This window comes from Anguilla rostrata, chromosome 9 (assembly GCF_018555375.3).
Source record: "Anguilla rostrata isolate EN2019 chromosome 9, ASM1855537v3, whole genome shotgun sequence".
In the NCBI taxonomy this organism is placed as follows: Eukaryota; Metazoa; Chordata; class Actinopteri; order Anguilliformes; family Anguillidae; genus Anguilla; species Anguilla rostrata.
Genome location: NC_057941.1, coordinates 30,250,365 through 30,537,007, shown reverse-complemented (window position 1 = coordinate 30,537,007; position 286,643 = coordinate 30,250,365). Strand labels below are relative to the sequence as shown.

General features: G+C 43.7%; 13 protein-coding genes, 2 long non-coding RNA genes and 1 other non-coding gene across 46 annotated transcripts; 6 read left to right on the top strand and 10 right to left on the bottom strand.

Moving 5' to 3' along the window:
- Positions 1-4,664: 4,664 nt before the first annotated feature.
- On the bottom strand, positions 4,665-9,066 carry LOC135263535 (somatostatin receptor type 1-like). The gene is made up of 3 exons (XM_064351678.1): positions 8,689-9,066; positions 7,941-8,009; positions 4,665-7,318 (listed from the first exon to the last, which is right to left on the bottom strand). The coding sequence occupies exon 3, from the start codon at positions 7,188-7,190 to the stop codon at positions 6,069-6,071; it is 1,122 nt and encodes a 373-aa protein (XP_064207748.1). The 5' UTR covers positions 7,191-7,318; positions 7,941-8,009; positions 8,689-9,066; the 3' UTR covers positions 4,665-6,068.
- A 14,224-nt stretch (positions 9,067-23,290) lies between these two features.
- LOC135263534 (galactose-3-O-sulfotransferase 3-like) lies at positions 23,291-50,431 on the bottom strand. Its single transcript, XM_064351677.1, has 3 exons — positions 50,181-50,431; positions 27,360-27,456; positions 23,291-26,474 (listed from the first exon to the last, which is right to left on the bottom strand). Exons 2-3 carry the CDS (start codon positions 27,440-27,442, stop codon positions 25,178-25,180), a joined length of 1,380 nt encoding a protein of 459 aa, XP_064207747.1. The 5' UTR covers positions 27,443-27,456; positions 50,181-50,431; the 3' UTR covers positions 23,291-25,177.
- Positions 26,984-27,055, top strand: trnac-gca (transfer RNA cysteine (anticodon GCA)). Its single transcript has one exon. It is a non-coding gene; the product is annotated as a tRNA-Cys (tRNA).
- A 9,803-nt stretch (positions 50,432-60,234) lies between the features above and the next one.
- Positions 60,235-68,402, top strand: LOC135262353 (RNA-binding protein 14-like). Of its 6 annotated transcripts, none has more exons than XM_064349385.1 (5): positions 60,235-60,389; positions 62,135-62,234; positions 62,539-62,908; positions 63,824-64,757; positions 65,221-68,402. In XM_064349385.1, the coding sequence occupies exons 3-5, from the start codon at positions 62,560-62,562 to the stop codon at positions 65,387-65,389; spliced, it is 1,452 nt and encodes a 483-aa protein (XP_064205455.1). In that variant the 5' UTR covers positions 60,235-60,389; positions 62,135-62,234; positions 62,539-62,559; the 3' UTR covers positions 65,390-68,402. The 6 variants fall into 6 exon arrangements, with proteins under 6 accessions (XP_064205455.1, XP_064205458.1, XP_064205457.1 ...); XM_064349387.1 differs by lacking the exon at positions 60,235-60,389 and adding an exon at positions 60,447-60,481; XM_064349389.1 differs by lacking the exons at positions 60,235-60,389; positions 65,221-68,402 and adding exons at positions 60,500-61,568; positions 63,364-63,429 and having other exon boundaries at positions 63,824-63,963.
- Positions 68,403-68,559: 157 nt separating this feature from the next.
- On the top strand, positions 68,560-94,087 carry LOC135262335 (alpha-actinin-3-like). Of its 4 annotated transcripts, none has more exons than XM_064349318.1 (22): positions 68,560-70,329; positions 80,045-80,116; positions 80,870-80,984; positions 81,764-81,883; positions 82,377-82,463; positions 82,714-82,801; positions 83,109-83,187; positions 84,826-84,907; positions 85,530-85,615; positions 85,868-85,960; positions 86,060-86,290; positions 87,008-87,155; positions 87,377-87,527; positions 87,789-87,897; positions 88,231-88,371; positions 89,073-89,255; positions 89,451-89,585; positions 90,099-90,278; positions 90,554-90,700; positions 90,995-91,060; positions 91,215-91,373; positions 91,829-94,087. In XM_064349318.1, the coding sequence occupies exons 1-22, from the start codon at positions 70,195-70,197 to the stop codon at positions 91,985-91,987; spliced, it is 2,766 nt and encodes a 921-aa protein (XP_064205388.1). In that variant the 5' UTR covers positions 68,560-70,194; the 3' UTR covers positions 91,988-94,087. The 4 variants fall into 4 exon arrangements, with proteins under 4 accessions (XP_064205388.1, XP_064205389.1, XP_064205391.1 ...); XM_064349319.1 differs by lacking the exon at positions 68,560-70,329 and adding an exon at positions 74,881-75,108; XM_064349321.1 differs by lacking the exons at positions 68,560-70,329; positions 80,045-80,116; positions 80,870-80,984; ... (1 more) ...; positions 82,377-82,463; positions 83,109-83,187.
- LOC135262378 (uncharacterized) lies at positions 87,384-90,559 on the bottom strand. Its single transcript, XR_010332195.1, has 3 exons — positions 90,313-90,559; positions 88,270-88,457; positions 87,384-87,522 (listed from the first exon to the last, which is right to left on the bottom strand). It is a non-coding gene; the product is annotated as an uncharacterized LOC135262378 (long non-coding RNA).
- Positions 93,477-142,531, bottom strand: LOC135262337 (phosphofurin acidic cluster sorting protein 1-like). 5 transcript variants are annotated; one of them, XR_010332182.1, is made up of 25 exons: positions 142,125-142,531; positions 123,249-123,336; positions 121,349-121,438; positions 121,033-121,158; positions 118,839-118,983; positions 114,490-114,584; positions 114,251-114,334; positions 110,051-110,110; positions 109,276-109,436; positions 106,523-106,598; positions 106,138-106,221; positions 105,759-105,865; positions 105,434-105,566; positions 103,279-103,383; positions 102,618-102,724; positions 102,360-102,514; positions 102,005-102,115; positions 101,676-101,778; positions 100,982-101,024; positions 100,694-100,736; positions 100,188-100,335; positions 99,542-99,780; positions 99,055-99,174; positions 96,512-98,552; positions 93,477-96,421 (listed from the first exon to the last, which is right to left on the bottom strand). XR_010332182.1 is itself a non-coding variant. In XM_064349328.1 (24 exons), the coding sequence occupies exons 1-24, from the start codon at positions 142,277-142,279 to the stop codon at positions 98,434-98,436; spliced, it is 2,697 nt and encodes an 898-aa protein (XP_064205398.1). In that variant the 5' UTR covers positions 142,280-142,531; the 3' UTR covers positions 93,477-98,433. The 5 variants fall into 5 exon arrangements, 4 of the variants coding, with proteins under 4 accessions (XP_064205398.1, XP_064205401.1, XP_064205399.1 ...); XM_064349328.1 differs by having other exon boundaries at positions 93,477-98,552; XM_064349331.1 differs by having other exon boundaries at positions 93,477-98,552; positions 106,138-106,218.
- On the top strand, positions 142,487-153,091 carry LOC135262377 (uncharacterized). 3 transcript variants are annotated; one of them, XR_010332193.1, is made up of 4 exons: positions 142,487-142,610; positions 144,013-144,155; positions 149,256-149,437; positions 152,995-153,091. It is a non-coding gene; the product is annotated as an uncharacterized LOC135262377 (long non-coding RNA). The 3 variants fall into 3 exon arrangements; XR_010332192.1 differs by lacking the exon at positions 152,995-153,091 and having other exon boundaries at positions 149,256-149,636; XR_010332194.1 differs by lacking the exon at positions 152,995-153,091 and having other exon boundaries at positions 142,548-142,702; positions 149,256-149,636.
- On the bottom strand, positions 148,108-163,906 carry sf3b2 (splicing factor 3b, subunit 2). Of its 2 annotated transcripts, XM_064349333.1 has the most exons (22): positions 163,695-163,906; positions 162,814-162,860; positions 162,240-162,308; positions 161,778-161,999; positions 161,430-161,492; positions 161,029-161,161; positions 160,286-160,386; positions 159,868-159,976; positions 159,521-159,615; positions 158,315-158,518; positions 157,639-157,761; positions 157,402-157,482; positions 156,762-156,989; positions 155,985-156,134; positions 155,335-155,424; positions 155,105-155,212; positions 154,491-154,598; positions 153,664-153,806; positions 153,434-153,535; positions 151,726-151,825; positions 150,016-150,207; positions 148,108-148,491 (listed from the first exon to the last, which is right to left on the bottom strand). In XM_064349333.1, the coding sequence occupies exons 1-22, from the start codon at positions 163,822-163,824 to the stop codon at positions 148,420-148,422; spliced, it is 2,670 nt and encodes an 889-aa protein (XP_064205403.1). In that variant the 5' UTR covers positions 163,825-163,906; the 3' UTR covers positions 148,108-148,419. The 2 variants fall into 2 exon arrangements, with proteins under 2 accessions (XP_064205403.1, XP_064205404.1); XM_064349334.1 differs by lacking the exon at positions 161,430-161,492.
- A 2,180-nt stretch (positions 163,907-166,086) lies between these two features.
- On the top strand, positions 166,087-183,388 carry LOC135262344 (calpain-1 catalytic subunit-like). Its single transcript, XM_064349354.1, has 22 exons — positions 166,087-166,268; positions 168,234-168,831; positions 170,209-170,278; positions 171,044-171,162; positions 172,673-172,806; positions 173,059-173,227; positions 173,316-173,399; positions 173,778-173,863; positions 174,979-175,053; positions 175,195-175,355; positions 175,698-175,858; positions 176,253-176,264; positions 178,487-178,698; positions 179,105-179,144; positions 179,310-179,375; positions 179,457-179,514; positions 179,615-179,679; positions 180,486-180,554; positions 180,841-180,919; positions 181,510-181,629; positions 181,962-182,020; positions 182,791-183,388. Exons 2-22 carry the CDS (start codon positions 168,580-168,582, stop codon positions 182,815-182,817), a joined length of 2,118 nt encoding a protein of 705 aa, XP_064205424.1. The 5' UTR covers positions 166,087-166,268; positions 168,234-168,579; the 3' UTR covers positions 182,818-183,388.
- Positions 183,363-196,682, bottom strand: bbs1 (Bardet-Biedl syndrome 1). The gene is made up of 17 exons (XM_064349364.1): positions 196,529-196,682; positions 195,786-195,862; positions 194,900-194,934; positions 194,210-194,482; positions 193,737-193,783; positions 193,277-193,315; positions 192,686-192,758; positions 191,635-191,766; positions 191,008-191,114; positions 190,645-190,765; positions 187,283-187,441; positions 186,979-187,048; positions 186,505-186,663; positions 186,131-186,264; positions 185,545-185,679; positions 184,333-184,419; positions 183,363-184,052 (listed from the first exon to the last, which is right to left on the bottom strand). The coding sequence occupies exons 1-17, from the start codon at positions 196,558-196,560 to the stop codon at positions 183,966-183,968; spliced, it is 1,767 nt and encodes a 588-aa protein (XP_064205434.1). The 5' UTR covers positions 196,561-196,682; the 3' UTR covers positions 183,363-183,965.
- A 3,898-nt stretch (positions 196,683-200,580) lies between these two features.
- LOC135262341 (complement factor B-like) lies at positions 200,581-213,908 on the bottom strand. Of its 3 annotated transcripts, none has more exons than XM_064349347.1 (19): positions 213,777-213,908; positions 213,158-213,287; positions 210,260-210,466; positions 209,115-209,300; positions 208,745-208,918; positions 208,357-208,437; positions 208,133-208,272; positions 207,122-207,257; positions 206,609-206,740; positions 206,123-206,212; positions 205,511-205,648; positions 205,134-205,240; positions 204,647-204,785; positions 204,286-204,424; positions 204,047-204,123; positions 203,617-203,711; positions 203,155-203,278; positions 202,351-202,400; positions 200,581-201,733 (listed from the first exon to the last, which is right to left on the bottom strand). In XM_064349347.1, exons 2-19 carry the CDS (start codon positions 213,219-213,221, stop codon positions 201,560-201,562), a joined length of 2,253 nt encoding a protein of 750 aa, XP_064205417.1. In that variant the 5' UTR covers positions 213,222-213,287; positions 213,777-213,908; the 3' UTR covers positions 200,581-201,559. The 3 variants fall into 3 exon arrangements, with proteins under 3 accessions (XP_064205417.1, XP_064205416.1, XP_064205418.1); XM_064349346.1 differs by having other exon boundaries at positions 213,725-213,882; XM_064349348.1 differs by lacking the exons at positions 213,158-213,287; positions 213,777-213,908 and having other exon boundaries at positions 210,159-210,277.
- A 4,398-nt stretch (positions 213,909-218,306) lies between these two features.
- Positions 218,307-227,969, bottom strand: LOC135262351 (myosin-10-like). Of its 6 annotated transcripts, XM_064349374.1 has the most exons (16): positions 227,831-227,969; positions 226,067-227,037; positions 225,560-225,610; positions 224,601-224,641; positions 222,965-223,050; positions 222,710-222,853; positions 222,261-222,282; positions 222,062-222,165; positions 221,171-221,652; positions 220,931-221,039; positions 220,804-220,841; positions 220,555-220,652; positions 220,219-220,253; positions 219,937-220,016; positions 219,465-219,603; positions 218,307-218,871 (listed from the first exon to the last, which is right to left on the bottom strand). In XM_064349374.1, the coding sequence occupies exons 5-16, from the start codon at positions 223,022-223,024 to the stop codon at positions 218,749-218,751; spliced, it is 1,434 nt and encodes a 477-aa protein (XP_064205444.1). In that variant the 5' UTR covers positions 223,025-223,050; positions 224,601-224,641; positions 225,560-225,610; positions 226,067-227,037; positions 227,831-227,969; the 3' UTR covers positions 218,307-218,748. The 6 variants fall into 6 exon arrangements, with proteins under 6 accessions (XP_064205444.1, XP_064205445.1, XP_064205442.1 ...); XM_064349375.1 differs by lacking the exon at positions 227,831-227,969 and having other exon boundaries at positions 226,067-227,337; XM_064349372.1 differs by lacking the exons at positions 224,601-224,641; positions 225,560-225,610; positions 226,067-227,037; positions 227,831-227,969 and adding an exon at positions 223,493-223,772.
- Positions 227,970-227,973: 4 nt separating this feature from the next.
- On the top strand, positions 227,974-244,195 carry LOC135262362 (tumor necrosis factor ligand superfamily member 10-like). The gene is made up of 5 exons (XM_064349404.1): positions 227,974-228,307; positions 233,733-233,882; positions 239,915-239,951; positions 240,324-240,419; positions 243,549-244,195. The coding sequence occupies exons 1-5, from the start codon at positions 228,113-228,115 to the stop codon at positions 243,992-243,994; spliced, it is 924 nt and encodes a 307-aa protein (XP_064205474.1). The 5' UTR covers positions 227,974-228,112; the 3' UTR covers positions 243,995-244,195.
- Positions 244,196-246,174: 1,979 nt separating this feature from the next.
- LOC135262340 (H(+)/Cl(-) exchange transporter 5-like) lies at positions 246,175-267,627 on the bottom strand. Of its 6 annotated transcripts, none has more exons than XM_064349341.1 (13): positions 267,410-267,627; positions 266,486-266,622; positions 260,234-260,391; positions 258,507-258,606; positions 257,041-257,228; positions 256,437-256,559; positions 255,611-255,817; positions 253,856-253,936; positions 251,925-252,467; positions 251,335-251,521; positions 250,647-251,045; positions 250,036-250,252; positions 246,175-249,764 (listed from the first exon to the last, which is right to left on the bottom strand). In XM_064349341.1, exons 2-13 carry the CDS (start codon positions 266,613-266,615, stop codon positions 249,674-249,676), a joined length of 2,424 nt encoding a protein of 807 aa, XP_064205411.1. In that variant the 5' UTR covers positions 266,616-266,622; positions 267,410-267,627; the 3' UTR covers positions 246,175-249,673. The 6 variants fall into 6 exon arrangements, with proteins under 6 accessions (XP_064205411.1, XP_064205415.1, XP_064205412.1 ...); XM_064349345.1 differs by lacking the exon at positions 267,410-267,627 and adding an exon at positions 267,277-267,327; XM_064349342.1 differs by lacking the exon at positions 267,410-267,627 and adding an exon at positions 267,147-267,270.
- Positions 267,628-268,076: 449 nt separating this feature from the next.
- Positions 268,077-286,288, bottom strand: LOC135262329 (protein Shroom2-like). Of its 4 annotated transcripts, XR_010332181.1 has the most exons (9): positions 279,890-280,253; positions 275,492-276,986; positions 274,423-274,484; positions 273,476-274,153; positions 272,286-272,999; positions 271,996-272,146; positions 270,636-270,905; positions 270,014-270,401; positions 268,077-269,867 (listed from the first exon to the last, which is right to left on the bottom strand). XR_010332181.1 is itself a non-coding variant. In XM_064349307.1 (8 exons), exons 2-8 carry the CDS (start codon positions 276,974-276,976, stop codon positions 270,108-270,110), a joined length of 3,654 nt encoding a protein of 1,217 aa, XP_064205377.1. In that variant the 5' UTR covers positions 276,977-276,986; positions 286,095-286,288; the 3' UTR covers positions 268,077-270,107. The 4 variants fall into 4 exon arrangements, 3 of the variants coding, with proteins under 3 accessions (XP_064205377.1, XP_064205376.1, XP_064205375.1); XM_064349307.1 differs by lacking the exon at positions 279,890-280,253 and adding an exon at positions 286,095-286,288 and having other exon boundaries at positions 268,077-270,401; XM_064349306.1 differs by having other exon boundaries at positions 268,077-270,401; positions 279,960-280,254.
- Between the last annotated feature and the right edge of the window lie 355 nt (positions 286,289-286,643).

Sequence of the window (286,643 nt, the reverse complement as noted above, 5' to 3'; positions counted from 1 at the left end):
GGAGTTTTATTTTTAAAAAAGTGTTTTGACCCGACCATTTTATTTTATTGTATTTGTGATTTGTGAGAGAATATCATTCACCAAGTCTCTCATAGACATGTGACTGATTTAATTATCAGAGGTTAACTGGGAGCCTCCACTCCTCCTGCAATAGGTGGTGAAAGCCTGGAGTACTTATTACCATTCTTTAGAACTGAGAGTGAGTGAAGACGATTACGTGCATTACAGGTAGACTGCTGTATAATTGGGGGAGTCTCGGTTGACACTGCACTACACTGATAGTACACTATTTGAGTGGAGTTTGCCAGTGTCCTGGTCAAACTCTCCTGCGATCTGGGATAACCTCCCCTAGTTTAAGCAACTTAATTATCCCTTACTCTCCACCTTAGCTGATTTGTGGTGAGTGCTTTGGTGCAAAATTTATGCTGTGCATTCCCAGGTGGGTGCTACATTAGCGGTGGATATGTTTCCACCATAAAAACGGGCTCTTAAATGAGTTTCCCTCGTCATTGTTTTCTCAGCAAGAAATAATTGTCTGGAACCTCTAAATGGCCCAGAGGGATGACGTCAAATATTTTACAGGGAAAAAGAACAAACTAATAAATCTATCCCAATTTTAGAAATAGTGAAAAAGCTTGAAAATCCCCAATATTACAATGCTAATGTTTATGATTTAGAATAAACCACAAGAAGTGATGAGAAATATTTTTATTTCACTGTCAAAAATTGGCCCATTCATATTGAGTCTCAATTGAGGGAATGTTGTGCTGGATACATCCACTAGAGGCACTAGAGAGCATAAATGAGTACACCTGAATGAATGAATGAATGAATGAGTGAATGAATGAATGAATCATTGCATTTATGTAGCACTTTCCCGAACGCCTAAAGTGCTTTACAGTGATGAGTGGGAACTCACCTCACCCACCACTAATGCACATAGCACATTGTTATGCATTTGACATGTGACCAGATGAATCCAACACACTTCCTCATCTGCATTCATTCCATTAGGGAATAATAGCAAGTCCTGGTATCTAGTTAACATAGTACATACTGTAGTACTATTGCAGCACACTCAACAGTGCACTGCCGAGTATATAACGGGCCAGGGGTTTTTCAAACTCGATCCTGAGGACCCACTCTAATTGCTGGTTTCCTTCCCTACCATAATTGCAAACTTTGAATAGTATTGAGCTATTAACTATACTTAATCAGACACTTAATGTCTGCTGAAGGGTTCACATTATGTCAGAAATAGCTTTGTGTGCCACGAAGAATAAATATTCCACATTCACATTCCCAGGACTAATAACAGTCATATCAAACACTGCTTTCATTTTCTGTAATGTGCTGTATGACAAATTATTTCTTTATAAAGAGGTTAAATCTCAGAATTGATTTCATTATGAGTGTAATCAATGGGGTCAATTGTTGAAAATGAGGTCATCTGGTGACTGAAACAGCTATTTTAGAAATATTTAAGTTCAGAACCAGAGAAAATGGCAATAGGACAAACCTGCATTATGTTGTAATACATGAACGTACAAAATTATGCTTGAATTTAAAACGTTTTTAACAAAATTAATTGATCAAGATATTGGCTGTGATAAAAACCAGTGTATAGAGTGGGTTTCCCCAGGGCCGAGTTTGAAAACTCACTGCCATAGATTGAACTTCCATAGAACACTTGCCAAAAGTACTTTAGAGTGTACAGCACATCCAAGGAACATTGAGCAGTAAGAAAAGATCAGTGTCCCCGTATGAGCAGAGTGAGTGAATGCAGAGGGAGTTGCCTACGATACGAGTTTTGTTGTTGCCACAACTGTCGTAATGCTCCCGTTTGACTGGAGTAAAAAAGCAGCCTACTTTAAGAAAAGGCAAATAAGTCATTGCAATGACATAACATATTTAATAGATAGGCCAGAGAACGTTAATTTATTTTACGTGTTTTGCAAAGCTCTGTCACAGAACTCCCCTGGCGCCTTCGTGGCATGTTTTTCTGTGCAAACAATTTGTAGCTGACGAGTTTGGAAGAACAGCTCCTGTCAAATCCAGGAGTCCACAGGGAGTTTTGGAAAGTCAATTGTGCAGAGTTGCTTGGGGTCACTAAGCTGAACTACAAGGAATGAAAGGATGAAAGAAACAAGGTTTCTTCTGGTGCGCACCCTGATTTTAATATATGGTCAGTTTCTCTGCAACTTCTCTTAATATTTTGACATCGGCTATTTACTGTTTTGGCTGCACTGTGCTTCTGCTGAGCTGATGTTTGGCACACATTTTAGTTCTTCAGTATTATTGTACGTTTCACGTGTTCTGATTTTTCTGCTCTCAAACCAGCGGATCATTTTAACAAGGCTTTTGTCATGCCCTGAGATAAGTGTGAGCTTTTCACTCAGCAATCCCTGAGCCATGCCAGCACAGCAGTATTCGGTGAGATGGCCCTCTCCAGGTCCAAAAATCCAGAATAGAAACTAAGGTGCAAAGAATGATACGACATGGCAGAATACCAACTGCCCTGTCTCATTATACGCGGCTCAGTTGGGAGTTTTATTAGTAGGCCTGAATCCGTCTCTGTTATTGTGTTCCCTAGAAGCAATGTGTAGCGCTACTTTGTCTACTTGGACAAGTCTGAAAAAACCCTTTAACACTTTATAGTTCTTTACTGAACATTCTAATGCTGATGTATGTAACAGCTGCTACTGGTAACTGAAAGCAGTGGAGGGCTAGAACACTGACACTGACAAAAAAATAAAAATCCAAAAAACCTACTCTTCAAATTAGTGTGGTAACTTCAGGACAGGCTCAGGTCAGCAAGAAGAGTAGACTTCCAACCTGCATTTATAACTTGTTTATAGTCAGCTAGTTTCTAAAGTAGAGGTTTTGATGATGAAACCAAGTCTCACTGCATTTGTACATTTGTAGCATCAACATGGAGGGAGTAAGCAAAAATAAATAAAATAAAATAAAATCTTCATGCATTATTTTGGTTTACTCATGCAATCCTCCCAGTCCTGAATCCTCAAAGGATGTAGGATAGACATCCATCCGTTCGGGTCAGATTTTCAGATGTACGCTCCCTGGTAGACATTCCTGTAAGCTAGTGAGCGTTGACGAAGGGCAAATCTGGTCAGACCAGACGTTTCCCTGCAAAATGCACGTCACAGTTTCGGTAAAATGTTGTGCATAAGGTGGATACAGATCCTTGTCTATTGCTTAAAGTTAAAGGTTACACGATAAACAACGTAGTTACAGTACCAGGGGAACATGTAAGGAGCATTGCAATTTTTTCTTCAATATTTTAATCAATTGCAACTTTAATCAATTGCAAACTTTACTTGCTGCTCTCACCTTACATCCACCTTTCTTTTTTTCTCTGTGCAGGGTTTCTGTGTACACAAGCAAGAAGGAAGGAAGTCCTGGGTTTTTTCTCACTCTGTCTATACGGGTTACCTCTGGCTACTCCAGTTTTGTCCCGCATGCAGGTAGAAAGTTAAGCTAGTTGGAGACTCTAAATTTCCTGTAGGTATGAGAGAGTGAATGGTATGTATGGACTGGCGACCTGTCCAGGGTGTATTCCTGTCTCTCGTCCAATGCATGCTGGGATCGACTCCAGCCCACCAGCGATCCTGACCAGGGATAAGCAGTTTAGATAATGGATGGATAGGCCACCCATAATTTAGTGGATGTCAGATGCTGCGATGGGAAAAATGAAAAGTCGTCCCTCATTTTCACAGAAAATATGAATATGTCCTACAGAGAATATGAATATGTCCAAGATTGTACAACTTGTAACCAATATGCCTAACAAAAGCTGTTGCATGTATTTTTGGCAATATAGCTCATGTAAATCATACGTATGCACTTACTGTACAGTCTCCTGCAATTTACATCACTCTAGGATAAGAACGACTGCTGAATGGATGTAATTTAATGTGATGTAATGAAATGTTGAGATGAAATGTAATGTTATGTTATGTTATGTTAAATCACTGTCAAATACAATCAGATAAATATGTTGTTCTTTTATAGCAACTTAAGAAATGACCAGCCCCCCCCCCCCAGGCTTCCTGTGAATAAAGAAAATAATGTCATGTATGCTTGTCCATGCTTACTGATGTGTTTTTGACATGATGATTGACAGGCCAGGAGTGGACACACCTGGGCCTGTAGAGAAGAAGAGGGGGTTCTGCACCATTGCATGGCTGAATGGCTGCAGAAGAAAAAGGTTTCAATGAACTTTTTAAAAATATATACATGAAAGCACATGCTGAAATAGCTTGCACAGGTCTGATTTCTTGTTTCTAAGTGCTGTCACCCCCATGATACTTTTTATCCCACAACAAAATAAACAACATTTACAACATTAACAACATCAATGAAAATTCAGTTAGTTGTAAAAGATGACTATACAGACATTTACTTAATTAAGGCATGGACCAGTCATTCGTTATTCTAAGCAGCAAAAATAATCACATCTGACTCTCTCACAAGACTGTAATATTGACTTTTCTGATAAGGTTCTCAATGCTCTGCCAACAAGATATTGTATCTGCTGCTTTATTGTTGCATTACTTTGATTAATGAAGGAAATTAATTACTGTATGTGTAACAACTTTATGACAAGGTAAAAAATATATTGAGAACGAGTTTCAGGAGATGGATAACTTCAAGTGCAATAATTTATTATGAAATCACACCAAGCCTCTCAGTCAACAGCATAACACCTTTAACTTACTTAATTTTGAAATGAACACGGTTTCACATCATAAATATGATTTCAGTTCCCTGAAAAAATGAAAAACATAGACTACAGCAACTTAAATTTTCACCTGCACTTGGTATATCTGTACACTGTAATCTGTACATTGTACTTTTTGTAATGACACTGGGGCCTGCCAAGAAAACAGGAACCGAGTTCTCATTTGATAAACGTGCTCTATTTGTGCTGCTGTAAACATTAATTTCCAGGTTTTGTTTTATGGGAGCTCAGGATAAACTGTGAATATATATTGACCATATCTTTCACATTTTGTTGGCTTCCTCCTGCAGAAGAAAGAAAAGTAGCAACATAAGGATGCACCGATGCCCAGGGTTCAATTAGTTAACACATTAACATTAGCGCTTTCATAAAAGGGACTGTTTGAATTAAAACTGAATCCTGAGGTGCTTAATGAAACAAGCTGTGAAAACCTGATTTAAAGCATATGTGGACATAATCGGGTCATTCTTGACAGGCAGAATTAACAGTGCCATTTTCATTAGGAGTTTGGATTAGGAAAATTTACATTACACCAGGCTGGCCAGCAGAGGATGGGCCTCCACCTCTGTAGCTGGGTTTCTCCCGAGATTTCTTTCCAATGGGGAGTTTTTCTGGGTACTGTCTGAGTGTGTTTCTTCAGACTGGGGAGTTATTTTTAACCTCAATTGCTCGCTTTTTGGGTGTAGAGGCTTGATTTTTTTGCCCAATTATTCTTTTCTGTTTCCACTGTAAAGCGTCTTTTTCACACAGTCACAATTGAACTGAATTGAATTGAAAATAACTTTTCCTACTTTAGATAAGTGTTCGCAATGTAGAGCCACGTTTGAGCACCAGCAGGAGCCAGGATCCTGATCCTGAAAAAAAACCTGCGCGGGTCACCCGTGTGACAAGCACTCAACTTTTCTTTTAAAGGCCTTTTATAACCCCAGGCTGAAAGGTTAGCTGTTATTACGACTCTCTCTGTCCAGCAGTTTTTGACAGAAGGTTCACATAAGTACTGGCAACTACTGGTGACTGAGCACTAAGACTCCTTTGTTTCCTGAAAGTCATTTACGCTTATGCACAGGGAACATTGTGCATTGTGATCCACAACTTCAGCCAGAAAGTATCCAGTACCTATTAATCAGGAGGGGGCGCTGATAAATTGCTGCCCCTAATGAGAAGTAGCATCCATGCATTGCACATAGATTTATTGTGTATGTTCCGTTTTATAAAATGTGTTAATACATTCTCTCTTTTCCCCCTTCCCCTTCCGTCCTTTCCTTTGTCTGCTGCCCTTTTCAGTATCGATTCCCATGCTTATTTCTCACAAAGCGGTGATTCGGGAAGTGTACGTTCCGTTGCGGTAGACCGTGTCGGAAGCCAGGCACTCCTTGAGGGGGAAGCGGCGGGCGTGGTCGTCGGCGAGGGGCGGGGCCCGGCGCTTCAGCGGCATGGCGCAGTAGTCCACCTGCTCGACGTCGACCCCGCTCTCCAGCCAGCGGAAGCAGACAATTCGCTGGAAGGAGCGGCGGAAGTTGTCAGAGACAAAGCCGTACAGGATGGGGTTGGCGCCGCTGTTGGCGTAGCTGAGGATGACGAAGAGCTGCGTCACCATGGGGTCGGGCGGCCGCCGGAACACGCTGACCAGCTGGACGATGTAGAAGGGCATCCAGCAGACCACGAAGACCGCCACCACCAGCAGCACCATGCGGGTGATCTTCTTCTCCGAGCGGCGGCGCTGGAGCCAGCCGGCCTTGAGCCCCACGGCCCGCAAGCGCACCACGATCAGGCAGTAGCACAGGCAGATGGCCACCACGGGCAGCAGGAAGCCCAGCAGGAAGGTGTACACCACGAAGGCCTCCGACCACGACGACTCCGGCCACAGGAAGTTGCAGTCCACGCCACCGTCCCGCGACGGCACGGTGTCGGCGAAGACGATGATGGGCAGGATGACCACCAGCGAGAGCCCCCACACGCAGGCGTTGATGATCTTGGCCACGGACGGCCGGCGGTAGCGGGCGGACTTTATGGGGTGCACCACGGCGACGTAGCGGTCGACACTGAGCACGGTCAGGCAGAAGATGCTGGTGAACATGTTGATGCCGTCCACGCTAAGCACCAGCCGGCACATGAGCGAGCCGAAGGGCCAGTGGCGAAGGGCCGCCGAGGTGGCCAGGAAGGGCACGCTCAGCATGAAGAGCTCGTCGGCGATGGCCAGGTTCAGGATGTAGATGTTGGTGGCCGTCTTCATCTTGGCGTACTTCAGGATGACGTAGATCACCATGGCGTTGCCCGTCAGCCCCACGCAGCACACCAGGGCGTAGATGGAGGGAATGAGGATGGTGCTGGGGCTCCGCTCTGCCTCAAAGTCCTCATAGTCCAGGGTGGAGTTCAGAGGCTCTCCTGTGGGGAACAGCGCCCCCTCTGTCCAGTTGGGCTCTGACATATCTGGCGCCTAAGCAAAAACGGGGCTGGTCTGATTCAGTGACTCGACTGCGTCTTCGCCACTGATCTTCTGTTCATGTGTGCCTTGAGCCCAGGAGGGTCTCCTTAAAGCACTCAGTTTGAAATAATCTGGAGAAAAATAAAAACTAAAGTTGTAAAATCAAAAGGTTTGAAGCAACACGTCATATTTCTCAGTGGATTGGAGGAACCAACTGGGGCACATGCTTAATTGAAGATTAATCCCATGTCTGTGTCTTTGATGAATTTAACAAAACAAGGCCTTAGTTGACACATCAGACAGCATTTTGGAGTTTCAGGTGCTACCTGAGAACTTCTCTTTGCTGTAATGGAAGACCTGTTTTTCTGAAATCTCCTGAATGATTCCATGCAACCACCTCTCCCACCAAATCGCTGTCTTCGGAATTAACTGCAACTGCAACTCTAAGTGTAGGGTTGTCTTAAAATGAAAGGGAAAACTTGGCACGCCTAAGTGTTGGTTTGTCTTAAAAGGAAAGTAAAAACTTGACATGCCTAAGTGTTGGTTTGTCTTAAAAGGAAAGTAAAAACTTGGCACGCCTAAGTGTTGGGTTGTATTGTAAGGAAAGTGACAACTTGGCATGCCTAAGTGTTGGGTCGTCTTGTAAGCAAAGTGACAACTTGGCATCCCTAAGTGTTGGGTCATCTTGTAAAGAAAGTGACAACTTGGCATGCCTAAGTGTTGGGTCGTCTTGTAAGAAAAGTGAAAACTCACCATGTGCTGGGGGGAAGTGAGGCCAGGCAGGGTGGGGCCAGGCAGAAAGGACAGCTCTGAGATGGGGCCCTGCAGCACAGTAAGCAAACAGAAACACAGCTCTAGCTAAGCACGCTTAAACACATTTATTTATTTGTTTTGCCTCGACCTTTTTTACTTAATGCAAGTGCTCTCGTAAATGAAATTGATGTGCGCAGTTCAGCTGTAATTACACACGCAAGGATTTCTATTTTCTCTAGAATGTTTTCCATGTCTTTTCTGTGGAGAACGCATAAATCTGCATAAATTAAAAAATAATAAATAAATCTTCCCTTTTCTGAGTGAAACCGTGCTTGCCCTGTATTATGTACGCATTTAGTGCCGGGCATGGGTGTCTTTGGAATATTATGCGGTATTGCACTTAATGAAAAATTGAGTCTAATGTTGTGAGACCAGTGTTTGATTGCTACGTTTATCTGATTAATTCACTGGACACGTGTATTAATAAAGGCGAAATACATCAAACTGCAGACTGCTTGCGATGCCCCACCTGAGGTGTGAACTGGGAACTCTCTGGGTGCAAATGTAGTTCATTAGTTACTACTTCACACCAGCACCCCAAAAATAGTGCCTGAGGGCAGGAGCTGAGTCAAACTCATGAATTCTAATGAAAACGCAGCGAAATAATGCATAAACTTTGAAAAATGAGCGCTGATATCAATTCATTGTTTGACCTTGACAGTAAGCCTGCTGTGGGAATTCATTTTACCTGAGACACACCGGGCTGTTCACTGGCTGGTTCGGAGGGCTAAACCGGACACCGGGGGCCTGTGGGACGTCCCATCCTCTGAACCTGTGACAAGTGGTTAAGACCAGCAAGGTGAAGGTGAAGGCTTTTTTTTAGATTTCTCACTTTACAACGGGTAGCTATCTCCTGCCCCTGGACCCTCTGTTCAAACAGTACTGACCTCTGGAAACGTTGTATTACACACACACACACACACACACACACATTTCTGTTGCCCATTACTCTTGTCAGTAAGTAACAGTAATCACAGTTATTATAGAATAATGTCAGGGGGGACTGTGAGACTTCTGGCTTTTTTACTGAGTTCTATTTAAATACAGTACTGCGAGAGTTATGGCTGCCATCCTTGATAGATTATATTGTATTGAAATCTCTTAGCAGACACTCTTATCCAGAGTGACATACTGAAGTGGAGAATGTGAATGTAACTCTCAGGGACACGGGCTGCTGGATGGCTCATTCGGTCCAAGCACCATGTTGTGGTGCATGGATGAGCCTCGTGGCCTTGGATTGAGTCCGAACTGTGCCAGTGTCGACTGGCTGATAGCTCCATAGGGCAACAAGCAATTGGTGATTACACAGCCTAGGGTACAGTATGGGAGGGTTCAGTCTTTTAGGGGTCCGTGTGTCATGGTTTAGCTTCTCATATGTAGCTTCTCATATGTAAAAAAAAAACCCTAATTAGCAAAGGGAACGGCAACTTTCCATCTTGGGACAGCACTCTGCTATGTAGGTGGTGTTCAAAAAAACAGAAGAGGACCACCTGATGAGCATGCTTTCAGTGGAGCCAAACAAACCACTCAAGCTGTAATTAGCCACGCATCATTTCTGCAACCCACGTCGGTATGAGATTCCCGGTTCCCATGGGGATGGCCGATGAAGGGGGGGGGGTAAAGGATGAAACAGGCGCTGCTGTCTCTTCTCCTGGGACAGAGCATGTGCACCAAATCAGTACTGCGGTCCGCGATGATCCCCGTGTGTGTGTCTGCGTACATCTGCGACCGATTACCCGACCGCACGATCTGTCAGCTTCTGGACCCTCACCGAGTCGCTGTGGGGCGGGGGTGGGGGGGGGAGTTTGGGAGGAGGGCGGGGAGGGGGGTGACATTGAAGGTGATGTACGCAGGCTTTTTTTTTCAGGTCTGAATTTTGGGCTGTGGATAAACCGGAGTTAAATTCTGCTCTCCCTGAAGGAGGCGCAGGATGGATAAAGGTGAACACAGCCCTGCAGGCGGGGCGAAACCCTGGAGCGCTGACGCAGACCTTGAGCTGCTCATGACAAATTGGAGAAAGCATCTGTGTCTCCTCCATATGTGCACTGACTTTAATGCAGTTTATGGGTCTCTGCTGTTTGTTCACGAGGGAAAGGTACCGGTGGCCAGAAAGGAAAGAAACAGCTGCTTGAAATTGAGCATTATTCTGAACGTTAATGTATGCACGTGCTAAAACAGACTCATACAGAGTCACATTAAGAAATACTGAGGTTGAAATCGAGAAGGGGAAACAGACAACGCGAGCAACCAGCAACACAGCAGAACCACGTTATTTGCATGTTAACTCCGACATCAGTGTGGGACGGACAGCTAGATTGGCTATACAGATTATGCCTTATGTTTTAGCTAATATGCAATCCCACAGTTTACAGTAGATAAGGACTTCATGACATCCAGAATACAAACACAATACAAATCAATCACAGTGATACAGTCCAGATGAACACTCTCCACACCCTTGCATCTGCATTCTGTTTTAAGTTTCACTTCTCTGCATAATCAAAATTGTTTCATAACATCACAATATTATTGTAATACCCAGAAAGTAACCTTGCAGACATGAAACTGACAATTGAAAATATTTTTCTAAAAAGTCATTTTGAAAATTTGTTTTTGTCCATCATAACTGAATGGCAAGTGAGAAAATCCTATTTATGTGACAGACAAGCTATGCTAGATAGATGAAAACCACATTTCTCAAAACACAAAAGTATGAATAAATGTGTGATTACTATTTACTTTATACAAACAAAATTGCAGCAATATCACATTACTCCTGGCTTTCACCAGAGTCTGACATGCAAGTATCCACAGAAACTGACACAGGTGATATTGAAAGAACGTCTACACCAACAACCTGTTGTTACAGGTTGGAGAGAAATGCATGAGTGATGGAGAAATCACCGAAAGTGGATGAAAGAGTGAGACAAGTATCTGTATGCAAAAAAAAGAAATATATCAAATAGGTTTCAGGACAATGGAACACAGACAGATAAAATGATTTGGGCAGGGGTTGCGGGGAGAAGGGGGGGTGGGGTGGGTGGGGGGGAGGGGAGAGCAGTGAACAGGAGCAGTTCGCAGGTGGATAGGTTTATCCCCCTGCAGGGAGCATAGTGACTATGGATCATACCTCCTGCAAAGTTCCCAAGAAACTAGCTGCCGGATCGCTCAAACACAGGCTGAGACCTCAGCGGAACATCCACCCTCACGCTTCCACGATCCCATCGCTGGTCACCTGTCACCTGGGATTCCTGTGACAGCGACACTCCCGCACCAAGCCCCGTCGGAAACGGAGAGAGAAAGAGAGAGAGAGAGCCCGGTCACCCCGAAGGAGAGGTTGTCAGAAGCTTCGGGACGGTGGATGGTGGACGGTGGAGACCTGCAAACCCAGTCGCGGAGCGGAGGAAAGCCTGCTCGCTGCCAGACGGGCATGGAGACTGGCAGAGTCAGAGAATCCAGAGAATCGCAGCTGCCGTGTGCGCTGCAGAGGATGAATCAGATGCACTGCCTTTGATCCATAGAGAGAGAGAGTGAGAGAGAGAGAGAGAGAGAGGGGGGGGGAACAAGGGGGGGCAGCGAGGCGGAGAGGGGGAAAAGGAGTGTGTATGTTAAGGGGGGGGTGGGTGTGAAAATGATGTGCAGTTGCCAAAGTGGAAATGGTCTGCTCTGAACTCACTCTGAATGCATGGCTGCTCCCTCAAATCTCAACGAGCTGTAACCTTGTCAACAGGTGCCTTTTGAGCCGTATTTCGATTCATGGCAATCCAGCCTTAGCACACGAAGCCTCTCCTGAACTCCTCTCCTGAAAAAGCCATTGAAATTCAAATACACACTCTTCAGCAGCCCCAGCATGTTTTTTCAGGAGTTAACTGGTCAACCAGAATAGTCATCCAGCAGCTAAGACCCTCCCTTTCATTAGCATGTCTCTATTCAGCAATCACAGCTTCAAGGCAATGATGCCTTGAGTTTGGAAGGTGTGCCAGAGGCCTGACAGTTTTTATAACCCCTTGAACTGCTTACAGCTCTCCTCTGCAAAGCTCCCAATAGTCAATTGTTGGATTGCCCTTGGAATAATGTTATTGTTTGAATTAATGGTAAAGTTGTGTAAACATGGCATATTCTTTAGTTAAAAAACAAATTGTCGAAGTTTTGTTTATTAGGTTAACATTTACACTTCCACTATTAATGGGGTTCCATTGCTTTTTGGTAATACCACATTTTTGTGTTCCTGTGAGATTTTATTATTTTAAAAAAATTATAATTTGGTGCCCAATGTGGGGCTAAGCATTTCAAATTCCAACCCAATTTTGGAATGGACAATCATCTGTAACCACAGATTGTTTATGCATGAACCCTACTGCCGATTCGGGTAAACATGCAAGAATCCCATTGTCGATTTGGGTAGATATTCATGAACTCCACTACCGATTTGTGTAGACATATCGAACCCCACTGCCTTCGAGAAGACATCCATGATTCTGCTCCAAAATGCGTGGTGTTGCCAGTTAATTCTTTTCATACTGTAGACTACAGCTAAGCTTGCAAGTAAAGCTGGTGTACTTATTTTCATATCGTAGACTACAGCTAAGCTTGCAGAAAGCAGAGAGGGAGGAAGAGCTTTCATATGCAGCTTTAGCATGTAGTCCATGGGCAGCTCATTGACCAGTGGAAGTTGCTAGATAATGATAAACCCTCCCATACCCTGGGCTATGTAATCTCTAATTGCCTGTTACCCTAAGGAGCAATCAGCCGATCGGCACTGGCACAGTCCAGGCTCAATCCAAGGCCATAAGGCTCATTCATGCACCGCAACGTGGTGCTTAGACTGAATGAGCCATTCAGCAGCTTGTGTTCCTGAGAGCTACACTGACATTCTCCACTTCAGTATGTTGCTCTGGATAAGAGTGTCTGCTAACTGACTGCAATGCAATTTAATCTATCAAGGATGGCAGCCTTAACTCTCACAGTACTGTGTTTAGATAGAACTCAGTAAAAAAAAATTGAAAATTCTATACTAATTGTGATTACTGCTCCTCACTGCCAGTAGTAATGAGCATGTGTGCATGTGTGCATGTGTCCACATGTGTTTATTTGCGTGTTTCAGTAAATTAATGTTTTAGCATTTAGCAGACACTCTTAGTGATTAAGACATAATTGCATGCATACAGCTTTAGGCAGTGCTAAAGTCAAGTATTTAGGAGTGTAACTGGTACAATATCTTAAACGTATGAAAGCATGTACAGTATGTGTGTGAATTAACAGACTAGAATTGGATCTCTGAGAGTCTGTGTGGACATCTTTATTTTAATCAATGTACGGTGCATCTGAGGTAAATGCATTTCCTCAACAACACTGACCAAATTACTGAAATAGTGCTTATTTCAGCCAATAGCCAATAATTTTGTCAATTTCTTTGTTAAGGGTGCCAGTCCTTGTAAAGGCCAAAATAAATCCATAAATGATTTTTCATGAAAATATATGAAATCCTTAAATTGTGTACATTCCTAGTAAAAATGGAGCATCGCGTAGTTCTGGCAGGTCACGAGAGTCAAGCGCTCCGGCCGAATCAGCTGATGGCTCAGCTGAGTGATGTTCGCCTATCACAGTACATTCACTAACAGGGCGGTCTACTTAAACAGCCTCACTCTACTCATTCGGCTGCTCCTCCTGCATGCAAGCGCTGCACGTTGCTTCGTAAATCCCCTCCACCACCCCAGCTCCATCCCCATGCGTCAGGAATTTGCATTCTCCATTCCTATGTGTTAAGATGTTGTATTGCTCCATCCTTATGTGTTAAGAAATTGCATTTGCTCCATTCATACGTGTTAAAACTGCTTTGCTGCTGGATCTGTTCTGTATGTACCCCTCTAGGGGGGGTTTGGCTGCTGGCCTTCCGGCCTTATCCACGCGGGCTGCGTGGTTGGCGGGAGAGCTCCAGAACAGAGCCATACCGCCAAACATAACTGTATTGCCTTTATTGTCAATAAAGTTCTACTTGATGACAGTGGTCCTGACAGAATTATGATTTGAGACATTCAGCCATAGCTTTGTGTCATTTCAAACTTTCAGTTTTTCCAGAGAGGAATTAAAATGTTTTTGGTAGATAATCAAGCTGACATGTCTAAAGGATTTTTGCAACTGTGGTGGTAATGGATCATTAATCATCCCTTCTGCTGTGACAGTAATTTTGGTAGAAGGTATCCACACAGCTACAATAACACTGGTATAAATAGGAGAATGACTGGCATTGCTGTGATGCATAATAATTTTATCAGATCTTTTTTTAGTGCTGTCAGGAAATACAGTTTTTCCCAACCTACTTTCTTTAGATTTCTACAGCTCTAAAAAAAAGTGCCATGTTGTATTGTTCAGAAAATAAAACAAAACATGTCAGTCAAAATGATCGGAAAAACGCATTCTACACAATTGAGTTAAAGTTGACAGTTGAGAGAGAGAGAGAGAGAGATACTACCATTGTGACCTGGATTGCCCGAGAACCTGTGTTTGTGTACCAACGCACGTTGTTTGAAGAACTGAATTGGACATGTGAACTTGGATTACCGACTTTGACAGCGAGAAAGGATTGTGGGCTTGGTTGTTGATCCCACGCTTCCCTGCTGTTTGTCATTCCCCCCAAATAAATCCCTTTTTCTTCCTGTTGGACTTTGTGTTCTTGTTTTGTGCACCGTATTTTGTAAACTTCAAACCAAACATCCTAGGTCTTTTCACAAGTGCTATACCTTCTTCTTTAGCCCTTACTCAATTAAACTATATTTTCATATATTAAAAATATATTGTTATACTTTGACAATGCATTTGTATATATAAATGCTTCAGGCATTTAAATTGCCAATATATGCCAACTTATTTTCATATTTTATTTAATAACAAATTATTTTGGTTATATTTTGATATATCCCACTGAGACTAAATCACAAATAACTGGTAACAAGATCTGTGTCACAAATAATGCAGACACTATAAAAATTCATTTTATACCATAACTATTGTACACAATGAAAGATCTCTGGAATTCCTTAAGTGATGGATTTAAAGAACATTTGATAATGGTATGTAAGGCTTTCTATCTTCAGTCAAAGTATAAAATGTTCACTTGCAGCTGAGCTCTGGAACGTTGGACACAGGTGGCACAACTCAATCACACTCCACATACATAACACACTCACTGTGGTGCAATTAAGCAGTGAGCACCATCGTGATTGCCAGTTAAAGTATATCTGGAGCAAAAGTTTGCTTAGAAAATGGGCTCTGAGTCACTGAATACAAGTGGCAGTGCTTACCTCATCAACTTGTAATTCAATTGCACAATTGACATCCAAGATTATTTCCCATTGGGGGGTACAATGCATTCAATTGGCAACTGTTGGCAATAAATTACAGTTGTATATTTCATGATGTAGATAAGCATTGGGCTACAAGGTGGTTAAATATCAATTTTTCTGTGCAGATTTCCCCCCTTGGTACAATAAAACGAAAGGTACTGTCAAAACGGCGCACATTAAGTAACTCAAAAGCATTAAGAGCTTTATGCGTACATTTACCAACGAGAATTATAGGGAACAGGGCAAATTGAAATCCCCATTCATGCTGTTAAGAGATGCTTTTAATTTAAATATCCAAAAAGCCTCCCCTTGAAAAGGTCTGAAATTACTATTGACACCTCTGTTGTGAGAGAGGACAATTTCAGGACCAATAAAGGTAGGAATCAGAGAGACCTTGATAAGCCGGATTGAAATGCTGTGATCCTCGTGATTTTTGGCACTTTGTGTTTGAATGAACTCCATATTCACAACACTTAAAAATTGTTTTCCTTGCATGCTGCAACATTCCAACTGGATGCGTATTCTGAAAAAATAAGTGCATTCCATTTCACAAATAAGTGTAGTAGAAAAGATATATAAGGCAACATTCTACGGCAGGAAATGAAAAAAATCTCCCTTTTAAATATTGTTCTGATTTGCAGGTATCACAAAAGCCTACTAAGCTGGCTTAATGTACAGGCAGCATCCGATGGATCCTTTTCCAGGTAGAATATTCCAATATTGCAACAACCTTTAAAAAGTTAAAATTTCTGTTAAAACATTGGTGGCTGGTATCATTCTCACTGATGATCCCTAGGAGATGGAAGGCCTGAAGGCAGTTATGGTGACAACAGAGCATGTACTGTATGCATGTACAGTAACACTGCGTATCTGAGCCCACCTTTGTGAACCACAGTGGTGTCCTCTATTGTCACCTACAAATGCTTCCCCCTCAACACTAGGAAAACCACTATCAGTTCCTGCTGGTTGATGTGGTAATGTCTGAAAATAGGTTTCTATGTTATGCATACCGACCATTCCAAACACCAAACCAGTTTTTGGAGAGGTCATCAGTCATTGTAACACTCCTATGCAACATACATGCTAAGAGCTGCTCATGGTAATAGATGGGCGGCGCTTAGCTAGTAGTTTAGACCGGCCAGGCAATTGTGGTTGACTGTTGGTAGTGCACGCCCTGGATTTGTTGTACGCCTGACACATTGACCCAGTTTTGCAAGGGACTCAGGCGGAGGAGGCCCAGGGGGCTACTGACACAGCTGCTGCCATGAGAGCCAAGGCCCTTTGTCACCGGTGAAGGGTCACACTTAGACTCTCACTTAGGTCACCCTCACTTAAAACACACATTTCTGAAGCAGACAAGCATGCTTATGGGAGTAATATATGCCATGTCCTGTGTTTTTAAAACTCTATGTTATTAGTGAAGATAAACAACAGAACACAGTATACAGTTTTACAAGTCACATAGACATAGAAAAGAGGGTTAATAGTAGGCTTCTGCACCGTGTCATAGATCATGCTTGTGCAAAGGCCGTGTTCCACCCTACAGCAAATTTGCTACAATTGTCTAGCTAATTCAGTCATGTGACATGCCTTATCCCAACCCGCTGGCAGTTGATTCTGAAATGAAAGGGAACCCTGGTTTTGTAATGGTCCAGTCGGCTACTGTGACCATGTCCTAAATATTTTAATAGGCTGATTGAATCGCAATGCATGGTACCTGATTTTCAATTGTTTGTTTTAGTATTATGTAGCATTTTCCTGCTCAACAAGAGAACTTCTAATTAAGCATAAAAAATAGGCTGATTAAATCGCAGTTTCTGATACCAGATTTTTGTTTGTTTGTCTGACTTCTAATTAAGCATAAAAATATGCAAGTACTGACATTGGCAACAAATTATTGTTTTTATTTTTTATTTATTTTTTAATAATTTAGAAAATACATAGTTTTTATAAACTGGCTCCTTCATTTTCAGAGATCAATAATCTAAAAAACAAAAGCAAATATATATACATAGCACGTGTGGCCTAGTCCATTGATGGCCCACATAACTCACTTTCACTCAATACCCACATATGGAAATGAATGACGATCCATGGGTGGCCCAGATCCGGTTGGCAGATCCTGACTATTTTTTTGGGCCGTGACTTTAAAAAAAATTGCCCCCAAAAAATGGTCTGGATCTGGCAACCGGATTTGGGCCACCCATGGACTGTCATTCATTTTGGACACGAGGACTTAGTGAAAGTGAGTTATGTGGGCCGTCACTGGACCAGGCCAAACTTGCTATGTGGGCTTTGCCTCAATGGAACTGAGAAGCAGCAGAATAGTGTTGGGTCATTTGTGCACAATCAGTTTTTTTGAACAAAACTTTAGTTGAATTAAACAAGAGCCATTTTCATTTTAGGCTTGTTTTTTTTTTTTTAACTAATCCCTAATCTATTAGTTTAATCAGTTTAATCTATAATATGCACTACTGGTCAAACGTTTTAGAACACCCCCATTTCTCCTGTTTTATTTAAATTTAAGCGGTTCAAGTCCAGTGAATGATCTGAAATTGTACTAAGGTAAGTGGTAAACTGCCAGAGGTTAAAAAAAATAGTTTTGGTTACCATAAACTGACAAATAATGTAAATTTCAGTGTTATAAAAAAGGCCTTTTTCAGGGAACAAGTAATCTGTTAACAACTTACAGCTTTTCTGAAGCAATGGAAGTAAATTAATTATTAAGCCTTGAAAGTTGATGCAAATAATTCCTACAGGTGTCCCAACTTTTGTTGATTACTAACAAACCCTCTCTCTGTATAAAATCAGTGTTGGAACAGACTGTATTGCTACACCCTCTGAAGCATTATTTGGATAATATTGCACTGCAAGAAGTAGTATACTGCTAACATAATGGCGAGAAAAAGGCAATTAACAAAAGAAGACAGACAGACCATTATAACCCTTAAAAGTGTAAAGAAATTGCAAAGAAAGCCAAGGTGTCAGTGAGTACAGTTTCCTACACCATCGAAAGGCACTTGGAAACTTGAGGAAACTTTGACAGGAAGCGGTCTGGCAAGCCCAAATCCACAACAGAATCAGAAGACATGTTTCTGAGAGTCAACAGCTTGTGTGATAGGCAGCTCAGAAGACAACAGCTTCAAGCACAGCTTAACAGTGGTTGAAGTAACCAAGCCTCAGTTTCAACAAGAAGAGAAGACTTCGAGCTGCAGGTTTGACAGGTCAAGTGGCAGTAGGAAAGTTGTTGCTAAAATGGCTAAATAAGAAAAATAGGCTTGCCTGGGCCATGAAGCACCAGCAGTGGACTACTGATGACTGTAAGAAGGTCTTATGGACCGATGAATCAAAATTTGAAATCTTCGGTTCATCACACAGGGGTTTTGTACGCCGTCAAGTAGGTGAAAGCATGGTTCCTCACTGTGTGATACCAACTGTCAAACGTGGATGGGGAAGCATGATGGTCTGGAGCTCTTTTGCTGGATCCAGAGTTGGCGACTTGCACAGAGTGACTGGCACCCTGAACCAAAAGGGCTACCACAGCATTTTGCAGCGCCATGCAATACCCTCTGGTCAACGTCTAGTTGGTCAGGGGTTCATCCTATAGCAAGATAATGACCCACAATATACCTCCAGGCTATGTCAGAACTATCTTAGAAGAAAAGAACAAGACGGTAGGCTTCAAATCATGGAGTGGCCAGCACAGTCTCCTGACTTATATCCCATCGAGCTGGCTTGGGTTGAACTGGACAGAAGGGTGAAAGCAAAGCAACCTACAAGTGCAACACATTTGTGGGAACTTCTGGGACAGTGTTGGGAAGATCTTTCTGAACAATATTTGATTTCCATTGCAGAACGAATGCCACGAGTGTGTTCAGCGGTTATATCTGCAAAAGGTGGCTACTTTGATGAGTCAAAAAATTAGAATAAATTGTGTTAAACAGAACGATTCCATGATTTCTTTTTTTTTTATCTCCAATTGTTTATTTGTTCTATGCTTTAATTTCAGAGTACATTGAGACTGCGTAAATTTCAATAAAAACTGGAAAAATGGAGGTGCTATGAAACGCTTGACCGGTAGTGTATATCTAGCATAATCTATATTTTACATTGTTTTATTTTGTAGCCTGTGTTTTGGTGACTCAAGTGCTTATATTTGTCATGCCACTACAGCACTTTGAAATTGAAATTGAATTGAAATGAACTGCATCACCCCCATGTAATGATTGGTATATTTGTTCTTATACTATATTCTTCAGCAGCAGCCAGCAGATGGTTTCTCTTGAATATCTTGAAGACTCAATGCAACAGGGAAAGAGTTTGTCGTGTTCATTAGAAATATTTTTGCAGAGGACTCTCTGAAGATATACACCTCAAAATGAATTACAGGCAGTGAATTAATATTTTACAAAACACATACATTTAGATACATGTTTCATTTTTGGAGATATGACTGAATATTGTGTTTTTGCAAAACACAGTTTTGAGAAAACTGGCTTTAAAAGTTTTTCGGAGGATTTTGCCCTTTATCATGATAAAATACACCCTCAAACCAGGAACTATTGTATGGAATTGTGATATATATGTACATCCTAATACAATGCTTGTTATGATTTTGAATAGATTTGATTATGATAGTGATTAAACCATTAATTCATAAAGATATGAAAAAGACGTATCTCAAGTTTTACCTCTGATTTAGCTTTAAAACCTTAAACTTTTTAATTATTCCTCTTCCCAATTTATTTTTGTATTTCTACCCCTTCATTATATAGCCTCAAAACATTGAACACTGATTAACTTCTCTCACTATTGAAATATAGCACTAATATTTCAAGGGGTGGCCCTAAATTTTGATAGCCCTCATCAACAGGTATTTATCTCTGGCCTGGTAGCTATCCCACAGTGCCTTCTATAAGATTGCTTGGAGGAAAATGGCTGCCTGCTGTCTCTTTTGTCTACCCACAAGCTAAATTGCATCTGGAACTTTGAGGACAAAGGGACTCACAGTAGCTCTTCAAGCTGCAGATAAAGCTTGTTTTTCTGTTCACGTTTTGTGGAGTGGGGAATAAGGCACAGATTTCAAAGGCTGGTGGAGTTGATTCAAGGTGTACATGCCCATGATGTAAAAGAGAATAATATGGATCATTATTTGAGATATAAAACAGAACGTAGTTCAGCCTATACGCATAGCTGCAGAAATTTTGAGACCCCGATGTTCACGTGTTTTTTTTTTTTGTATATATGGAAAATTTATGCACAATGTATAGTTGCCCTCCAAATAAATGTATACATATAGTTATAATTACATATTTGTATAGTTAAAACAATTTATTCATATTACCTAAACTTGCCTGCTACTGTCAAAAATGTAATGTTTTTTTATTTTTTATAAAAAATTTAAAATCCAGTGGACTGTAAAGTATCATTGGACATAATAAATAATAATGAAATAATATTCCATGCAATGTACATTTCAGGTAAAGTAGTCCGTTTGATTGCAAAATATAATATTAATAAGAAATTATCATTAGCTGAGGAGTTTGTAAAAAAATTAACTCAGTTTAATCACATTTTGCAAAGGGATTTAAGAATGTGTCTCAACTGCATGCTACTGAGATCAGGCGTGACCAGATGAAATAAACCCATGGCAAATATTATGTCTTTAAAAATATAAATGTGCTAAGACCGGTCACAGTTGGGTTAACGTGAGAAGTGGGGCTTCAAATTTGTTTTCACGCATCATTTAGCTTACTGCACATTCTTTACTGCCACACGGAATCGCTGAACGTTTTCGTACTGAACCAATGCAGGCTGCACGTGGGGCCTTTGAGTTGTTTCTGAATGAAAAACTAACCGGAAGTACAACTGAACAAAATTGCTGGCTAACCAATGTTTGAATATTTAAAGAGAATTGAATCAAAGGACTCAAAGGTCCCTGAAAGAAAATGAAAATGTCCACCACTACAATCCAAGCCTCAGAGCTCTGATGCTCTGCGCAGCCTGCTCCAGCACACACAGACTCAGACTAGCCAATGACAGCACTTTGTTTTGCACATGTGCAAACTCTATGGTTAGACAGAAATAGCCTGTAAGAGAAAAGGAACTGTGTGAAAATGCACATGTTGGTGTGTGAACCAACAGGAATTTTCATGATCAAATTAATAAGAATTCAAAATAATTTAAACTTCATGTATAAAGGATGTTAAACTAGGCCGCTGCTCTGAGAGACTGACCTACCCATTTAGGATGACCTACCCAGTGCTGTAATTCACAAGCCACCACATTATGTTACACTTTGTTGAAAAATGTGTCACTGTTTGATATCCATTTGTTGTTGTCCTTTTTCTGCAGTACCAAAAGGGCTCTTCCGTGTAACTAATGGAAAGATACTTAAGTTCTCTTTGCTTGCTAGCACCACAGATTTCCTGTTATATCATGGTAAGGTGGTACAGAATTATCAGTGGGAGGAGCCATAACTGACCACGTATGTGTAGTATGAGCAGGTAAGGTCATACCAAGAGTTTAAGGCAGTTTGTCACAACAGCGCAGCTGGTGGGCATGTATATTCTCCCTCTTTTTCCCCTCCTTCCTTCTTCTCTGTCTCAGGCTCTGCGTCCTCTCTCCATTTTCTCTCACTCCTTCCTGACCTCTCTCTGGTGTGTTGCTCAAAGTTAATTGACTGTGTCCGTTATGAAACATCAGCTGTGTTGGGGGGAGGGGGGTTGTTGAGGTACACAGCCACAGAGAGCTGAGGAGAGAACAACATTCATGAACAAAGCAGGCCACATGTGTTGAGATTCCATTTTATTTCTTATTTATGGTTTAACGCTGGCCAATTGCGTCAGCTTCTTCTCAAAAAATGCTGAGTGTGCCTCCCTCACAAAACAAATAGGCCTTTCGTGTAATTATTATGGATGAAAATGATATCCAAGTCTTCTGGATGGAGGTCGTTGGATAGAAAAATAGGTTAAAGCTGTGTCGGCTGTTTGGCAGCACACTAAAGAGCTTCCTGTAAGGGAATCTTTCAGACAGCTGTACTGACTGGGCTCACTTGCACAATGTATACAAAATATACTATGGACACCATTGCTTGTGATCATGTGTGCTTAATTATGCTGACAGGAATTCTTCTACCCTGTTTGGCTCAGTTGACATGTTGATTTTATCTATGTGGTGTGGGGATGGCTGGTTTAAGCAGCCACACCTGCCCTGGGTCAAGCTAATTAGACCTGGCCAATTGGATAATTGGTTAAGAATTAGATAATTGGCCAGGCTAATTGGACCCAGGAACAGGAGTGGCTGCACCTGTGCGTAGTGAGGTAATCACTGCGCACAGGTTAAATCTGCCATCCCCGCCCACACAGGGGAGCTTCGGTCATGACTGTGTTACACCTGCTCATTTTGGCTGTAAGATCTTGCCAAACCCTCGCAAATAAATCTGGACTGTTTTAACATCATCTCCCTGTGTCTCTGTGCTGGAGGGCCCCAAAGAAAGCCACTTCGGTGGCCTGTGGCAGGCGTGTTTGCCACAACTGTGTTCTTGTCATGAGTGTTGTCATCACATTGCATTATTGCCATTTAGCACTGATCCAGAGAAACCTGACATCTCAGCTGTCAGCGCATGTTTACTGACCCAACCTCTCAGGAGTAATATTCCACATTTTTTGACAGACGGTAAGCCTGTTTCTGATGTCAGCTGTGTATACATTACATTACAGTCATATCGTAGATGCTCCTATGCAGAGTGACTTATAGCTTGACACATGACATTTGTGTATGCAAAGCAAAGACATTTTGAAAACACCATAATAATAATAATAACTCTTCAGCATCAACAGTGACTTGTATATTTCAGCTTATGAAGAATATTTAAAGTGAGACATTAAAATTGTGCAAATAACTAGAAACCAACACAAGGTTTCAAAAGCACATTTTTATTTCTTCTTGGTAAAATTCTGTTACATTGGACAACTTAATGAAAAAAAAAATCTATGCTGTTCAAAAAAACCCCCCATTCTACCCAGATTAATAAAAATGGCCAAAGTGGCTCCCAAATTCACAGTTGAGCTGTACAGTACATGTCCCTCTTTATTATATAGCCTCTTATTACTTTCAAGGTATTTTCCTTTCTTTCATTTTACTCACGTTTTACAAGAGCAGTCTTTTTGTGGAACTCCTTGTTGATTCTGAAGTTGATTCAGCATGTGAATGTTCTTTACCAACACATGCAAATATAATGAAAAACAGGCTCCTTCCAGAGGTAGGTAAATGTGGCCTGTAATCATAACTGAGCCAACTTAGTCAATGTGAAAAGTAGCTGAACATACACCAACATACGTGTTTCAAGGGTCCTCTTGCTTTGATTGTCTACTGCAATGATGTTTCAAATCATAACGCACAGATCAGAATGTGTTCTTTTTAACTGGATGCTTGCGTCCAAATACAGCTTTTATATGGTGTATACAACGTATGAAAAGGTATTGTGGAATAAATAAATCCTGCTACAGTACCCAACACGTCACATGTGGCTTAAATGGTTAAAGCCTCTTGCCGCACCATTAGTGCATTGGAAGGTACCTTTTCACACACAAAGTTTTCCCAGTATCAGGACAGTGATGTTATTGCGGATTTCCTTCTTTTTTCGTAATAAAAACTAAAATAAATAACGCAGACAGTATTACCTTGATCATTTCAACCATGTGCGGTGGGTAAGTACAACGTACACTTCAGGGCACATCCTAAATACATCTCCTGAACATCAGACAACAGATGACAATAAATTCTTTCATGGCATTCTTTTTTTGTGACCCTCAGCATTTTTCAAGATTCAGAAAAATAAAGAAATGGAATGTGTTAAAAAGAATACAGTTAATTATCAGCTGCTTTTTTTGGTAGACAGCCATGTCTTACAATCGATTTTCATTTCTCATTGATTCTGCTCAGACAGCTGCTGGGTCATGGCAGCGCTGGACCATACACAGATTAGCAATTGGTGGCCTCATGAGAATATGTGGAGATCCTTCTTCAAATGTAAATCATACTCTTTAATTGATTATTTGTATATGTATTTTCACTCCAGCAATAAGGTCAGCTGTTTTATAGCGACGTGAGATGGGGGGGTGGTTGAGGCTTCCTGAATGCCAAAGACAACATGAGGCCACCAAGCTACAGAACCACAGAAATGAAAGGTCTCTAGTTCCCCACAGCAAAACACCATGATTGGTCGGAAACACTGATAACAGATGTTAGCTCCACCCATTCCGAAGATTCATCAAGCCTCTGTCTCCCGCCCCTAGATGAAGTGCAGTTACGGATTACTTTGGAACACGGGCCGCACAGCTAGCTCCACAGCTAGCCCCAGAGTTCCATTAGCTGCCACCTGCTGTCGATGACCTCTGCCTCATCACAGGAGTCCTGTAATGTTACCTTGGTAATGCAGTGGATCTAGTGAGGCTGCTTGTTGATACAGATGCAGTACTGTAGTACTACACACTACATTCTGCCTCTGAATTTGACAGTGGCTAAGACAAGTACATATTTCACTGGGTTAGTAGCTCCCTGAGTGGCCTTTGTCACATACACTAAGAGGGGAGAGCAGTACAGGGAATGCTGGGATATGTCACCGGTGGTGAGCAAAGCTTCGGTGCCCGCTGTGGCGTCAGAGAGCTGAGGCAGCAGCAATGTGCTGAGACAGTACCACAGCACTCTGCCACTAGAGTTTTTGGAGTGACCAGCCAACAAGAGAATGGGACACAGTGCCCCTGAATGGCCTGTCATAGTGTTCAGGGGCGACAAGCTTCCCACAAGGCTGAGCGGGGGGCGGAGCCAGGCCTAAGACGGGGGCTTGGGTGAAGGGCGGGGCTTGTTGCTGGTGGCTGGCTTCAGAGTGACGGCAGGAGCGGGAGCAGTGGGTGAGCGGGGGACGGTGGAGCTGTTTCGGGTGGGCGGTGGAGGTGAGGGGCGCCGCAGTTTGGTGGAGCGGACGGGCGGGGGAAAGCGCAGGGCGTAGTTCTTGCGGTAGCGCAGGGACTGGGATCGGAGCAGGAAACTGCTGTACTGCACCTCCGTCATGATGAGCTTCAGGCAGAGGTCCTGGGACGTCCCGCCGGCCCCCGGCGCGGGGCGCGAGGCGTTGGGCGGCAGGTCGTACCCCACGATGTCCACCTTGGAGCTGGGCTGCCAGGGCCGCAGCTCTTTGTTTTTGATCTGGGCGGCGGGGCGGCGCTGGGGGAACTGGCCCCCGAAACAGCCGCGCACCGCCCTGTCCCGCGCGGCCCGCAGCAGGCCCACCTCCCTGGCCACGCAGCCGGGCCCCAGCGCGTCCAGCCGCCGCCACAGCGAGGCGTTGAAGTGGTCGTAGAGCCGCGCGTCCAGCGCGTTCCAGCCGCGCACGCGCGCCGGCAGCCCCGCGCTCAGGTTCTGCTTGGAGCCCGACACGCGCATGTTGAGCTTCACGTACAGCACGTCCTCCAGGTCCCAGGACAGCAGGTGGCGCAGCAGCACCAGCGACTCGTCGAAGTACTCGGCGATCATCACCAGCGAGAACACGCGCTCCATCCCCGCGATGAAGCCGCTGGCGTAGTCCACGTCCGAGGCCGGCCGGTCCTTGTCCCCGCCCAGGTCGAAGGTCAGCGTGTTGTGGGCGTACATGGAGTCCTTCTCCTCCGGGCGGTAGTAGCGGCCAGGGTCGGCCAGGAAGGCCTCCAGGGAGCCGTTGGGGACGCGGCCGAAGCTCTGGCAGTGCTGGTTGTAGTAGCTGAAGAGGGACTCGAACATGGAGGCGGGCTCGCGCAGGATGGTGACGTAGACGGTGTCGTTGGGCATCAGGCGGCGGAGCTCGGAGACGTTGAGGCGCATGTGGCTGGTGATGATGCGGGGGGGCACGGTGTGCGGGTGCACGAAGCGGGCGCTGAAGGGGCGCGGGTAGCAGAACTGGTGCTCGCAGTTCTGGTAGGGCAGGGCCACGGTCAGGTTGTGGCGCTCGGCGAAGCGGAAGAGCAGGTTCTGCACGGTGCTGCTGGCCGTCTTGTGCGTCTTGAGGAAGGCGATGCTGGTGTGCTTGGGCTTCAGCGTGGGGGACGGGTGCGAGAGCAGCAAGGGGCAGTCCAGGCGGAAGCCCTTCATAGTCCTGCAGCAGAGACACCAGTTTTAAAAATATTTTAAGTTCTCCCCCTGAATTAGGCATCAACCAAGAGGACCTGCACTAAAAATTCTTCGTTGGGTAAACCTGAAAATTTACTTATATAAATACAGGTCTAACAAATTAAAGTAAAATATTTTAGGTTTGGGTTCAAGTTTAACAAATGAAACATTTTTTCAGTGTGCATGGCTAACTCTGCAGTCTGGAGTTTCACATCCAACAGTACAGTCAGTTATTTGCTTTGCAGATGCCCTTAACCAGACTTGACTTGCATAGCTAATATTCTTTGCATATCCTCCTATCCTCATTTGAGTCTCTGGTCCTAAAGAACCACATATGCTACTGTGCCAAAATGTACACTACATTTGATAAAAAATTAAAGAAATAATATTTTTGAAAATATTTTCAGTGCAACTGTGTTTTTGTCATCCAAGACACTTGTATTATGCCAAAAAATGCTTCAACGTCTGCTGGGATTCAGGAACAAAACAACAGGAGGGGGTATAGCTCAGTGGCAGAGCATTTGACTGCAGATCAAGAGGTCCCCGGTTCAAATCCGAGTGCCCCCTTGTAAAAACTTTAGGGGATGGCAGTGTAGTATAAGCTGGTCTTTTAACCTAAAGGTCACAGGTTCAATTCCCAGGAAGGACACTGTCGTTGTACCCTTGAGCAAGGTACTTAACCTGCATTGCTTCAGTATATATCCAGTTGTATAAATGGATGCAATGTAAATTCTATGTAGAAAGTTGTGCAAGTTGCTCTGGATAAGAGCGTCTGCTAAATGTAGTGATGTATATTGAGTATTTAGCTGGGCTCCTTGACTGCTACGGCACACTGCTCCCCGGTCCATGCTGTGGGATCATAGGTTCTCACCAGAAGAAGTGGCCTCCATGGTGCAGGAGGAGGCCCACACTGCTCACTGCCAGCAGAACCAGGAAGGCCTTCTTCTGAGACATCCTCCACAGCTCGCCTGGGACCGAGAGGAGAAGGGGGGGTGAGGGTCAGTGCATCCCGGAGAGATAAAAAAGTGAGGGGGGGAGGGACTGTTGAGAGGAAGGCACAATATTGTTTTGAATGACACATGCCTTCTTGGCCAGGTCAGTGTTGTAAATGAGAATTTGTTCTCAATCACTTTTACCTGGTTAAATAAAGGTTAAATAAATAAAAAATAAAAAACAATAGAAAGGAGACCTTGTATAATACTAAATAAGGCTTGAAAATTTAGTTTTGCAAAGATTTGTCCAAGAAAAACTTAATTTGTCTCTAAAAGACAGAAAATCAGGTTATATTTGTTGTTGCTGGATTAATTATGTTTTTCTTGTATTTACAGTTTGCCTGTTTGTTCGATGCTTTGTGCTAAACCAGTCTTTTTTCCGATTTGGCTTTTTAATGCAATTCCCATCATGCACTTCACCAAGACAGATAAAGACTTCAAAATGAGCCATGGGAGTCAAGGAAACTCAGAAACAGCTGCCGACATTGTCTTTTAAGACTTTTAAAAGAACCATGACGTTCACACACAAACTTTTGGCAAGGTTCGAACGTACCCCAGTGCACACACACACACACACACAATTCATTTTCATATCACAACAATAATGACACCCCGCATAAATGCCTGTGTACATACACTTCTCATAGTAGACAGGATTGTTCTTCCCAGCGTCGTCATCAGGAATAATCAGGAGTAATAGGAGTAATAATAATAAAGTAGAAAATTATAACACATCTTGTTGAGGGTATCCTTGTCTGCAGACTATAAAAGCATAGTTTTGACTGAATCTTTCCTTAAAACCTCAATGATCACTCACAGCTGGAGGAAGAACATGCTTATGTTGACACCAGGGTGAAACTCAGGCCTTTAGATTGATTTTGGGGGTTCTTCAGCAAAACAGAAGTTGGGAATGACATATTCTCACTCCCAATGGTGATTGAAGAACAAACATGTTTGCTAATAGGCTTGAAAAATGCCCTCATACATCTCCCAATATTTTCAAATCACCAATTGCCGAGCAAGTTGATCCCCACACCCACTCGTACCATGCAGTCTGTTAGGAATGGTAAATATAAAAGTCTGTTCCCAGAGATATAAACCAAACATTGAGCCCTATCGCATAGAGCCCTTCAGGAGATTAGAGAAAATTCTATCTGGAGACACTTCGTTCCTTAATTAAATGACTGATTGATCAAAATACAAGACAGCGACATGAGCTCATATTACATTATATTATATTATTGCTTTTTCGTCAATAAACCATCAGAAATATGATTATGTTCTTTTATATTATCGCTTTAGTGTCAATAAATCATTTCTTTCTCTAGCCATGACTACTAAACTCTTATCTAAATAGCCACTGATATTAAAGAGCTCGTATCTATCCAAACATGCCAGTGTTTTAAAGTTTTGCAGTTGACACAAAAGGTACCTAAAGGACTTAATAAAAGCATGAAATTTGGCACACATATCCCCTGGGTGACCCTAAGACATCCTAGATGGGGTGCCCAAAAACATTTAAACAGGAAGTGAGCTAGTGAAGAAATTCAAAATGGCCGCCTATACAGTTAGCAATTGACATAAGGCACAGAAAGGACCTCATAAAAGTATATAATTTGGTACGTACATTGAGTGATCCGAATATATCCTAGAAGGGGTGCCCCCAAAAACTCTTAAACAGGAAGTGAGCTATTGAAGAAATTCAAAATGGCCGCCTATACAGTTAGCAATTGACCTATGATGCACCCAAGTGGACTCATTTCAATCTCAAGGTTGCTAACATTTGTCATCAGGTAATAACAAATGAAAAAAGCTTCTAACATGCAGTATAAGATCTCACTTGAGGGACATAATCTAGTAGTGACTCACATGTGTGCCAATTCACATGTTCCAGCACACTGGCATAATGCTGTGCAAACCCAGCATCCCGGCATCGACACTCGAGAACTGAGGGGCTCAGTTTTGCAGCCACACTTTAGGAGTTCTCTACAAACTTTGGCAGCCTCTGGCAATAGTGTCCATAAAGGTACGTACCAAATTATATGCTTTTATGAGGTCCTATCTGTGCCTTATGTCAATTGCTAACTGTTTAGGTGGCCATTTTGAATTTCTTCAATAGCTCACTTTCTGTTTAAGAGTTTTGGGGGCACCCCTTCTAGGATATATTCGGATCACTCAATGTACGTACCAAATTATATGCTTTTATGAGGTCCTTTCTGTGCTTTATGTCAATTGCTAACTGTTTAGGGGTAATGGAGCCTTTATGGCTGAGTTACCATGACCGCAGTTTTGGCATTTTCTCCCCGTTTACTGTGTTCCCCATCAGACTTTCATACGGCATTGTCATGCTGGGTATTTTTGGAAAGCTCAGTTCAGGAGGAATCGTTTGGTGTCACTGATTATGTGGTATAGTGGGCATTTAATAAAGATTTCCGGATCCTGGTCAAAGCCCTGATTGGTGTGAGATGCACATCAATCTGTATTCGATTGGTATAGCCTACTGTTACGTCTGTTCAGATCTATTGTACTTGGTAGTTCAGATGTGATTTATTTTAATTTACCTCCTCTTTTCATCTGTGTCTGCATGTCTGCATTGCATAACTTTTACAATCTGAACTTCATACTCCTGATAATAAATTCTTCACTCTGAACTATGTGTTCCTCGTAAACTTGTTCAAGGTTAATTGTTCCCAGCATCCCATGCAGACTCTCTGAGTTTGCTATCCATAGTCCCTTTCTTGTGTCTCGGTGGATATACTTCCTTGTTACAGTGCTACTGTAATAAAGTACACTGTTAGATTCCTTCCAGTCATCTGGTATATATCATTTATTTATTTAGAAACCAACAGCAACAGCAAAGGTACAGTGCTTAAATTACACTGGAGGCCAACGCTTGGCATGTTAAATTCAGTTAAATTCTCTAATGTCTGTGGCCAGGTTTCTAAGTTTTATAATTGTAGTCAGATGTCATATAGGGTCATATTTATTATTATTATGCATGGGATGGTAATGTGAAGTCTTTGCCAATTTTTCCTTAATATACAGGTCACACATTTATAAATGTAACTTTTTACCCCTTGTGTTCTGTTTACCTATTACCACATTTGAAACTGCTAGCCTGTGTCAGGACGTCTGCCTGAGTTTCCGTTCTGTTTTCCTGTTTTTTATTTTTTATTTTTATTTTAGTTTTTTGTATGTATGCATGAGTGTGTGTGAGCGCATGGTGTTTGCCTTTGTTTCAGGTTCCTGGTTCCCACCCACGCTCCGCCCCCGGTCCTGCCTGTCTGCCTCAGCCGTATTATTCAATCGAGCCTCAACCGCATTATTCCATCAAGCCTCTGCCGCTGCCCCCACCTGCTACTCATCTTCTACTCAGTTTCTTTAGCTATATATTCTGTTAGCTCTATTAACCTGTGCCAGATCGTGCCTTTGTTAACTTTGTGCCGTTCAAGTCTTATGCTACTTCTAGTAACTGCTTCCCAGTTTTTTGACTTTTTGCCTGTATTCGCCGCGTGTGCATTTAGCCTGACCCCTCGGATTACTGTTGCTTCAGTTTTTGAATTCTTGCCTGTATTGCCGTTCTTGCCTCTGTTCCTGTAGTGTGTCTTTGCCTGCCTGGAATGTTTCTGACTGCCTTTGGAATTTGGACCTTGTCTGGAGTGTGGTGTACGAGACTGTCCGCTTATTCTGTTGCACCTTGGTTTGACAAACTACCAAGTTTTTCCCTGAATTTGCGAGTCTGCCTTTGAGTTCAACCCCGGAGCCTGACAGTACGATCTGGCCAACATGGACTCAGCGGACCTTGGTCAGCTGCAATCAGCCCTGGGACAGCAGAGAGCCCTGCTGGGTGAACATCAGCACCAGCTGGAGACGGTAAAGCAGGCGCTGGATTCCTTCGCCCATATTATGACGGAGGTCACCGCTCAACTACAGCGGCTCCAGTAGTCACCAGCCAGCGCCCCGTCACCACCACCGACCCTCCCCGATCTGGGTCCGCCTGCCCTCCCAGCCCGGGAACCTCGCCTGTCGCCCCTGGAGCGCTATGCTGGTGAACCAGGTACATGCTGGTCATTTCTGATTCAGTGCACCCTCATCTTTGATCAACAACCCTCCGTCTTTCCTACGGAACGCGCAAAGGTCGCGTACGTGATCACCCTGCTGTCGGGTCGGGCCAGGGAGTGGGGAACTGCGGTATGGGAGGCCAGTGCTAACTTCTGCAATAATTACAGTTCGTTTGCTGAGGAGATGCGCAAGGTGTTCGACCGCTCCGTGCATGGGAGAGAGGCTGGTCGCCAGATGCTCCAGATACGCCAGGGACACCGGTCTGTTTCTGATTACGCGGTTGACTTCCGCACTCTCGCCACCACTAGCGAATGGGGCGGGACTGCTCATTACGATGCCTTCCTTAATGGGCTAGCCGATTACATCAAGGACGAGATCGTTACCCGTGAGCTCCCCTCCGGCTTTGATGACCTGGTGGACTTGGCGATCCGTGTGGACAATCGGCTAACCCAACGTCGCCTGGAGAGAACCGTGAGGTTCCCCCCCCCCCTTGTGGTCGTCTTCAGAATTACGTTCACATGTCTCTTCGGTCTCTAGGTCCACTCCCCTGCGTGATTCGGAGCCCGTGCAGGTTGACCACACTCATCTGACCCCGGCAGAGAGGCAGAGGAGGATGAACGAGAGGCTTTGCTTTTACTGTGGCCGGACTGGACACTTCATCGCCACCTGCGCGTTAAAAGATTACGCTCGCCAGTAGAACGGGGATTACTGGTGAGCGTCACCTCTGTCCTGAACTCCCCAGCCCTACGGACCCTGTTACCTGCCACTCTCTCGTGGGGGGGGGCAGCAGAGCCCCCTCTCTGTTCTGATTGATTCTGGCGCGGACGAGAGCTTCATCGATGCTTCCCTGGCCGCCCAGTGGGCACTGCCTGTCGCCACCCTCCGTACTCCCTTGATGGCCAGTGCCCTGAACGGACAAAGGTTAGCCACCATTACCCACGTCACAGCCCCGGTGAGTCTTCTCCTTTCTGGCAACCATGGCGAAGAGATCGTTCTGCACCTGTTAGACTCACCCCAGGTTCCTGTGGTGTTGGGCCACCCCTGGTTGGTTAAACACAACCCGCACATTAACTGGACAGAATTCTGTTATGGGATGGAGTCCCATTTGTCACACCCACTGTCTCCGTTCTGCCCAGTGCTTCCTGCCCTCTCCCCCAGCGCCTCAGGAGGAGTACCCTGACCTGTTTTCGGTTCCTCCCGAATATCTGGATCTACGGACAGTTTTCAGTCCCGAGCCACCTCGCTGCCTCCACACCGCCCGTACGATTGCTCCATCGACCTGCTGCCTGGTACTTCTCCGCCCCGGGGCCGTCTCTACTCGCTGTCTCCCCCAGAGGTCGAGGCCATGAACAAGTACACCGGTGAGTCTCTGGCTGCTGGGATTATTCGCCCCTCCTCCTCCCCTGCTGGTGCGGGGTTTTTATTTGTGGGAAAGAAGGATGGCTCCCTCCGACCGTGCATTGATTACCGGGGTCTCAATGAGATTACCATAAAGAATCGTTACCCGTTACCCCCTCATGTCATCTGCCTTTGAGCTCCTGCAGGGGGCGACTGTTTTTACCAAGCTGGATCTCCGCAGCGCCTACCATCTGGTCCGTATTAGAGAGGGAGATGAGTGGAAGACCGCTTTTAACACTCCTACCGGACACTACGAGTACCTGGTCATGCCGTTTGGCCTTACCAACGCCCCTGCCGTGTTCCAAGCTCTGGTCAACGACATCCTACGAGATATGGTAAATCGCTTTGTTTTTGTGTGTATTGATGATATTCTGATTTTCTCCAAGTCCGTCCAGGAGCACGTGCAGCACATCCGGCGGGTGCTACAACGGCTGTTGGAGAACCAGCTGTTTGTAAGGGCTGAGAAGTGTGCCTTCCACCATGAGTCAGTCTCCTTCCTGGGGTTCATCGTCTCTGCCGGAGGCGTCCAGATGGACGGCGGTAAGGTCAAGGCGGTGTCGGAATGGCCCATCCCCAAGACTCGTAAGGACCTCCAGATGTTTCAGGGCTTTGCTAATTTTTACGGGAGATTCGTGCGTGATTACAGTAAGGTCGCTGCTCCCCTTAGTGCCCTCACTTCTACGGCTATGAAGTTCCACTGGACAGACATCGCCAATCAGGCCTTTAACGAGCTCAAGAGGCGCTTTACTATAGCACCTATTCTGACCCCCGCAGACCCCACCCATCAGTTCATTGTGGAGGTGGACGCCTCCGATGTGAGAGTGGGGGCGGTGTTGTCACAACGCTCAAGCCTTGATAACAAGCTTCACCCCTGTGCTTTCTTTTCTCACCGTCTCACTCCCTCTGAACAGAACTATAGCATTGGAGACCCTAGAGGAGTGGCGTCACTGGTTGGAGGGAACCGAGGTTCCATTTCTGGTCTGGACTGATCACAAGAACTTCGAGTACATAAGGAGAGCAAAACGCCTCAACTCGCGTCAGGCTCGCTGGGCCTTGTTTTTTGCCCGCTTTAATTTCACACTGTCTTACAGACCAGGCTCCAAGAACACCAAGCCCGATGCCCTCTCCCGCCAGTTCTGCACCCCTGAGGAGAGCCCCAAGCAGTAGACCATCTTACCAGCTAACTGTTTAGTGGCCGCAATGGGGTGGGACGTTGAGAGCGCGGTGCGCAATGCCCAGCAGAAGGAGCCCTCTCCTAATAACGTTCCGGCCAACTTGTTGTTTGTCCCCAGATCTGTACGTTCTCAGGTTCTCCAGTGGGGGCACTCTTCCCAGCTGACCTGCCACCCAGGTGCTAGAAGAACACTGGCCTTCATTCGACAGCAGTTCTGGTGGCCGGCTATGGTGGAGGAGATTAAGCACTTCGTAGCTGCCTGCCAGGTCTGTGCCCGTAATAAGTCCTCCAACCACCCCCCCGCTGGGCTGCTTCTACCCCTGCCGGTGCCTAGACGTCCATGGTCCCACCTAGCCCTGGACTTCGTGACTGGTCTTCCCCCCTCCAATGGTAACACCACCATCCTCACTGTGATCGTTTTTCTAAGTCTGTTCACTTCATTCCTCTGGTCAAACTCCCATCTGCTAAAGAGACAGCCGAACTTGTGGTCATTCACGTCTTCAGAATTCACGGCTTGCCTACAGACATTGTTTCTGACAGAGGTCCTCAGTTTATTTCTAACTTTTGGAAGGAGTTTTGCAGACTCATTGGAGCATCCGTCAGCCTATCCTCTGGTTATCACCCCCAAACCAATGGCCAGACGGAGCGGTCCAATCAAGACCTGGAGCGCATGCTGCGCTGCCTGGCCTCCCATAACCCATCCTCCTGGAGTCAGAATTTGGCCTGGGCAGAGTATGCTCACAACTCCCTTCCTGTGGCCTCCACTGGTCTGTCCCCGTTCCAATGTTGCCTTGGTTACCAACCCCCTCTGTTCCAGTGTCCCATCTGTCCAGGCGTTCGTCCAGCGGTGTCGGCGTACCTGGAGGCAAGCTCGGGCGGCCTTGCTCCAGTCCGGTGAACGGGTGAGGAGGGCAGCAGACCGGCATAGGACCACGGCTCCCCGTTACCGATGTGGGCAGAGGCTATGGTTGTCTACCAGGGACCTTCCGCTGAGGGAGGGCTCCCGTAAACTAGCACCCCGTTTTATCGGTCCTTACCTTATCTCCCGGGTCATCAACCTTTCTGTAGTCCGCCTCAAGCTGCCTAGTTCCCTTCGCCATGTTCACCCTTCCTTCCACGTCTCCCAGATTAAGCCCTTACGTCAAGATCCTCACGCGCCCCCTGCCCCAGTTCCACCCCCCCCACGGCTCATCGATGGCACGCCCGCCTATACTGTCAGGCGACTGTTGGATGTTCGCCGCCGGGGGCGTGGTTCCCAGTACCTTGTGGATTGGGAGGGTTAAGATCCGGAGGAGAGAAGCTGGGTTCCTACCCGTAACATCCTGGACCGTTCTCTTATCCGGGATTTCCACCACCAGCGTCCTCATGCGGAGACACCAGGAGGTGTCCATCGGGGGGGGGGGGGGGGGTACTGTCAGGAGGTCTGCCGTTCTGTTTTCCTGTTTTTTAATTAATTAATTAATTAATTAATTAATTTTATTTGTTTTTTGTATGTATGCATGAGTGTGTGTGAGCGCATGGTGTTTGCCTTTGTTTCAGGTTCCTGGTTCCCACCCACGCTCCGCCCCCAGTCCTGCCTGTCTGCCTCAGCTGTATTATTCAATCAAGCCTCAACCGCATTATTCCATCAAGCCTCTGCTGCCGCCCCCACCTGCTACTCATCTTCTACTCAGTTTCTTTAGCTATATATTCTGTTAGCTCTATTAACCTGTGCCAGATCGTGCCTTAGTTAACTTTGTGCCGTTCAAGCCTTATGCTACTTCTAGTAACTGCTTCCCGGTTTTTTGACTTTTTGCCTGTATTCGCCGCGTGTGCATTTAGCCTGACCCCTCGGATTACTGTTGCTTCAGTTTTTGAATTCTTGCCTGTATTGCCGTTCTTGCCTCTGTTCCTGTAGTGTGTCTTTGCCTGCCTGGAATGTTTCTGACTGCCTTTGGAATTTGGACCTTGCCTGGAGTGTGGTGTACGAGACTGTCCGCTTATTCTGTTGTACCTTGGTTTGACAAACTACCAAGTTTTTCCCTGAATTTGCGAGTCTGCCTTTGAGTTCAACCCCGGAGCCTGACAGCCTGGGTCAGAGATATACCCGGGAAGTTATTGGAATTTTAAAACAATACAGAAATAAGACTTAAAATAATCAATATATATAACATTTCGTATATTATCCATTTAATTTATTTATTAAGTGTTTTCAGGTCAAGTACCTTACTCAAGCATACAATCTGCTGCCCTGGGATTCAAACCACAAACCTTCTGGCTATACTGAAGCTCAGAACCACACTTAGGAACAAATTGTTCAGACATTTGTTTTTTGATGGATGCAACCAACATTTTCCGTTGACGTTGATTTGCAAATAAAATGATCTATGTTGGCGACGGAAAAAAAATGAACACTTGCATTTATTTGTGAGTCAACAGTAAGGGCAAATGGCAGTGCCCCAGTCTGCCTCACAGTACCCACACTGTTAGCATTTCATCTCCCAAATCTCACCAGGATTTTAGTGCGCGAGCTCTCCTGCCCAAGAGATCAGGTGTCGTGTTACGATGCTGGGGTAGTGTTTCAGCATGGGCGCAGATTTCAATCTACCTGTCAGCACCTGAAACAGGCTTTTGCCCACCCCCTTCACCCCATCACACTGGGCTGTGTCAGAGAAACGGGTCTTCTAATTTCAGTGAGTACGGAGAGGGATGAGAGAGAGAGAGTGTGTGTGTATGCGTGTGTGTGTGAGAGAGAGAGTGTGTGTGCAAGAGTGAGAGAGATACAGAGACAGAAAGAGAGATAGTGTGTGTGTGTGTGTGTGTGTGTGTGTGTGCAAGAGAGAGAGCATGGGGAGAGGGAACTTCAGTATAGACGGCACTGTTTTAATTAATAATGCCAGCATCATCAATGTGACTTAGAATGCTTTGCATCGGAAGAGCAATGAAACAGGGGAAACAACTGTAACCAGTAGTGAAAGAAAACCAGAATGGACTACAGGTAAGAAAGTAAGCACTACTTTACCTGTGATAAAGTGGCAGAACTACCTACCTTGCTTGCTAACAACAGATCATACTAATATCTCCAAGAACTCTGTTTCACCACCACTCCTCTCTTGGTGATACTACAGACTGTACATCGCCCTATGGGGCTCAGGATGTAATTCCACCCTGTGGGGCAGACCACTGCACTAAGGATGGGTTAAGGGATCCCCAGCCCCCCCAACAAATATTCTGTGACTTTTGTCACACAGCGATATCACCTCAGCTGGTTTTTTCAGGCAGTGGCATTAAGGTGAAAGACCCTGCGACTCACCAGGACGAGTGTTGGGGGAACACTAATTTAGCACCTCAGCTGGATGCCTGACCAAGGAGTCGCAGTTCCCTCTTTTAAAGATGCTCAGCCCCCCTTCAAGAATTATGCAGTGAAATAGATGTCATCTGTAGGACGTTACATGTAAGAACACACAATCAAATACTAGCTAATTTTGAAGACATTTCGTAGCGCCTAATTCACATTTGATTTCTGACTTCTTTGAACTGTGGCCAGTAGCCCCACTGGAAGACGCAAAATTGGCTCTCTCATTGCCCAGGGTGAGAGCGTTTCAGCCACCCAGCAAACAGCGACCCCCACTGGTTGATCAGGCACATGCGGCTCATCTGTAGAGCTGCACACAGAGCAGCGTTTCCCAACCATTTTCCTACCGCAGCATATTTTCTAAATGTACAGAATCTCATGGCACACCACTCTCAAAAGTGAACGGCATACTGGTGGTGATATGGCATGTCAACAGTAGGCGAAAATGTTCTTCAGGGGTTTTAGTCAAACACTGTTAATTTTAATGACATTTATTTTGACCTGTGAATGGGATTTTTTCATTTAAGTAATCATGATGTGAAAATAAGCGGCGGTGACATGGTGTGCTTCCGCCCTCCTGAAGTGACAACAGCGGCTGTAACAGGACCGTTATTGAGCATTCCAATTTGAGAGAAAAAGGTACCAAAAGGGAAGGTACCATTCAAATTACCCTGTGAAATAATTCATAATCCAGCACTTGTAAAACCTGACTCAAGATACCCAGTAGTAACTCATGTATAAACAAACAATGCCGTCTTCTTTGTGTGAAAAGAAAGACACTTGTTCCCAAAGATTTCTTAGTCAGTTGACATTAACTGATCTGAGGTCAGTATGGTGGCGTGCAGGGACAGGGGTGTGGATGGACAGACCTCCACATAAGAGGGCGATTGTGTGACCCAGGAACGGTTGATCAGAGCGGGGCCCTGGGAACGAGCCCAAGCCGCCATCACCGCGCTCCCCATCTGCATCACAATAACCGCCGCAGGGCTTTGATGGGATAAGCGAGCCCTCATGGGGCAGGCGGTCCACCCCGCACCGCGGGGTAAAGTTGCGGCCCGGTGTTTCTGGTTCATCCGACACCTCCGCCGTCGCCGGCGTTACCGGGAGATCAGTCCCAGTCGCTCGAGAGCGAGGGCTGGCGTCTCCAAGCGACCTCACACTCTGACTTCTTCCAGCCAGCTGAGGAGACTCTGTTCCCGCTGCGGAGGACCAGCCGAACACCGCTAGCAGGGGAGGACGAATGCAGGGGACGCGCGGGACACCGCAGCTCTGGCGGGAGTAAGGGGACCCCGGTGTCCTACTTACCCCCGTCCCCACAGGACAAGGAACAAGACGGATTTTCTTCGGCTCCCAAAGTGGTAGAATGAATTGTCATGGATCGGCTGGGAAGTGCAGGCGTGCAGGTGCGGGCAGAATAGACTCATTTAAATGGTAACATTGTTAGCATCTCAATGAAAATGCTGTTTGTTTTTCCTATCAAAGCTAATATTTCAACAACAAAAAAGTAGTATATATCAGATTATCAGCTCATATACTCAGATATCAGCTTTAGAAGAAGTGCTCGGTTTCTCACAGTAAAGTAAACCTTCAAACAAATAATGAAGTGTAACGACACCACTGAAAGAACAACCGTAAAAAAGACACCCAAGGAAGTAGCATAATAAGGAACTAGCTCAGAACTGCTGCAGAAGGCGACCAGCAGCTGAAGTCCTCAGGTTGGCCATATGGAAAGATGTGACTATGAAGCGTTACCAAAAATAATCAGACATAAAAATTGCTCCAAACGATTAGCAGCAGTGCATGAGTGCATGTCATATGCATCTGTGCCCCTTTTCCAAACAGAGGCAAATGTCTTATCTCCAAGCAACCAGGGGAGCAGAGCATGCTGGGAGGTCTTTCTGTGACCAGCCTTGCAAGTACATCATGCGCAGCCCACCCCCCAAGTGCATGTGCGAAGCTCCAGAAAGGCACATGTATGTACGCTGGACAGGGCAGCACAAACAGGCATATGTTAATCTTATTTCAGATTACACTGGTCTATAATACTGCTCTGTCTCAACAAATCTCTAGCTCATGATCGGATGCCTGGTCCAAACTCTATTTAAACTATTTAATTCTTATCTTACTCTGCTGATCGGTGTTTCCGGAATCAAGCGATAAGATGATTATATTCACCCGTAAAATCAATGAGTCAGAATTCCAGAACTGGATGGAAGGTAATTACAAAATGAATGAGGCAGTGTGGGTTTTGAATTAACCATCAAAAAAGTCTATACAAAGTTCATGGAAGCTGATTTAAAAATAGGCAGTAGACAAAAAAGCGTATAGCAAATAGCATCATACTATTATCCAGTTCATTGTCTTTTTGTAAAAACCTTTTACAAATTACACTTTATAACACTTCTGCTTCTCATGACTGATATTGTCCTTCTAATGAATGTCGCCCTTCATTTTTTGATTAGTTATTTCATTATAAATGTCTAACATTAGAAACAAAGACTTTTGCAAGTCCACATAGTAGTACGGTTTCCGGTTTTTTCTTCTTCTTCGATTTTGTTTCACGGCAAAATCGAGAAGAAGCAAAGCAAAACAACATTCCGTAACTTAGCGTTGAAATCGAGCAAACTAACGTCTGCTAGCTTTTGTATGATGTGATATCGGTGTAATAATGAGGTGCACTGAGGTCCCTTTAACTCAACCATTTCGGCACTGACTCGATTAGGCCTGTTTCGCATACGGTTGGAGTGCATTCAACTGATTTATGCTAAGTGATCCCAAGGACAAGCACTCCCGCATGCCAAATGTCACAGGTGAATTCATTTTCTTACCTGTTTTATGGCTGCTGCAAGGTCGACTTTGGGTTTTCAGAATTGAGTTAGCAACCAGAAGAGGACTTTACAGAACTACAAGCACAGCAGGAAACACTTGGCTTCAGCTGATCAGGTGGCAGCAGGTAATTGCCCTGAACAGCATTTCCATTCACATAATTTGCACTTGGGCCAGTACCACTCTGAATCCTCACCAGCATACACTTAACTGGCTCTATTCTTCTGAAAGTTATAGCACATAAACCTGCACAAACAGAACACGGGCAGACAGATTCAGATTTTAGGTAATGCCCTGACCAAAGAGAGACCAATGAAACACCTTACTGGAGGTCAAAGCTGGTCAAAACTCAATGACTAAATAAATAACTACATTTTAAAAATGATAAATCAAATACAATTAAATGCAGCACCAAACTATTTGACCTATAAATAATTATCGCTTATTGACTTGCTTCATGATTTAAAATAAAATGAATAATTAATTCAACCTTTCATCATGAAATGCATTATTCATCGACTCTTTAAATATGAAATAAATCATTTATTCTCGCCGGGCCATCAAATTCCCAGTTGGTGGTCTCAGCCACACTCTTTGTTCAACGAAATGTAACACTCCTTCAATTAAGCAAGGTGGCGAAATTCTGTTTCATATTAAAGCAGTCAGCGAAATTCTGATTTTAGTTGCACATGTAATTAAAACATGGCGAAAGTAATTACAGAGATGGTTTATGAAGGTGATGCTGAGTGGTCCTCCTCCAAAAGCAGTGGACTTCAGTTCACTGCAGTGACAGTTTCCTTGGGTTCGTATTAAATTCTGACTGTGCCAGTGATGACCGTGACAAGCATGGCAGCCCATGACTGGCACCCAGGAAAAGTAGATTTTAGCCAACAGGACTATCCCCTGAATGGCTTTTCTGGGTGATCAGACAGGCGCAGGTTTCTTGCATGACCTGTACCCCTCGAAGGCGAAGACCACACAGCTCAGCTGTGAAAGAGTGAAAAGAAGCAGCAGCTGACACAGACCCCCTCACAGGGCCGACCCGTCCACTCAAAATGCTGTATATATATATATATATATATTAAAAAAAATATATATCTCATCATTTTCATATGAAACATCCAGTCGGAGATTGCACTCTCACTCCCTCCAATGGATTGTTTTTTTTAATGTTTCAGAATTATTATGCTTTCAAATTCTTATACTTATTTGAAAAAAAAAAAGCTTTTGAGTGTCATTCAGCGTGGGCATATTACATCTACTTACATCATACCCTTGGACAAAAAGCACAAAAAAAGTAAAACTCAGGAATAGAAGGATCAAACAGCATCACCATTCACCTGCTGAAACCATAGCAGATGAAACCAGGGGAATCCCTGATCAGTACTTATCCTGGGCAAGCTTATCATCAGAAGTATACTGTAGGGAACAAAGTGGAATACACTTGTAAAAATTTAACATCACAACATCGGTTGTCATCAGTAATGACATCGGTCGTTGCCCAGTAGTTGGTGAGAAGGATGTGGTCCTACAGGTGACTGGGCATTAGCTCATGTATAAATGCCCAGGACACATGCTTTAATGTGTTTGGGAAATGCCCATCAGCCAGGAGAAGCTGCGCCACGCTGTTCCACTGACATCTTACGAGTTGTGACAATAAAGGTCACAAAAGAGAGTAATTTGTCAGTTTCTTATTCAACGAAATAAGAAGACACCACAAGGGGTTCACAGGATAATATCCCAAATGTAATACTGATGTTGTTATAATAATAATAATAATAATAATTTTACAAATCTCGTTCTTCTGAATCAGTGCTGTACCAACATGTCCCCAACTTGCTGCCTTTGATGGAGAAGAAGAGAAAGGTAAAGAGAAAGAAAGAAAGAGAAGGAGAGAGATGTTTAATCTGGAGTAATGGAGACCCTCAGCCACTGTGGAGCTGTGAGACTCTAATCAGATTTTTCCCAGCAGTTTGAGGTTTAAGTCGGTGAGATGAAGTGGCTCTCCCCCAGATATGTGCGGAGGCCGTGGGGATGAATAGCCCGTCAGAAACAACTGCAGTACCCTGATAGCTGGGTACTGCTTTAAAAGAGATTAATTAATTCACCAGCGCTCCAGGGAGCGACTCGTCTGGTCCGCGTCTGCAGTGAAAGTCAGCAGTTTGCCAGCACGGGACAGCCAGGCATATTCCAGAGAGACACAACACCCCACAAGTTTGGGAGTGAAGTTATCAAGTCTGAGGCAACCATTGCTAACAACCATCTGCCACAGAACAAGCATGAACTACTAAAAGAATATACATATGTCCACATAGCTACTTCACTGTATATTAATAAACGAGCTGAACACGTCGCCTCCCCGCAACTGTAAAGTTTACTCACATGAAATGGGTGGTTTCCCCTGCCACGTTGGCTATTCAGATATTTCAGAGGCCAAGTACCACATTTTATGTAATAGTTAAGCTTCTCAACACAGCTTCAGCAAATAAAGGTTGTGTCTCTACTGCAAAATTGGATGCAACATGCCATGTGCAAGATCCATAGCTAGTAACATTAAATTTGATGTCAACACTCATGAGCAATATCATCCCCTCAGATGGAAAAGTGTACAGCAGGCGGGCTGTTATGCAGACAGCCAATATGTCCAACATCAAAATGACATCTAGATTAGGGTGTCCATTGGATTTCAAAAAAAGAAGATGAGCTGGCATTATGAACATAACTAGGCTATCTGTTCATTCATATATGGTCTAGGAAATGGGCAAAACCTAACTGGAAGTTTTTAGGAATTTAGAAATCCCACCAGGACAGATATTATTGGTCCCGAAAAAAAGCAATGTGTTTGAAAAGGAGGATGGATGCCCAGTAAGCCTAGTCAAGATCAGCGCATGTCACTAAAAAGCTTCTGCCTACCATTCCCTGACTTGCATCGTTCCCTCAAAAAACCTATTTTTCTGCGCACATCTTAATGAAGCTTTGTCCATCATAATTCACCTGCTATCTATTGTGCAACATTTTATCATTTGTTTCACAGCTATAGACCTGGCACTGTGCAAGACATTGATTTAGCACATGCCATGGCTTCGGTGCGTTATCCGTTATCGCTTCAGTGCTATGTGCCAGTTACTCAATAACTCCTTCAGATTGTTTCTTGTCTGTATGACAAAGATGGCCATTACTTCACTTTACAGAATTATGTAAAACACATCTGAGACAGGGAGCATCATAAAACTTTTTTTAGGGAAACTGCTTTTTTTATTACATGTGAAATGCTAGCACCCGCAGGTGTACTACTGGGCTTAATCAGTTAGACTTTAGTCTATTAGCAGTTGAAGACAGCGGCCTCCATCTCCACACTCAATACCTCCATCATTATATTTACTGCCGTGTGCAATAAACAAAGCATGCATACTCTACCTGCTCTGCAGAATTCCAGATACTGGTGGGCTCTTATGCCACAGTGTATAAAAACCAAACTGGACACATGTTCACCCAGTACCCAATTAAGTACCTTTATGTTGGTGTTTAATTTTTGGGCACTATCTATACATACAGCAAAGGACAGTTAATTATCTTGTAGCTTGCTGCCTAGATAATATTGTAGATATGTCTTGGTTATTGGTTTTTACAAATTATTCAATGGCTATCTACAATAACTAAAGTTTCATGCCTAGTGTGGAAGCTGAAACCTTAATTCTGAAAATGTATTGTTTTAAATTTATTGAAAATGTATTGTATTAAAGGGTAAACTTGAACGAGTTAATGGAAAGGAGGAGAGAGGAGTAGGTTCCTTGCTGTGCTGTAGTTTGAGGAGGAAATTTTGGCAATGTCTACATTTACATGCGCACCAATTCCCAGATTATTGGGAATAATCAGCTTATGCCAGTGTTTAGATCATTGCTTACACATGGATATAAGTAATGCGATTACTAAAATAGCCGCGCTTGCATGATGCTTTCCATAATCGGCGTAAGCTCAAATGGTGTACCTGGCTACCATGCTTCCTTTCATCTGGGGTCTGTGACTTTTCACCTGACAAGAGCAGTCTCAAAAAGCTGAAAGAAATCAGAGTAAGAGTCCATGTATCAAAAGACAAAGATCCAGGTGTCTTAATCGGGTTTTGAATATGCCGATCGTGATCTTACGCTGATAAAGATGATCAGATAATGGCATTTGAGTGACCATTTCAATAATCAGAGTATTGCCATATTTGGGGTGTTATCAGAGCATTAGCTTGCATGTAAACTGGGACAGCAGGAACAGGAAAGTTAAGCTGGCTTCCGAACTGTGTATTATATGGCGGCACTATCAATCCATATAAGCAAACAGTGAAAAAAAGAGAAAAGAATGGCTAGGGCTTACTGCACTCAGTGTGTAAGAGTTTCACCGCTGATTGTACAGCATGAATATTAAAAATTCTGAATGCATATTTTTTCATCCACTAGCCTAGGCGCATCTGTAAATGCAACCCCCATGGGTCATCTCCCGATTAAGAGGGTCCACAGCTCCAGGGTCCGGTGGAGAAGTGAGCGCCCGACCCCCCCCCCCCCCCCCTCGCTGTGACCGCTGGGCTAGTAAATATTTAATCACAAGCCATTATCCAGTCTCAGGTTCTATCTCTGACTCACCCGTGTCACTGTAATTGTGATGTAATCAAGACTGAAACCAATTATCTAATTGACTTTCACTGGGGGAATTGAATACTTTCATTTTAGTTTTCTTGATTTCACAGCAACTCTCTGGAAAATGATGCAGTACATTTGAGCTTATTAGTGTTAGACACGTTGTTTTTCTACATAACATTTACACAAAAAATTGTGCAATGTGTCATCGAGAGTCGGTTCAGTGCAGAAAACTGCTGTTGCAGCACTCACTATGGGTTCAAATTTTCAACTAGATTACCTAAATCAATGATGTGAAAGCAGTTATTCTTCCATTGACAGCTGAGGCAAAATACCTGTGATGACATCACTGAATGGGTGTGGCCAGCTGTGTAAACAGACTGAAAATTTTAACCCATAGAGAGTGCTGCAACAGTGCTGCAACAGTTTTCTGACCTGTGTTGACTTACTCTTTAAAATAGTATCCAACTGACTGAAATGTGTTCAGAAAAGTTCAACATATTCCCAAGTTATTTCTTTCAAATGACTTATAGTTTTTTTTTTTTAATTACCAAAAACTTTCATTCCTGCTATCCATAGCAAAGCAAAGCCTGCATCATCATAAATAATTGACATTTCACAAAGTAACTTGTTAATTCTTGAATGGATGCGGGTCAGACTAATGAATGATTAACCTTTAAAAATAATATTACCAATTCATATCAGAGCACACCATTTATTCTCATACCTTCCATATTTGTTCCTACGCTATAACTGATTTCACATTGGCTAAAAGACCGCAATTTTTTAAATATTCCTTTTCAAAGAATACAACTGTCCATTTTGTTCAATCCAATCTGAGAAATACTGCAATTCCTAGACTTACTGTTATAGCTTAAGACCATATCTGGATCCCTCCAACCAATCAGACAAATAGAACCGTAGCCTAAATCCTCTGTAATTCTACATCACTCAATATACAGCGGATCTAGGTATTAGTGCCCTGTTCTATTTAAACAGTCCTTGACATATGGAGCACATTTTTTCTCACTCAAAATTCATCTCCTGTATTAACTTCTCCCAGAAAAATAACTCTTGTCCTATACATACTCATACAAAAATGATTACATCTGAGCACATTACAAATTCACAATTGGTATTAATTTAAAAATTACATTAAAAAAAAATATTCCACATTTATTTAAAATTATTTTAGAAATAAACATCCCCAACCACTCTCCAGAAAACTGCAGAACTGCAAAAAGCTGGAATTGCACCCAGATTCTAAACTTTTTACATTTTTTAACACCACACATGTAATAAATAAATAAATAAATAAATAAATAAATAAATAAATAAATAAATATAAAAATCTCTGAAATAGTTTCATTTTACAACACCCTTTTAAGCAAAAATCAATCTTGGTCTTTTAAATGAGTGTAGCAAATGTATCTGTAATTGTAAATAAATTCCTTCTCCAAACTAGTGAATTGAATCCATTGCTGACAAAGCATTTCGAAAAGAGGTGCAAAACCAGCCTTGGTTTCTAGCTTCTGAAGGCATCACATTTGCATGACAGGACAGCACTGTCTAGGCTGCCCATTTCTGAGAAGCAAAAACAGTGTTGTTCCTTTTAAATACAGACCTTTACTATATTATCACCAATGGCACGGCTGCAGTCCATGTCTACGCTCTAACAGGAATAAAAAATACATGTCAGCAAAGCACAGTACAAGACTAAACTCGGTCAACAGGACATAGATTCTGTCAGACCAACCTGGCTTCATTTAGGCCAAATACATTATTGTATTTGACCAGATTCCACATCATTTAAGCCTACTTAATTTCACTGAAACAATCCCAGTAGCAGTCACATCTAGACATTGGAAGACCAGTACACTAGGCAAACGTTTCCCTAACAATCTTAAGCTATCTTCGTTATGGAAAAAACTTTTTTTTATTTTATGGATCAAGCCTTCATATAACAAACATAGCACCTAAGTTAAAACTGAGCGTACAATCCCCACCTCCACACGATGCCCACTGACTCATGATCGCCAATTTTTTTCCTGAACAGCTGCAGACATCTGTCAGGATGCCATTAACCACAGGCATTAAAACTGGAACCACCATTCAAAAAATGAAGCTTCCTCACATGACTTCTTCTCTTTCTCTGTACAACCGCGATTGGGGGCACTACTCAGTTTAAGTAATATGTTGTATGGAATATACTACTTATAAGGCATAAAAATACAGTACTATAAGGTCCACATATATAACTCAAATTAAAAAGAAGGTCTTATATTAGTAATGTCACAACTGCATCAGTGATAGTAGCCTAAGAAGGGTGAGGAACTACTTTAAGGAATAAATAACTCACAAAACCAAATCAATTAAATGAAGTGCTCCAGTGAAAACGCATCATATTAATATATGTTTTTAGTCCACGACAAAGCAAATGACATGCACTTCTGTACGTCGCTTTGGATAAAAACGTCTGCTAAATAAATGTAATGTAATGTAACAAAAATGTCATAACCCCCCACACCAAATAAGAATGTCACCTGATTGTGACCCTTTCTCCTGTAGTAAAGAATGAATATAAACAATTTAGGGAAATATATAATTCAGAAACAGGATTCAAAACTTTCAGCGTTGTTCTAAAAGATTACCATTGCGACAAGAAATATAAAGAAAATGATAGATTGTTTTGTCCATTTGCAGCATTCTCCAATTCAAAACACATGTAGAAACAACATTAATAACCCAAAAATATATCATCTCAAAGATATCATTTTTGACACAAGAAATACAGAGGGTAAAAAAGAACATATAAAATCATAATTTCTGAGTTTTTAACAAACTCTCTACCATACTTTTTGGTCACAATAAAATCATAACACAGGACAATAAAACAAATCAACCTACGGTAAATCCCTGCCTTCTATGCAGTATGTCTTGGCACAGCATCAGTGGATTGTACAATGTTCTTGTCTTTTGGGCAGCTATGAAGCTGGGAAATCGTGCCGATCTTTGCATTATTCCTTACTCAGGTCAACACAGTCTCAGGTGTTTCAGGAGAAAGATTCTGGTTTTGTGACCAAAGCTACAAATGAGACAATTGGTTCTGCAAGGCTAAAGCCAGAGGGAAAATATTCTTTGTTTCTACAATGCTAATAAAACTGGACATGTCCCATCGTGCTCGTACTGCACTGCCCCACAGCGTAAAAGTCTCTTTCATTCGGGAGATATCTGTGGTCATTTACCATTTACCATTTCATCATGCTTGTAATGTGCTGCTTAACTGCTTGCCTATGGTGTACACACTCTATTCCAGCACCCAGCCTCAAAAAGAAAAAAAATGAATGTAATTTCTCCCAAGAGGGACTAAATGTCCTTTTGTTCATCCACTTCTGTTTCACAATTTATGAGTGTAAAATAAAATAGCTTGCCAATCCACACAGCTCAATTGCTTTGGATTTACGGAGGCAATCCAGGTTCTCTGGCACAAGTTCAGACATTTTGTGAAATAGAATATTGTATGCTATCCGGAAGGATGTAGCCCATAAGTGACCCACAGAGGATAAAATGAAGTATACAGAATACCTGAAATAAAAAAAAATTGAATTTGGGTTTAAACCACATCTCAAAACATTTACAACTAAATCAATACAACTTTTTTATTTTTAAACAAACCAGCTGTTCTACTACCAGTTTTAGGTTAAATATTATAAATATTACAATTTAAAAAGTGAATTAGTTCTACTGGAAAATAAATCGAGAATGAAACTAGTCACATTACAACAACGTTAATAAACCTCTTATCATGTCTCAGCACTGAGTAAAGTCACAAAGCAATCTATTTTAAGCTTTTACACCATGGAAAAACACCTTTCTGTGGTGCAAAGTACATTTTTATTGTTACATTTTATCAGAAAGGGCTTTGAAGGCCTGTACTAGTTTTGTATACAAAGAGCATATTATTACTATTATTATTATTGTTATTATTATTATTACTGTTCTTGTTGTTATTATTTCCTTGTGAATGACAAAACAAATCCAACCACATCCTGAAATTATTAATCAACTCATCATCTGAAAACAGATTAGTGCTAGAGTTTGGTGAGCTAAGATGGCAAACTGTCTATGTCCGTCAATATTTTCAATCAAGAAACACCCTAACCACAAATCAGTCATTCAAATCGCGCCACAGCCTTTAACCAAAACCTGTCTCTGAGAAACAGAAAACATGTCAACTACAAATAGCCTAAATCTTGCCCAAATTCCAAAAATCATCCAAAATCGTATTAGAAGAATAATGTCCACGTATCATTTTAAATGTACAAATGTACAAAGCAGTCCCTCATAATCAGCTCTCAGTGTGTCATTGTGAACTGTACAACAAAGACTGTGATTTATGGCCAATGTCTTGACCATGCACTGGAAATCTGAATCTTAAGTAAATGTAAAGAAGGGTTGCATTTTGGACAACGTCACCATCACCAGCCCCCAAAATGTCAGTTTGAATGCACTTAAGCTATATACTTAAATGTTGAAAGGAAGGTGAAACTTATAGTTTTTAGCCTATTATTTTATTTTATTATTTTTTAATTTATTATTTTTTATTCCAACTTCAGAAAAACCATTAGCATTTGAAAGAAATGTTACCCAATGTCGGATATAGAATCTGACCGCATTTTCAAATAATTTCAACTCACTATATGAACGTCCATCCATATCAATTCGTGCCCAAATTCTAGTAAGAACAGACGCAGAGAACATCCGCTAGATTTTTCCCATCAAAAGAGTAGCTCACAATAGCAGTGAGACTAGAATTGTTACAAATACACAATTTACAGAAATGCGTGATGATGAGCGAAGAAAATGTGGTGCGGATTTATCTTCACCCATTTCTGCGATAAGTAATTATTATCCAAATTGTTCAGTAATTCAGGAAAAACAGTTCCAATACGGCAGTAAAAACACATGATATTACACATGATATTATCCTCTCACGTTAGCCTAAAAAGCATCTCTGTCCATCCTGCAGGAATACTGACAGTACCACAGACAGCCCTTTCATACAAGACGGATTGAAATGGGATCTCACAACGTGAAAAAATCATAAATGGTCTAAATAACATCAAATAACAAGGGCAGGGGGAAATTTGTAGTACGTTTAAAATAAAAGTTATTTCAGTGATCAACGGAAACAACTCAATCATATAAAACGTCAATATGGCTGATAAAATATTTTTTTAAAACACACAAATGAAAGTGAGCGCTCAATAGCAAATGCTCTTACCTTTGTCACCGTTGCTACAGTTAGCTATAGCTCAATTTGAGGGTGGGTTAGCAGTTCCACGTCTATCAGACACTGTGTCCCTCTCACTGGCTTCAGTCGCTGTTTCGTGGTCAGTTAAAACCATTTATAAATAAAGCACCACAACCAAAAGGTATGCAACTGAGCGCAAGACAAGTGCACATCGCTGTATATAAATCTTGCCGCCGCTTTGTTCCAGAGATGTCGCAGTCGTGCTGTCATTGCTTAGACGCCCCTCGTGCGCTAGACCGGTAAGTGACTCCGGTCAGCCCTTTTCTACCCCCTCAATGAGCGCGCGAGCGCGCACGCGCATTTATATTTTTTAATACCGTTGTATCAACTTTTGCTCCTCAATAAGGTCCAGTTAACAGAGTACAGTTTCATCGATGTCATACAATGCAATGTAAATATTTGTGCAGTTTATATCTGGCTACTTTCGTTATATGACCTTAGATGTTCTTTAGATAGCCTACTGATATCTAAAGAACATCTAAGACAAGCTACAGTCAAGCCTAGCCTATAGCCTATATAACCTATAGGCTAGTAGCCCAGACATGCAACCACAGCAACAATTTCCCATGAGTAGCTAAAGTATTTCGGGAGAAGTCCTGCAAGTCCTGGTTTCTGAAAATTGGAATACTGGCATGAAAGTTAGTACACAGTACGTTTAGAAAACAATAGCAACCATCATGCTGGTGTCAGTTATATCTTACATAAAAGCTTTGCACATACAAACTAAAATTCCCGGACAAATTTTGTCATTTTTCATCATTGTAGTGTATATTTCATCATTGTAGTGGAAAAAATATAATCCAAATTGTTCAGGAAATAATCCACTCTGAGTTTAGAAGGGTCTCTGTGATAAGGCACTTTTGATTACATGCAGCATGGAAAGATTTCACAATACATTAGCACGATGCTTTCTCTGAAACAAAGCAGCTAGCTCTCTGAAATACATACTCCACGTTTTATGTCAAAACTATATATTTAGCATTCTAAATTGTTCCAACCATGTACATATTTAACTGTTAGATAAAACAAAATTATCTAACTGTTCAAGAACAAACAGACACAAACACAAAAATGTGATTACTTCAAAATTATCCACTCTTCCACATCAAGGCAAGGTATATTAAATACATGTGACTGAAAAAACAAGAACCGCTGTAAAATAGGCATAGACTAGCCAGTAACATTAATGAATATAAAGCTTAATAGATATAGTTTTTTTATTTTTAACTTTCAGTCATAATTGTTTTATGCACGAAGCCATAGGCGTAGATTCGGGGGGGGGGGGGGGGGGGGGGCAGGGGATACGTCCCCCTCAGTATTTAGAACACTTGCATTTGCCCCCCCCCCCCCCAATAAAAACATGAAAGAAGCATTTCCACCATAAATTGATGCAGAAAAGGCACAAATTGGTGCATAAAAATTCACCAGAATGCAGGAAATTAAGTGTTTGATGCTCAAAATTTCCTGGGGGAGGACCCTCAGATCCCCCACTTAACTTGCAAGATATGCAATGTTTATGTCTGACACCTTTCTCTGTATTTATACCATTGCACTCTGGGCAGTATTCATCTGATCCACCAAATCACTAACGATTTCAGAGAAAGCATTGATTTTTAGAGAGATTAGAACACAGGTGCCTAACTGGAATGCTATCACAGAAACAAAAAAAGGCTTTTTGTCGGTATTTTCTGTGAGAATATTGTTGCAGCTCCAGCACTTCCATTTTATGTATATTTTAGGGTAATATTGTGCTTTTATTATAACACATTGAAATTGTATATTTACACTTTTATACAGATGCATTCATGCTGACGAAAAAGTCCTGTTTTTCATTGTTTCCCACTGTGAATACCTATGCCCCTCCTCCCAAAAAAAAAGAAAATTATTTTGAAATTTAAAATGAATAAATTAAATAATTTGTATTTATATTGAACCACATGGTTAAATGAATTCCAGGTCATCAAAGAAGAACAGTAACAACACTCTGTAGCTTACCCCTGCAGAAATACTCGTTGTGGAAAACACACAGATAGCTGCTGGAGTTCTTAATTTCATGGAAATTTAAAATTTCATATCAGACTTTCAAATGTAACTAGGAACTTCAGAGTGGTCAGGAGCTTACAAAAGACACCTGAAGGGTGTCCACCCTTTCAAGCTGTCAAACCCAAGATCCTAAACTGCTGCTGTCCTTTGAGGTATTTTTTAATTAACAAATCTATGTCATCCTGGCTTTGTAAGCAAATGAAAATGTTCATTAAAATTCCAGTTGGTGAATGAAGAGTATAAGGGTGGAGTCTATCAAATCGGAATTCGGTTTGGTGGAGCATGTGCCCCCGACCAGTGTCCAACCTCACAAATGCTCTTCTTGCTGAATGGAAGCAAATCACTGCAGCAATGCTCCAATATCTAGCATAAAGCGTTCCCAGAGCAGTGGAGGTTGTTATAGCTGCAAAGGGTAGACCAACTCCATATTAATTGACATAATTTTGGATGACATGTTGGTTGTCAGGTGTCCACATACTTTTGGCCATGCAGTGTAGCCTGAAGTAATAGCCGTTCATCACTAATGAAGGAGCTGTGCTTAATGGTGATTGGATTATCTGCTATTCAAATAGAACCAAATAGAACCATATTCAATCATGTCTGAGTTTTGTGACACTTTGGATGCCAAAATAGTTTGTTTGGTGACAGTCCCTTGTATAGTTTTGTTTTCACCGGCCCCTTTGTAAGCGACATAGCTGGACAATGCCCCTCCATCACTGTCGGTGAGATTCAGCCATTGCATCCCACTGTAAAGTCAAAGGGGCGTAACTGAGCATCTAATCCATGTCACCTCGTATGGCCCCCCTTCCCTGACCCCTCAACACCCCCCACCGCCTCCCCGCCTCCCCCGGCCACATGGTCCCCCTTCCCTGACCCCCCCCAATACCCCGCCCCCTGCACCCCCAGCCCCTGTCAAATAGCTTCTATCGCCACACTTGGGTTTCATTCGTGGTCTCTTTTCTCAATCTTTTGGGGACTTTTGTGTGAGGTCTGAGCACGGCTGGATTGGATGTCCTCTTTTGTGCAGTTTAAACACAGATACCCCCCCCCCCCCCACATATTGGACGGGGGGGATCTGTGTCTGTGCCTTGGCAGTGTGCAGAATGAGTGCTCTATGGCCGAGGGGGAGGGGTGATGACGGGGCAGGTGGAGTGGACATTTACCTCAGCCACACTGATATGAATTCAATTGGCTGTCGTGGGCATACCTTTTTATAGACTTTTCTTTAGGGCACTAGTCCACAATAACATGATACTGATGATATGGTATCATTCTGGTATCATTCTCCTAATTCTCACTAATGTTAATAATTAATCCACTGTTAGATTAATGGTGAAATAGTATCATCCTAATCCTCACTAACATTAATGATTATAGGATTATGGCACCTTCATTACATTAATACATTTACGTTAATGATGATATTGCATGCTACGGTTTTCCATTGTAAACACATGAGCACTTAACCTATAAGGCTTCAGTTAATGTCCAGCTTTATGCCTATGCATAACACATAAAAAACAAGTCTTTCCTGAATAAGGTTATCTGTTTATTAGGGATGGTGCCAAATACAAATACGATATTCGGCAACACTCAGATCATGCGTTCTCCCTACATGTTTTCTCCTCCTTAATATGCCAAGTATTATTCGGATTCGGGTGTAATTTCCAATCTCTTCGCTGCGATTCGTTCAGAAGTCAGCACCAAGTTTCTCAATTAAGCAAACACACACCTGCAGAGAGACAGCGAGTTTCCCTTAACCCTAGATAGGCCAGAGCAACGCCATTGTGCTTTGGGTACTTTATAAGCAAAATTACTCCAGCGCCGCAAATGCGATATCCTCCTTCTTCCACGACTTTCCTAAATGTTTGGCCTTTTAAAAAAATTGACTCAGTCAAGAAATACAGGCAGTTCGAGCTATTTTCTTCACAACACAACCCCCCAACAATACACAACAAGTACTTTTACTCAGGTGCCAACTGCATGAATTGGGCAAGAGGCAGGAAGACACCCTGGACAGGCCGCCAATCTATTGCGAATCCATTCAATCACCATTTGCTCACACACTCATACCTGATTTATAAAAACTAATTTTGAAATTTGATTTGACTTTTTGTTTACCTAAGTGTCATAAAAGCCTGTTATGGCTATATAAGCAAATTTTAAAGCAAAGCAAATGTTAAACTGCATTATTATTGATGTCATTGTAAAATCATGACTTTAATGCTTCAATATCTCAACAATAACAGTGCCAGTGATTATAATGGTAAAGATCTGGAATATTTGGCATTTTATACAGCTTTGGGTTAACCCCCACACACTTCCGGTTTTAGATGAATACAAATACAAACATTTTTCTGGTTGAACAAATACAGATACAAATATAAATACTGGCATCTCCCTCCACCCCAACTGTTCAGCAAATAAATAATTAAATATGAGTAACATCTCACCCCCCGATGGCATCACGTGCAAAAGTGTGGACATGGAGTGCATGTGATAGGCAAGTGAGTTGTCACACAGTATTTTTGTGTTTGATTTTCCAGGCTCTGATGTTGGGTTTGTCACGGCAAAAAAAAAGAAAAAAAAAAGATGAGGGTGGGTGGGGGCCGGATACGTAGCAGGCTAACCAGCAGGTCAGCCTGAGCCTGGAGTATTAATTACAGTACTAAACACAAGAAAATATAAGAATTTAGCACCTATTAAGCAATTTTTTCTGAGCTGTATGAATGTTTATTAGGTTAAAACAAAAGGGCAATTGCACTTTGGATGGATATGCGCCCAGTACATGAGGAAAACGTTGCTTTTGTGTTGCGGAAGTATTTACCCCCACAGTACATGCATGGGGAAAAGCAGGATTTAATCCTATTGTTTTTGGGGGTGTAGATCTGGGCTGTCTCAAGACTGACAGTTATTGACGCATGATCTTAATTCAAGCAGATATTCCGCATATGAAATATACCCAGTCCCCAGGCTTTGACACCAGAACACAGTAGCGTGAGGATAGGACTGGATTTGACTGCCAATGATGGCTGTGATCAATGATTGGAAATTACTATTAACCATTAGTTGTCACTCCAGTGTGGGCTCACTACTTCCTTCTTTTGAGAGGTCTGTGTCCACTAGATCACATGATTGGTTGACCAATTGATTTGGCAAGGCAAAACAACTGTAGCATGCGTCCGTTTTCAAATTATAAAGGGTTACTTCAGCAATTTTCCATGCATACAGCACTAGCTATTATCTTTGCAATTGCATTACATTTTCATCTCACCTTGTATCCCTTGACTTCTCTTCCAGCTAAATAGCTACAGTACGTCCTTCCTGTGTCATACAATTCTAAAAGTGTTGGAACACAAGCACACAAAACTTCATTTTCACCATCACCAAAATCCAAAGCACTAATGCGCCCTAAGAAGACAGTTAACACTTAACAGCTATTTAAAATATTTTTGACATAATTTGGAAGGTTGTTTTTTTTCCTCCCCAAACCCCAGCAGCAAGTTACCTGACAGACGCAAGAGCATGCGATGGATTGCCATAGCTACCTGGGCACTGGTGAATCTGAGCTGAGGGAGAAGCCCAGTCCATGCTGCTCCTATAAACTTGTCCCAAAGAGAAGTGTAAAATCCAAGCATGAACAGACTTCCTGGTTTGGGAACCTCCTCATTTGGGTTCTGTCTTTCATCACTGGGTAGTTTACAGAGCGTCCCCAGGCCAGAGTCTAGATCAGACCCTCAGAGGGTCCCAAATCCAGACTTTTGGGGTTCATGGAATACACTTTGCCTGACCCATTCTGGAGGACATGGGGGCCGACCTCTTCGCCTGTAAACCAATCCTTGACCTGGGACTCAGTGGCTTGATCTGGGGCCCTCAGTGGTGTCTGCCTAGTTTGGGCTTCCTTCCCATCTTACCCAACAGCTTCTCACATTACGTTTAGCCACACGTATACATGGCTCTCATTGTTTTCATTCAAAAGGCACTCATTGAGTGACCCATGCACATGCTTAGTGTTATTTACAGCCTGAGCTCCCCAGATAAGATTTATCACAAGCATGCATGCAGAATGGCTTATTTTCACCCAAGCAAGCATAGCGCCACCTCGTGCTCTTGTGCTTTGCGCTGTGACCTGCACTAATCCAGATCCTGGCCTCATAAAAGGTTCTGTTATGCAAAAAAAAAAAAAAAAAACAGCAATTAATCACAACAATGACAAGCAGGGGTTTTATTGTTGTTCCAGTATACTGTATGTGTTAAGAAGGCATGATCTCACCGGCTGGTGCCCCATTCACCCGCAAAAAAGGAACTCAACACGGTTTGAAGGCTTCTGTGTAAATCCCACTCTCGCATTCACTGCCTGAAAGATCAGTGTGGTCACGTACGAAACTTGCGGTCACTGTAACAGGGGGAAAAGGCCTAAAAGCACATTGGCTTTCTTGTGTAGCTCCAGTGATATACAATCTGTGGCTGGGCTTGCCTGGATGTGGACTCCTAACCCCTGCAGTTCTGTTTGCAACCCACTGGGAGACCACATACCAGGACTCCACACACCGTGGACTGAGGTAACATAGCCTTCCCTGGGGGGGGGGGTGATACAGCTATCTGTAATTATGCCCCAGTGAGCTCTGTAATGATTATGCAGGACTTATTTTTTAAAAAGGGCCAAAGCAGAACACACTGTCGCATTGCGTGGGAATTTGTAGACAGCTGGAAATGCACAATCAGCACATGGAGGAACTTTCCTCTGGCTGCAGTCCAGTCCAGTTTTTTAAAGTCTTTTTACTTTTTTAAACACAAAAGCTCACAAACCTGTGAAAAGAAGCATCACTTGTTTATTCAAATCAGGGGTTACTGGATTCAAGGCAATCACAGACTTATCTTGAAGTAAGGTATTACATAATCTGTGGCCTAAGGCCTAGCAGTCCCGCAGCTGAGCAGTAACAAGAATAGGTAGCTTTTTGAGCTCGTGGCCCTGCAGGTCAAATGTTAGGTAGCACTGGGGCTATTGCAGCCCTAAAGGACGAGGATTTAGTACCAAGGCTGTACATCACTTCTTGGAAGGTCTCTCTTGTACAAGAGATTTTAATCTAAAGGGGACTAACCTGGTAAAATAATTACAGGTGTAAAATAATTCATTATTATATTATTCCCAAATGCAAAAAGATTTAACTTTTATGCCAACAAAAAAAGTAAACTTATACTTTTTTAACACATATATTACTGCAAGATATTTTGTGAAAAACATACAGTAGGTAAAACGGGAAACCCTGAACAAGTCGCGTCAGTATTAGGCTGGTGAGGCTGGTCTGGCTCGTCACTTAGAAGCTAAATTTAAACAGTATGCCAGCATGTACCGGAACTCAGAAACATGTAGATTGATAAGTGCTTTTTTTTGTTTTGTTTTTTTGTAAATAACCTCAGAGGGTTAAATAGAGTGTCACGCTTAGAACAACGCAAAGGAAAAACGAGTGCATTTTAAAAAATAAGATACATTTCAACTATAACTTAAAAATATATATCTTTCTTTTTTCAGACGTAAACGATACACAATGTTACTTGTCAACATTGATTAAACAATGTTTTTTTTCATGAATTAGGGCAACGTTAATGTCTATGTTTGGGTACTCAAGGGCCCCCTGTGGCTGCTCATATGGGTGTGCATATGGGTGAGCTGCATTCAACACCCCCACTAATTCAGCTTCTGTTTTTTCCTTATGATGACATAACTTATGGCTTAAGACTTGTGTGTTGTTGTTTTTGGAAATGAGGGGGCTGTTCTGGCCCTATGTGTGACATGAAATCCCAACTTTCATTTGGAATAGTATTATTTTTTCCTCATGTGGAGGGGTATTGGTAGTACCCTGGCTTCCACTATTTGGAAGGGTTTCTTTTCAGCCGCTTTTGATAGTGGTTCAGAAAAAAAAATTAGCTAAAGCTCTGTTATATTTCAGAAAGATCATCAGACCCCACACACCAACCAGAGCTGTCTTCCTCTCGCCCATCTCCCACTCTGTGCCTGCACTTCCCAGTCTCCTGCATGACTGCTCTCCGATTCAGGACAATATAGACAGTCATCAGTGCTGCTTCTTCTCACACTGCTGCTGACTACTTCTAAGCTTGAATGGCGTGGGTCAGAAGACCTTTCATATGCTGCTTTAAAATGCAGCCCATGGGCACAGGATTGACCAGCAGGGATCACTAGATAGCGCTAGACAGACCCCATAACCAACTGAATTCTCCCATTCCCAGGGTAAGGCAGTCTCCAATTGCACATTGCCCTATGGAGCTACCGGCCACAGTTGGCACTGTCACAGTCCGGATTTGATCCAAGAACATGGGGCTCATGCATGCATGCACCACAGCATGATATCTCATAACCGAATGAGACACCTAGCAGTCTCCTCTTTCGTATTCCTGAGTCTAACACTGACATTCTGCAATTTTGGACAAGAGCATCTGCTAACTTATTGATTGATTGATTAATTGACCTCCACCGGGGGTCTCTGCAGAACCTAGCTATGTGCTGGCAATACTATGCATGCAGTGGCTTTTACATTTTGACTTTTAACACTTCACCTTCCCCTAGCCCTCTCGGAAAGACTGAAAGCCTGTTAGCGTTAAACAAAAAGGACTACAGGATTCATGTTTAGTGTTTCAGCAGTTCACATGTCCAAATGTTCACACAACTTTATACTGCCTTTCGGCTCTGTGCTGTGCAATTTGTTGCTGGGGAAATCATAATGCTTTTTTGTCTCTACGGATTTTTTGTGGCCACAATAAATATAATACAAATTACATGATAATTGCAGAATTGTTAATGCAGCAGGATTCAAACAAGCTGATAATCATTCCTGGTTTTACCTTTGATTATATGTTAACTATGTTGTGATGTTGGATGATCTCCAGAAGGTGGCAGTCAGTGATAGCATTTTGTTTGTGGACTGCCATAAACCTAGTTTAAAGAGTAGGAGAATCACTTTGTGAGCAAGCTACTGTGAGAAACACAATGGTTTTAGAACATAGAGAACTTACAGTACATTGCTCTCCTTTTTATTAGCAATCTATACACAGCAATACACAAACTCTCACCCACACGCACACATGCGTGCATACACAAACATGCATGCACACACACACACACACCCTGCATCCTACCCTCCAAACAATTTGAGTTTTCTCTGATAGGGAGACGCAAAGCTGTAAGTCACTTCTACACATTTTCCACATTGGAGGAGGACCAGTCCTCATGCCCATGTGTTTGTTATTCTTATTTAACAGACTTGTCTTGTGTTTATGTGTTCTTCTGGCTCAATAAACTTTGGAATCAAAAGTAATTGTGGACCAAAACCATTTTTCCCAGTATTTTTGCACTGCAAACCTATAAATATGATTTTTAGGTCATTCCTACATATTCAATGGGTATTCCGGTCAATTAACCTGTAACCTCTTATTTACAGATTCAGTTGGTTAATCACTCTGCCACACTGCTCCCCCTCATGTAAAAATGTTGGCCACAACACATTTTCTGTGAAGGATACATTGATTGAATTCACTCTTGTTACATCCATGACCTTATAGCTGTCCTCACGGTTTAGTATCTCAAATAATTCATTCAATTTTTTCTAACTGGTACACGTAGGTCCATTCAAACCTACCTGAAGTTCAAAACTCCTTCATGACATCATTAGTTGGTTTATAATGGTTTCCTATTTTATTATCCTCTGTATAACTGTCATGGACTTACTGCTGAAGTTCAGGGTTTTAGCTAGAGATTCCAGGCCCTGTTGGCAATTTCCATTCACATACTGCACTGTAAAGGCTTTGTATGTGTTTAAACTTTGCCAATAAATTTCAGTCAAATGCGTTATTTAATAAAGTTCCGTATCTAACATTGGACCAACTAGGTCACTTTTCGTAAGCGAGAAGCAAAGCAAATAACTAGTTATATTCGGAGATTAACTAGTGCTTAATTTATTACTTATTCTTATTCGATAACCTACTTTGTACTTTGACGACGGGAAATTTCCGTTTTCTATGCTGTAGTCAACCAATGGTAGAATGAAAGAAAGCGGAAACTGGCAACCCTGACTAAGACAAGGGATGCGTGCGGCCATTTTGAAATACGGCACCGCTTAGGTAAGATGGTAGAGTTAGTGTTCTTGTTTGTTTGAATTTGTTTACTGTTTAATGATTTCATACGCTTTCATGGCCATCTGGATTATTTTTCGGTAACAGAATACAATTTTTTAAATTAAGCATGAATGCGGCATTCTTGCATTTTGCGGAAGCTAGCAGCTACTCCACATAGCCGACAATCTGAGGCCACCCGCTTCCCGGCCACGTTTTATTCATCGGGTTGTTTTGGGCAAGCTTATGAACGAGCGCGTCTCTGTGTCACGACATACAGCTCAATAGTTGTTTTGAGTGCACATTCGTTTGTGCATGCTGTGAAAGTGGTTATAAACCTAAATTTCCCGGTTGAACCATTGTCACCTCCGGAAGGAGATGGATCGGAAGCTTTGTAACTAGCACATCGGCTAACCACATAGCAAAAATGTCACCGTAGTTAGCTTGTAGTTTAGTTAGTGGTACCAGGTCCACTGACTGTGCTTATGAGGACTGCCCATATGTCTGTTAATTATACATCGTAATTATTGCTAAATTTAAATGTATTCAGTTTGAAGACTTTTAATTTCGTATTGCGATAATGCCGTAACTAGTTAGCTATGTTGCAAGCCACGACAGCTACCGAGCCATTGTTGGTTAGAGCAGTAGATCGTTAGCTAGCTAGTAACATTACCGAAAATGAGCAATTTCCATGAAATGATATACAAATATAAACATCTATAATCCAGTACATTGTGTCGTATATAATATCTCACTGTATAAAAAGATAGACCACTGAATGGTTAACTAGCTTGCATGAACGTCTAATATTGCTAGCCAGTCTAGCTTACAATGTTGCAGTGTAGTAGGCCGAAGTCGAAGATCTCGTCCGGCTAGCGCGCTAACCACCATTTCGCTTTCGCGACTTGTGTGTAGCCAAGTTCCCAAGTTCAACTAGAGTCAATTTTGTCTTCGTAATTGGTGAGATTTCGGTGTTGCTATTCAGACTGGCAATCTAGCTAGAAAACCTAGCGAAACACTGTTTGTATTTATGTTCAACAAAACAACATAAGCGCAAGTTCGTTGCTGTCTGCAGTGGTACGAGAGTGGACATCTGGTCTCGGTAATCGGGCCTTCTGCGCTATCCAGACCAAACGTCGAGACCCCAAGGCCAGGTTACCTCAGTTACACTGTCGCGATTAAAAACAAGTTAGTTTAAGACCACCTTCATACTAGTTCTTTTTTTGCTGTAGTATCGAGAGTAACGTTATTTTATCAGCAAGCGAATGCTGACTGCCTACATTGTCAACTATCTCAAAGCGAGTGAAGTTGTGTAGTGTGGTTTAATATGTAACATGCTAGAAACTTCACCCTTGGGTCTCCGTGTTATCAGCTGCTGTGCGCGTGTAGATGACTTGAATGAAGCTATACAGCGAGACGGCAAATAACTGTGCCAAAGTTATTGCAGTTACCTTTTTTCAGTGTACCTTTTTAAACTGTTTTAGACAACACTTTTTCAGGGAATTAATCTGACTTCTTTTAATTTACCGTTGATCTTAATTTGCATAATTGCTCAATCTAATTTAAGTGTAATTCTAACGGTCGTGCTGGGCGTCTCCTGTTGGAATGTGCAGTAATATGATATTAGCATATGAAGTAATATGCATTCTTGCATATTGTTGCACTTCCGCATTTGTTTAGATGCTAATACATTAGTATTAATAGATGATTGCATTTAAACTATAAAACCTATAAAATCTGTACCACCAACCCAGGGGCCAGTGCTGCTGTATATGACCTTCAAACGCATCCAGAAGAGGGTTGTGTTAACCTGCACAAAACTAAGAACCCAGATCTCTCCTATATAAGAAATAGGTACGTCTTGCATTACTTCAGAGAATGTCCTGTCTGAATTTGCGTTTGGAAACTGTTTTCAACTGTAATGCACATGGGTATTTAAAATACAAGGAGCACTTCAGTCCCAAGTAGGAGGACATTAACTGCTGTTAATATTCCAGTACAGAGCTACTAGCATGTAATTGATGTTTTAGATGAATATAGTAATGCGCTGGTTGAGTTGTAAAAAGTGTCTTCTGTTGTAGAGACATCTGATAGAAAAGCATATTGTAGTTGTGAGAGAGAGCGAGCGAGGTTGGAGCTGACGGCACTCTCCCTGCAGGTGTACCCGGACCCAGGCGCGATGGACAAGAGCAACACGGTGAAGCTCTTTGTAGGGAACCTGGCGCAGGACACGTCGCAGGAGGAGCTGTCGGCCATCTTCGAGCCGTACGGCGCGGTGGTGAGCTGCAGCGTGCTGCGGCAGTTCGCCTTCGTCCACCTGCAGGGCGAGGGGGCGGCGGCCCGCGCCATCAAGGAGCTCAACGGCCGCGAGTTCCGCGGCCGCAACCTGGTGGTGGAGGAGTCGCGCGGGCGGCCGCTCCACTCCACCAAGGTGTTTGTGGGAAACCTCAGCGCCATGTGCACCGCTGAGGACCTCCAGGAGCTCTTCCAGACTTTCGGCAAAGTGCTGGAGTGCGACAAGGTGAAAGGTGAGCGAAGAACAAGTCCCCACCCCCACCCACCATACACACACACTTTTCCGGCCTGTAGAAGTTATCATGTCCTTGCAGTAATGGGTTATTTTGGATAAAAATTTCATCTCTTGAAGACAACCAAAGATACTGTAAAGATGGCATGGGCTTGCAAATATCTGAGATACAGTAATTGGGAGAAAGAGGGGAAAACTAGAGACATAATGGTGTACTAAAAGCAGTTGTTTTGTGTGCCCAAACATATTGGTGGTGGTAGAGCTGTTGTTTATTCCCCTTGTGCTGAAAATCATAACATGAATCATAAAGCAGCTGTGTTGGTGCACTGTTAATATGTGTGGGCATATTTGTCCACATGGGCCGAGGAAATATTTTTAGTTGTGATGTAATTATGGAATTAATTTTTCCCCTTGTTTACTTGTGTCTCGTTGGGGGGTGGTGCTTATTGGTTGTAGGTTTTAATGAGCGTTAACATTTTATGAGGAAGAATGCTGAAGTGCAAAATGCTTGGAGGTGTAGAGGTATGGCTCATGCGCCTTCAAACACATTGCTTTGGGGGCGGCATACCTGCCGTGCCAATAAAAAAAAGTTCTAGTTCACTAAAAACTGTCCTGCCTACCTGATCCTGTAAATAGGCAGAGTTGAAGGGGAATATGGTTAAGGATAATAATAACTTGAGTTGTTTTCTTAGGATTTTCTTATAGTTCACATCTCCATGCTAGAGAAATATTGAGGAGACTTTATCACACTGTGGATTAGCATAGCCTGGTAGAGATAATGATGCTGATGATAAATATGTTGATGATGATGGTGATAAATATGATGATGGTGATGGTAATGATGTTGTTGATGATGATGATGGTGGTGATGATGATGATTTCTGGTTCTAACTGTTCTTCCTGTGCCCACTGACAGCCAGGCTCTCCTCCGCCGCGGGCTACGCTTTCGTGCACATGGAGAACAAGGAGGACGCGCTGCAGGCCATCGAGGCCCTCCACGGCACCTCCTTCAAGGGGCGCCCGCTCTCCGTGGAGCTGTCCAAGGTGCAGCCCAGCAAGCAGTCCTCCAGCAAGAGCTCGTGCGGCACCTGCGGGAAGCAGGGCCACCACTCGGGGGAGTGCCCGCGCAGCAAGCCCACGCTGGAGCAGTACCAGAGCCAGGCGGCCGTGCTGGCGGCAGCCGCCGCCGCCGCCGCGGGGCTCCCCCTGCAGGTGCAGCAGAGCGTGCACAACTCCGTCTACAACACCTCCACCTTCGACCCCACCTACGCCGCCCTGACGGGGCTCAGCGCCGCCAACGGGGGCGAGGGCACCCCCGTCAGCCCAGCCGTCTACGGGGCCCTCGCCAGCCAGGTGTACGGCACGGTGGCCAACCAGCTGTACGGCACGGTGGCCAACCAGGCGCTGACGTCCGGCGCCACCCAGGTGTACAGCTCCCTGACGGCGCCCATGTACAACACGCAGGTGTACGCGCCGGCGGTGGCCAGCCCCGTGTACCTGAGCACCCCGGCCGGACAGGCCGCCGCCGCCGCCGCCGCCAACCCGGTGACGAGCGTGGCGCCCGCCCTGCACGTGGCCAGCCCGGCCTACGGCACCGACCCCACGGCCCAGGCCATCTTCGAGGCGGCGCGGGCGCACTACTTTGCGCAGGGCCAGCGCGTCCTGGCCGAGCAGAAGGCGGTGACCAAGTCGGAAAGGGACCGCAGCCCGCTCCGGCGCTCCGGCCCCCTGCTGCCCGACCCCATCCCCAAGCCCCTCCTCCCACAGCGGCCCAAACGCAGGGCCCTCCTCCCGACCCCGCCTCCCCGGGCCGACGAGACTCCAACAGCCGAGGAGGACGCCACTGCAAGGTGAGTGCACCCCCCCCCTCCACCCGGGAAAACACAACACGCTTTTCCAGAGTTTGAACAAAACGCTTCTCCAGAGTTTAAACAACACGCTTCTCAAAATATTGAACAACATGCTTCTCCAGAGTTTAAACTACATGCTTCTCCAGAGTTTAAACTACATGCTTCTCCAGAGTTAAACACATGTTCTCAGAGTTAACAACCCCAACTTCTTCTCCAGATTTAAACACAGCTTTCAGATTAAACACATGCCTCATTAACTGCCAGAGTTTAAACCACATGATTCTCCAGTGTTCAAACAACACGCTTCTCCAGAGTTGAAACAACACTCATCTGCAAATATTAAACAGCACACATCTCCTGAGATTGTAAGGCATGCTTGTCCAGTGTTTAAATGGACCTTGCAGTCGGCCCTTAAATATCACGCATCCTAACCCTTGCTGTGTATGTGTGTGTTCCCCATCAGGTGCTATGCTGAATACTACCAGCAGTACCAGCAGTACCAGCAGTATCAGCAGTACCAGCAGTACCAGCAATACCAGTATGCCTACCCATCAGCCCCTGGGATGCCCACGATGGCTGCCCACTCAGCGGAGGCCCTCCCCACAGCATACGAGCCACCTCTCCCACCTTAGCCCACAAAGTACTCTCACCCCCCCCCTCCCCCCACCTCCTCATCCACCGCCCCCACCCCCTCCCCCCCCTCCCCCTCCCAGTTCCCACCCCCTCTGCAGGTTCGGACCTGAGGGAGTGTGGGTAAAATCTGTTTTTTCTTTTTTGTTTGGGAGGGGGGGAGGGGTCATGGGGGGGTGTCTGTAGATTGCGCCCCGGACTCAGCCCAGAGTCGACTCGCAGTGAGGTGCAGCCAGAACAGTCCGCCACAGGAGAGACGCTCTCGCCCCTCGGGGGCGTACAGGGATGCCGCAGGGCGGGAAGGAGCCAGGAGGGGGCGCAGCGGAGCCTCAGCACAAAGCCATAGTCGTCTTAATTCTTGGGTACAACCAGATTTCACTATTTTTTGGGACTGGAGAACTGCATTTTGCTGTCGACGGCTGGAGACTGGGGCCGGCTGGATTGGCAGGCTTCAGTCTTGTAGAGCGGGGGTGGCAGGGACCTCACGGGGAGAATTTCACACGGCAGAGAGAAGCTTTTTGACGTTCGACGAGCGAGCCAGACGACCGTAGGTGTGTACATAGGACCAAGGACCGGTGCGTGTGCGTGCGTGTGTGTGTGTGTATGTGTGTGTGTGTGTGTGCGTGCGGGAACGCGTTAAGCGCGACGCGTTTGGCGGCGGAGACGAGGACGGGAGAACTCACGGGGCAACCGTTCGCCCCGGATCTCTTTGGCGTGGCGTAGCGGAATGTGACGTTTAAACTGGGGAATGGCGACAGGCTCCGGGGTCCCGCGATCCCTACAGCTCCTGCATCTACCTCTGCTGGCGGCAGAAGGACCACAGACTGACAGAGCGCTGAGACTGAGTCCCCCCCATCCCCCCGCACTCCTAGTATACTGCCTGCAGGTTGCAACCTCAGTAAGTTTATTATTGTTAATATTATTAATACTGAAAGGGAAAAGGATTCACCACGTTTTTTTTTTTATTTTAGGGACATTTCAATTTGATAATTTGAAATCCATGTTTTATTTTTTCTGTTAAAAAAAAGAAAAAAAAAAGAACAAGGGGACTCAAACGGCCAACTACAGCCTCTGTAGCTCTGTAGTGTTGTGCTATGGTAGTTCTGCTGTAGAGGATTTGCGAATCCTGCTGGTTTTTATTTTTTGTTAAATATTTTGAAATGTTTGATGTGTTTTCCTAGTTGGGTTCTTCTTGGTAAGAAATCATAAGCTCACAATTTATGGGTATAACACATTATTCCTGAATGACCAATAGTTGCAGGTATTCCTCCATTTATGAACACTTAAAATGAATGAATTTTTGCTACAACATTGGGAAATTAGGAATGGTTTTCTGCATTGTGGAATTCACTTTCAAGGACTACTTTGCTTGGAGCCAGAAGCTGGAGGTTTTATAATGGTGCCATGAAGGTGAATTGGTACAGGCTCTTAAAAATTGCTATCACAATATCAAGTCAACTCTTTATACCTAGATTACACACTTAACATTCAGAAAGCCCTCAATTTGTGAAAGGTCATGGCATTTACATAGCCACAGTATCTCACCATTTTGCATTCGGTTAAGTGTAATCGGGAAAAGGTTGAGACAAGGAAATGTTTCTCTCGGAAATTGGGTTTGCCTGTAGCTCGTGCATTTCAGCATCATTTTTAAATGTTCAAAATTTTCCGTGAATAGCAGTCACGCTGTTTTTCATTCGAATAATCTAAACTTTGCATAAGCTTCATTTTGCCAAAATTATTAGTCACAGTTTGCTATATCTATTATTGCTTGCAGTGAATGTCTCCAGCTAAAGTTGAAAAATATCTGTTGTCAAAACATCCACATAGCTGACACACACACATCCTTAATTGGTTTTGAAAGCACTTGGCCCCGAAGGAGTTTCAAACATCCCTGTAGCGCACAAAAGAGCCGGCGTGTTGTAGATGTGTTGTTACCAGTTGCCACTTGCCATAGCACAGCAGTTGGCCTCGGTGTTTTTTTTCCCCCCATTTAGTTCATAAGCTATTCTGGCTATCGACTTCTCGAAATCCTGACGACTTCGGTCTTCTAGCGGGCAGAGGCGGTGGGCTCTGTTGACTGCGTTCTTTTAACCATTTATACGTCAGAAAGGTGTGATGGTTTGATTTAAGGTGTTGGAGGACTTGGAAGGATTCCATTTTAATAGCTGTGCATAGCATGGGATTAGAGGGGGGCAGGTATGAAGACCAGGCTGGACCCGGCTCAGATGAAGTTTGCAGGGCAAGATTGTTTTGCAGTTGGTAGCGTTAACTTTATTGCAGTAATGGACAAACCATTTACACTTGGCTATATGTAATTAGATTAGCTTCAGTATTGCCACATTTACGGACGGTAAAACTATGTACACGTTGCCTTGGTACACCCTGGTAAAGGCTCTGTTTGTGAAGAAATGATGGTCCTTCATTAATAAACACGAAGAACCTTGGAGCACGAACGATAGCAGCTTCTGTTTTCTTGTCCTTTGTCGCAGTTGCCGCAGTCGGCTCTTCTCTGCTTTATGACTAGTGACTGCGGTTCTGCTGCTCCTGGCTACATTCAGGATGTGAACCACCCAGTTTCTGAAATGGGTTACTTTTTCTTTGTTTTGTTTTGGACATAATACCAGGAACACAAACCCCTTTGTAAATAGAGGAATACCTGTATGTGATTTGAATGAATTATGAATGAGGGTAGTGTGGCCCTGTGGTTACACCTGGCCGTTGGTAAGTCGCACCTCGTTATGAATTCTCTTGATGGTGACAACATGCCGCCCGTGTGCACACACGCACGCACACACACACACACCGCTCACTGCACCTGCCCCCCCCGCTCTGCTCCCTGATGCTACAGCTGTCTGAAGCCCTCACACTCTGAACTGAATGGCCAGTACATGGCTTGTGTTTATTGTTGATTTTGGAGCAAATTTTATAAAAGGCTTTTTTAATCTTTTTATTTCTTTTTATTTTTCATGTTTTCTATGTACCCCCAATAAAGAATGTTATGATCAGTGCTATAAATATGGTTTGAAGGTTTGTGCCATTTCTATTTTCTGTTTTTGCCTGTTAAATTTAGCATATGGGCATAGGCATGCATGCATATGTATTTGTGTGCATTTAGACTTGTAGAAGAAGCCCTAGCTGTGGAGTGGTTTTGTTCCTGGTTGCACTTGGGAATCCGTTATGGGGATTTGTTCCTCCCAGAGGTGCTTGCATCTCTACCACCAGCCTCACCAGTCTTCCACGGCTGCCTGATGCAGGGATGACAGCAGGGGTACTCCAGTCTGCCCCTGAGGCCAGTAGTGCTGCTGCTTTTAATTCATTCCCCTCCAATCAGGACTGCTTTAAAGCTGGACCACCGGGTGAGTTAAACCTTTGGTCCGTCAGTGGCAGTTAACTATGGGGCAAAAAAGAAAACCTGCAGGACTACAGACCTTATGGGCCAGATTTGAGTTCCCCTGCTTTACAGCGATGTTTTTCAGCACAAGCGGTTCCCCGGTGCACATGCATCCAAGCTGAGCCTGATGCAGGGACTGGAATCCTGCTGGTCCCTCCGGCCCTCTACTGGTTGCATCGATAGGGTTTTCAGAAGTAAATCTATTGCAGCTGAGTACAGGATCCACTACAATATGACTGGGAATAGGAAAAATGGGAATTTCAAGGAATATTTGTGGACATGGGGAAGGGGGTCTGTGCAGTGATCTAAATGCAGACCCTGTCCTTTTAAGTTTTTAGTAAAATGGTGATAATTGACTTTGGTTTCTTTTAAAAGCTGGTAAAATCAAGTGTTAAATATGGAAGACCTGGAACAACCAACTTTAGGGAGTTATTTTAGAATATACTGTGAATAAAATCAATTCACATTTATACTGTGTTGTCAACATTTAGATAAAATCTATACACAAGATAAGCTAGCCTAGAGCTATGTATAGTTAATGTAGTCCAAGCTACTGTGCAAATCACTATTAAATGTAATGAGTATGTATAGTACTTCACTGCAGGCAGTTGTAAATTGGGCTACGGTGGGCTGTTGGCATCCAAATCTATTCAAACCCCCACCAGAAAGGCATCAGAAAATGTTGCATTGAAACCTTACATATTACATTCTATTTAGCAGCTTCTCTTATCGAGAGTGACTTGCACACATTTTGCATGGTATCTCTTTATACAGCTGGATATATACTGAAAAATTTAAGTTAAGTGCCTTGCTAAATGGTGTCTCACTTGGGATTTGAACCTCGTGCTGAAACGTGCTTTTTATTTTTATAAAGCTTTTTGTCTTCTGATCTGGGGCAATTGTGGCTTGTGGTTGGCGTTGGTATATTTATTCTGAATGACTACTGAGTCTGGACTCACAGAAGAGTCATGATTTTTTGGCATTGATGGATTTATGTCGATCTCTTCTCACTATTTTACGCACACATTTAATGTGAAAACAGCTCAAATATCGAATATATGTGTCTGCATGCATGTGTCCACCGCAGCTGCAGTCGTGGTATGTTGCAAGGGCACGATAGGCTGCCTCCTGTCTGATACACCCCCTTCAGCCTTTTGCGCTCGAACCCGATATCCAGGCTCCTTGAACCCGATACCCTAGCTGTGAATCTGCCGCACATACCCGGGTGCCGTTTTGTGCGCAACTTTTGACAAGAAAGGAGAGGCGGCTGGGAGAAGCATCTCTACCCGGCCATCTCATAACGAGCGGAATAGTTCTGCCTTTTCTCCGGGCAGCTTTCCACCACCTCACCCAAAAAAAGCGCGCAAGGTTCACTGGTTTTGCGGCTGAGATAGCATTCTCCCCAAAAGAGACAAAATGTCAGCAGTGGAAAATCAGTACACTACGTACACAACCTACATGATGTCCACGACGGAGGAATACATGACCCAAGAGAATGAATGGGACAGAGACCTGCTGCTGGATCCCGCGTGGGAGAAGCAACAGCTCAAGGTAACGGTGTAGCCTATTTAGAAACGAACGAACGCGACCAACTGTGCGCGCACAGATTTAGTGACCGCAATAACTGCGCTGCCAGGAGAGTAGCCCACAAGCCTGCTCCGGACATTCAGGATCGACCTGGGTTCTTTCTACTTCGCGACTTGGACTATATATACCATTAGAACATATATAGCTACCCTTTGTATGGAACCTATGTATCATATAGTTCAGATGATGTCCCTCCTCACCAGCAGGCCTATACATTAGGATCCGCATTATAGGCTACTTTTTGGGGTAATTGTACAGATACATCCCATAAAGGCATAAATCTAGAAGAGCAGAAAATGCAACAGCTGTAACACGCACTTAAATTTACTTTACTAAATGAAATTGATTGCAGCTTGCCTAGTTCTCCGTGTGACTACACAGTTTTAATTTTGCGCACGGTGCAATAGGCATTAATGTGTGTAGGCCTGCTTGCTCCTTATATGGCTACCTTCAGTCTTTGACAGCAGATCTATGATTAGTTTGCCCGATCTTAACTACAAGTAGCGCATTTAGTGCAACATATTGATTGTGTGAATTCGATCGTATAACTTAATTATCTGATTTTGGATGGCGGGGGTATTTATTAGAGCAGAGAGATAACAGATGAAACCACATTTGGACAAACTGCGAGTCAAAGACCCTACGGAAGCCCTCCCTCTTACAGTCAGAAATAATAAATGAGGCGACCGTGAAACTAAGCACCCTCTGTACAAACGTTATTCTAAGGTCACGAGCTCCGTTTTTTCGGAGTTTTGAAAGCTGTCGATTTCACCACGGCGTTGGTTATTCTTAGGTAGCCATGTCTTTACATACTGTTCACGTTTTGTTTAATATTGACAGGATTTCATATCCAGTGTCAGGTGCGTTTGGCTCGTAGTGTGATTATTATTATTATTTTTTTAAATCAACACGCAGGAGAGTGTGTCTTTTCTGAACAAGATATCATTAAGGACAAAGTCAAATAGTTCTGACTGTTGTAAAATGATTGGTGTGGTTATCAAAATATGTGTGTTATCTAAATATACAAAAAAAACATTTTTTGTGTATATGTGTGTTCACTATTTATACAAATAAACTGCACATTGTGTATTTAGCATGTGCCACTATCTTCTCCAGGGGATCTGAAATAGTTAGTATGCTCCCATGTTATCCAATTATACTTACAGTGAGATATTTATTCAAGTGTGTGTATTGAAAGCTCAGGGGTATGTGGGCAGCGGAACTCCTAGGAATCCAACCTGCAGCCTAATGGCACCCTAATGCTGCACCGCTCTGCATTATTGATGTCGTCATTAAAACCTGGGAAGCAGGGATAACACTAACAAACAGTGGTGGGAACAGGGGCGACCCATGAGCATGGGCCCATGGGGGCCAACAGCTACTGCATTAGGGCCAGAAAGGGGCCGTGTTTCATGAGTTTCACTGGCTGGTAGAGTGAGAAATTGTGACAGCTGATAAACAGAGAGAAAGAGAGAGAGGGCGAGGTGGAAATGCATGCTGGGAATCAGGCCCCCAAATAGATCTGTGTCTTAAAAATACTCAAAATATCCCCCATTGCCTTCCCAGTCCTTTGGGGCACTTGTGCATTTTGTTATCTGTCTGGCAGCCACAGCTATCCAGGGAAACTTGCAGAGTTTACAGTCATTATCCATTTTTTTCACAGCTGCATATTTGCTGAAAGCGTTCTGATGAAATACCTCGCTGTCAGGTGCAAGTCTGGCTCCATAGCCATCGCTGCCACCTCCTGCTGCTCTAGCGGGCCCTCGCACCTGCAGCCATCTGGGCTGCTTCTGCTCTGAGAGCATTTCTGAATTCTGCTCAAATCACTGCCCAGCAAACAAAGTCCGGTCTGCATATATGTGCGTGCATACGTGCATGAGCATTACTGTGTGCTGTTTGTGTGTTTGTGTGAAAGCTGCCTTATTGTAAGGGGGGAATTAATATCAAATATCTCTGTAATGCAATGAGTAGCTTTAATGTGAGAAACAGTGCTGCACTTCATAGTGCAATGAGCAGCACTACGCTCAGTAATGCGATGAGTGTAGAGAATAATGCACCCTGGTTGCTGTGGTATGCACTGTGTATGCATGGGAAGTGTGGATGTAGGCAGTCATGTGGATGGTGCACAGTGCAGGTGTGGGTGACAATGAACAGCCAGTGATTTGCCTAAGCTGTGCTGTATGAATAGAATCAGAAAAAAAAGAAATGGCAGTCTAATTTTGCCTTTAAGCTTTGCATTGTGGGGGAGGATCGTGCTTTATGAAGTAATTACTGCTTTGTGTCAAGTTTACTAAAGCACTGACATTGTTTATGTTTTGAAAGGTACAGTACTAATGTCATGCTCATAAAGGCTGTGAGTATGTTTTAAGACCTTATAAACTTACACTTACATATAAAATGTGGGCCTTGTTTAGATGGCAGCTGAAGCAGCCTGCTGGCTTTTAATGACCAGCGTTACGCAGCCTGAGCTGATATATAGCTGCTATCCTGCCATTATGTGATTGAATCAGTATGTGGGCGGCATTCAAATGGCCGCTAATTAATTTAACACAAAGTGGTTGTTTTAATTTGAAGGTAGGAATTATGGAAGTGAACATAGTTGCAGCTGCAGCTAGAGCCCTGATGTAGTTCCACTGAGGTCATCCCAGCTCACACAAAATGTTACACACATAATCTTACCGAAATGTTTTGTCAGTGTTATAACATTGCCATTACATTGCAGAAACATTGTGAAAACATTTTGTGTAAGCTGGAATAGCAGTTCTTGACTTCCTTTTGAAGTGGTTGCTTCTCACAGTGCTCATTTGTTTCTGTCTTTTAGCAGGTCCATAGTGCTGTGGCTGGAATAACAGCCCTGCATGATGTTTATGCTTTTTAATGGGTCATAGCAATCATACTGTGTCAGTTTTCCGAGTCCCTCTGCTGGTGTTTCCCTTGGCAGGGATTAGCGAATCACACACTGAGGGCCGTGGGAATTCCGGGGTTTTAACCTCATTCCTGGCTTCGATTGCCTTAATTACAAAGATCACCTCCTGCTTATTTTTTCAGGCCCTGATGAGTGGTTAATTAAGAGATGAACGCAGAGCTTGCTGCAGCCAGCGTTGCGGGCATTGCGTTGTGGCACAGATTTGCACACAGGTGCCGATGCTCTCCCTAGAGATCCTGTGAGTGGGGAAGAGATCTGCAGGAATATGCATTCTTTAGCCTATATCTAGCACACTGCACTGTCCTCTGTGAGGAAGCCGTAGATATAGTTCCATATTGGCTGTAGGTCATCTGTACTGAAGCATTTACTCTGACTCGCCTTAACTATAGGTTCAGATGTACTTGAGTCCTCTTCATCGACTCACCTTAGCCTATTGGTCAGTATACCTGAGGCGAGTTAAATATTTTCATTAAGTTATGAGTCTCGGGCTGATGGTGTGTTGTTGAACTCTTGGCAAGACGGTAGGCAAGTTCTGAGCCCAGGGAATTCAAGAATAATAAGGACTTTTTTATACCATGAGTTACTAGCAAGCAGTGATGCATACTGCAATGAATTCTGGAGGAAATAAAATGCTTGAGCCTCTTTCTGCCCAGTAAGGCTCATCTGGACATGCACAATATAACCGAGGTCCTATCAGCATTGGTCGATAGTAGCTTTAAATGAACTTAATTATGGTGGATATCATGACCCAACATAGATGCTCCAGAGATGCAATGCATTTGATGCCATGTTTGCTCAGGCTATATATGCTGACGCCTACACTAACGCCAATGTATATTCTGCTCTGCCCCCCCGCCCACCCCCCCAGATGGGTCATGTGCAAAATCAGCAGGGCTCTGTGTCACACTGCTGGATATTTCAATAGGAAACGTTCTGAGATCCAGGAGCGAGCGTGTCATTCTCTGCGTGTTGTTAATGGCTGTCAGCTGGACCTGCGATTGGCCGGGGGGGAGCCTGGTTTCCTGCGTTGGAGGGCGCACAGCCGGCCGTGTCAAGATGAGCAGACTGGAGCTGAAATGGCTTGAATGACCATCTGCCCTGTCTGACTAATGGAGTGCTGTACGTGCGCCCACACACTGATGCACCTGTCTACCCCAAAAACATTAGCGTCATAGTGGATAACGCTGTCATTCAGAACATCTGTCTCACTGCAGGCCTTCCTATTAATACAGCATGAATATTCATGAGACCTTGGCTTAGAATCAATCATTTGTCCTTAAATTTGGCTCACAACTATTTCCCAGTGTTAGTTTTTCTTCAGCAAGTAACAAGTTTGGCAGTGAACCTTACTTGCCAAATGGGATCTTCAGAAGAATCGACCAGTGTACCAAAATGGAAGTATTTATGGAAAGAGTGAAGGAAAGAGATTTAGGATGGAACAGCCAGGACCTCGCTCAGATGGTTGTTGCTATTCCAGAAGCTCTGCCCTAATAGGGCAACTTCTTTAAGCTGCTTGTGGAGGTCGGAGGTGAGGTTGGGGGTTGATTTGGGGGGTGAGGTTAGGGATGGGGTTAGTGGGGTGAGGTTAGGCCATATGAAGGAAATGAATGAGTATATGAGGTCATGCAGGTATTTGAGAAGAACTGAGCTAGTATATCACATCCAGACCTTGAAACAGACACCTTGGGAAAATGGGAGGTCTCCATCAGATGAATTACGGGAGTTATTCTACACAGTGTTCCCTGAAAGTGGAGTTCCTGGTACAAGAGTTCAGCCCTGATCTCTCATCTGGAAGTCATATTTTATGAGAGATGAAGGTGAGGAGTCAAATTCATTTTAGGTTTTTTTGTTGTTGTCATTTTGGCTTTGTATGATGGAACTCTGCAAGTACCACACTTTTAAAACGATTGGTAGCTGAAACAGAATTGGTGTGCGTACGTTCCACAGGGTTTAGGATGAAGCAGTATAGAATTGGGGAGAGTGAAGCCACTGTTGACATGCTGTGACATGTGAATCAGGCTGGGCTCCCTCAAGATCACCCTAGACCACATTTGCTGTCTGATTGACAGCTGTCAATCTCAGCATTTAGAGATGGAGTGCAGTTGTGTAATCTGAATCTGCCTTGCAGGGAGTCCCTATGCTGAATATGAATGGTAGCATCTCATATTCTAGAGGTGCAGAACACATGCAGGGTCCTGGGGTGTGTGTGTATGTGTGTGTGTGTGTTCATGCATTATTATTGCATGAACACACATGCAAGAACACACTGGTCTACAACCTCCCCAGACATTCCCATGTCACCCCCCTGTTCACTGACCTCCACTGGCTGCCTGTTATGGCTCGCATCAAATTTAAGTCCTTGGTGCTTGCATACCAGGCAGCTAAGGGGTCAGCACCAGGGTACATTCAGAGGATCATCAGACCCTACACACCAGCCAGACCTCTCCGTTCTGCCACCTCTGGACGCTTGGCACCTCCCCCTCTTCGCGTCTGCACTTCCCGCTCCCGTCTGCTGTCTGTCCTGGCCCCTCGCTGGTGGAATGACCTCCCCGTGATGGTCAGAACAGCAGAGAATCTCACCACTTTCAAACGCAGACTGAAGACTCATCTCTTCAGGCTGCACCTCTCCCCACCCCTCGCTAGCCTATAGTTCAGCTTACTGTACCTAGCTAGGATAATTTGATTATGTTAGTGTATCTGGCAGGATTGTTTTTGTATGATTAGGTGTGATTCCAGTGCTAGTTTGTACTTGGTAGGATTCTTGCTTGCTGAACAAGCTTACTCTACAGGGTTGGAGTCCTGATCGATGTGGTCACTTCTGGCACTACGATCCTTATTTCACTCTAGTGTTTCTTTTGCGCCTCTACATCATGAAACCTATGCACTTGTTGTACGTCGCTCTGGATAAGAGCGTCTGCTAAATGCCTATAATGTAATTATTAGTTTAAAAAAAAAAACACTTTACATTTACATCTAGCTGCATATTTCCTGAAACAGCCACGCTTAATAGCCTAACCCAGTTTACTCTACTCAAGGGACATACCTTACACACCAATGTCCTCCCTGAAAATACAACCTGCCACCTTTTGGTCACATGGCCGATTCCCTGAATGTGACCCCTTACTGCAGATATATTGGTGTCAATATGCTGTCAGTGGCTGAGAAGTTCTGTTTGTAGTTTTGACTCTGATAATATCTGAGGAGTATGGTGTCAGTAGTGCTGGCTCTGTCTGTGTCTGAGAAGTATGATGTCAGTGGTGTTGGCTCTTAGTGTCTGAGGAGTGTGGTGTCAGTAGTGTTGGTTCTGGTAGTAGCTGAAGAGCGTGGTACCAATAGCATTACCTCTGTCGGTCTCTGAGCAGCATGCAGCATTGGTGGCTGTTGCTGACAGTGTCACAGGGCTTGTTTGTCCACAGCAGATTGTAACACCAGAAGCCCAGCTCCTAACATAAAGCAGGTGCTCTGTCATAAATTCTGTTCTCCTTCTGAACCTACGAGCGTGTTTATCAGCAGGATGGAGCACTGTAATGAAGAGAAAAGAGTGCTCCAGAGCAGGGTGATGGTGGAAAGTCTCCTCGTCCTTAAAATAGGCTTAGAAAATCTATTCAGAATACATTTTAGTGACATTTCAGTGGAGAGATCATGATTTGGCAGTATTATTCAGTCTGCATTAGCACTTATTCCAGAACTTAACTGTTACTTTTTGTTTCTATTTAATCTGTCAAAAATTATGGGGGTGGGGGGGTATTGTCCTTGACTTTGGATAAATAATTTTAGAAAGGTGTCAACATTCTTAATGCAGGCTTCCTCAATTCTTTTGCAAATGCCATATTTAATGGAAGATAAAGATTAGTTTAATAAAACAACTGATATGACAAATTAAGCCATAATAAACAAAAATGGAAACCACAAACGAAAGAGCCTTAATATGGTGTTGGGCTATCAGGGGAACTGGGAGAATTTCTTCCCTAGGTACACAGAAAAAAGTCAAGTAATAGTAACCGCAGTGTAGATACTACCTCACATATTCAATAGATTTAAATTTGTAGGCACTGAGAAACTGACTTTTATGTTTGCAGGCTGTTAAACTTTGCATGCTGTTGAAATATTTTTTTGCAGCTGAGGTTTGCAGTATCCAACTTGTGAAAGCTGTTGATGAATAGCCATTGCGTGAAAATCTTAGCAAGCTGGCATCTTGTGCAATGTTTATACAAATTCCATACAAATTCTTAAAAAGAAGAAGCCTTCTGATCTTAAGTCTCATCATTTTATATTGGAAAAAACAGAATATGTGTGGAGGTTGTCACTGTCTGAAACTGTGTGAAAATCTTGGTCCTTGTCCCTCACGGTCTCAAATGTGTGCTCACATGAATGATAATGACTGCTAAAGCTCTGTGCTGTTGTCACCCTGTATCACTGAATAATCACATTTCTCAGAATTAATTTTAAGCTCCTTGCAAAAACATTCATCTGGTTGCAGTATTATCAATAGATTCTAGTTGTAATTAAAGAGCCCTTCAGAATTATTGGCACCCTCAATTAATATGTGCAAAAAATAAATGCTAGATAACATTCACTTTATTGCTTATAAAATGTTTTCTATGCTCAGCAATATGAGAAAATGATTTTGTTTTTTTGTGATACCCTTGCTCACAGAGAGAAAAGAATCTATAACACAAAATCATTTTTATTCTGAAAAAGATGTGTGCCACCATTAGTGGCACCCCACATTTAGTACACCCTTCCTTTGCCAAGATAACGGCACTGAGACATTTCTTAAAATGCTTGATGAAGTGGGAGAACTGATTTAAAGGGAGCTGAGACCATTCCGCTATACAGAATCTCTGCAGAGTCTTTGGTCCTTGCTTGTGGACTCTCCTCTTCAGCTCACCCCACAGGTTTTCAATGGAGTTTAGGTCAGGGAACTGGAATGGCCATTGCAAAACTGTGGTCAGTGAACCATTTTGTGTGGGTTTGGAGGTATGCTTTGGATCATTGTCCTGCTGGAAGATCCAACTGAAAGCTAGTTTTGGTGTTCTGACAGAGGTAGCCAGATTTTGATGGAAAATTTCCTGGTACTAGATGGAGTCCATGATGCTATGTAACAAGATTCATAGGGTCAGTAGAAGTAAAACAGTCCCACAACATCACAGATCCACCACCATACTTCACAGTGGAGATGAGATTATTTTCTGCATGGCCATGCCTCTTTTTACACCAAACCCACCTCTAGTGTTTTTTTTGTTTTGTTTTGTTTTTTGGCCAAAAAGCTGTATTTTTGTCTCATCTGACCATAGAACACTGATGCAATCAAAGATTCAGTGACAGAGTAATGTTACGTGGCAGAGTAGGGTATATTGATATTGTGTTATGTAATGTAATATTAGGTAATGTAAGGTAGTGCTATTTTATATGGCAAAACCCTCGTAAAAGCAGTGTTACCATTAAAACCATGATGATATTTAGCATTAGCAGTAAGAAAAAGCTTTAAATTCAGTGTTAGCATTTATACAGAGATAACAATGTACTGTAAAACCTATGTTAATGTTAGCACAGTGATAGCTCTATAAAGTTGGTGTTAGCATTAACAGATTGATATTGCTGTAAGACAAATGATAATATTAGTGTACTGGAGTGCTGTAAAACCTGTGTTCAAGCTTTTCACATTAATTTATTTATAAAACTTTTTTGACTCGTAAATATTTCTAGTTGCACAAATAAATTAATAAATAATATAAATTTAGATGTGAAAAGAAGCTGAATCATTTAAAGCTACCGTGTTGGGTTTGCAACATTTTAGATGAGGAATTTAGCATAATTTTGAAGTGAAAGTCAGTAAAAATGCTATATAACAACTACCCCCCCCCCCCAAGAATCCAGTCTGCTTAGCTGTCCACTGGTATCCTATAGCTATACCCAATTTAGCATCCTTGCACCCCCTCCCACCTAACCTGACCCCCTAGCCCCCTGCCCTTCTGTCCTGGCCCATACTGGGATGCTGTCTAAATTTGGTCATATGTGACATCAGCCTTAAATCAAATTACACCAGGACCGAACATTCCTGTGCCTGCTTTTTCTCTCTCTGCCACACACACACACACACACACACACACACACACCCAAACAATCATTACATTACATTACAGGCATTTAGCAGACGCTCTTATCCAGAGCGACTTACACAACTTTTTACATAGCACTTTACATTGTATCCATTTATACAGCTGGATATATACTGAAGCAATGTAGGTTAAGTACCTTGCTCAAGGGTACAACGGCAGTGTCCTTACCCGGGAATCGAACCTGCGACCTGCGGTTACAAGCACAGTTCCTTACCCACTGTGCCACACTCCGTCCATGCACACACAAACGTACATACACACATGTATGACATAGATCTCTCCATGTGTCTCTGTTATATTTGTTCAGGAAATAAATGTTTTAGTCCATAAAGAAGGTTTCTCGAATGTCCTTACATTCGTGATACCTGCTTAGAAAGCACAACTGTTAATTGTATGATGTTTGAAGGTAGCCTCTTCTTCTGTGTGGAGCCAAGTCTGCCTGGGATGGCCAATTTCAATGACCTCTCAGGCTATGCTTGCTGAGTCTGTGCTTGTACAATGTACTTGTGTCTGTACGATGTTTTTCTCCATTTGAATTTTCTTTCTTTATTTCTTTTTTCTCTTTTTCTTTTTTCTTTCTTTCTTTCTTCCTCTCTCTTTCTGTGTATCTCTCTGGGTCATGTACACACAGACGTCTGTTCCCCCGCAGTCACATCCTCTCTCCGTCTCTCTCGCTCGCATCCACTGTCAAATACAAATTCGAGTAGGGCTTCAATGGCAAGACACATTCCATTGCTAAAGCACTTGAAAACAACACAATTTGCATTAGATAATGGTTTTACGCACACCGTAATATATAACTGATCACATGTTCCACTAAACATGGCTGCTATTAGTGAGCGTCGCATTGATTTCTGAGCACCTTGGTTACTTCCTGTTCCGCTGTTCAGGGCGTGGCTGCCGGACAGGTACAGAGCCGCCAGTGTTTTCCCATACCCAATCGGTCCTGATTATACTCTTGACCTGCTTCCATCGGTCTTTCTGAGTTTTTGACAAACGCTCATTCAGACAAATTACTGGCACCGTCGTGCAAATGGTGGTAAAATATCGGTTGTGAACAGCAGAAGCCATTAGATAGCTTGGAGCTAGCCTAATACAGATGTACTCCATGTTCCATGTGTGAATGCGGTTAGTGTGGAAGCAGTATTCTTCCAATATGCACACTGATCTGCACCCATCATATAAAAATATAAATGTATATACTGTGTGTATATATATATATATATATATATATATATATATATATAATTAGTACTGAAATATAAATCTATTATCATATAACCAGCTGTAAACTAGCTATATACAGTACAACTGGCATTTAACTAGCTATATCGCGTATTGAGAACAGTTCATTTTAGGTCTATTGACAATAAATTGGTAAAAAGGGCCCCCTTCTTTCTCTGTCTCTCTCTGTCTCTTTCTCTTTGCTTTCTCTCTCTCTCTCTCTCTCTCTCAGACCTTCTCCGCGTGGTGTAACTCCCATCTGCGGAAAGCTGGCACACAGATAGAGAACATTGAGGAGGACTTCAGGAATGGCCTCAAGCTGATGCTGCTTCTGGAGGTCATTTCAGGTGGGGGGGGCGGAGACTTGGGCATTGGTCCATTGGGTAACAGCCCTTACGAAATAACCTGTTCAAAAACCACATCTGTCCAAAAGCCACATATAAGAACTGTCAACATGTGGAGTACACGTGACCTATAAAAAATAATCCCACTTATAAAATGTTTTGTTTTCACATGTGAAAATAGTGTTTCAACAGTATAATTATTGGACAAATCAAATCATCACAAATATGCAATGGGGAGCCATCATTTCACTAGGATACACAGGGAGTTGCACCGCCTAACCCAACCTGTTTTCCTTTTGTTTGCTGCAACATGAAAGCTCCACCTGTACTTTTTCCATTACGCTTGTGGCCCTGATTCCCCCAGTGGGAACCCTGCTGCCTGTAATGGAAACAAAGCTAGCATGTGACTAATACCTTCTCGGTTTCACCTGCTGCTTGGAGTGTGCGAGTACAGGGTTCGGTGTCGAATGTGGGACGAGTGCACGGTCATGCAGATGAGCGGTGTAGCAGCGGGTAGGGGAAGTAAGGAAGCTCATTACCGAAAGGTTGTGGGTTTGAATCCTAGGTGACAATTTAGCATGGCTTTGAGCAAGGTGTTTAGGTCAAAACATCCAGCTATTCAAATCGTTAATATGGAAAGTTCGTGTTATACGTGTAATTACAGTGTCCGTGTTATACATGTAATTACATATGTGAGTGTGTGCTCTACTGTTGGGATAAAGCAGGTGAATGTAATGTATTGGAGGTGTGTGTGTATGTGTGTGCTTGTCCTGTGTTGCTAGGGGAGAGGTTGCCCAGACCAGACAGAGGAAAGATGCGCTTTCACAAAATTGCCAACGTCAACAAGGCCCTAGAGTTCATCTGCAGCAAGGGAGTCAAACTGGTGTCCATCGGAGCTGAGGGTGAGACTCACTTTTCTGTATGGTTTACCTTTTTTGAGATTAACACATTAATTAACACTTTGCTCACACTACAGTCACCATTTTTCCTCCACACCGGGGAATTACAGCTTAGAGCAAATCACAGTCTACTCAGGGTACCGCAGGAGAGCTAGCGCAGATTAGAGGAGCATCTCTCACTGACCACATCCTCTCCTCTTCGACACCCTCGATTCCTCTTTTCATGTTCAAAAGCAATCAAGGAAATGCATTTTCAACACAGCCACTGCCTGAGCCTGTGGTACGGCTGACTGTGTCTAGGTGAGAAGTGTCCTTAGGGCTTCTGACTCTCGAGCTGTATGGGGATTGCTGTTCCATCCCCTGTCGCAACGCTTCCTCAGCCGTTACCCTCTCTGTTTTCTGCCTGTATGTATAAAGCAAAAACACGAGAGGCTGGCAGACTGTCCTGCTCTCCTTTAAAGAACAAAAAACGGACTGACTGTGTCTCCCGTTGCAGAGATTGTTGACGGGAACGTGAAGATGACCCTGGGAATGATCTGGACCATTATCCTGCGCTTTGCCATCCAGGGCATCTCTGTGGAGGGTGAGGGGCTGTGTACACACGCACACGTACACACACACATGCACACACACACGTGTGTATGCAAATATTTCTGTGTGCACACAACCTCACACTAAACCATGCGCTGCACATTTACTGTACATCTCTGTCACTCACAGCTTTCTGATATTTTAGCTTGATTTGAGGCATTCCAGTATATGTACTCATGGCCAGTATTACTGTGCTTTTAAACACATTGTTTTTATGAGACTTCTTTGCTCTTTCTCTTTAGAAACCTCTGCTAAAGATGGCTTGCTGCTGTGGTGCCAGAGGAAGACTGCCCCCTACAGGAATGTCAACGTCCAGAACTTCCACATCAGGTGGGCACTTAGCTCTCTCTGCTGGTCAAGATGCAGAAAAACAGCCACTGTCCTCAAAGGGTCAGGAGTTGACCGATAAAGTTAGCGAAGCAGCAGCAGAAAGGTTTGGCACATCTCTTCTGCCATCTCATTATACTTCTTTCTCTATCTTTGTCTTATTCTCATTCCTCATTTTATTTTGCTTCTTTTTTTAGTTATATGTTAGCTGTGTTCATCCTACTCTTTGTATCTCTTCACTCTCCCCCCTCTCTACTCCTCCTTCTAACCCCCATCTCCCATCCACCCCTCCTCTTTCTCTATGTCTCAGCTGGAAAGATGGCCTGGCTCTCTGTGCTCTCATCCACAGACACAGACCCGACCTCATTGACTACAAGAAACTGCGCAAGGTGCCCTCACCTGCCCCCCCCCCCCCACCACACACCCCTAAACTAAACACCCACACCATGGGTCACCTCACTGACTCCTTAAACATGGGTCACCCCACTCACCCCTAAACCAGCAGCCACCCTTGATTAACCCAAAACCAGCAGTCACCCCCACTCACCCCTAAACCAGCAGCCACCCCAGCTCGCCCCTAAACCAGGGTTCACTTCATTCACCAGTAAGCCAGGGTTCACCATACTCACCCCTAAAACCATGGATCACCCCTACATCCATAAACTAGAGGTCACACCCATATAGTCCATCTCCATCTCTTCCCAGCAAACCCTACTCTCCTGGAGTATAGATCTCCTTATGTAGCTACTGAGTGCATATGGCCAAAGCTTTCCCTGCTCTTAAAGTTTTATTTACTTAACCCTTTCATGCTTTTTCTGGGCTCTCTTTGTGGTCTAAATCAGTGGTTCTCAAACTCGGTCCTGGGGGACCCCTGTGTATGCTGGTTTTAATTCCAACCTCAACAGCAATCCCAGAATTAACAAGCTGTTAATTATTCTTAATTAGGTGCTTTTCGTGTTTTAGAGCTGGGGTTCCAGAAAGGGCCAATGTGGGTACACACACCTGATTCTACTAATCAATCACTAGAGTCATTGCTAAGGACCTTGATTAGTAGAATAAGGATCAGGTGTGTGCGCCCACACTGGCCCTTTCTGGATAAAACTGGGGACCCCAGCTCTAAAACATGAAAAGCTGTTGAGGTTGGATTGAAAACCAGCATACACAGGGGTCCCCCAGGATCGAGTTTGAGAACCACTGGTCTAAGTCCATGAGGTCATAAAGCTTCAAGTTGCAGTCTTAGGACTCATTCTAATCACTTATTTTATCTGTACTTGTCTCCTTTGTCCTCGACTGACCCGGAAATCAACTAAGGACCGTCACCTTGCAGGACATTCCAACCTGTTAAATGCTTCTTAAAGGAGCTAGGAACCTCCTGAAGGATGCTTGAGCAATGAAACACCAGTGCATCCTTTGCAGAAGTTTTTTTTTTTTTGGAATGTGTGACGCATAAATATCGATCTGTGGATCCACCTCTCCCCATCTGCCATGTCTATAATGAACGTGGCTTCAAACTGATGATTGACTGAACAAGGACGTTCCATTTTTTTCTTATCATTCCTTGGTCCATGGTGATCAAGAAGAGAGGCAAGATAATACATGAAACCTTAGTGTCCATTCAAAACAATAATAAGCTGCTGAGCCAGACAAGAGCAGTCGATGACCCAAAAACTGTGCTGTGACTAATAGGATGCTGTGACTAACTCATGATCTTCTGACCAGCATGTAACATATAGTAGAGAATTTACTTGTCCAGTTTGTTTTCCAAAACAGTGAATCTGCACATTTCACCACTTACATGAACTAAGTTTCTCCAGTATGCTGTATGTTGGACAGGTAAAGCCTTAGATGTGTCTAATTGTCTCAGTAATCCTGGTACGCAAGTCATAAAGCTTTTGCCTGTCTTATGCAGTGACACCTGATCCATTTTGTACCAACAGGGAAGAATAACAAACAGAATGAACAGGAGATCAGCTTGGCAATGTTGACATTTGTGGGGATAATCTTTCTCTGCTTGTCTGTCTGTACAGGATGACCCCATCGGCAACCTCAACACAGCTTTTGAAGTGGCTGAGAAGTTCCTAGACATCCCCAGGATGCTGGACGCTGAAGGTAATACCACTATCTCTTTCTCTGCCTCTTTCCTTTGAACCAGAGACGAGACGTTTGGCATAGTCCAGGGGGATCCAATCTTATCCGCAAAGGGCCGGTGTGGGTGCAGGTTTCTGTTTTAGCCCAGCACTATGACACCTGAATCAACTAATTAACTAATCATGGTCTTCAATCAAGATCTTGATAGGTAGAATATGGTGTCTTACTGCAGGGCTAGACAAAAACCTGCACCCACACCGGCGCTTTTCAGATGAGATTGGACACCCCTGGTGTAGTCTGTGTATTGCAGCAGGTTCCATTTCCGCTGACTCGTCGAGCCATGAATACCCCTGTGCCTTTACGGGGTTGATTTCCCCACCATGGCACTTTCTGTGCTGTGAACCTATACTTCACTGCTCTAGTCGATATCAGAGGCAGAAAGTCCAGGGGTCAGAAAGTAAAAGTCCTGCCATGTGTTTCTTTTACCCGTGAACTCAGCCAACTGTTTTCACCAACTAGCTCAACCCCCTTGCTGAAGAATTGTGTTAATTAGTAAATCCAGTTGATGGGTTGATTTTCCACCTCTTCTCAGTAAAGGCATCTAATGTTACTGTGTTGAATTTATTTGTTTTCCTGTGCACAGACATTGTAAATACCCATAAACCAGACGAGAAGGCCATCATGACCTATGTTTCTTGCTTCTACCACGCCTTTGCTGGTGCTGAACAGGTGGGACAGAATCACACGTGCTCACTTCCTTTACAATACGCATCATCTGATTAGCACACATTTCACCGGCTTATCCTCATTTCTCCTGTGTCTTTCTATCTCTGTCTCTCTCTCCATCTCACCATCTCTGTACACAAAATGGAAAAGCACAATAAAAGGTCACAAAATAAAAGTAGGTATAATTGAAATTGCCAAAAAAAAGAACAACTGAAGTGTTGAATAAGGAGTGAGAAATGTCTCTCTGTCTCACAGGCTGAAACTGCTGCTAACAGGATCTGCAGGGTGCTGGCTGTGAACCAGGAGAACGAGAGACTGATGCAGGAGTACGAGAAGCTGGCCAGCGAGGTGAGCCCCGCCCATTTCCGCCGTTTTTAAAGCCCTGTCGCCTGCCCCTCCCTTCACTGACCCCGCCCCCTCTGCCCCGCCCCCTCCCCATCTCGGCAGCTGCTGGAGTGGATCCGGCGCACCGTGCCCTGGCTGGAGAACCGCGTGGCGGAGCAGTCCATGGGCGCCATGCAGCGGAGGCTGGAGGACTTCCGCGATTACCGCCGCGTCCACTGGCCGCCGCGCGCCCAGGACAAGCGCCAGCTGGAGATCAGCTTCAACACCCTGCAGACCAAGCTGAGGCTCAGCAACCGCCCCGCCTTCATGCCCTCCGAGGGCAAGATGGTCTCGGTATGTGTATAACTGCCCCCAGACAATTACCCTCACGCACTGGGGTTAATGAGCTTCTCCCAGAGCTTAGTGTCTGACCTCCACATTAGACTTTAACACAGCCCAGCAGCCAGTTACATCTGATCTCCATGAACACCTTACGAAGGGTCAGCTGTTGGACCGCCTGCAGCTTTCTCATCCCTCTCAGCGTGAGCTAAGCAGGGCTGGTGAGTGAGTGAGTACATGGAGACCTGGAGAAACCAGTGTGCTGATGGAATTGAAGTTGGTGAGTTAGTGTTGGGCTGTTTTTCCCTTGAACCAAATAGAAAAAAACCATTAGAGCCTCAGTGCGTTTTTGGGATTCTGTCCTGTAGGAGACGCTGTATTTCTGATGAGACTGTAAAGTGAGGTCCAGACACTGGCGTCATTAATGATCCCATTGCTTTAATGTCATGGTCAAATTATCAACTTGATCTCTATTTCATGCCACCTAATCTATTTCATGCCACATAATCACACCCCCTCCCCCACACACACAGTTGGTTATACAGTTTATACTGTGGTTTATACCTTCATATCACCTTCCCTACTTTCTCCAGTCCATGGCTGAATGAGAATAACTCAGTTTCCCTTCCTAGTTAAATAGTTTAAATAACATTTAAAAAATAAATCAGTATGGGATGAATGTCACCCTTTGCCCCCCTGTATAAACAGTGATCTCCTGTCTTCACCCCACAGGACATCGCTAATGCCTGGAAGGGTCTGGAGCAGGTGGAAAAGGGCTACGAGGACTGGCTCATCATGGAGATCCTGCGTCTGGAAAGAGTGGAACACCTGGCCGAGAAGTTCAAGCAGAAATGCGCCTTGCATAAGGCCTGGACCGCAGGTACAAGGGGGTGGGGTGGGGTGGGTGGATGGGATGAGAGTGCCATGGGAGGCAGGGGCAGAGGCTTTGGGGACAGGTACAAACTTCATTACCAGACTTAGGAATGGTCAGAGACCTCAGGAACTGGGGCTAACTGGTAAAAGTCCAGCTCAGGAGGGTTTTGGTCGGGCCATTTCTATTGAGTCATGCTGAGGTTTTTCTCCCTTCTCTGGGACCCCCAGGGAAAGAGGAGGTTCTGACACAGAGGGACTTTGAGCACGCCTCACTGGCCGAAGTCCGCATCCTCGTGAGGAAGCACGAAGCATTCGAGAGCGACCTCACCGCCCACCAGGACAGACTGGAGCAGATCGCCAGCATCGCCCAGGAGCTGAAGTGAGGGAGGGAGGGGGGATTAGAGATCTGATTAGAGACACCAGATCTGTCATTGCACAGTGAAATTTGGGGCGTTTTCAAGAAACAAAGGACCAGAGGGTGTCTGGTTCTGTACACACACTCATATGTGATCTGGGTGAATGAGCCAGGTGTGGTCCTGCTAGTAAACTGCCGATTGGCTGTGAACTGGTGCCTGGTTTTGATGTCTGATTCTGATTGGTTCAGCCCTGCATGTGATGGCTTATTGCTTCTGTGTTCCAGCGAGCTGGATTACCACGATGCTGCTGCCATCAATGCCCGTTGCCAGGGCTTCTGTGACCAGTGGGATAACCTGGGAGCCCTCACTCAGAAGAGGAGGGACTCACTAGAAGTATGTGAGGAGCACCTTTTCAGTGTAACCTTTGCCGTCAATTCGGGAGAGCACAGACAAGCATATGCTTTCCTCGAAAGCTCATGATGTCTGCATGACCATTTTTTAATGCACAAATACAGTATGAGTGTAGAAACTTCATTTAAACTTCCAACAGACCCCAGCACACACAGCAAAGGGTCAGAATAAGCCCAGGAAGACACAGCCATTCCCAAGGGCTAGTGTTGCGAAAAGCTGCTGTGAGGACCTGTCGACCTGACAGAGTGAGGGTGTAGGCTGTGCTGATTGTGTTTTGTGTGTGTGTGTGTGTGTGTGTGTGTGTGGGTATTCTAGCGTACAGAGAAGCTGTTGGAGACCATTGACCAGCTGTACCTGGAGTTTGCCAAGAGGGCGGCGCCCTTTAATAACTGGATGGATGGAGCGATGGAGGATCTGCAGGACATGTTTATCGTCCACAGCATCGAGGAGATCCAGGTATAGGGTTAGGCGTTCGGCAACTGGGATTCCATTGGAATGTAGAGTATGTTCAGAAAAGCAGCCGACAGGTGTTCCCAAGTTGCCTTGTGGGGAAAAAAGTGGAGTTAGGATGGAGCAAGCCCCACATTCTGCAGTAATCACTATTTTACTTCATTTGTATCACAAGAGAGTGGTTTATTTTTCATTACAATGAAGGTATGGGATACGTTTGTGCTAATTGTAGCTGTTTCTGTTAGCCTTAATACACGTAATGTGTATTAAGGCTTAATGAAAATCATTAAAAGTCAGTTTACCAAAAACAATCTACTGTTTTCATATTTCTCTCATTTTTCATTTCCATTTGCTTAAATTGCCCTTTCCTCACACAATATTGTCAGTTGACATTCTCAAGTTACCTAATTTCATGTTTATGGGAACATAATAAGTGAGGAAGTTCATCAATCTGTTTCATTGCCACACACCTGCAGAGATGCAAAATCCAGGTTCAGAATGTAAAAGGCCTCCTTAGTATTCTGTTCCAAAAACCTGGATTTGCTAATTAGCAAAATTCTTCAGCCAGGAGGTAGAAAAAAATAATGAAATCAGCTGGCTGGAGTTATTGGGTAGAAGAAATACATGGCAGGACTTTTACTTTCTGACCCCTGGACTTTCCACCTCTGCCCACCTGTCCACCACTTCCTGTGTCCCCCCCCCCTTAGATTCTGATCACAGCCCACGACCAGTTCAAAGCCACCCTCCCCGAGGCCGACAAGGAGCGCATGGCCACCATGGGCATCCACAGTGAGATCCTGAAGATCGCCCAGACCTACGGCATCAAGTTGCCTGGTGTCAACCCCTACACCGACCTCACCCCCCAGGACCTCAGCAGCAAGTGGGAGGCCGTAAGCAAAGCCAAGGCCAGCGGGGAATGACTGGGTCACCTGCTGCCGTTCAACTGATCGCTCTTCTCTCTTTTTCTTCCGCTCTCTCTCTCTCTCTTTCCCTCTCTCCCTCTCCCTGTCTTTCTCTCTTTCCCTCTCCCTCCCTCTCTCTCTCTCCCTCCCACTTTCTCTCCCCTCTCTCTCTCCCTGCTGCAGGTGAGGTGCCAGATTCCTCACAGAGATCAGGTGCTGCAGGAGGAAATGGCCAGACAGCAGGCCAACGAGAGGCTGAGATGCCAGTTCGCCGCCCAGGCCAACGTCATCGGACCCTGGATTCAGACCAAGATGAAGGTGGAGTGTTCAGATGTGCATATATGTCACGTGATATCATACGAGTAGTGAACAAAAAATGGAAACACCAATGGAAAAAATGGGCCACTGCACGTGGCTAGTATTGCTTATGTGTATCTTGGCATACAGTATGCCAGTGTCTGGAATTCTGTAGGTGGAATATAAGACTGCCCTTCCATGAGAAAGTTTGGTATGCTTGTTAGCTAGAATAGCACAAAAAGAATGCAAGTAGGACTGAAACAAACAGGTCTATGATAGCCTATCATGCAGCCATGTTTTCCCTGATACATTTATATGTCAGAAATAATAGTCCTGTGCAGCCAACTTCAGTGTCTTAAATTTTGGTACCTGCCTTTGTCTAATAAAAAAAAAAACTGGACTCTTAGCTACATTAAATATGAAATATGCATCATATGATGCATGTTAAATTAATTCATGTATAAATGCGTGTGTTAAACATTTAATTTTTTATATACAAGTGAATATAAATGAATAACCTTGAGCTGCTTGCAGGAGATTGTTCACATCTCAGTGGACATTGCTGGCTCTCTGGAGGAGCAGATGAACAATCTGAAACAGTACGAGCACGACATTGCTAACTACAAGTCCAGCATCGACAACCTAGAGGGAGACCACCAGCTGAGCCAGGGGTCCCTCGTCTTCGACAACAAGCACACCAGCTACACCATGGAGGTATACCATGCTACAGCAGGCACACCAGACTCACCTCGGGAGAGTAAACTCCCTCTAGATTTTCCATTAGAACTTAAAGCCGTGCGTGTTTGGTGTGAACATTGTTCTAGTCCATTCTCTGTGCGTTGCTTTCTCTCAACATCACTCTATCGATCGCCACTTTCATCTCGATCTCTGACTTCCTGTGGTGCGCGGCACCTTCTCCGCCCTTCCTGTTCTTCTTTGTCTGTCTCCCTTGTTCTCCCTCCCTCTCTCCTCCTCCTTCCTGTCTGCAGCACGTCCGTGTGGGCTGGGAGCAGCTGCTCAGCACCACCACGCACTCCATCAACGAGATCGAGAACCAGATCCTCACCCGTGACGCCAAGGGCATCAGCCAGGAGCAGCTCAATGAGTTCAGAGCCTCTTTCAACCACTTTGACAGGGTGAGTGAGCGAGAGTGTGTGTGTGTGCGTGTGCGTGTGTGTGAGTGTGTGTGTGTGGAGGGGGGAGGAGGCAGGAGGAGGGAGGATGATCTATGATGTTGTGTATCAGTGTGTGGCACTCTACGTAAGTATGTGATACGTGTGTATTGATGAGCGATGCAGTATGTTATTTTATGACTATATAAAAGTGCGTAGGGCTGTATATGTGTGTATAAGTATGTGTTGTAGTGTGTGGTGCAGCATGTACGTGTGGTGTAACATGTGTCTGATTGCTGTTTGCTTTTCCCTCTGCAGAAGAGGCATGGCATGATGGAGCCAGATGATTTCCGCGCCTGCCTGATCTCCATGGGCTATGATCTGGTGAGACATGCTGACACACTACAGCACAGAGCATAACCACACCGTGAAGCTACAGCACAGAGCAATAACTAACCCCCTCTCACCCTCCACACCCCCACCCCCACCCCTACTCCAACCCAAACCCTCGCCCCTCCCCCCGTCCCGGCCCCGTCAGGGTGAGGTGGAATTTGCCCGCATCATGACCCTGGTGGACGCTAACGACGTGGGCGCGGTGACCTTCCAGGCCTTCATCGACTTCATGACGCAGGAGGCAGCCGAGACCGACACGGCCGAGCAGGTCATGGCCTCCTTTAAGATCCTGGCATCGGACAAGGTGAGCAGCACCTAGTGCTTACACACACAGTACTCCCTTAGTGCATATATACACATATACTGTGTTCATGCAGAACTCACACATATATGCTATTCACATAGAATTCACAAACATACTACTTTATTCACCTAAAACTCACACACATGCACATGCTGTTATTTATTTATCTAGTACTCACACACATACACCTGCTTTATTCAGCTAGAGCTGACATGCATACACTTACTGCACATACGTAAGCATAATGCACTCACATACTACTCACCTACAACTCAAGACACATAAACATACTGTCGTCACAAGCCGAGTTACGTGGGTAAACGTGTGTAAATAATAATAGTTATATTCCCCTTTCACACATATTTCACATTGGACAATCTGCATAATAATACTAATATTAGTAGTAATAATAATAATAATAACAATGATAATAATAATAATAACCTCTCTCTCAGATGTATATCACAGTGGATGAGCTACGCAGAGAGCTTCCTCCAGAGCAGGCAGAGTACTGCATCAGTCACATGACCAAGTACCTCGCCAGCGACGCCCCGCCCGGTGCCCTGGACTACATCTCCTTCTCCAGCGCCCTGTACGGAGAGAGCGACTTATAAACCCCGCCCCCCTTTCACCAGTGCCTTGTACTGAAAGAGAAACTCATGAGCCCTTCCCTTTCCTCCCCCCCACTCCATGTATGAACAGAGCTACTTAAGCTCCACCCCTTTTCCCAAGCCCCCTGTATGGTGAGAGGCTTCTAAATCCCCCACTTCCACTGAAGTGATTTTATTGCGTTGCATTGTTACGTTTGGCCTTTGGTACTCTGAGGGTATTACATGTGGCTACTGGAGTGGCAGTTCTGATGCTTTATGGCGACCTGTCCAGGGTGTATTCCTGCCTTTCGCCCAATGCACGCTGGGATAGGCTCCAGCACCTCCTGCGACCCTGACCAGGATAAGCGGGTACAGATAATGGATGGATCGATGGATGTTACTTCCGTACCGCAAGGCACACGATCCAGCTCACCTCTCTGTGCAGAGTGCGTCCTTCAGCTACTCACATTTTTATATTACACAATTTTACCTGTTTTTTTTGTGATGTGTACTTGTATTAATAGGCCTGTTTTGTTTCTACAAAGCCCTTAATTTAAACAGTCCACCAGCCGCTGGTCCCGCAGGCGGCTGATTAACCGCCGTCACTCCTGAGCGATGACACGAGGCCGTTACCGCCAGCCGGCACAGTCAGGCGCCGACACGGATTAGAGGCTAACGGCACACGACCGCACCAGCGGCAGCAAGCGCCTCAGCACCATCACCCACCCGGCAGCCCCAGTCACAGCAAAACCATTTATTACCCGGTTACATTTAGCAAACCCTGTTACATTTCACACTCAATAATAATAATAATATTATTATTATTATTATTATTATTATTATTATTAACAACAATAATAATATGAGAGACCATTTTCTCCAGTTTTTTGAATAATGCCTAAAAAAAGATTGAGTTTTATTTATTTTTCCCTCCCTCTCTGTCGACATAAAAATATCTATGGCGTTGACTGGAGACCCTTTCACAGGAGCACCACATCACCTGCATGGAGACCAGTAAAGGGGGGATTAAAGTTGGGGTAGAATACTGGATTATGCCTAAGAAGCTGCACCCTTCTGCAGTGAGTGGCAGCGTTCACTCGTCCAGAAATCTGCTGTAGCTACAGCTATTCATTTCATGTTTTATTCTTGTTTAATCTGTACTTAACCCGAGTAAAATGACTGAATGTTTTCATCTTATTTTAAGTAAAGTTTTATCCAGATGCTGAAAATCGTCTGATGTGACTATTCCAACTAATCCCAAGAGGCAACAGAGGGACAAGATTAATAGCAAAATGCTTTGTTTTATGATGTACACACATCTAAGATTAGTTCAAATGTGTCATGACTTTATAAAACGGTACAATGCATGCAAAGACAAACACACCCAAGAGCAAAAACATTAGCTTACACGGACATTTGTGCAATGGCCGTGTAAGCTAATGTTTTATTTTAGAGCGTACCCCAAGCATTTTGAAAACCCATGTACTGAATGGCATTAAAGAAAACACACAAATCAAGATTACTTATTTTATTTCTGATGGTTCAAGCACTGAAGGTCACTTCCACTTACAACTGTGATCAATTTTTAAATGACCATAAAGCCGTATTACAAAAAACAAATCAATATTAAGAAATCAATACAAGAATGTACTCAAAGCTATTTTACACACACTTGTTTTTTGTGATTGTATTATATGTACAAGCATTACAACAGGCAGCCACGTAAGCCTGGAGAGACATCAGCATGTGCAAAAATACTTCTTCCAAGAACCTTGGAGCAAAACAACTTCAATATTTAAGGTGTGTTTCAAAGAACTAAGATTGAAGCAAACATAAAAGTAAAAGACGATATTCAGTGTTGTTATATTCAGTCTTTTTTTTTTTTTTTGGTAATTTGTCACATTACAAGAGATTGTCGATCAGGCCATTGTGATAAAGGAGGTGCTCAAGAAGGCTGTGCCTTACTGTCCAAAACAGCCATTTGTAAATTAACTGAACGCCTCATGCAACGGACTCAAAATAGCATAAATGACAAACATTCTGACACTATTTGTACTGCAGCTCAAAGATAGCAGGTTAGAAAACTGAAATTACACAGAACGACTGGGTGCATCATTTCGGCATTTGCCATGGAAAAAAACTGCTTTATCTCACAGAGACGGACATATTCCAGGTAAGGAGGAACAACTTCGGGAGGAACGAGGGAAAGGACAGAAACCAAAGAAGAAGAAGCATTTATAGAGTGTACTGCATTTTCAGACCCTGTCAAATAAAACAGGATTAAATTAGCAGGAATACTGCAGAAAGGAAATCACATTTGACCTTTACTTTTTTTTCTTCTTTGAGACAAGAACAATTTTACAAAACACTTAACATTTATAGTAACAGCCCTCTATCACAATCACAGGAAACTGCCCACCCCACCCATTTCAAAATCAGTAGTACATTACTTTTTGGCAGTGGAGGGCTACCTCCTTCACAAATTCTGCCTTCCCTGTTTTGGAAAGATTCCCTGTACCTTGAAAATTTAAAGGTTGCTATGTTTGTAACCTGCGACTCATTCAGTCAACATTTTGGTGTAATGTTGGTCCTCACAGCACAGTTCAGTAGCAGTTTGAATGTGACAGTTCTATAGGGTTTCCCACAATTCATCTCTTCTCAAGGCAAGAGCACTAGCTGTTATAACAGCCCATGAGATTTCATGAGGCCCCTCGAAACCCGCAATGGGCGGCGCTTCATTGTGACATCAGTCACTGACTCCCATCAATGACAGTGATTATTTTACATCAAATTATACCTCCACCCATCGATTCCCGGGGCTTGTGAAGCCTTGCTCTCACAACCCTGGCAACAGTCCATATGCTCTGCTGATGAGACAACAGAAGGAGCGGAGACACGACCTAGCTCGATCAGCAAACCCACAAAACAGCTCTAACACATGGGGTCACCCCAATTCCAACTGTGATTGGGTGAGAGAGAGGAAGAGATCTAAAGCATCGATCTCTAATGGGGGTAAGCCACCAATCCCATTCCACCCCCAATCCTCCACCCCCTAAACATCTGCTTGTCAGCTTCAGAAAAACTGTCTCAGGTGGTTTTTTAACTGGATTGAAAGCTTCAGAACTAACTGAAGCAGTGGAGCTGAACTGCCTGAAGCTTGAGCCATTTTATGCTACTGACTGGACATTATTTGACAGTTACATTACGACAGTACAATTGCAATAACAATGTAAATCCCCCTTAATACTTTAGGTAACACTTAGAATATAGACCCCTTATTTTCACTGATTTTAATAACACTTGACACAGCACAAGGCTCTCTCTCCCAGTCAGGGAGGCAAGAACTGGCTATAATAAATGCATATTTGTATCTAACACAGTTTAATTCCTTCTTACAATTTATGAAGATGTAAAGGCCACAGTCACCACAGACCAATAAGACCGATCAGCATTGGTCTCTAGGAACTTTACAGAACAGGATTTTACACACAAAAAGCACAGATGTCCTTTTTTTCTGTGGTAGCATTGGATCAACAGCATAAGATACCGTTAGCTTGCTAGTAAAGTGTGTCACGTAACACAATGGTATCATGTCTTTTGTTTTAGTTTTTTTGGATGGATTTATGACTATTTGTTGACCATCCATTTAGAAGAAAACCTCCTACGGCACCCCCTGCAGGAGTTATGCTCATAGGTTCCCAACACTTGATACACGTGGTAACATCGACAACCACAGTAGCTTGTGCTTCAGGTTAAACACTGAATATCATGCCGTAACTAAACACAGAGGAAGCCCTGGCCCCCAACACCAGTTTAGCGACTACGGCCAAACACTGGATACATTTTTTTAAAACACAAGGGAGAAATGAAGGTAACTAAAATCAGGCCAAAAAATGAGCATGTCCGATTTATGTGGATCACTGGACCGGTTTGGGTCCGGATCCGTTCCACCGATGAGAGCTTGGAGGCTTTCGGAACACTGGCAGCCCACTTCCACACTTTCCCCCTCTTCCTTTGAAAAATAAAACTTTCTCTTTCTCCTGTTTCTCTACAGTTTTCTGTCAGCCAGGTCTTTGGTTCTAGCAGGTATTCTGTGGTCATCTTTACGCAGATGGCATCAGAATCCACGATCAATTTCAACACACTCTTTTTGGGTGTATGAGAAAGAACGTCACACCCTGACCAGTACTTCTAGACGCAGGTCTCCTTTGGTCCAGACTCTACTGTGGACCCTGGTCTTATTTAAAGCCTGTTCTCCTCTGTATCCTGCATCTGATAGTTACTCCTCTTCAGTGATTAATAAGCAATTCATGCAGCCTAATGTGTCCACATATTTCAGAATAATTTACTCCATAGTCCAAGCTCAGTTGTACTACGGAAACAGAGTAGGCTTAGCTTATCGGACTAAATGACTGATTGACTGACAGAGCAGAGTGCGGTCAAAAGCAGTCCTCTGGTCTTTATAGCACATCCGCCTAATGGAGGAGTAATGGAAATTTCACTATCACTCCACTTTGTTGTGTCCAACAGATGCATGTACTTACTCACTAAAAATGCATTTTCAGTAACTAATACATTAGTTGATGAATTAGTCCGGTCAGCACTAAAATAGTGGAGATCCTGCTGTGATAGTGGACCAAGTGGATAGTGGATTCTCTCCACTCTGACGATGCCCACTGTCTGGCTCATTTGGTGAATTTACAACTGGCTATGGGCTCCCTTTTGATGGTGGTGAGCAAGCCTTTGTTCTGAACTCTGAAGATACTCTTAGATCAGGACTGGACCTCTTCTAGATTCTAATGTTCATTAGTCAAACAAGAATTACCGGTGGGATCTGGGCCATATTTTAAGGATGTAAACGCCAGCACAGTTCAGCCAAACCAATTTTGGTATCTTAATAAGACATGCTTGTGGTGCAGTGGGACGAGAAACACCTCTGTAATGGGATATAGTTATTAGTTATTGGATACAGTTAGCCTTTTACAGAGGTGAAGGCATGACTTCAAACTTACTAACAATACATAATTATCATTTTGTAAGCACAGGTCACATAAAATAGCCTACATCTGAAGTGCTTTAGACATCTTCAGTCAAGTACAATTCACACCATCGAACAGCAAAGGGTTTCAGAAGATAAGTGTTCTGTGTTTTATATATAGCTTAGAGCAGGGCTGTCCAACCCTGTTCCTGGAGATCTACTGTCCTGTAGGTTTTCATTGCATTTTCATTGCAGCTCATCAAGATATATAGCTGTTGAATGAGGTGCGTGCTTTGATAGGGTTGGAGTGAAACCCTAAAGGATGGCAGATCTCCAGGAACAGGGTCTGGCAGCCCTGGCCTAGAGAACAGCTGAAAATTCACTTGGACTGGCTGTCCAGGAGTTAAGACACTGCTATTAGCCATCTTCTCTGATTATATACAACCTAGCCTGCATAATGTGTCTGCAGGACCAAACTGGCATCAGCACATGACTGATATAAGGGATGGGATTTATTCAATTGATCAACAGACATTTGATTATTAATCATACATCAATATGTATTCAGAGATGTTTATCAATATTGTGTCTTCACCAATATATAGCTTATCTGTGCAAATATAACAGGGTAGTCACAAATGATGTTATATATCACAAATTACATGTAGCTATTATTTATTTTACTACAATGTTGATATAGTTAGTGTAGTAAAATTAATGTGGATGTCTGTAACATATTCAATAAATCCTTAACTATAATAAGATGAATCAGCTCCATTAAGCGCTTTAGTATTGCTAGAGCTGGATTGTGATTGCACTACAACACGATTTGGCAGGACTGTACCACACCCCCAAAACAACAAATACCACCCCACTCAGTGCAAGCATTTAAAGAACAAGGGTGAAAACAGCAACTTCAGAGCAAGTGCCTTTTTATGTGCTTATGCTCTTCAAGAATATCAACACAATATCATTGCACCAATCAAATGTGGTTCCTCTCTCCCCTGCCTTTTTTTCCACCATCACAACAAGGCTCTTACTATGCAGGGCCTTGTGTAGCGGCTCCTCCTTCATATTGTTGACCTCTGACCTTTGACCTTTAGTTGTGTCAGAGTTCAGTTTCTCCAGCCAGGTACGTTCTGTTCTTCTCAATCTCCTATAACAGCCCCAGCAATCTAACTTCCTGTAATAAATAATAACTTTCACACTCCTCTCCAGTGGATGGAACTTTAGCTGTCAGAGGACAAACAGATGTTCCATATAACCAAAAAGAAAAGAAACCCTTCAGTCAAAAAAAATAAATAAATAAAACTGTCCACACCTCCAAGACACAAACAACATACCAACAAAATCTTTAACTATCAAAAAAAAAAAAAAAGGAGAGGCCCGCCTCCCTGGTTGGCTCCGATTCGCTCAGGAAGCTCTGATTGGTCGCGGCAGTGTGAAATGGCTGGTCATTGGCTGTGCAGCGAAAGCAGAGTAAAAGTGCTTCCTAGGAGGAAGGCTTGCTGTACCCAAACAATCCCACTGGCAGGTACTTGACATGCGTGGGCCACTGAGCAGCCAGCTGGAAGAACTTCACATCGTTCCACTCCACCCCGTCCACCGAAACTAGAACATACACGCAAACATAGAGACACGCGCACACACACACACACACACACACACACACAGACATACACAGACACACACAGACACAGACACACAGGCACACACACACAGAGATGCATGAAGGCTTAGAGCAAGGGCAGAAAACATGATTAAAGTGTATGTTCATATTAGTGAGCCTTCATATGTCCTACAGACCAAAGCATCCCCTCCACGCCCCAGCTCCAATAAGCTTCCCAGATTGCCTCTTCCCTTCAACTGTTCCAATTCCACATTTCTCTCTCTCTCTCTCTTCCCCCACTCCCTCTCTCCCCATCTCTCTCTACATTCATATCTTTCTCCCTTCCACCCTCTCACTCACTCACTCCCCCTCTCTCCCCATCTCTTTCTATCTCTCACTCCCCCACTCCCTCTCTCTCTCCCTCTCCACTGTCATTCCATTCATCTTCCTCTCACTCACTCCCCCACTCCCTCTCTCTCTCCCTCCCTACCCCACCCCCCGTACCTTTCAGAATGGTTTGCTGCTGTTTGGCAGAGCAGATGAGTCTGGTGATGCCGTCTATAATTTGGCTCTTGGAGTCCACGTCTTTCTCCTTCGGCTTCTTCCCCAAGAATATGGTGGGAACTGCAGGAAGAGTGAGGTACGTCACGTCGCACGTACCCCAACATTACACAACTAGCAACAGTGCGCCCATAAACACTCTTAGGAGTGTGTGTAAGGGCGGCAGTGTAGTATAATGGCTAAGGAGTTGGTCTTGTAATCTAAAGGTCGCAAGTTCGATTCCCCGATAGGACGCTGCCCTTGAGCAAGGTTGGACCCTTGACCAAGGTACTTAACCTGCGTTGCTCCAGTATATATCCAGCTGTATAACTGGATACAATGTAAGTCACTCTGGATAAGAGCGTCTGCTAAATGCCTGTATTTATTTGTGTACGAACACCGCACCCCTGCGCATCTCTCTGCCTATTGCTATCTCAGGCCCCACGCTCACCTTTCTTGTTCTTCTCCTTGGTGACGACCGTCATGGCCATGGTGTTGGGCAGGAGCTGGGGCTCGCTGGCTCCCCCTCCTGGCAGCCGGCTGACCTGCAGGGAGCGGAAGGCGCACTTCAGGGTGTTCTTGGAGCCCGTATCGCGCCGCTCGCCCTCCCGCCTCTTCTCCGGCCCGGACGCCACCCAGTAATCCACCTGCAGCCCGATGGCGTCCACGCCGTGGGACATGCTGGGGCTCCTGGCGCGAAAGACAGGAATCAATTAAAAACATCATATCTCCAATCCATCGCTTTTTCCATGGGTAAAACTATATGTACATGTCCTGACAGAACACAAATATGGTCTTCAATTCTGATTATACTGGAAACCATCTACTCCAGTCTAAATATTAACTATGGTTTATTATCCAGCTGAAACAACAAGGATATTTCAAGGTGCTATAAGTATGTAATGGGGCTTTTTGCATTACTGCCTCAGAGTCATAGACATAGTTAGTGCTAAACCTAATCTCTAACTATACATGCCATAATGTAAGAATGGCCTATATGTAAAATACAAAATAACACAGCTCTGTAGGGTGTCCTGACTAATACATTAATAAATAATGATGAAACCAAAACATGTGATCAGTGATTGACAGCATACCCCAGTACAGTCAGCCCACTGCTCATGGAGGGTGAGGAAGGTGGGGTTGCAACCACGTCTTTTGCGCCGCCTGTCGGAGATCCGTGAGATGGAGGGGAGGTGGATGGGACAGCCAGGCTGACAGGCATGCCCTCCTCAGTATCGCCCCCTGCAGGACAGAAACAAGACACCTGCTTTTCACAACTGTAGCAAGCCTGGGCAGTGGTGTGGACAAACATTAAAATCCACTGCAAATTCTCTTAAGCCTTATAGCAGCCAATAACGTAATATCCACAGGAAGAAAAAACAATCATAACATATCAACATTTCAGTAATAACACAATAAATCAGTTGGTACAATCAGTTTATCCATTATACCATAATAAATTGACACAATAAAAATTCCCAACGGACCACAATGTTTTGGTGCCATTGGGTGACCCCTAATTATGTGTGTGGTACATTCTCTATTCTACTATGCCTGCCCTTCATCTGGATTTGAAAATCTAAAAAAATTAGCAGCTCACCTGCAGAGGCCTGACTCGGTTCGATTAGCCCAACTTTCACCACCTGTGAACACAAACAAGCCCGTCACACACTTCTGCGAGAACCACGCTACAACCCTCCATTTCTACTGCTTCACATTTACAAAACTCAAACACGCCTGAGCAAGCTATTGGACAAGGAGTGCCTGTCCCAAAAACCCAAACTTTCTAAGACACGGTGAGGCTATGACGGTCCAACGATGGTTCTGTATTTACTCACACTCTTATTCAGGGACGTTAATAAGACAAGTTAACTGCAGGGGCGCTCACCCCAATGAAGGGAATAAACTTCTGGTAGGAGTCTTCATCCAGACTGCGGAGAGAGGGAATACAGAAAGAGTCAGCTGTAGCAAAGGGGAAGACTGAAAAAGGGCTGAGAAAGGAAATAAGAGGTCCCTGCATCTACGTAATATACAATCTGCATTTCAGATATGTTGTATAGAGATACTTTTTCTTCCCAAGTCCTGCAAATCCCATGTTTTTACAGAAAACAAGTTTGCTGTCCTGTCTGGCCAGAGTGGGAGGGGTCTGCTACTGAGTGACACACACATAGGTGGAGCCACAGATAGGACATTCAGGGCAGGACTGAATTTTGGCTAGATAACTAGCCTTTTATTATCATGAGCTGGCTATGTAGCTAGCAGATAGTTGTAGGTAGTTGCAGCACAGCTGGTGTTGCTGCACCTGAAACTTGAAATGAGTAGTGCAAGCTACCGAATTTAGCCGACACTAGGAAAATATTAACAAATTTATATGGTGTATAACTTAGTTGAGGCTAACAAAACCGCAGACTAGCTTGTTACCATATCCCATTACACATTTTTAAGCCACACCCGCTTCTTGTTTACCATCTGAATACAGACACAGACACTGATCACTTTGGTTGAACAGATACAGGTAATGACATCTCTGAACACCATTAACATGAACTGTTATAAGTGTTGGGAGGTATGACATCACTCACATGCGATGCTTGCAGGTCAGCATGGCTTCAGCGATGGGCAGCTGGTGAGTGACTACGGCTCCATTGATGTACTGGCTGATCCGGCCGGCCACGTCCAGAACCTCTGCAGCGCGGGGGAGGGGCGGTCAGCGCACAAAACCCCCAGATAACAGTCAGGCGGAAAAACAGCTATCTCTCTCAATGTGCCTGAGGTCAGAGGTCTGAGGTGAGCTCTGTGTGTTTTGGGTGACCAGTTGGGGGTGCGTTGTGAGTTTTCAGGAGTCTCTATGTGCCGTGAGAGGATTCGAGGTGAGCTCAGTGCGTTTTCGGTGGACAGTTTGGGCGGGTACCGTTCTGGGGGGGTTCCAGGCGGCTGAACAGGTCTCTCCAGGCACTGTCCAGGAAGGCTGCGCTATACCGGTTGTCCAGGGCACCCAGGTGCTTAGCGACAGGATGCGAGCCTTGGTATGAGGGAACCAGTTGGACATGAGGTCAAAACCTCAAAAACTCAAACACAGATATCAGTGATACTTGTTTTCTCGAAGCATTTCACAGGGCTTCTGATGTCTGGTTGTTTACTACAGTATCTGGTATGATTAAAGAAAAAACGACAAAATATCGCCTATATGCCTCATGGTGGCAGATATTCTTATTACTGTGACTGGATATACTGTGCAGCCCAACCCAACGACCCCCAGTACTGACCCAGGGGCACCACCAGGAAGCGCATGTGCCCGAGCCAGTCAGACGTCTTATTGGCCAGCTGGGTGACGAAGAAGCGCAGGATGGCCCCCAGGTAGCTCTGACCCCCCACCGCTGTCACCTTAACGGGCCGGGGCACGGAGGCGTTGCAGTTACAGCTGCGGGGGGAGAGGGGGGGAGAGGGAGGTTAACCAACTTATTTTTAGAGATTTATACAGTACGATGCGTCACTGAAGCGGATGAAGTGACTGAGAGACTCACAACTTCTGTATCCGCGTGAGGACGGCGGAGAGAACGGCCTGGATCTCGGCTCCGGAGCACGTGCAAACCACCGGCTGCTTCTGCGCCTGCAGGACCTCCGCCACGTACTGCAGCGACCGACAGACAGAGAGACAGACAAACAGACAGACACAGACAGACAAACAGACAGACACAGACAGACAGACGGACAGACACAGACGGACAGACAGACAGACAGACACAGACAGACAGATACAGACGGACAGATGGACAGACACAGACGGACAGACAGACATACAGACGGACGGACAGAGAGACAGACAGACAGACAGTTATGTACACTCGTCTGCACTCTGCTGCACCGACAGACACACAGCTGTACTGCAGACCAATCTCTATTACACTGCACAGGCAGACATGAGTCATTGTACTATATATTCAGCATTAGCCATCACTGTACTACATATTCAGACATTAGTAATGACTACATTGCAGATGCATTGATTAATAATCACTATGGCAAATTCAGACATTAATAATCACTGTGTTAGAGTAAGACATTAGTAATCACAGTAGAAGGCTCAGTAATCACTGAGATGGACATAGAGAGCCTTGAAGACAGAAGAGAGGAGCAGAACAGGCATGCAGAGGGCAGCCATGGGTCCTCAGGACAGCGCCATACCTGGCCCTGCCAGTCACTGCTGTTCACCAGGATCAGGCTTTCAGGCAAGGCCGCATCTGACAGGAGGATCTGGTTCAGCTGGTCATACACAGCTTTCCTGGGCACCTGTGTGCATATGCACAAACACACATGCACACGCACACACGTGTATACATGCACACACACACACACACACACAGAAGAGAACCAACATTTTACGGACCATAAATCTTATAAAGAGCAAAATGATAAAAGTCCGGGTCTGAGGATATTTAAGATCATTAATCACAGCAGGCCTTTCTAATAGCCCACAGTTATCTCAGATGTGGCAGAATAGCCTACTCATGCACCCCAGATGCATTTAGAGCAGGTGGCGGATTAAGCCCTGATGCTGCTGATTAACCAGAGACCACTGCAGACTCTCATAGTGCAGACAGCAGCCACTTAAGTTTCTCCGTGTGCCAAACTCCTTGGTGTGTACAGGGCTGTTGGTAATAGAGGGGTGCATCTGAGCCCAGCTGAGGGTTTGAGAGGTTACCCGAGGGCTGTGTCATAGCTCAGAGGTGGGTGGGTGTGTGCTAAGACAGGTGAGAATTTGAGAAGGCACGGGGGGCGGGGTCATGGTTCCAGCAGGATTGATCCATGCTTCAGCGAGACTTCTTTTAAACCACTTGGCATATTTGGAGGAAGCATCTTTCACTACAATAACAGCTTTAAATCTTCTTGGCAGATTTGCAGCTCATGTTTCTTGGACGGTGCTTCTGAACCGCAAAAAGCTGAGGTCAGGCCTTGGTCTCTGGCACTTAAGGAAGCTTTTTATTCTCCAGCCGCTCTAGTAGTTATGGCCTGGTGCTTTGGGCTGTTGTTCCGCTCAAAGCTGAAACAGGTTTCCTACCAGTATGAAAAATGTGAAGATTTGAGGGGATACAGTACCTGGGGGGCGTGTCCTAGCTCAGGTGAAGGTTTGGGTGGGGACCGGTCCTGAGGGGTGGGGTGTGTCCTAGTTCAGGTGAAGGTTTGGGTGGGTACAGTGCCTGGGGAGTGTATCTGAGCTCAGGTGAAGGTTTGGGTGGGTACAGGTCATGAGGGGTGGGGTGTGTCCTAGCTCAGGTGAAGGTTTGGGTGGGTACAGTATCTGGGGGGTGTATCTGAGCTGAGGTGAAGGTTTGGGTGGGTACAGTACCTGGCGGGGATATCTGAGCTCAGGTGAAGGTTTGGGTGGGTACAGATCCTGAGGGGTGGGGTGTGTCCTAGCTCAGGTGAAGGTTTGGGTGGGTACAGGTCCTGAGGGGTGGGGTGTGTCCTAGTTCAGGTGAAGGTTTGGGTGGGTACAGTGCCTGGGGAGTGTATCTGAGCTCAGGTGAAGGTTTGGGTGGGTACAGTATCTGGGGGGTGTATCTGAGCTGAGGTGAAGGTTTGGGTGGGTACAGTACCTGGGGGGGGTATCCAAGCTCAGGTGAAGGTTTGGGCGGGTACAGGTCCTGAGGGTGGGGTGTGTCCTAGCTCAGATGAAGGTTTGGGTGGGTACAGTACCTGGGGATGTATCTGAGCTGAGGTGAAGGTTTGGGTGGGTACAGTATCTGGGGGGTGTATCTGAGCTGAGGTGAAGTTTTGGGTGGGTACAGTACCTGGGGGGTGTATCTGAGCTGAGGTGAAGGTTTGGGTGGGTACAGTTCCTGGGGAGTGTATCTGAGCTCAGGTGAAGGTTTGGGTGGGTACAGTACCTGGGGTGTGTATCCGAGCTCAGGTGAAGGTTTGGGTGGGTACAGGTCCTGAGGGGTGGGTGTGTACTAGCTCAGGTGAAGGTTTGGGTGGGTACAGTACCTGGGGGGTGTATCTGAGCTCAGGTGAAGGTTCGGGTGGGTACAGTACCTGGGGGGTGAGTTCTAGCTCGGGTGAAGGTTTGGGTGGGTACAGGTCCTGAGGGGTGGGGTGTGTCCTAGCTCAGGTGAAGGTTTGGGTGGGTACAGTACCTGGGGGGTGTATCTGAGCTGAGGTGAAGGTTTGGGTGGGTACAGTATCTGAGGGGTGTATCTGAGCTGAGGTGAAGGTTTGGGTGGGTACAGTACCTGGAAGGGGGGGGGGTATCTGAGCTCACGTGAAGGTTTGGGTGGGTACAGGTCCTGAGGGGTGGGGTGTGTACTAGCTCAGGTGAAGGTTTGGGTGGGTACAGTACCTGGGGTGTGTATCCGAGCTCAGGCGACCTCTCGCTGTCGGAGCTGTTGGTTCTTTCGCTGAGCGGTTTGGAGAGCTGCCTCTCCTTCAGAGGAGTACTGCGCTTCTGCCTGGGGGTCTGGCCACCGTCCAGCCTGCGTCACGCAAAAACACAAGCTGTCTCAGGAGCTGGGTGTGCGTCTGAGCGTGTGTGTGTCCTTTCTGTGTGTGCGTGCGTGTGTGTGTGTGTGTGTTTGTGAGTCTGCGTGTGTGTGTGTGTGCCTGTGTGTGTTCGCGCGCGTGTGCCTGTGTGTGTGTGCCTGTTTGTGTGAGTGTGTGTTATAGACCTGGGAGAGGGCAGGCTTTGGCTCTTCATGGGAGTCCTTGGCTTCTCTGGAACAGAAACAGTGATGCTGGGAGCCATGTCTCCAAACATCTCCTCCTCGTTCAGCTCCTACGCACACACAGCACAGCAGAGAGTGTGAGTCTGCATTAATCACTGTATGTCACCCTCAGTGTGTTGATCACAGCATGTCACAGTGTGTTAATCACTGTATCTCTCTCACAGTGTGTTAATCACAGCATGTCACTCACAGTGTGTTAATCACTGTATCTCTCTCACAGTGTGTTAATCACTATATCTCTCTCACAGTGTGTTAATCACAGCACGTCACTGACAGAGACACTGAGAGCGCGTGTCTTTCACATCTCCTCAGGGGGTCTTACCAGCGTGTCTGTCTCTGAGATGTTATCGTCCAGATTGCGGCTGCGGGAGCGCTTCATTTTGTCCGATGGGGGCTGCTCCCCCTGCTGGATACACAGAGAACAGCAGTTGATACCAGCATAAACTGTCAGCCTCCTGTCCCCCTCAATTACTGTCTCCTCTCATCTTATCCTCTTTTGCCTTTTCTCTATTTTTTCTCTTTATTTTAGCTTCCACAATCGTATATTTACATATTTCTCTTAACGTCCCTCTGTTTTTAATTTTCTCCTTCTCTTCTGTGTGTGTTCCAAGTCATTATTCGTCATCCTCTGATATTTACAGGCCCCACCCACCTCTTCCTCAGTTCAAACCCCAACCCCTCAGGCCCCACCCCCGGGTGTGACTTACAGGACTAAGGATGTCCCGGCTCAAGCTGCCAAACTCAGTCTGCGAGCTCGACTGGGATACACCCTCAAAGAAAGGTCTGAAAAACAAAAACGCACGCACGCACACACACACGCACGCACGCACGCACGCACACACGCGCACACACGCGCACGCGCACGCACACACGCACGCACACACGCACACACGCACACACACACACACACACACACACACACACAATATCAGAACAGAGTACAGAATATGTTCCCATTAACATTTCCGTGATGTAGACGGTCTGGTGTTTTGGGATGGACCTGAGGCGAAGCTCTCTGCATGTTAATGTGACTCTAAATTTCAACGTCACTGAATAGACACAGCAGTATGTGCGTTCCTCACATTTTGTATTCAAATGGATGGTTCATTTTATGGGAAATTTTATATTATTTCAGTTTTAGTGTATATTTTCAACAGATCAGCTTTTCTGTGCAATGCAGAGTATTTCTGATATTTACAGAAGTTTCAGACAACCTAAAATAAACCCAGAAAAGTGAACTATCCCATAAAATTGGTTCACCAGCAGAGGGAGTCCATCCATTTTCAAAGATTGTCAAGATACTGTTATCTCCCTTTAGCTGCTGCTGCGCTCGCTTGCTCGCTCACTCACTCACTCACTCACTCACGGACATGTGACCTGGGATATATAGTCTTAAAACCAGGAGGTGTCCAATCGTCTCTGAAAAGGGACAGTGTGGGTGCAGGTTTTTGTTGAAGCCTGGCACTCAAACAGTAAATTCAACTAACAAATGACCTGAGAGAAGACCATGAAGATATGAATTTACAGAATAACCAGTCAACTGAACTATGGATTCAGAAGCAGCATATGCATCTACACCTTATCAAGCAATGCAAAATGATGTAAAATGTAGGTACACTGTCCTTTGATAAAACAACAAAGTGTGATCAAAATTAGACAGTGTGGGAACAAAGAACCCAAATGTGAGAAATTCTGCAGTGGTTGATATGAAATAACACAAATTAACACCAATTTTTGTATCTGCATTCAGCGCAACTCCTCGACTCCCCCTACCTTTCAGTCTCTCCCGCATCTCAGACCCTCACCGAATCCTTTCATCTCTCTCCTTCTTATTCCCCCATCTCCCTCACGCCCTCTCTCAAATTCAAATTCTCTCCCTCTCTCCCCGCTCTCAGTCTGCACACCTGACAGGACCCGCTGGCATTTACAGAAGTTTATCCCCCCGCTGCGGACAAACGGTCACTGAGCGGGCCAAGGAGAGGGGAAATGGAAAAATACTGCCATAACAAAAAAGAAAAAAGCAAAAGCAAAACAGTCTTATCTCAGCAGAGCAGGTATCAGTTATACCCCAGACAGCCCTGCCCTTGAACGCGTCCTTAATGGTGCCTACGGTAACGTGCTATGAGTCAGGGGGCTGTAGCCTGGCCATGTGATCCAGCCCTCTGTGCTGTATAGAAGTGTCCACTCAGTCAGCACAGCTACACTAAATGGCTCAAGCAGTCCATCATGTTCTGCGTGCAGAATTTGACTGACATTTTGAAAATGTAAAGGACACATCCCCATGACTTCACTGCAAGAGGACAGAGTTTTCAGTTGACCTAGTTAGTTAAATAAATGCAAGACAAATAAATGAAAAAAGAAAATCTAAATAAATGTTGGCATTTTAAAAGGCATTATTCTGTATGCAACAGGAAATCCTGAAACCAACCCTTCTAGTTGGTTAGAGGGAAAGCTTAGTAATTCAACAACAAATACTAACACACTCAGGCTAGCTCTGTTTGAAACCACCAGAAATCAGGCCAAATAGGCTTTGTATTATGAAATTAAAACATGAAGTAACTTTGATGCTATTGGAACTTATGATACATACTGCAAAACAGACGCTGATCCTGACAAAGTGGAGGCTCGGTAATCCAGCCAATAAAAAAGGTTTATGTAAGGGGGCCCCCTTGGGCATCCAGTTAAAGTACTAGCCCTTGGTGCAGTGATGTGCTGCATAGACCAAAGTACAAATTCTGACCACCAGTGCAGCAGAGGCTGCGTTGGCAGATTTAATTTCCTATTTCAGATTCACAGATAAGGACTGACTGAGACAATGTTTCAGCGATCAGTGTTACTGCGATACGGGCAGGCAGTGGCCTCTTACAGCCACCTGTGGGACAAATCATGAAAAAAAAATGACTGATCATTATACCGTTATCACGGCTGAAGGCGATACCATTGTTACGCTACCGTTTCAACCCTTTCCTGGCTTTGTTCTTCTAGCCTGTGATGTCAGTACTAATGAGCTCTCTACAGCTCTACAACACCTCAGGCCTGTTGAGCCGAAAAAGTTCATTTGAATTTGAGAGACGGAGAGACACAGCCCGTTTATATTTTTAAAAGATCAGTTAACAGCAGAGGCACAGGTGGGTGGAAGTGTAGCACAGAGGTTAGGCAACCGGGCTTGTAACCCCGAAGTTGTGGATCTGCTATCTGATATACTCATGAGGAAAGCACTTAACGTGGATTGTACATTTTAAAAACTGTGATCTGTGTACAGTTGAGGCCAAAAGTTTACATACACCTAGGCTAAAGACAATCAAAGTAAATTTTGTTACAACTTTGGAGTTATGCTTAGGATCATTGTCCTGCTGGGAGACCCAGTTGTGAACAAGTTTGAACTTTCTAGCTGATGTCTTGAGGTGTTGCTTCAGTGTTTCTAGATAATCCTGGGTTTAGGGGTGCTAAAAGTTCTTACTTGAGTTTGGGTTTAGGGGTGCTGAGGATACTGTCAGTCTCCTCCATCTCTGGCCCACTGTCGCTGGGGTTGTACATCTCTAGACTGTCGTACAGTTCGTCAAGATCCTCCTCCACATCTTGGATCTGTTCCCGGGAAACATGTTCCAACCCAAACCCCACCTGGAACGGAGAGGGACACGCCTTCTTTTAGACACACACACCAAACTAAAACCCTGAATCATAATCAGTGGCATGTTACAAAACCAAGCTACCGGATCCCAACGCAATGCCATGCTACAGTACATAAACACATTACCACACAACGAGGAAAAAGAGGTGGGGGGAAAGAGAAAGAGAGCAAGGAAATCAATTCAATTAAACTGAAAATAAAGCAAATTGAATTTGCCCACCCCTACATAAAGATATACATAGATACAGAGAGAGAAGGAGGGAGAGCGAAGAGAGAGAGAGAGAGAGAGAGAGAGAGAGAGATTGGTCAAGAGAGAGACAGGGAGACTGCATACTGCTGTAGTGACTCTTGTTCCTAAAATAACACAAGTAACAGCAAACAGCATGCACATCTTACCTGTGAGATTGGTCTTAACCTGCTGTGTCATGCTGTGGCAGGGATGAGGGTTTTACGCGCATATGTCCATGTCAGACACAATCACAGTTGCATTTACACAGAATGTTGTTTATAAAAACAACTACATTTGAATTCAAGTCTGAATTTGAATTCAAAGGGAGGCAGGGCAATTGAAGAGGAAAGCAAAGAAAGCAAACTAATGATTTACCTCGTCTGACACTTTAAACCTTTTCAGAAGGGCCACAAACTTCTGCTTGATGTTGGGTTGCTGGACAGAAAGAGGAATTGGTTACATCAGACAGGAACTTACTCAAGAGGTAACTTAGCCTGACCACATACATGGCAGTCCACTCGCAGTAACTCGCTCATTAAGCCCACACCCACTTCATATACCGTTTAAGCCTGTCCTTACTGACTCATCGTCATGGTTCGGTGGAGCCACACACAGCCCCAGCACATAAACCCCAACACTCTACTATCACACCACCTTCACAGAGCTGAGAGTGTTTGGAATATGTAACAAACACATACATACAATGTATTCATATTTATGCATACTCCTACACAAACAGTGGTGTAGTCACACACACACACACACACACACACACACACATGGACACGTGCACACACTCACACAGACACACACATTTAAAAAAAAAAAAAATATATATATATATATTTTTTTTAATGTTGTGTGTGGTAGTGTGTCACTATCTGATTGTGTGTGTTGTGTGTGTGTGACTACACCACTGTTTGTGTAGGAGTATGCATAAATATGAATACATTGTATGTATGTGTTTGTGTGTGTGTTTTCAGCTTGGAATTTCCACTGTCAGAAACTGTAATTAGGAAATGGAAGTTCAGAGGAACTGACAAAGTCAAAGCAAGATTTGTAAGACCGAGAAAAATCACAGATAGAACTGCTTATAGAAGGGCCAGGTATGGAAATTAAAACCCTTATATCACTGCAATAGGCCTGCAGAAAGGTTTCATGACACCGCAGTAATGGTACACCGGTCCACTGAGCAGCATTGTTTACACAAGCATTATCTGCATGGAAGAATTGTCAGAAGAAAACCTTTCCTGTGAGCTCATCACAAAAGTCAACATCTGTTGTATGCGACACAGCACTTAGATAAGCCAGAGACTTTTTGGAACTGTAGACTGATGAAACAAAAATGGAACTCTTTGGCCACAACCACCAAAGATACCTTTGGAGAAAAACAGGGGAAGTGTTTGAAGAAACGAGCACCTTGCCAACTGTTAAGCATGAGGGTGGATCCATTATGCTTTTGGGTTGTTTGCCACGCAGTGACACAAGAAAAATTGTGCGGGTGGAGGGAAGAAATAAGTTAAATATCAATAAATCTTTGAAGTTAATGTCCCAGAGTCAGTGAAAAGGCTGAATATTTCAACAAGCCAAAACATATTCCAAAATAAACATACCCCAAAATTACCTACTTCGAGGAACAACAGATTAAGGTTTTGGAACGGTCTTCACAGTCCCCAGACCTGAATATTTTTGAAAATCTATGGGCAGATCTCAAGCATGCACCGTATGCAAGGAGATCTAATAACACTTCTGGACAAGAAGGGTACAGCAAGGAACACTGGGAAAAGTTAGCATCACAAAGAACGTAGCCAATGTGTGCTGAGCCCAAAAACAAATGACCAAGCAAACATCTAGGAGGACGCAGGTCAAACTGCAAATAGGAGGGGTTCTAGCACTGTCATTAAAAAAGCGGTTTTCAAACTCAGTCCTGGTGACCCACTGCCCATGAGTCTTTGTCACAGCCGGTGTCTCGATCAGTTAAGGTTGCTGAAAACATGCATGTGTTCCAACATGAATTCAGATTCCGATATAATGCAGGTTTGGCTGATTGCCCTTGCCTGTCTTTGAACTCACCTGGCACTCACTTGATTTCACCTGCCAGACTATAATTGAATTAATTAAAACCTAAGTGATTCTAAAGGAATCACTTACCAGGGAGCACATTACTGAAAATTAACACATTATTTGATCTGAATTTGATTAAAAGGCCTGGGAAGTGAATCTGGCATATTTACTCTTCATACCCAGTTATTTCTAACATAATGTGACTTTAAGAGACTAAAATCATCCTTCACAGACATTAAGTGCCTAATTAAGAATAATTAAAAGATAATTACTATTCAGAGGTTGCAGTTACAGTAGGAATGAAAACCAGCATACACACTGGGTTTTCAAACCAGTCATAAAAGACCCACAGACAGCTACTGACTACCTTAGACTGCGTACAGAACTGAGAATGAATAAATGCATCTATTGATGTTCTGAGAAACAAGATAGGCCTATTGTTGCTTTCATTTCATTACACCACTCCCTCTGAAACTTGCTCTCAACTCTAATTTATATAAACCCAACACACAGTTATAGAGGGAGATAGGTACGTCCAGTTTTTTTTTTATCAGCTATGTTCTGTAAGCCATGCAAAGTTGTAGGTTATGGAAAACAGATGCAAGGATGCAAAATACTAACACTGAACATATAAAATGATAAATGTATTACTGTTATGGCAAAGTAATAATAAAATAATGATTACAGATATTACAGACCTAGTGTGTACGCAAATATACATGAGTTGTAGAAAATAATGAAAGCACCTAACAATATATGAATAGCAAGGTGTTCATAAAACAAATCTTGAATTTGTTTTGCACTAGATCTTGTAAACTGGCTGTATATTCCCTGACCATTATAAAACCACGCAGAAGCAATCATTGGGCCGAATAACTCCCATGAGATGAGCTAACCATAACATTACAGATCTACTGTGTTTAACGGTGGGCGACCTTGTGGGTTGACGGCTTCCCTTGGCTTCCTCCAAACCCATTTAGATGTAGGAAAAAGAGTAAAAGATGACACAGCAAACCACCTATTACTTTTTCCATCGGTCAGTGGTCCAGATTTAGTGCTCCTTACACCAGGTTATACATCTTTGCACAATGGCCTAGGATGCAAGGGGTAAACTGCAGTGTGCTTAGCTGGAGATTAAGCCTCAGAACTGCATTACTACTGGAACAGCTATCCAAACCAGTGAAATAAGCCTTAGCTGCTCCAGTGGTAATGCAGTTCTGTGGTCTAGTGGGTTTAATCTCCAGCTAAGCACACTGATATTGACCCAAGTGGGTTCCAAATGGCTGCCTTGCCATAAATACCAGCTTTGTGAAGCTTCCAGCAAGCATTTCTTCAGTTTTTCTGAGACTGGGTCACAGAAATGTTGATTCAATACTGCGGTACTTTTTTGAGTCCGCAGTTTTGGGGTGCTTAGCAACAACACCGTCTCTGTCGGTGAACACTGTTCCTCTTTGCTAATGTGGTTTTTTTGAGTTTGGCAAATGTTGCCATAATGTTTTACACTGCTCCCAACTTTAAAGAATTTAGCAGCTTTTACGACGGATGCACGTGCAATTCTGGCACTGACTATCTGGCCTCTTTAGAACTCCGACAGTTGCCTCATAGTGTCTTTTGGAAACTCACATATCATACTGCTGATCGTCAGAGCTTTTAGAGCTGGCACATACTGCTAATTGGAATTCAACTTAATAAGATTCATCTGTGTAGCTCCTTTGTAATTGTGTGAAGTATTTTCCATGTGCTGTTGCCAGTATTTTGTCAAGTATATGAGTGTTTGGGTATTTATATCCATACTGGGTGAACCACATAGGAACTGCAGCCCTTTATATACTGACAGTCTGTACTTTAAGCTCACGGTTTTGTTTCAAATCCAGTGTACTGGAGTACTGAGCCAAAACAACAAAAATTGCATCACCGTCCAAATACTTACAGACTGCACTGTGTGTGTACTTACTGTGTGTGTGTGTGTGTGTGTCTGTGTGTGTGTGAGTGTGTGTGTGTCTGTGTGTGTGCGTGTGTGTGTCTGTGTGAGTTTGTGTGTCTGTGTCTGTGTGTGTGTGTGTGCGTGTGTGTGTCTGTGTGTGTGTGTGTGTGTGTGTGTGTGTGTGTGTGTGTGTGAGTGTGTGTGTGTGGTGTGTGGTGTGTGTGTGTGTGGTGTGTGTGTGTGTGTGTGTGTGTGTGTGTGTGTGTGTGTGTGTGTCTGTGTGTGTGTGTGTGTGTGTGTGAGTTTGTGTGTGTGAGTGTGTGTGTGTCTGTGTGTGTGCGTGTGTGTGTCTGTGTGAGTTTGTGTGTGTGTCTGTGTGTGTGCGTGCGCATATGTGCGTGTGAGTCACTTTCCCATTGTGTGGGATTGCAGCCCTGTGACTCAGTCTGTGTGCATCTTTGGGAATTAGCATTAACGGCATCGCGGTATGTGCGTTCCGCTGTCTGTTCGCAGGGAAAACCGGAAGGAGGGGGAGGCGGAGAAAGGAAAAGAAGACAAGGAAAAGAAGATGAGAGAGACGGACTCACATTAACACGGGCAATGGAGGCTGTGGAGGCCAGTTTGCGGCGGGGTTTCTTCTTGCGGACCTCTTCCTCTTCATCAAACAGGTACTGCAACATACACCAGAACTGCTCTGTGACACCGAGCGCAGCCTCAAAACCACTGAACTGCCCCGTCCTGGCCTCTCCTGACCCCCCACCACCCAACACCCAAAACCATCCTGCAGCCTTACCCCTCTGTTTAGCACCAGCCCCACTCTGCTCACCTGACCCTGAATGGGGTCGTCACTGCCTTCCTGCTCCGATGAGTAGCTCTCCTCCTCTTCCTCAGAGTAGTTATCAATATCTGGGGAGCGATCTGCTGGAGAGAGGGGGACAGGAGGGAGAGAGAAAGAGAGGGAGGGGTGGAGAGATGGCTTTTGGTGAGATAAATTCAATAACATAAATTCATGACTGAGCTCTTCTCAAGTCAGAGTTGCAAACAGTGCAGAAGTAAAAATTGCATCAACAAGCCCGAACTAATAATTTTAACAGTACCAATTGCTGAACAGGGCAGAGGGGTGTGGATTTGCAGGATGCATTCTAGTTCAAGAATATACACATTTTCCCTCAGTTCTGTTTCTGTTCTGCCTTTCATTTCTTTTGAAAAGCATGAGATTTGTCCTCAATGTGTGAATCTTGTGCACTGGAATATAATGTATATGCGTAGACTGTTCTATTTTCCTCTCTCTCTCTCTTTGCCAAAGCTAGAGAAGTTTATGCTAATGTTTCAGCGTTCATAGCATTTTGTTGACAGGAAAGACATTATTCACAAGGGGACTAAAAGGACTTCACAAGGAAATTGGCAAGATGTGCTCTAAAATGAAATGAGTACAGAGAAACATTTTGGACTAAAAAAACATCCAAAGGGTCTTTTCCCTTAAACTACACAAACAGTTTTGTAACGTTTCAGTTTTTCTACATGCTTACATCCATCATTTAAACACACAGTGCTTATGTTCAGCAATACTTGCAATAATCTTACGCTTGATGAAAGCTAAACGATTTGTGTACTCTTCCTGGAATCTTTGGGAGCTTGGCCCTCATCTTCTCTGTACATGAAGACACTGTCGGTGTTAGCTAACATTAGCTAGCTAGCTACAGCTTGCTCGCAAAACCTGCACCTAACAGGGGAGAAAAAAAATGCTGCTGCCTCCACGTTGAACTGTTGCTTGTACAAGAGAGTGATTGTTACCGGTGAATAATGAGCCTCATTCTTGACTAAGTGTTCAGTGTGGATATACTGAGAAACATGCTAAGTGGCTAGTTAGCTGGGAAAATGAAAAAAAACAGAACACAGCCTCAAAGGAGAAGCTCTAATCTGTAGCTGCTATACAAAGCAGAGCCTTCCTGAAATGGAGGGCTCTCCACCACCAAGCAGGTTACATGGGGATTAGACCTAATGAATTCGCCGTTGAGACTTGTCCTCTGCACAGTGACATGGTTCATCCTGACAGCTAGTTCTGCAGACCATGAGGTGTTTTCAAGATCTATGGCAGTAATTTCTGCAAGAACAACCTGCAATTAAATTTCTGGCAGTTCAGACATTTTTCACTGGTAATCTTAGTGCCTGGCTTCGCAGGCCTACAAGCACAGCCAGCGAAAAATGAGCACTCAACACTAATGTTCCAACAGGATTTTCTGGCAGGCAATTTCCTGTTAAACCACAACAGACACAAGAGATTGGTAGGTACAATGCTGTTTGGAGCCCGCAAAATGAAGCCGTCATGTTGTACTACAAAGGTGTTGTCAATTTGGTGAATACAGGTGAACTCAACTTTTTCCCCACCAGAGTTTGAGTATACAGTATTTCTTCCCACAGGAAGTTTTTTTCCCCACCAGAGTTTGAGTATACAGTATTTCTTCCCACTGGGAAGTTTTTGTTTTTTTTTACCTCAGTTGCACGCATTTCGGGGGTTGAGGCCAGGCACTGTATTTCCTTTCCATTTCCTCTGTAAAGTGTCTCAAGTGTCCCCATAAAAAGTGCTATACATATAAATTTCAATTGAATTGAATACACCTTCCAGAACAAAGTTGATTGTATTTAAGTTACAGGTGATGTATTTGGTGTATTAGTAGTTCCTGCTCAGCCCTTATTAAGTAACAAATCCACATTCCTCTGCTTTCTGAAAGAGATCCAGTACGATATCCACAATGGCGGATATGAATCAAGGTCCCCTGATTATATAAAAGGCCTCAGTCCTTTTCCTTTTTTCCTTTAGTTCCAGAGCTTGCCCAAAGTAAATGTGGCTGTGGGTCGTTGCGCATCCTCTTCATGCGATTGGCTTAATGGGAGAAATGCCATCTGTTGTGAAATGTTAGTTCATTTGGATGACTCGAGTTCTCCTGGCAGACCGGCAGACAGGTTTCCTTAATCCCAAAATTATGATAATTGGTGATAAATGTAAAATCTGTTCTCTTCCTTCCGCCTTTCCCCCTTGCAGCATCCATTATGCACATAATTGCAGACGGACCCTCCGGCGGCTGAATGTCTTCAATCAGCGTAATGAGCTCGCTCTACGTGCCAGCGAGGTACGTGCTGGAGCGTGCACCGGGCTTCAAGACCCAGGTTTGGAGTACGAGTGCACTCCGTTTTGAGGAACTCAAATGTCCATTTTTGGGACTGGGCCAAGGTGCTGGAGCAGGGTCAGCGGCTAAAGCCAGGCCCAGGGAGGGAGATATCGCGGACTATGCCATATGTCCTTTTTTTCCTCTCTCTCTCTCTCTTACTTTCTCTGAAAATAGTTTGTCAGAAGGAAGGGCAGTTAAACCCAGGTCTAAATGATTCTTGGGCTCTTCTATAACCGAGAGCAGGTGGAATGCTGGTACAGGCTTGTTATACCTACTTGAGGGACAAGGATGCTTCTACCTCTTTCTTTTTTAGCCTTGAGAGGTAAGTCAGTGCAGGAGAGCAAACAAGCGCACTGTCTGTGCCGCCGATGATGTGGGGAAAAGGAGAGCAGTGCTGCTCCTCTACCAGAAACAGAGCATTGCTTTGTTGCGGATGGCTTCCGGACGGTTTCCAGGGGTGGATAATCTTTCATTCCTTTAAGTAGTTCATCGCTGATTTTCAGGTATGTTTTGGATCACTGTCTCGTGAGGATTTGGTGATATTCAGTTAAATCCATTCTTCCTTCCGCTTGCACAGTATTTCCTGTGCCACAGGCTGCCACACAACCCCAACACAGAATAGATCCACCCCCATGCTTTACGGTTGGCGAGGTGTTCTTTTCTTCAAAAGCTTCCCTTGTTTTTCTCTAAAATTACCTTTGGTGGTTGCGGCCAAAGAGTTCCATTTTTGATTCAGCAGTCCACAGCAATTTGTACTAAACAGTCTCCGGCTTATTGAAGTGCTGTGTAGCATACTTCAGATGTTTTTGTACCCCTTGTCAAATTGCATGTTTTGCTGAATTGCTAAGTGAAAATAAGTTCAAAATACTCTGCAGGGAAAACAAAGTTGAATGTCTTATGCAGTTGTGTTGTATTTACACAACTCCCAATGAAAGAAAGATCTGAACTATTTTCAAATTTTAAGTTTGACCTCTGTAGGGGACACAAGTCTCTCATCTTAATCTCAAGAACCATATATTCTGCTACGTTGAAAACTACCACTACGAGGGACGTTTGATAAAAAGAAAATTAATAATATTTAAAAAAATATTTTCACTGCAATGTTTTTGTCATCCAAGACACATTTGCATTATGTGAATAATTAAAATACTCTGTCGGGTCTGAGGAGGGCATTCAGGAGACTGCCACAGGATTCTCTCTATTTAGACACCAACAGCACCCAAATTTGCTTTCTGCTTTTTAAAAGTCTATAAAGCAGGGATATATTTTTCGGTTATGATTGACATATTTGCCTATTAGTGTGTGAAGGTATAAACAAGATATATTTCAGTGATTCAGTTTCAGTGATTCAAACCCAACTTGACTTTTCCTCAAGCCATTCATTGTGTTCATTATATTTGGGAAGTTAATATTAAAGTTCAAAGTCTTGTGTGAATAAAAAATAAAGTACCCTTTTCAGCTTTCAGCCCACAAAATGCCTTGGTAATTGCAATTGCTGTCTGGAAGACAGCTTATAAGTTCTAAGTCCTTGATTCGAGACACCAGTTAAGAAGCGCACACAGAAACTGAAGATTTAGTCATCACCTCCTGTAGGTTATGGCTGCTGTGGCTTGAGCATTTAATTGAAAATTGTGTTGAGCACACAGGCTTTCTTTGGAAAGATGGCCTGTAGCTTTTCACATAACTACCGCTCAGTAACAGGGACCTCCATCATGTTTTGGACACGCTCTCTCTTTCTCTCTCCACAATCTATCCCCCTTCCTTCTCTCTCCCCCTCTGCCCTCTTTCTTCTTCCTACGCTTTCCCCTTCCTCTACCCTCTAACACCGCTTTCCTCCCCCCTCCTCTATCCTCTAATACCTTTCCTCCCCCTCCCTGGCTCTCTCCACCCGTTCTCCTTCTCTCCCCCTCTGCCCTCTTTCTCCTTCCTCACCACTTTCTCCCCTTCCTCTATCCTCTCCCACCGTTCCCCCCCCATCCCTGGCTCCCCCCCCCACCCCGCTCACCGGACAGCTTGGCCTTGGGCCCCTCGTGGTCGATGGGCTGGCTGGAGAGGGAGTAGACGCGGATCTCGGCCACGGGGACGGAGGCGTCCTTCACGTTGCTGTGGAGCCCCAGAACCTGAGCCCCTTCACTGGGGTGCTGCATCACCTGCCGGGGAGACATGGAGAGAGAGAGAGACGCTCACTGTAATGTGTGTGTGTGTTTGTGTGTGTGTGTGTGCACATGTGTGTGCCTGCATGTGTGTGTACATTTACATTTGTTTGAATGTATATGTAAGTAGTACACGATACTTCACTCTGAGTGAAACACTTTCCTCTTTTCCCTTCAAAACCCTAACTACCTAACCGCCCCTCACACAGCTACATAACTGCCCCTCACACAGCTACATAACTGCCCCTCACACAGCTACATAACTGCCCCTCACATTGCTACATAACTGCCCCTCACACAGCTACATAACTGCCCCTCACACAGCTACATAACTGCCCTTCACATTGCTACATAACTGCCCCTCACACAGCTACATAACTACCCCTCACACAGCTACATAACTGCCCCTCACACAGCTACATAACTACCCCCCACACAGCTACATAACTTCCCCTCACACAGCTACATAACTGCCCCTCACACAGCTACATAACTACCCCTCACACAGCTACATAACTGCCCCTCACACAGCTACATAACTGCCCTCACACAGCTACATAACTGCCCCTCACACAGCTACATAACTGCCTCTCACACAGCTACATAACTGCCCCTCACACAGCTACATAACTACCCCTCACACAGCTACATAACTGCCCCTCACACAGCTACATAACTGCCCCTCACACTGCTACATAACTGCCCCTCACACAGCTACATAACTACCCCTCACACAGCTACATAACTGCCCCCACACAGCTACATAACTACCCCCCACACAGCTACATAACTGCCAATCACACAGCTACACAACTGCCCCTCACACAGCTACATAACTACCCCTCACACAGCTACATAACTGCCCCTCACACAGCTACATAACTGCCCCTCACACTGCTACATAACTGCCCCTCACACAGCTACATAACTACCCCTCACACAGCTACATAACTGCCCCCACACAGCTACATAACTACCCCCACACAGCTACATAACTACCCCTCACACAGCTACATAACTGCCCCTCACACTGCTACATAACTGTCCCGCACACTGCTACATAACTGCCCCTCACACAGCTACATAACTGCCCCTCACACTGCTACATAACTGTCCCTCACACTGCTACATAACTGCCCCTCACACAGCTACATAACTACCCCCCACACAGCTACATAACTGCCCCTCACACAGCTACATAACTGCCCCTCACACAGCTACATAACTGCCCCTCACACAGCTACATAACTGCCCCTCACACAGCTACATAACTACCCCTCACACAGCTACATTACTGCCCCTCACACAGCTACATAACTGCCCCTCACACAGCTACATAAATACCCCTCACACAGCTACATAACTGCCCCTCACACAGCTACATAACTACCCCTCACACAGCTACATAACTGCCCCTCACACAGCTACATAACTGCCCCTCACACAGCTACATAACTGCCCCTCACACAGCTACATAACTACCCTGCACTCACCGTCATAATAACCCCTCAAACAGCTACATAACTGCCCCTCGCTCAGCTCAAGACATGGGCACTGCAGCTGCAGCAACACGCTGAACAGACAAGAGGGCAGCGGCCATGTTGTACCTGCGGTTTTCAACTGAAAACCTTTCAGTAGCATCAAGTTCCCAGTGAGCCATCTGTCTCAGCTCACTTACTCCCAGGTTCCCCACAGAGATTGTTTTCTTCTTTTTTTAAAATCTCGAACCTGTTATTTTTAGTCATTTTCCACAACACCCGTCCCCTGACATCAAACTCTCTTGATTGTACAGATATCAGCTCCTGTTCTGACGTTGGTTTCAGTCCAAAGCTCATTTACACACGGCAGTCACTGCCGGTCAGGTGCAGCAGAACAGCAGGCACTCAGCACTCACTGGATGCTACTGGAATCCATCATAATACCTTACCTCTGGGGGCCTTGTGAGTAATGAGAAATAAAGCCATGTGTGTAAATTAGCTGTGGCTGTGAGAATAGAATAGACTGCCTGAGAAATGATCATGAGACCCACCGATGTGGTTACCTCACCTCGGCCATATTGATCAGGCCCAGTGCCAGCGTCTTGTAGCCCAGGATTGTGCGGTTCTTGTACCTCTTGCGTCGCTGGAGCATGATCTGCAGCTTATTGGCATCTCTCTTTAAAAAGTGTGGGTACTGCCGGGAAGGAGGGGGTTAAACCTTTGTAAACGGTCACTAAATATATACAATTCTTCCTCCTGTGAAGCCCATCCCTATTTCCTCTGCTAGACACGGTAATAGTGTTCCATTATCCGTTACTTCTGCAATAATAATCTTTCACACCCTCCCAATAGCCCTGGGGTAATTTTATTCTTCTTTTTCTCACCTGTAGAGAGAATGTGAGCTGCAGGTCTGTTTCTGTCAGTCCAGCTGAAGACAACAAGATCTCATTGGAGCGTAAAATACGCTTAGAGCCCTGAGAGAGGGAGGGAGGGAGAGAGAGAGAGAGAGAGAGAGCAACAAGAGAAAGTGAGAAAATGAGAGTAAGCGACAGCGAGAGAGAAGAGAGAGGAGAGAAAGAAAGAAAATTTGCTTGTAATTTGCATATTTGAAATTGATCCAATCTCCTAGATTGATTAGTTCTTTCATCCCTCCGGCAAAAAAAAATAATAGGAGACAAACAACTGCGCTGTCTCATGTCATCCACATCTTAAGATGTCATTGTGACCTTTTGTGTGTCAGCATGACTAAAAAGAGCTTTGAAAAATTGTACTTTCTAAACATAAATCTCACATCCATATCAATGACCCCCAGCCTCCAGTAGCCAGGCATTTATATAGCTAACCACATAGTAACTACGGTAAAATACACAGCAATAGAGTAACCTTATTCAGATTCTTATTCTCACTATTTGCCAGGCAGGTAAAGAGCTAACCTAAATGCACATGCCTCAGGATGGATCAAGACAGCCGGTGTCCCAAAAGCAGTTCATTGATAGTTACATTTCAAATTTCTAAATCCTTAACATCATGTTTGCTGCACAAAACCTGGTACAGACATTGCTTTACTCCTACAAAAACTTCATACAATGAAATCTTCAATCTAAATTGTAACCTTGTAGGTGAATTACTCAAAATTTTCCCCAAACTGAAAACTGAAAAATCTTTTTCTTGTGAACTGTTATAAAAGTTTTAAAAAATACCACAGCACACTTAATCTTCATGTTCAGGTTTATCTGTATTGTAAAGGAAGGGTTTTTATATAATGCCTTTACATGGCAACCCAATCGATGGAACATTACATCTGCACAATGTAATCTGTCAAATTATTCTGAGGAACCACTGCCCTGGTATTTACAAACGTAAGCACGCATAATTACTGTCGCAATTTTCTACCAATCTTAATTATTAAGAAAATTTGACAGCCCATTCAGAAAGGGCTGTCATAAGCTCAACCGTTAGAAGCATTATAACAGTTACAAGCCCATTTTGTGCAAGGCTGATTCACACAACACTTGAGTAGAAATGATCTGTGAACTTCCATCACTCTAAGTTTTTCTCTGCGACAGTTTGGCTGTCATACACAATGTGAAAAAGGAAACAGAATATTTTTCTATAGCAACCATTTAGTTTCGATTAAGATTCATACTTAAAGGCCCGGAATTCAATCACCGTAACATGTGACAAAGCGCTTGTCCATAACTGTGTCTGTAATCTGGAGGTCAGACCTTCAATTCTGGCCACAGAATTGCAATGCCAAAAAATCCATTCCTCAACAGTGAATACACACGGAAGCTTGCCACAGTAGGTTACCGTGTGAATTTAGGAAAGGATCATGCTAACATTTAAGTTTCTAAAACGAAGTAAAACCATTACATGTTGTTCAAATTCATAGAAACTTCTGCACCATATTTTTAATCCTGTTGGGGCAGTCCATTTGCAATTGGACCCCACAAATTGCTGTTTGAAGCTATATTTATTTTATCTTTATTTATTTGTCTTTATTTTTTTATTTTTTTAAATTAAACAATGAATTACCAAATTACTATAATCAAGGTTCTTTAAGAAGGCAGTTTATTTCTTACGTAGTCAACATTGTCAATGATTTACGTAAAATATTTCTTTGTCACTACTATGAAGAGGTGCAGAGTGAGCTAGTGGTGTTCTCTTTATTAGCTTTACTGACGTAACTACGGTGGTTATTTTATTCTTTGTGTTCTTTGATAAGTATCTTCTTGTGTTAGGCACTGTGCAGTTGTCCATGAGGGGGAGAGGGAGGAGAGGTACCTGCAGTTTGACTGCGATGACCACCGAGGTGAGGTCTTTATCCAGCTCCTTCAATATCACCAACTTCTTCAGCGTGAGATTAAAGAGCCTGAAGGAGTCAGATATGAAGAGAGAGAGAGAGATATGAAGAGAGAGAGAGATATGAAGAGAATGAGACAGAGCACCGGACAAGTGATTCCACTTCAGCTGCAGGGCTCTGTGTGGGTGCATGAAAGCAAAACACAACTGCTGATTCCAAAATACAAGGAAATAAAAAATCAAGAAAAACAAAAGCAGGTTGACTGACAGCATCATGGCATTTTTAACTGCACATACTGAATAATGGGGGTTGGAATAGTCTAATAGTAGTTTATGGGAATTTATCAATAAATCAATTGTTCTATAAAATTCTGTACCCTAAGAGCATGTTAAATCGGTCACATATCCGTCTTAAGCCATCCATGCCATCAATAATTAAACACTCATCTCTATTGAGCCAGTAAAAAGAACAAATAAACGGACATTACTCCTAATGGGAGGTAATTACAGTCCAATAATCAACGAAATTATCGTGGAAATCTACGCTCCGAGCTTTGAACAAAACATCCTAACGGAGGGGAAGAGATTTGCATTTACTCGTGAAACCAGTTTGGCTGTCGGCCCTGAAAGAAAAGGGTTTAGGACCCGAGCCGTAAAACACCGCGCCTCTGTCCGTGCCCAAGAGCTGGAGGGGAGACGGGAGCGTCGCCGAGGGGGAAAACGCATTTGGAATATTAGCGCTCGGGCGTAAATCATAGCAGCGTCCCAGATCAATGTGCCCGGGCGTCTCTGCCGTCACTGAAGTTTGTTTGTGGGACGTCCCATGATGGATTGGTGGTCTTTACAATGGCTGGCTGGACATAGAAGAACCTTCACAGAGAACCTTCTCTCTCTCTATCTATCTCTCTCCATCTCTCGCTCTATCTCTGTCTCTCAATCTCTATCTCTCTCTATCTCACTGCCTCTCTCTATTTCTCCTGTACTCACTCTCGCACAGAAACACACATACATACACAAAAAAACCCATGGCTAGACTGTTATCTTCAGAAGTTGTGAATGCATTTCAAGACACAAGCATTTCTAAAATTCACAAATGATAAGAAGTCTAAAGAGCTCTCAAACACAAAAACAGTTCCCCTTAAAACATTCAAACAGCTCAATTGTGACTGACTCCCTGGCTCCGCCTCCTTCAAGCCCCACCCACTTTAATTTTCCTGGGTCATTTTTCACATTTATGCCCGCTCTGGATTATCCACACGTTTCGGCCAGAGGAATAACCAGTGACTGAATTTATTGGCAAAAAAACTGATCTGTCTTGGCCCTGCTGTTAGGGGCACCAACCCCAAACCGCAGACCAGTGAAAGGACGGGGTGTCGGGGGGGACGAGGTCGCCTCTGAGTCGATACATGAACAGAGCCAACACAGGCAGCCCACAGGGACCCAGACCTTTCGATCATCCTATCAGCAGCTTTCATCAGGAGAAATGAGCTGGCTTCCCAACAGCAGCAGCAGCCGGACCGTTAATGCCTTCCCCGGGTTGCCAGGTCAACTGAATCAGCATCCCTTGAGGGGCGGACGTGTGGAGAGTCACGCCGGAGGGCCAGCGGAGTTTCATTAGTTCTGATCCTCTCCTGGCAGACTCTGCGCACCTCCCCCCCACCCCGCCCGCCCGCTCCTGCCCCCACCTCCCTCCCGCCACAGGAGATGCGCATCCTGGAAATCGATTTGAGCATGGTGACATTGCCGGCAGCCGCGTAGACCGGCAGCACCGCTGCGCGAGTGGGAGTCGACATTAGCATGCAGCGCACAGCAGTGTACAAACACAGCTAATCTCACACCCTCCCTCAGGCCCCCCCGCCGGCTCCGCCCTTAATGAACCTGACACTTTTACAGCGCCCTCAGCGTGGGGGTGCGAGGTGTTCTGCTCTGCTTCCCCCCCCCCACTCCCCCAAATCACTGACTGCTGTCATCTCTCCAATCCGATTATGCACGGCACCAAGACGAGGGAGGCTCCCCCCCATCTCTTGCAAACTCACACAACACATAAACGCACATACACACACGTACGCACGCACACAAACACACACACACACGTACACACGCACACACACAAACAAACACACACACACACACACACAAACACACGCACGCATGCATGCACGCACCCAAACACAAGCATGAGAATTGATATTTGCCACACGAAGCACAACAGCAGAGGACAGTGGGGTGACCTTGTCATTCAGGTAGCAACCACTCTGTGGTCTGTGATAACATTACAGTCCCTAAAATGTGCAACATTAATAGAGTTAGCGTTTCTGCTCTAGGACTCAGGGAGAGTACAAATGCTCTATTTAATCTGAGCCAGGCAGAGATAAGCAGGCCTGCCATCTCAATAGTATCAGCCTGTTCTCCAAAATACGTTTTTAGTGCTTCCAAGTCTGTACAGATGTATTACTGGAATTATCTGCACAGTGAAGTTATTATTAGTATTTCTTTGGCAATGCTGTACCAATGGCTATGTGGGCATGCCAATAAAGCATATGAATTTGAATATGAAGTCAGTGAAGACTTCTTCTGTGATGTACCAGGGACCGTTCTAATAGCCTGTGGTTGTTTGCTCCGAAATACAGCTAGCTACTTGCCGGAGGAAAAGCAGTTACTCAGTAACCGTGTCCAAATTCACTGACGGCAATATTCAGCTTCTCGTCCATGTTTACATCATAAAGCTAGCTACCGTTACTTTGAAAGTTGAGTCTGGATGACAGAGGTCACAGGTGATTGGCTAACCTTGTGGTTGTGTATTGTTATGTCAAGCGACCAGGTGCCGAAAGCCATAAAATAAATCCAACTGTCATGATTCGGCAGCGACACTGCAAGATTGAAAACACTGAAAATGATAGAAAGCGGCTACGATGACAATACCCTTTCTATTGTTTTTTGCCTTCATTGCACACATCATTTAAATGTATTCGTCGGTGAGGAATTTTTATGAGCCCATTTGGGTATCATAACCTCCCTGGCACACATTGTTTTGTAGTGTCTTTATTATTCTTTTTTAGGGTGCAAATAAATAAACACGAATACAAATACAAAATGGCCATTCTGTCCAGCTTTCATTCAAGTGCTGCTTTCCTTTGGAATATTTAACCCTGACCTTATAATGACAGGAAGCAACCTTTACTCACAGCTCAACCCATTTCCGATTTCCCGTTCAATTCAGCCTCAAGCCAATGATCAGTACATTCAAGTTTCTCTTCTTCACTGAGGATATATTTGAATTTAATGTACAAAATGCCCAAGGGGGTACTTCCACATATAAAACAGATAAGTCTTTACATCGAGGCACAACTGGATTGCTTTTTCTTCTACAGGTAAAAAGCAGCCTTATCATGATCAACCATTGATCCTAACTTGCCCTTGCATACACCACCACAGTTTGTCATAATCGTAGATGAACATTTCTTTTTCCCTGTTGGTTTTCATTTAATCAAGTTTTTAATTTTGAAAACACAAGAGAGCCCCATATTTCACTTTGATAACAAAGATAAAAGTGAAAATAAATTAAATATATTTATTTTTCTCTGACATATTCTTTGTCTCTCTCCTCATCTCCGGCAGGCGTGCAGACAACAATGGCTTACCCGACTGATAAACGTATAATAATGAGTTTTGCATAACCCTAACTAAATTATTTAGAATATCTGCATAATAAAGTTTCAATCTACAATCTTCTCTTTAATCTACGTTCCTGTAGTCAGTTAGACAGAGGTGTTGTATCTCTGAAACACAGCCTCCCATTCTCTGATGAATTATGCAGCTGAGAATGAGTACTAGCTTGTGCAAACGCCCAAGAGCAAGGGTTTCAGGTGCTTGTAGAAGTGTGTTTATGAGTGCATAGGTGTTTGTGCGTGTGCGTGGGGTAAGTGTGCCTTTGAGTTTGAGTGGAGGACAACAAGCTGGATTTAACTGACTTTAACACTTTGTGTATTGGGTGTGTGTTATTATTGTGTGTTAAGTTTCACGTAAGTGTAGTGTCTATATGCTAACTATACATGCGCACAGATACTCATATACGCGCAAACAGACACACAGATAGAGTAGGGAAGAGAGTCCACACACAGCTTCTGTTCTCCCTGCCAGCTGACTTATGACGATGCTCACATCTGCAAAATGACATCATATGATTTTACACAACCACCTAAAATGACATCACATGATTTTACTCACCCACCTAAAATGCCATCATATGACTTCACTCACTCACATGAAATGCCATCATACGATTTTACTCAACCACTGAAAATGACGTATGATTTTACTCACCTACCTCAAATGTCATCATATTATTTTGCTCACTCACCTAAAATTGCATCATAAGACTTTACTCAGTTACTGAAAATGTCATCATATGATTTTACTTAGTCCACGTTTCCTACAACTCTGAATCTGTGCAGTCAATGCTGAGTTTCAGCATTCAGAGCCAAACTGAACCCAGGGACACCCTGGATAACACTAGCCCTACTGCCGCAGGAGCTGAGACGGTTAGAAGTCTCTTTTCCCAATATTCACTCAACCTCCCCACCCCATAAATGAATTCAACTGCGCAAAAAGTAACAGAAACACTGTTGATGCAAATATAATTTAATTTATTCATACATTTTTAAAGGCTGCTGGCAGAGATTAATGAATATGTAGCATTCATTAATCTTTGAATAAGTATATTCATAAATGACAAGAAAAGCACTGACTGCTTAACAAATACAGCACCGCCACTTCCTCTCATATCAAACTGTTTGGGCAGGAATTAAACTGTTGACAGAGTTTTTCATTAGAATGCAGAACGCGCTACAGCGCTCAGCAGCTCCTCCTAAGCACGCATCAGGAGTCTAGCGAAGCCTCCGAGCATGTGCAGACGGCGCCTCCGCGTCGGTTACGGCAGGAGACGCGACGCGCAGACGAGTCATCGCGTGCGTTCAACGCCGTGAAATCTACAGGTGGAACACCAATCGGTGCTCAGTCATACTATTTCAAACATATTTTCAGCTGTCAGCTGCTTGAACTGCAAATGAAGAGTGAAAGTATGAGTTAGCGGGGTTTAAAATATTTATAGCATAAATTCATAGCGCAGCGGCTGGCATGGGGGTGCAAATGCATGTACTTAGACTAACCTGCACGTCTTCATGCGAAGACATGGCGGTATAGCTAACTGGAGAGTCTAAATTGTCTTTGGGGAATGAATGTATGAGTAAATAGTATGTGAGCCACGTGATGGATTGGCAACCTGTCCATGCTGCATACCTGCCTCTCGCCTAATGCATGCTGGGATTGGCCCCAGCTGGGACAGTCCTCCCCCCCCCCCACATCCCAGTGTAGTGAATGGGATGTTAGGCTGTAGACACGTGTGTAGGTTTTGGGGGGAAGACAGGAAGACATGTCACCCCCACCACCCAATACATTTAGTATGTGAGACTAGGTGGCCCTCAGTGCCCAGCACTGAAAAGCTGAAATGAAACGTATGCCTATGGCTATAGGAGACCATATCTTTCCTGAGAGCAGTTATTATAAGGTCCCATGACACTTATTGCAGATGGCAGACGGTAGCTTCAGTTCACTGACCCTCATAGATCATTCTCAGCGCGCTGGGGGAGGGGGTGCGGTATATTAAACTGGTGAGTTCATGTGGGGTTAAGAGCAGCAGCACATAAAGTCAAAGTAAGAAAGTCCTCCAGAGTCCAGAGCAGCTCTGATTTAGACAAACCCTCCAACCACCTCCCTCCAACCCCCAGCACTATGCCCACAAGGCCCACCCCCTGCTGAGTTTCAATCTGTTACTCACAGCAGGAGGCTGAGGAGCAAACCTAACATCCACCCATGATGAATACAAACACACGTACGCACGCACATACACACACACTCAGACTGTCTCTCTCTCTCACGCGTACACACACACACATATTCACAAACACACAATCACACTTTCACAGAGACATGCACATACACACGGTCAATCATATATACAAGTAAATACTCATACATGGACACAGTCAGACATACACCCAGACACAGACACACACGCACACCACAGTAACACAATCATTCATAAGTGCAAACACACACACACATTTGTGCCACACCAAAAGCAACACGCCTCTCAACCTGAATTTTAAACGATTGCTCTCATAATGACACACTCGTCTATCCCTTTGCACCAGCCCAATACAGAGAAACAGATGATTATACACAGTGCAAGATTCCCACATCAACTGCGTATAAAAACAAATCTAAAGACAAGTGTGCGCACAATGCTAAACCTGCCGACCATAGGACCCTGAGACGAGGCACTCACAGACCCGTTCATCACCAAACCGCACCGCTAAAACAGCCACTCGCTCCGCACACCCACACAGACGTGCAAGCTACCGTGTGGGATACCGCCTCACGCCAAGAAACACAAGAAAGGGCAAATAGATTCACCGCACAATCGGGGACGACTCTCTGAAGCTGAAAGACACAGAGAGAAGAGCTGTTGAATTCGGGGGAGGGGGTGCTTTTCAACAAGATGCGTTTCTACTGGAGCAGGACGCAGTCAGCAGCCATACTATCAGGTAGCCATCTCCTGTGAAGCTGCAAAAGCTAAGCAGGTGTGGGACTGGCTAATACTCGGATGGGAGACTGCCTTGGAAACTTGAGCCGCTATTGTTGGGTGGCCAGTTGCAAGCATCCTTCCCCCTGGACCAGGCAGAAACAAAATGCCCCGCCATAGTGACGGTGGCTGTAAAGTTTACACCCGGGTTCCTGGCTGACTGTGGCCATTAGACAACCCAGGGCACTTCTTCTGAAAGAGCAGGTTCTCAACCCCAGTGTCCTGGACACATTCCCTTAGAACTGGCTTGTTACATGCGCTCTCCGCCCCCCCCCCCCCCCCATCCCCCACCAAAATGGCTCCCCAATATCTTTCTGGCTGAACAATCACTTCCATTACATTTTCATAATCGATAATCGATTTGGTTAAATAAAGGTAAGTGAATAAACAGGAGCGATCAGAGCAGAGTGACACATAGCAGGCATTTAACAGATGCGCATATTCAGAACGAGCTACACAGTTCACATTCTTTACATCTACAATCTATTTATACTGCCGGATAACGTCACTGTAAAGCAGTCAAGATGAAGAACCTTTCCCAAAGGTACCGAGGCAGCTTCAACGGCACCATTACCGTGCACTGCCACCCCTGCCGCGTAACACCGGCGTGCAGTCGACAATAGAACAGAGCGGAGGATGGAGCGCTACGTGAAAGACCTCCACCTGTCATCTCTGTGGGAGTGGTGATTCAGTACTCACTCTCTCCCTTTCTTACAATAACAGAAACACTAAAAAAAAAGCCCTTCTACGCATTTTATTTTTATTACCCAATTATCTGTGTTTTTAAAAAGCTTGCCAATGAAAGTGAGGATCCTTTCGAGTCAGTTTTACGCAGCCATTATGTTTTGCGCTCAAAATAATAATAATTTTAATTGTCTCGCATACCTTTTCCTTCATAATAATGTATAAACTAGATTTTTTTGTGAATAAAATGGCTTTGCGGTATGAAGGTTAATGTGGGTGATGGTAATGCAAACCTGCCAGAAACAGCTTCAGGATAAAAGAGCCAATGGAAGTCCATTCCCTGGTGGCCGCTTCAAAGACACCTGCCACTGAACAACAGAGCAAGAACAGAAACCGGAGCTACCAATCAAATTAAGCCCTGGCGGTGTAGCCCACAGTCAAGGACAAGGAATATGACGCTGGTGAACCCAACATCCAATGATCTCACTTCATCTCTCACAATAATAAGATGCGGCTATTGATTGCTTGCTCTCTGAGTATAATGAGACAGGGTTTGTGATCACTTACTAACTCCATTACAATGATCCATTACACTCTTACAGTAATAATGACTAGTGAGCACATATTCTCAAAATGTAACTGGATTGTATTTGTGATCACATATTCTCTCATTAGAGATGGGAATAGTGATCACTTACACTCTCACTATAACAGGAAGGGGATAGTGATAACTTACTCTCTCACTATAACAGGAAGGGGATAGTGACCACTAACTCTCTCACTATAACAGGAAGGGGATAGTGACCACTAACTCTCTCACTATAACAGGAAGGGGATAGTGACCACTAACTCTCTCACTATAATAGGAAGGGAACAGTCATAACTTTCTCTTTCACTATAACAGGAAGGGGATAGTGATCACTTAATCTCTCACTATAACAGGAAGGATAGTGACATATCAAATACATGATACTACTCTTCAATATACAGGAAGGGGATAGTGATCACTTACTCTCTCACTATAACAGGAAGGGGATAGTGATCACTTACTCTCTCACAACATGGACAGTGATCACTTACTCTCTCACAACATGGACAGTGATCACTTACTCTTTCACTAAAATAGGAAGGGGATAGTGATCACGTACTCTCTCACAACATGGACAGTGGTCACTTACTCTCTCACTATAACAGGAAGGGGATAGTAATTACTTACTCTCTCACTACATGGACAGTGATCACTTACTCTTTCACTATAACAGGAAGGGGATAGTGATCACTAACTCTCTCACAACATGGACAGTGATCACTTACTCTCTCACAACATGGACAGTGATCACTTACTCTTTCACTAAAATAGGAAGGGGATAGTGATCACTTACTTTCTCACAACATGGACAGTGGTCACTTACTCTCTCACTATAACAGGAAGGGGATAGTAATTACTTACTCTCTCACTACATGGACAGTGATCACTTACTCTTTCACTAAAATAGGAAGGGGATAGTTCTCACTTACTCTTTCACTAAAATAGGAAGGGGATAGTGATCACTTACTCTCTCACAACATGGACAGTGGTCACTTACTCTCTCATTATAACAGGAAGGATAGTAATTACTTACTCTCTCACTACATGGACAGTGATCACTTACTCTTCACTAATAGGAAGGGATAGTTCTCACTTACTTCACTAAATGGAAGGAAGTGTCACTTACTTTTCACAACATGGACAGTGGTCATTCTCTCCACTATAACGAAGGGATAGTAATACTACTCTCTCATACATGGACATGTCATTACTCTTCACTAAATAGAAGGATAGTTCTCACTTACTCTTTCATAAATAGAAGGACAGTGATCCTGCCTCTCACTAACAGAAGGGGACTGTAAAGCCCAGAGCTGCTCCAGTTCTCCAGCACGGTTGACTTGCCCAGTAAAGGGTAAGTCTCGCTACCCATGAGTGAACCAGGTCAGGTCTGCCAACAGCGAACTGACTGACCAAGCGAATCGTTTGACCCATTTTCGCGAAGTGTAAAGTGCTGAACACCAAGACAATGAAGAGTAAGACACCGGCAGCGTCCAATAATGGCCCCCAAGCAGTGTTTTCGCACACTCGTTTTGATGTATGTATTTACATTACACACATATCCCATATAATTACTATGGCTCATCCACCCGATTTAAAAAACAGCAAGTAGGCCTATAAGAAATATTAGCCTATTTATTAGAAGTAAAATTTAATTAAATAAACAGGTGGAAACAGGAGGAGGTCATTTCAATACAGTGATGCCAGCAGAAGTATAAAATATTGAATATTAGCTATAAAAGAGCTTGTTCTTCCGAAACCAAAGCACTTTGGAGAGCTTCGTTTAATTTAAAAGCCTTCATTTATTCTACCAAGGAATCAAAAATTAATTTCTCCATTAAGGCACAAATCCCTTGCTATGTTTTCAATAACAATACAACAAGTGCTTTATTCTGCAGGGCTGTGTTCCAATAAGCTAAATGTTCTGTCCTTGCAAACTTCACTTCCAAATTGTACTTGGAAGGACATGACACACCTACAACAGGACGTGACCCTCATTAAGAAAGGGAGCATCAGGATGGAGGAGAAACGGGCAACTCCCACTAGCTATTTCCACCATAAAAAGGCCTTAAACATCAGGCTTTCATCTGGTAAGAGTGCTCCTTCTTCATTTACATAAATCTCCACAGATATCGCGATCAAAACAAAGCCATAAAGTGTTAGGTTCTCACAATTAACTGGCACTTCTAGTCTGAAAAAGCACTTGGATTACAGTGATCAGAAGTCCTGAGATTCTGAAAAGCATCCAAGCATGGTGAAGCTCAAGAGACTCTGATCCAGCTAAACTTGAAAGAGCTAGCAATATCAGACATTTATACGCCATTCAACATTACCCAACAAATAACATTTGCTAAAAGGTTTTTAAAAATCCACATTCTATTGAGGCTTCTGCGTACAGCTAATTAAGCCTGGATTATTGGTTGAAACCTTCCTGGAGGGCCAGTGAACTGAAGTTCTAACTACCAATATTCCAGGCTTAATAGCTCGTAGCAGAACCTCCAATAGAAGTGGAAATTCATGAGAGCAGCAGATACAATTCCAGTATACTGTGCACAAAGATAGTGAGAAATCTCATCAGGCCAAGCTGATAGACTATCAAAAAGATTTAGCAGAAGTATCAGGTCAAGTAAAAGACTCACTAAAAGCAGATTAAAGAATTAACAACTGCACTGCATTAACAATAGTAATTCACAAAATATTTTATTTCATTCAAATAACCAAAGACTTAAGATCATTCCATCAAGCAAAAATGTTCTTTAATATTATGCATTTAATATTTAGCCTACTCATGGCAGAAAACTGTTGAACAAATACAGCAGAAACACTGATCAAACAAGTTTGGCACAAATGAACAGAGCAGCAGTTTATCAGCAGAAAATATTATTGGCATAACTTTAACCAACCGGTGCTCCCAGCAATATCCTCATCTTCTGTGCTTGCAACACAGGTTGTGACAATGTGAAAATAATGCACAGCATTAAAACTGTTGAGTCTGACTGGATTTTATTAATAAAAAAAGATCAGAACCATGAAACTACGGTTCTGTTTATCTGCGCTGCACAAATCTGTACCTGGTCCACAGCGCATTCGCTAATGGTGTACAGGACCCCACACGCTGCCATTTTAATGAAGTCATTTGACTGTCACAGCGAAGGCCACTATAACAGGATGAATCCATCTTCTTCGATTTGTGATTTCTCCCGCTCAGTCTTTCACAACTGGATTACCCCTTGAGGACTCAGGTTTCTTACCTCCACAGGGACATAAGAACCTACTATGAGTATGTCCAACCGTGCCATGCGTTTACAGTGTGGCGGCCTGGTGATGTCATTTGCACTCGCGTACTTACGCAGGGTATGTTTCCGGCCTAACACACCGCGCTGGGGTAGCTCTGAAGTGAGGAGTTAAATATATTGGCTAGTCGGTTGCGTGCACACGCACGCTGGGGTACCGCCAATCAGAATGGACAAAGGACGCCGCTGTGACTCGACTGGCCTACAACCGTGGCTGGGCATTCCAAATCGGATTAGAAAATGGGGGAAAGAACTTCTCGTTCCTTTCTCGGCAAACACAATCTACAGTCATCAGTCTCGCACTGTTCCATCCCCCGATATGGAGATGATGCCTGACTGTGGAGCAGGAACTGGCTTCCTGCCTGGTGGAAGATGCGACCAGCGCTTCCTGCGCACGAGCGACTCGCAGCTGACGCATTTCGTTTGACACCGCAATGCTTCTGAGCGAGCGGGCTCCTCAGATCCCAGCCTGGAGAGCTCTGTGTCGAGAAGCGTGCTGTTCACAGTTATGTCTGGATATGAATAAGGGTGCACGGCAGTGAATGAAACGTGTTAATCTTCCGCTTGGATACGCTCCTATACGCCGGGATTCGCCGCAGGTAGCGGTGTCAGCCGTCCTGGCGTGCGTGTGGGATTAGGGCGATCACAACAGCGGCTCACTCTTAAAACAACCCGCCTGGCTCCTCCTCAAAGCACGACTAATATCATTGGTCAGCCAAGCCTACCAAAGTGAACACCCATCCATTCTTAGAGAACATGCCTAACGCACCAGTACAGCTGTTCCTCTCTAAAAGGATGCGTCTAATATGTACCTGTATAGCCTTCCCCCTCTGTAGAGTGACCGACTGATATGTGTCCACCCCGTGTGGGTGGGGGTTCGATCCCCCATCACGGCACCTTCTGAGCCATTCTCCCTTCTCTCTCTCTCTATCGCTCTCTGCTTTCTCCCTGTCTGAATAATGAGGGCAGACCGTCGGCTCTCCTCTAAAAAATAAAAAAGAGCCCTCACAGCAAGGAGAAAGTATCTAATAAACCCTTATAGCTATACCCCTCCGATTCACCGAGTCTGCCGGTGATTTATTTTATACTTTGCGTTATACACCACAGGAGAGGGAACGGTTTTACAGCCTTATCCACTCTTTTGTTTGGGATTAGCATTAGGCTCTCTGGCCTCCTCAATCTTTTGTTATCTCCAGTCAGGGAGAGGAAGAAATCCCTTTGGAAAAGCCCCAAAGGCTCCGCCTGCACACATTTATTTGCTTTGCGTTTCAACTTTCAATAATTAATAAACATGCTATTCGCTATAAAGCAAATCCTGGACGGAACGAAACTACAGCTCCTGACCTTGGCAGCGGCCCAGAGGCTAGACTGGCCAGGAGACAAAGGCTGTATCCTGCACTCACGGACTTACACACACGCACACCCACACACACACACCCACATCCACACATTCACGCACGAAAAGATGTTCCAAGCAGCGAACAGCTCCTCACCCGACCCTACTTTCATCTCAGCCCAGCCTCCTGCAGTCACTCTGGATGCCTGCAAATTAACCATGGAGTTGCTGAAGTGGTGACTCATGTTTTACCACTGCAGAACAGAAAGCCCAGTAAGAGCTCTATAGAGAAGCTGCACTTATTGGAGAAGCCTTAAAATTCCACCAAACAGACCCGCTACTTCACAGACCACTTCTCCTAACGTTCTGCAATTTTATAATGTTTGTGGAGAAAATAATGACTGGAGACAAAAACACCTAGCGCTCCATATACAAGACAAAATGAGATGGTTCTGGAGATTGGAATGTAACCCAGACTTTAAAATGCAAGATGCCCTCAGTCATAGAATACCTAAGTCCTGGCCCCAAAGTCCACCCCCCAATTAAAAATCAGGGCTAGCAGGGTGGGACAGGAAAGGCAGAGCATTGCTGAAAGGGGAGGGCAGTAGCAGAGTTAAGTGTGGGGTGAAGGATGCAAAAACAATTACCAAGTCATTACTGTAGCAGCATGTTCAAACCACAGCTTTCTCGTAATTGTTTTCTATGCAATTGTATATGTAACCAGTAGGTGAAGCTTTTCTTGGAGCCATTTTTGGCTATGCAGCCAAATTGCAACTTTTATAACCATCATTATCACGCTAGGTAGGCTATTAGTCATTAGTTACTGCTAAAGCACACTGGACTGTTTCTAAAAGAAACCTAATTTAGCTATGGGATTTTTAAAAATACTTTTTGCCTAAAACCTGTCAAACAAATTATGAATTCCATTTGTTTAAACACATAAAAATAATTTGGCCTATAGTAAGCAAAAAGAAAGAAACGCTATAGAATTTTGGGTTGCTGCCTAGTAATACACAATTTTCAGCTTTCTCCCTGAGGCAACATGTAAGAAAGAAGTTGGATTTCGGTGAATACAGTGCAGGAGGGACATATTTTTCTTCAGCAACAAAAAAACCCAATCTGAGTGCTCGTTGTGCACATGCACATGTGTTTTCTCCCTTCTTTCACACCAATAAAGGGAAGTGAGAATGGCTATCCCACCAAAACAATTACCTAAAAAAGTTGACTTTAGTATCTTGATTATTGTAGGATGAAAAAGGAACAGGCTGTTTGTAGAATCTGTACAGTCAGCCTTTTGTAAATCAACATAAGTTCTTTTGTTTCCACCATAAAAAAAGATGAATAGACTACTTTAAGTCTTGTAACCGTTAACTAGGGTTCAGAACACTGCCACCCTTTCCCTAGCATCCACCAGTCGGCTAAGTTTAAAGTGTAGGCTGCACCTCCATTCAAGAAGGGGAAGAGGTGCCCGTAGAAGAGAGCACAATTTAGAAAATTTGTAGCTGGAAGTAGACGGCATTACAGTTGTCTTTCATTCCATAAGTGAAAAAAACACACGGGTGCTTTTTAAAATTTCTGCAAAATGAAACTGAAAATGGTATAAACATTTTTTTTTTTAAACCCATCATCACAGTGATGGAAATTTAACAGCATGGTTTTTCATAAATAGCAGTATGACGGTTATGGTGATCGTGACAGCCCTGGGAAGAGGAGGCAAAAGCAGAGAGTGACAGAGGTGTGTGGGAGAAAGCCTCCGCTGTGTTGGAGCAGAACTGAGACACAGCGGTTCGTGCAACTGGAATTTTAACCAAAATGCCGCCAGTTAAAACCCTGGTGAGGGAGTAGCGCTGTTCCCTTAAGCCTATCTGCACTTGGACTGATTTAACCGACCCAGCTACACGCCAACAGTACTGTAAGGAAAGCTACGAGTGCTGCCCAGGCTAAGAGCCGAGCATCTGCCACGCTAATAAATAATGTAAAATGTAATGCGTAGTGAAGTCACCCAGCCACCCGTACAACGCACGAGGGCTTGGAGCACTGCTTCCTATCCCAGAATTCCCTGAGACCGCAACAGGGCCCCTGGGCTCGGGGTCAGATGAGACTCCTTCCACACGGTGATCGATACGAGGATGGATGAGGTCAGCGCTCGCATAAAAAGACAGCTCCAGTGAAGAAGAACATGCTCCTGAGACAAAGTCCTTTTTAATCAAAGGGCACAGACGGCATCCCCTCAGTCTCAGGGAATCCCTTGAAGCACTGATTCAGACCTGCGGCCACAAATTGAACCATCTCAAAGAGCCCGAGCCACTGGGTCAAAGAGCTCTGCATACTGACAGAAAGAAGAGAAAGAAAGAAGAAAACTCTCCACAAGGCCGTAAACCCTCTGGTTAGCTCACATTAATAATAATGAACTCACATCACATTACATAATTTATTTGCTTGGCAAATACCCTTATCCAGAGACAGCGATAAACACAGAAAGCTTTACATACAGAGGTCTCTCAAGATTCCTCAGTAGGCCTGTGAAGCACTTTGAGCAAATTTTTGGAATGAAAAGCTCTGCGTGAACAAAATCTATTGAGCTATAATTATTACTATAATCCCTGCTAAAACAATCACAAACTAATCATTTAATCAATCACAGAGGGAGGAGATCTAAGCGAATGCACTCCAGCAGCTGAGAGATCAGCCCTCCCTATTTGTTTGTCTGCCATCTGGAATATCTTGAGGAACCACTTGGCTGCATGTTCAGCTAAACACTCAATACTCTGTTTCATTTGCGCCCCAGCTGCACACTGCCATGTCAACACCTATACTTTCAATAGCATGGATTTCACTGTCATTAATCTAAGTTGTCTTTTCATGGAAGCTTCAGCTTATTTTCAGTGGGGTTTTGAGTTTCTCCATTTGCTTAAATGAAAAGATGCGGGTGCCAGTAAGCCTGACGTGAAAGAAGAAGGCCAGGTTCTAGGCTTACAGGGATGCATTTTCTCTTTGGAAAACCCAGTAATGCACACAAGCACCTGGTACGTGTCATATAACATCTCAAAGCTTTATTATTTTTATAAAGTGCTTTGCCCAAGGGTACGTAAGGCCAACACCTAGAAATCAAATCTTGAAACTTCTGTCTACAAGTCCAGCTTCAAAATGCCTATCTACATTGCAGGGGTTAAGGCCAAGTTGTGACAGTAACAAGACATTATGAACAAGTCTCTGTTTGTTGCAGACATGTAAATGTGTGGACCAGCTGTCAAATTGAATCAATAGAATGAAAGATTTGGTTGCATGCGTTTTCTCCATCTTAACAGATAGATCTGTCGCTTTATTAACTGATTAAAGGCGGAATTATAAAGATAGATGGTAAGTGAAAAATCAATATGACTTTTCAGACCATCGCTGTGTAAGACATTTACCTCACATTGTAATTAAGCCATGAAAGATTACCGCCTTACTTATTCAACAGGAAACCTGACACCTCACTCTTATTTTTTTTATTTACTTCTATTTTTCGCTAAATTCACTGAAGTCATTCATTTTGTCAGATTTCCGCAGCTCATGATGTGTCTCATAATAACCTCCACAGGTGCAGATTCTTGGCTTCCAGGCACCAGTGGTAACCATGGCTTAACTCAACCCCCTCCCTCCCTGCCAGCAGCACACCCCCGCAGTCAGCATTTGCCTGTCAAGGGGGTCTTCAAAACTATTCTACCGCCCCCTCCTGCACTGCCCATCGGCCCCCCAGTCGTGGCCTCTCCAGGGCAGGAAATACCCACAATCCTCTATTTCCCACTAACAGATAAACTTTGTAAATACATACATACGCTCACACACAGGCATACAACACAGAGGGAAATAATCACACCAGCTCTGACCTCCCCTCGCTGGATTTCCTTCTCTCACCCGCCCACTCCCCCCGCACATTAGATGGCTGTTCATTACAATTACCGCGCAGCAAGCGTTTTTCTTTTTCCTGTAACAAAAAAAGGGGGCCACTTGCTCAAAGAAGTAGCAGCGCTTGGGACCACAAGAAGGGATTTGCGCGCTCTTTGACCTGGGATCAGGTCCTGGGTCTTGAACCTGCTGCACGGGCCTCATAAAAGTCACTTAAACCTGCCACCCACTCTGACCTCAGATCATTTCTCTATGAGGTATCATGCCCAGATGAAGAATTAAAGTGTTTATTACATCTATTATAAACTGTTCTATACATTTTTCATGCCAGTCTGTACTTTACTAGTGAAGCTGCTCTTCCACATATAGGGTGAAGGTTGTCTGCAGCATAACTATCACACTGAGGGAGTTTTATTAACTTGCAGACACTATAGCCTACATACTGGCAAACTGAGGAATGCATTGCAATACTTTGTTTAGTGGCACCATGTTAAAATAAAACCCAAATAGAGTATTCAGTAAATAAATCAGTAATGGTTTCCTACCATACTTTACAGTTTGAACATAAAGCTAGACAAAGTCATTTTTAAATGTTTCCTCCATCTTTCCTGGTGGGAACTCAACCGATAAAAAATGAAAACCAGAGGAACAAGAGATTAAATACAGTACAACATAAAAACCTTCAGCAATTTTGTGTTAATATTAGTTAATTACCAAAAATAAAGACTGAGGAAAAAATGATTTTGCGGCTAGTCTGTTCATGAGAGACGTCTGTATTTCATGTTTTCCCAGTTATGGTGATGTGAGGAACAAAGGTTAGGACAAACAAGTCGAATACATGTGGTGACAACGACACGGGTTTGTATTCCATCTACAACAAAATAACAGAGTGTGGCAAATAGAGTAACACATATTTGGAGGTTAGCTACTCTATCTGAATACAGTTAATGTTCACCTTTATGTTTTAAACTGCACAAATAAACGAATTGACCTGGTATTTTATGTACGCCTCGTTTTCTGTGTTGCCGTGTGTGCTCTACAGTTCATCAGCTAGACAGATATATAAATCCAACCCAGGTTGGTAGCGCGCATTAAGACAACACATTCATTGAAATCCGCATCCACCCATAATTGCAAAAATCAGAGGCCTTCTTTTATAAATAATTTACATATGAAGCTGGAAGTCCGCCGCTCCCTTAATAACAATTTCTAATTCTTTTCCGCTGCGAAAACTTGTGTTACATTTGCAACATAGCCTACGGGCACTATAAGCCAAGTTATTGCTAGCTTTGCGCTGACGGACGGGAGCATGGCGATAAATGGTCGGAATGCTCCACTGGCAAACAAGGTCACGTAGGTAGCCTACGCCTGTCAGTAGGCTAAAACGTGTCCAAATAAACCCGACGCCGTCGATCGGTTCGGAAAGGGGAAAACCAGCACGTTACTGGCGCAGTCCACACCACTGACAATCAACACCCAAACGATGGTTCGCGGTCGCAATATTGCCTACAATACTGTAGCCAACTCTAGGTGGAAGTTTACTTGAGCCGGTTTTAGTAACGTTATTCTTCTTGGCAAATTACTGAATAGGGCCATACATGCAGGCGACAATACAAGTGCGTTGATTAGGGTATTTGTGATGGGAATCCATAGGTTATCTGAAACACATGTTTTCAACAATTAGCCTAGACAACAGCGCCTTAGGGGGAACCCATCATCAGTGCTAATCCCCAGCACCACTAATCGCCCACTGCGGGTGAAAGTTAACGCGAAATGTTATGTTTCTTTCTCATTTTTGCGTTGTTGGCATGTTGACATCTAGGCTACAACTCCGAACTGGACCAATTAGCAAGTAAAACAGCCTACATCAGTGTGGGGAGATATAAATGACCAAGACTAAAAACCGTTAATTGCAAAGTCCTAATTTTCTGCGTATGACTAGACTAATGTATGGCACTCTTACCAGACCGACAGATCAGCAGAGCATAGTGGTAAACAGATAGGCTAAATAATTCGGTTACAGTAAATTATAATGTGCCACAATCTACGCGTCTATAGCCTGTTGTAAAGAATTTCTAGTAGACACTTGTGCAGGCTCTCATACACATTTGTCATTGACTATCTTGCTGTAGCCTATTTCTAAAATGCTTTCCACATAACATCGCAAGCTAGCTTGCAGATGACTGCCGTTAACAGAACTTGTGTATTTTCATCACGTTAGCCTATCGTTCTCTAAAAAAAGGTTTGACACGATGATTCCTTTATATTCTATTTGCACTTAAAAGTGCATAATAATGACTCCATTACAATAAGTAGGCTACTGGATAGTGAGCTCCATCAATTTGCATTAAAATAGCATAGATACATAGCTTAAGGAATAAAGAAGCCGGTAACGTGTTAGTGGCCAAAATTCAGGGCTTCTTACCGGGGCACGCAGCTCGGTGAAGATCGGTCCACTTCCCATGTCGCATACAGGTTCATCTGCACCGGTCGATTTGACGTGATCGTCACCGGTTTGGAGGGCTGCAAGTGCGGGGACGGAGCACCTCCAGTCCGCGGGAGCCCTCCTCTCTCCGACATGCTGGAGGATTGCGAGCTAAATCGGTCAAAGCAAGGCTAATTATTCTCCCGCTTTCGTAAACTTCTCCTGCAAATGGTTATTTTTTCCAGCTTAATGTTTGTACAATATTTCACCCAAAGGGAGAAACTGGCTATATCTATACCGTACTTCCCTCCTCCCTTCGCAGCTACTGTTTATTTGAGCCGCGAGATATTGAGCGCCTCCGCTCTGCCCAAAGCTTTAAACCGCAGCCTGCGACTGTACCTTTTCCTCTAACTTCAACATTAAGCAGGAAGCGGAAATTTCTCCCCAGAGGAACACAATCGAGAAGCTACGCTTCTTATTAAAGAGGTACACATCGCTATGTCTTCGTCTTGGGAGTGTGTGTGTGTGCGTGTGTGAAAGAGAGAGTTGTCGTTGTGTGTGTATCTTTGCGGCTGAAGGTGGGTTGTCACATACGAAACATGATTGATGGGTTTACCGCTAAGTACCAAATTTATTTAGGCCTAGCCTACTAGTAAAAATGTAAAAGATACAGAGCCTATTACGAACCTACATTGAACATATTTGACGACTATTATAAAAATGGCTCATTATGTAGCAATCAAACAGTAGGCTATTTTATTCTTATTATTTCCTTCGTCATCCGTATTAACTACGAAGAAGGTATAATGACATGTTTTCGAATTTCATGGAGCCCAAACTAGCTTATAGACTACGACCTTGAAGTGGGAGACCAATAGAGGTAGCTGCAAATGTATATTAAATGCACCTTGTTTGCTTTAAAGGATCATTTACATTGAAAACAATCCAAGTAACTAAACGGCACATGAAATACTGTGCAGGTAGAAGGAACAATGAATTCAATTAAATATCAACAAATCCTAGAAGCTAGTGTCCCAGCGTCAGTGAAGAAATTGAAGCTGAAAACAGATTGGATATTTCAACAATATAATGATCCAAAACATACTTGAGTATTATTGAAAATCTGTGAGGAGATCTCAGACAAGTGCATGCACAAAAACCTGAGAATATTTCTGAACAAGAAGAGTTCTACAAGGAAGAGTGGGGGGGGGGAAACTCCTAAAGCAAGAATATAAAGACTGTTAGCTGGCTGCAAGAAACATCTGGAAGCTATGATTTCCGCCAAAGGAGGTGTACCTAAGTAGCCAACTGACTGACAGGGGACCAAAATTTTAGCACATAGAAAATTTACCTTTTTTTCCAGTCTGTTAAATTCAGCAAATATTTACAGGAACATGTTTAAGTTTGTTCCCAGCAGAGGTATTAACTTCGTTTCACTTAGAAAATCTACAAAACACGGAATATTACCAGGGGTGCCCAAACTGTTGCGTACCACTGTAGTTATTCTGATTATTAGGAGTTCTAAATCTGTCTAAATCTCTCTAAATTTGGCTACCTTTTCAATTCAGAAAACTTTGTCATCAAGAAGCGAATGAATTCACCAAAAAAGTAGACCTGAGTCAAGGCATTTGAGTTTAATCTGCGAAGAAAGAGGTTAAATAAGCAGGCAGTCTATGGATGCAGCTCGTGTAATTTACAACAGCCTGCAATTTGAATAATGTTACCAGGATTACTCTAAATAGGGATTAGCCGTATACACTGCACTGTGCGCCGAATATTCTTTTGACGATGCTGGTATTTTGACATTGGAGGCTGCTATCTGGACACCCAGCGGTACTGAGTTCAAACGTGACCGCTCACGCTCTCAGTGTTTATCTCTTTCTAACAGACACAGCCGTCTCGAGAAAGTCGATGGCAGGAGCCTACGGAGAGAGAGGGACCGAGAAGCGCTCAGCCATATCTGCCGCTTCGTCGCAGTGGAAAACTACTGTCATCCATGGATCTCAGTGCGACAGGCCTACAATACGCAGGGTAAAATGATTATACAGTTGAGAGAACAATGGTAGACTATACTGTCATGACCACACTGCAGGGTTTTTAACCATATACACGTCAGCTATACATCACTTCATTTCAGTTTAATATTTACTTTTCCTTTTTATTTCTTGGTAAAAATCAAGATGATCCAGGAATAAGTTAAACCACTAGAACCATTACAAGCCTACCCATATTTTGGAATCAAAACAAACCGGCAAACCAGAGAGAAGTTGTCATTTGTACAACTGGCACAGGCAGGACGGTTCAATATATATATATATATATGTATATATACACACATTTCTTTTACTGTGCCATTAAAAGTAATGAAAGGCCAGTTCATGATAGATCTCGGCGGGGGGAAGGGGGAGAGAAAATTGTAATGTAAATTGTACTGGGTCCAGCCACTAGAGGCACTAGAGAGCACAAATCACATTTTACTCTAAAATACGCTACAATAGGACCTTGTGTGTGCACACAGCTGTTTTTGACGCTTGATAAAAATTGGAGCAAAGCCTATATAGACATGAAGAAAGTATAATTGGCACTTTCTTAATATACTTTGCAGGCCAGGCAATGCCCTTTGATAAGATACCTCCTGCCTTATCCCAGCAGTGATGATGGACATTCTTTTAAGAGTGCTGGTTCTTATGGATCTGGCAACCTAAAGGAGCCATTCATTTGGTTTCGTTGTAACTCTTTGTTCCATTTTTCTCCAGTGCCAGCAAAACCGTAGACTTTGCAGATCCAAGCACTTCATCAGTTGCATTGCATATTAATATAGTGTTCATGCATCATTCCAAAATCATTTTCATATAAATCAAACTTATGACAAAAGCATCCTGCTAACAGGCTAGCCGTAGACCTACAATACTGGAATTGCATCATGGGCTACTTCGCTATCCTTTGCTACTTCGCATACAGTACGTCTATTTTACAGCAAGGTATCTATAATTTGATAAAAACATAGGGCTGTACTGTATAGAATTTTTGTGCTCCTCACTGTTTATTGTGCAAATGAGAGGTAAAAACAGGCTACATTTAGATGTGGCGCACAGCCTTCTTTGATGAATGAGCAGGAAGTTGGAACGTGCTGCATGCTTGACCACTGAAGCTCATTAGAGTGAAAGCTTGAACAAAGAGTTCACTGTAATACAAAATCATATTAGCCTGTATATCTCATAGCAAAACTACATCGATTTAACCATTTCATGGGCTTTAAGTTCCCTACAGAATTCACTTCAGTGAATGGATGCCAAATGACACTTCCAAGCTTTCAACCTGCTGCTTTTACTTCTGCCGCAGAGCCATAGCCCAGGGCACCTAAATTAATGGCTTTTTGTTGAGGTTCATTTAAGAGCCATTCAAAGACAGCCACTGGCTCCTGATTGACTCACCTCTGCCCCTCCCCCCCCCACCCACCCTCACCCCACCCCCGAGTCACGCACTTATCGCTCCATCACTCAGCGGCTGTTGTTTTGGCTCTCCCTAGAGCTGGCAGCGCTCACTGCCCCTCCGTGCCAAGGTCAATGGTGGGGTGGAAAGCCATGAACTAAACGTGATGAATATATTTATATGTGAAATGAAACGTAAGGTTTTATACATTAAGAAGCACTTAATGACTTGTCATAGCAGTTGGTTAGCTGATGGTAAGATAGCCAACTGGCTAACATCGATGTATGCACAGTAACAATACAGCTGTTGGGCAATCTTTGCTGTTTGCCAGACACACTAGTAACACTACCACTAGCTGGCCTACTATTCATTTTCTAAAGGTTGCCGGAGTGTCACAGATAAAGGCTATCAATAATAAACTCTGGCATATACATCCTGAATGGTACCACAGGGGAGGCAGATAGATGAACGTTCAGATATCCATCCATCCATTATCTACACCTGCTTATTCCTGTTCAGTCACGGGGGGTGCTGCAATTTTTAGACTTACATTTGATTTTACAGCTTACAGTTTGAAATAACATTTTGCAACATGAAAAACACTGGGCAACAATAAATCTAACAGACAACTGTATTTAACTGATTAATGGCAATGTTTCAGAATTAGCCTACATGATGCATAGGCGACAGATTGTAGGCCATCGCAGTATAGTTATAGTACATGAGGTGAACTGGTGCACTGTTCGGAAGTCTGGCACATTGGGATTCTGGAATTAGAAAAAATCATTAATCCTTGTCCGTGCTCTTTTGCAGTAAGAGCTGAAGTATGGACGTACTGCTAATGCACTTGCATAAAATTTGGCACTTTACCAGGCTCCATTAGAAACTGACCTTAGCATTTAAACAAGGGCTCAGGTAACCCTGAAGGTTGGCTATGCATGAGGATGTTGTGTGGGAGGTTACTGATAGAACTGTGGTTCACTTGTAGTATTATAAATGCACACCAAGGTCATTGCAGATGCAGATGTTTTTTCCAATAGCTTTCATTTCTGCCATTTTTAGAATTTCATTATTTGCTTTAGTTAAAATTCCTCTGTGCTAGTTTAGTTTTTATTTTAAAGACCCACACCTATGTAGTTTTTAGTTTGTTTCAGGTGGAAAACCTGTGTTTCAATTAAGGTCCTATAAGATTATAACGAAGTACCACTGTCTCAACAGTAAGAGTGGAAACAAAAGCAGGACTCATTAGACACAGATATTCTCAATATTCACATAGCACTTTCATTTGCTCAAATGATTGAAACTGTTTTTTAAAGTGGGGTAGCCACTCCAAAACATTGTCCAGGGTTGTTGTCAGGTGTAAAATGCAATTTCATTTCATTCAATTTACAAGACCTTGCATACCTAAACCTATAGCGACCTTCTACTTAATGTTAGCTGGGCGTTACATGAAAGAATATTAAAGGAAAAGATACACGAGTAAATATAATGGCAAGAGGCTCTCTACTTTATCGTTTTTGTGAATCCTTTTTTCTTCCCTTATGGGGACACAAACATATATTTCCATCTAGCAGTGTCACAGAAGCTCCAACAGACCAGTCTTATAGGTCACACAGTTGTGTGGCTTAATGCAGAGCAGCCGCCAGAGTGGACCCAAGGGAGGTCCCCACATGACGGACGCCCCTGTGACTGGCGTGACTTGGGACACGGCGTGACTCTGCTTCAGTAGTTTACACTCACCGATAATCAGACAGCAGGTCTTAAACAGAAGGCGTTACTTTCAGGCATGACATTAAATTAGCTGCTACAAAGTAAAGCTCGGATGTAAGTAGCGCCTACATGCACTGCTCCAAATGTTTTTCCTTCAAGGAAACAACTCATTTGTGACCAGAAACCATATTTTCTTACTACTATATCCCCCACTCAAGATCTCTAACAATGTTTTGCAATTCAATAGACTTAAATCCTAAAAGACTGATTTTGTGAAAAAAGGCTAATTAGTCTCAGATTTGCACACATTTAAGCACCACTGTAAATGCAGAGAATTTACATATCTCCACAAATGACAGTGACTGAATGTTAACCTCAAAGCTGCCTCCTGGAGGGCAGACACCTACACTACAGATCACATAGCAAATACACATATAGCAGGGGTGGCCAACCCAGGTCCTGGACAGTGGCAGGATCTGCTGGTTTTTGTTTTTATTTGGCACTTACTTAATCAATTAAGGCAGTTGATTACACAGTTAACTCACCTCACCTGGTTTCTTTGGTCTAAGTGGCTGCTGTATTTGAAGTGAAAACAGAAACCAGCAGACCCTGCGGCTCCCCAGGACCGGGGTTGGCCACCCCTGAAATATTGGATTGAACACCGAGAGTTTGCCTTTGACTTCTGCTCCAATCCTCACCCACCTTCTTCACTCTTTATGCACCACGCAACCTTACATTACATTACAGGCATTTGGCAGACGCTCTTATCCAGAGCGACGTACAACAAAGTGTATGACCTTACAGGAAGCACTGAAATGATGCCACACAGAACAGAAAAATCTACACTGAATTTCTTTTCTTTATTTACAAGGACAGAAACACTTGATGAAAAAAAAAATCTTAAGCTCACAGAATACATCCGTACACAGACAACTCTTAAACAATGCTTATGAAAAATTGTACTTATTTTTAAAAATTAAAAAGAAAAAATCCAGCTGGTTGTGAGTTAAAGAATTAGGTGACCACACCTCTCACCCTCTCAAGACCCACAGGAAAGGGTGACCACACCCCCTCACGGGAAAGTGACCGCACCCCTCATCCTCTCAGCCAATGAAAAGGGTGACCACGCCCCTCACCCTCCCACAGGTTCCACCTAAAACTTGAACTCTTTGTACTTCTTGGCCCCTCCTCTGTTGTCCTGGGGGGCTGCCTTTCTCTTCTTTTGCTGCGGGAGGGGGGGAGAGAGAGAACAGGGCACTCCTGAACACACCTGAGCAACATCATACCTTCACCACCAACATGAACAACAAAGCACACCCAACACACACCCAGCACATCGAATCAGAACACCTGCATATCGTTAAGTAAATGGCCAGGCAGCCCAGGGGCTGCAGGTTTAAATACTGCGGGGGCTGCTGCTGCTGTACCCCTGAGCCACTACAAAAATAAGTTGCTTTACAAATGGCTCATTTACTGTGTAATATAATGTATAGGTCAGACCAAGCTGGAGTGCAGGTCAGAGAAAGATGTGGAAGAGGCATACAGGGCTGTGATAATTGTCTGATTTGGTTCAGCGCAGTCGCAGAAATGTAGCAATTCAGTTGCGGCGGCCAGACACATTCGATTCCTGCAAGAATATTAATGAAAATGTACTTGGCCCTTTGTTGTTGAGAGTATCCTTTCAATGGTTAAACCAAAACCAAATTACATAATGAACAATATTAAGTAGTTGGGCACCATTCAATTAGAGCAACTGCTTAAAAAAAACATAGCAACTCCTCAGCGCAATGTTTGCTGAATAACGCTAATGCTAATAATTCTATTGCCAAAACAATTTTCCACACTGTCCCACTCCTAATAATTTAATGAGACACTGGACACACTGCGTAGTCAACCCATTTCAGGAGACCAAGCCCCACAAGGTTCATCCCCCCCCCCCCCCAGTATTATTTGGTTTTAAGGGTTTTTTGTCAACAAAACTCTTTACAGGAATGTGTATTGCTATGAACTACATGCCCTCTTCAAACAGAGTAAATGCAATCTGTTTGGAGAAGTGTGTTGGAACCAGGGACTCAACCTCAGAGGTACTGACTGACTTGTCAAACAAATGCGGATATGAAACCAGGAGCAGCACATGCAATTAAGCCTCATGTTCCACAGATGCAAAAAAGGTGAGAATTAAATGGAAGTGTCACGTACAAAATACAAAACAAGCAAGCAAGATTTATTGCTCTTGCCAAAGTCAACGGTGCTTGAAATAAGGGTTAGAGCAAATTAGAACTGTTTTCGACAAAAACAATGTAACAAGGTCACTAAAAAAGGAGATGCATCATTCAGATGCTAAAAAACCTTAATGAGATCCTGATTATTCCAGGCTTTATTATATGGTATATGGTTTCACTCAACAAAATATTTCTGAGGAAGGGATTCTAAAAATTGGTGCATATAAAAAAATAAACAAATGACGTCCATTTCTACTGAATTTCTATTACTATTTTTCCATCACGGAGTTCCACAGCATTTGGCAAATGGAAATTTAATCATGCTTGCACTGTATCATAGGAAGTTTGGAGTTAAATCAAATGCATCTTATTGGCTTTGTATCACGGTTGTGTCGTATCAGAGTTGAGCTAAATATCGACTCCCCTGGAGGTGCGTGTCTGGCGGGTGCCGGGTCGGTACAGAAAGCCGTGTTATGGGGGCGGGGGCGGGGACGGGGCGGGGTTATGGGGGACGAGGGCGGGGTTACCTTCTGCTTGGCGGCGTGCTCAGCCACCATGTCGCTGAAGTCCTCCTTCTCCACCTGGGCCTGCTGCTCGCGCACGTGCTCCTCGTACTTCTGCGTCATCGCCATGGGGTCCAGCTCCAGCTCCTCGGGCGCCAAGGCGACCTCCACGCCCTGCGTCTCCTGGCCTCCGCCGGCCTTGCGCCCCGCCATGGCCTGTGCAGACAAAACCGCGCAGTTTTTACCGTGGTTATTGAGGCTTACCGCCATTCCGCCGCGTTTAGCCAATCAGGACGGCCGACGCTGAAGACAGCGTGCGGTTATCTCCCATCACGCTGCTCCCACAAGATGGCAGCCCAAAAACTCAAGGCTCAGACAATCTACACAAGCTTGATCAACACAAAATAAGACTGTTTCCTGAAAACATGCACGTTCATACTGGCAGTAGAACAACAATGCAAACTGATGTTAAACATGTAAACACTGGACACATTTTTCAACTAATTGAGAACGGATTAAAAACCCTGCATTGAAAACATTTTCATTTTTACCCGGCAGATCTGCTTAGTACCGTTATCTGGTTTCTCAGACCCACACACCTGTCTGTCCTCCACTACAGAGGCAGTAAAGGGGGTTGTGTGTTCCATTTCCCTGCTGATGCATCGTGCAGAATAGCCACAAACATTAATGAAAAGATCAGGTGAACTTACCTTACCGTTCAACAGACAGTAAGATTTACATTCACCTCATTATTTCATTGCCTTACTGTTGTTAAGTCTTACTCCTAGCAACATTTTCAGAGAATTTGCTGAAATTTGATTAGGTTTTGTTAACCCATAGATCTATGTGCAGAACATACAGATCAACTGTCCCATGCGGCACCCTAGCTAGCAGTGTCCGGGCCACAGGTTAGTTAAACTGACGCCCAACTGATTTTTGTGATTATTAATTTCTAAAATGAACTGCTGTTTTTCTATTCACACGTTCAACTGTGAGAAACGGTTTTTAAGATATATTTAGGTTACATTCCAACTGAGTGCTAATATTTCCCACCGTTCGTCTCCATAAGTAGCTGCTGTTGCTAGGAGCAACGTGTTACCCAGTAGAGGCAGGAGGACACAGCGCTGACATAGCTAACTAACCAACATTAATTAACCTGTCAAATGACCGTAGACATGTGAGGGGAAACTATTCCTAACTTTAGTCTTCAACTCTGTTCTTCTTCACTTATACCCGTGACATTTGCCGACTTAAAACATTAATGTAGAGTGGAAGCCTGACCAGGAAACCAGGTAGCAAAGAAAGACAGGCTGTTCGAGTCGAGCCCTGCATATTAATTAGCCACAGGGAGTCGTATAGTCACATTTGTACTAGCACCGCTTCGTAGCCTGATGCGTGTTGACTGTAATTCTAGCTCCTCTGTTGTTCTTATTGCTCCTGTGGCCTATATTTAATGCATCACACCATGTTATTCTAGGACCTCATTCTGGAACAGTGCAGAATAAGTAACAGTTATAGCAAGCTCTGGTATGGGTTTCACTCCTCTGGGGTTACTAGGCCACGCTATTACCGTTCATCTCGGGTTCAACACCACTTCAGTTTGGGCAGCACTGCTCATGCTGTGTGTTCATCGCTTCAGGTTCTTCAGAGTTAACGGTCATCCGCGTGCGATTGGCCCACTTGAAGCGCCTTGGGCCAATCGGAGTGTAGAGGCGGCGCAGACCCTGCTCTTACCCCGGAGACGTCGTAGATGTGCGTGGAGGCCATCATGGCAGCGCCCACGGACGCCGTCCTCCTCTCCGGCAGCACGGTGAACAGCTGCGGCGTCTCGTTTCTGCGGGAGGCACGGAGACGAGCGGTTTAGACGCGCCGGACGCAGCCGTAGGCACGCGCACACGCCCACGCTCGCGCCAGCGAGACCGCTGCAGGGCCTCACACGTGCGCCCACCGCACATGCCCAACACACGTGTCCACCACACGCAGAAGCACGCAGATAAACGTACAGCGCACTGCCAGGCAGGCCATTTTCTTTTCATTTTTGCTCGTGTAACAGCAAATTGAACATTTGCGAGCCAAACCATTTGACAGCGTACAATCGCATTTTATAATAAATAACTTATTCACTCCATCTCCTCCAACAGAAAGGCTTCCAGCTCACAGCCACCGCTTAGAATTCAGAGGAACAGGACGGCCTGACAGCCAGCTGTGGGGGAGACTGGCAAATTTATCTAGCATGCGTATGAAGGGGTGGGCGGTAGACACTAAAACAAGCCTCACTGCAAAAATAAATGCATTAAAAAAACATGGTACGGTGGTACAAAATGTGCTCTTGCTTCACTTGACAGGTGGATTTAGCCCAGTGGTTCTCAACCTCGGTCCTGGGGGACCCCTGTGTATGCTGGTTTTCATTCCAACCACAATTGCAATCCCAGAACTTCAACAAGATGTTAATTGTTCTCAATTACGTCATGTTGTATAAAGCTGCATTATGTCAGAACTAGTCATGCATGTCATGAAGGAAAGTCCCATATGCACACTCCTATATTGCAAATGATTATATATTTTTTAGAATTTTTATTGAATTATTGATTTTTTTTACTGATCAAATTAAAGCCAAATCAATAGGCTACTAATTGGGGAAAGTGTGGACACACGGCCACTAAAATTAATCATCTGGTAGATATTGAAGAATTCAAAGACAAAGAAAATGATAACAAGCCAAACCTGCATTAAAATTATGAAAACTTAGAGTGCATTCAACAACCTCAATTGAGCAAAAGATTGGCTGCAACAAAAATTAAAATACACCAGGGTCCCCCAGGACCAAATTTGAGAGCCAGTGCTTCAGCCAAGCAGTACTGACATCGGCGAGAAGCCAATTAGTCTGGGCTGCGCGATCTCCAGTGGAAACGTCTGTTAACTTTTAAGGAAAAGTTTTTGCTCGACATGACGCATTCTAATTGCAAAATTGATTGTTCACCTCCACCATTTAACCCAAATTAGGTAGCAAGGCCAGCACCTGGAGAAGCTGAATGAAGAGTGAGCACAACTCAGCAAGAAACCTCACAGCACTTGGCCTTCCCTGGCGTGAAAAAATAAATTAAAACTAATCTTATACAAAATATATTCTGTATTTTTCTGGGGAAATATTTGGCCACTCCTATGAGGGTTGAGCACATTTGACCTGTCTCCACAGCATGAAGAAACAAGCAGTGTCTAAAAATTTTTTTTTAAGTCACTGAGGCAATATTCAGGCCTACTGTCTACCGAGCACCTGCCACAGTGTTGAGCCGGTTCAAAATGAACCTCGAACCGATTTCCACTTCCACAGGGCCCTCCTGTTCTGCTTTAAGATGCCGTGCTTGCCCACACACACTCGCTCGCTCTCACACACTCACTCGCTCTATCCCTCTCTCTCACTCCCATGCACACACTCGCTTACCCATCCATGGCTTCCTCAATCTTCTTCTTCCTCAGCTCGATGAGCTCTGGAGTCTCCATGCCAGCCGGAACAGAGGAGAAGCCTCCGGGAGTGATCAGGCCGCTGGGACGGACAGACAGACAGACAGACAGATTCACTACCATTAAAGTCAAAGCCCCACACATATTTTTAAATTCTGTATCAATGCGCAGACGCGGATATAATCACAGGCCGCAGGCATCGCTGGTTACCTGTCGGCGGGCGTAAAGAAGCCCGTCTCGTCCGGCTTGTCTTCGTCGCTCTCCTCCTCTTCCTCCTCCTCGGAAGACTCTTCATCAGAGGGCTCCAGCTCGCCCCACGGGGTGCGGTCCACCTCCTCCTCCTCAGTCTTCGCCTGCGGGGGGGGGGGGGGGTATAAAACATTAACGAGACGTCAGGCGTCCATTTGAAACAAACGGTGGAGCCACACTTTTACACCCTCCAGGCTCCCAGAGGCACACTGAGGAAATAATGAGGTCCCATTCTTTCCCTCCCCACTGCCAGTGTGTGAAACTCCTTGCAGTGTCCTTGTCATGTATTCATCCCTTGTGAATGAAAAACTGCGCAGCCTCTCTTAAAAACTGTATCTTCAATATCACCCATTTGTCATATTATAAAAGGCTGCCCTTCATTCATTTTTATGGAGGGAGAAAATGGATTTATCTTTTGTCCATTAGCAAGCTCCCAATACAGACCCATGCCTGTGCAAATTGAGCAGGTTTATTCATGGTTGAATACTTGATGGAAATAAACAGTGACCCCTAGGTCACTTCATGAAAATATGAATATTCAGTAAGGAAGCAGCTCCTAAAAGCCCTGTTAGATTGAAAGGAGGCGTGAATAACGCTCTTTATTCATACTGACGGCTGACGGCACTAATTGCGGAGTGTCACGCTGCACTGCACGTTTCATTTTCACATGCACACGCTGCGCTCTCATCTCCTCAGCTCTGGACATCACCCTGGATAAAGCCCAGTCCCAGACAGAGGGGACGGACTGCGGTCAGACAGCCAGGGGGGGGGAGGCGCGGTTTTTTTACCTGGAAGTCTCCGGCGTTGGTCCCGAACACGTCGCCGTACAGGGGCTTGCCCATCTCGTCCACGGGGGGTTTGCCCCAGCCGCCCGCGTGGTAGCCGAACGAGCAGCCCTGGGGAGGGACGGGGGGTGGGGGTTAGGGCTTCCACGCAATACTTCCACACCTGATTCTACACACAGCACTGCAGCCATGCAAGCCATGTGATCACTTGACTTCCACTGAAATAAACACTCCAACGTATTTAAAAAGCAGACAAGTAAACTAACATTTTTCCACCATTCAAAGAAAATGTATTTATTTATCATAGCAAATATTTATAATTAATTTCAGCAAACCACAGTAAAAACGACACTTTCATGACATGCAGTGCACACTGAACTGGCATGTTTGCTTGTCAAATAATGTAAGAGCATTAATTATATGTGTACAGTCATAAAAGAAAGGATACAATAAAAATAATATGATATTTAAAACCTACAGGTGTCCACAGATTTAAAAAGGATGTGGCAGTGTCACAGCGTGTGTGTGTGTGTGTTTCTGTGCGTGTGTGTGTGCGTGCGTGCGTGTTTCTGTGCGTGCGTGTGTGTGTGCGTGCGTGCGTGTGTAGAGGAGCTCACCTCTGGGATGGGTGAGTTGAGGCCAGGGATTTTCAGGTTGGGGTAGGAGGGAGGGGGTCCATATCGCTGCATGGCGATTAGCCAGGGTGGGGGCACTTTGTTAGAGTTCTGCGGAGGAAGAGCAACATCATCATCATCATCATCGAGGCGTGAGACAGCAGCGAAGTGGACCCTGACGGCCGCTCATTACGGAGCTTTCTCAAGCGGTCACATGACCCGGCGCTGCTCACCGGGCCCACAGGCATCCCCAGAGCGATGCGCAGCTCGTCCGACAGATCTCCCGGCTTCTTCTCCTTCAGACGGGTCTCAAACTCCTTACCCTGAGAGGGGGGGGGGGGGGGGAGGGGGGGGAGGGGGGGGGGGGGGAGGGGGGGAGGGGGGAGGGAAGGAGGGAGGGGGGGGAGGGGGGGAGGAGGGAGGGGGGGGGAGGGAGGGAGGAGGGGGAGAGGGGGGGAGAGAGAGGGAGAGGGGGGGAGAGAGAGAGAGGGAGAGAAGGGGAGGGAGGAACAGAGAGAGATAAAGAGACAGCCACCTTTATTGGGACAGCTCTCCCCACCATGGATAAACAAAACAGCTGCAAGAAACCAAACAAAAGTAAATAACTATATTTTTAAAATAACTATAAATAAACAAAAATGAATGTTCTTCCAAACAAATTGGTAAAAACCAAAGATAAAAAAACTAAATTGCTTGTATCAAAGCTGAGGTTGTTGAAATTTCCTAGGCAACGTTGCACTATAGACACCAAGTTTTTATTCCAAAAATTCTCAGTGGCCAAAATAGCAGGCCAACTGAGAAACACAATTTACACACATACAGATATATATTATGTCTTTGGGTTCTGTAAATGTGCTACATAAATAAAAAGCATTATTATTACCTCATAATAGAGGTCTCCATGGATGGTGAGTTTCGGCTTAATCTGCCACTTGAAGAAGGCATCATGCAGCTTCTGGTAGTCAATGTCTATCTTGCCCATCTTGGGTCGAACCTTCTCCCTCATCTTCGTCTTCATCGTCTTGGCATCCTCCTGCCGATTCAAACAAAAGCATCAATAGAGTTCCGCCTGAGGGCCTTCTGTGCCTCCACACTGCGCGTGGTAAACCAGAGGGGCATGGGTTCTAACCATGCGTGAGACGCTACCATTGCCCTGTGGAAAGGTAACTTCTAGATAAAAGTCGCTGTGCATTTGGGCCAGAGAAAAAGGAAACATTCTAGCAAAACACAGATTGGAAAAATAAGTAAGTTATAGTAATATTGAGCATGTAGGAGTCCATGAGTTTGTAACATGAGTTAGGTACAATTCCACTAAATGTACAAAGCGTACATTCTCCCTTATGAATGTGTGATACATACACGTCTTATTTAACCTATTTTAGTTTTTATATAAATAGTTCAGTTGGTTTTAAACTCCTATAAAACGGTCTAGTCTGGCGCAGAGATGACCATTTAAACTTATTTCACACATTTCGATTTCTCAAAATACCTCCAGATGAGGTGTGTCTGAAGAGAAAAGTGAAGAGAGAAAGACAGTAAAAACTATCCTCGAGTTCCACACCCACCCAATCTGGTCAATCTGGGCCGCGGTTACTCTGTCCGACCGACCCTGAACACGCAAGCCCAATGCCCCCCTCTGTTCCCCTGTCCCCCGTCCCACCTTCTCCTGCAGGGCCTCCCTCATCTCCTGGATGCCGGTCCTCTTGATGAACTCGGGCAGCTCGAAGGGCGGCTTCTCGATGCCCCTCTTGCCCTGCAGGTACTTCCTCTTGAAGCACCAGTGGCGCGGAACGGGCACCGTGTTGCGCGTGGCCTTCAGGTGCACCAGCAGCTTGGGCTCCTGCGCCGTCACGTCGTGCATCTCCACCACGTCCGGGCGGACCACCAGCTGCGGGAGGGGGAGGGGCATGTCAGAGAGGGTGTGCCTCAGACAAGGAAGTCAAACGCTCGCATTTTGGCACCAACACAGCTGTGCTTAATGCCATTAAGCAAGCAGGGCAGCAGCCAGAACACTGTATATAATTGATTCCACAATGTGGTCACTGTGCCCTTTAAAGTGACATAGCTTAATAAATCCATGGAATGATTATCCATTTGTAAATACAATTCATGCAAAAAAGTTGACTCTGCACTTTGGACCGTGTCAAGCAAATAAGTGTAATAAAATGCAAGCAATGAAACAGTGTAAGAAACAGTGAAACCAGAAATGCATCACTGAAATGTCTGTAATAAACACACTTTAGATAATGATAGACATCATTCAGTTAAACTGGCACATGCATGGCATTCCCCTGGCTCACCTGTTTCAGCTCAGCCACGGTCAGCCTGTTCATCCGTCTCAGTTTTTTCTTCGACATCTTGGGTGCGTCCGTCTTTGTCTCCTAGAACAGGGAGGAAGGGTCAGAGGTCAGCCGCTAACAAGAAGCAAATTATCTCAAACCGGACCTTAGGGGTCATGGGTAGCAATGCAAAATAAGAGCCGAAGCAATGGCGTTCCGCATCGACGCTAAAAGAGGAGCTTCCTGCCTGTCACAAACCTCGTCGCTGTCGTCGCTGTCTTTCTTCTCCTCCTCGAAGCCCTTCTTCTTCACGGCAGTGGCCTCCTGCTTTTCGGCCTTCTCCGGTTCTTTCTCTTTCTCTTTCTTCACATCGTCCGTGAGCTGATAACGACAACAGCCCCGTCATACTGAGGGGACCAGCAGCAGCACTCGCCTCACTCAAGCATCGCGACAGAACTCACCGACCTGGCAGGTAAACTCCGCAGTGTGTACAGGGGTTATACAGAGATATGTAACATTCTAATCTGTACAGGTTATGAGCTCTAAACAGACAGTAATGCTAAATATAATATCCTGTACCGGTTGGTTGCCCAGTGGTATCTGTGGATCCCAACTGGTTAGACCCTCTCAGACTGTAGGCAAGGCTACCGCCAGTTATGCGTTGCCCTGCAGCGCTACAGGCTACCAGTCAGCACTGGCATGGCCGCGATTCGATCCTCCACCATGGAGCCTATCCATGCACTACAGCAGAGCCTCAGCAGGACGGGCCACCAGGCAGCCCCATTTGACCAATGACCTACCTACAGCCTCATTTTGTAGACAAGACGCATACAGACCCTCCCTGTACAGCGACGATACTGGTGTCTACAGAACAGAGAGGGTAAACCGAGGGAGCGTGTATGTGTGTACGCATCTGTTTACAGGGGAGACGCACCTTAAACGACTCAAAGATCCGCTTGAAGAAGATGAAGTTGGGGTCGTAGATGTCCGGCTCCTCTGTCACGTACTCGATTTCCACTTCCGGATCCTTTTCTTTTTCCTTCTCCTTCTCTTCGCTGGCCTCCTTGTCCTGCGCTCTCTTCTCCAGCGCTCTCTTCTTCTTGTTTTTCTTCTTGCGGTTCCTGCGCTTCCGATTTTTCTGAGGGAGAAGGGGGGGGGGGGGGTTTAAAAAGGAGTAAAGAGGGATGACTATACCAAAGCATTTTCATTCAAATTCCTCTCAGGGGAGACACACTGTTCAGAAGGTGGAGATTACAGCTACAATCAAGGCTAATCACCTTCTCCATTCTTAAGTGTCTCCGCAATTAAGTATGACTCACTGTTACACGCAGGGTGCATATATAGATATTTTGGGCCTGTGAGAAACTTTTTAACCCTCATACGTTCTGAAAATGGATAAAAAAGCATATCTGAGACAAACGGTGGCCCTCCAGACCATCGTTAAAACGTGGGTGGTGCCTCTGGAGATTTTTGGAGTCAAAATGTCCATTAGGATTAGCATTCTATGGATTGGGATTCACCCAGAACAGTGGTGGGCAGGGATAGCAGTATCCGTTTCTGGATTTCATTCCAGCTTCTGCTGGAAAATGAAATTGATATTTTACCTACATTACCTATGACAGCTGAAGACTGTTCCTGCAACCAAAAATGAAACCTCTTATTGTGGTCTTAGTTAAGCCTAATTAGCCAATTTTGCAAGTGTAACTGGTGACAATGAAAACCTGTATGCACATAAGCCATTACATTACATTACAGGCATTTAGCAGACGCTCTTATCCAGAGCAACTTGCACAACTCATTACATAGCATTTGCATTGCACCCATTTATACAGCTGGATATATACTGAAGCAATGCAGGTTAGGTACCTTGCTCAAGGGTACAACGGCAGTGTCCTACCCGGGAATCGAACCTGTGATCTTTAGGTTACAAGACCAGTTCCTTAGCCATTATGCTACACTGCCGCCCCATAAGCCCTGCAGGAATGGAACTGGTCAACACTGATGTAGAATCAGACCGGTCTATCGCAAAGCCATTACCCACAATCCATATTTTAAAACCCGAGCAGAAAGGCAGCAGACATTTTGATGGCTTTGGTAACAATTTGGCGGAACCCTCCGTGGGTCAGGGAGCGTAACTCACGTCTTTCTTGGAGAGCCCGGCATCTTCTTCGTCGGTCTCAGACAGGGTGGCAGCTGCAGAGTTCCTCAGCTCCATCTCAATACTATCGTCATCCTCTGAGTAACCAAAAAAAAAAAAAACACACAACGTTAATCAGCGGTGTTTCTACGCCTCGTACTACAAATCGAAGTTAGCCCTTTGAAAAGGGGTCACCCTGACGGCTGTATCCCAGAAGTGCTGCCGTTGGGCTAGCACCAAGGTTCTGAATTTGATGTGAGCCGAGATGAGTAGCCAGTGGAGGAAGACAAGAGAGGAAGTGACATGGATGAGAGATGGACGTTTTATTCCCTGCAGTTCTGCTTCCTTACCTACGGGGGCAGTGCTGAGCTGCTCCTGGCGGATCTCCTTCAGTTGCAGGATCTTCTCCAGGGCCTGGGGAATCTTTGGGCCCATCCCAACTTCCTCCCCCTGCCAAACCTGTGGTACAGACGCCAACCATCAACAAAGCACTCACATCATCTCCCGACTTCTTAACTTCCAAGCCAGCTAACCCGCTATTGACGGAAAAAAAATGGTGTAAAATTCTTTCTTTTTTTTAATGCAGTTATATGGTCTAATGACTACATAGTTCATAACCACACTATTTTCTTTTGAATTAGTACCACGACCCAGTCTGTGCACCCTGAGATAGCATGTTTTTAACTCAACTGAAAATGTATGAAATGTGCTATATAAATATGATTGTATAAAATGAGCAGCTATTTTCATGCCTCTGTAGCCCCTTACCTCACGTGCATCCTCCCCTGGGGGTGGGGGCATCCTCTGTCTGTGGCTGGGTGGAGTCACCATGGAGATTCCCGGGGGAGGGGGAGCGCCAGAACCTACACCTTTGTTACAGAACACTTACAAATTAGCCCCAACACACTCACGGCATTTTCATATCCCACAACTGGATTGAACATCACAACCAACGGAACACTTTAACATATTCTAATACAGCTAAACTGTAAAGGCTCAAACTTCTATCCTCAAGCATTTGCCATTGTTGGATATATTTTCCCACTGAGAGCACTCAATAATATATAGAGGGCCCTCAGAACTATAGGGAGAAAAGAAAATTAAGCAATAAGCAGTCAAATATAAGGAGGTTGCAGGTTCAATTCTTATGTGGGGAACAGGTAAAGTTACTTAAGCTGGTAAAGTAAAAATGTCCATTAGGATTAGCATGTATGCTTGGCAAATTAATGATGCAGTGTTATGTTTGCAGCAAAGTCATTGGCCCAAAAAGGTGTCTGGCCAGATGCTATAATTTTGAATCAATTCACTCAAGGCAATATTTTTAACTATAATATACACGCATGCAGCTTGCCATTTCCAGAAGTAAATATATTTGAGTACCACGGGCAGCGTGGTACAACAGCAGTGTCCTAGTCGTGATTCAAACCTGCAACACAGTGGTTACAAACCCAGCCTTTGCACAGCTACAGCATCCCTGCAGCTCTCGAGCGGAGGCGGGGCTTAAGACTGACCTCTCATGGGGCCGAGCGGAGTCATGGGCAGGCCAGGTGGGCGGGGCATGGGCTCTGGGGCGCGAGGGGGCGGCCCGCCCTGCTGCATCTTCACCAGCTCCTGCTGTCGCTCGTGTTCCAGCAGCACGGCGGCCTGGCAGAACAGAGAGAGCGCAAAGCGCACAGCGGTTAGCGCGCTCAGCCACCCCGACGCTTCAGAACCAGGGCATTCAGAGGACAAACGGTCACCCCTGACAACTGCTTATTAAAACAAATAATAATAAATGACTGCGCTACACAAATTTAATTCATGGTGGGGGCCTGGGCCACTGGGTTCCCTAGGGTTCTGTGCGCTCTCTCTCTCTCTCTCTCTCGCTCTCTCGCTCTCTCGCTCTCTCTCTCTCTCTCTCTCTCTCTCTCACCCTCTTCTGCTGCTCCAGAAGCTGCTGTTCCTTCATATGCTCCTCCATTGACCTTGGGTCGTCCTGCGTAAGGGACAGAACCTCCGTTAGCCTCACGCGCAGCACAAACTGCATTCGCAGGTAGCAGGAGCTAGCACCGCCAGCAGGAAATGCTACATCAGCATGTATGTTTTCTTTTTTTTGTCACATGCCATTAAGGCAAAACGTGCCACTGGTTTTCTCTCAGTAATTTCTCTCTTTGCACTGCATGTTTAGTTGTTTTTTAGACCAACCGATAAATGTAAGGAAACGTCGCTAGCATGCGTGTTGTCCATATGTGCTTGTGCGTGTGCATGTACGTGCAGCTACCTGCTTGGCCCTCTCCTCCTGCTGCAGCACCATGGCCGCTCTGTGCTGGACCATCTTCAGCTGGTCCTCCTGCGTCAGGCCGGGGGGCATGTTGGGGCCGTCCATGGGCATGTGCAGACCGGGTGGGGGCGCCCCGCCCATCATGCTCATGGCCTGCAGCATGCCCATGCCCGGGGGGAGGGGCATGGGGGGGATGGGGGGCATGGGCGGCAGGCTGGGCATCTGGGGAGAAAGAACAAGTGTGAGTTCTTTTCCATGGAAGCAAAATAAACACATGCATTTTACAACACTGCTGCTGCACTAGATAGTAAAACCACACTGCTGTACCTGGGAGCACAGCAGGCAGGCTTTTATAGAACATACACAGCTGTAAAAGTGAACTATAAGCCCTGTCTACAGATACTCCTGGACACAGACAGCGCGCTAATGAAAGAAACAGAGCACAGAGAGTGGGGGCCTTGCCTGAGATGGTAAGGGTGCCGCTTTGTCATCCATGCTTTGCAGGTTCGGCTTACTGGGCATCATTCCAGTCTGCAATGCCAGACACACAAGTCAAACACACATCAGGGGCACATGACTACCATCATACGATACAAAAACAAAAGCGAGCACATTCATTGGACTCTGCACTAGTACAAAGTCCCATGAACTTCCATACATTTGGTAACCTGAGTTACCTAATGTTAGGTAATCTAACTAACAAATGCTACAGTACCCGCTTGCTTGCCTGGTCAACTAATGAATGCTAGTTCGCTACTATTTTGTGTGAACACCACCAGTCTTTTGCCACCATCTCCTGAACAAGAAATGTAACATTACACTCTCCTTCTGCATGGTAAGTGTCATGCTATATGTGGAATAAATCATTCCAGTCTGTGCAGATCTTGTGATGTTTTCAAACTTTTAGGGTGGAAATGGTGCTTGGCTTTCAGGTGGTGTTGCATTAACACCCTAGGTGTGCATACATACGTTTATATATGCACTGCAGGCATGCGTGCTCGTGTGTGTACATGTACAATTTGTCTGGGAAACCCACCTGCATTATATATCCCTTCAGTCTGTCTATCAGCTCCTCTCTGGGTCCTACAATGAAGTGGGAAAGAAGATTCATTCAACTTTCAGGAAGCATACACTGTCAGATGCAGCGTGGAACTTTAGGAAAGCAATTTTCATCCAAATCGCAGAACGGCCCAACGAATTGCTATATCAAAGGTAAAAGCCCGAATTTAGTCAGCGCTAGAAAACAATATCGAGTGCCTCATTTTTAATTTCGTCAATTAGGTTTACAAATTTTATTTATTTATTTTTCCAAATCGCATTAAATTAAGTTATATTTACGATGTAATCCTTCCTCCCTGATTTGACACATTGTTAGCACATTAGCATTACCTAACCGCCTAGCCAGTTCGCCAACATGGCAAAGAAGAAATCGTTATAGTCTAGTTCCGGCAGATTTAATACAGACCATTATTTTCGGGGATTAAAACAAGCAACACAAGCGATTTCTAAGATAAATGGCTTCCATTGTTGGTTTAGTCCGAGCTAGCTAATGTCTTGCCGCAACAAATTGTACCATGGCTAAGGTTCGCTATCTACCTAGAATCTGCTACATAAACAATCAACCAGCTAGCTAGTTAGCATAACGTGTTTCGCCTTAAAATGCAAGCCGCTGCAGCCATGAGGATTGTACCACACAACCAACCAGTTCGGATAACTAGCTGCATGGCTATCTACGTAGATACAAAGGTTCACTTTTAAAGCTAACTCACGTACCAACAACAGCCACAATGAACTCTGATTCGAGGCTCTTGTACAGCTAGCCCATTAAGTAGGCCCAATTCTCTGCGCAAGTATTATAATTCATTCGGAGGGAGCTCAAAAGTAAACTAGCGTTAGCAACCCGGAGTTTTTGCATACCGATGTTGGGCGCTCCGATCTCAGAGAGCTTGGCCTGGAGCTCTGAGTTGCTCCAAGTGTTCAGAGCAGCCAACGAGCCACCCAAATCAGGCGGGTTCGGTTCGATTCCTGGAGGTCCGTCGGTCGCCATATCGTCAGTTTTCAGGACGTGCAAAGACAACGCGCACAAGTGAAGAACCAAAAGCCGAACACCGGAAACGCGCACAGCCTCATGGGAATGACGTTTAGCTTCAAATGGATTGCTGGAGCTTGTAGTTTAAGGTACAGTTAGAATTTACTTGTCAGCTGATAAGGTTTACCCTTTTAAATAAAAAAAAATTCAGCGTATCGCGAACGAATAATATAAATATCGCTGGATACCCTTTAGAACAATTGGGAAAAACAGACTAGCCAAAAAAGTTAACATTAGCGAGTAGAAATGTCTACTTACATTACATTTAGTAGACGCTCTTATCCAGAGCGACTTACACAACTTTTACATAGCATTTACATTGTATCCATTTATATAACTGGACATATACTGAAGCAATTCAGATTAAGTACCTTGTTCAAGGGTACAACGGTGTCCTAACCAGGAATCGAACCTATGACCTTCCGGTTACAAGCCCAGTTCCGTAACCACTGTGCCACTGTGCCAGAACACTGCCACCTACTTAGTCCGAATGAAAGATTTGCTGTGCATGCTACCGTACTCGGCCAGCTATATTGAGAGAACCTTTTTCCAGATGTACATTTCATTTATTGATTGGCAATAAGTTGCCAAATTCAACTCTGTGTTGACGTTGCATAGGTTAGTCAAATCAAATGAAACCATGGCCAAACCATGGAGAATAGAATAGAAAAGCAGTTCTATTCTGTTCTCAATTGTCATTATCATTAATGGAGTGCATGCTGTAAAAATATTTAGCAGTATTTAGCTGGATGAGTGTGAATGTCAGATGCAGCTGAGATTTCAGTAAACTAAGCTGAAGATGGATGTGAGAGCTAGGGAAATGTGTCTAGCAAGGTCACTAGGAACTGTTTCAGAGGTATTCAGATATTCAGGCTGCCTCTTTAGCCCCTTTTCCACTGTAGGGCCGAACAGTTCTGAGCACGGAGAGGAACGGTTCCAATGGTGTTTCCACCTGGAAACGGTTTGGCGCGGAACGCTTACAAATCGTGCCCAGCACAATATTCTCGGCACGGTTAAGGTGCTTTTCCACTGTAGGGCCGAACGGTTACCAGGGCCGCTCCGTCCCATTCCGCGCTGCTCAGGACTCGTGGGAACGGTTACCGTTTTTTTGTCAGTTTACAACATGAGTAATGTACGGTTCATGTGTTATTTAGTCTGGCCAAGATTACAGCTTTTTGCGAACACTTTTTTAAAAAATTTGTTTGTTTGTTTTTTTTTTTTTTTCAAAACAAAGACCAAAATCACATTTCATGAGCAGAATTTTAAAAATTTGGTTCTGATTGAAATGCAGCTTTTGAACTTTGAGTGAACTGTGTGTTACAGTCAAATAAGACCAAAATGTGTTCACCAATCTCATAAAACACAATAGAACATTTTTCAGTAGTTTTATCCTTGGGAAGAGAGGGTGCAGAAAGTAGGCTATTGAATTCAGGGGTACAAATACAGTAAGTCACATCTTTTTTGGAAAAAATATTACCTGTTAAAATGTTTTGCTTGTTAAAATCCTTCATTAGGATGTGATTTTTTTTCCAGGACACTGCATGTAAGCAGCTATTTAGAAAATTGCGCCACGGTAATTGGTTAGGGTACAAGAAAAACAGTTTACAGTTTCCTCCGCGGATGCAGTTGTGCACCCCTGCAGTTTTGCTTTAGTTTATTGACGTTGTAATTACGGCTTTCCACCAGTGGATGAAACCGTTTTATAAGTCTCGGAATACTGCAGGCAGGCTGGATGGGTGAATCAGTCCTGTAGATCACGGCGTCCGCTGATTTTCAGTGTGTTTCAGCATTGGTGATGCGGCTGTTGTTTGGCTAAAAAATTCGCACAGCTCGTACTCAATGCCTTAACTGGCAGCTGGACGAAAGGAAATATCTACTGGCACTGCGACATCATCCGGGACTTGAATTTGATACCTCTGGGCTAAAGCATATTTGAACTATTTAAAAAAAATAGCAATGTGAAGGTGCTCCCGGTTAAAAGGATCTGTGTTTTTGCACGAATCAAATCTTAAAAACGTATAGGAGAGACCCTTTCGACATCACATTACATCTCGTTTGCGTACGAATAACAAATGCACAATTAGGTTAAAATCATTATTCGTATTAACATTGTTTATTAATCATGTCAGTATAAGTAAGATGGCGAAGGCGTCTACAGCTGATTGCACACACAACGATTTAGAAAGCACATGGGGAACTGTCAAACTGTCCTGTCACGAAATAGAGCTTTTGCGCAGGCTTGAAATGAGTGAGTGCGTTATTACACTGCTGGTGGGAAGGGCTCCGGATGTTTCTTTAAAATAAATTTCTGTACGGTTCATTTGCCAAAATCAAAGCGAGGCAGCGGGCTATCACAACGTGCAGTTAAGCTCAATAGCGACACTGGAAAAGCTCCTCAAAAGGTAATTTATAAAATTAGACGTTTGAATGTGGGTAAAGGTTTGTAGGATAGCCTGTGCTTTTTAAATGTCAACTATAGGCTGTGCACAAGCTATCAGCTTCTCAAATATCAAGCGCAGTATTTGCACCATGTAGATATAGTCCTTGCTCAGTGTAAGTATTTTTAATTTCGCCAGTTTCTTCCATGTATAGGCTACGATTTAAATTTATTTAACGATAGCTGAAAAAATTATAGAAGGTTATTTCATATTTATTTACTTTTCTACGCTATCATAATTACGTAAGTGTTAACGACATCCTGAAGGCTACCGAGCTATTCAAACTGAGTTTGCAGTGTTCCCGTGCTTATGTGGGTATTTAACTTTATTTATTTTGTATTTTTGTATTCAGTCCATATTTTTATGACTGAATACCCATTTTGGCGCTGTCCATGGTTTAATGAAGTAGTTATACATATCTTAAGTATCGTACCGAATGGCTCGTACTACACCAGTCAGTTAATTCAGGATCAATGTCTAGTCTGCGACATTCTGAGCAAGGGACAGGGCTGGAGTGATCCCGTGTTCTCAGGGCAGGGAAACAAGGCTGGAGTGTGAACAATAGTTGCATTATTTGTTTTAACATTGTAGAACTCTTATTCAAGAATAGTTCATTATAAAATATGTTATGTTAACAGTGTTCCACTATCCACCTGATTTGGTGTAATGTCCCTTTCTTTCTTTATTTATTTATTTATTTTTTTTGGTGTGTTTGTGTACATATCTTATTTTCTTTATATTTTCATGAAAAATGACATAATATCATCCTACTTTCTTTAAATAATTGCAGATGAAAAATTCCAGGCAGCTTATTCAGTAGAAGTGCTTGCCACCAGCACAGGCAATGTGGTATACTCACAGATTGGAGTCGGCCATCTATAGTAGAAGATCTTACCAGCAGCCCACTGAGGCGGGAGATAATTGGCCTCGTGCCACCAAGAGAAGGGTGGGTTTGCGTTAGCCAGGGTTCCTCGGGTAACATGAGTTCCTCCCAACCACATACCAGGGTCCCACAGGCCCCCACTTGTCATCACTGAGAGGTACCCCTCTCCTCTGATTGGTGCTAGCTCTACTGTAGTACTATCCGTACTGTCGGGCAGAAAATAAACTCTCACTCACGGGTGATCGCATCATAGGACTACCTCAGCTGCAGTGCTCCGTTGTACGGGTGACTGAAGATGCGGAGCTGGTGGCTTCAGATTGGGGATAAAAATCAGGAAGAAAAAAATAGTGCAGAAAATTATTTTTGTTTGAATTGAGAAAATAAGCAATTAATTTGAAACTGTGAATTAAAAGATTGTTCTGGGATTGACTGACCCTTGTGAAGGGCTGGGGGTGTGGGTATTGGGGGGGCACGACATGAAGATAATGCCATCACCAAAGAACAGTATTCAGTTGCACAGTAAACAATAGCACAATCCATTGGGATAGGTTTTTCTCCTCTACCTTTGTATTCCTGTTGCAATAGCTGATTTAAATCGATATTTTAAAATCCATAAATCTCCCATTCATTCTGACCACAAATACTGCATATATGGTGCTCTGCACAAAGAAGCTTGTCAGGATGTCAGGCAGAAACAAAAAAGGGTATCACCAGATTAGCTCAGTCTCTTTTAAATGATGACTTGGGAAAGAAGCAGCACCCCAGACTCAGTGACTAAGATAGCTTCTTTTCAAAGGCTTCTTTTCTCATTTTTACGAATATGCATTTAAATAAGGAAGACTATCTAGCCTATAAATTTAAGTGTGATTTCAAGCAAGATTTTTAAATTATTTTTTTATCGTAATTACTAGCTATAGGTTTTGACTCATGTTTCCTTTCTTGGTTGATGTTTTATGAATTGTTTTTACATTCAGCATATAATTGAAGTACATTTGACTGTATATGTCTATTGGAGATTCTCTAATGGCACCTCCTTCCCGCCTTAGAACCTGCCTACAGCTGGTGTCAATCCCTCAAGTGCAGCCCTGTCTGGTCTGTTGGTCTAAGACCTGTCTGTGGCTCAAGTGACTTCTGCACTGTGATTGGTGCCTGAACTTGATGTGGTGTCGGTTTCCCCCGGCGATGTGCTGAGCTTTGTCTGGTGCTGCTTGGCCTGCCTGAGGTGACATCACTGGCCACCATCGTCACAGCGGGCATCACAAGTCTATACAAAACACTTGTGAACTTATTGGATGTTTAACCCTGCGGATTGATTGGCTGTCTCTGCGTGCTGCGGCTGCCTTCCTTGGCCCAGACCTGTCTGCTATTGGTTGCTGGGTTGGGTAGTGGGAGATGGAGCCTGTGCTCGCCTGTGGGGTTGCGGCCAAGTTGAGGAGCCAGTGGGACCGTGCAGAGGGCCTGGGTCAGAACGACCGGGCCCTGAAGTTCCTGGGCCAGGACTTTGGGTCCCTGCAAGCCGAATGCCTCCGCAACCGCTGCCTCTTCCAGGACGAGGCCTTCCCGCCACAGGCCTCCTCGCTGGGCTTCAAGGAACTTGGGCCACGCTCCTCGAAAATACAGGGGGTCGACTGGATGCGCCCCACGGTGAGAAACGCGGCAGTCACAGTCCTTACCCCAGTTTCTCAGCCCTCCCCTTACACACACCATCCATGGAATGAGGACACCCTTGGATGTCAAACACAAGCTTCCAGTGCACCATTACTGCACGCTGCTTTTCGCTCAAACTAACTGCCTTAGCCCACATAAAAGGCATAGTATAATTAAGTAGCCAAATAAGAACCACTTTTTAATATCGGGATCCAAATGAGAAACATAATACCTTTTCAGAGACCCCTCAAATACACATACTAGTGTAGCCAAGTGGAAAACAGAGTCATTCTGGGACCCACTTTATACACTCCCCCAACCCATTTTGGGTCCCAACCCATAGTTTACGGAACACTGCCTTACTCTAATCTAATAGCTCCCATTGTTTCCTTTCAGCTCGTACACTTACCCCTCACAAATTGCATCACAGAGATTCAATAAGAAAAAAACACAGAGAACGACAGAGATTACTTTCACTGACCAGGCACAGCACTATCTCACAGGCGCAAAATGTTATATCAGTATGTTACATACTGATGTAATACCACTCATTGTAAATTTGCTTGTCATTTTACAGACTAAATTTGAATACAATATATAGTTCAGGTATTATGGATAAAAACAGAACCATTGAGTCATAGATGAGATTGGTTTAATGACCAGCAAATGGACCTCATCAATGCTTCCTGGAACTTATTATCTCAAGTCATAGAATTGTACCATTTTGAATTATTTGCATTAAAAGAACAGATAAAGTAAATATTGGTCTCCATTATAAGAAATAGCCTACTCAAATTATAGCAGAAAAGATTAAAGGTGGCAGGTTCAATGTCATTTTTGTCATCAAGCAATTTGGTTATTGAATGATTTTGGGTGTATTGGTTGTGTACTTCTATCTGTTAACTCGAGTGGGATGTACTTCTCAATGGAAATGTGTTCTCCCAGATTTAGGCAAACCATGATGTGCTTCCATAACTTGGATGACAAATTCAAATGTGCTCACAAGTGTGCACTTACTTATTTTTCACTCCTACTCAACATTCCTAGTAATTGTCTTTAACCTTTGACATTAATATGTTTGAGTAAGTACTTTAAACCTGGTACTTAAACCTAAAGACAGAACTACAGTTAGACTAAATCTTCAATTTTCTTCACTTGCTGTGTAGACGTCTTATGTTTATGGTAGGTCAGTGGAAACACCTCAGGTGCAGCTGACCTGCAGCTAAGGTGGGTCAGTAGAATTCTCTGAGGTATAGCTAAGCTACAGCTAACGTGGGTCGACACAAACTGACTAGTGACACCTGCCTACTGTGGAAGGCCATTAATGGTCTTCCATACCTGCCTGACATCTGTCTTGTGTGTTTTTGTCCACAGGAGTTATGCTCAAATCCCCAGTTTATTGTGGATGGTGCAACTCGCACAGATGTCTGTCAAGGAGCTCTTGGTACGCTGTTTGTATCACATGACTGATTGTCCAGCTTTAATTTCACTGCTGTAGAAAGTACAGTACTGTGCATGCTCCACATAGCTTTTAACTTTGAACTCTGATCATGTTGTTATTTATCTATATCCACCAACTGAATCTTTGCTCAGATAACATTATGTCGTACTCACTGGAAGTCGCCAAACACTAATTGCCAGGGTGTATATGCCATTTTTTCACAACTGAAAAACCACTTAACACTCCCCAATCCCCAGGTTTGAATTTAACTGTATTTGCCATTGCTTAAAACACATCAGTGTATAAGATACTATCTCATCCTCATAAAAGTTACTGTACTTTTAATATTTTTTAGAATCACATTTAAAACAAACACCAATAACTGTGGCTTGGGCAAAGGTAAATCTGGCTGACTGTATGGCAGGACTGCCAATCAGCACTGCCTGTTGTCTGTCTGTCTCTGGTGGAGACTAATGACTGTGATGTGTCATGCTGTAGGTGGAGGCTGGCTCTGATGTGTTGTACGTAGATATTGTCTCTGTGATGTGTTGTGTGGCAGTTGGAGGTTAGCTTTGTGATGTGTTGTGTGGCAGGTGGAGGTTAGCTCTGTGATGTGTTGTGTGGCAGGTGGAGGTTAGCTCTGTGATGTGTTTAGTTGCAGGTGGAGGTTGGCTCTGAGATGTGTTTAGTTGCAGGTGGAGGTCGGCTCTGTGATGTGTTTAGTTGCAGGTGGGCGTTGACTCTGTGATGTGTTGTGATGTGTGGCAGGTGACTGCTGGCTTCTGGCAGCCATTGCAAGTCTGACCCTGAACGAAGACCTGCTGCATCGTGTGGTGCCACATGGACAGAGCTTCGACCGAGACTATGCTGGAATCTTCCACTTCCAGGTGCAGTCCCTTTACCCTCAGCACTTCCTGTGCTGCTCATTTACCCTCCACTTGTCCTGTCGCTCTCTTCACTCTCTACGTCCTGTCCTAGTCTCTACCCTCCACATTTTCTGCCCAATCTCCACACAGCGTTAATTCTTACTTGACTCATGCACAGATAAATCCATTTTTTTCTGATGCATAATTACCAAATGTCCAACTCCTTACTACTGAACTGTATTGCTCCTTACCCTTTCTACTTCCTGTCTCACTCTCACTACTTCCTGTCTACAGTAGCTCTCCTGTCCCAAGCTCAGTTTAGCACTCAGATTGCCACAGTTTGTCACATGATGGTAACAAATATAATGAACAGGTGCCAGTTAGAGGCTTGGTGTTTATTTTTTATTTGGATTCAAAAAATAAAAAGTACTCTTACAAAATAAATATTATTGAGACTGCTTGCCTTTTATCTTGTTTGTACGATCTTGTGGTTTTGGCATTTTTGGCAGAGAAATTATGTTGGGTTGGTGTGGGCTATAGGGACAGCTCAGTAACACTGGCATTGCATGCCACTGGTGGTCCTGACACCAAGCCAGGGAGATACCATTTCCACTATGCCCATATAACACAGCTGCTGTGTGTGATTTTCTTACCCACCCCTCCAAGTACTCTCTGCTATATTTACAGGTGGTATTTATAGAAATACACACGGTCTACATCAGGACAGGGCTGGGCACTACAGCACCATACTGTCAAATTCCCACACTCTTTTCAGTTGGCTTAGCCAGCCCAGCCAAGCACTTTAAACCCCCTTCCAGGTTAACATATTAAAAGATGAATGTGAATGATCATCGCGATTGGGGGGTGGACAGGGGGTAACTGAGAAATGCATGTGCATTCCTGCTTCAAACAGAAAACAAACAGACAGGAAAACAGACCAATGGAAACTAAGAATGAGGAGCTGAAGGGAACAGAGGGGGCTGGCGTGTGTCCCAGCCAGCCGTGCGATTCTGCAGCGCGTGCAAAATTGAAACCGCTCATCCACGAATGCGAGCTCACTGGAAACACCCTGCCCCTGCCCCTGCCCCCTCTACTGACACAAAACCTGTAAAACACACTCCTCATTCTCTCTTGCTAATCTTATTTGATTTTATAACTAAGTACACGTATATCTGTAAAGAAACTGAGAATAATAGAGAAATGTGCCTGTCCACCTCTTAGGAGATATGGCTTATTGGTTTTTTGGACTGTTGCAATCAAAAGAACGTGTCATTCAATCACTTTTTGGTCTTGATTAGACCTTTTAAGAGTGTTGCATTAACATCAATTTGAACCTGTGAAACCTTCCAAAAAGTGTATGCATTACAATTCACAATGGACATGTTCGAATGTCAAACTGAAGAGATGCTGCATAACATCTGTCATTTTGATTTCTGCAGAATGCCTCCAATTGTACCTGGTACCAGGAGGCCTGCCCCCTGGAGGCCATTGTCAGTAACTGCCCTTGCTTGTGGCTGATGCTGTGTTGCAGATCTGGCAGTTTGGCGAGTGGGTGGACGTGGTGATTGATGACCGACTGCCCGTGAAGGACGGGAAGCTACTGTTTGTCCACTCTGCTGAGGGGGCGGAGTTTTGGAGTGCCCTTCTGGAGAAGGCCTATGCCAAGTATGGAGAGAGATAGAGAGAGAGAGAGATATATCAAGGGGTTGTTTAAGGGGGGAAAATGTATGTGTGCAAGAAACACTGTGTGCTTAAGTTTAGTGCTTACACGGTATATACAGTGTGTGTCAGTGTCCTTGGGACTGTAGTATTGACACTGTGCAGAGATATGGCAGTTTCTCACAGACCTCCATATTGACAGTATGCAGAAGCATGTCAGTGTGTTCCAGACTCTCAGTGCTAACTGTGTGATTTCAGGCTGAACGGCTGCTATGAGGCCTTGTCGGGCGGCAGCACATCGGAAGGCTTTGAAGATTTCACAGGGGGGGTGACGGAAATGTACGAGCTGAAGAACGCGCCCCCTGACCTCTACAGCATCATGGGCCGAGCTGTGGAGCGGGGATCTCTGCTGGGCTGCTCCATAGATGTCAGTACCGGCACCCTATAATAGTTCCTGTCTGCGTTCATATTTCCATGCTTTTTGATTGGCCCCTTATCTCGCCCTGTGTTTCAAGATCACCGGCATGTTCGACATGGAGGCGGTGACCTTTAAAAAGCTGGTGAAAGGCCACGCCTACTCCATCACTGGGGTTGATGAGGTGAGCCCACTGATTCGTAGCGTGATTTGTGATGGACAGTCAGAAGAAATGTGAATAAAATCAATGAACAAGTCAAAATATCCGATTTTTTGTATGGTGGACAGGTTTATTTATAAAGTTATATATTCTACTGGTAATATTTACTATTGCAATTTTAAAGATTCTTCAAAATATGAAACATATGTATGCTAAATGCTAGTTCACTACACCACATCATTTAACTATCATATGAATGTCTTTAATAACCTGTAATTTTTGGAGACCAATTTGAGGGATGTAACCCTTGAAAGGGTTTCAGGTTTTTTTTGTCAGGGCCAAAAGGCCTTGTGGGGTTTGGGGATTAGATAAAATAATTGTTTTTTTGTCTCTTTCCTGCAGGTGACGTTCAAGGGGAACCCCACGAAGCTGGTTAGGATCCGAAACCCATGGGGCGAGGTGGAGTGGACGGGGCCCTGGAGTGACAAGTGAGGGAGCAGATTTTGGGGGTGATTGTGGGGAAACTGGTCATCACAATGCAGAGGGAACAGATTTGGGGGTGAATGTGGAGACACTGGTCATCACAATGCAGAAGGAGCAGATTTTGGAGGTGATTGTGGGGAACTGGTCATCATAATGCAGAGATTTGTTCCAGCGGAGGTCCTGACTAATTTGGCTTTGTTGAGGTGGAATACTGATCTATGTTTATTTCTACAAGCACAAATGTCTCCAGGGATCAATAGACCTGTTCTTAGTCTTAGATAAAGGTTTAGCCATGGTTATAGAAAAGGACTGCCAATTAATGCTTGTGATTTGACAATCAATCAATAATTCATGGACCAATGGTGTCTAAACTTGTGGCCCTGGAATGGGTCTAAACAATGTATAAAATGAGAGCATATGAAATGTGACCAACAAAATAAGGCAATTAACAAGATGAAATGTGGCACAGTTTGCATTTACAACAAGAGGTGGCAGAATTTACATGTAAATCGCTCCTCTTTAACAACCCTCAACCCTCTGTGCTTCATTCTCCACAACGCTGAACCTTATTAATGCATTATATGGGAAATGCTAATTATTTAATGGTGATTTGGAATAAGATATATGACGGGTAAATTGTTTGACGTAATGGCTGCGGTTGTAGGTTTGCTTGCATTCATTAATTCATCTGCTGCCCCTTAAAATCACCCATTTTCCACACCTGCCTCTCAGAAGGAAAGGGCCACACCTGGTCCGATATCAAAACTGATCCTCAGTCCCTGTGCACAGAGGTAGATAATGTGAAAGATGACATAACGTTACGTGGTACCGTAAATGACAAGTGCAAATCACTGCCTTTTTCCACTGTTATTCACTTGGGTTGCTCTTGTATGCCCTCACCCATGACTGGTCACAGATAATAGCAAACCAACATCATACCAAATGTGCTCTTTTGCAATGCAACATGGGAAAAATCTTCTTGCATTATCCAGCTCTGTCACTTCTTTTGTAGTGTGAATGCATGCCTTGCCAATAGCTTGTACCTTCAGAGCATGCTTCATGAGCCTATGAGTTTTTTAAGAGCGAAACCCGATTAACTGAAGGTTTTGATTCTCTTCAGCTCGAAGGAGTGGGGCTCCGTGGACCAGGCTGTGAGAGCTCGACTGTACAACCGCAGTGAAGACGGAGAGTTCTGGTGAGTGTTCACTAGCATGGGCTAAATACAGTAACACGGTGCGGTCATAATTTGTGCTCTAATTTCAAAATACATATCACAATGCAGAAGTGTGTACCTCACCTGTCTCACTCTCTCTCTCTCTCTCTCTCTCTCTCTCAGGATGTCTTTCAGCGACTTCCTGCGGGAGTTCAGCCGCTTGGAGATCTGTAATCTGACCGCAGACGCACTGCAGTCGGCCGAGTTGAAGAAGTGGAGCTCCGCGCTGTACCAGGGCGAGTGGAGGAGGGGCAGCACTGCCGGGGGCTGCAGGAACTACCCTGGTAGGGCAAGAAGAGAGGGGTAGTGGGGGTAGCAAGAGAAATGGGGTAGTGTGGGAAGCAGGAGGAGTGGGTACTGGGGCAGACGTGTGTGGTGGAGGGGTACAGCGAAGCTGAAAGATGGGGGGAGTGCTAGAGTGGGGCAGAGGAGAAGAGAGGAGGGATGAGTAATACAGTGAAGGAAGGAAGAACATATTGAAATGTAACGCTGTAAAAATTTAATTGCTATGGAATCACAACAACCTGAACTATACACAGATACTAGTATACGAGTTAGTTATTGTGTGTATTAGCTCCATGTACATTCACAGTATGTGTCTTCCCCACTCTCCCCTGTCCAATCAGCAACATTCTGGATCAACCCTCAGTTTAAGGTGGAGCTGCAGCACCCCGACACCGAGGGCCAATCAGACTGCAGCTTCGTGCTGGCGCTGATGCAAAAGGATCGTCGTCAGAAACGCAGGGAGGGGAAGGACATGGAAACAATAGGATTCGCTGTTTATGAGGCAAGAGCTTTGGCTACACTGTGAAATAATACAGTAATAATACAGTAAAGCCTTACTGTAGTTGGGCCATCACAAGGCAAGCACAACACCCTCACACATCTTTTAAATGCTTCTTTTTTACATTGTAAATCATGTTGTTGTTTATGAGTGTTTATACAGAATACAGATGTCATGCCATTAAAGGTGTTATGCATACATTATGAAGACCCTACAGAGGTATACAGTGCAACCAAATATTGCCGAACTATGCACATTGAAGAATAGGGGTCAAATAAAAGAACTATGAGGGGAAAATTAAATGAATCAAAGGGTCTGTTTGCAGACTATTAGGCCCGATGTTATACTGAAACTGAGTGGATTTTTATTGCTGCTCTTTCTCTCTCGGTTTCCCCAGGTCCCTCAGGAGGTAAGAACATAATCATTCAGTACTGAAGAGGTAAGAACATAATCATTCAGTACTGAAGAGGTAAGAACATAATCATTCAGTACTGAAGCGGTAAGAACATAATCATTCAGTACTGAAGCAGTAAGAACATAATCATTCAGTACTGAAGCGGTAAGAACATAATCATTCAGTACTGAAGAGGTAAGAACATAATCATTCAGTACTGAAGAGGTAAGAACATAATCATTCAGTACTGAAGCAGTAAGAACATAATCATTCAGTACTGAAGCAGTAAGAACATAATCATTCAGTACTGAAGCAGTAAGAACATAATCATTCAGTACTGAAGCGGTAAGAACATAATCATTCAGTACTGAAGAGGTAAGAACATAATCATTCAGTACTGAAGAGGTAAGAACATAATCATTCAGTACTGAAGAGGTAAGAACATAATCATTCAGTACTGAAGCGGTAAGAACATAATCATTCAGTACTGAAGCGGTAAGAACATAATCATTCAGTACTGAAGCGGTAAGAACATAATCATTCAGTACTGAAGCGGTAAGAACTTAATCATTCAGTACTGAGGAGGAAGAACATAATCATTCAGTACTGAAGCGGTAAGGACATAATCATTCAGTACTGAAGCGGTAAGAACATAATCATTCAGTACTGAGGAGGTAAGAACATAATCATTCAGTACTGAAGAGGTAAGAACATAATCATTCAGTACTGAAGCGGTAAGAACTTAATCATTCAGTACTGAGGAGGTAAGAACATAATCATTCAGTACTGAAGCGGTAAGAACTTAATTATTCAGTACTGAAGCGGTAAGAACATAATCATTTTGTACTGAAGAGGTAAGAACATAATCATTCAGTACTGAGGAGGTAAGAACATAATCATTTAGTACTGAAGCTGTAAGAACATGATCATTCAGTACTGAGGAGGTAAGAACATAATCATTCAGTACTAAAGCGGTAAGAACATAATCATTCAGTACTGAAGAGGTAAGAACATAATCATTCAGTACTGAAGCGGTAAGAACTTAATCATTCAGTACTGAAGAGGTAAGAACATAATCATTCAGTACTGAAGAGGTAAGAACATAATCATTCAGTACTGAAGCAGTAAGAACATAATCATTCAGTACTGAAGAGGTAAGAACATAATTATTCAGTACTGAAGCGGTAAGAACATAATCATTCAGTACTGAAGAGGTAAGAACATAATCATTCAGTACTGAGGAGGTAAGAACATAATCATTCAGTACTGAAGAGGTAAGAACATAATCATTCAGTACTGAGGAGGTAAGAACATAATCATTCAGTACTGAAGCTGTAAGAACATGATCATTCAGTACTGAGGAGGTAAGAACATAATCATTCAGTACTAAAGCGGCAAGAACATAATCATTCAGTACTGAAGCGGTAAGAGCATAATCATTCAGCTCAGCAGAGAGAGCATGTGCCCAGTACTGTGGTACTTGTGTCATTACGTAATGCTGTGTAGACTGCCTTGTCCCCATCCTGTGAAATGTGATGTTATCTGAAAGAAGGTTGGGCATAGACTGTGCTGATGCTGGGGTGGGAACGCAGACTGGGACAGTATAACAATAGTGGTCCAAAAGTCCAATCATCATTACTTCACATTAACTATCCGTTATCAGTCCAGAAGCCATTGCATGTAATTTTATCTAACCTGCTTGTTCCCAGTCAGGATCGCGTGGGGGGTGGGGGGAGATGGGAACTATAGCAATCCAGTGCAGGGCACACACACCATTCACTCACACACTCAGTCCAATTTGGACTCTCCAATTAACCTAACCTGCATGTCTTTGGACTGTGTGAAGAAACCTCAATACCTGGAGGAAGCCCATGCAGACATGGGAAGAAAATGCAAACTCCACACAGAAAAGCCTCGACTGGGATTTGAATCAGCAACCTGCTGTGTGGCGACAATACTACCCACTGCACCACCATGCCATCCCGCATATCATTTGTGTGTATTAATTTGTGCTTTTGTTATCCCTGTCTGGCTTATTTCTCCACTTCATTGGCTTTGCAATGACTTAAGTAGACCGAATATGAAAGCACTGCCACCAGGTGGTGGTTGGTTCCTAGATGGGGGCACGTCTGCACGCTTGTGCTAGGAACTGTGTATGTCCAGCTATATACAGACATTATTTAAAATGTTAGCTGCGGTTCCCAATATATCACTGAATATCTGATCCCTTCTCTTAGTTTAAGGGCAGGGCGGCTGTGCACCTCAAACGGGACTACTTTCTGGCGCACGGCTCGAAAGCCCGCTCTGAGCTGTTCATCAACCTGCGGGAGGTGAGCTCTCGCCTCCGTCTTCCAGCCGGCGAGTACATCGTGGTGCCGTCCACATTCGAGCCCCAGAAGGAGGCCGACTTCGTGCTGAGAGTCTTCTCTGAGAAGCCGGCCGACTACCAGTGAGTGAGGGGCTATGGGAGCTCAGACAAAACAGGGAAAAGAGGGAGGGGTGGAGAGGAGGGAATTAGAGAGGAAGAAAGAGAAGGGAGTAGAAGGATGGATGAAAAGGTATGATTAATTTATGAAGGCTGGCGGAAAAGGATGGAGGCCTGATGGTAAAGTGAACCAGGAAAAAGAAAAAAAAAACTAGTCTGGGAGGAGGGAAAGTGAACGGAGAGAATAGAGGTAGACAGAGGTCTTACGGAAGACTGGGGAAAGACACAGAGAGAGTGACAGGGAGGTAGAAGGAGGGAGAGATTGATTGATTTTGATTAGATAATCGTACTACACACTGAGTGCAGTGGGGGAGGGAACAGAGATAAATTGGTAAAAGGCCAATGCTGACCAGCCATTTTTTTCTGCCAGGGAACTGGATGATGACGTCACAGCTGATCTTCCTGAGGAGGTGAGAGAATTTCTCAACTGAAAAATCGCTTTACACTGAACCGGTTCAAATCAGGCATAGCCCATAGAAAAAAATAAACACAGGACAAGGTAATCATTTTTCTCGTCACACAGAAGGACTAACAGCTTTCCTATTTGACTGTTTGTTTGTCTGTCACTACCACAGTCCCTGTTAGATGAGAGCCAGATTGATGAGGGTTTCAAGAATCTCTTCAGACAACTGGCTGGAGAGGTGAGAGGAAGCAGGAAGTGGGCTGAGGAAGAGGTGAATGATGGTACTTGTAGTCCTCTCTGACAGTCCCTCTGCTTGCAGGCAATGGCGATCAACACCCCAAAACTGCAGATTATTCTCAACAGGGTCACCAGCAAGCGTGAGTTTACCCTCTGATAAAAGGCAAAAAGGAAAAGAAAATGCATTGTACATTTATGGTAATGTGATGTCCTCTGGTGTTATCACTTCGCCGCTCACAGATAAAGACCTGAAGACCAAAGGCTTCAGTAAAGAGTCGTGCCGCAGCATGGTTAATCTCATGGATGTATCCTTCACTTACGTGCACAGCTAATTTCATATTTTTTGTTTTTTTGTAGACATTAAGCTGCCCTTGAAACATTTTTGTACCTTACTCGCTCACAGACCAAATAAGTTGACAAGCATCTCCCCCAAACTACTTGCAGTGTCTTTGTTTTTCCACTAGATGGAAAATGGTCACTCAACTATTTCAATGAAAAATTACACTTTTGTTTGGAGGGCATTTTACAAATCTTTTGGCTTATTCTTATCAGTGATTGACAACACGTGGTACGTCTGAAGTGTCATGGCGTGCATGAAATTTCATACTCCCATCAAGGATCTAAAAATGGATCTTTTAAAATGACAGCCCCCAAACAGTGCCAGTTGTAGTATCCTGTTTTGATTCACCTGCTGCTCCATTCTGACTTACTTTATATGTAAAATAATTCTCAGTAACGATTTTGAGCAATTTAATTAAAATTAATTTAGCACTCCATCATCCATTACTTCATAATGTGTAAGAAAAGACAGACAATAGTAGAGTAGTGTGATTAAAGTTTTGAGTACTTGTTACACAGGTTACTCATATGTGCTAGAACTGCTAAAACGTTACATGAGTTGATCATATTAGTACTTGGCAAATAAGCTATTCATATAGGTACGTATTTGATAAATGAGTTACTGATACGCAGACGTACAGTAATGATTGTACAATACTGATTTAGCCCTCTCTCATTAAAAGGATAAGTGCAGTAGTGGTTAGATTGAATGGCTCCCTCAGTGTAGTTCCCTCTCTGCCTCAGTGGGCGTGTCCTTAACGTTGCCGCGCAGACGACGGGCAGCGGGACGCTGGGAATGGCCGAGTTTCACGTGCTGTGGGAGAAGATCAAGCGCTACCTGGTGAGGCCGAGCCCCCGCTGAGCCGTTCGGTTAAGGTCGCCAAACCGTGGAAAACCTGCCTCCGGTTCAGACTTTTGACCAGTTAGAGGTCATCTCTCTGCCTCGTCTACCTATCACTCGCCATGGACGCCGCCACGTTTGAATGACGTTATTGCCTAGTTCTGCAGAAGCCTTGAATGACACTAGATAACAATGCGCTTCACCTGGGCTCTGAATCTGTGAAGTCTCCATTTCCCTTTCTTTTGCGTGGTAATATGCATGTCATTTTCTCCCCTCCTATCCTCAGGCGATCTTTAGGCAGTTTGATGTGGACAAGTCTGGCACCATGAGCTCCTACGAGATGCGTATGGCCCTGCAGTCTGCAGGTACAGTTCTCCGCCTGTCTGTCCATCACTGCAGGGGTTCTCAGGTTTGGCCCTGGGCCCTCCCCCGTGTATGCTGGTTTTTGTTCTAATCCCAAATGCAATCCCAGAATTTTAACAAGCTGTTAACTTTTCATAATTACCCTTTTCATGTTTAGAGAGATTATTTACTCTCTTAAACCACATTATGTCAGAAATAGTTGTGCATGCATACACAGGGGGTCGCCAGGATTGAATTTGAGAGCCACTGAGATAGAGCATCCTGTCCCAGTGATGGGCCCCGTGGGGCTCCTTTAACCCCAGGGTGGGTAGAGCTGCCAAGTGTTAACAGCAGCTCACTGATTTGGACTAAAACTTACTGTGAAGTCAACTAACGTAGATTGGTTTAGTCCCTGGATTTTCGACAGGGGGTCCACACTCTGTCATTGTCCTTTGCTCCCCCCCCCCTCCCCGACCCCCTGACCCAGGTCCCACCAAACTCAAAACCCCAGCCAATCCCATGTACTGTACCATGACGATTGTCAAAAGATACACAACATTCGTATATAGACGAAAGTGCTCATGTCTCCTGCTTCTGTCTATACCCCCCACAGGGTTCAAACTGAACAACCACCTGTTCCAGCTGATCATCCTGCGGTACGCAGAGCCCGAGAACCTAAACGTCGACTTCGACAGCTTCCTCACCTGTCTAGTCCGCCTGGAGACCATGTTCAGTGAGTCTGCCCGAGTATTCCCTCAACAACATGCCAATGATAACCATGATCTTTGCACAGTGCACCTCCACTGAGTCATACAATGCAACAGATTTCAGGGACAGATGGACGGACGGACAAGGGAGGGGAGCAAACCGTGAACATAAGCTTGAAATTGGGCAGCAGCAGAAACTGAATTTGGCACTTTAGTACTGCAGTGCACATTTGTGTGTGGAAACAGCCACTTCAGGACACAATGTGGGGTAGAGAAGAGGAAGGAGGTGCAAGGTGGAAGAGTCAAAAAGTAAAAAACACAGCAGCCTGGTTGTGATTGTGTTTGTGCTGTTCTACAGAGACCTTTAGAACCATGGACACCAACGCGGAAGGAGTCCTCTCCCTGAACTTCATCCAGGTCTGTCCCACAGCACTATTCATACCGTGTCCCCATCTACCAGAAAGGAAGGGGGCAGGGCGCTGAGTCTGATTAGCGTCAAATGTTTGCACACCAGTTTACACAAATATTAAATGGATAGTTCACCCTAAAACTAATGCTGTTTATTATTCTTATTACTTTGAGAAATGTCTATTCTAACAATGTCAGCTTTTGGAAGTACACAATCTGTGGTTGTACAAGTTTTTTTAATTTCATTCCCCAGCTTCTAAGCGATCGCTGACGTACAACTGCTTAGCCTCTTTAGCCTGCCAGCAAGTTTCCAATATAAAAGTGGAAAAAAGGTTTTATTGTTTTATATGTATATAGTTGCAACTGCACACACAGCCTACATGACTCATTTTTGCAATTTATGAATTAATTATTTGTTTTTTGTTTTTTAAGACATTATAAAGCACATTAGCTGAATCCTCCTCATCCATAGACTTCCATTCATTTTGAAATGAGGCCTTTCTCATGGACAAATAAAATCAGCAAAAAGAATGCAGAGCTGCCGTTGTCAGGTCAAAAGGCATTTCTCAATGTAAGTGAAAGAGTAACATTAGTATTTAGGGTAAACTACCCCTTGAATTACAATGTACTACATCTTTCATTGCTGTTCACACATTTTGGGGTTAATTCCATTCAGTCCGGTAGTAGTTATTATATGCTGCAGAATTAATAAGTATGTATATTCAAAGCCGTTTTAATGCATGATAACTGACGAGATGTATGTCTGCCTTTCTCTACAGTGGATTTCTCTGACCATGTTTGCCTAGACGGCTGGACTCACCTCCTGGAGCCCTGCTATCTCTTAAACTGCCCCACCTCACCCCACTACTTACAACGTGCCTTTTTATTATAGTAATGCTGGTACCAGGTGGTCGATGCGGGGGTGGGGGTGGGGAGGGGGTTGGGGGTTTCAAATCCTTGCATGTTTCCTGCAAGACTGCCTTTATATTTAGCTGTGATAAGCATGCCAAGATATTCTTCCTGTAACCTGTAACCGTTAACCCCTTGTGGCCTAAACCCGCTGCTACGGCAAACAGCTCCCGAAGAGAGATGCAACTGGCTCCCCAAGGTTCAAGACCCAGCTCAGGGAACGGATCTAGCCATCTAGACACCAGGGGGCGACATCACTTCCTGTGAAGGACTCCAGAGCCCCTTTCCGGAGCTCTGCTGCATAAAAAGTGCATTTTATAAAAATACTGTTATACACATACTGTTTATCTACACAACCTTTCTGTGAGCATCGCCGTATTCTGTGATAGAAACGTGTCTGGTGCTTATTACTTTTGACAAGAATGAATAACTAAAACTCTCAGAAAATGAAATCTTTTTTTAATGAAATCCTCTCATTCAGACCACTTTTCAATAATGAATACAGTGTTTTCAATGAAGTCTAGTGTTTTCATAATTACGAATCGATATAAATAAATAGTGCATTTTACATATAAATATTACAATATGTACACTCACAGAATTACAAGCTATATTAACTTTCCAAAGAGCCTAAATATAAGACCATGACACAACGCTTACCTGCCAATCAAACAGTGTTTTGGCAGCATTTGGGTTCAGGCCCTACAGTCAAGTACAGATAGCTGGATGCCAAGCAGGTCTCACCCTAAACCTATAGTGCAGACCGCTACTCAAACCTCACAGTCTGTCTTTACCGTGGAGACTAATTCTACCAGCTGACAGTTTACACTGTTTTCGTACATCAGCCCCACATTTAAGTCCAGCTGGCTGGTCCCATTTGTGTGCCATTACTGTTCCTTGTGTGTGTGTGTGTGCGTGTGCGTGTGCGTGCGCGTGCGTGTGTGTGTGAGAGAGAGAGAGACAGAGTGAGCATTTGCAAATATTTGTATGGGTCTGGGATTGTGTGTATTGCGGTTCATGTTTGTGCTGTATAAAGTGTGTCATGTCAGTTGAGAGCCAGCCCCTCACTGACGGGCATGTTGATGTGTGCAGTAAGCAGTGGCGCACTCTTCCCCTCTCTCAGAACAAATACCTGGAGAGAGAGAGAGAGGGAGGGGGAGAGAGAGACAGAGAGAGAGCAAGAGGGAGGGGAGAGAGAGAGAGAGAGAGAGAGAGGGAGGGGGAGAGAGAGAGAGAGAGAGCAAGAGGGAGGGGGAGAGAGAGAGAGAGAATTACATTGAATAGATAACTTCATAGTATAAACACCTCATTCATATAACAGTCTTCTAGCACATCTCACGTACTACACTATGGTACAGGAATTTGGCGGCATGGATGTTCTATTGCGGCAGTGACTTTGGCGACCGCCTTACTTTGATAATATCCGAGATCCCCTTATCAGACAGGCATTCCACGAAGGTGTCGATGGGGTAGTTTAGTCCAGGAACAAGCAGAGGTATCTGAGCAAATCAAGCAAAAAAATAGTAATAATAACAGTAAATTAACCCAGGCTGTCTTGACATTTTAACTGAAATCTACTTTTGCTGAATTCTGCCACTACTTCCGCCTAGGCTATCAAATGTGGCGCGGTGATACTTTCAAGAACAAATTCTCCTGGTCTAAAACTGACATCGGTATTGGCCTTGTCAAATCAATATCAGCTGATCACTGCTACATACAGTGATTGATTACCTAGCATTCTTCAACTAAATGTGTTTACAGCTGAATCAGTCACTGAACACAGCTCAATCAATCACTGAACACAGCTCCATCAATCACTGTACGCATCTATGGCAGCCGATGGTACATTAGTCAGTGTGGAAGTACATTCATCGACTTCCATTTATTTTGAAATGAGCCCATGCAAAGAATTTTTGATAGACTAATCAAAAAGACTAATAGCTTTTTCCTGTACAAAAAACTTAATTTATAGATATAGCTATAAAAATTTAACATGGTGCTTCTTAACCAAAATAGCTGGTCATTTACAGAAGCCTTTTGGATATATTTTGTCACAATTTTGTGGGGTATTGTGTGTGGAAAAATAGCAAAAAATCTGAATTTTTCAGCATATACATAGTGTTTTTAAACAATTATATAAATAAATAAACCCCTCAGTAAATATCCAGCTATTGAATTATTCATCACATTGATACTGAAAAATGAACTCTTAATCCACGGAGAAAAAAAGTGTTTTAACTGACATGCACATTTTTGCATATGTGCCTATAAAAGTCTTAATTCACAAAATGTTTGCATTTTTGTCCACATTCAAAATATAAAATGTCATTTTGATTGGAGGAAAGGAACTTGTCCCCCTATTGACCTGTGGTACCTTCCCTTAGGGGTAAATCGCTGGGCCACCGATGTGAAATGTGAGAGCACCCCAGATCTTCCACACGCGGCTTCCTAACGTGGCGCGGAAACCTCTTGTCAAATGCACATCAGAATACAGACATTTCACTTTGGACTATGAAAATCTGTATTTTGTGAACTTGGGGCTTTTGCCAAACCCTGCTTCCGCAGTGAGTACTGTTCGCAGTGACAGAGGGAGGGGGTGTGGCCACCGCGGACGGACGTGTGACCTGGAAGAAGGCGCTCCTCATGCTGTACAGCGTCTCGTCGTACAGGAAGCTGACGGCCAGGTTCATGACGGGGCGGCAGGCCGCGGTGTTCTGGATGTTGAGCGTGAGCTTGAAGGACGGCCCGAGGCCTTGAACCTGCAGGCAGAGGAGCCAATCAGCACGCGCAAGCACGAGCCAATCAGCACGCGCGAGCACTTGGGTTCAGGCCCTACAGCAAAGTACAGATAGCCGGATGCCAAGCAGGTCTCATCCTAAACCTATAGTGCAGACCGCTACTCAAACCTCACAGTCTGTCACATCACCATGGAGACTAATTCTACCAGCTGACAGTTTACACTGTTTTCGTACATCTGCCCCAATTTCAGTCCAGCTGGCTGGTCCCATTTGTGTGCCGTTACTGTTCCTTGTGTGTGTGTGTGTGTGTGAGAGAGAGAGAGAGACGGAGTGAGCATTTGCAAATATTTGTATGGGTCTGGGTTTGTGTGTATTGCGGTTCATGTTTGTGTCGTGTAAAGTGTGTAATTTCAGTTGAGAACCCAGCGCGCGCGCTCACACACTACTCGACGCGCAGGCGCTACACGCTCACCACGGCGTTCATCTTGAGCGGCTCCGCCAGGCTGGAGGACATGGGGGTGAGGCTGGACTCCAGGGCCTTCACGTAGGCCCGGGCCACGGCCAGGCGCAGCCGGCTCAGGTCCATCTGGAAGGTCCTGTGCATCGCTGCACACAGCGGGGACAAAGCCTTCAGTTAGGCGTACAGGTACACACACACACACACACACATACACACACGCTCCGCAGACAGACACCAACCGATCTTTAAGCAACCAACTATTTAATTATTCAAATGTATATGTTACATTACATTATGATAAAGATATAAGGAACAACAAAGGAATGATAAATATCCCATGCATCCCAATGCATACAAAAAGGGGGGGGGGGGGCGGAGTGACGTACCCACGGCGTTCTCCCGCTCCCTCATGGTCTGGTCCACGTACAGCTTGGTCTTCTTGGGGACGTTGAGGCGGATGCTCTGAGCGAGGGGGGGCCCGGGGGCCATGTCTCTGTCCTCAAACACCGCCGTCCGCTTCAGGATCTTCACCATCAGACCCCCTCCTTTAACACAGGAGACGTTAGCGCGCTGACACACATACAAAGACACATACACACGTACACACATACATACATACACACACACACACATACACACATACACACGAACACACACACATACATACACACACACACACATACACACATACACACACACACACGTACACACACACACACACACACACACACGAACACACACGCACACACACACACACACATACACACGAACACACACGTACACACACACACACACACACACACGAACACACACGCACACACACACACACTCATACAGTAACTCTGTTGCATTTGCATTACCTTTAGTGGTCATTATGAGGGTGCCTTCCTCTCGGCCGTACCTCCCAAAGCAGATGCTGGTGACCACGTCCTGAAATGAGAGCAGCCAGGGGGTCAGGGTTCCTTATGATTGGTTCACCAGTCAGTGACTGACAACACATTGTAGCTCCGCCTCAACAGGTGTTCATGTGACTTTACACCAGTCCTCCCACCACATTTAAATCGTGTCCCCATTCATAGCAACAGAGACACTGCTGGCAAGGCTCAGCGCTGTCACTCAGAGGGAGTTAAAGGCCTCATGCTTCCAGCAGCGACCTGGCCATACCGGGGTCTTGATGGTGCTGACGAGGTTCTTGTCCCGGTACAGGTGCACCTCGCTGCTGGCCAGCCCCACCAGGACGGCCTGGAACCCCCTGCTGTGGTGGTCCATCAGGCCCATGGCGGTGATGGCCGCCGGGAGGTACACCGTCCACAGCTTCTTCCCCTGAAGCGCAGAGGTCAAAGGCCGTTACCATAGCAGCATGCCGATACTTCCTGTCCCCAGCGGAGCTGTGCAGGTTCTCCGCTGGTGGATCGACTTTACCCAGCACAGGCAGATCGCAGGCGCCCAATCAGCTGAAGGGATTCCCTGCCCATTTAAATCCTGGGCTTCGCTACTCCTGGTAACAGGTCACGTGCTCAGGTGTGTAAATGTGTACAAGTTAAACACTCAGGTTATAAGCTCAGGTGTGTATATGTGTATAAGTTAAACACTCAGGTGTGTATATGTGTATAAGTTAAACACTCAGGTGTGTATATGTGTATAAGTTAAACACTTAGGTGTGTATACGTTTATAAGTTAAACACTCAGGTGTGTAAATGTGTACAAGTTAAACACTCAGGTTATAAGCTCAGGTGTGTATATGTGTATAAGTTAAACACTCAGGTGTGTATATGTGTATAAGTTAAAAACTCAGGTGTGTATATGTGTATAAGTTAAACACTCAGGTTATAAGCTCAGGTGTGTATATGTGTATAAGTTAAACACTCAGGTGTGTATATGTGTATAAGTTAAACACTCAGGTTATAAGCTCAGGTGTGTATATGTGTATAAGTTAAACACTCAGGTGTGTATATGTGTATAAGTTAAACACTCAGGTGTGTATATGTGTATAAGTTAAACACTTAGGTGTGTATACGTTTATAAGTTAAACACTCAGGTGTGTAAATGTGTACAAGTTAAACACTCAGGTTATAAGCTTAGGTGTGTATATGTGTATAAGTTAAACACTCAGGTGTGTATATGTGTATAAGTTAAACACTCAGGTGTGTAAATGTGTACAAGTTAAACACTCAGGTTATAAGCTCAGGTGTGTATATGTGTATAAGTTAAACACTCAGGTGTGTATATGTGTATAAGTTAAACACTCAGGTTATAAGCTCAGGTGTGTATATGTGTATAAGTTAAACACTCAGGTGTGTATATGTGTATAAGTTAAACACTTAGGTGTGTATACGTTTATAAGTTAAACACTCAGGTGTGTATATGTGTATAAGTTAAACACTCAGGTTATAAGCTCAGGTGTGTATATGTGTATAAGTTAAACACTCAGGTGTGTATACGTTTATAAGTTAAACACTCAGGTGTGTATATGTGTATAAGTTAAACACTCAGGTTATAAGCTCAGGTGTGTATATGTGTATAAGTTAAACACTCAGGTGTGTATATGTGTATAAGTTAAACACTCAGGTGTGTATACGTTTATAAGTTAAACACTCAGGTGTGTATATGTGTATAAGTTAAACACTCAGGTGTGTATATGTGTATAAGTTAAACACTCAGGTTATAAGCTCAGGTGTGTATATGTGTATAAGTTAAACACTCAGGTGTGTATATGTGTATAAGTTAAACACTCAGGTGTGTATACGTTTATAAGTTAAACACTCAGGTGTGTATATGTGTATAAGTTAAACACTCAGGTTATAAGCTCAGGTGTGTATACGTTTATAAGTTAAACACTCAGGTGTGTATATGTGTATAAGTTAAACACTCAGGTTATAAGCTCAGGTGTGTATATGTGTATAAGTTAAACACTCAGGTGTGTATACGTTTATAAGTTAAACACTCAGGTGTGTATATGTGTATAAGTTAAACACTCAGGTTATAAGCTCAGGTGTGTATATGTGTATAAGTTAAACACTCAGGTGTGTATATGTGTATAAGTTAAACACTCAGGTGTGTATATGTGTATAAGTTAAACACTCAGGTGTGTATATGTGTATAAGTTAAACACTCAGGTGTGTATATGTGTATAAGTTAAACACTCAGGTTATAAGCTCAGGTGTGTATATGTGTATAAGTTAAACACTCAGGTGTGTAATGTGTATAAGTTAAACACTCAGGTGTGTATACGTTTATAAGTAAACACTCAGGTGTGTATATGTGTATAAGTTAAACACTCAGGTTATAAGCTCAGGTGTGTATATGTGTATAAGTTAAACACTCAGGTGGTATATGTGTATAAGTTAAACACTCAGGTTATAAGCTCAGTGTGTATATGTGTAAAGTTAAACACTCAGGTGTGTATATGTGTATAAGTTAAACACTCAGGTTATAAGCTCAGGTGTGTATAGTTTATAAGTTAAACACTCAGGTGTGATATGTGTATAAGTTAACACTCAGGTTATAAGCTCAGGTGTGTATATGTGTATAGTTAACACTCAGGTGTGTATATGTGTATAAGTTAAACACTCAGGTTATAAGCTCAGGTGTGTATATGTGTATAAGTTAAACACTCAGGTGTGTATATGTGTATAAGTTAAACACTCAGGTTATAAGCTCAGGTGTGTATATGTGTATAAGTTAAACACTCAGCTGTGTATACGTTTATAAGTTAAACACTCAGGTGTGTATATGTGTATAAGTTAAACACTCAGGTTATAAGCTCAGGTGTGTATATGTGTATAAGTTAAACACTCAGGTGTGTATATGTGTATAAGTTAAACACTCAGGTGTGTATACGTTTATAAGTTAAACACTCAGGTGTGTATATGTGTATAAGTTAAACACTCAGTTATAAGCTCAGGTGTGTATATGTGTATAAGTTAACACTCAGGTGTGTATATGTGTATAAGTAAACACTCAGGTGTGTATATGTGTATAAGTTAAACACTCAGGTTATAAGCTCAGGTGTGTATATGTGTATAAGTTAAACACTCAGGTGTGTATATGTGTATAAGTTAAACACTCAGGTTATAAGCTCAGGTGTGTATATGTGTATAAGTTAAACACTCAGGTGTGTATATGTGTATAAGTTAAACACTCAGGTTATAAGCTCAGGTGTGTATATGCGTACAAGTTAAACACTCAGGTGTGTATACGTTTATAAGTTAAACACTCAGGTGTGTATATGTGTATAAGTTAAACACTCAGGTTATAAGCTCAGGTGTGTATATGTGTATAAGTTAAACACTCAGGTGTGTATACGTTTATAAGTTAAACACTCAGGTGTGTATATGTGTATAAGTTAAACACTCAGGTGTGTATACGTTTATAAGTTAAACACTCAGGTGTGTATATGTGTATAAGTTAAACACTCAGGTTATAAGCTCAGGTGTGTATATGTGTATAAGTTAAACACTCAGGTGTGTATACGTTTATAAGTTAAACACTCAGGTGTTGGTTCAGGTGTGCTGGTCGGTTCTTGCCTTCTGCGTGTAGCCCTGCAGGGTCTCCTGAGCGCAGCCCACCACCACGTTCTTCCCGACCCTCACCAGGCCCACGGGGTGGGAGCTCAGCTCGATGCAGTACTTGGGCTTGGGGGATTCCCTGAGGGGAGACACACACTCAGTCCAACAGACAGCGAGGTGCCCAAGCTCCAGGGGCGATGGGTGAGCCACAGCGAGGGCTTTTTCTATTTGAGAAGCATTACTACAGTAATGCTTTTCCACTGACAAGCTGATGCTGAAAGGTTAATGCAGACTTTTGTTACTACATTAGACTACTCTCTACTCTGGTCTACTCTGACAGTACTCAGCATTAAGACAGCTGGCCCCAGGCCAGTCTCCTACCTGCGGAGAACGTAGATGTTGCCGTTGCGACAGGCGACCGTAATGCGGAACTCCACATCAAACTGCCCCGTCACATCCATCAGAGTGGGGGCGCTGGGGAGGGACATCTATGTGTGTGTGTGTGTGTGTGCGCGTGTGTGTGCGTGCATTAGGGGAAAGAAAGCACAACAAGCACATCGTCATTAAGCTTTGTTCCATGAAACCTTCTGACCAACAAATAACGATTCCACAGCCAAACCCAGCAGCTGAAGAAAAAAAAAACACAAGTGCTTGGTTCGTATAAACTTTTGGCTGTAATAAACTTTACACAATCCACATATCTGTCTTTCTTTGTGGCTGCATGGATGTTGCTTTTTTGGTTACTAGACGTTGGAGAACTAGCATTTTTCATGCACTATGCGTCAAATTATTTATTGAGGTAGTTAAGTTTAGGCACCTTACTGAAGGATCTGACTGCACTGCCGTGCGTGCACAAGCAGAGTTCTTAGTGTAACACCAGGTTATATCTGACGACAGAAGAATGAAGGATGAGAAAGAAAAAAGAAAAGAGAGGAAGAGAGGCAGGAAAGAGAAAAGGCAGGAAAGAAGCAGGAAGGAGAAAAGGAGGTGTAAAAGGTCCTAGCCTGCCTGGGACAGGATGGTGAAAGCTTCTGGATCCAGGACGAAGACATCTTTGCTCTCTGTACCAATCACCAGACAGCTCACTGCATCCTCATCAGCCATGTTCTTCTTCAGAGTGCTGATACAGGTGATGACCGTCTGCAGCGACAAGCATAGGCATCAGGTGTGTGTGTGCGTGTGTGTGTGTTTTAACGCATTCTACCGCAGGAATTCCCAAACATTTAAACCCATAGTAAATAAAATATGGCTGTCAACTGGACAATAAAAAAGGAATATTGCATTACAATAGTAATGGATTTGAATGTTCACTGTAAAATATACATTATTACTGCATTGCAATAGAATAAATAAGATTTAGGTGCCTCCTGTTATGCATTTTTTTGGCCACAAGGGGGTGCAAAGAAGAGCAGCAAGGCAAAGGATGGTAAACTTCCACTGTGAGCCCAAACGAGTTTTAGAATGTCGGGGGGAGGGGGGAGGAAGGGAGTGTACTGCCAGTAATGTTTATTGAACAGGTTAGTAACCCTGTCCCCCCCCTCCCCCCTCCCCCTCCCCATAGATTACACCATAAGTTGTTGACTGATAAATTGCAAAACAGAAAGCAGATTTGGTTAACTTCCCACTTTCCATTGCGGTCAGGGCAGAAGAAGCCGTACACATCTTATAATGCAGATAAAACACCCAACTCCTCACACTGCACCATGGCTCCCCTGACTGTCTTTAGTAATCTTCTTTGGAGTACTGATACAGGTTATGACCATCTGCAGCGACAAGCATAGACATCAGGTGTGTGTGTGTGTTTTAACGTGTTCTACCGCAGGAATTCCCAAACATTTAAACCCATAGTAAATAAAATATGGCTGTCAACTGGACAATAAAAAAGGAATATTGCATTGCAAAAGTAATGGATTTGAATATTCACTGTAAAATATACATCATTACTGCATTGCAATAGAATGAATAAGATAATTTAGGTGCTAACAGATGCTCTTATCCAGAATGTGATGTAATGAAATGGTTTGGGGGAGGGGCACTGCAGTGAGATGGCAGAGATCACCTGTCTGCGGATTGGCTGCTGCTTGTGGACGTTGACAAAGGCCTCCATCTCCTGTTGGTCCAACATAAGAAACCTGGACATGCACAGAACAATGCTCTTTAATGCTATCAGAGCTTTTAAAGTGTCATTGTCATAGGATAATTCGGAAAGATGTTTTCCATCTTTTTAAATTTTCATTAAACACCCATGCAATTATAATCATCATTTTAACAGTTATATTATGAGTAAAGAAAGCAGTACTAAGATACTAAGCACTTGTTATTTTATCCTAAAAGCAAGAAGTTCATAAATTTCCCCCCTGCTGTTGGATTTGGTATTGATTATCAATGTCTGTGTGTCTGATGTCATTAGCAAGGAAATTTACTGATTATTTTCACCACCAATTCAGTTGGTTTCAGTGTCATCAATGTCAGAGTTAGTATAAGGCTCCATATAATTTTACATGGTCTAATAGCTAGCTAACTAAAAGCTGTGAGTCCGTTTCTTAGCCTGTCTAACAAACGTGAAGATGTTTGAAGTTTTCTACTGAATGCTGGGTGGCATACACAACGCCTTCCCATTGGAGGACTTCTCATGGGCTTACAGACTTACTTCAGGGATCGGACGGAGAGGGGTATGTCAGCTTTGTCCCTGGAATGAAGCAAAAAGAAAGTTGAGCGACATCAGTAAAACTTAATGTGCACGGCCAAAAGGAAAGAGAGGGGCTCAAAGAGAAGTGAAGGTTAGCAGCATCGAAGGACAGCTGGGACAAGCAGCGTTAAGGGGAAGAGCTGTAACAATGGAACGCACAGAAAGTTCTAAGATGTCAGAGGAGGAGGTCCATCTTTACGGCAAGACAGTACTTCTCCACTTCTTCCCTAACCTCACCTGTGTATCAGCTACACCCAAAGAACCGTGACCTTGAATTGGTCTCTGGACAGGGGCAGGAAACACTTGCATCGCGTGCCAGTCTTTATTTGGTCACAGCTGCAGGAGTACAGAATCCTTACAGACTCTCATTCCCCCCACAGCCAGCAGGGGGCGCAGTGAGATATCCAAGGGTATGACTCACCTGATTCCCTCCAGCATCTCTTTCAGGGACAGGAGGTCAATCATGTCCTGCAGAGGAATGGAGAGAAGGTCAGTTTGGATGCACAGTGCGTACCTCTGTTTTTACCAGAGGAATAGACTCTAGGCACAAAGGACTTTCGCACTCAGGTGAACAGGCTCCTTTTGTTCCTGCTGAGGTGGAAGCTAGCTAAGCTACAACGTCATTCGCTGCCTACATTAACTGCTGGTGCTAGTGTTTGAAAACTAGCCCTGCCCCTCAGGATGAGCTAGCTACTCAAACTGCATGCACTACAAAGCCTTTCAATTCACTGTCAGCTATGGTTCCTCCAGCCCATAACTCTGTGTCACCCCACCAAAAAAATAAAAAAATTAAATCTGTATTGTTCCATTAGTCACACAGCAGGGCTCTTATTTCCCGCTAATGCAGATAATGGATAGTGGACTGGCGGATGTGGATTTTTGCATGGTACACACCTCCTTGGCCTGGCTCCAGACCTCTTGCTCCAGGGGGTTGACCTCCAGGGTGGGCAGGGTGAATTTGAAGTAGGGTCGCAGGTTCTTGTAGACGTAGATGAAGGGCCCTGAGGCCACGGCGATGGCGGGTGTGCGCGGCTCGTGCTGGTCCATGAAGAAGGACACCAGGCCCGTGGGCAGGTCCAGCAGCGTATTCTCACTCATCATGCTAGTGCCGCGGTACACCTTCAGCTTCATGCTGCACACGCCGGTACCCAGGTCGCCCACGACCAGCTGCGTCCCCACAAGCCACGTTCACACGCCATGCAGCACAGACACCACAACATGGACAACTCTTAGGGGCTGACTCATCAGCCAGCACGCATGTAGCCGCTAACGACTGGCGATACTGACATTTACGCATTGTCATTTTGTTACTTCCAAATACTGTTGACCTAACGTTTTTTCCATTTTAAACAGTGCCAGCTAGCGGCAGCATTGATGTACAGGAGAATAACATGTCCCTCCAATGCTGCCTGTCCATGCAGATTATACCAGCAACCGTACCCAAGTTTCTTAGATCCCCATATTAGCAGCAAGTTCAAAGATCTGGAACATGACTTGCAGATATAACCTGTCTGCATGCAGGCTCCAGCACACCAACAGCCGGTGTGCGCAAAGCTGCCAGCGCACCCGAACCCCAGCCCTCACCTTGTTCTCCCCGTCACCCTGCAGATCCGCCAGAGCTGAGGAAGACACCATAGGACACACCAGCAATAAGCCAAGGATGCACACAGTGGCAAAAACACATAGAGAACATCCAGGGCCACAGATTATGCTAAGTCCCAAACTAAACAGAGTTTTGTACTGACAATCTCCATTCAAAATTGAATTTAGTCTAGGACTTGGTTTAATCCGTGCCTGCAAAACTGCCCCTAGTGTTCTTATATGTAGTTAATCTACATGGAAGCTTGAATTAGTGAAGGGAACTTGCATTCCTCTTGGAGAACAACACCTTCTGGCCCGTTTGTTAAAAAGATTTGTTCATTTGGTTCGTTAGGTCATTTGTTCACTACTTCCAAAAAAAACGAAATGTTGCTTGGTTTGTTTGTTTGCTGTGTACAATTACTCTCAATGCGAGGACTTTGCTGTAAACAGGTTAATTGTTTAAATTTACCAAATTACTTAAAAGTAATCTTCAATCAGAGGTACAATCTATTTTCAGTGTTGGCAATAACTCCTTACAGTTAACAATACATTTATGAATAAAAACAAAATATAACGTGTTAGTTCTCAAAATATGGTAGGTCTGATATTATCACAGTTGTATTCCAAGTAGCATGTTAAATTAATCTGAATTGTTTTTTTGTTTTTTATTGGAACAGGGAGTTAAAAATACAAAAATATACAACAGGAAAACATATAAAAACAAAAACCAACAATGACAAATATGTTGGCACTAAAATTAGAGCCAGTAGAGCAAAAAAAAAATGCTTATCCAGTAGCTCCCCTCATTATGATATACATGATTGTTTTGCACGTTATGCAATGTTCAGAAACCCAAGCAAACTAATTCATCAGACATCTGCCCTCTTACCGATGCAAGGTGAAAACGTGTACAGATTGGCTACAGGGTCATAATGGGCATCCAGCCACTTGGCATTTGCTTCAGCACTGAAAAATACAAAAATAATTTAATCAACTAGCAGAATTGTCACAAGTGTTGGCTAGGAATTATACAACCTAAGATGACAGTTTCATGCCAAAGCAGGACTCGACAGTACTCCCATTTTAGGAGCGGACTGGAAAAAAAAGAAGAAGTGCAAGTGACGGAGTCAGTGTAAATTAGATGCCTCCATCAAAATGCTTATCTACTTCAGTTCTACACGCCGCATATACGCCCAGGGCGTGTAGATGAACCCTGACTCTTAGTTGGCCGAAGTTAGCAACAAACACTGAAGAAGGGATTTGCTCATCCCAAACATCCTGTAAACAAGCCAGCGAGCAAAGCATAGCTACCATACAAGATACTTCAAGAAGCTTGCCAGACAACTGGCTAAATTAGCCAACAAAACTTTCATAATTAGCTCGTGCGAGCTAACTTACCTATCTAGCTAACTTTGTCAACTTTGACTGAATGTCATATGTCCATATAAATTAGCCAACTGACCCATCTAAACAGCGATTATTGCTAGTTAGCTAGCTAGCTCTCTTAGCAGGGTAAAACTGTATAGCTGTTAGCAACTAGAGATTGGCAAGTGAGCTGTTGTCTTGTTAGCTCGGTAGTGTAGGTTAAATAGGTAGCAATAGCATAATTATTCAGAGGAAAACGTTGCTTACTTTTCTTTCATCTCCGCAGGTGCTGCAGACATAATGACATTACACACAGCGTCGACGTTTTATTATGTTCACCGAGTACAGACACCCACAAGAAATAGCCAACAGAGCAGAATACGATAATGGATAGATAATCCACGGATTAGCTTCCTCGTTTCTATAGACGGTTTCAACGGTAACAACATAAACAAACGTTACTGCGCATGTGCGTTGTTCTGGCCCTAACTTGACTTCCGGCAGACTTCCGCAAACAATCAATAACAACAGAGTCCCTCTAGACTATTTCTGATAACAAGCAAAGTAAATAACAAGTAAATTACGTTAGCTAGCTAGTTAAAACTATGTCTAGCCCGTATTATTTGGGGTTACCAGTCGAAGAAAAGAACCGTTACTTGGCCAAACTGAGATGCGATAATGTTACATTACCAGAAAATCAAGTGACAGATAACTGTTCACAGTATTGCACCTTGCTGAGCATCATACATTCCTTACATAATCCATAACTGTTCTGGGTTACATGCACATTCATTCCTGTAAAAAGTGCACTCTTTCTATGATGTTGCTTAAAAACGATGATTAGAAGCACAAACTGGGGCTAGTGGGCAGCATGTGTAGCCAATGCAATTACTGTAGGTTATTTATTTAACCTAGATGTTTTATGGGAAAACATCGTGGCTCTTATAGTTTGGGTCATCTTGCTAGGTTACCACAACAAAAATGATCAGGCAATGTAACGCTGTCAAGTCATTGGAAACAGGTATCATAACGTTAGTAAAAAACGTAGCTAAAGCGTATGAACTACTAGCATTGAGCTAACGTTACTGTGCATAATTTATAAAATGGTAGCTAGGTTTAGCTAGCTAGCTAGTTGGCTAGCTAACTAGAATGAATTAATTAAGCTACAATCAATTTAGTTAGCTAATTCATAACTATTTCAGGCGTGTTACTGGTCAGCTTAGTTATCGCTTATTATGAGTTTGTTACCTGAAACAAAGTGCTAGAGTGAGAGCACCTATTCGACCACCTTCGTTCGACAGACAGGAAAGCGTAAACTGATTCGCAACTATATATGAAATAGGCGAAATATCGGTAACAACCTGTACCTAGTTATGTAGGAAAAATATCCTTGTTATCCTCCTGTGGTTACTTTTTCAGTACTTTCACGTTTTTTTGTGTGCCAGCAAATAAGTCAGACGTGGTCCAGCGCTAGCATTTGGTTGCTAAGGGACGTGTATCGACCACCCCATATAAATGAATGGAAATTTGCTAGTATCCTGTCTTGCATATTGGAGGTTAATATGAGAAAGGGTGGTCTCTCATCAGCACGTCTAGGAATCCGTACATATTCACTGTTGTAACCTAAGTCGCAGGACGCAAAATAGCCGTTAGGAAAGCAGTTTGAAATTATGAAGCAAAGTCTGCGCCATTGACTTTAATGGGTCGCGATGACATAATTCATTGTCTTAAGTTGATATAGTAAATAAGGCTGTATTAGTATTACTAAATGTGTATGTATGAAGTTGATTTTTTAAAATACAGTTTATTATGTGTATTTTTACAGGACTTACATTTTAATAGGTAACAATGTCCAGTTATTTCTCAAAAATACGAAGTAACAACGGGCAAGCACCAGCTATGATAATCGCAGGGATTCATCAATTCGTTTCACAATTTCCTAGTGAGGTTACAAAGTTAAATTATGTATTTTTACTAATTTTCGAAATATAGTTTGTTCCTGAGGTCAGGTTGCACCCCACAGCACAACAACCTGAGCCCAACATCAGTCTGTTCATCAGTTTAACTTTCACTCCATTTGTAATCGGTGCCATATTAGCCAGTAAACACAAATCCAATAATAAACAAACACAGACCGGAAGTTAACTTAGGGCCAAGCGCACAACCTTGGCAACGCGCGTGCCACTGATGAAACCGTCTATAGTTTGGGTCATCTTGCTAGGTTACCACAACAAAAATGATCAGGCAATGTAACGCTGTCAAGTCATTGGAAACAGGTATCATAACGTTAGTAAAAAACGTAGCTAAAGCGTATGAACTACTAGCATTGAGCTAACGTTACTGTGCATAATTTATAAAATGTTAGCTACGTTTAGCTAGCTAGCCAGTTGGCTAGCTAACTAGAATGAATTAATTAAGCTACAATACATTTAGTTAGCTAATTCATAACTATTTCAGGCGTGTTACTGGTCAGCTTAGTTATCGCTTATTATGAGTTTGTTACCTGAAACAAAGTGCTAGAGTGAGAGCACCTATTCGACCACCTTCGTTCGACAGACAGGAAAGCGTAAACTGATTCGCAACTATATATGAAATAGGCGAAATATCGGTAACAACCTGTACCTAGTTATGTAGGAAAAATATCCTTGTTATCCTCCTGTGGCTATTTTTTCAGTACTTTCACGTTTTTTTGTGTGCCAGCAAATAAGTCAGACGTGGTCCAGCGCTAGCATTTGGTTGCTAAGGGGACGTGTATCGACCACCCCATATAAATGAATGGAACTTGACATAAATTTGCTAGTATCCTGTCTTGCATATTGGAGGTTAATATGAGAAAGGGTGGTCTCTCATCAGCACGTCTAGGAATCCGTACATATTCACTGTTGTAACCTAAGTCGCAGGACGCAAAATAGCCGTTAGGAAAGCAGTTTGAAATTATGAAGCAAAGTCTGCGCCATTGACTTTAATGGGTCGCGATGACATAATTCATTGTCTTAAGTTGATATAGTAAATAAGGCTGTATTAGTATTACTAAATGTGTATGTATGAAGTTGATTTTTTAAAATACAGTTTATTATGTGTATTTTTACAGGACTTACATTTTAATAGGTAACGATGTCCAGTTATTTCTCAAAAATACGAAGTAACAACGGGCAAGCACCAGCTATGATAATCGCAGGGATTCATCAATTCGTTTCACAATTTCCTAGTGAGGTTACAAAGTTAAATTATGTATTTTTACTAATTTTCGAAATATAGTTTGTTCCTGAGGTCAGGTTGCACCCCACAGCACAACAACCTGAGCCCAACATCAGTCTGTTCATCAGTTTAACTTTCACTCCATTTGTAATCGGTGCCATATTAGCCAGTAAACACAAACCCAATAATAAACAAACACAGACCGGAAGTTAATTTAGGGCCAAGCGCATAACCTTGGCAACGCGCGTGCCACTGATGAAACCGTCTATAGCAGCCGCAGCAGCGCAAGATGTCATGACAGGTTTGTTTACTCCTCCTACGGAAACAACAGAAGACCGAAAGGCACGAAACCATGAAACGCCAAAGAAATGGATTTAACTGCCTTACATTTTTAGGTTAAGGATAATTCTATTGACCGAAAAGCACTACTTATCCAATTTATATGTCTAAAATAATAATATAATCTTGCCATTGCTTATTTTGAAGAAGTGCTTTTGGCTGATGTAGGTAAATTGCCAAGTGAAGAATAAATCACAGTGGGGCTGGAGAATTTGTGATGATGGAATTGCAAGAAAATAAAGAAGGAAGAAACACAAAATTAGTGAAAGGATTTATTGGGTGGCTGTGTGAAGATGTATCAGAATTCTGTGTGTTTACATGTGATCAGAGGGTACAGTAGCACTAAGCGTGCGTGTACAGTAGGTCACATTTAGCGAGCTATCTAAATAGCCTTGGTCAAAAGCCTAAAGCCTAAAGAACAATGAAAGATACTGTAACCGGCCTTGACTTGCAGAACTATACCTCTGTCACACTTACATCGAATCAACACAGGCGATGCAACAATCTGTTTAATAGGCTGTTTCTTCACCCATCTGAAATATCAATGCCTCCAGAAGACCAGAGTAAGGACAGTCTTACTCCCTTGAGTAATTTTTGAACATTGGTCTGACTAATTATAATCATAAAGCTGTCAAAATAAAATATATACAATATATCGAGACCTGATAAAGGGTTTTATCTGCCATTTCTACACTTCTGAGCTATTGAGCTTTAAAGTTCTTATTGGTTTATTGGTTTTATCATAATTTAGAACTTTCTAAAAACCAGAATTGCACACAAGATTTGAACTTTTTAGATTTATTCACACCACACAAATGCAAAAGAATGATAAATACAGCATTTATTTGTATAGAACTGATTTTTGGCAAAAATGTAACTTGTAACCCTATAATTCTCATTATGGCTCAGAGAACATGACTCTATGCATGAACGCAAAAAACAGAGAAAAATGTAATAACTAAAACCAGTGGCGTGGGTGTTTCCTGTACTTCTCTTCTGTGTCCGTGAGTATTTGGGCCATGCACAGCTACAGTACATCTCTCAGAGAAAAATGTACATTACCATAGCAAATGATTTTCTACAATTCTGAAGGTCTTATCTAGTATTGTCAGACAACACGCTTTCTGTTAGCTTTTGAAATGTTCTTGCATGCAGTGGCCATGCACAGTTACATACTGTACAGACTTTTTGTTGCTGTGTCCTTGGGGGATGCAGCAAAGAGCTTCAATGTGACAAATACCTTTTCTGAGCATTTGTATGTATGTTAATTTTTAGTTTTTTTTAATGTTCCTGTCAACACATTAAAAGACCTATTATGGGGACAAAATAAATCTATCTTGATTTGAAAAATATACAGCACGTTTACAGTTTGAATGACAACGGTTCTGCTGTTGTCGTTCTTTCTTTCTACAATATGCCTGCAGGTCATCTCAGTTATCTGTTATTTTGAGGGCATTGCTTTTAGGCAATACATTTAAAATACAGTGAAACCATATTGTTGGACAGAGGGAGCAAATTTAATCTGAAACATAGAAAAACAGTGGTCAAAGCTTTCTCATGAGAGTTATTTAGTTTGAACACCTACCAAATGTTATTTGTTGCAGCTGGAATATACAGAATCATTATTTCATATTTACTCAACAGGCAAATATGCAGTAAAATGTTCAGTGTTACAGAGTGCATTTTGTTGAACTTGTGTGTTCTCTCGAGTTGAATTACCACTGGACATTTTACAGTGTACTTATCAGATTTTAAAACCTCTCAGGCAATAAACTTAATGGGAGCATAGGATTGGGATCCATCAGCCAGGTACATCTTGAGGAAGGGTAGAACTTTAAAGAGATTGATATGGAAATCTCTCGACTTGGCTTCTGAATTCGGAAGGTTATCACCGTTTGAACACAAATTCTTGACCCCGAAGCTGACTACTCCAACCTAACAAGGAAAGAGTTGCAAATACGGAATTAAATCAGAAATCTATTAATGTATTACCTTCCATTACCATTGTCATTTCCTCACACAGCTAAAATGCTGAAATATCACATGTGAAGCATCCAGGTTTCCCCAGAGATAAGATAAATATAAGTCAAATTATCACACTTCAATTTGTACCCTTTTTTGATTTAAAACCCAAAATGCCATAACTGGAACACTCAATAATTTGTAGATTTGGATTACTAAGTGTAACTCCTAAATCTTCGGCTACTTATTGCAAGATAACAATTATTTTAAAAAATAGAGGGTCATAGCAGTAATACAACAGATAACATCTGATTGTACTTTTGGGAAACCACTCTGGATGGGGAAAGCCTACTGTACATAATTATTCATTTTATAAGGGTGCACCTGTACATTTTTAAAATAGAGTGGAAAAGCTTATGAATAAGAAAGTGGAGAGAGAAGCGCTACTTGGATACACAGCAGAAATATCTTTTGTTGGCTGGGAGGCGCTCTTTGGTGGAGATGAAAAACAAAAAGAGGAACAGTGCCCACAAAGTTTAAAATATATTTACAGAGCGGAAAAGCTCTTTTACAGTCACTGTCACACTTACTTGGATGAGTCGTCTCCGTCGCTGCAGAAATAGAGCTCCACCAGAGTCACCTGTAAGCAAACATAGACAGGCATGGGTTCACGTTTAGATCTTGACACAACCACACATGCACACGCACACACACAGAAGCATGGGCGCGCACACACGCACACACGCACACACAAAACCTACCATATTTTCTAATTTCAAGCCCGTTTTGTGACAACACACATAACTGGATGCTGTATGAGGTCACGCTACAGGGAGCACATTTACTGTTGCTGTCAGACATTGCTATCCATTAAAATTGTGGTTACTGACAGTACTCCATAAACTGAGCCTAGAACACAAACAACATGGGCAGGGCCTGGTAAATGACGGAGTGACCAGTCGGATGGTACATTACAATATACCCCTTCAAAAAGTCAGGGCACTCTTTGGGGGCATACTCTACACATATCCCACCTTATTTCTCTACATTTGTAGTTAATCAGAGAATATTGTATTTTGAATGCCACATTTGTATTACTTGTTTCTGTTTCTCTATTTACTGACTACATACACACACACACACACACACACACTTGCACACATACACTATTTACTGTATCTGTACTAAAGAACATTGTATCTTCCTGATCCTCATGTTTTAATGGACACGCTTGGTGAGTGCTACCTGTAGTCAACCTAACCATCCACCATCCTTATCGAACAACAGAGAAAATCTTTCTGAACAATTATGAAAAAAGGCTGTACCTCATTCTGTTCTACACACAATGCCAGGCAACCATTCATCACTACTCCAGTGACCACCGAGTAGCTTACCTTTGCAGGCGACATGATCTGTTGTACCTTCGATCCCCCCCGTACACAAGAAGTTTTCAGTAACCATTTTCGTGGGGTCATCCACATTCACGACCTCCTTAATATCTTTAATACAATTGTGCCTCTGTAGTGGTAGAGAAGGGTACAGGTAGGCAACATGTCAGCAAGTTGATGAGCGGCTACAGGGAAGAACACATTCCCAACATGATACTTTGTCATCGATGCCTACTAATTTGTACTTGCCAAGCACTGACATTCTCAAGTAGCTCTTTCTCCATTTATAGGCAATGGGCTGTCCTTTAGCAAGTGAACTCCATGTCGGTACCAGAACTCCATACACATAACAGCAATCACACTCAAACCAAAAATATTAATTCTTCATTTAGAGTCATTGCTAAATTACTTTAATAAAATACATGCAAGCACACACACACATCAGAGTATACAAGCATGAGTACTAACGTTCTTTCCAAGCTTGATGGTGACATTTTTCCGTACTAATACATCAGAATCCATGAATTGGGCTGGTTCAATATCCTTCTTCAACAGCTCGTCCTCTGCACAGACAAGAACGTGACACAATTTGTAGCTGTGTGTCTGTATTTCTAAATGTAGCCATGCATGTGTGCGTGTGCATGTGTGTGTGCTGTGTGTGTGTGTGTGCTGGGTGTGGGTGAGTGTGTGTGTGTGTGTGTGTGTGTGTGTGTTGGGGTCAATTAATCTAATTCAATTTCAACATAAAATATATCATTTTTAATTCCGATTATTTTAGGATATCATGTTAGAATTCCAATCCAAGGTAAATTAGATTAGAATAGAAACATTCCTATGAATTCTAATTTAAATTGGAATTGACCCGCCCCTGGTACAGCCAGGTATATTGCGTCCTCACCATGTTGTTTACATGTTGCCTTATCATTTAGCTTCAGGGCACGATTAGTTTCCTCTGTACAGGGAATACACATTGGCCTAAATAAGAAAGGACAAACAGAAATTAACATAGGCACTGACTTCCACATAACCCACAGTCCTTTCCCTGTAACGCAGTCCTTCCCCTGTTGCAATTTTACATTTCTGTGACACCTGCTGCCATAGCAGTCAGCACTGAGGCCAGCAGTCCTGCTTTTTCACCTGGCTCGCACTGATATGTCCACGTCTTCCTTCAGCTCGATGAGAGCGACATCATAGTCATAAAACTCCTTTATTCCTTGATCCTTCTTCGCCATGCTGTTGTAATCTGGGTGAAGTATGAACCTTTCTATGTCCTTGACTGAAAGTAGAGAAAATTACAGAGGATAAAGCAGGCCCACAGAGACTCAGCTGTTGTCATGCATGCATGGCCTTGTTTGTTCCAGCTATAAAATGAAATCGTAGGTGCCTCACAGCACAGCCTTATGTGAAAGGACAGGATATTGATAATGTAATAAGTAATCAGTTGCTCATATGGTATGTCATGGTTTAAAAGTTTTGTGTATACATTTGGAACTTGTACCTGAGCTCCCTGCATTGCCATCTTCAATTTTGACCTTGACCAATTCAAATTTGTCCTCAAATCTGAAGCAGTGGGCAGCTGTCAGGACAAACCGAGGACTAACCAGAGATCCCTGGCAGGTCCCTGATTTATCTTCTCGCTGAGTACCGCAAGTCCATGAAAAAAGTCAATCACTTCACCAATTTCACTGACCAGTCTATACCAATATAATTAATTGACAATAATAATGCATTCATGTTACAACAAAACTTTTTATAATAGAATAACATTTGCAATATGTACATATAATAATAGTTGGTTGGCACTGAAATGCTGTGGGCTAAACCGGTATATACCTGAGTGGATAAAACAATATATGCTTTCGTCAATTTGTTTTTCTTTTACATTTGCCAGCACATTGCTCATAGCTGTATGTGAGCTGTACAGCTGTAACAGAACTTGATGAAACAGCTCAGATCTGAATCATGTATAAGCCTGAAATACTCACCGTGACTTCTATCTTTGCGAACCAGGGGTGTCTCCAGCGCTTGGTAATCGGAGTGCCCTGGTCATAATCCCTGTACACTCCACAAATGCCCACACTCTCACTTTCATCTGCACACAACGAGAGAATAATCAGCACAAAGGTGAGCGAATAATGGCAGCATACACACAGCACAGTGGGGACATTACAGAACAGTAACACTGCACAGTGGGGACCTTGCAACACAGCACAATGGGGACATTACAACACAGCATCAGTGCACAGTCAAGACATTATAACATAGACACACACAGTACAGCGAGGTCACACTGCCACTCCTAGAATAGGAACATTCTTGTGATCAAATACTTTTGTTCTTACATCTTTTGCTCCTGTCTTACCGATCATTTTATCAAGCATCTCCTCCATTGATTCTTTGTCCTTCATTCTAAAGAAATGTGTTTCAGGGGCCTTCTTTGACACAAGCTTGTCGATCTCTGCCTCGTTAACATCAGTGCCAATAGCAAACACATAAATATCTGAGGACAAAGGGAAAGTAGGGAAAAACAACCTGAGAGAAGGCCACATCACTCTGTGGTGGGAAACACACGGTGTATGTACCTATGCCGTACTCATATATTGTTGCAAGTTTTCGACTGCAGTTAGACAGACATAAAGAACATATAACTGATATAGCATAAATAATTATGATTCTAACAAAAATATAAATATAAATGAATATAAATGTGTGTGTGTGTGTGTGTGTGTGTATGTGTGAGAGAGAGAGAGAGAGAGAGAAAGAGTGCGTGTGTGTTTTTAAAATTAATATATTCATTTAACAGTACAACTTGAGATCAAGGTGATGGAGAGATGGAGAGAAGTTTTTGCAACTGAATACAGTTTCGATCAAGGAAAGTGATGGGATTCTGTCACAATATACAGGAGATGCAGCCCCATACTGAAGCATGTTACCAAGAAGGCTACTGAAGAATAGTGAGTATTGCTGTGCTAACCCAGAAAGTCCTCTCGATTTTCTGCAACATTCACCAAGGACTTGATTTTTGTTACTTTGGGCTCTGCACTCCCACCCATATTGGCAATTCCTGCAAAAAGACAATCAACATTCTGGTCAAGGAATGCTAAAATTATTATTATTTTTTTTAATTAACCTTTGATTGCAACACAATCACAAAAGAAGTAAAAAAAAAAAAAAAGAAAAGAAAGAAAAAACATTTTACTCAGAAATATAAATTCATAATATCAGAATTTGTAAATTCAAATTAATTGAATGAATTCAGATGTAAAGTTATCAATGGAAGTTACTGCCACTTTCAAAGAGTCAATAAAGTCATTGTGATATGACTTGATGCTGTCTTGGTGCAAGTGCAAGGATAATTTAACCATTTAGTGATCGCTGTCATGAAAATTCAGGTTTTTCCTCTACTGCACCGTCAGTGAAAATCACATTGATATGCTGGAGATCCTCAGATATACTGTACCATCCGTGAACATTATGATGACGTGCTGGATGTCCTTGAATTCGTCTCTATTTTGGGCCTGCATGAAACTCATCTTCTCATAGATAAACGCAAACGCTCCAGCAATGCTGGTCCCTGATTTGTCTTCTTTACCTGATTCACAGACACGAGGGTCAAAACACAGATCAGCACACTCAAATCTGGCTCTGAGTCTTCTGGGTGGCCATACGGCGATTCAGTTCACATCCTCTGACTATTTGCACAAATAACCAGAGAACCAAATAACCCGATAATTACAGCATCTCAGATGTTCAGGACAATGTTTATCATTGCAGAGGAAAAAGATTGGTCTTGCCAAAATTTTTCTAGTTTTACAACTTGGACATATTTTTCCACAAAATTATGCTTTATATGAAACAATAACTGCATGCAATACAGTGTTATACCAATAATCAGACATCCACTACTTGAAGTTCTCAGTTGTACAAAATTAGCAAATAAAAATATCACACTTAACGCAACACTTCATCTTACCTTCGTACTTAAATTCGGTCAGTTCGGTCAGAATGTCGATTTCTTCATAATTAGGTTGAGCTATGTTTATAATCTCTTTCGCCTCTGCGGCAAAGGCCAGGATTTCATACTTGGGGGTGACATCAAAAAAATCAATCTATACAGACAGAGATCAGAGGGGAAAGAAGGTACGTAAGCACATTATAATATCAGTGTGCCTTGGCATCTGTAATAGCATTTGATCACATCAACAGAGGAACAGGTGCTGCCCCCTACACATTTCTCTCAGATATGAAAGCCAGCAAAGCAAAATGTGTATATGCTTTTCGTCGTTTTTCTGGATAATTACATCCAGTACAGACATGGGGTCATAACACATACGATGACTTTATTGGGACACAATGGTGCAAACAAGAATTTTTCATTATCTGTATTTTTTTCTGTTTTTTTATTTTTTTATTTTTTGGTTGTTGTAGTTCATCGTTTTTGTGGTGGTATTTAGGTCATTTTAATGGGTCTGCTGTCATAACATCATGTTGTGATTGTTGGTGTTGAGTGCGGGTCAATATAGCACAACATAATATAATACTAGAGCTATACGCTGATCATATCTACCAAAATTCCTAATTTCTCCATATTAAGTGACATGGGAAATCTAACATTTTATAAGAGCTTCTTTGAGCTTGCATCTGCTTGCGAAACATGGCGTATTAGCTCATACAATACTGTATCTTCTTTGTGAAATAGCAGTAATCTTTGGATTCATGTTCAAATCAAAGGACGGCCAAGTAACCAGGTAAATGTGCCTGAATGACTCTCAGATATTTATGTGAATGGGCTGTGCTGAAAAAAGAGGGGATACAATTCACTGTGGATATGGGCATCTTTCGCAAAAATTAATAACATAATAGAATGAAAAATTAATATTTTATAAACAAGGTCACTGAAATTGTTTCAAATGCGCAGACTGACAAAGTAGAGAAATGTGTTCTCATAGCTGGGTTCTCAGGATAAGAAGCATATTTGTCATACCCTTTCTATAAGCTTCTTCGCGCATTTTTTGGACCATTCAAAGTCCTCCGGCTTAATGCTGTCAGAGTAGTCCAGAGCAATGTAGATATGGAGGTTCCCCGCTTTGTTCAGTCGAATTTTCTTCCCATGCTGGGAGTCATCTGGAAGATTTAATATGGTTACTCACTACTGGCAAACCTCGACTGACAACACAAGTTCTTTTTGTCGCGTTAACAGGCACTCACCGTCCTCTGACGTCAGACTGTTTCTGAGAGAGGCGGCAAAGGATGCCGTGACCTCCTCCAGAGTGTCGTACGTAAATTTAGCTGCAAACAGGAACACAGAGAAATAAAGCGAATGGTCAAAAGACCTTCTACCCCTCAAAGTTGCTCGGTAGTCTGGTACATCCATTTGCTGAGATCATAATACTGTCCCAGGCCTCCCATGATAATTCAGTGAGTCAAAGAAGAGGGTGCACACCCCAAAGTTAACAAGATACATGTATATTACAAAAGGCTAAAAAAATCTCATTTTTAATGAGTGTGTATCATATTTATCGACTCTAAAGCAAGGCAGCCAGGTGGGAGGGAAGCTGGCATGCTGGGGTGTAGTGCTGTGGTCTCCGAGTCTTACCGTAGCAGGCCGGCGCAACCCCAGTCCACTCCCCGCTCTCCTGGCACACACGCTCCTTGGAGCCCACCAGAGTCAGACCCTGGTCACAGCGATAGGTCACCTTGTCATCAATTCCAAAATGAACCCCTGTTCTCCGGGCACCCGGTGGGACACCGGGGTCAGGACAGTGACCGGCTGCGTGCGTGATGAGGGACAGGCAGGGGTAGGGGTCGGGTGGGGGTGGTATGGGGAGACGGAGGAACAGCAATTTTTAGAAAAGAAAAAGGAGTTCTCTTTGCTCAAAGCACCATTGTAGCTAGCCAGACTGAATGCACCCCTTAGTGAGACACCATAACAAGAGAGGTAAATGCTGTATTAAAAGCTTACTCACAGCCTCTGTCACAGATGGGTGTGGATCCATTCCACTTGCCGTTTATTTGGCACACACGGGTTGTAGATCCCCACTGCTTGTAGCCATCGAGACATTTATAGGTGGTCTGGTTGGTGACGTAGTATATCATTTGATTTGGCAGGACTTCCCCATTTTCAAAAACCGAGGGGTCTGGACATGTGACTCCTGAGAGAGAGAGAGAGAGAGAGAGAGAGAGATGGGGTGAGAACATTTTTATGAAATAAAAATATTAAAGACAGAATTCCTTGATTTAAACAACTCTCTTCAGATAGATACTTTGACATTTTTATTTTCATATAAAAAACTTGCTTTAAGTGAACATTATGACTTAAAGTTTGCCTTGCTGCGGGTTTAAATTGACTACAATCCTGACCAATGTACATTCTAGATATTCTATTGACTCTGGACAGATGGAATTCAATTTTAATGAAAAATTAATTCTGGAATCTATGGAGGATTTTCCAGTCACAATTAACAATAAGTATGTAAATAAGAAAATTGTCATTTAATCATTTGATTCAGACTACGGTCTTAGAAGCCAAGGAAACTGAAATCTGAATTCTTCGCTGATGTGTTGTTTTAATACTTTTTAGCATACACAAACAGGTTAGAAATCCTTTAAAACGATTCTTGCTAAATAATAAATAAATAAATAAATAAATAAATAAATAAATAAATAAATAAATAAATATGCATGAAAGCCTGTGATGAAATTGGCTTGCTTTCCCCCTTGGCTAAACACCAGGTTTCAGTGGGCTAATTGGGTGTCAGTAACAAAAATGCAAAGCCCAGTGAAATCCTTCCTACATGTAATGTGTAAATGATGTTCTTGCCACTGTTTTGTGCGGAAAAGCAAACTAAGTTAAAAATGCCGAAGCATTTCCTGGATGCAGGAAAGATATCATTTTTTTCTTTTCCCAAAAATGAAGAAACGTGCAAGAAATGGGTTTTGTTTCTGCAGCCCACGTGCACTGCAATATTGCAACAATCCTTACAGTTACTATTTGCTGTGTCCATATTTACCTGCAGCTTGTCGCGGAGCAGGCGCGTGATGAACTGGTAAGTTAGCTAGGAATCAAATACATGCGTTTATGTGTCCTAAAGTGTGCATGGGCGCCACTCACGCTTGCATTCCTCAGGCTGTCTAATATTGGGCGCAGGATTCCACCTTCCCCTCCTGTGACAGCGCCGGGTCATGGCGGGGAAGGGGTAATAACCTTCCGAACAGGTGTAGATCAGCACGCTTCCCTCATTCAAGCCATCTGAGAGCGTGTAATTACCACCTGCGATGGACAAACCCTCCGCGCTGCAGTTTGCGTCAACAGGAACGCCTGTGAATGAGACAGAGAAAAAGACGAAACACTTGGTCAAGTTGTTGCCGCGTGGCACGAGACTTCGCAGTAGTACCAGTTTGAAATGTGCTCATTCATAACTCTTCGAGAAAAATACGACATACTAGACTATTTTAATAGAGAATGTAGCGATTAAACATTATACGTGATTTTAAGGTGTAGTGTGGCGAAGTTTAAGTGCTAACTGTTGACAGGTGATTAGCAGGGATGGGCAATCATGGAGGAAGAGGGTAGGCAGAGGGCATTGCTAACTGTGTCACCAGACCTATTTCAGTGCAACATGTCAGCGAATGTGGAAAAAATTATGGGAAAAGCTGATGGAAAGACAGAACCTCTCTGTTTTCAGAGCCATGTCCTACCCAAGGCCTTCCTAATCATATATCTTGCTGCGCTTTTCAATGTTTGTATGCCCAAAAATGTTTATCCTGAAATTGTGTATAAAAATAAAGGTTAAGATCCAAGTATTACGTTGAAAAATACATACATCCATTAGGTTACAGGTCAAATTGATCTGTACAATGTAAATCTATTCAACGCAGTCAAATAATCATAACACAGTGAAAAATGTTTGTTGAACACATTTTCTTTCAGTTACAGAGATTTTGATTACACTGCTCAACCACCTTGAAGTAATCATTTTCAGTAATCAAAGGCATTTTTTGCATTTAATGAATCAGGCCATAAAATGCCGTTGACCCAAATTTTCCCATATCATCTTTGTATACAGTGTGTACAGACATTGCCCACAGCTGTGGTGGAAAATGCTTCACATAAATTCATGACCCTAAAGGAGTAAAATACATTAAATTTTACTGAGACTGAGTGATTGCTAGTTAGAATCATATGTTGCTAGCCTCTTAGCCAACTGATTAGTAACCAACTGAGCAAAAGCTCCAAGCTAAAAAGTTAAGAAATGTTAGAAATCATTAAAAATATATAATCTAGTAAAACCTTTTTGAGCAACATCTCATGACTGGATAGAACCTTTCTGCACAGTCACAATCAATGAACCTTTTCTTGACCTTTGTTTAGATCATCTGTTAAATTTCTTTGATCTTGCATTAGATTTTCCCACTTTTCTATACACTCACACACACTTGCATGCAGGATTTTCATACTTTGTAGACCTTGGCCAACATTACCCGTCAATTTCTGAGTACCCGTCGTTTCTGAGTACACTGTCAACAAAAGATAAGATACCAACATTTTGGGAATTTAGATATTTTCTGTATGTGCATTATTATTCAGTAATGCAATAAATGTGTGTTTATCCCAGAATGTGCATGTCCATATGTACCACTTTATGTGTACGTATTCATGTGTGTGCACTCATATGTGTGTAACTCTTTTTTCTCTCTCTCTCTCTCTCTGTCATTCTCTCTCTCTCTGTATATTTGTGTATCAGCCTAGTTTTCTGTCAACAGTAGATAAGGGATTACTTGGACTTTTGGGAAATGATGCTGTGTGTGTGTGTGTGTGCCCTAATTCAGAGTTAGAAATTCTAGCTTTCATTCCCACCTTAAAAGCTGGGGAGATTTGTCTAGTCTATACATCCTTTTTTAAGCAGTGAGCACAATGCATCAGTAATGTGGTGTGTAATTTGTTTCTTTGTTTTCTAAAATGAAGAACTGCTCCATGATAATTATAACAGATTTGCCCTAGTTGCTAGTCAATCAATAGATACTACATGCCAAAGTTAGCTAGCTAATTGACTAGCAGTATGTCATGCTTTACAAAAGTATGATTTAAATAAAATGTTTGGTCTGATTTGTATATTAGGCCTGCTGAAAGCAAAGCATCAAATTAACAATATAAGTAAAACAATCTATCTGGATTGAAGACCCTGTGAAATAAAAACTAATTTTTATTTTTAAATTGTTATGCAATATGTAGTTTTGAAATGTAATAATAAAGTACCCATTTGCAGAACACAATGCCCAATATCAATGAACATATGGTAATCTTCATACACAATCTCCTTTGTTCACAAGTAAAATGCTGCCATCCAAAATACTAAGCTTCATTAATCAACTGACCACACTCCTCACATATGCAAACACTATTTCCCTAAATAGCTTAATCAATAATCAGAGCTTTAAAATAAAGCTATATTTACACATACTCTGAGTGCTATCTATCCATCCACTTTGTTTCGCTGAAAATTTGAAACAGAAATGATCTCTGGTGGGGGACAACAGACATTATCCAGTGTTTCAGGTACATTTGAAACTGAAATGGGTCCATTTGACACAAAACAAGGAGGAGAGTTCATGACTAATCATTCCTAATTTAATTATATTTTATTTAATTAAAATGAAACATTTTAATGAAACAACTGCTGTTTAATTTGTATTTGATCATCCAAATGCCATGGCTACACAGAGTGCATATTTTGAAGGAAAGTACTGTATAACCGTGTATATAACATCACAAATTGACTTGAAGCCTCTCAGGATGAGGTTCAGTATTGCAGCCTTTTCAGCATTTTTCAACAGTACTTTAGTAGTTCCGGTTCCCCGGAGAGACCCGAAGCTCCAAACTCCAGCAGAAGGCCTTTTTATCTAATTTACAGTCAGGAGTTTGCTCTGAAATTTGATCTCAACTTTTAAGAAAATGTCACTAGTGTTACACAGGCCTATGAAAATCCAGCGGTGGTATAGATGCACTTACCAGCACAGAGAGGAGAGAAGACAGCCACCACCATTACAAGACTTCCCCATGCTGTGAGTCCCATTTTGTGTGTGTGTGTGTATGTGTGTTTTTCAGGATGAGCCCTGTAGTATAAATGAGGGATTGTGACCTGCGGAGAGAAATTGACATTTATATTTACACAAAGATAACAGGAGTAACAGAGCAAAGGTCAAAAAAAAACTCCATCAGTCAATGTTTAACTGCAAGCCAAACTTGCCAGTTCAAAAATATAGAGCTAAATGAAAATAGTTATTACATGTAATCCATGTAGCACAGTACAAAACACAGTCATTTCAGTCAAAATTGCTTGACATACCAATGAGAAGGCTATGCTACTGTTACTAAATGACAGACTTATTGCACGACTACACCTATAAACTTCTTGATTGTATGTTAGCAATCTATTTACAAAATGGCAGTGAGCTATGTTAAAGTGCCATCTTCATCATTTTATAGAACAGACAGTTGTAGCTGCATTATAGTGAGGCATAGCTGGTAAGAGCATAAATGACCCTTGCAGTTATGCTTTAAGTAGAAAAGAATTACCTGTCAAGTAACGCTTCACAACTGAACTGTGGATCGGGTCATTTGATTGTACCTGGAAGTGTTGTGGGTGCTGCTGTGGTGATGCTGGAATATTCACAGATCCACCAACTTATCTCTCACAGCCTTACTAAACATTTGTATAGTGGCAGGGTTGAGCAAGATGAGTATTTCCCAACAGGGTTTTTTTTATTTTTTTAAGATCCCTCCCCCAATACCAGTAAAAAAGTCATTACTTGAAATGACTTGCCTGCAAATATTTCAGCAACATATTTGTTCAGATGAAGACAGGGCATAAGCAGGTCATTGCTTGATTTGACTTGAGCTGATCTTTCAGAAATGTGTTCAGACTAGTGCACAAAAGAAGAAGTTCCAGAAAAGGCTGCGGAAGAAAAATGAGGAACTACGGAAGTTGTCTTCTCCATAAAACCGAACTGGTCCATATTACTCAACTTTCACGGAAGAGGTGGCTCATGTTGTTTTGTTATTTTCTGACACAATAGTTGAAAAGTTCATAATATTAAGTAAGATATTTTATGTTTAATTGAAATGGTAACCACTTTCTATAACAGGGTGTCTAATTTAGTTTAACCATTCCCTACAGCTGGGTTACCATTCAAAATTCAAATCAATCAAACAAATCACAGGCATATCACCCTCTTAGGTCATTTCAATGAGGCTGTGGCATGATCTTGAGCAGGTCTGGCATCTCACCATGCACTAGACCAGGGGTGGCCAACCCTCGTCCTGAGGACCCGCAGGGTCTGCTGGTTTTTGATTTCACCTTAAATACAGCAACCACTTAGACTGAAGAAACCAGGGTTGAGTTAACTGTGTAATCGACTACTTTAACTGATCAATTAAGTGCTGAGTAAAAACAAAAAGCAGCAAACTCTGCAGCTCTCCAGGACCTGGGTTGGCCACCCCTGCATTAGACGTTTTGTTGCTTTTATTTTTGGGTGTGTTTGGGAACATACACCATAAGTTATATTGTTTTCTCTCTGTTTATGTTTGCTTTTTGTGGTTTGGTAATGTTTGATGTTTTGCATAGCATAAATTAAGACTGACCTATTAAACCATAACTTCCTGTCCTGGAATGTTATTGGGACTGGGAGTGTGGAGGAGGAGCCAGGTATGCCCCCTAGGGGTGTGGAGTATGTTTGCATATTTGTTATTTTGTGTCCTAAGAGCAGACGAGAAATAGAGTAGTTAATTGATGAAGTGCTAATAAAGGGAAAGATTCACAGGAAAGAGAAGAACTAATGTAAATGTAATTTAGATTTTTTTTTTAAACTAGCATGCATCTTGCCTTTCATTCCTGTGAGGCCACAGGTTTACGTCAACATTGCAAGCAAAGCTTTCACTGGTTAAACCATGGGGGACGTGTGTTGGGCATGGTGCCTCCCTGGGAACAGTTGGGAAGAAACCTTGGTAGGAATCAGATTGAAGGGGGGAACCCATCCACCTCTGGTCGGCTCCGGGTGTAGGTTTAAATGATGTTATTATTAGAAAAAGGGTCAGACCCTGGTGTGGATTGCGATCATGCACCCTCCAAAGGTGTGCTAAAAAAAACTATTTTTGTTGTCCAGCATCGTTAATCTTGAATCCCTTTGGTGCTTTCTAAATTTCCAAAAGATAAGATAAGATAAGATCGATCCAGTTTTTCATAGGTGAGGTGAATGAATAAGTTGGAAATTGTAGATTTATATTCTCATGTGCTTTCCTTGTCATTGCAAAAGGTTTTATTATGCAAATTAAAGCTAAATGAAGGAGATGTTTGCAGAATGTTAAACAAAATAATTATGTGCTTTTAGTTTTGCTGGAACAGTGGAAGTTTGTATGAGTGAGTAAGTAAGTAAGTGTGTATGAGGTTCAACTTTTGATCATTGTGTCCATATTTGATACCTGTTCCAGTGTGCAAATACAAAAAAGGAAAGGATCAGCTTTCTATAACCGATTTGGATATTTCTACTGTGATATATGATTGAGTTTTCTGTGACTTACATGACTGATTTTTTTAGCCTAGTGGAGGGGGTTTTAGCCTTTTCATTGTCTTGTAAAATGTGTAAACATTTGCAGTTTATTGCGCCTGAAAAATCACAGAAGAAATGGAATGACATTTAGAAAATTTGAATGTTTCAATAATTGTGTTAAAGCGAGTAAAAAAATTATTTGTTATTGTTGACATCTTTGGATTTTATATTGATGCTGATTGGAAAATTGTAAAAATTCTAGGCCAGGCTATGTAAATTATGAAGCATATTGGCATTTCAGATAGATTGTAAGCCAATTTGAGAAGGTCCGGTTGGGTCATGGTATGTCACGAGCAGAGAATGATTTCTAGAGAGTGTTAATATTACATTTTATTGACAATAAATTTTGTCTCAATGTGAAATATGAGCATTTTAATGATGAGCATGCCCTTATGTGCTTTGGATCAGTAGGTTATATTGAACTGAAGTATTTCTGGCCAACATTAAACTTTTTAACAAAAACATGAATTATAAATTACTCACATTAAATTCACAGCACTGTTTCCCATACAGCTACACCAGTGACTGCTAGTTAGAATCATATGTTGCTAGCCTCTTAGCCAACTGATTAGTAACCAATTGAGCAAAAGCTCCAAGCTAAAAAGTTAAGAAATGTTAGTAAAAATACATAATCTAGTAAAACCTTTTTGAGCAACATCTCATGACTGGATAGAACCTTTCTGCACAGTCACAATCAATGAACCTTTTCTTGACCTTTGTTTAGATCAATTCCCGTCAATCAGACCCGTCAATTCCCGTTTCCGAGTACACTGTCAACAACAGATAAGATACCAACATTTTGGGAATTTAGATGTTTTCTGTATGTGCATTATTATGCATTATTATAATGCAATAAATTTGTGTTTATCCCAGAATGTGCATGTCCATATGTACCACTTTATGTGTATGTATTCATGTGTGTGCACTCATGTGTGTAACTCTTTTTTCTCTCTCTCTCTCTCTCTCTCTGTATATTTGTGTATCAGTGTGTTCTCCTGCCTAGTTTTCTGTCAACATTAGATAAGGTATTACTTGGACTTTTGGGAAATGATGCTGTGTGTGTGTGCCCTAACTCAGAGTTAGAAATTCTAGCTTTCATTCCCACCTTAAAAGCTGGAGAGATTTCTCTAGTCTAGACATCCTTTTTTAAACAGTGAGCACAAGGCATCAGTAATGTGGTGTGTAATTTGTTTTTTTGTTTTCTAAAATGAAGAACTGCTCCATGATAATTATAACAGATTTGCCCTAGTTGCTAGTCAATCAATAGATACTACTTGCCAAAGTTAGCTTGCTAATTAATCAGTATGTTATGCTTCACAAAAGTATGATTTAAATAAAATGTTTGGTCTGATTTGTATATTAGGCCTGCTGAAAGCAAAGCATCAAATTAACAATATAAGTAAAGCAATCTATCTGGATTGAAGACCCTGTGAAATAAAAACAAATTTTTATTTTTAAATTGTTATGCAATATGTAGTTTTGAAATGTAATAATAAAGTACCCATTTGCAGAACACAATGCCCAATATCAATGAACATATGGTAATCTTCATACACAATCTCCTTTGTTCACAAGTAAAATGCTGCGATCCAAAATGCTAAGCTTCATTAATCAACTGACCACACTCTTCACATATGCAAACACTATTTCCCTAAATAGCTTAATCAATAATCAGAGCTTTAAAATAAAGCTATATTTACACATACTCTGAGTGCTATCTATCCATCCATTTTGTTTCGCTGAAAATTTGAAACAGAAATGATCTCTGGTGGGGGACAACAGACATTATCCAGTGTTTCAGGTACATTTGAAACAGAAATGGGTCCATTTGACACAAAACAAGGAGGAGAGTTTATGACTAATCATTCCTAATTTAATTATATTTAATTAAATTCAAATGAAACATTTTAATGAAACAACTGCTGTTTAATTCGTATTTGATCATCCAAATGCCATGGCTACACAAAGTGCATATTTTGAAGGAAAGTACTGTATAACCGTGTATATAACATCACAAATTGACTTGAAGCCTCTCGGGAAAAATTTGAAACAGAAATGATCTCTGGTGGGGGTTCAGTAAATGATGTATGTAATAAAACGGGCTGGAAAATGATTCCCAGGGGTGAATGTAAGCAGGTTGTTCCCACAAATGACTGTAACGTGGCGTAATTGTAAATCATATGTTTTTTACTTCTATCATATGCAATTGTATTGTGTATTTAAACGGGATATTATACTAAAGGATTTCAAAAACATAGGCTGAATGAGTAATTTCACTATAACCTACATAAGATGGGAGGTGTGAGGATTTTTGGAATCAAAGCTGTTATTGGCTGAAGCTAATTTCAACCAATGGGGAGAACTAATAATTGCAGGACTGATCAATTTATAATGACATAATTGAGGGCAACTGAGGAGAGGCAGCATATGTGAGCTTGTGTAAAGTGAGGTCATAGGGTACAGAAGTATATTTTCATAAGGAATGAGAGTCTGGTCATTGCAATCATTTCAGCAGGAAATGACCTTTAAAAATGTCCACAAGTCGACAAATGTCTTTTCATTACAGTAGTCTTTATTGAAGTATTTTTTGACTTTTTTAATCCCATCAGAACATTGGCGCCATCCCATCAATGCAATGTCCAAATCTTGAGGGTACACAGCAGTCAGGGCTGTCCTCCAAAATGTCTGCCGGTAGACTGGCAGCTCAATGAGACAGGGTTTTCCTTATCGACCAGTACCACCTCATTCATTCATAGTGAGCACATGCAACAAGGAATCCTGTGTGAGATAAACAGAAAAGAGAACGAGAAACAGGAAAAGAGGGCAGAAAAACACAAGCAGCACAACAGCGCCCCTGTTGTTCACAAGGTGGACTTGTGAACAGCAGGCATCATGAAGGGAGGGTTCAGACCAGAAGACACATCAGCTGTGTTCTGTTCTCTAATTCGGGTCAGAACTCCCCCTTGATGACCCACTGATGAACTCTTAACCGTTTCAGCGATCACAGTGCTGCTCCCAGGGTCTCGAGCGCTGTCTCGGTCGTCGGTTCCATGCAGCCCAGCCTCTTTTGCCAGAACCCTCCACTCCTCCACTATCATTCTCTCTGCCCCAACCATGCTACCATATGCAGGGAAAGACATGAGTGGGGATGTGTGAAAAGGAGAAAGGGATGAGTATTCTCCCTGGCCTAAAAGCCAAAGAAAACTGAGGTGCACACGGCTATGACAATTCAACTGCTTCTTCAACCACTGGAACAAACTTGCTTTATTAGTGTGTGTTCAGTATGAGTGCTCTGTATCAGTGTTATATGAGTTGAGTATTAGTGCTCTGTATCAATGCTTTATTAGTGAGTGTTCAGTATTAGCTCTCTTTATCAGTGCTTTATTAGTGAGTGTTCAGTATTAGCTCTCTTTATCAGTGCTTTATTAGTGAGTGTTCAGTATTAGCTCTCTTTATCAGTGTTTTATTAGTGAGTGTTCAGTATTAGCTCTCTTTATCAGTGCTTTATTAGTGAGTGTTCAGTATTAGCTCTCTTTATCAGTGCTTTATTAGTGAGTGTTCAGTATTAGCTCTCTTTATCAGTGCTTTATTAGTGAGTGTTCAGTATTAGCTCTCTTTATCAGTGCTTTATTAGTGAGTGTTCAGTATTAGCACGCTGTATCAGTGTTGAGTATCAGAGCTCTGCATTAGCACTGGCTGTGTTTCCTCACCTGCGTCTGGCCGGAGCTCTGGGTGGTCTCCTGCCCCTGGGTGTAAACCCTCCTGGGCCGGTAAGAGCCAAACTCCACCCTGATTCGACCGGGTCTCTCCTCCCGCCTGCAGGCCCCGCCCACCTCCTGAACTGGCTTCCTGCAACCCAGAGAAGGCAGTTATTAAAGGGAGAGAACGCACATCATTCTCACACCCTTATTCCAGCAACTGCTCAAAACTCAACTATGTCCTGTATTTCTGCAAAATCAGACACTTTAAATCTTTTTTTCCACCAAAGCATGTGAGTTTGTTTTTTTTTACCATTCTCTTCAGTCCCTTCCATTTCACATGGCTTGTCTGGGGTAAAGGTCCTATCTTATTAGAGTTTTGTTCTTGATCATGATTACAGTAACATAAATGTCCTAGATGTTGTGTCTGTCGCCCCCATGTGTGCAATGGCAGTATTTCCACAGCCTCATTTTTGATGCTCACTTCTCTTCAGCGATGGTTTGCTGCCTGGAGCCTGCCAGGTCACTTTCTTCCCTCTCAACTCCTGAATCAGTCTCCTCTCCCTGCAGCAGAAAACCCATCACTAAATTTCAACTGTTCATTTGCGTCTAAACTCAACATTTGACAGGGATTCTGCTCGAGAACATGCTGCATAAAATTTGACCCAAGCAAAAATAACTCCTAAGAGGGTCAACCATCATGAAAAGAATGCGGGTATTCGTAACATTCTGTTAATGCTGTACAGTCCAGTGCAATGTTACTTACATGACCATTTGAAGTGGTGTGTACGATGCATTCAACTAGAAGAGACAGGCCAAAAACAGTACTCAGGAGAAAGCAAATAAATTACAACCATCTTAAACTGTCCTCACCCAAAGAGTGCACCCAGATATCCCAGGCCAGAACACAAAATACCTTTCACTGCGTGAGACTAGTCATTACTTAGCCTCAAATGCAGATAAAGGCTTTTTTCTGCTGATATCTTGTAAGCATGTTACATTTTATTGTGAATTTATTTAGCTAGATAGCCATGACAGTGTATGGGCAAAGGTCATGCCCAAGTGTGATGTCTGACTGCAGCCACAATGGACAGGTGCACACCTTTCACAGGACTGGTCTCCTGTGCAGTGGGGAGGCTATGGGAGGAACTGGCGGCTGATCTTTTCAGGTCAGCCAGCTCACTGCTGACCTCTGTGAGCCTGTAAACAGATGAAAGGACAGCATAAAGCCACAAACCACTCTTGTGTGTGAAAATCAGCCAGTCAACATTCTAGCCGATGGCAAACTTTTTGTGGAGCACCTTTACTGTGGAGATTTTCAATCAGAAGATTGACTGGCTACTGAACTCACTTCTTCTGCAGAATGGCTGCTTCTTGCTGTTCCTCTTTCTGTAACAAACCATTGAGATAAACCATTAGGAACAGTAATTATGTATAAAATGGTAAATGGTAAACTCGACCATGAAGTGACTGCTTACCTGGGCCATGAGCAGGATTTCCTTTTCTTTGACTTCATCCTCCAGGGCAGAGAGCCTCTCCTTCAGTTTGTTGATTTCCAACTGCTGGGCCAATTCCTGAGCGATCTTCCTGCAAGGCAGAGCATACAGGTTCTGCAGCTGAAAACAACCACAGCAACTCACCATCCTTCAATATGTGAGTCCAATACCTGTCATTTAATTTACGAAACCCACATGTCCCTCAACAGCCACCATACTTACTCCTGCAGGACGGCCTCTTGGTGCTCAGATGCCACAAAGAAGGCTGCCAGTTTCTCATCCTTCTCGTGGCACAGTTTCAGCAAGGTGGCCTTGTTCTCTTCATTGTCCTGGCAGAGCTTTGTCAGGTCCGCCACCTTCTCCTTCTTCATCTGCAGTGTGAGAGCCATGGCTGCCAGCTGGTCATCCTTCTCCTGGCAAACCTCTGCCATGGCCCTCAGCTTCCGTTCTTTCCTCTTACACTGCTCTGCCATCTCTAACAGCTTCTTCACTGCCAGCTCAGCCAATTCCTCTTCCCTCATCTCCCATCTTTGGGTCATGGCTACCAGCCTCTGCTCTTTTCTCTTACAGATGTCCATATTGGCAGCCAAGTCAGTCCTCAAGTGTTGAATCATGGTCTTGCTCCTCAGTCTCTCTGCTTCCATGGTCTTATGGTTCTCTTCCGCCTGTAGAGCTGATTTCTTTTGCATCTGGTGGAATGATGCCTTTTTCAAACATGGAATAATTTTTTATAAAAATTGTTATAAGATCATTGACATTTAAGCATACAGACATCAATACAAATCACGAGTTTCAATCAATCAATCAAAATGTATTTATATAGCGCATTTCACAAACAATTGTCACAATTAGCTTGACAGACAACCCCGGCCTAAACCCCCACAAGAGCAAGTTGTGCATCTATAGATCAGATATCTCCAATTTGGCAACCAGGAACCAATTGGTGCTTCATGGTCTATAGATGACAAATTGGGAGACATCGGAGACCATATCTGTAAACTACACAGTAAAATGTTCTGTGGTCCCAGCTGGACTATATGTACTCAGGTTAAATTAACACAACATTTTTCTGTGCATCAACTGACCAAGCTTGTCAGTTATAAACAAGCTCACCTTCAGCTCCTTGTAACGAAGATTCATTGCAGAAGCAGATTTTTTTGAGGCATTCACCTCATTGTGAAGCTTGAGGATTTTATTGTCAAGCTCTTTCCCAGTCCCTAATGAAACAAACAAACCTTATACCTTAAAGAACATTCTAGAAGCATAGAACTCCCATGCAGAACGTAAGTGGTGTCAACTAATATTAACTTACGTTGGTGCTTCCTGGTTTTAAACTGAAGGGGAAAAGACAAGTAGAAAGAAACATAATCAATACAAAAGTGCAATTAACTGCTGATAGAAACTGATTACTGATTGCTGATTAAAACAGACAAATCTACACTCAGTTAAAATAGTCCAGATTAATTTGAATGCACAATTATAAGGAGCAGCTCTCGTTTAATGGTACAGTGTGAGGGGCTTTACTTCAGTTCAAACAAAAAGGATTAGACTATCTACAAAGTTAAAAAAAAAAAAAAAAAAAAAAGGCATTGATTTAACTTGTACAAAATGCAAAATGCAAACCCAAAAGTGAAATTCCAAAGGCTTTTTTTCATGGATCAAGCAGATGGGATAAGATAATGTAAATAAAGCTAACTGCTCAAATAATGCAATATCATGTTAAATTAATGCGCAATATCATGTCAAGAAAAAGTGACTCACCACAAGCAATGCTACGCAGTTTATGGAAAACATTATCAGTGATCCCAACACCAGCCACTCAGCCTTGTCATACGATGGTGGGACCAGATTCCAGCATTCAGGTAGGTTGGGTAGGGTGGGTAGGTTGGGTAGGTTTCCCATGGGCTGAACAAAATAAAGGTTTACCAATATGGAGGCTTGTTGGGCATCGTTTTATTAAATCCCATTCTACACAGAATAAACCCTTCCGTATGAAATAAAGATTCAATTACTTACGCTTCCAGCATAGTGTGTTATCCGCTCCTTGATGTACAGGAGGGTGCTGTCTGACCACATGGTACCATCCGAGCTGTTGGTGACACCTTAAAGACAGCACACATTGCATTTTTTAAATATTAAAACAAGACCCATGTGGTCGAACAACCATCGACGTGCAAATACTACTTGAATTAGTCAATTTAATTTGTTCGGTTTAAATTCTCGGAAAATGCAATATCAAGCTCGCCAGACTAGTATGGGGCTACAGCATTAGCTAGTCGATGGGAAGATCATCCCGAGTCGCTCGCTAAAGTGTCGGATGACCCCATACCCAACATATTCGTTGTTCAGAGTGATTGGCTCTCATAACCACTTAACCCGTCAATCGTCTGATGGCGAGTTAATTAGCTAACCGAATGCGATCAACACAGGGGGAAGATCGGGGGCTACTAGGCTGTATTAGATAGGCCTACTTATCGGCCAATATATAAAACTGTTCTAAATGAAGACCGTAGACATTAATACCAGCTGTCTCAAAATTCTTACCTTGGTGTTCTGCGTTCAAAAAGTTCAGAACGATCTTAGGCACAAAATGTATGTACGCTAACCAAAAAGTCAAGACAATTCCACGCCAAATCGCCCCCATTATGGGAGACGAAGTGGGTGGAATTATCCAAACTCGATGACTCAATAGTATTCGATCAAACTAATCTCGATGAATCCAATGAGTAAAACCAGGCAGAATAAACCTATATAAAGACCAACGAGGATTATCCACTGTGACGTCATCATTTCAGAAAACGCTGAATGTACAACGCACATTTACTGAAGAGGAATCCATAGGAAGAACTCGGACCTCCCAACAGGGTTTAATGACATAACGCCTCTCGCTGAGTTTCCAAGTACTTATTAATATCCGACACCAGTGGCAAAACCTTTATTAGCCTACATTGCAAACGTTGTGATGAATATTTGTTGCATATTTTTAAATTAAATGAATGGTCACAATGAAAGGGAGCTGAAATTGCACTATAGTGAGAGCACATTACCTATATTTAAATCTGATATTGCCCATAAATTACTCCTGTTCATGAAACATTCAATAATTCATATCCAATAATAATCCCCGGCACAATACTGAGATGCTACTGAGTGGATTAAATGAAATTAGTCGATTGGCATTATTTGAACAAAAATGTTTACAATATGAAAAAGACAAATTACATAACAATCTAAGACATTGTAGCGCCTAATCTGTCTGTGCACCAAACAGTACAAATGACCTGCAATGCCATATTTACATAATAATCCTCAGGGTCGGCCTGACCCATTAAACAAAGTAAACATTTGTTTAGGGCCCCGCGATTGGTTCGGGGCCCCCTCCCTCCAAGATATATATAAATATATTTTTTTAAATAAATAATTGTGTTCCCTAAGACAATGGCTTTTTTTATTAATCTAAATATACTTCTATTCGTGCCAAATCTAGCTGGCTGGGGCTTGGGGGGTGGTTTTTGACCAAAACAGAGGGCCCCATATAGACTTTTTGTTTAGGGCCCCCAAAAACCTTGGGCCGGCCCTGATAATCCTGAATAATTAAATCCAGTAACGCTCTTTGTCGAATGAGAAATTTAGACAGGAATTAAATTTATACCTGCCGATCTGGACAGCAGACCTTCGTCTCCAGCTCGCCTTCTAATAGGAAATGAAAAAGCGAAAATAAGAAATAAAGGCTGTTCCTTCCTGCCTCAATTTGAAGTTTACTCTTAAAATTGCACGCTTGGCCCACAATGTGATCTTTTTTGTTAAATATGGAGATGGAGCATCAGATCTTTGCTAGATAAGTCAGACTTGAAAATTCAAAATGCATCCCTATAAAACCTGGTTTTCTTGCATTCCCTGCAATTTACCCGTGCATATCCTCCCATGAAGTCTGTTTGCCAAATGGTCAAAAAATATTTCAAAATTTATACATTTATATACTGCTCAGTAGGTGGTTTTTGTTTAAGCATCGCAGATCCATATTTAATAACATTAATTTTTTTTTCAATATGATTCAGAATCTTGTTACTTAAAAATAGAAGTCTAATGTGCTGCAATTTACAGCAAATTAAGTCTTCACACAAATTCATCCACATTCACATAATATACAACTCAATATAGTAGTTTCAATCTAAAAACTGTGAATAAAGGTTGTTTTTTTTAAACTTAAACCAGTATGTGTGTCTTTTTTTTTTTTTTTTGGTTGTGCCAGACTTCAGTCTTGCCCATCCATTGTATTCATCTACATATCAACCTTGGGTCCAGAAAGCATACTCTTAGTGGTTCCACTTACCATCAACTTGCTGATTCTTAATTTTATTCTTTGGTTGGAAAGTATTTATGATAAAACAGTTAGTTGTTAAATTCAACAACCCTTAAAACTGTCAATTACAATGACACAAATGGTATAACAAGCAATGCAGTCTGCAGTTTTTCGGTCTTGAACTTTGAGTAGCCTTAGATTATCGCTCAAATTATTATACATTACAGGTATTTAGCAGCCATTCTTCTCAAGAGCGACTTACACAACTACAGCAGGACATTTACACTGAAGCGATGCAGGTTAATTACCTTGCTCAAGGGTACAATGGCAGTGTCCCACCCAGGAATTGAGCCTGTGACCTTTAGAAAACAAGACCAGTTCCTTGTCCATTATGCTACAAATGCCACCCAATATATGCATTTTATGTACTTGTTTAGCAGATGACCATGTGGACGGTAAAATAATGTTTTAAAAAAAAAAATTTCATTCCATAGTACTGGATCTTCAATGAAGCATTTCACGGAAGATACCACAATCGCAGGTGCAACGGCAGCCATGTTTGAGAATCACACTAGCATCCTTCTGCGCACTAACTACTACACGACACTGCCATGGCTTCAGGCTACACAGAATCTGAAAATGAAAAGCGTCATATTTTAAAATGGAAAATGTCACATTTCAAAATGGAAACTGAACACTTGAAAATAGTAAGTGCAGCATCTGAAAGTGCCGTGACTGGACTGATGCAGAAAAAAAACTGTTCCTCAAGTGAGAATGTCTGTAGAATGTCTGTCCTTATGAGCACATGCACTGACCTGGCAAGCCCTGGTGCAGGGGGAACTGAGGGATCCACCCCTCCCAAACACTCTCAGATATTGCAGACTGCATGCCTGCTCCTGCTTGCAACCTCCCACACGTCACCCCGTTACTGGTTACCTCATATTATGGGGAATTTGTAGCGCAAACAGGGTTTTATAAACCAGCTGGATCGATCACTCAAACTCCTTGGCATCTGTAACTGTACAGTATGTTACCCATTCAGTCACAACACAGCAAAAACAATGTTAAAAATCTACTGGAAAAACTTCATTTCGATCTGAGGTTTTTTTTTTGTACAAACCCAACTACTGATTTTAGGAAGAACATTTTTCATTGTTTGCAGTTTTTCATTTTGTATCAATATGAAAACAAACAGTCCAAGCAAACGAAATGTGACCTTTTTTCAATGATTTTGTAGCCTTTCATATCAATGAATCACACTGTTGAAGGGAAAGTCGAGAGGCTGTTTCAAATCACCACATTTTCTGCTCTAGTCCTAAAAATATACTTTGTGGGGCTCACTACTGCAATAATAAAGGAATCTCAAAGAAATCTAACACAAGACATTTTTAAAGTAATGAAATAATATAATTTTTGTTAGTTCAAGGAAATGCATGACCTCCCAGGGGTTAAAAATCGAGGAACCCCTTCTGAGAGTGGCAGAACAAATAAAGAGTGGTGTTCTAAATACAATGAATCAACATACAAACATGTGGGAATTATATCATATATTACAATTGTATTTTGCCAAATGAATCCCACCCATAAAAATTTATTACAATTTTTTCTTTCTTTTTTATTTTTGTTTATTTGTTTATTTGCGCAAGACATAGGACAGAGCAGAGGCACACAAAAAATACTCAACGTGCCGTCGACGTTGGAGGATGTGCGTGTCTTTGAGGACAACATTCCCAGTTTGCAGATTATGGTGCCGTGATGTGACAGAGATTCAGGAGGGAATTTCAAACTGCAGTGGAAAAAAATTGTGAGCAAAAAGTGTTTTTTCTGTCACCTGGCCAAATGCATCTATCTAAGGCATTTGGAATTAGAAACTCTTGTGCATGGAAAAAATATTGCAGGGGAAAAATGGTGAATGAGAGGATAAGGGAAACGTTTTGTAACTTAGGGTCCTTGTTTATATTATTTGTGTATGAAATGTGCTGTTAAGAAAGGTCCTCAATAATGGCAGCTCACAAGCTCTTATAAGAGTAAATAAGAACACTTCTATAGGATATTGTAATCTCAGAGACTGAGATTTCATTCTGCATGGCTGTGTTTATACAGCGCCATTTTCAGACATGACATTTTGTTTACATATTTCCATTCTGATACTTGAATATTACTGCAAAAGAGTGCAAATGCTAACTTTTCCGTGTTGTGTAAATGACTGGAATATTGAATAGAAATGTTCCCAATGCACAACCGTTATGAGGCTAGAGAGGTAATTATTTACAATTATGTAAAGCCTTGAACTATGAAGGCCGAGGAATTCCAGAAGCAGTGGATTAATGCGCTGCGTATGAGTTATAGCCAGCCCTACCACACTCTGTGATGTTTGACCAAACTATTTCAGATCATACAGAACATGCGTAATAATAACGACAGTAACAATACTAGCTGAACAATGATTTGTAAATAATTACTGACATGATAGCCATGTCAAATTTGGTAAACCAATGATAGGCCTACATATTCTACAATCCGTCTGGAAATATGGCTTCATTTATATGATGTCACTGGAAAACAAATTGCTGTCGTACCGTCTTGTAGTAGTATTGTACGTTCTTGCACAAACGGATCCCCAAGTCTTCTGTGTTTGAAAAAGAGGTTAATGTGCGACTACCTTGGAGGTGGTGAAACTTTGCACCGCGATCTCCGGCTTTGAGTTGCTGCAGTCAATCAGTTCGTGCTGCAGTGGTTTTCCTGGACAAGGAATACCGACCGCCCTCCCACGCCAAACTTGAGGACAGCTTTTATTTGCTCATGTATATGCCTATTAGTTCCCCCCACTTCGTTTTTTTTTCTCATTAGATAGGAATGCAATGGAAACTCAGACAAGCCAAGAATATTTCAGATCCGTCAGTAGTGAATCTTCCTCTTACATGATGGTTTCAACGAACAATCGGCGAGATGCTCCGTCCAAGTTGTGCGTAGCTATGGTGGTTATCGCCGTGGTCGTACTGCAAATCGCTTCGACCACTGGACTCTTCGTCTACCTAAATATTTCAATATCTCAGGTAAGATAAACGAATGAAAATATGTATGGGGAAATTATCAAATGTATGCCATATTGTCAGACGTAGCCTAAATAACTTTATATAATAACTAAAATAACTTTTTTTAAAGATCTTTCTTTTTTAGACTTAGCCTAGGCTACCGTTGCTCCAGCTGCGTTTATGTACCCTAGAACAAATTTAAAGATGTAGTTCATTCTGAAATGTTACATGACCTACTTAAAATGAGTAAACTAACTCAGCAAAGTTGTATTGCTCACCTAATCATTTATTATTGAATTTGACAGACTGTCGTCTGCATACCAAAATAGTGAGCATTATTTTGGTGGCTATTTTACCTACATTGCATAGGGTAGACTACCTATTGTTCTCTATATGGGCATGCATCTCTTTTTGTTTTCTTAACTAATATATATATATATATATATATATATATATATATATATATATATGTGTGTGTGTGTGTATATATATCTCGTATGTTCAAATGTAGGCTGTTTTTAAATGAGATTTTTCTTATTTTTTTCGCTTTTGTGTTTACTAATGTGCATCTTTTAAATTTTATATCTGCGTTGGAATATGCGATGTGATTTTACTTTTAACTAGAAGACATTTAAAGAGTTGAACACATTCAGTCCCAATTTGAATCATTACTGTTAAAACTGATTTAAAATGGTTTTGCTAGGCGATAGATATGTAGTTGCCTCGAGCGTTCGGTTACAGTTGAGTCCGCATGTAGCCAATTTGCGTATTTTCAAGGTGTCGACACGTCACTTACATTTCAGTTTATGCAGAGGCTTTTCGCTCTGGAATAATCGCGATGTTCTACCGCCTAGGCTGTTTACTGATCTGTTTGTGGGATTGCAGAGCGGACAGTAAGAACTTCTTTTTTTGCACTACTAATGATTTGCATGTCCTGCCATACGCTCTCAGCTGTTTGTGTCGCATTGCACCTGTGTTATTTTAAATTTTTGTGAAAGCATCAGGTGTAAATTAGGTCAAAATAGGCATTTGCGTGAGAAACTGGCTTTGTGTAAACGTTCGCTCTGTATGGTTCAATATATGCTATGGTAATTCTAGTGTATTAGACCAAAAACACATTATCCCTTTCCACAGATTTTGAAACAGCAAACTTATTTTTACGTATAAATAATATAGGCCTAGTAAGAAACATTCATTTTCTTTCAAACATACATCTCTTTCCTCAAGTTCAGGTGGCGGTTTGTCAAAACGCATGTCCAGTGTAGACTGCTGCCCTCGGTGTAGCCAGTTGTGTGACCGTATCGAAAGAGGAAATTAAAATGACAATCTTTTTAAACATTTAAAGCGAAAGAGTATGCAGATTGGCTTCTAGTCTGTACCAGTCACCCCTGCCACCCAAAGTAGGCTTTAACGAATGTATGGTGATTAATCATGTTCAGATGAGTCCGAAATCTCAGAGCTGACATAGATCGTTGAGAATAGTCCATGATTTCAAGCCAACAGTGATTTTAAGCGCTTTTTATTGAAATCTTTGGGCGTACGAGACTTAAACTTAAATGAATGAGGGGTCGAAGAATGGATTTTTGTCTTTGTTAAATTATGCCGACGTTGCCAGCCGATTTAGTGTAACCTCAATCTGTCAGTTCATTCTTTTTCGTGGGTCTTGTAACTTTTCGAGAGCAGACAATAGGCCTACACTTTCAACATCCATGCTGGAGCTATTGAAATTTTACTGTTGTGGCCCAGCTGTCTTTCCTAAACACAGACTGTCCACTTGTAGATTATTTGAATAAACGCAATACATTCTAGACCACACAGAAGCGGGTAGAGACCGAAGGCGAAAATGAATGGAGCAGACAAACATTCGTCCGTCAGTTAATTTTTTGTTTTTTTTGTGGTCGCTGTGGATTTGCACATGCAGGTAAACGTAGGAACAAACAATTATGACCACATCCCAATGTCAGCTACATTCTTTGGCGCAAGCGTAATGCACTTCCTTATCCACGTGCTTATATAGACCTGATAAATTATCAGCTGCAAGCCAGTCGGCGGACCCCAGACTCGCTATGCAAAATAAAATAAAACTGCGCAATTGAGTTTGAAAATGAAATAAGAAACACTCTTTAAAAACACAATCTACAACGACGACATTACACAGTGATGTTATGTTATTGGAACCTGTAGACAATATGCAGGGAAGCTGTCGAAATAAGTTGACTTCATCATGTGTTAGGCAGTATAATGCAGTTTAAGAAAATGAATCCCACAGTTTAAATTTTCTCATTTCTAAATAAGTGACTCTAAAACACCAATCTGAGAAATCTTTTAAATATTTATCTGTATTCATAAAATTAATGAACGTCACCATCGAATCTGGCTGTTGCTGTTAGTCAAATTAGTTTATTAATAAAACTATTGTTACCTCTCTTCTTTGGACCCTCTGGAGCGTGATTGACATCCTTTGGGTTTGCTTAAATTGGCGTTCATTTCAGCAGAGCCAGCGAGCTCAGCAGTTTGGACGCAGATGCGGCGAGTCACACAATAATGAAGTAAGATCCAGTGTGCGCTCGCTGTCAAATATAAAACTTTAGAACATCAATAGAGAAAGGCAACACTGAAAATATTTGTAGACACAGAGATGCATAAGCCATTCTGTTTAAATTTTTTTTTTAAATATCAAAATTAGTGCAATGTATGTAGCCTACATATGTTGGGAATGGGTACTAGTTTCTTTTAGAGTTAGATAAACTGTTCAAATGCATCCACTTTAAACAGTACCAGAACAGGCAGTTGCAGAGAGGTCAAATGTGTTTACAGTTTGTACCATAGCATTTTTCATTGTGTCACAGGTTGGGCATTTAGCTTGAGAAGTCCTTAGGAATCAGGAACATGCTGGGAACCTTTGGACTGAGGGGAGGGTGTTCTGACAAGGGCCCACGGGTCACCACGTTAATCGTTACATGGCTGAATGGTTACATTCCTTCTGGATTAGCATACCTAATTTACACCAGGAAGTTTTTGGGGTGTGTATGTTTATTTTCTTACTGAAGGAATAGTAAGCCCTTAAAGTACAGAGGGAATGCCTCCCACCTCTACCTTGCCTCAACCCCCCCTTATTAGCCCTCGCTGCAGAGTGAAAGTCCACTTGTCCATCCTTAATCTATTCTTAAACAAGGTGGGCGGTCCCCTCTTTTTATGTCCCTCGGGTGATGCCGAAGCACTCAAAAACCCGGCCGTCTTTCATCTCCTGTGCTTGTGAACACTGGCTGTCCACCTAAACAAAATAGCTGTGGTGTCATGGTAACCAGGGTGCCAAGGCAACCCAAAATATGCAGAGTCTCTTTCTTCTGATACCACACAGAGTTCTGGAGTGCTTTGCACAGTCTTTTGTTTGATTTATTTTGCAGGGACAGTGTACAACTGTAAGGATACAGTGTGAGGTACCAGAGATCCATTGTGAGCAAATTGCCTATTATTTATTTATTTATTTATTTATTTATTTATTTATTTATTCAATATTATTTGACTTCATGTCTTCATTAAAACATAAAAAAAAATTCAGATAAGTTAGGGGAAAAAACAAAAGTGACAAAAATAAACCATGGATGATGGATGATAATGTTACTAATAAAAAAAAGAGAATGTAATGACTGAAGAAAAGAAAATAGCAAAACAGAGGATGATATTTTGCTAAACATTTGCACCACAATATTAATGTCTTCCTTAATCTTTCCAGATGCCCCTTGATCCCTCCCTGTTCGAACCCTGTCTATCCCCGTAAGCTCCATACCTCCTCCCTAGGCCCAACCCCCAAATCTATGCCCAAAAATCATCCCCAAACACTGCATCTTCTAGCCCATTCCATACACCTTTCCCCAAACCCCATCTCCAAACCTCCACCCATAGCCCCACCCACGTACCTCTCCCCACACCTGAGCAAATCTTTCAACCTGCAGTCTCTGGGCAGGTCCGTACAGAGTAATCACCCCATGTTTAATCACTGTGCATCCACAGTGAAACTGTGTTTTAATCCACTAAAACTGAATATGTGACATATAAAGGGGCTGGTCGTGTTATTCTGAAGCAGAAAGACTTTTGGCTGAATAGTAGGATTTAAATGGAAAAGGAGTTGATCTAGCCATGTCTCCAGTTTGGTTGCAGAACCACTGAAAGTGCCTTACTTTGTGTAAACTGGCAAGGGGCTATATAAACCAAAAACGCATCATGACTTTCCCTCACATTCTCCTTTGTTGTGTTATGGCCAGGAAGGATCCCATGACTTCTGGCAAAAAAATTTCCAAACTTAACTCTCAACATCTGGATCATCCTACCTTACAGCATATTAGCTACAAATCTTTTGCTGTACCTGTCTGCATTTATGGTCCGGGTCATCACTGCGAATGAGAAAGGAGTCCTGAGCTGACTTACCTGTAAATAAAGGGAAATACCATAATAAAAGTTTTTTTTAAAGAACTGAAGTTAGATTTTTTTTGGAACTAGAGGTATATGGACATTAGAAGGATCTGATTTCCCCTATCAAGGACAGATAAATCACAGACAGTCAGAGAATGAGAGGAGCATGATTCTGAATCGGCGTGGAGTGCTATTATTAGCTCGCTATACGTTATACTTGCGCTGTAACTAAAGTAGAGGCCTCAAACCTTGTTTAAATACGGGCCACGATTAGGAGCTAAGTTTAGATGGGAGAGTGTCTGTGTTAGCCTGCCAGAGGCTGATATCAGATGTGTAGCGCTTTAATTTGCCCAGAATGACTGCAGTCCAACAGCATGACTTTCATGCAACACTTGCATGAAAACATTTAAGTCTGCTGTCTTTCTCATCAAACAGAGCGGTCATCTGCTCCTGGGAATGTTTTTCTCTTTCGGTTTTACGCTATCTGCCAAATAACTGAAAAAAACAGCAGTGTTATTCACTGCCCTTGCATAAACATTAGTGGCAAATAAACCTCACTAGTCAGGCTCTGCTGAATGCTACTTTCGTTCTGTAATAAACTTTGCAACCTCGGGACAAATTGAGGACACAGAAAATAACAATGAAACATGGACACATTTTTTTGTCCTTCCAGAAAAGGAAATAGAAATAGCTCACAGTATGATCTGTGAGTTCCTTTGTGTTAATGAAGAAAGAGACAAACATAGCTTTTACCTAGAAGCATTGGTGACACACACATCAGGGGATTCCCCCTAACCAAGTACCAGTTTTTGCAGAAACATTGGTGCTTCATCATCAATAAACATAATGATATTCTGGAATGGTAACAGTTTCTTGAGTGACACGTACAAGTTTCTCTGCACCTTTATAACATACTTTTTTATTTATTTTGGTCTGGTTGGGGGGGGGGGACCAGGTCTGTATTTATTGAGTTTTCTGCTATGTTACTACATTTTGGCACAGCTATAAGAGCTCTTTGCTTTATGGCCTGCAGGTGAAGGCACAGGAGGTGACAGAGGAGCTCCGGTGCCTGGGCCTGCTGAATGCCCTGGACAAGGATCAGGAGATCCCCCCGAACCTGGCCCAGCTGTTTGGGGAGCCCTGCGTAAAACTGGCAGAGGGGATCAAGGCCTACATATCCAAGGTGGGTACAAATAGTGCAGTTCTATCTCACACATGGGTTAGTCTGTGCCCAGCTCCCTTCCCACCTCTATTGCTACTTGTTAGTAATGTTAGTGAAGCTACCTTAAAACTCATTGCTTGATTTTTCTTTCTCATAATAAAGATACCAGCCGGACTAATACCAATACTTAAACTATAACTGGAAACATTCTGTCTTATTTTAGGTTATTGTTGTTATCTGTCTTTGTAGTGCAGGAGCTTTATAGCCAGGTTTTCAGGTTCCGTGGCATAGGTGGGACATTGAAGAGAAAGGCTCTTAACTTGGACTGCGTATGGAAATATCCAGCTGGATAGCGTGTGGCGCGTTGGGTTGGCGTAAGCTACTCTCAGAGCATCTACAAAGCTTTAAACGAGCGTTTTTGGTAACTTACCCTGCACTCACTAGTAATGTACTTGCAGTTCCTCCATTCTCACTGTCAGTTCTTCAGTTTCCCTCAGATGTTCATGTTCGTCATCAAGTGCCTCTTATGACACGTGCAGGTCCCACGGCCTTACCCTCCATCAGTCTTTATCATTTAGTCTGTTGTGAGTTTTCGAAGAGCTGATTCATTTCATCTTCACTTTTCTCCTTGAACTTACCTGGAGCCCCTTCTATGCCCAGCATGACCGCGTCTCTTGCTGAACACAGGCAGGATGTGTCCAATCTCCACACAGCCAGTGCACCGGGAAGCTCTGCCCTGCTCAGCTGGTTCAGCTCATCTTGCCAGGCATCCTGGTGCACTTTCCCGACCTCATCAGTCATGGTGTTCAGGGCCACCCTCTGCACCTTTGAGCCTTGGTCCATCTCCTGTTTTTGGAGATGAACTGGACTTCTTGAGAAAGTCTCCAATCAGGTCCCACTGTTTTCTCAGAAGGAGTTTCATTTTTTCAGGCCTGAGCAAAAGCAAGGATCTGACATCCAGTTAGTCTGCATGCCATGTTGTGTTGGCTATCTACACCGTACAATCATGCACTTACATCGCTGCTCATGTTCTTCACTATATGTAGGGCAGCAGGGTACGCAGCTGAATAGCGTAGAGTGACCATACAAGAACCGCCAAACACAGAAAACTTCTGCTGAGTTTTCAGCGTCTAAGTTCTCTCCTTAACAAGCCGATCACGTTCAGTCGCTGGTGAGTGTGTACAGCCAGGCTGACCTCATGACCCGGAAAGAAGAGCTGTGTTATCCTTGGGCAGGGCTTTGGGCTTTCAGTGGACGTTCCTCCAGCTGCACACCCCTTGGATCTCCCACAGCATGCATGTAGTTGCACACACTACATTTATTTTGCATACGGTTTTATCCAAAGTGACGTGCAATAAGTGCATTCCAAAGGTAGTTCTGCAAAGGGTGTATAGTTTAGTTTGTTGTTTAATTTATTCATTTTCAGTTGGTTCGTACTTTCATCTTTCGTGATTTCATGTGTTGTTGTGCTCTGAAAATGTGTTCATGTGAAGAAAGGCTTTTCTCTGCATAAACAGAATTCACTACAATGGATAAATGTCATCCCACCATTCAGGCTAGACATGGAAGGTTTTGAGAGTTGTTCCAGTGTTCATCTAAACACATTATTGTACCATTTTATTTTGCCCGGTCTGTTTCTGTGTTAGAGTGTTTCGCAACGGGATCCAATGGGAGAGTGCCAACTTGGTTATGGTGTCAGAAATCCTTACAGCTTTGAGAAATTCTTGAGTTGGCTGAAAGAACTGTGTTTTGCTTTTTTGGGGTAGTAGTAAGCAACAAGTTTTTTGGCAACTTGATTGAAAGCATTTATACATTAGACAGTATTATTTTATTACCCTGTAAATTTTATTTATTTATTTGTTTAATTTTATTTATTAAATCCTTCCATTAAAAATGGTTAGCTTCATTTCTTGTTCGATCACATTCAACTTCATAGGGCAAGCAATAGTTTTATTATTCAGGTAGAAATCAAGATTATTGAGATTATTTGCCAAAAACATCCATTTTGCTTGGAGGCGAACACTTCATGTTATTTATTTACAAAGTTCCCTGCTGAGGAAAAATATGCACTCTGCTTGAACAGAAGCTCTTGGAATCCATATTTATGCACTAGATGTGCAATGGTTTTCCACCACACTTCCAGGTGACTAGAATTGGTTATACCTTCTAATTTTTGAGATTCAAGAACCTGCAGAGATGCCTTGAGCATAATGGGCAAAACAGTGGTCACATGACACAGAGGTCACAAAGTCAGGCATTTTGTACAAGCATCTAAGCATGATGTGTACCTGTCTGTAAGATGTTTGACTTGCTTGTGCGTTGGCTGATGCACAATGGCCTGGGGAGACATCTCTTCCCTGTCCACTCCCCCCCCAGCCCCCTGGCCGCCCACAAACTGATGTCTATGCCAGGCAGTGCGAGAGCCATGACCATTGGGTCTACATTACCATGGCTTTGAGCACCTGTTTCTAGGACAGCAGATTCACTCAGCGCTCTTCCCATTACCTAAAACGGTCGGGTCGGGTCGGGTCGGGTCAGGGATAGGCTGTGAAAAAAAAAAAAAGTGCCAAAAGCAATCAGTGGGCCCGTGTAGGCCTGCTTCACTTAGCGGCTGAGCTCCGGGTCTCTGGGTAAAAGCACAGGCAGAACACCTGGTAGTTATTACTGCAAAAGGAGAAAATACAGGACGCAGCATTAATGCTACGTATTCGGATCCCTGGCCGCACATATGGTCTTCATCTGCGTGCCTCGTACTCAGACTCCTCGCCACACATCTGGTCTTCATCTGCGTGTTTTTTTCCCCTTCTGATTGAGAGGGGAGGGAATGACCCCGGGAAGGCGTTGGTGTGATACCCCAGCGCCCCCGGCGGGGGTGTTTGGGGCCGGGGGGTTTCTGGGACAGCTGCGGCTTCTCCCTCCCCAGGCGAGGGTCCGTTTCTGGCTCTGTTGGCGTGTGTGTGTGTTAAGTGTTAAGGCCGCTGTGCGCAATGGTGCACGTGCGTGTGCACGTGTGTTACTGCGCACGTATGTCCGTGTGCGCGAGTGCGCCTGAGGGCAGCAGACTGACAGGAGATCCTCCGTCCGTCTCAGGAGGACGGACTCCTCCAGCAAGATGTTAAAACTTATGAAATGGCATTGAATCCGGATTCTTTTTCCATTGTGTCCTAATTTACTGGAAAGGCATCCCTTTCATGCTGTCGCACGCTTTATCGCATTGAGAAACACAGTATCGATCAGAGAAATGCAGCAGTGCCATCTGTTCAAAAACTCGACCAAAAGAAGAGAAGGTGGGGGGAGGGAAGTGGGGGATTTTGTGCTCAGCTTTTCTCATTGGCTTGTTTCAAGACACCCCTCCACACGGCTCGGTGTTCAGGGCCTGTGTGCAGGGGGGGTTCATGAAGTTGGCAACGTACAGCACACACAGCTTCGGAAAGCCCCCCCGTGTGTGGCACGCGAAGCCGGCCTTATTGCTCCGAGTTCGGGTTGTGACTGGGAAGGATGCCCAGAGGCCAGCCAAGCCTGGAGCTTGGAGAGAATTAACCACAGTCAGCAAGCGTACGGATCCAGATGAGTTGAGCAGTCACTGTCTCCAAGTCGCTGTCTCCAGGTCACTGTCTCCAAGTCGCTGTCTCTGAGTGGCTGTCTGTAGGTCACTGTCTCAAGTCACTGTCTCTAAGTTGCTGTCTCTAAGCACCCGTTCCTGTGCTTGCACTCTTTTCTTTCGGACTAATACATAGTCTGCCCCCACAAACACTTTCTCTGGCCCATTTCTCTGTACATAGGGGTAGACGATTTTGGCTGTGTAGTTCATAGCCTGGTGAAAGTGTCCATGTATGGTTCATTAGTTCAGCAGTCCGGGCAAATGCACTAGGTGGCAGGTGAATCTGAAAGGAAATCAGTCAGAAGTGCATAGTCTCGATATTCATTTAGCTGTGCAGTTGTTCAATGCAATGAAGAAACATGGGTGCAGTTTGCTTGAGGGAATACACCTAAACATGGATAGCATTGGAATACATTGAATCTGTGAAATAAGTTGGTGAAAGTTGCGTTGTAACTTAGCATAATTTAATATTTATAATTACACATATTATTACTAATTGTGTTGTACAGATAAATATTCAGGTATTCCAATATTCTATATTCCATACATGTACATCGCTTACATCAACAACCCTGGATTTACAAATGATCAAATTTTACTTCCATTCAGGGAAAAAAGCACTATGCAGAGTTAGTGAGCACAAAGCTAAGGTGAAGAAAGTCCACAGTGTAGGCGTGCGTCTCATCAAAGCCAGCGTAAAAGACATCTGCACATACCATCTCCAGGGGGAGCCATCGAATAAAACAGAAATGTTAAACTACTTTCCCTGTCATGTCATGTTAAAGAAATCATCTCATTGCAAAGTGAGAGTAAGTTAGAATTTTATGAGAGTCTGTGGTGGACATTCATGGGCCTCAGTATTTATATTGTCTAAAATATGGCAGAATTCATACTGAATTTACAATTTGAACATGTGCAATTTCACAGCAACAAAAGGCTGCAATTGTGTCTTTTTAATGTTCAATCGACGAAGCTGAACAGAGAGATGAACATCCATCTGATTATTGGAGACATTTGCTTGATTCTGCATGTGCTACAGGCGCTGGCCAATCAGAAGCGTCTGCCTTGCCTGACGCGAGAGAACGATCAGCTCAGCATATATCAGTGTAAAGGACTAGCTCAGCATATATCAGTGTAAAGAATCAGCTCAGCACATATCAGTGTAAAGGATCAGCTCAGCATATATCAGTATAAAGAATCAGCTCAGCATATATCAGTGTAAAGAATCAGCTCAGCACATATCAGTGTAAAGGATCAGCTCAGCATATATCAGTGTAAAGAATCAGCTCAGCACATATCAGTGTAAAGGATAAGCTCAGCATATATCAGTATAAAGGATCAGCTCAGCACATATTAGCGAAAGGATCAGCTCAGTATATATCAGTTTAAAAGATCAACTCAGCGTATATGAGTGTAAAGAATCAGCTCAGCATATATCAGTGTAAAGGATTGGCTCAGCACATACAGTACTGTGCAAAAGTCTTAGGCACCCTAGATTAAATAAAAATAAAATTATTTTTAAATAAAATATATAGTATATATTTGGTCTTAGATGTTTATTTTTTGTTTTCTGCATTAGTGTGTCAGTAGAAAAGAGCAAGTTTGAGATTTCCAAGCATGAATTTTCCAAAAAATGAAATTTTACAGATACAATTTTTGTATGTTGTTAAATAAAGTAATATTTAAAGTAATAGACTACTTTTCAGATAAAAACTTGATCAAGCGTCTCTGGGATTACCTGGAGAGCCAGAAGCAAGCAAATTTTTCTTATAAAACTGCCGGACAGTGTACCTGATGTAGTTTTAAAGGCGAAGGGTGGTCACACCAAACATTGATTTTATTTAGTTTTTAACTATTTACTGCTCTTTATATTATTTATTATTATTTTTTCGATATTTATAACCTTTCATTTCATTATTTTTGAAAGCATCTTAGCTGTACAGCATTTTTTTTACAAGTGCCTAAGACCTTTGCATAGTACTGTACAGTATGAGTGTAAAGGAAACTCTCAGTTGTACACTACTGCACTGTAATGAGGGACAGGGGACAGCACTATAGGGAACGGTGAGCCTGCTGATCAAACACCTTTCCCCCCACAGGGCCTTGGTAGCAGCGGGAGAGAGAATGAGGTTGTGTTTGGGGGTTGCTGAGCTCTTGAGTGTTTGGCTGTAGTGTCACTGTGTAAGGTTATGTATGGCACGGTCTCAGACAGCTTATCTCTGATCTCATAATGGCTGATGTGTGCTCTCGGCTGCACAAGAACACCCTTGAGGAGGATTTCCTGTCTAATCCGTGGGATATTCACGAGAAGTGGAAGAGAGGTTTCAGGGAGTCAGGGAGCCAACCTCTGCACTCACCATCATTTTGCCATTACGTGCCATTACCGGCCGTGACCTGCCATCACCTGTCATCGCCTGTCACCAGTACTAAGGGGGCCTGTTTTCTTTTTCAGGTGACTGAGAACATTATTTCCAAATACACATTTCAAGGTAAGACTCATTTATAGCCTCGACAGCTAGAAGGCAGTCCATTGCACAACGTCTTTCTTGCTCTTTTGCTCTCTCTCTTTTTCTCTCTATCTCTCTCCCCTCACACACACTATTTGGACCTTGCTATCCACACTGTGGGACATAGATATTTGGGGTATGAAATCTATGGGAGAGTAGGTTTTTGGGATATCTGCCCTGCGGGCTACGTGATTTATGAGATTGGAAATTTTTGGGGTAACAGGCCTATGGGGTAGAACGTTTTGGATGTCAGGTCTGTATTGTGGTAGTTTTTTGGGGTGTTAGGCCGATGGGGCAGTAGGTTTTTGGGGTGTCTGTGCCACGTCGCTGATTTTCCTGCACTGTGCCCCATAGAGGCCCGAGCGCAACCACGCACCGATCACGTCGGTCCCAGCTCTGCGGCCCCACGACCCTCCGCCCATCTCACACTCCGGGACAGCGGTCTGCAAGGTGTGTGTGCGCCTGCATGCATGCGTAACTAAATGTGTGTATGTGTTAAGGCTGTCAAAAGTGCCATGAAATTTAGTTTGAATATTAGCTTTTGTAATTAGTTAGAGTCCGAATATATTCGACTATCATTTGCCTATAATTCACAAAAATAAGCTGCTTATTGTCGGGCGCAGTATGCACGTGACGCTCCCTCTAAACTGGCCTGCGCGTTATTTTCCACGAGCGGGCAGTAGAATAGAGGACATTGGTGAACTTTCATACTAGGTTACATCTGGGAACTCATTTATAAAATGTATTTTAGATCAACTTTGTGGCGCGTACGTAGAAAATCACGTCAAAGTAGTGATTTATAAAATTTCAACATGACTCGATTTGACCGTATGCACGCAAGTTCATTTTATAAATGAGCCCCCTGCAGTTTCTATAGCATAATGCGCAAATGAATAAAGCACTTTCTCGTGGATGTAATTTGCCACAACTCGGCATTTATTAATCACAATAATAGGGAAATGATTGTTTATAGGAAATCCCTGTTTATTTCCTAACACAAAAACAACATATATTACTTACTCTGTTTAGTTTGTTTAACTTCTTTCATCATCCAATTTTATCAAAATCTTCAGAACAGAAAGGAAACATAGCCTGCCACGGGAACATTATTTAGCCCAAATTGTTAGCTGACCAGACCTGTTGAATGAAGTGGAAAAAGAGACTTGCTCACGAGGCTAGCTGACCATTAACGTTAGGTGTCCATGGAGCTGAAAGTATCACTGGAGGTTATTGGCAAGGAAAACCAGACGATCCACTTGCTCTGGATCCAGGGCAGAACGTTTTTTATTGACAGAGGAAGTAACGTTAGCACAGGAAATTAACTTTGCGTGCATGAACATGATTCACCGCACGCGGGATCCAAAACTAATATTCCAATGTTCAAATTTAGGTTCAAACTTCAAAAAAAAAAAAAAGATTTTCGAATAGTTTTCGAACTTCGAATATTTTTTGACAGCCCTAGTACGTGTGCTCGTATATGTACTGTTGAATTGTACTTACACAGTATGTCTCTGTGTGTGAGTGAGCGAGCATATGGCTTTAGACAAGTGAAAATGGATTGCATGTTAAGTGTTTTTTTTGTCACTGATCTTACGTCAGACTTTTAAACAATTTAACAACTCGCCCTTACATTGTAACCAGATTGTCAGGAAGAATGCATGCTGTGGAAGAAACAGAACACTGATGTCATTGTAATCACAAAAGCTTATGCTTTTGTTTCTTTTCTTTTTTTGTTATTCAATGGAAAAAAAACTGTTTGGCATTGTGCATAAACCAACATGTATATGCCTGCAAGCAGCTCAATCAAGTCTTTCAGGGATTGCAAAGGCTCATGACAAACCAATTTAAATGTAAGCGCCCACAGCAGTGGTCAATAAAACCCATTATGGCTGGCCTGACCACAAACATCAGTTTTAATCAAAGGATACTATAAATCAAACCAGAACTTTTAAACTTGGATTTGCTTGAATAGACTGAAATTCACCGTCGTCTCTCGATGATTACCCATGCCGTCTCCCACATTTCAACCTCAGTTGACAATGAATTGCAGTTTTAGTAAATAACATACAATTCATACAACTGTATTGAGAAGCACCCTTTAAATACTATGTTTTTTCTTTTACGACAAGCAGCACAACATGTATTGTTTGACTTGAACATTAAATTGTAGGAAAATGTATTTATTCTAGCCCCTAACTAGCTAGCTATGAGCATGTCTAAATGTGAAGAGTATTGAGCAGGAAAAATTGCGATTTACTAATTTGGAATTTTTAATCAGAGTGACTGACAAAAGCGCTTTTAACACGGTTAGCTAACACCCATAGACATGCATGAGATTCCCTGAGCATTCGTGCAAAGCTGCAGTCGCATACGTGCCACCACCAAGGTGCCTAATTCAATAACTGTGAAGGGTTATTTAAAAAAAAAAAATTAAAAACAGAATATTGCTGTGTGCTGAAAAGATGGGGTTTTAGACTTTTGTAAAAAAAAATTTTTTGGAAAAAGCAAATTTGTCTTATTGCAGAAGGTCATTCCACCATTGGGATTACAAGGACAGAGAAGAGCACCCAGCTAGCACAGACTACCAGCAGTGTACAGGCATTAAGCCGGCTGATAGTTCCCTGCTGATGAAATGATATTAATGCTGCTATATGCTATACAGCAGAGCAGAAGGATGGAAATGAAAAACATTCATGAAATCTATCCCTTAAAAAAACAAAGCACAGCAGGTTTTGTTTATGCGATGTTAGGCGAGGTTTCATGTGATAGTGATTTTGATTTAGGAATGTGCCTTGTGTTTGGTTAACCCTCTCTACCTCTCACCCTCCTGCCCTCCCAACATTCCTGTCTGCACCTTCTCCATCTTCTACCCTCATCTTTCTTCCTACCTCTTTCATCGTCTCTTTATCCATTTTTTCCCTGTACCTCACTCTCTCCTCCTTTTCTTCCATACTTATCTCTTCCCCTGGTCCTCACTGTCCCTCTCTCACATTCCTTTTCCCCCCGTATTTGTCTGTCTCCCTCTTTCTCCACCCCCATCTCCCTCTCTCTCTCCCTTACAAAAAAACATGGGCTGTATGGTAAATTCTTTGCTGGGACAGGCCAAGATGGCCGTGTACCTCAGCAGGAAGAAGAGGGAAGATGCTGGGATTACAGCCAACATCATAGATATGTATAAATCTCAGTTCAAATGAAGAGTTTCAATAGACTTTGAGTTCTGCAGTAGAGTGCAGGCCCTGGGTGTGTTTCAGGGCAAATGGTGCTATTGGGAGGCTGTGTGTAGTCTGTAGGGAGGAGAACTAGTATTTAACAGCATACTATGATGACTATTTGATGAATGGTTTGATGTAACTGATTGTATTGCTTTGTTCTGTTTAGTTTTTCTTACGTTTTTTTGTGTTCTGGTCTTCTACTACTTGGGGCCTTAGGGGCTAACCTGAGGCTTGACAGTATGAGATTGGCTGTATGCATTGTACAATAAAGGTTTTGTTAAAACTGAAAACACCCTCTTTCTCCCCTCCTCCTGTCTTCCTTTCTCTCTCCCACTTTCTCCTCTCCCCGTCTTCCCGTCTCTCTCAGGATCGGCTTTCTTCACCCCCCAGCCAGACCTGCACCAGTCGTGCCGTCACCTGCTGCGATCCTGGGGTAACCAGAGTTTTGGGGCCCACCTGCACAACATGAGCCTGTCCAACGGGCGCCTGCGGGTGCCCCGAGACGGGCGCTACTACCTGTACTCCCAGGTGTACTTCCGCTACCCGTCGCCCGGGGAGGGCGATCACGGCAGCCACCAGCTGGTGCAGTGCGTGTACAAGAAGACGTCCTACGCCCGGCCCATCCAGCTGCTGAAGGGCGTGGGCACCAAGTGCTGGGCGCCGGACGCGGAGTACGCCCTGCACTCGGTCTACCAGGGCGGCCTCTTCCAGCTCCGCGCCGGGGACGAGGTCTTCATCTCCGTCTCCTCGCCGAGCACCGTGCACGCCGACGACTCCTCCAGCTACTTCGGGGCTTTCCGGCTTGACCTGTGACCCCTGGTGGGGGGGACCAGGCTGTCCTTTGAACTTTGAAAGTCATATTTTATCCCTGTCTCACAAAATACCCCCCCCCACCTCTCACACTCCATGGAACATGTGCGCACAGACAGCTTGCTGAGCCAGGAGCTTTTCTTTTTTTTGGGGGGGGGGGGGGGGGTAATGGCACTACTTTAGAGAGGGGTAACAGCACTGCTTTAGAGAGGGAGGGGGGGTAACAGCACTGCTTTTTGGGGGGGTGGGGTAATACCACTGCTTTGGCGGGGGGTAATAGGGCAGCTTTGGAGAGGGCAGAGTGAAAGGATAGTTTTAGAGGAGTGGATTTAGATGTGAGCACTGATTTTGAGGGGGGATAAGAGCACTGCTTTTGCGGGGTACAACACCAGCGCTTTAGCGAGCAGGCAAGGGGGAGGGAGGGGGGGGGGGCGTGGGGGGAAGCCAACAGTGCTTTAAAGGGGAGAAGCACACGTCTTCGGGGAGGGTAAGGGCCTTTCAAGGAGGGAGATTTTAATGCAGATTCGTCTCTCGCAGGGAAATGTCCGCCAGTGAAAAGCACACTGGGAAAAAAAGCTGAAAAATGGGGCGAATGTTCCCCAGCGCAGAGAGGAATGTAGCACAGCCAGAGCTGGAGATCTGCACACACGCACGAATGCACACACACGCACGCACACACACAGCCAGAGTTGGAGATCTGCACACACGCACGAATGCACACACACACGCACGCACACACGCACACAGATTGAGCGTGAGATCTGCAGTTTCTCAGTGTCATTGCATGAAGTTAAAGATGAAGGGGGGATGTACGTCTCGTACACATGGTCGAGAGGGGACTGAACAAACACCCCAGCACCGTCCACAGCTCAGAGCTCCCTGTCAGTAGCCTGACGCCTCAGGCACAGGACACAGATGCAGCAGAGACAAGCTTTTAGGGGAACTCTGATTCACCCCCCTCCACTTTTTTGTTTTTTTGTTTTTCCTTTTCTGTATCTATATGGTGAGTCACAGGGTAGTGTGTCTCGTGAGGTTTAGCCTACAGTCTGCAACACAACCACTCAGACACAAACACGAGGCCCTGGGTCTTTGTGTCATGGTCTTTCGTTCTCTGGAATTGTGGTTAAGGAGCTGGGCTCGTTATCAGAAGCAGTGCCTTTATCGCCCTGTTTCAGCAAAAAAATACCCAATATACATTTAGTGACTTTTAACTTTTTAATGTTCTTCCCCCACTTTTTCCCCCAGTTTGGATGGACCAATTGTATGCCACTGTGCTCATGCTGCAATCTCTACAGCTAATAGTGAGATAAACAAGCACTCCACTCCACGAAGCATGCAATGTCACCAGCTGCTTATTTACGTAGGCCACAAGAGAAGCTCACACAGGCATGAGTCAGAGGAGGACACTACATGTGTGGCTTTAGCTAGCAGACTGTGGACACCGAGAGAGGGATGAGCCATGGATCCAGGCTGACTAGACCCTGGGGAATGCTGCCGTCCTGCGGTGCCGCCGGTTCACAGACTGCATAGTCGGGGTTCACCCCCGTCCTGTGGGGCCCAGGCGCCAAAACAGTGCCTTAACAGAATGAGCCACCAGCAACCTCCATGTTTATGTTCAGTGTATGTAAAATGGCAAGGAAGAAACTGCATTTATGTGAAATGTTTATTTCTAGAATGACAACCACTAGTGGAAAATATTGCAACGAGAGGTCCACGTGGAAAATTATGTGGACATTGTATCGTAGCCTGTGGTATGAAATGGCAGTATGCAGCTGGACCTCTGAACTGTAGCCACGGCGGTTGGCAGTTTTTTGGCGGTTGGCAGTTTTTCGGCGTTTGGGTTTGCATGCGCTGCCAGAAGCGCACTGACCGAAGCACTGCCCGCAACTTGATCGTGTGATCCGTTTAAAAAATGCCTCCGCCCCTCTTCACAAGTGTGAGCTAGAACACCCCCAGACACCCCAAGACTCCCACTGGCGCCCCCAATTACTGCGACAGTGCTGACACAGGGATTAGGGGATCCACTGTATCAGAGCTCTATCATCATATTTATTTTATTTGGCCAGAACTGGGTCTTTTTTCCCTCTATGGATTCCAGACATGGGCTCACTGGAGGAATGTTTCATTTTTCATTCTTGTGTTCAAATGAAGGACTGATGATACAAGCATGCGCCACTTTCTACTTTCTTCTTCATACTAGAGAATATGGGGGCTGTTTAGTTTGTTGGGGGGGGTGCAGGGTTAGAAGTCTCCTTCTTCCTTGTTACTCATTTCCTGGTTTCCTGCTGAGGAAATCTTAGGGTGAAGTCTGTGTGTGAACAGTCCAAGAGAATATGAGCAGTACAGTTAGGCAGAGCCCCTTTTCTCCTGCGGCCCCGTCTCAGAGTGAAGCAGGAAGCAGAGAACTGCGCAGGCTGAAGGAAATGCTGCACAATGCGATGCATGCCTCACCCTGGCCAGGGGGGCGTGTTCAGTTTAATCACAATAGCGCTTTTGTCCAGTACCCTCGGCTGCGGATCTGAGTTATCGTGACTGTCTGGTCCATGTTGCTGGAATAAAAAAAAAAAGAATACCAGACATGCCTCATTTTATTTCCCAAGGAACCCCTCGAGCCCAGATTGATTAGGTTCCCTCCCTTCCCCATGAGCTGACGAGGTCAGGGTTCTGAACGTCCAAATCTTTTTTAGTTTTGTGTAAAAAGTGTAAAGAATGGAAATACTGTGGTAGGTTTGATATTTTGTATTCTAAATCTTAATAAGTTTAGATTTAGAAAAGATGTGTGAAGACAAGACGTGAGGGTTGTTGTTGTCCATTAAGGTAAAGTACAGAAAAACCAACTTCAGTTGTTTTTTTTTTTTACTGAAAATGTAATGTACTATATTCCTGAGCCAATCTCTGATTTTGCTACGTTTTGTATATGTACGACTGCACACCAATTTTCAAACACTAAACGGCTGTGTATATAGATAATTTTTTTACATCCTTTTTTGTAGAATGTATTTTATGTTTTCTCAGTGTTATTTGTCTTGAAAGTGCAATTACTTTTTTAAAAATTTTCTTAAAATAAGAATAATTCTTTTGTCATTTGAAACAATAAAAAGACTGTTAACTAATGAATGCGACTTGAGTGCCGGGGTGAGTGTTTAGAAGTTTCTGGATCGAGTGAGTTGATTTAATGGTTTACTGGTGGCTGTGAGGGACCCCAATCTTCCAGGGACCCACGAGAGAGCGAAATACTCCTATCCGGTATGATTCACTCATTTACATTACATTACATTTATTTGGCAGACGCTTGTATCCAAAGCAACATACAATAAGTGCATACCGACGGTCATCAGGCTAGCGTCAGACATAAAATAATCACTACACTGAGTCATTTCAGAGTCTTCAGAGATGTTTCTGATAACCAGGATGCCACATGTAAAAGGCGTTGTTTTTTTCCATACTGTAACAGTGTGAGCCAATGGGATGCAGCTGCGCTCACTCTAAAATCCTGGTGAAAACTGACTGCGTGAGATCCTCCGTAAGGCACAGCTCCACTGGTGTCCGTTATGGGCCTGTGAGTGCAGGGGGTGTCCGGAACGGGTCTGTGGATCTCCAGACGTGTCCTCAAGGTGTACTGGGTGGGTCCAGAGCCCAAGGCACTTCCTGAAACAAAAGGCCCACTTCCTGCCACGCGCAATGCAAACACACTCAATACATCACCGTGCACAACACACTTGCACTTACAGACAGCACATACTCTCTCAGACACAGTCAACACACAAATGCACAGACATGCTGGCTACAACTCGTTGAGTTTGTGGAGAAATGCAAATATGGAAGACTGAAGTGCAAGATGATGTAGACCTGACCCTTTCTCCTGATTTTACTGTGCGATACAGGACTCCTCTTCCTGTGCTGTGATTGTTGTCACAGAGTGTAGTTGAGAACAATCACGCAAACGCGCATCCCCAGGAAAGAGCTTGAAAGTATTACCCCCCTGAAAAAGAACCTCCCGCGGTTTTTAATTTGCTTTCTGACGCAGCCAAAGCCCTGTTACCAGGCCAGCGCTGACCTCAGAACAATGGGCCTCTCGACCTCCCAGCCTGAGCCAAGAGGAATTCTGGGAAAAAGAGCACTGGAGCCAATCAGAGAGCCTCCTAAACAGCATGTCAAACAGTGAGAAGGGCAGGGCGGTGAAGGGCGCGGGGGTGTGTTGGCTCTCTCTACTGAATGACCTCATTGCATAGCCGTTGGATCCCAAGATATCTTAATGTGGAGACACAGGGATTCAAACCTGCCTGGGATTCAAACCTGCAGCTTCCTGGGTACAGAAAACCAGCTTCATAACCACAGTGGTAACCCCCTCCCCCCAGCCAAACTCCCCATGGTTCAACTGAAGTCACCACACCAGGTGTTCTGGGGATAAATCATCGGGTGAGCTGCACTGGCACCTTGTGGCGACAGTAAGTGGTTACAGTGCGCTTTTTGACAGTGTAGTTCAGTCAAATTAGGGTTGAAATGAAAACACACAGCATGGTTGATCTCCAGGATCTTCAGGTCGGTTACCACTGATATAGCTGTTGAGACCTTAGATCAGGGGTGCACAACTCTGGTCCTGGAGGGACAATCTGCGTACTGGTTTTCATTCCTACCAATGACCTTAGGTTTAGTTTTCTGACAGCTCTATAAACTACACTGGATCACTCCTGTTCTTGAGCACAATAAAATCTAGGATACAGTTGCAGTCTGTGGCTGTACCTGGTGCTTATAAAAATGTCAGATTAAGATATGATTGAGCTAATGAATTAAGACCAGGTGTTGGCACTGAATCCCGAAACGTATCGGCCCTTGTTCTGCACCCCTGCGACAGAACTAGAAAGGTGCATTTCTGGGTTGTTCAGAACATCCCGGCCATACATTGACTCCATGTGTTGTTTGTAGAGTCTGCCAGAACAACTACTGTACCCATTACTGAAATAAACAGGAGAGGCCTAATCTCCCAATTAGGACACCTGTTGGGATTGCATGCCCCTACTTCTACTGCTAAAGAAGCAATATCAAGATAAAAATGATATTAACGATGGGAAACATTTTGAAATTATGTTCAAAAGCATGGAAATTCTATTCCGAGACATTTATCTAAGTTATTTAGCGAGTGTTCATTGTTTTAGATTTGCATTTAGATTATCATCCCATGATTTATCTGCACTGTGTCACAATAAATCTCACAGTATGACTCCCCAGTAGAACATCTGGAATTAATAAAGAGGAGTCAATACTTTCATCCCTTCCAGAAATGCTGACTTTCATGAGTTCCCGGAGAAGTCATTTTTATGCAGCAGAAAAGGGGATTTGCCGCTCCACGCCTCACAGTTCAGACATTTGCATTTTAAAACCCAGCTTTTGAGGGTTTCAGTGTTTGTAGAAAGACACAATGTTTCCTTTGCCAAAACCTTGGCTCGTTTCAAATGCTCAGAGCACGACGACAGGTCCAGCTGACATCTAAACCACCTCAAACCCGAGGTTTCTCCTCAAAATGTCCAGAGGGACGATGTTCTTTACAGGCAGGAGTACAGTGAATACACCCCAGGTAACTCTGGTAATGTACAGTGAAGAGTGCAATGCTGCTGGCCAGTGGACTACCTGAGGGGTGCAGAGATATGGCCTTCCCATGTGGAATGTTCTACGAGGTAGATTTCAGTTAAAGAGAATGGAGTCAGGGTCCTGATCGGCCATCTGCGCCATGTGCTTCAGAATGTCTTTCTTGGTGATGATCCCCAGCAGGCGCCTGCAAGGAGAGAGAGAGGGCATTATGACATCATAATCGTTACATCATCTCATTATTCCATCATTTTAATTCTGTCCTTAGCGCAACAACTTACACAGCCTTCACTTAACAGATGCAGTTCAGGTTAAGATTCACGTTCAGGGGCACAACAACCAAGCCGATTCAAACCTGCAACCTTACGAACTTGGTTTTTAATAACCATCCCACACTGCCTGTCCCGAAATGGGGAGTGGCAGGCACAGCCCAGAAGTCTGCCCAACGCGGTTCTCACCCGTTGTGAGTGACCAGACATTGCCTCAGGCCCAGTTTGCGGAAGATGTCCACCACGATGTCCATGGCGGTGAGGTCCGTCACCGTGAAGGGGCTGAGGTCCATGATACCCCGCAGTTTGAGGGGGGCGGAGCTGTCGGGCAATGGCGGGGGGGTGTACTCTGTGAAGAAGATTTTCGAGGCGCTCCCGACACCTTCCTGTCGCTTCCGTGCATTCTCTGGAGGGGGGAGGGGGTGGTGGAGGGAGGACGCAAGAGAGAAGCAGAGTAAAAGGGTGCTAATGATCTGTGATTACATTGAATTTGCAGCTATCTAAAATAAAGTACAGCAAATTGTAACACTTCTGTTAAACTGTACAGCCCCTTATTTTTCCATCTATTTGGCTGACTACTGTTAAAAAAGGTGGTGCTATTTTTATGAAATGTTTGACAACACACAGACACACACACACACACACACTCATGCACACTCACACACACACACACACACTCACACACACACACACACTCACGCACACTCACACACACACACACAGCCACACACACACACACACACATCACACACACTCACACACACACACACACACACACACACACACACGCACACACTCACCGATGGAGATGACCAGGTCGCGGCGCAGGACGAAGCCCACCAGCCTCTGGGATTCGGGGGACGTGATGACGGGGAAGCCGCTGTAGGAGGTGCTAGCGATCAGCGCCTCGGCGTCGCCAACGGTAACGCCGTCCTGCGTCAGCACGGAGAGGGGCGGTTCCCCACGCCGCGGCCGCATCACGCCCATGGCCAGCGTCTTGTGGCTGAACTCGCCCTTGGCCTCCAGGAAGGGGTAGCCGTTGAGCCGGATGTGCGCCACGTAGATCCCCTCGCGCTCCAGCGCGTCCGCCACCCACTTGCTGGTCATGGCCGCCGCCATCAGCGGCACGATGTACTCCAGGCCCCCCGTCAGCTCGAACATGATGACCACCAGCGACACAGTCATCCGCGTCACTCCCCCTGCCCAGCGGCCAGACACAAGCACAGGGGAGCGCACGGGGGGGGGGGGGGGGGGGGGGGGGGATGGGGGCAAGGAAGGGGGAGAGAGGAAGAAAGGACAGGACAAGAATTAAAAATGAGAAGCATTTCGGCTCAGTTGCCTCCTGTGCCGAATGGCCACAATGAAAGCTCGTAGCCTGACCACGCCCTCTGACTCCGCCTCTTGTGACCTCACCTCTATGACCCCACCCACTGCAACACAAGCATACACCCTATTCACTCTAATTCCATTTCACGCTGTCTGTCTTACCCAGACAGGCGGCCGCGCCCACCATGGCGTAGAGCCCCGGGGTGATGCAGTTGGCGCCCGGGCTGCACCAGCCCCGGAACAGCGCCCAATCATGATGGTAATACGCCAGCTGCTCCATGGCAACCCCCAGCAACCTCCCTGCTATCGCCCCGACCGCCATACTGGGAATGAACAGACCAGAGGGCACCTGAAAGAGAGAGGGAGGGAGAGAGGGAAAAAGAGGGAGAGCAAATTAGACACAAATAAGGCAAGAGGGAGAGGACATCCAATCTGTATCCGGAATCACTTCGCTCTCCCTTGCATAGTTTGGTGCGTATAAACCAGTGAAACAGCTTCAATGCAAAAAATTTTAATGGTTTGCACTCAAAAATGAATTTCCCCAAATTTTGAAGCACATATTTATACAGTTTTTTATTGCTTACAAATACAGAACAGACATCTTGATATGGTATAATATGCACTTCAATATCTCAGAAAATTCATTCTTGAACGCAAACCATTTAAAAAAAAATTTTCCACTGCATTTCCAACACGCGAAAACTCCAGAAGAAACTAGAAGCAGATCCCAAACCCGGGCCTGGGGTCCGAACCTTCATGCCGAAGGTGATGATGGTCATGAGTATCTTGAAGAGGAGGGCCAGGCAGAGCTCCAGCATGGCCATGGACAGGCTCCTGCTGGCCGGCCGGTCCCCCAGGGCGCCGGAGGACGGCTCGCCCGTGGCGTTGCCGAAGTCGCAGAGCTTGGACGCGTCCAGCCGGCTGCAGTCGTTGAAGAGCTCCGAGATCAGCCTGCTGGTGCTCATGCGGGTGAACTGATTGGGGAAGGCCAGCACCGCTGTCACCACGGTCACCAGCAGCACCTCCAGCACCGGGTAGCGGCCCAGCCGCGTGGTCTTGCGCCGCCGGCACCAGGCGATGTTGGCGCGGGTGAAGAGGGCCCCCCAGATGCCCCCGAAGATGCCCAGCAGGATGAAGGGCACCAGCTCCAGCAGGTGCCAGGGGCTGTGGAACTCCACGTAGAACAGCACCAGCCGGCTGTTCCCGAAGGGGTTGATGGAGCGCAGCGTGAAGGCGGCCACCAGGGCGGCGAAAAAGGAGCGCCACAGCGTCTTCAGCGGGAAGTAGTAGCTCACCTAGCAGGGGAGAGTGGGGGCTTTAGGCCTGGGATACTCAAATATGGCCCTCGGGGCCAGTAGTGCTGCTGCTTTTCATTCTTCCCCTCTAATCAGGACTGATTTAAACCAGACAGCAGGAGTTAAAGCTCTGTCCAATCAGTGGCATTAATCCATCAGATATCTATCATGTCAAAAATAAAAGCTCAAACTGCTGTCTATCTGAGAGAGGAGACTAGAATGAAAGAGGAATGCACCCCGATCTTCCTGCCCCATCTTTCTTGTGTCTAAAACAAATATTAAAAAACATTTTTGTTAAAACCACCACCACATCCCCAAATGCTGGACTGGGGTTCCTCAAGTCTGAATGAAACTAGCCCTGTTTGTCAGCAATATTGGATTTGCTAAAACACATCTGTGATTTAACTCATAAGGTCTTATGAATGGAGGCACCAAACCGGGCGTTTCGTCTGCTCTCAGACTCTGTGAGCTGCGGTGTCTGTAAAATATCCGACTGGATTAAACAGTGCCTGGGATGAGTCATCCAAGCTGACCAGATCATTTTCTCCGCTGACTGCAAAGCCCACGACCTGGCCATAACGCTACGACTCTCCGCCACAGAGGATGAAGTCATGTCTTGTGATGCATCCGCACAGTGAAGGACCGATATGGCATCACAGCACGAAGAGAACTTACATTGACATACATTTACAAATAAGTCCACTGGCCAAGTCCAAGCTCATTGCCTTGGATTTGTCTCCAAACGGTTTGAACTTTTAAAACATATTCAATTACCCATTTACACCTATTTTGTTCCTTCATATAGAAGAAGATCAGAATTGCGCCACATCAGGGCCTTTGAAAAACCCTCTTGAAATTTTTTCCTTAAATCCCTATCAAAGCTCTACAAAGAAAATATTATTATATTTCCTACTTAATTAAATACTTTATTTTTTTCTAACTGCAGTGACAATAATGTTTTCATCATTATCTGTATACATACACACTCACACCACCATACATACTTTTGAAATTACAACATGTGTTTTTTTTTTTTTACTACTAATGCATAGTTAAATTGGTCACAGATGTTTGTGCTTTAGTTTAGTTTTTTACTTTCCGTGCAATGTGCGTGTGTTATAATTTAGGGAGGACAAATAGAGGAAGAAACAATGAGAAAAAGTGTGTTTGTGTGTCAGAATGAGTCTGTGTCAGTATGAGTGTGTGTGTGTGCGCATGTGAATGAGTGAGTGTGAATTTGTGTGTGAATGTATGTCATCATTAGGTCCATGTGTGGACCAGTGAGAGTATGTGCGAGTATATCAGTTTGTGTGAGAGCAGGCATGTGTAACAGTGAGGGTTTGTTTGAATGCTGAGACCACGCTGCTGACAGGCTACGGATGACTCACCTCCTCCAGACTGAATAACACCCCCCCGATCGGCGCGCCAAACGCCACGGACACCCCCGCTGCGGCCGCCGCAGACAGAACCTGGGACACAAACGAACACGCTAACGACGGACTGATACACAGCACATGGCCCGGGGAAACAGTGCCCTGCTCGCACCGTCAATGTGTCCATCATATGACATCACATCACATCCATACACGTTAGCATCTGCTCAATCTGCGGAGCGCTTAACTGTGAGAAAAAAACTTTGTACAGAATTGAACATCAAAACCAACTAAACAGCCATGGAAGCACAAACCAGCCAAAATGTTATCGTTAACTAGGTAGCACCTTAGTAGCACGCTGCCATAATGCAAATGATAGTATAATTTTGAATCTTGACTCATTTCCTTCTTGGGACTGCAAAATGTCCTGCCAAAAATTCAAATTGAAATGCTTTATTCGGTTTGCCAAACGTTTTCTTCACCTTCCTAGAACTATGCAGCCGAGAGTGAAAATGGAAATGCTATTATGTATTAGTGATTTCATATGCTTTGAGTGTGTTGCTCCAGATCTGCGGAAATGTATTTGCACATATTAATACAAATGAGCCTGATACAGACGGGACTTCTGAGAAGGGGAAGTGCTGCTCAGTTTATAGCCCATAAACTAGGCTGTTAACTAAACTGTAAATGTTTTTATTGGCTGGCGAGCTCTCTATCATTTGCGGTGATACACCAAGTCAAAGTCTCAAGTTATAATGAAGGCATGGGGAGGGGGACTTTGCTCTTCAATTTCTTGTTGCCATTTATTGCACATTTAATTCAGTATGTGGTTTAATAATAGTGAAGAAAAACACAGCAGCCTATACTGTTAGTTTACTTGTAGCTTATGCAGTCAATTTGTAGTCATTTCATTTGAGATATACAGGTGTAGATTAAATTGTAGTGTTGATTCCTGAAGTTTAACTAGCTGTTAATGAGCTGTATCAAGTGCCAACTTAACTGTGGCATCATATTAGACAAATGACTATGGATCAAGCAAGAGTAATGGATGAATGTTTTATTTTCAAGCAAAGACAAAATCAGTTGTGGGCCATATGTACAATAGTGGACAGTGCTGACTGATGCCTCGGATTTTTATCCCCCAGATAATTCTTTAGAAGCCACTGACTCCCATACACATTCACATCTCTAAAAGTTCCCAACATTTGGGGATGAACAATATAAATAAATTCAAGAAACCCACTAGTACTTTGTCTAGGAAACTCTGCTTACATGTGGCCTATTTTATTTAATATTCACACTGTCTCCACCCAGATTCTCATCGGGGCCTCCTCTTACACTGTCTCCCCCCACATTCTCACCCTCCCCTCACACTGGCTCCACCCACATTCTTACTGGGCCCTCCCCCCACACTGTCCCCACCCATATTCTCACAGTCTCCACCCACATTCTCACCCTCCCGTCACACTGGCTCCACCCACATTCTCACTGGTCCCTTCCTCTCACACTGGCTCCACCCACATTCTTACTGGGCCCTCCCCCCACACTGTCCCCACCCATATTCTCACAGTCTCCACCCACATTCTCACCCTCCCGTCACACTGGCTCCACCCACATTCTCACTGGCCCCTTCCTCTCCCACTGGCTCCACCCACATTCTCACTGGCCCCTCCCCCCACACTGGCCCTCCCCCCACACTGGCCTCCGCCACCCACATTCTCACTGGCCCCTCCCCCCACACTGTCTCCACCCACATTCTCACGGGCTCACCTCTCGACGCTTTGCCTCGTTTGTGCGATATTTGGTGAAGAGGTGGCAGAGGATGTTGCCGCAGCAGCAGGCCACATGCACCAGGGGGCCCTCCTTGCCCAGGCTGAGCCCGGATGACACGGCCAGCACCAGGGTGATGGTCTTAATCACCAAGGTCCACTTGCCCAGGTAGCCGCGGATGATGAATCCGCTCAAAATGGTTTTGATCTGGGGGAAGACGCAGAGAAATGCTAAATAAGTCAAAGCTCACAAGCCCACTGCTAATCCATGAGCTCAGCAGGGAGATGAGTGATGAAGAACCTGCCATCAAGGGTCAAGCTTCTACGGACACAACACTAGCCGACAGTGTTTTTTAGTTTTTGCTTTATTTTTTGGAAGAGAAGTAGACCACTGTCTGTTTTGTGCATGTGTGTTTGTGTGTGTGTGTGTGTGTGTGATTCCATGTTTGTGAGTGATTGCGTTCGTGTGTGTGTGTGTGTGTGGTTGCATGCGTGTATGATTCCGTGCATGTGTGTGCGTGTGATTGCATGCATTTGTGTGTGGGTGTGTGTGTGAGAGAGTATGCATGTCTGTGTGTGTGTGTGAGATTCTGTGCGTGTGTGTGTGTGTGTGTGTGTGTGTGTGTGTGGTTGCGGGCGTGTGTATATGATTCTGTGCATGTGTGTGGGTGTGTGTGTGAGATTCCGTGCGTGTGTGTGTGTGTGTGGTTGCGTGTGCGTGTATATTATTCTGTGCATGTGTGTGGGTGTGTGTGAGAGAGCATGCATGTCTGTGTGTGTGTGTGTGTGTGTGTGTGTGAATGTGTGCATTTGGGAGTGTCGGTTACCTCTGGGATTCCAGACGCACAGGCGTAGGGGGCGAAGGATCTGACCAGTGACACAGCCAGGAAGGAGAAGAGCAGCGCCCAGCACACATACACCAGGTAGTTCACAATGTAGGCAAAGGGCCCCTGGTGGAAACAGAGGGAACTGCATTCTAAAGACACTGAGCAGGAGATGCAGCAATACAGGGGCCATGCAAAGAGATACAATAGTAACAAAGAGGGGTGGTATTCATTCGCCCCATTCTGTTACTATTCATCATAACCATCCCCTCCACCAGTAGTGAGCTAGTGCTGATAAATATCATTCTGATCATAAAATTGAAATTTTTAAAGCATTAATAGGAATGAGCATCAGACTAAGTAGCACTGACGAAAATCGACATCCGATTAACATACTGATGAATTCAACCAACAGGAAACAAGACCAGGTCAAAACCTAGTATATGGCTGGACCGGCCGACCAACGGTGTGACGTCATAACTCGGCCAACCAATGGTGTCACTTCATCACTCACTCAGTCACAGACAAAATAAAGGACAGACGTAGACAGACAGTCCCAGCGGAGCGCGGTGTGAGGTCAGAGGCCCGTCCGGACGGGGAGACCCACCGCGGCGGTTCCGGTGATGAGCTCGGCCCAGCTCTTCCACTGCGGGCAGCGGTCACGCTCCTGGAAGGTAGTCTCGTTGGAGGCCCAGCAGCAGTGCTCCTGGTTGAACCAGAACCCATCCAGACACACGCCCTCCTTCAGGTCCGTCATCCAGTGCGCCGAGATGTCGATGCCACCGGCCAGCGCACCTGCAGGGGTCCGGCCACACCGTAAGCAGACCCAAAAACCCAGGCCCCAAAGCAAGATGGAGAGTCTACAAATCTTGGTCTTTTCTTCAATTGGCTAATTTTAAGTCGCTCTGGATAAGCGTGGCAGCTAAATCCCTCAAACGTAAATGTAAATGTCACAAGCACAACCTTCCCACCCTCCCTCCAGACAAAAGCAAAAGTGAAATCACAGACCGCCTCTCTCCTATGGCCCAAGTAGGGCCATTCACCAACCAGCTTAGTTTCTCACAGACCCTCTTCCCCCTCTGCCAGAGTCAGCTTCCGCTCCCTCACCAAGCAACAGTCCCGGCCTGATGTGCATTCGATATCCATGCAATAGAAGAAGTGGCCGGGGTTTCACAATAAAAATAAAAAACTGGACCAGCCCTCGCCTCTCTTCCCCCTTAATGTCTCCCTGTCACGGGTAGGCTGGCATATGCAGGCCTAACCCCTGGTTAGATACATTAATCGGGAGTGGTTAATTTCCGCAATCTACTCCCTTCCCACCAACCCACTCCCCCCCCCCCACCTCGAGGCCTTCAGCAGCATCAGAGAGACCACCACGTCAGATGCTCTGACACCCGCCCTTTCCCAAGAGATCTCGGACCTCTTGGCAAAAGGCGCCGTCTCCATAGTGATGCAGACAGGCAGAGAGAGTTTTGTTCTCTTTGCTTCTTCGTCCCCAAAAAGGACAGCAGAATGAGACTGATTCTGGAGCAAGGAGCTTGGAACTGTGATGTAATTAAATGGCCATTTCAGACACTCACTCACAAGCGATGACTTCTCTCAGTGTGTACTAGTGAATAGACTGTATATATCGACCTGACAGACCCCACACAGCACACACTGTGATTCACACCATGGTGGCATGACATCACAGGAATAATCTACGAAGGCAGGGCAAAAGATGCTACCATGTGGCAGTTGTTTGAGTCTTATTCAGTCTGTCATTGGCTAAAATCCAGTTCCCATACAGTGTCAATCAATTCTGTTTTTATATTTGTAGAACAAAGGTTACCTATGTAACCAAATGTTTTTGCTTGTATATTTTCTCAGGCTGCTAATGTATAAGCAACCCAAGAGACCTATCCCTGCTGACCTGAGATCAGTTCTGCCCCCACAATCTCAACCCTGTCTCTCATCTCTACAGACCTGAGATGCTTCCCCACTAAGACCAAGCCCAGGTCCTTTATCCACTGCCCAGACATCAGTACTGCCCTCTACTGACCGCAACACCTCCGATGCACTGTCTGTACTGACCTGACATCAATCCAACAAGCAGCACGACCAGCCAGCCAGAGAAGGCATCACTGATGCTTATGATCCACGCACAGATCGACTCCTTCCTTCTACCGGCAATCTGCAGATAGACAGGCAAAAAAAACAATGAAACTCAAGAATAATAATAGCAATCATCATCATCATCATCACCATCATCATCATCATCAACAACAGATCAGGCCAGTGGAGCTATGAAAATGTTGCTCTGTTAAATAAGCCAATAATGGTTACAATCATGTCCAGAGAGTTCCAGAGAGGCAGTGTTTCTGTGTAGAAGACCCACCAGTTTGTCTCCATCACATGACTCAGCGATTTCAACGAGTATTCCAACTGTTATCCCCCTGGGGTCCCCGAAGGCACTCTAACCACACAGTCAACTGAATAATTATACAAATGAGTGCCAAATTGTGAACTTGTGTGAAAAAAAACTAAAGGTGACCTAAAATAGTCAGGGTAAAATGAAGTAAAGTGAACAAATGTCAAATGCGCATGACAAGAAGTCTTTGAGCAAACAAGTGCAACACAACTCAGCTGGTGTACTGCACACAAACTCGATTTCATTCATTTTCTGCACACTTTAACTTTAACAATAAATCATGCGTAAAAGATAACAACAGATTGCCAATTAATAACATTTAAAAAATGAAGGTCAGGCGTCGACACCAAGGGGGAATCGTCTGTTAGCAGGGAAAAAGACGGCCTTGAATGGCAGCTGGATGTTGTTCAGCTACACTCTTAAGTATAAATTTTCCACATGGAGAAAGTGGATAATCCTAAAATGCATACATTTTTAAGCAAACATGTAATATGTGCACGTATGACTGCATGCAGAAATGGTAGTGGAGCAATGCTGGTGGGTTGGTGGGAAGCGGGGGCCAGATGACGCAGCTGTTGTATTGTGCTGCAGGTAACATTCAAAGTACGTCAGTTTTTATCCCAGGTTTGAGGAAACGTTGTGCTGGCAGATGTCAAGCCATTGTTGAATTTGGAGACAGTTCTTGTTAATAACTGAAAATGGAGTCTGGTTGGCGTGAACCATTGGTTTGAAAGACCTGATGTTAGAATTCATAAATCCTGCAATATACTTGAGCAGCTCTCAAATTAATATTGTGCACTGGCTCAGCAGACGTACAGCACAGGCAAACAATAAACTCACGACTTCTTCGTCTCAAATGTTGACTGATGTTGACACACCAGTGTCACTTGTCAATCACTGTTTGTGCCAAATTAGTGGAGAGTTCTTTATCAACGTAGATGATCGGAGTGGTTCAGTCAGGGTAATCATTTGACACAATCGACGAAAAGGCTATCGACCTCTCGCTGGCAGAGGACTGAAGCACATGGAATAAATTATTAATGAGGGGTTCCATTTGTAGAGTAATGTGGGGTTCAATGTGTAGGGGCAGTCTCAGTGTGGAGTTCTATGTGTAGGGGCAGTCTCAATGTGGAGTTCTATGTGTAGAGTCAGTGTGGGGTTCTGTGTGTAGGGGCAGTTTCAGTGTGGGGTTCCATGTGTAGGTGCAGTTTCAACGTGGGGTCCCATGTTTAGGGGCAGTTTCAGTGTGGGATTCTATGTGTAGGGGCAGTTTCAACGGAGGGTCCCATGTGTAGGGGCGATAGGAGAACAGCGTTACGGCAGGTTTCGGATGTAGGGGCGCAGTGCTGGGACGGCTTCCCGGTGTAGGGCAGCTGGAGTTTGGGTTCACCTCTCTATGCCGGTCCCGGTCCTTGCATTTCTCGCGCACCCAGTCGATGGTGTTGAAGTCCTCGTACGTGCCCACCCCCGGCGCAGGCTCGTCCGGCAAGTCCACCGTCTTAGGCGCACCGTTTGCCGCCCTCTCACCCCCCTCAGGGGTATTATGCCCTGAGAGAGAACGTGAGGGGGAGGAAGACGAAGAACAGAGGCGAGGGAGATAGGGAGAGGATAAATAGGTCATAAAGCCCTTGTTTAACTGCCATGTTTTGTAAACACCCAGTGGCTTACGGAAAATAGGGTGACTAAGACTATTGAGAATGTGTCCCCTGATTCTACAAACAATGTGATAAAACTCGTGAATAACATTGAAAGTAAAAAAAAGTCATTAAAAACATTGATTTGATAACTCAACAGAAAATAGAAAATGGCCAGTGGACACTCAGAGTCTGATATAAAAGAACAGAGTCAAAAGTAGACCAACTATAACAGGCCACAGTGCAGAGACTTTGACCCTGCTGATAAACCTACCTGGGAAGCTTGCTTCAGATCTCTCTGCAGCCCACAATAAAAAAGGCTCAGTGAACCTTCCACAGATACCCAGATACCATATCCAGAACTCGTTTCACCAAACCAGGGCAACAATGTCTTTCTTTCACTGGAAAAACCTCAGCCAATCCCCTTTTATCAGCCAATCTCAGCTAGCTTCACAAGCTAATAATGAAAGCCAGGACAGGTGACAATCAGAGTTAATATCTGACATTTTGAGAAGGACTTTAAAAAACAAAGAAAAACTCATGGTGGGAAAAACCGGAGACATACTTCCTGACCAGAAGAACAAACTGAACAGAACATTTATACACGAAACACAGACCGGGCGAAAGCCCACCATTTTTAAAAGGTGACTGGTTGACAAAAGATGCTGTGAAGGCCCCATACAGTATGTCTACCATTTTCTGTCTTTAAATTATTTTGTGTTCGCTATTTTTAACAGACAAGACAATACAGACAGTGGCATACGGTACATATACGGACATGCAAAAACTGGAAGAACATGACTAACCCCTTTAACAGCCTATATCAACACTGACACAATTCTGGGACCAAAGACACAAGAAATAGGCTATGCGGAAGTTAACTGTGAAAACAATCATTCACTAGCGTTTACCCCTCACCCCGACTACAATTTCACTCATTCTGGAGTTCGTCAGTTCAGAAGTTTGAACATCCCCCACAAATGAATTCCATGCTATGTCATTTTTTGGTCAAACTGAACATAGACGGTTGCGGTTGCCTCTCACACCCCACATACAAAACACTGAGCAGAGATTTCTGGGTCTGTCCTGATCTTGGATGGTTTCATCTACCAAAAAATATTTAATGATATCAATGGTACCAGTTTATTTAAACTCCAGGCAGGGGTATAGGTAGTGATTGAAAACAGGCATATTATTTTGGGCAGTATACTAATTTTGATAACATTGCTCTTTTTAATCGAGTGTAAGGGTTAGATCTATGCTATTATTCAGGACCAATGCTTTAGGATTGGACCACAGTAGTTCAGCTCGTATATGCTTCTATGTTACAGTCATCTACTATGCCAAAGTTGTTAAAACCATATATTGACTGTTCTAAAAGTTTGCTCTGTTTGTAATTTCTGTGAATGACTTCAGTCAGGGGAAGTAGGCTATTTTACTTTTAACAACATTTACTTTGTAACAAGAGAGCTCCATATGTGTTCAGAAGTGACTCCAATTTGGAAAGGGATTCAGTTGGTCGGAGCAGCATGGTGGTGCTCTGGATAGCACTGTTGCCTCACAGCAAGATGGTCCTGGGCTCGATTCCCAGCCAGGATCTTTCTGCGTCGAGTCTGGGTCTAATGCCCTCATGGGTTTCCTCCCACTGCCCAAAGACATGCAGGTTAGCCTAACTGCTAAGTCTAAATTGCCCGTAGGTGTGAGTGTGTGAACCCCAAATCCCAATTCACACCCCCTCTGACTTCAGGCGCACTTAATTATAAGTGGCGCTTATGTAAGGGTCATTCACAAGCCAGGGCAATGCATCGAGGCGACAGGGAACATAAAAAGCAGCAGTTTGTGGGATGCCCTCTTAGTCTCCTCTGGCGACCCAGATCGGAAATTTACAAGGAATTAATTATTATCTATAATAAATCATCACTACTTATAACAGCAGGATACAGTGAGGTACTTTGACCTACCACATTTGCATTCCAAACAATGATTACCGTAATTTAGATTGGTGTTATCAGTACACTTTAATCTATGAAATTTGCACCATTTGAGACAACACAAGACAATGCAGCGATGGCCATGATGATGGTCTTTTGAAGAGATATGGCATGGCAGCAAATTTACATTTGAATGTGGTTGGTTCTGCCATGCTTTAATGACTTCTGGTAACAGCATTAAGCAATGCAATGCCTGCTGGGTCAGCACTCGCTTTTAAGCCAGCACTTTAATTTCCTCATTATTTAAGGTGCATCGGAGGACCAAACAGCCATTACCCCTTGCTGAAATTTGCCTCACTTAGTTCTGGGACAACAGTTGTACAAGACAGCAACTACCGTGAACGTACAAAATGAGTGTAAGTATGTAGTCAGAGTAATTAGGTGATTGATTGGGACTGAGTGCCCTGGGATGGATTGAGGACCTGTATACCTGCCTGTTGCCCAGTGCATGCTGGGATATGCTTCAGCACCGACAACCCCCCACCTCCATGCCATAGATTCAGCTGTGTCAGTCAGAAAGGGAGCCATTCGCACATAACAACAGCTTAGGAGATGACTGGCCGAACAGAAAACCTCGCTCACCAGGGTCTGATCTATTGGTCTCTGTCAAGGGATCAATAACAATAACTAGGTCAAAAAGGAGGGGCTTAAGGGGCAACCCAGCCCACTTCATCTGAAAAGAAAAACCATCTGACATCATATGATTGATACTAATTCCACTTTTGTATAAGCAAAGTACATCACTGGAACTTGGGTAGGCTTATCTCATATCAGAATGTCAACCTGGCCAGTGCCGTTAGTTTGAAAGCCTGACGGGCTACTAGGTGTGGAACTGCCTCCTAAGCATTGTGATTATTTACACTAACAATCTGAAATCAAACTGTTGCAGTACAAAGTCAGGACAATTCCAGAGAATAAAATACAGAATACAGCTTTCTGTTACTCTGGAACAAAAAAAACTGGCTTCTCTACAGAAACGTAGACTATGATAACTTAAAGCGTGTAACAGTATTGCGATTTGAAAAACCTCTGCCAGCAGAGGTGAGCTGTTTTTCATTTTTGTAGTGGATTTTTTAAGTCCTTGGCTACCTGCCAGTTAAGACACAATTATTTTCCAAAGAAAAATGATTAACAACAAGCCACATGTAAATAGAATAAAATATATTTAAAAAAGAGCACTTGATAAAGAACTCCTCGGTTGCCACAGGCAGGGGATGGACTTGTTTGACTAGTTACACTGGGGGGAAAGCAGGTAACTCAGCAGAGGACAGCATGCACAAAAATGAGAAAATGCACTCAAATGAGCAGAGAAAGAAACTAAATGCAGACAAGGCTTACAAATGTACAGAAAGGAAGTTTAATTCACATCAAGGAACCACATAGACAGCAAACACAGAAATATTATTCAAATACACTCAGAGAATGCAAATGCAGAAAAGCATTATAACCCTGGACAAAGCATCCAGCGCCTTTGTTTCACACATACAGCCTGGCTGAGGGAATCATTGTCATGCACTGTCCCTCTCTCCCAGTCACTCTTCCTCTCTTTATATACAACTATGACAGTGATGTCATCAACAGCATCATGGTTATAGGTGGTCATTGGCTGGCAGGATAACACCAGTATTAAGCTCTGAGGGCAAGGGTGAGATTCTGTTAACAACAAGGACTCAATTTCCCTCACAATGCAAAGCACTATTTATGCACAGCCTTTATTAAATTTTTTTTTATTTGAGCCTGTTCTTCATCACCATTTCCCATTCCTAGTAACTCTTCATCTACAGCATCCATTCCAATCCTGGAAACTCAGGAGTAGTGCTAGCCTTCTCTGATGCTAGTGAATCCAGTCACCTGGTTTGTTGTGACTATAATTTGACAACCAATCACACTTGGAGGAGGGGCTATTTTGTCTGTTACAGACAGACGGCACATTGCCAATAGAGATCACTAAAGAAAGGGAGAAAAAAGATGAAGAAGATGAAAGAAGGAAATATCATGTGCTGGTTCCCTCTGCGAGGAACTACTCCTGCCTGATACTGAGTTTAACAAGGAGAGAGTTACACCAACTCCGTCATCATTTTAGATATCGTTTTTAAGAATATCTTGTGATTATTTGTCTGTTAATGACTATTCTCAGCGTATTTAACATTGTTAATTAATTATCTTCCATGGTCTGAGTTGCAACTTTTGTGCAATAGGCCTATTTCACAAGATGGCGACCAAAACCGGATGTAGGGATACTTTGTTTCCGGTTACCGACGCAAGTCCATTTCTGACTGCGAAAAATTGAGCCTAAACAGCGACGTGTGTTCTCACAGTCCCTGATAGCTCTGCCAATGTTCACTGTCCGATGTTATCCGCATTGTCGAAGCATTGCCAGTGAACGTTACGCGGTCTAAACTGGACAAGGGCTATAAATTCTTTTTTGAGAAGTTTATATTCGGTTATGAAGGTAAGTATAACGTTAGCTCTGGTTCACCAGAAAGCTAAATATCTAGCTTGCTAACCACATCAAGTTAGCCGATTAAAGAGATGTTGCACTTCGACATAACACATTCTTTTCTGGAGGCGACTCCATTGTGTTTTCGTAGAGTGAAGCAACAGCGTCTCTGTTCCTCTCGGTTGTCCCGAAAATGAATGAATAGGGAGCCTGACAACTGTGAGGAAAAGCGATTCTGTTAACCGAGAGGACTGTGAGAACACACGTCGCTGTTTAGGCTCAATTTTTCGCTGTCAGAAATGGACTTGCGTCCGTAGCAATGGTAACCGGAAACAAAGTATCCGGTTTGGTCGCCATCTTGTGAAATAGGCCTATGGGTCCCATATTCTGCAAGACTCATGCATATAAGACAGATGGACGGGTACTGAATTGATCTAGTATTCAAAATAACTATATTCTATAAGAAGCCTCATAGCCTTCCCCTAGGACATTAATACTTAAATCTGGACCTCAAATTTAAATCCTCTGGGTAATTAACTGAACAATTACTCCCAGTGATTATCAGACTATAGACTCCCAGCCAAAGGGAGGGCGGGAAACCAGCAGTTCTTGGACCTAGAGGGCAGTGATTTGAGTAACAGGCCACAGGGAAAATAATCTTACACCCACTCCACAGTGGCCAACTGTTCTGTGTCCACAATGCTCTTCATCTTACGAAAGATGTTACACATTTAGTAGAATTTGCAGCAGTTATTCTTGAATGTTTTTTTCAAGAACTCAAATAAATAATCTACAGCAATTTCAATCTCCTGAAATTACTGGGCATGCACAGCTGTCCATCATAGATGGATGCTATTGTACAGGTCCATCTATCGCACTCTAACACACCATGTCCTCCCATGCTCCAGCCTCTCACCGAGAGTTCTCAACAGAACAGATCTGGGAGGGTGACAGGGCTGCTGTTTAGTTCTGATCAGGGAACACTTCTCAGGTTGGTCTTTACTGGGGTTATAAAAGTAAAAACAAAACATTCAGCCAACGGATGAGTCACAGGTTAAAATTTAATAAACCAGCACCAATAAGAAAAAGACCTGCCACAAATAACATAAAGCTGTCCTTCCATGCCATCTTAGAACAGAAGAATTTAATCATTTAGAGACAAAAAGTTATTTAAAGATTCAAGAGTATCTAGAAAACCAGGGCTGAGGTGAATCGGTCAAGGGTGGGATTGGAGATAGTGGGGTTTGGGTAACCTAAGTATAAACTCAAGGAAAAACTCCACATAGGCCACAAGAGACAGACAGACATTCATTCTTGGTGCATTTGAAAAGCGTCTGACCAACATGATCAAACAATCTCGATTGACTCAGATATAATCTAATATGGAATAAGCTAAAATCTAATGAGTTTCTGTGAAAGAAAATTATTTCTTTCACAGAGAGCCAGAAATTTGGAAAATGAACTCCTCACACAAATTACAAGCATTAACAGTAGGCAATGTAGGCAAACAGTTCTAAATTTCACGTGCAGAACAGTCTACTTGTTCGGTTTGTCCTTCGTAATTAACCCGCTGTTACCTGTGACAGAGTCGAGATGTATCGGCGGTGAGTCGTCGGTGCATGAACAATCCAGTGTAACGCCGGTGATTTCCACCGTATCCGTGTCGCAGGTGCTGTCCAGGTCGCCACAATACCCAGGGTTATTCATCCTGGCTCTAGAAAAACACCATTTTAGGCCTAAGTAGTTCCTGGTTTGCTGACACGACGTACAGCGCGGCTTACAAGTTTATATGATATGTTAATTATGATGTATAACGAGCTACTTTTTTTTTTCTTTTGTTTTTTTTACATGTTATCTGCGGACACGAATCATGTCACACTTAAAGAAAAAATTAGCCAACCGAGCTGAACCAACGCTTAACCATTATTAAATGGAACGTTTATAACGAATATACATAACATTTACTGACTATCGAAATGCAAAATTAAAGCTCTTACTTGTTTCATTTCATGTAACTATTTAATTGCCTGCAAGTGTTTTCATAGATAGGCAAATAATATTCCGCTATTCGTCAGTCGTTGTAGATGAGAAATGCGCAAAAATATAGCTTAGTTTACCTTGTTCAACCTGTACCAAACGCGCACGACCCGAGTTGTATTCATCTATCGCTAATTACACAGCAAGAAACAAAGCCTATTCATTTGGTTAAATTTTACTCAAGTCAACGCTCTAGCACACCTTAGTGGGAGTAGCCTTATGTTAGATAACACTACCAGATTATTACTGCATTCTGCTTCATGGTATCGTTGTGCTCCATGCGGCTAACATCACTTTTTTTGTCTTGGTCACTGCGCATGCATTCGTTTACCTGCGTACCTGGCTGGCATATTCAGCCAAGCCAGAAGCGGCGCAGGAATGTGCGGGGCCGGGGCCGGGGCGCGGGGGGCGGGGGGGGGGGGGGGGTTGTCCAAAAATGTAATAACAGAAAGAAACCTACGTACCTACTCGCTTGGTATGTCTATGTACGGACTTCATGAACTAAAATTATGGCCCATGACTCACGATAACACGATAATGAAAAGCAATAATGTTGACGCGAGGAAAGGATTCACAACAGCGGACAAGAAAAAACGGCAGAACTGACAAGTTGAACAGTTAGTGTATATCGCGACTGGCCCCTGGTGGACATTTCTGGCTTACATGTGGCACGTGCGAACACATTTCTCCAGTCTCTTGCATGTTTTTACACCATATTTTTCCAGTTTCATTGGAGCTGAACTGAATGTTGATCTGGATTGAGCACGTGTTGTTGTCTGCTTTGAATGTTGTATCTGAAAGCAATACCTTGTTGGAAATTGGGGCTAACTGTGGAGGTGTAGCTTCATGGAAAACTTCCATATTTGCCTTTTATTTTTACACCCACTATGTTCTTACAGTATGTTCACAGTCCATGTATATCCTCCCCTTGTTATATTTATTTAAGTTAATACTATTACACTTACTGATTATAAATGGGCCTCTGTGCCTTCTTGGAAAAGCTGCATTTTTCTGAGAGTAACACTAATACTGTCTACTTATGAAAATAACTCTGGATATGAGTTTCTGTCAAGTGATTATAATGTAATGTAATGGATACATTAGGGAAAGCACTAACCCTGCAATACTGGAGGAAGTTAACACATGTCAGTGGTTTATTTTTACAGCATTCTTGGTACAATGAATACAATTCAAAGTATTTAGTCACAGCAATAGTTTCACCCAAAGCAGGACAGTTGACATCAGATAAGCTGTGGCGCCATCCAGCAGTCACATCAGTACATTTCTGCAAGACTCATCTGAAGGAAGCTTTGTTTATGTGACTGGCCACAAGCCATTGTGATTGGTTCCTTTGTGTCACTGCATCAGCCCCTCCCATCTTTTAGCCCGTGCAGTTATATCAGTCCAAACAAGAACTCTCCCTTCGCAATGTGCTCTGTGGAAACTTTTTCATTAAGAGCTGAATTTATTATGAAGAATGGTCTGTTTAATAGTATTTAATTTATTGTTCTGGGGTTACTGTGCTGTATATTAATGCCTGCTCCCAGGCATATGTGACAAACGTTTTCTGTCTGTCTGTCTGCCTGTAGACGTGCCTCATAACCAGGCACCACGACCCCTCCACTTCCTCCCATATTCACCTTAATCGCCCCACGCATGAACGCAGAAATAAATAAAATAAATAAATAACACAGTCAGTCCTGCTTGAATGCATGTTCATCATTAAACACTGAAGACTTTAGAAACAGGAAGTACTGCAAGTGATAATTTGGAGATGAAGATCCATGGAGGCATCATTCCAGAGCACCGCATTTGAAAGATCTGCATCCCTGTTTGCTCCCTCCAGTTTTACAGCAGCAATGAAATGAGAGTGCTACTCATTAAACCACAACCCCCTGGATCAGAGGGGAATGTTGGCCCCCCACTGTGGTAGCCCAGTCCCATCAGTAGTAGATGAAGCCCAGTTCTGTCAGTAGTTCCGGTCAGTAATTAGCATAGCCCAGCGCTGCTCTCAGTAGTAGGTTATCTCAGCCCCGCTGTCAGTAGAAGGATATCTCAGCCCCACTGTCAGTAGTCTGTCAGTAGTAGTATATCTTGGCCCCACTGTCAGTAGTCTGTCAGTAGTAGGATATCTCAGCCCCACTGTCAGTAGTAGGATATCTCAGCCCCGCTGTCAGTAGAAGGATATCTCAGTCCCACTGTCAGTAGTCTGTCAGTAGTAGGATATCTCAGCCCTGCTGTCAGTAGGAGGATATCTCAGCCCTGCTGTCAGTAGTAAGATATCTCAGCCCTGCTGACAGTAGTAGGATATCTCAACCCCGCTGTCAGTAGTAGGATATCTCAGGCCCGCTGTCAGTAGTCTGTCAGTAGAAGGATATCTCAGCCCCACTGTCAGTAGTCTGTCAGTAGTAGGATATCTCAGACCTGCTGTCAGTAGTAAGATATCTCAGCCCTGCTGACAGTAGTAGGATATCTCAACCCCGCTGTCAGTAGTCTGTCAGTAGTAGGATATCTCAGGCCCGCTGTCAGTAGTCTGTCAGTAGTAGGATATCTCAGCCCTGCTGTCAGTAGGAGGATATCTCAGCCCTGCTGTCAGTAGTAAGATATCTCAGCCCTGCTGACAGTAGTAGGATATCTCAGCCCCGCTGTCAGTAGTCTGTCAGTAGTAGGATATCTCAAGCCCGCTGTCAGTAGTCTGTCAGTAGTAGGATATCTCAACCCCGCTGTTAGTAGTCTGTCAGTAGTAGCATATCTTAGGCCTGCTGTCAGTAGTCTGTCAGTAGTAGGATATCTCAGCCCTGCTGTCAGTAGGAGGATATCTCAGCCCTGCTGTCAGTAGTAAGATATCTCAGCCCTGCTGACAGTAGTAGGATATCTCAGCCCCGCTGTCAGTAGTCTGTCAGTAGTAGGATATCTCAAGCCCTCTGTCAGTAGTAGGATATCTCAACCCCGCTGTCAGTAGTCTTTCAGTAGTAGGATATCTCAGGCCCGCTGTTAGTAGTCTGTCAGTAGTAGGATATCTCAGGCCCGCTGTCAGTAGTCTGTCAGTAGTAGGATATCTCAGCCACTGTTGACAGTAGTCTGTCAGTAGTAGGATATCTCAGCCCCGCTGTCAGTAGTCTGTCAGTAGTAGGATATCTCAGCCCCGCTGTCAGTAGTGTGTCAGTAGTAGGAGTACTCCAGGCCTGCGGGGGAGCCATTGCTGGGCGGCAGGCTCTCTCTCAGGGCTCGCAGCTGCTCCTCATGCAGCCGGATCCTGTCCTCCAGCTGCCGCTGCTCCACCAGCAGGGCGGCCTTCATCCGGAGGAAGTGGCTGTAGTCGCGCAGCTGCTCCGGCGTCAGGCACCCCGCCAGGACCCTGCACACGGCCTGCTGGCGCCCGTCTACGTGCTCCTTCAGCTCCTGCGCCTCCGTCAGCTGGGCCAGCAGCTGCTGCTTCTTCTCCAGCAGGCGGAACTGTAGAGGGAGACCAAAGGAGGAGGTGTGGCAGAGGAGAAGGAGTGGAACAGGAAGAGGAGAGGAGGTGTGGTGAGGTGCTACTGTCATGCATTTATCATGGTGCACAAAGAGAAGATGGTTAAAATGTTGTTCATGAAAAAATTGTTTAACAATCAGGAAAAAAATCAAGAGTAGAGCAGGAACATAGAACAGGACAGGATGTGGGGGGGGGAGAGTGCGGGGAGTGCCCACCCGCTCGTGGTGGTTCTCGGCACTGAGGTCCTCCAGGGTCGTCTCCACACGCAGCAGCCGGCTGGAGAGGGACAGCAGCAGGGACACCACCTTCTCCAGGTCCCCGATCACCGTGCGAAACCGGTCCGCCTCGCTGGGCCGGCACACGGCCCGCACCAGCGCCTCCACCTCCTCGCCCAGCCGCGCGTTGGCCCGCACGTCCTCCTGCAGGCCCCGCTGCGCCTCCCGCAGCACGCCCAGCCTCCTCCGCACGCACTCCATCACCTGTTGCTGTGAGGAATCGGAAACCAGCAATCAGCGTCAGATTAATCTATACTGGCTCCCAACACACAGCTTCATTCATACTGACCTCCAACACACAGCTTCAGCTGTACTAACCCCCAACACATAGCTTTACTCATACTGACCTCCAACACACAGCTTCAGCTGCACTAACCCCCAACACATACCTTTACTCATACTGACCTCCAACACACAGCTTCGGCTACACTAACCCCCAACACATACCTTTACTCATACTGACCTCCAACACACAGCTTCAGCTACACTAACCCCCAACACATACCTTTACTCATACTGACCTCCAATACACATCTTCAGCTGTACTAACCTCCAACACATACCTTTACTCTTACTGACCTCCAACACACAGCTTCAGCTGTACTAACCTCCAACACATACCTTTACTCATATTGAACTCCAAAACACAGCTTCAGCTACACTAACCCCCAACACATACCTTTACTCATACTGACCTCCAATACACATCTTCAGCTGTACTAACCCCCAACACACAGGAAAAAGTAATATTATGTCCTCTTTTGGGTTACCACGGGCTACATGAACTGTAGCAAAGTGTCTTCCCATGTAGCTACATTTCCCAGCAGTGCAATGTAGAAGTCATGCCACATTTTGTAAATGGCAAAAAAAAAAAATTAATCATTCGACCTGACCTTGTCCAAACCCAATACATGCATTCAGGTCTCATTAGATTTTGGTCTGATGGCCAAACCATACCATGGAGTAGCCCAGTACTTACTGTACTGACCCCCAACCAAACAGCACTGTTTATAACCACAGATTCTCTATATTATCCAGATGTCCCTGGATTATCAAATAGAAGATAACATCATCAACAGCAGAGAGACACATTTTTCAATGTTAATATGGTGCTGACCATCATTATAGCCTGTGAAATATACATACAGTCCCAACCACACAGCATCATACTGGCCAACTGGCCAACTGACAGGCCTACTCCCATGATCCAGCACACAAAAAAACATCCTTTATCCCCCACTTAATAAAAGGCTTTCCTCTGATCAATCTGTAGCATTGCCAGCCGCAGGCATGAGGTTACCTTCTTGTAGGAGAGCTCATCGTCTCCTTCCTCCTTCCTCCCTGGCAGCTCTTGGGCCTGGCTTAGCAGCTGGTCCTCAGCTGAGGAGGTGCTGTAATACGAGGAGTGGCTGGATCCTGGGCCTTGAGAAGCATAAAAACCCCACGCAGAGCTATGGGGGAGAGGGAGGATCAGCTATGTCATGCAGTGCTCCAGTGGACAGACCCATTTAAACACATTCAGAAACATTTTGTGGAAATACTTTTGGTGCACAGTGTGTGTTTGCTGTACTCCCGGTTTCGGGGCCTCACCTCTGCAGTGCATCTGGACCAAGCCCCAAGACGCCGCCTCCACCCCTCCAAGTCTCCCTGCCCTCCCGTCTTTCCCCACCTTGTGGGAGCAGCTCCCCCATCAAGTCAGTCCTGGTGCGGGCTCCAGGGCCTCCCTCCAGAAGGAGGTCCACCAGGGAGCCACCATGAGCCCTCCATGTGGCCGGTGGCAAGGCCAGCATCTCGGGGAGACTGTCTAAATCCGTCTCCAGGACCGCCGTGGGCCTGGAGGAGCATCGGACCTTCTGTTCCTCCAAAAACTGGTCAATGTCAGTCTCCAAGGGCGTGTCTTCTCCCCCCCTCACTGTGTTGTGGGTGGGCGTGCTCCTCAGCTTCGGGTTCCTGCTAAACGTCCGGCTTTGTGGTCCGTGCCGCTCACAGGTCAGGGTGAAGTACGGCTCTGGTAAGTGGTCCTTTAATACAGAGCCATTTTCTCCAATAGGTACCCCCAAACTATGCTGAGGACTGTAGGCAGGTACCCCCAAACTGTGCTGAGGACTGTAGGTTGGTACCCCTGAACTGTGCTGAGGACCGTAGGCAGGTACCCCCGAACTGCGTTGAACACTGTAGACAGATACTTCCAATCTGTGCTGAGCATCAAAAGCAGGGCGTCTTTCCTTCCTCGCCTCCACCTGTCGCTCCAGAGCGTCGCGTCTGTCGTCCCCGTTGAAGGGTCTCCCCTGTAAGGCATAGAACCTGGGGAAGGACACGCCCAGTGGGCAGGTTAGCACCTCAGGGGGAACCCCAACCCCTAGATTAGTAAGAAACATACACCTACACTCATATACATCAGGTTCAGAAACACCAGCCAATAAAATACCAACAGCGGTGGGGAAAAAATCATAAAAACAACCAGACCCCCTATTATAACATTCTAAAGTTTTATTCCTTTATTCAGACAGCTAGAATGTAGGGAGGATCACAGCTCAGAAGGTGTCACAGCTGGACAGTCAGCCAATCTATGGACTGCTCTACACTCCCACCAGAAGCTCCACAGTCCTTTCACAGAGTGGAACTCAGCAGGTGAAGCAGCATGTAGATATAAACAGGGACTGGGTTTGCTTTGGGTCTGTTTGTATGTGACGTTGAAGCCCTGAAGCTGATGTGACTGGACCAATGCTGTCACAGTACCACAAATACACAGAGCAACACAGGGCTTAGTGTCTCCTTACCTGGGGTGTGGCTCAGCTAATACAGGCATGTCAGTCAACCTCAGGGGATCAGGGTGTCGAAGCGGCAGGCTTTGCTCAACAGGGGGCACCACAGGCCTGAACGCCCTGTGCATGAGGGCGGAGCTGGCAGGGAGGGCGGGGTTCTGTGTGAGAGGGGGGCCAGGACTGAGGGCGGGGCCAGGAGGGAGGTCGGGGCCAAGCAGTCGGCTCTCCCCTCCGTCTCTCAGGGGGCAGCTGTGGGAGCGCTGGCGGGTGACCTCGGGGCAGGGAAGGGGGTGTAAGGGGCTCCCCGGCCTGGTTGGAGAGGGGGGCGGGGAGGGGGGGGAGGAGAGAAGATTGTGACAGGACGCCCTCCTGCCGTGGAATTGCGCCCAGTTTGGAGGCGGGGGGCGAGGCGGGGGGTCCTTCTTCCTCTTCGGCCGCTCGCTGCTCTCCCCCATCTCCCCCTGCATGGCCACTTGGAGTAGGGTAGCACCCGGGTCCAGCTGCTGCAGTTGCTCACAGACCCCGTTTTCATTTTCAGAAATGGCGGCCACCTGTTTCTGGCTCTGCCTTGCTCCCACTTCCCCACTGCACTCAGACAGTCTCTCAAGCACTTCAGATGCATCCCTCGGGCTCTGGCAGCCTTGTGTTAGGGCACCCTCTGCTGTCTGGAGGTCTCCAGTGCAACAGCAATCACTGAAGGCAGGAAGGTCAGTTAATTTCCCCTCACATTACCATAAAATACCTTTATCTTTAGTCACCAAACATTAAACAGAAGAAGCACAATACAATTCATATATACATATATATTCAAGTTATTATATATTCAGGTTATTAAAACAGTGATTTTGAAAGAAATATGTGGTGCTAAATGAGCACTCACACGAAGATTAATGATGCTCAGTGGGAGACAAAAAGAGACTTTATTTGAAAGTGGGACATGCAACGAACAGGAAGTGATTTACCTCTGTGTTGGGCTGAATTTCCCATTGGGCTGTGTTTGTTCATTCTCCCCCCTGAGCTGTACCTGCAAGCAGAGATTTGCCATTATTCCAAACAAACACTTCTAAAAATTCCAAACACTGAGGGGCCCCTGTTTGCACAGTGTAAGGAAACTAAACAGAGGGGTGTGAAAGACTGAGCCTGGGGCACTGTAGCTAATATTTGGACACTTCCCCCCCCAAAAAAAAGAAAAATATCTGGAACACTCAGATATTTTATTCTGATATTTTATCAGGTTTTCCTGAATGAGTTTTGACTTCCTTTAAGGCTATGCCGAGAAAAAAACATCCCAAACCACCAGTATATATGCTTCCCATGCCTCACGGAATCCTGCTAAGAGCTCAATGGGAAACAGATGGCTGTGAGTGTTCAGAGGCCACTCCTGTAATCACACTGGGGTTTTATTGCAGTGAAACGTGTGTAATTCATGTTGAAAAGTTCCTCTGCAGAATGTTCTATTTACTGAATTTACAGTGCTGTCTAGTTGGAGAAATCCCATATGAGAAATCCCAGCCCATTCTAATGGCCCTGGTGTAAATGTATTGAAATCTTACACAAACCTGCAGTGGGTGAACACTGACACAGGAACAGATTATGGGGTATATGAGTAGATTTAGTTTAGCTGGCAGTGTGGTGTCATGCTTATAGACCTGGGCCGGTCACCAGAAGGTTGAAGGTTTGATATCCAGGCGTGATGCTGTGTGCAACTTTACAAAGTATTCATTTAGCAACAAGTATTTAGCAGATGCTCTTATCCAGAGCAAACATGGCAGTTCAGGAGCCTGACCTGCATTCCTTCATAAGATACAATTATTGGCTCTAGTTGGTATATCATGGTCAAAAATTAAGAAGTGTAGCCTGCCTCAAGAGTGTGTGGGAATGTGTGAGCATTTGTGTACGTGTGTGTGCATGTACATTTGCCTGAATGTACACATGTATGTATATGTGCATGCATGTGTTTATGTTCAGTATGTATGTGTGCGTGAGAGTGATGGTGTGTGTGCGTGTGTGTGCGTGTGCATGCTTACTTACCTCCGTCGGGGTGTTACTATCTTGCTGCTGTTGAGAGCAGTCCTGGTGGCCCGGAACAGTGATTGGACGGAAGGTGCTAGAATCACAGAGGGAGCTGCTGCACTGCACATCTACGCTAAGGCCCATCTTGGGGTCTTCAGGTCCCTGTGCTCTGCTGCTGCAGTTCTGCTCCGGGTTCGAGGGCTCTCCTCTCTCTCTGGGGCTAACAGTCTGCGCCAATGCCTCTGGCGTACAGCAGAGCTCAGGGTCCTGATAGGAGTACCTCCTGTGGTTGCTGGGGTGCACTTTGGGCTTTTGGGCACGGCACATCAGTCCAGGCAGGTGTGAGACAGAGCGACTCCTGCTGGTCTCCTCGAAGAAGCGCATGCGTTCGGCGAAGGGAGGAATGTCGCTCTCCTCTGATCCGGACGAGTGATAGGGCTTCACCCTCCTGCCCTCAGGCTCAAACTCTGGCTGCAGCTTGTGCTCCGGGGTCCAGCGCCACCTATGGGCCCTGCCTGGCAGTGCAGCCTCCCTTATGGCTGGGCTTCTGTGGACGGGAAGAGCCGGGGTGGCGGAGGCAGGGGCGGGGTTATTACAGGATCCACTGGGTGTGTTGGTTGGGGACCTCTGACCCTGGCGGGAATTGACTGGCTGTGAAGTAGAGGGAGGAGGGGCCTTTATCCCGGCAGGGCCTCCACACAGGAGATGCTCCTGCTTCTCCCCCTTGTCCCAGTGTATCTGGGGTTTGGTCAGTTTAGTCTTGCTCTCCTGGTTCTCATTATGCGGGTTAGAAGTTAAGCACTCCTTGGGTCTGTGGGATGTGGATGTGTGCTCCTGTGGAGGTAGGCTGTGTTTGGCCAGCGGTTTGGGGGGCTCACAGCCCTTTTCCCCTGCCCTTTCCTGAAGGGGTCCCTGATTGGGGCCCAGGATGGTCGTTCCACCCAGGTACCCCGCTTGCCCTGTGGCACCGCCGGAAACATTGGGGATGTGATCCCAGGGGTGCTGGATGTGCACCCATGGCTCCACAGTGTCGGACATGCCCACTGAACCTGGGGTAGAACACCTGCTGTTGTCCCACTGGTCCTCAGGCCTAGCAGCGTTGGCCTCCAGTACCCCCAATGGGGCTGTCAGGAGCCGCTCAGTGGTGCTGGGTCTGTGCCCCCCGGTCCGTGTCGCAGTTTCAGGGTGACACAAGGGGGAGAGGTCTCTGTGTTCAGGGGCGGGAGGACAAGAGGCCGAGCGGTTCTCCCTGTAGAATTGACTGTAGTACTGATGCAGGGCCAGGCGCCCCCCACCATCCCCTTTATAGCCCCACCTTCTGTCCAGTTCACTGTCAGAGGACCACCGGCTGGGGTGGTACAGGCGCCCCCTGCTGTCGGCAGAGTCCCCGCGGTCTGCAATGTCTTCAGCGCTGTCGTCAGTACTGTGATCCGTTCTGTGGTCCATAATGTGGTCAGTATTGTGGTCTGTATTGTACGGTTGAAATGGCTGGCTCCACTGCATACTCAGGTCACTGTACAAAAAGAGGGAGAACATGTCAGTGCATCTCTACAGATATGCTGCACCCTGTTTATCTCTCTGTTTGCAAACCCACGGACTCAAAGTCAATGACTAAATCTGCATTGCTCCAAAGGGGAAATTTGGTTGCATCACCAGAGATGGGAAAGTTTCAGCCTGCCGAGGCGACAGCATCTCATTGCTCACTTGCGACCCCTGCTGCTGAGTCACCCACACATGCACCTGATAAGCTGCACGCAAAGTGTCTTACTCTGCCTTATGTCTGTGCGGGCCTGACTAGCCAACTGTGGTGTGATAAGAAGCAGCAGTAACATCACATACTTCAGAGTGCATGCTTATCACTGAATAGACAGCGTAGGTAGTCATATGACAATATCGGCATTCCAAACTGGGTGTAGAGGGGGAAAAATAATAGTGACGTTATATAATATCTGTATCTATACATTATCAAACCAGCATGAACTGATTAAGTATACTTAAAGAAAATTATTCACAATTTTTAATTACATTTATGGATGAGGTATATCTTTAAACATTAATCTTTAAACATTTATAATAGGAACAGGAACCTATTATAGGGATTCTTTTTGAAATGAGTGTGATTTGAAAATAGTTTTTTTTTCTCTAACAGACAGAGACAGAAACAGAAAGAGAAGATCATTTCGATCATATGCAGCGATCATAATAGGAACACTCAGATAATCTTGTTCAGGGATGGGAAAATGGCTTTTTAAATGTAACTTCCTCTAAGTGGTTTCTTTAACTCGAGAAGCATCAATGTGTTAATTTAGAAGATTAATGTGCTGGCCCTTTGACGCTCATCTTAAATAAAATTTCCAAATCACATTCTCAAAATAGCAGCAGTGTGTCCCGTACGGGGGATGTTGACATAAGACATGAGATCAGCTTCCTGTCGATTGTTTTTCAAGGGAAATCCACCAGCGGCAAAAATTTCCCTCGGCCTGGTCACTTCGCTCCACTGGCCTTATTTAGCCATTTAGACACTCTGTGAACACCAATCTGTTCTTTTCATTTTCATCACGGGGAGAGGTGCATGGCCACCACAGACAATGAATGATTGCTCATTCACGTGAGAAATACATATGCCCTTTTTTATCCTCAATTTTTCATATTTTTTTTTCATATTTAATCATATCAATCAACAATTTTTGAGATTTTTCAGACAAGCATTTGTCTGAATTACTCAATACTAGCCTTCATTTCTTTACATGCTTTCTGAAGAATACAGAGCCAGGGAAACAGGTGACATGGACATGCAACTATGACACAAGACAAGTAACTCTGATTTTTATTATTATTATTATTATTATTATTATTATTATTATTGTTATTATTATTATTAATAAGGAGTAGTAGTAGTAGTAGACTATTTCTTTTATTTTATTTTTGTTTTGCTTAGCAGACAAATTTATCTAGGGTGAAGAACTTTCATCAACTGCATGCCCACACGAACTGGAACCTGCCACCACATTCCCTAAGGAGTGCCTCACAACCATGAATAATAATACAATCCTAACGAGGGTAGACTGTCTCAACCAGGCCTGAGAGAAGTTTGAGTGAGGCCCAGGTAATGGGGGCTGGACACTCTGGTGCACCAGCAGTGTACCAGCTCTGAAATGAGGGTGGCCAGGATCTTTGTGGTTCATTGTTCTACCTGAAGAGTGAACCCTGAGCCCACTTTTGCTCATGAACCCTAACACAATTCAAATGAGGAATTCAGCTGAGCGAATTTCACACACACACTCCATGGTAAATAAAGGGTTAACTGCTCAAGTCACCCTTCTATGACTCAAAAAGTACAAGAGAACAAACTGTATCCTCAGCAATGCAGAAAAACAAGTGGTCTCATGAAAGTTTCATTAAAAATATCTCAATTTCCTCAACAGAAAATAGAAAAGCCAAACCTCGACTAAATATCTGTGGAAGAAGTAAAAGGACCTTGGGAATCTGGCCCAGAGGTAGCACTTCACCAACAGGTTTTTTAACAGTGTAGAATTTATTCCGTAGTCACTATCTGATTATGCCCTAAATTTCACATTTTACAGACAACAATGCATTTCCTTTAAATGGACTGCATTTATATAGCGCTTTCATCCAAAGCGCTTTACAATTGATGCCTCTCATTCGCCAGAGCAGTTGGGGATTAGGTGCCTTGCTCAAGGACACTTCGACACGCCCAGGGCGGGGTTTTGAACCGGCAACCCTCTGACTGCCAGACAATCGGTCTTACCTCCTGAGCTATGTCGCCCCCCCTTTAACCCCAAGTACTAAACTTAATATACAGTGAATCGATATATTGCCACATTTCTGCTATATACCAACTTAATTATGCAAAACAAATAGACTGTATATTTTCTGTATATTTTTAAATGACAGACAATGACAGATTCACACAATGACTATGGATTCACGGTACAGTTTCAAACAAACAGAGTCAAAATCTAAAAGACAAAAATCTAAGACATTTAAAAAATGCAGAAAATATACAAAGCTTCAGCCTTTAGAAGGCACAACACAGACCATGCTTGAGAGGACAGCATAAGCCTATCCTATGTCATAACAGTAATTCAGCATTTGTTACCTTTGTTCTCATACGCAAAAATAAAAATCACTTCTTAATAAGGGAAGTTAAGACTTTCATGCTATCAGTTTAGCCCCCAGTTTAAATAAACAGGAACAATCTTCAACCTCAAACAAAGAATGAACAGAAAAAAGCAATGACTTCTGAGTGTGGGATCATGTTAAAAGCAGCTCACACAAAGATCAGCTTTATTCTCTTCAATTACTGTATTCTCCAGCTGATCTGTCAAATCTAAAAGCCCTCCAGCTCAGCCAAGCCTGTCTCAGCCCAACAGCTGTATAACAAACAGTACTTACAGCAGCAAACTCCATACAGTCCAGCGCAATCTCTCTGGGAAAAGCGTTCATATGAATTAAGAAAAGTTACCCGCTGTCCTATAAATCCACGTTCTGTTCTCTGATGTAGTCCAGGTCTGGTGTTTCAGTGTGTGTGTGTGTGTGTGTGCATGTGTGTGTAGCAGCCTTTATTAGAATCCCAGAGCACAGTGTCCACAGTGGAAGCCAGCTAGTCACGCTTCGCTGAATAACCCTGGAGGTGTAATGGGTCGGCTGAATATAGCACTGGCCACACGAGGTGGACTTCCAGCCCCTCTCTGCGTCACAGGCTGAAAAATATTGACTTGAGGAAAGAGAGAGTCATAGAGGAACTGTCATGCTGGCATTTATCCACTCTCTGTTTGACATTGCTTTATACAAATCTAAAATATAATGTAAGGGCATCACAGCCCCCCCCCCCCCAACCCTACCCCAATACTGCATGCAAGAGCCCAATTCCCCCGTAACTAACCCCTTTAGAAGCAGGAAGTCGAGCTGAGGCAAAATAATCTGTTAAGGGGAGATAAAGGGGACACATATCTGGGGCTGAAATAATACCCATAACTCTTTGCAGCATTGTGTGAATTTGGGAAGTGGAGTGGGGTGGGGTGGGGTGGGGTGGGGTGGGGGGGCGTTGAGTTGGAGTTTCCCTGTCTCTTGGGTAAGGGGTCAGTGCGGATGGAGCTGTGCACAGTGCACAGAGAAACGTGTTCTTAACGTTGGCAGCATGGTGAATGCAGATGAACTGTCATGCCACAGGACATATGGATGCGCTCCACAGACTGATACCATGTTGACATAGTGTTGGGGGTCGGGCTGTAACTGCAGTGCTAAAACAACTTTAGATTTTATTTTATTTTTTTCATAAACTTGTAACCCAACATTGGGCTGAACATGTACAATTTCCACCCTAATTTGGACTGGCCAGTTATCTGCAATCAGAGCAACGTTCATGCGTGAACCCCACTTTCAGTTCAAGAGACTGTAGACGTCCACGGTTCTCCTCCTAACCATGTTGTCGCCAGCCAGCTTTGCTTGCATGGAGTGGAGCTGAAAGAAGACCTTTCATATGCAGTCCACACAAGCCCAGTCGACCAGCGGGGGTCACAAAATAGCAATGAAGCACAGACCCCTAAGTGACTGAACCCTCCTGTACCCTAGGAAACACAGTTGCCAGTCGTGCATTGCCCTATTGATCTTCCAGTCACAGTGGGAACTGGCAGAGTCTGGATTCGATCTGAGATCATGGGAGCTCATACTTGCAACACAACATGGTGCCTTAACTGAATGAACCACCCTGAAAATACTGTTAAAGGAATACCGGAGACGATTAAGAAATGAGAAGAGGAGGGAAGATGGGAGGGGGCACTTTTTGGAGGCACTGTTCCCACACCCAGTTTTGTCACTGTGAGTCAGGCAAGGCAGCCCCATCCTGCCAGGAAAGAGAGGAGCAACAGCAGGACCTTAAATCCTGGAGTTCTGTTTCTGTGGGAGGGGTTCCTCCCAGAATGCATTACTGTAAACTCTGATTAAAAATGAAAGGCTAATTGCCCTGGTCTGGAGAATAGACAGCACACCCACATAAGAGACACAGTCATGCTATAAAAGGGATTGCTTTTACAGTATGTGCATGGGGTACAAACACTGAGAATTGGAGAATTTGTATGACGGCTAATGAGAATAGGGGGAAATTCCCCAATACTACTACTTCCCCAAAAAGTGTTCTTCATCAAACCAGTCTCAGGAAAACAGCGAGTTACCCTGACCCCCCACCCCCCTCACCGCCCTCCCTCCTGTCTTAACGGTAATTATGCTTATTTATGTAAGTCACACACTTCCTTCCGCATTCCATGTCATCAGAGTGCCGAACAGGCCTGTTAACCCGGACAGCCCAGGAGCAGTGATGTTCAGGAAGGACTCAACACAATGAGTTGTTTGTTGCCCTGGCCCTTTCCCTGATTTCCCTGTAAAGTATCCATCACAGCCCAGCAGCCACAACAGCGTCTGATGGCTGTGTAGTGAGAGCAATGTAACCAAGAGGATGCCAGGAAACGAGACTGTTCTTAACACACATGCGCTCAAATGTTACCCCAAATGTGGCTCATAAATTTAAATTTTAACTGCCATCCAACAAACCATACTGATTTGATATAAGCTGTGCAGCTGCTGTTTTTACTATTGCTGGAGGATAAATTCAATCTTCTACAGCTGTTGCAGAACTGAAACCCTCAGCCTTCCACTATCAATTTCCCAAAACCTGAATCTTCCCAATACTTTTTAACACTTTTTACAATTTTTAACAATTTGTTTATAATCCCAATCCAGCAGTGACACCTTGCATCCTTGTATGAGTCTGTAGTGATGGGGCACAACTGGCTTGATCGCCCCATAGGTGGGTCCGTTTAAGCCAGCCAGGACTCCAGTGGGTGCTGCCTACACCTAGAACCAGCCCCGATATCAAAAGCCTCTTCTCTAACACAGGAGTAATGCTTGTGCATACCAGACAGTCAAATGTCGTGTTCTCAATGTTCTTGGATACTCACAAAACTAATATCAAAGGCAGTTATAGAATCCATCACTTACAGGGCCTACAAAAATACTGTCGACTGCTGTTCCAATAGCCACCACCACACAGCGCTGTGGCACAAATAAAAATACCAGACAGCAGACTAGGAAGTTCTTCCTGCACATTGAGGAAAATGTGTCACGAAAGTGGGTGGTTAGGACCCAAACGCAGAGTGAGGGGGGAAAAAAAACTCAGAACTCCAAACGGAATTGAAACAAAGACTTTACTTAACCAATCCGGAACAAAAGAAGGGAACAAAAGGCCTCGCATGGCAACTCTTAAAAAAGACAAAGTAAATCTTCAAAACTCAGGAAACAAAGAAAATCCAAAAACCCAAAAAGCACGTAAACACAGAACATGGGCAGAAACACACAGGGAGCTACTCTCAGGAGGAAACACGCAGGGCAGAAACATAACCAGAAGCATACACAAGGATCCAGCACCCGAGTCAGGGAAGACAAGCACTTAAATAGTCAAGACACTGACGAGACACAGCAGGGCACAATGCACAATCAGGCCACAGAGAGGGAAGGGAAAACGAGACAACCAAAAAACAATAATTGAATAATTGAAAACAATAATACAATTAAACAGGGTAAATGAACAGAACTAAAAACTGAAGTGCCGCCATCTGGCGGCCCAAAAAGGGAAACGCAGACAAACCACAGAACCATGACAAAATGTAAACGTTAGAGGAAGGTTTTGTGATGACCTGCAGCATCCAGCCATTTTCAGCTCACTCTCTGACCTGTAGGATTAAAGACAGACTGCAGAATCTTTTAACTTGAAAATATTATAAAATAAGCATGCTAAGGCATGTCTATGATGCACTGGCCATCTATGTCATTACTTCGTTTTTACTTGACTTTTACCTGTATTCGGTATTCTAAGATGTGTTTGGGACATTTCTGGGTGTTGCACTCTTTTCTGTGAGGGCGGGGATGGGCCTGGCTACCAAGCCTATGCTTTGGGATCAGATTCCAGAAATGCTTGATAGCTGCTACGGTGATGTATTTTAAGAAGCCTAGATACAGCGAAGCAAAAAGGCAAGCTGACAGGGCTCGTTCAATAAGAAGAGTCAACCTTGGAATTGCTTTTCCTCTGTGGCCTCAGCTGAAGTTCGCCAAAGGGATGAAAACTGAGTTGGCCTGTTTTCTGTTAGGCCTGTAAGTAATTTAGCTAGCTAGTCATGTTAGGCAGCTAGATGCCTGACATTGGGGATCTTTTGTATTGAATTATATTCTCCCATCAAGATGTCTTCCTCCCTGTGGGAACTGCTGTTACTGTTTATAGTTGCAACATGGCTAGCTTGGTAATTCACCTGCATTTATTTCAATCGGGAACTGAACGCGCTATCTAGCTACGTGTAGCCAACTTCACTAACAAAGCTAACAAAGTTGCAAACAAAGACTCCCCGTCGTAATCAGGATTCACTAATGATAAAACGCAGCATAACTGCCAAGGCATTGGTAGTTCACCTGTATTTATTTCAATCAGGGGAACTGAATTTAATACAACATACATGTTCTCTAGCTACTGTATGCGTACACTGCAACCCTATTCTTTGTTACAGACTTTTGTGTTTGCAGCGCAACTTCTGCGGAATATATATGGCCAGTCTGGGCACACTGTAACTTAACTGGCATGTCAAGGCCTGGCATATTAATGTTCAGCTAACAGGTACTGCAACAACAAAATCTAATTTGCTGGAAACTCACCATGATTAAGCTATTTCCTGTCCTACTGGTTTCATTGGGTCAGTTAAATTTTCCATCCCTCGGGAACAACAAATGCAGACAAATAATCTAGAACTTGATTGGTCATTGCAAAGCTGTTTTACTGTGTGAGTGGAGTGAGCAATGCTACATGAGCAGCAAATATATAAAAAGCCGTGCACAAAATTGCAGGGAGTTGGGTGGATGTGGGGGTGGTGCTTATTATCACAGCATGTTGCTTGTTTTGTTATCAGACTAATTCCTCCCTGTGGGGGTTTGTTTATTTATTTATTTATTTTGGGGGGGGGGGGGAGTTTGGGAATTCTGCATACTGTATGCTTGTAGTTGCATTTAAATAATTGGATGAAGTTTGAAAGAAATAACCACTATCACCGATTAGGTATAGCAAACTCAAACAAATGCTGTGATTTATCTGACTGGGGAAAAAAATTCACATAGGTCACATGACTTTTTGAAAGGCTGAGAACAGCTAGATTAAAAACACACTGTGTAAACTTTTACTTCTGCTGTTAATAAAGCTTAAGTCACACTTATCCGGGGAAATTAAACAGCTTGTATTTTTCCTGGTACAATGCAACAGCTAATGGTTCCAAGCCCAATTACCTAAACTGTGCATTGACGTACTACTCCAGATACTGGACATAGTCATGAAAGAACTAATTTAACTGAATGTTCATTTGACTGATAAAAAACAGAGAGGCTTAATGAATATGCAGATTTAGTTACATTTGAAAAACCTAAATATATACATTTGCTATATTTAATAGTAAACAAACTTTGTACTTGATTTTGAACCTCAGCATGTGGCGTTAATGAGATTGTTTCTTTCTGTATAGTGCACAACAATGGCTGATTGACAAACTTCACAGTGATTTGTTGTGCAGAATCTGCTTACACATTTTTTGTTGAAATGAAGTGCCGAATTCAAGGGGGAATGCATCTTCGATAGCTGTGAGCTGTGGTGTTATAGCCAAATATCCTGGATAATAAATCAAAACATGCAGGTTGTCTGTCCCCTCTCTGTTCCCCGGCATGGGATCTGCCTGGATTCCCAATTTCGTCACTGCTGTTTATAGGTCCATTTCGGGTTTGCCTTCTGGCTGGCTTTTGACACTTAAAAAGCCAGGAGGACAACATGACTCCTGGGTGAAGGCATGTGGTTAGATGTGGTTTAAACACTCCATTAGCTTGACGCAGTTTGATATGCTTAGTATGATTGAAATTCCAGGAAATCACCTCTGTGGACATACTGAAACATTCTCCACATTGCTGCACCTAGCACTGTGCGGCACCCTCTGGTTATATATAAAAAATAGAGGTGAATTTCTCCTGGAAATTGAGCAGGTTTTTTTTCCCTCTGCGGAGCAAGAACCATAGAGATAGATATAAATAACATTCAGCTAATAAATAACTTCTGGCTTCATGGCGATTCATGGTTATTCATACGGTGATGGGAAGAGCTTATGAAAAAGAAAGATGGCACCTGTTCAATGTTTAACCAAACAAAAAAGACATCCTTTAATGGGAGCAGTGGGACTGCATAATCAAGCAAATCCCCAAATGAGTTGCCATTGCCAATAAAGTGGAAGAAAGCATGAAGCATTTGGTATCTGTAGATTAGATGACTAAATTAGTTGACAAAATAATTCAATAATTTAAAAAAACTATATTATACTACTTATGCTTTACGTGAGGATGTTCTCTCAACAGACTGCAGAATTGGAGTAATGATACGGTGATATAAACCTTGATGAAAACAGGTTGAGTGAGGCCAAAAAAATGCACGTGATCCAGAAGCATTACCAAAATCTTCAGCCGATGTTCAGAAACAAAGCCTGTTAATTTCTCCTTGAGCATTATAGTGCCGTCTGGGGAAAAAACTTACCTGATTAATCTTACATGCAGCACCACCCTGGAAACGGATCCTAAGAGCAGGCTTGACTGCGCTGTGGCTGGGGAGACTATCCTGCAGAGTACAGCTGCTGTCGGGAGATGCAGATATCCTCACTGTGCTGACATGCATGTGTTTACAGGGACCAGGAGCTGTTTCTTCTTCCTCTTTCTGCGAAAAAAAAAAAAAACACTCCCGTCAAACACCGTACTTTGAGCCTGACCTTTTCAAGGTCCCGATTGCACAGCCACGCCTCCACGGCCACAGGAGGAATGTGGGAACGGACAAATGGATAGGGGTCAGGGGCCTGTGTTTCTTAACAGCAGCTTCCAGGTTTCAATCCCGAGTGTCACACTGTCTTTTTTGGCCCTTGGGAACTCCATTTCCCCTATAAAATAATTACTCCCCCCACCCCCCGGCTTCAATAGTGAATATCCAGCTATAAGAACATGGCAGATATATGCGAGCTGCGCACTGTTTCTTTGTTAGACAGTGGTCGCTGGCTCTGATGCATCGCATGCAGATGTAAGCAGACTGCGTATC

Coding starts and splice junctions, on each gene's coding strand:
- LOC135263535 (XM_064351678.1), bottom strand. CDS start 7,190: ATGTCAGAGCCCAACTGGACAGAGGGGGCGCTGTTCCCCACAGGAGAG.
- LOC135263534 (XM_064351677.1), bottom strand. CDS start 27,442: ATGTCTCAGAAGAAGGCCTTCCTGGTTCTGCTGGCAGTGAGCAGTGTG. Junction 26,475..27,359: donor CATGGAGGCCACTTCTTCTG/GTGAGAACCTAT, acceptor TCTCTGCTGCAG/GACTATGAAGGGCTTCCGCC.
- LOC135262353 (XM_064349385.1), top strand. CDS start 62,560: ATGGACAAGAGCAACACGGTGAAGCTCTTTGTAGGGAACCTGGCGCAG. Junction 62,909..63,823: donor GGAGTGCGACAAGGTGAAAG/GTGAGCGAAGAA, acceptor GCCCACTGACAG/CCAGGCTCTCCTCCGCCGCG. Junction 64,758..65,220: donor GAGGAGGACGCCACTGCAAG/GTGAGTGCACCC, acceptor GTTCCCCATCAG/GTGCTATGCTGAATACTACC.
- LOC135262335 (XM_064349318.1), top strand. CDS start 70,195: ATGTCAGCAGTGGAAAATCAGTACACTACGTACACAACCTACATGATG. Junction 85,961..86,059: donor ACGAGAAGCTGGCCAGCGAG/GTGAGCCCCGCC, acceptor CCATCTCGGCAG/CTGCTGGAGTGGATCCGGCG. Junction 89,586..90,098: donor GGATTCAGACCAAGATGAAG/GTGGAGTGTTCA, acceptor AGCTGCTTGCAG/GAGATTGTTCACATCTCAGT.
- LOC135262337 (XM_064349328.1), bottom strand. CDS start 142,279: ATGTCGGAGAGAGGAGGGCTCCCGCGGACTGGAGGTGCTCCGTCCCCG. Junction 114,335..114,489: donor ACGACCCCATTCAGGGTCAG/GTGAGCAGAGTG, acceptor TGTATGTTGCAG/TACCTGTTTGATGAAGAGGA. Junction 103,384..105,433: donor AGCTCGGATACACACCCCAG/GTACTGTACCCA, acceptor ATATGCACACAG/GTGCCCAGGAAAGCTGTGTA.
- sf3b2 (XM_064349333.1), bottom strand. CDS start 163,824: ATGGCGACCGACGGACCTCCAGGAATCGAACCGAACCCGCCTGATTTG. Junction 162,309..162,813: donor TGAAGGGATATATAATGCAG/GTGGGTTTCCCA, acceptor CTGGCATTGCAG/ACTGGAATGATGCCCAGTAA. Junction 148,492..150,015: donor AGCACGCCGCCAAGCAGAAG/GTAACCCCGCCC, acceptor CCCCTCCCGCAG/CAAAAGAAGAGAAAGGCAGC.
- LOC135262344 (XM_064349354.1), top strand. CDS start 168,580: ATGGAGCCTGTGCTCGCCTGTGGGGTTGCGGCCAAGTTGAGGAGCCAG. Junction 179,680..180,485: donor GCATGGTTAATCTCATGGAT/GTATCCTTCACT, acceptor GTTGCCGCGCAG/ACGACGGGCAGCGGGACGCT. Junction 180,920..181,509: donor TATGGCCCTGCAGTCTGCAG/GTACAGTTCTCC, acceptor TACCCCCCACAG/GGTTCAAACTGAACAACCAC.
- bbs1 (XM_064349364.1), bottom strand. CDS start 196,560: ATGTCTGCAGCACCTGCGGAGATGAAAGAAAA. Junction 193,316..193,736: donor GAGATGCTGGAGGGAATCAG/GTGAGTCATACC, acceptor GCTTCATTCCAG/GGACAAAGCTGACATACCCC. Junction 184,053..184,332: donor GGATCTCGGATATTATCAAA/GTAAGGCGGTCG, acceptor CTCTCTCTCCAG/GTATTTGTTCTGAGAGAGGG.
- LOC135262341 (XM_064349347.1), bottom strand. CDS start 213,221: ATGGGACTCACAGCATGGGGAAGTCTTGTAATGGTGGTGGCTGTCTTC. Junction 210,467..213,157: donor CTTCTCTCCTCTCTGTGCTG/GTAAGTGCATCT, acceptor TCTCATTCACAG/GCGTTCCTGTTGACGCAAAC. Junction 204,124..204,285: donor GACATATCAGTGCGAGCCAG/GTGAAAAAGCAG, acceptor TTTCTTATTTAG/GCCAATGTGTATTCCCTGTA.
- LOC135262351 (XM_064349372.1), bottom strand. CDS start 223,592: ATGGGGGCGATTTGGCGTGGAATTGTCTTGACTTTTTGGTTAGCGTAC. Junction 222,283..222,709: donor ACTGCGTAGCATTGCTTGTG/GTGAGTCACTTT, acceptor TTTCCCCTTCAG/TTTAAAACCAGGAAGCACCA. Junction 222,166..222,260: donor TAAAACCAGGAAGCACCAAC/GTAAGTTAATAT, acceptor TTGTTTCATTAG/GGACTGGGAAAGAGCTTGAC.
- LOC135262362 (XM_064349404.1), top strand. CDS start 228,113: ATGGAAACTCAGACAAGCCAAGAATATTTCAGATCCGTCAGTAGTGAA. Junction 239,952..240,323: donor TTCCAAATACACATTTCAAG/GTAAGACTCATT, acceptor TGTGCCCCATAG/AGGCCCGAGCGCAACCACGC. Junction 240,420..243,548: donor CCGGGACAGCGGTCTGCAAG/GTGTGTGTGCGC, acceptor CGTCTCTCTCAG/GATCGGCTTTCTTCACCCCC.
- LOC135262340 (XM_064349341.1), bottom strand. CDS start 266,615: ATGAATAACCCTGGGTATTGTGGCGACCTGGACAGCACCTGCGACACG. Junction 251,522..251,924: donor TCATCACCTTCGGCATGAAG/GTTCGGACCCCA, acceptor TCTCTCTTTCAG/GTGCCCTCTGGTCTGTTCAT. Junction 251,046..251,334: donor GGGCGCGGCCGCCTGTCTGG/GTAAGACAGACA, acceptor GCCGCTGGGCAG/GGGGAGTGACGCGGATGACT.
- LOC135262329 (XM_064349307.1), bottom strand. CDS start 276,976: ATGCAGTGGAGCCAGCCATTTCAACCGTACAATACAGACCACAATACT. Junction 274,154..274,422: donor AAATTCAGCCCAACACAGAG/GTAAATCACTTC, acceptor TCCTGCCTTCAG/TGATTGCTGTTGCACTGGAG. Junction 270,906..271,995: donor ATGAGCTCTCCTACAAGAAG/GTAACCTCATGC, acceptor GATTCCTCACAG/CAACAGGTGATGGAGTGCGT.